General features: G+C 44.6%; 8 protein-coding genes and 2 non-coding genes across 15 annotated transcripts; 5 read left to right on the top strand and 5 right to left on the bottom strand.

The window, feature by feature from the left end:
• The first annotated feature begins 547 nt into the window (after positions 1-547).
• Positions 548-4,481, top strand: LOC131669409 (pre-mRNA-processing factor 40 homolog A). 2 transcript variants are annotated; one of them, XM_058944255.1, is made up of 9 exons: positions 548-564; positions 743-800; positions 1,110-1,314; positions 1,425-1,779; positions 1,885-2,313; positions 2,397-2,865; positions 2,939-3,574; positions 3,659-3,805; positions 3,877-4,481. In XM_058944255.1, the coding sequence occupies exons 2-9, from the start codon at positions 798-800 to the stop codon at positions 4,063-4,065; spliced, it is 2,433 nt and encodes an 810-aa protein (XP_058800238.1). In that variant the 5' UTR covers positions 548-564; positions 743-797; the 3' UTR covers positions 4,066-4,481. The 2 variants fall into 2 exon arrangements, with proteins under 2 accessions (XP_058800238.1, XP_058800237.1); XM_058944254.1 differs by lacking the exon at positions 548-564 and having other exon boundaries at positions 677-800.
• Positions 4,482-5,513: 1,032 nt separating this feature from the next.
• On the top strand, positions 5,514-10,900 carry LOC131669411 (delta-1-pyrroline-5-carboxylate dehydrogenase, mitochondrial). Its single transcript, XM_058944258.1, has 7 exons — positions 5,514-6,421; positions 8,030-8,243; positions 8,322-8,756; positions 8,892-9,302; positions 9,373-9,551; positions 9,637-9,825; positions 9,932-10,900. The coding sequence occupies exons 1-7, from the start codon at positions 6,378-6,380 to the stop codon at positions 10,164-10,166; spliced, it is 1,707 nt and encodes a 568-aa protein (XP_058800241.1). The 5' UTR covers positions 5,514-6,377; the 3' UTR covers positions 10,167-10,900.
• A 213-nt stretch (positions 10,901-11,113) lies between these two features.
• On the bottom strand, positions 11,114-43,317 carry LOC131669458 (mucin-2). Its single transcript, XM_058944333.1, has 7 exons — positions 43,072-43,317; positions 29,409-29,504; positions 21,824-21,865; positions 21,064-21,558; positions 20,660-20,974; positions 14,234-20,426; positions 11,114-14,141 (listed from the first exon to the last, which is right to left on the bottom strand). Exons 2-7 carry the CDS (start codon positions 29,494-29,496, stop codon positions 14,036-14,038), a joined length of 7,239 nt encoding a protein of 2,412 aa, XP_058800316.1. The 5' UTR covers positions 29,497-29,504; positions 43,072-43,317; the 3' UTR covers positions 11,114-14,035.
• An 89,379-nt stretch (positions 43,318-132,696) lies between these two features.
• Positions 132,697-234,983, bottom strand: LOC131669455 (telomerase-binding protein EST1A-like). 3 transcript variants are annotated; one of them, XM_058944331.1, is made up of 28 exons: positions 234,935-234,983; positions 233,840-234,284; positions 233,380-233,665; positions 233,003-233,293; positions 232,679-232,917; positions 232,411-232,611; positions 232,208-232,340; positions 231,949-232,127; positions 231,642-231,863; positions 231,246-231,575; positions 230,986-231,162; positions 230,383-230,907; positions 230,234-230,312; positions 230,059-230,169; positions 228,854-229,078; positions 228,681-228,742; positions 206,927-207,072; positions 169,917-170,098; positions 168,968-169,041; positions 162,753-162,865; positions 158,924-159,027; positions 157,963-158,136; positions 157,347-157,571; positions 142,684-142,722; positions 142,560-142,626; positions 137,413-137,633; positions 137,233-137,311; positions 132,697-136,843 (listed from the first exon to the last, which is right to left on the bottom strand). In XM_058944331.1, the coding sequence occupies exons 1-28, from the start codon at positions 234,981-234,983 to the stop codon at positions 136,707-136,709; spliced, it is 5,115 nt and encodes a 1,704-aa protein (XP_058800314.1). In that variant the 3' UTR covers positions 132,697-136,706. The 3 variants fall into 3 exon arrangements, with proteins under 3 accessions (XP_058800314.1, XP_058800312.1, XP_058800313.1); XM_058944329.1 differs by adding an exon at positions 229,953-229,964 and having other exon boundaries at positions 142,560-142,722; positions 157,347-157,619; positions 233,012-233,293; XM_058944330.1 differs by having other exon boundaries at positions 142,560-142,722.
• Trnaa-agc (transfer RNA alanine (anticodon AGC)) lies at positions 190,259-190,331 on the bottom strand. Its single transcript has one exon. It is a non-coding gene; the product is annotated as a tRNA-Ala (tRNA).
• Trnaa-agc (transfer RNA alanine (anticodon AGC)) lies at positions 196,153-196,225 on the top strand. The gene has a single exon. It is a non-coding gene; the product is annotated as a tRNA-Ala (tRNA).
• A 748-nt stretch (positions 234,984-235,731) lies between the features above and the next one.
• On the bottom strand, positions 235,732-236,947 carry LOC131669442 (small ribosomal subunit protein eS21). The gene is made up of 4 exons (XM_058944308.1): positions 236,864-236,947; positions 236,701-236,758; positions 236,329-236,464; positions 235,732-235,892 (listed from the first exon to the last, which is right to left on the bottom strand). The coding sequence occupies exons 2-4, from the start codon at positions 236,748-236,750 to the stop codon at positions 235,827-235,829; spliced, it is 252 nt and encodes an 83-aa protein (XP_058800291.1). The 5' UTR covers positions 236,751-236,758; positions 236,864-236,947; the 3' UTR covers positions 235,732-235,826.
• A 272-nt stretch (positions 236,948-237,219) lies between these two features.
• LOC131669463 (cytochrome c oxidase subunit 6A1, mitochondrial-like) lies at positions 237,220-238,234 on the top strand. Its single transcript, XM_058944340.1, has 3 exons — positions 237,220-237,376; positions 237,841-237,986; positions 238,062-238,234. Exons 1-3 carry the CDS (start codon positions 237,271-237,273, stop codon positions 238,140-238,142), a joined length of 333 nt encoding a protein of 110 aa, XP_058800323.1. The 5' UTR covers positions 237,220-237,270; the 3' UTR covers positions 238,143-238,234.
• A 140-nt stretch (positions 238,235-238,374) lies between these two features.
• LOC131669462 (homeobox-like protein HDP1) lies at positions 238,375-251,191 on the bottom strand. 3 transcript variants are annotated; one of them, XM_058944339.1, is made up of 5 exons: positions 250,632-251,191; positions 248,304-248,407; positions 241,571-243,222; positions 239,091-241,491; positions 238,375-238,884 (listed from the first exon to the last, which is right to left on the bottom strand). In XM_058944339.1, exons 1-5 carry the CDS (start codon positions 250,692-250,694, stop codon positions 238,647-238,649), a joined length of 4,458 nt encoding a protein of 1,485 aa, XP_058800322.1. In that variant the 5' UTR covers positions 250,695-251,191; the 3' UTR covers positions 238,375-238,646. The 3 variants fall into 3 exon arrangements, with proteins under 3 accessions (XP_058800322.1, XP_058800320.1, XP_058800321.1); XM_058944337.1 differs by lacking the exons at positions 248,304-248,407; positions 250,632-251,191 and adding an exon at positions 243,607-245,909; XM_058944338.1 differs by lacking the exons at positions 248,304-248,407; positions 250,632-251,191 and adding an exon at positions 243,607-245,909 and having other exon boundaries at positions 238,674-238,891.
• An 11,471-nt stretch (positions 251,192-262,662) lies between these two features.
• On the top strand, positions 262,663-269,121 carry LOC131669457 (uncharacterized). Its single transcript, XM_058944332.1, has 4 exons — positions 262,663-262,889; positions 262,984-263,322; positions 268,616-268,644; positions 269,006-269,121. Exons 1-4 carry the CDS (start codon positions 262,663-262,665, stop codon positions 269,119-269,121), a joined length of 711 nt encoding a protein of 236 aa, XP_058800315.1.
• Positions 269,122-272,552: the final 3,431 nt, after the last annotated feature.

The following is a 272,552-nucleotide window of genomic DNA, read 5'->3' as shown; positions in this document are numbered from 1 at the left end:
CCCAGTTAAGTTGGTATGAGAATTCCGTCGTTGCATCGGAACGAAAAAACCGTGGGAATATTCAAAAATGAAAATTTGTTTTAAGATACGATAAAAAGCTAAAACGTTACTAATTTGTTTTTAGGTTTAAAATTAATTGTTTGCGAACAATGAATTTAGATGCATGATTATTTGATTTTAGGTTTTAATTATATAATTTAAGAACAAGCGTTATACTATGGCCGATCTGAAAACCACCGTTACGGACTGAAAGTAGCACTCTACCAACCTAACTGGGGGGGGGGGGGGGGGTCGCGATTCAATTCACGTTGGGTGTACAAATCGCTAAAAATTTTGATAATGCCAACAACAGAAAGTTACTACTATTCCTCGCATGCCCCAAACGAACACTTACTCCCGGAACAAACGTATCACAACCTTCAATAATATAGCGTTATGATACGTTTGTTGCGGGAGTAAATGTGTTCGTTTGGGGCATGCGAGGAATAGTAGTAACTTTCTGTTGTTGGCATTATCAAAATTTTTAGCGATTTGTACGCGTTTGTACGCCCTTGTGGCCTTGTGGTTTGTACGCGCGCATATGCGCATATGTGGGCGAGGGCCTCAATCTTTACTTTACTTTACTTCTTTTTTACTTTACCAGATGGCGGTAGGTCTCTGAATGAGACGCCTTATTGGCCAATATGCAGCGTAAAAGACGCGTTAATTTAATATTGCGCATGCGTCTGCTATTTTGCTGTAGGTTAGAGCTTGGTCGAAGGTCTGGTTCATGATTGGAATCGGCGTTTTTCTTTGCAATGGTAAAAATATATCTTCTTTGAAAACTTATAAATTTCAAAAGTTTAACAATTGATTTTATTATTTTGTATAATTATAATGCATGAATCATCATAATTACCAACTTTTTTTACAAATTTTTGTTTTGTTAGTTTTTAGCTTAAAATTGTGATGAAGGTTAGGTGTCTATATTATTTTTATTTTTCTGTTCAATTAACACTCCAACTAATTTCTGTGAGAGTTAAAATAAATTTATTTCCAAATAAAACACTAAAATAATGTATAATAATTATATTATTGTTCATAGTCTAATACTTGCTTTTAAATAATAGGCTTCCACTGATGGGACCCTACCAGCAACAGTTCCTGGGTTTCCTCCTGCCCCACCTGCTTTTGTACCACCAATGATACCTGCAACTCCTTTTATACCACCTCCAAGTATGCCTCCACCTCCTGGAATGATGCCACCACAGTTTTCTATTCCACCACCTGGATTTGGTTTTCCAATTGCTGGTCCTGCAGATGCTAGTGTTATTGGTAAATAATTTATTATTAAACATTTTAATCTGCTTCAAGTTTGTTGCTATTATTGAATTTACTAAGCAATATATGTAGCACTATATAGTTTCTCTTTATCAATTTTATAGCTACTGGCATGCCACCCCCAGCACCTGCTGCTGCTGATATAAATTTATTAGCAGAAAAGAAGTCTGATTGGTCTGAGCACAAAGCTCCTGATGGTAGAACATATTATTATAATAGTGTGACTAAACAGTCACTTTGGGAAAAACCAGATGAATTGAAAACTCCAAGTGAATTGCTCTTATCTCAGTGTCCATGGAAAGAGTACAAATCTGAAAATGGTAAAGTGTACTACCATAATGTGAATACAAAAGAGTCAAGGTGGGTTATTCCACCTGAATTGGAGGAGTTAAAGACTAAAATAGCTGCTGAGGAGGCTGCTGCGGCTGCTGCAGCTGCCGTTGCAAGTGCTACAAATACGTGAGTAAAATTTTATTACAGAAATATAGATTTTACTTCAACGAATTTGTTCTAAAAGTCACAACTATTTATTTTAAAATTCTAATAAAATTATGTTTTTCATAGAGGTGGTGTTCCATTGCATCATTTATCACCAAGTTTGACTGCTTTATCACAAACAAGCACTCCAGAACCTGGGGGTAAATCTGCTATAGAACAAGCTATGGCAGCAACTTTAGCAGCTATAAATTTACCTACTCCACCTGCTAAACCTGATGAAGACAATAATTCTACTAAGGGTTCAGCTAGTGGTAGTAGGAATAGCACTCCTGAGCCTAAAATGCAATTTAAAGATAAAAAAGAAGCAATAGAGGCTTTCAAAGAGTTACTAAGGGAAAGAGATGTTCCTTCAAATGCAACATGGGAGCAAGCAGTAAAAATGATTCAAAATGATCCTCGATATCCTCAAATGAAAAAATTGAATGAGAGAAAGCAAGCTTTCAATGCATATAAAACGCAAAAATTAAAAGAGGAAAGAGAACAAGAGAGATTACGGTAACTATTTATTTAATTTTATCTTTGATTATTTGAATAATTGATTTTACTACTACTAATTTTTTCAACAAACACTGTTTTAGTTTAAAGAAAGCAAAAGAGGATTTGGAACAATTTTTATTGGAAAATGAGAGGATGACAAGTACAACGAAATACTACAAATGTGAAGAAATATATGGGAACTTAGAAATTTGGCGAGCAGTTGGAGACACCGATCGTCGTGATATATATGAAGACGTAATTTTCAATTTAGCTAAACGGGAGAAAGAAGAAGCTAAACAATTGAAAAAGAGAAATATGAAACGATTAGCTCAAGTTTTAGATATGATGGCGGAAGTTACCTACAAAACTACGTGGCAAGAAGCTCAAGCTTTGCTTTTGCAGCAGTCAGATTTTGCAGAAGATGCTGATCTACTTCAAATGGACAAGGAAGATGCTTTATTAGTTTTTGAAAATCACATTCGTCAATTAGAAAAGGATGAGGAAGAAGAAAAAGAGCGAGAAAAGAAACGTAGGAAACGACAAGAAAGAAAAAATAGAGACGGATTCATTGTAAGTAAAAAAAATACTTTGGTTTTTCTAGACAACTATGTATGTGTATTTAAAATATTTTGTTTAATTACAGAGTTTACTTGATGAACTCCATGAACAAGGAAAATTAACATCGATGTCCTTGTGGGTAGAATTATATCCAATGTTATCAGCAGATCTTAGGTTTTCAGCGATGCTTGGTCAGCCAGGTTCAACGCCTCTAGATCTTTTCAAATTTTACGTTGAAGATTTGAAATCGAGATTCCACGATGAAAAGAAAATCATACGTGAAATTTTAAAAGAGAAAAACTTTGAAGTTCAGATTGACACTACCTTCGAAGAGTTTGCTACTGTTGTTTGCGAAGATAGAAAGTCTGCTACTTTGGACGCGGGTAACGTCAAGTTGACTTATAATTTATTACTAGAAAAAGCGGAAGCCCGAGAAAAAGAGCGTGTGAAAGAGGAAACACGCAAGTTCAAGAAATTAGAGACTGCTTTTAAAAATTTACTAAAAACTATTGAGGTTAATCATCAAATGACATGGGAAGAAATTAGAACTAAAATCGAAGAAGAGCCTGATTTTAAAGCTGTGCCTTTAGAGAGTGAAAGACTTAGAATCTTCAAAGAGTATCAACATGAACTCGAAGAAAGTTGTAGCCATCATCATATTAGAAGTAAGAAGAAGAAAAATAAAAAACCAAAACGACGATCACGATCGCGATCCCACAGCGTAAGTAGTCAATTATCTAATCAAAATATCAAATCAAAATACAGCAATTTTAGTTATGTATTAATTTATAAATTTCTTTTGCAGGAATCTGAAGGAAGTGAAAAGGGTTTGAAAAAGAAAAAACATAGATCTAGATCTGCTAGTGGTGGTAGTAAATCAGACAGTTCAGAGTCGGACGTGAGAAAGATTAAAAAGAAGAAAAACAAGAAAAAGAGAGGCAGAAGTCGTTCCGTAAGTAAAATAAAAGAAAGTTAATCTTCAAACCCTCAATAAGAAAACTGATTCTCAATAAACAAATACAGAGATCTCCCTCCAATATCCCATCTTCTGAAGATTCCCCCGAAAGAAGGAGAAAAGAAGAAAAATTACGGCGACTGTCTGTTCAAAGTGAAGGTTCTGAAAATGTTCATCAAGAATTGTCTGAAGACGAGCTAGAAAAACAAAGAGCACAATTACTCCGAGAGCTTCAAATGCAGCAAGAAGAAAACTAATATTATCACTTTAATGCTGTCTTTTGACAAACTAGAGTACCTATTTTATGGAAACGCGACAAACTATATTTTTCATAATGATCGTTTAAAGAACAACAGTTTGGGCTTGTAAGAAATTAAAAATATACAGCATTTTGTTGAGCAATGTTATTTTATTCAACATTCTTAAAAAAATTATTTAGTTTAATTATTTGTTATGACCTAGTATCTGAAAAATCATTACAATTTCAATTATAATTCCCATTTTCGTAAATAACAATGTCTATTTTTCTGATAAATATCAAAAACGTAAAATAGATTTGTTCCTGTACATTTTATTATTGTATTTATTTACAGCAAATACCTGTTTAAGTAAATATTGCGTATTATATTCATGATACTGAAAGAATGATGTACAATATACAAATGCAAGTGTGTTTCATAAAGAATTTCATAAAATTCGTTTATATAATTATTGTGAATTTGTATTATACGTAATTTTGTCTATGACATAATATAAATAAATTTACATTAACTGTAATAATAGAAGCTTTTCTTTGTTTCAATGATTCATTTCCTTATAATTCTTATAAATAATTAGTTTCATTAAGTAATCGAGGCAACAAAAATAAGGGAAAATAATTATAAGCTTGTTTAATACATTTTTCTACATTTCAATGTAAAATGCATTAGAACTCACGTAACTTATTCAAAAGTAATTAAGTTCTATGTTTCTTTTAAATTATTATTTAAAAGTATATAAAGCATAATTCTTACTAAAAAGAAAAATTATCATCGATTTAAACGTCATTACCAATTTCTGTTCAAGTGACCTGTTCGATTAAAAAACCGAGAATAATGGAGTATAAACTTCTTTTTATAAGTGTTATAATAATGTATAGACTCTCTAATTCAAATTGTCACATCAATATTTCCCGTTAATTAAAAATTTTCATTCTTAGAATAGTATTTTATCTATACTTTAAATAGTAATAGTCCATAACTTCATACAGTAAAAAATTTCTTTTTGAATAAAAATTAGGTAAGATGATAAAAAAAATTAGATAATGAATTAAATTCTAGTCTGTTTTAATACTGAGTGTTAACTGAATCCACATGTGTTGCTAAAAGATTCACTTACTGTGACCTTTTTAGTAAATAAAAATACGTTGTTTTGGAAATATATCGTAATATTTACATTTATTCTCGACTTCTTTCTGTAAGGACTGGTAGTATTATATAAGAAATTACTAAATAACATATGTAGATTTTAGAATGAAATCTGAAATCTAACAAATCCTTATCATCTGTTTTTCCATTTACGATGTAGTGCAACATCTCAGAGTCAGTCGTCGAAATGTAATTTTGAGAAATCTTTTATCAAAGAAATATTTTTTAACGTGAGACATCTGTTATTAGTATTTATTTGATAATATTATTATCAAAGTTTCTTATTGTTAAATTTACAAGCTATTTTCATTAAAGAGTCGTGTATTTTGACCGATTTGACGAAAATAGCCCTCGACAATGGAAAAAATCGAATAGCTATATACGGTTTCTTTCGTATTTTTATCCAAACAAAAAAAAGAGTCTACAAAGTTGCAGATGAAATTGTCGGCCTGAACATATATTGCAATCTTCTTGTAAATATGTGCATCGGTTATATATATGGTATTTCGCCGATGAGATCATCAACTTGATTTGATAGTTGGTACAATTTGCTTTGCAAAACAAATTTTGGATAATTAGAAATGTAGCCGCTAAAAGCCACAGTACACGAGTGTGAAAAATATATTAGTTAAACGAAACTAAATTTAGCTTATAGTATGACTACACACGCAATGCTATTTTAAAAACCAATAAAAACATTGTTTGCGAAAGCAGCAGCTCAACGACTTACACGCGCGGCATAAAAAATAAGTAAATATATAGCTGATTAAATTTGAAAAGAACATTCATTGTAAAATTTACGCTTGAAGCGAGTCGTGCGTGCAGTATATATAATTACCGTATAGGCAAACGTCAGACATGGTCGGCTCTTTTTCGAGCCCATCGAAAATAAAATGCCTTGGCTCTTCTACGCGAGAGCGTGTAGCGTATATATGCATAGTTCACTGCACATACGACCCACCTGCTAACATTCGTTGAATCAGAATGTAGGCCGCTCAGGGTGGAGGCCGCTGCCGCGCGCGACTCACCACGAGCGAGCACTGCGAGCAGAGCTATCGAGTAGCGTCAGAGTAAAAGGCAGAGCCCAGAGCAGCTGGAGCGCGTCAGCCGAGCGGACGAACGTACACAGAAGAAACCCTTTGTATCATAATAGCAAGACAACGATGTTGAACCTCTGCCGACAGTCATTTTTCGCCAACGCGCAACAGTATGTATCTCTGTAATCTTATACTTTTCATTCAATCACCTCTATGTAGTGTCCGACTATTGTCTGCTTTTTACACGAAGCGACGTCTACGGGAAGTAATACTTATGCTGAATTTGCTCGTTCTATCGATCATCATAGTAGGGCTTTGCTTCTCTCTTTTCCTCTTTCGCTCTTTCGCGACTTATAGTGATGGAATGTCACGAACAATGTGTTGTTGTAACACCAAATATTTTGATCTATTTATTGCTCATTTTTTATAGTTTTCAACGTATGATTTGCTTTTTTTAATTCTTTTTTTTTGCGGTATCTCATCATCTATCTTTGTCTCATATTTCCGTTGCACCTTTTGTCCTTGTCGCACTCGCGCCTGGCTGCTCTCATGATTTTGGAATTTTCCGCTCGCTAGCTACTTCTCTCTTTCTCTCTCTCTCCCTGCTTTTGGTACAAGGTATGTATATATCATCTAACCCAATACCAGTCCCCTCTACTTCTTCTCAGTAATACTTTCTCTTTTTTTCTTTAGGAATATTCGTCGGAGATCTTTCTTTTTTCCCTCTGATTTGCACTTTTTCAATTCTAAACTCACCTGTGTAATACCGTCAGCCGAAGTGACTTGTTGTCTGGGTTATTTTTGGTTAGTTAGACACCTCTTTCATTCAAGTTCATTCAGAATTTTGTAAAATTTTGAAGACTGCGCTTTGAGTTTTATAAAAATCTATTCATGTAATGTTTTGTTATGAATGTATTATTAAATATTCAGCCCTTTACAATACATACTTGAACTTAAGTAGAAGTTGTTAATTTAATTTTAAATCATATATTCTGTTATGACTTATTTTGTAAAAATATTCCATTTCTTAAAATACATATTTGACTTGCAAATTTCACTGAGTGTAAAGTATTTTTTTAAAAGTACTACAATTTAATTTAATCAAATGCATTCAGAAGTTTTAATACTAGTAACTGTATTTTATTCAAAACTTGTTCTAAAGTTTATAAAATAAATTTTTATTGCAGTACAAAAAAATTAATATGATTTAATAGTAATTATGAATCAAACAATATTATAAACCAAGTAATCAATATCTTATTAAAATTACTGATCATTTATCAGTTAATTGCGATAATACTTAACATCAATTGGTTTATATCAATTTCTTCTTAAGAGTAGATAATGAAGTTACATAGATCAATGCAATGATAATGGTTGCATAATTTTATTGATGTTGTACAATATACATATTGTTAATTGTTGATAACATAGATAAAAAAAATTATTTTCTTGTTTATTATTGATAGAAATAATCTGATCAACTAAAAATATATTTGTTCTGATGTTCCAAGTGTAAAATATCGCTAAAGACACTTCAAAAGTATCTGTATCTTTAAGATAAGAAATAATCTTCCAAGTGTGTGCCCCTTCCTTTCAGAAGCTTTAGTTTTGGAGATAACAATATTTATATAGCATCGCTCCTTGACTGGAAACACATATGCAAACATTTATTAATCCTGTCCCTGTTGAGAGATTCTGACTTCTTTTGTATTGTCTATGTACTGGATAAGACTTTCGTTGTTTCGTTAATATTTGATGATTTTTTTCTTGTACAGAATTAATACAAGATGTATAGCATCTATTGTACCCTTAACACAACCAAAGGAGTTTCCTTTGGTAAACGAGCCTATCTTAGGTTACAAAAAAGGCAGTCAAGAGCGAGCAAACCTAGAGAAAGCTTTGGATAAAATGACTGGTGAATGTGAAGATATTCCCATAGTTATCAATGGCAAAGAAATCAGGACAGACCGTGTTAAATATCAAGTCATGGTATGTTTTATTTAAAACTATTATTATTTTCTGGATTTTGTGTGAAATTAATAACTGTCACGTTATATTTGCAAATAGCCACATAATCATCAGCACAAGATTGCCAAGTATTATCATGCTACACCAGAGCTGATCCAACAAGCTATTGATAGTTCCGTTAAAACACAAAGAGAGTGGGATAAAGTTCCTTTTGAAAGCCGTTTGGATACTTGGTTAAAGGCTGCTAATTTGATGGCAACAAAGTACAGACAAGAATTGAATGCATCTACAATGCTTGGCCAAGGCAAGACTGTCATACAAGCAGAAATTGACAGTGCTGCAGAACTTATTGATTTCTTCAAGATGAATTGTTACTTTGTTAAAGAAGCTCTGAAATATAAGCCCATTTCTCCAAATCCTAAGGAAACTCTAAACTCTATGAGATATCGGGGATTGGATGGATTTATAGCAGCAGTTTCTCCTTTTAATTTTACTGCCATTGGTGGTAACCTGAGTTACACACCTGCTCTGATGGTTTGTATTTTATTGAAAGTGTTTATATTCACAATTGAATTCATTAACTTACTTTTAAATGATAATTGCTGTTATTACTGTTATAGTTCAGACCTGAGTGCAAAAGATTTGATATAATTTGTTATTTGATTGTAGGGTAATTCCGTTTTGTGGAAACCATCTGACACTGCTGTTTTATCTAATTGGTGGATCTATAAGATTTGTAAAGAAGCAGGTGTACCAGATGGAGTTGTCAATTTCATACCAGCCCATGGGCCAGATTTTGGAGACACCATTACAAACTCACCATATCTTTCTGGCATCAATTTTACGGGTTCTGTTCCAACATTTAATCGACTTTGGGCGCAAGTTGGAAAAAATGTGAATAAATATAAGAATTATCCCAAACTGATCGGCGAGTGTGGTGGCAAAAATTTTCATTTTATACATCCCAGTGCAGACGTTGAGTCAGTTGTGAAGGGAACTATAAGAAGTGCGTTTGAATATAATGGCCAAAAATGTTCGGCATGTAGTCGAATATACGTGCCTGAATCACTTTGGAGCGAGGTGAGAATTTTTAACTTCAATAGTTCATGATTACTGAAAGAAATGATTATTAAATATTAAAAATTTTCAGATAAAGGCCGGGCTTTTGTCCATTCGCGACAAATTAAAAATGGGAGATCCTCGTGATTTTTCAGTATTTCTTGGAGCAGTGATTGATGCTACAGCTTTCAAAAGAATTTCCGGTTATATTGATCACGCTAAGAAATCTTCCGATCTAGAAATTATCGGTGGAGGAAAATATGATAACTCGTGAGTATTTCAATTGAATGTAATTTTCACCCATAAATCCTTGTTTTTTCAATGATTTTATAACAAAGAATTATTTATTTTCTAGACGTGGTTATTTCATTCAACCTACCATAGTACAAACTAAGAACCCTAAAGATAAGATAATGACTGAGGAAATCTTTGGACCTGTTTTAACTGTTTACGTTTACAAAAATTCAAATTTAAACGAAACTATGAAATTAGTCGAATCTTCCACGCCATATGCGTTAACTGGAGCAATATTTTCGCAAGACGAGTAAGTTTAAAATTATTTATTTCTCTTAATTGACTGAAAAGTAGCTGTCACTATGTAATAATTCATGTAGTGTCTTGTTTTTATTGATATTGAATTTTTATTTTAGGCAATGGGCAAAGCAAGCTCTAGAAGAGTTTAAATATTCTGCCGGCAATTTTTACGTAAACGATAAGTCAACGGGATCTGTTGTTGGTAACCAACCTTTCGGAGGTGGTCGAATGTCTGGAACAAATGATAAAGCTGGTGGTCCTCATTATGCTTTAAGATGGTCATCGCCTCAATCCATCAAAGAAACTTTCGTACCTCTTACAGAATATGACTACGAATATATGCGTTCATAATTTATTTAAAAGTATGAATGAAAGGATTTTGTTTGCAATATTGAATGTTTGAGTTGCCCATCAGTAATGCTAGAGTTATTTTTATGTATTTTTCATCCAAAAGTCCCGATTTTGACGGTACATTTACAATACAGACAGGGACTGATTTATAATTTTTATTCTGACATTAAAACGTATTATTCAGTTTTGTAGAATATTTTAGTTCCTTTGAAATGCCAAACATTCAACTTACGTAAATTTTTGACGAATATATAATAGGAAAGAGACTGTAGTTAAGACTCCAAGCAGAGAATGCATGAATTTTCTACAGACAAGTGATAAAAATATAAATAATACATGTAAAATTCTGATTTGGAAGCTTTTGTGACTAATAGAAATATGCATATAGTTTTTATCGATATAATCAAGCGAGGCGAGATGAAAGAATTTAATAGATTTTCATCGATTAGCAGTACTTTTTGTGTATTGTTTTATAACTTTCACAAATAATATATTGTTATATGCCAATAACGTATGGGCATACGATTATGCTCATAGGCAAGATCTGTTACACTGTAATGTTTGTAAAATTGTGTATAAAGAATGACCGTAGAAATATAATATTTCCAATGATCTAAAACTCAGTTTTAACAGCGCCTCCAACCTATACGAGATTGTATTATGACAGAATCATATAACGTACCGTGGCTATTGTGATTTAATTTATTTTTATTGCAAATTAATCATAATTCAAATATAAGTTTTTAAATGAAAACCGAGTTCTTGTTATTTGGTCTTCAAATGATTCACCTCATCGACAATGCCTTCACAATAAACTGGTATTTTTAAAGCCAATATCAAGTACTTGATCGATTACATATATTACTATTTTATTACAGTGAATAAAGTTTTTCACATAATCTAAATGGCCTTTTTAAGCCAATTACTAATGCTGCTAGAAGAAAGAATAGTGAGCGAGAGAGAGAGAGAGAGAGAGAGGACGGGTAAAGGTAAATAAAGTCGATTTTCGACATACAAAATCATTTATTCATATAAAAGGACACTTTATACTAGAACGTACTGTCTTAAATTCTAGCCTAAGGTTTCCGCAGCCGGAATAACCAAGTTGCAGCCGACTCGCACATGCTTCGACTATCACATATCATATAATATGCAGCGGTTCGCGTGTCAAAAAAACTGAATAATCGATCGCCTTGACAAGTTGGACCAAGCGCTCGCTTAATAAATGGCTCTTACAATGTACGATTAAAGATTAATATCAGCGCTGGCCAATCGCCTATTCACGCGCTATGGGTCTTTTTTTCGCGCGCACCACCCTCAAGAATAAATGTTTTCGTTACACATGTCGCTATTTTAACACACTCGAAATACACTTATGTATGTATGCTTTTTTTGTTTAAATTGTTATAAACTGCTATACTTGAGTGTATAAAGGTATAAATACTATAAAACGATTAGTCGCTAGAAAATAGAAAGGGACGTTCGATCGGCTCGCGTCTCGCGCCTCGAGAGCAGACTGTCTTATGTAAGCTACGCGAATCCAAATTTCATACACAGGAAACAAGAGTAACCGACAGACGGCCAATGATTGATTACCAAGACGCGAGCCGCAAGTCGGCTCTGGCGCTTTTATTTTTATCGAACGGAAGGCTGAAGATTTGCTGGAAAATTACAAGCAACAGCCCGTCCGAGCGTCCAAGCGGTAGAAGCCTATATTTTTTTGTTGCGCTTAACTTTAATATACCGAAAGTTAACAAGTGATTGACGTTGACAATTTCATCGTGTAAAAAATGTGCTCTGATATAGCTTCTACTGGTCGAACGGCTCGGAAAAGTTGTTTTCCTTTTATCTCTTATTTTAGTAAAAAATAAAGAAAAGAAAAGAAAAGGAATAATTAAAATTGCAATGAACGGACTACAGGCTGCTCTCGTCAATAACAACAGAACTTCAATCTTCATGTTCTCTCCTAATGTTTCTTCTAATTTGTCTATATAAAAGAGAAGAAATTACAAACTCTTTTTTTCGTATTCTCGAGTCTCGAAGCTCGGACTGCTACTTAGAACTAGAGACTGGAGAATTAAAAAAAAAACAATAACATGGATAATTACAGAACGCTTGCGGTGTCTAACTGAATAAAATAAACACTTTTATAGAGAATTAATTGCGCCGTTTAAATGCCTTTAAGAGATTATTATTACAGAGTATAAAGTTTTTTCGTATAAACGTATATATTTAGATTTAATATTTATAATTATGTATATATATATGTCCGTGTGCGTATACGTACCTACATTATTTTTTTTAGTTTGTTAAATTGAAATTGTTCATTAGCTCGCCGGAGAAGCAATCGGTTTGCAAATACGACCGTCGGTCCTCCGTACGAGCCGCCCGTCTTTTTTTAACGAGCTATCAAATTGCGCGTACGTTTACCTTTTACTTTAAATGTTTCAACTTCGTTTCTGCTTCTTTCTCACTTATTCTCGCGTTTCCGCTTCTCAACGATAACCTACGCTTCCTCATCATTAAATATTACAAGCTTATCTTTTTTTAAAAGTATTTACATTACAAAAGAGTTGCGGCTTTAATGCTGCACTCACATATAAGTTTCTTTACTGAAAAATTGAAGTTACACAACGCATTCGTATAAAAAAATAATTACCTGTAAAAAAGATTGTATATTACCCTGAAAAAATTACGTTAAAAACATGACTTGCGCTGTTTTCTCATTCACCTGTCTCAATTTGCTGAATTAGTCTGGCAACGTGATATGGCTGCGTTTAAAAACTTTGATTTCTTTATGTTCGTTCGTCAACGCCGTTGATGTAAATCGGTATTAAAACGAAGGCACAAGGCTTCAAGTCTTAGCATTAAGAGCTCCCAGCGATATCCATAGATACACAGTAAATGGAGAAATTTCGTCGCGACTCCTCTCCAAACGTTTGCTTAAAATATAAATCAAAGGTGTTCGAAAAAATTATCATTGACAAATATTTATACCTATCGTGCGACTAATCGATCTCGGAATGTTTTGAGCAGTGGTGTCTTCATAAAAGAATATGTTTACATTTACAATGAAAAAACAAAATGTTGTCGCAGCTCATAACGAATCTGACCCGAGAAACTTTGATTGTTTAATTTTCCTACGAAAAAACTTTTCAATATTTATTAGTCGCACTTAAAGTATGAACATTTGTCGATAATTTTTTCGAGTACTTTTGATTTTAGACAAGCGATCAAGTCGCGACGAAATTTCTTCATTGACTGTAATCTTTGGATATCATTGGGGAGGAAGGAAGGGCAGGGGCTTTAACCTTCGCGCGTTTTATCGAGCATTACTGGTACAGCGCAAGATTTTCCCGTTACTTATAAAAAAATTGCTCCTTATAATATAATTATATCTTTACATTATCGTGTCTTTTTAATATCCGTTTAGCCATTACATTTTGGCACCACAAAGAAAAAAATTCGCGTTTTCAAACATCCGTCCGCATTCGCTCCCTTCATATATATAATATTTATGTATAAATTTATGTATATGTATAAAACAATAAAATATTTATATATATAAACGTTTACGTTTTGGCCACTCAGTTCGCTATATCGCCTATTTAATAAAAAACTGTCTTTGTCTAAGGCGATTCACATGCAAGTCCATTTTTACTCCATTGCGCAGACTCGCTCGTTCTCTCATTCTCTCTCTCGTACTTGCTCTATCGTGCTCTCTCTCTCTCTCTCCCTCTCTTTCTCTCTCTCTCTTGCATTTCGTTTTTTGTACAAACGTACGCACTATTTTCATGTATTACAATTATCTGACATTTAATGTCAGGAGATTAAAGTTATCGGTTTTGATTGAACCATGCGTAAATGGCTCATCTCCTTCTCCTTTTGGCAGCTGCATGAGCTATCATTTCCTTGAGCATGGGGCTCGCCGAACAGGCCTTAGGCTCGCACTTCATCTTGCCGTCACCTCCGCACCTTTAACAATCACAAGATCGATACGTTAACATTACATTGCGATTAAATCAATGACTTATCATCAGTCTTGAGTAAGGTTGGCAAAAACTTACGTGCAGCCCATGCAGGGTCCGGACTTTGACTTGATTTCCTCACCAATTCGGTACGCTCGATTGCCAACTTGACAGCCTCCTCGGAACGCATTGCCACGGTAGGCATGCGACAAGAAGTGCGGTGGCACCGTGGTTGTCGTGGTGGTCGTTGTAGTTGTTATGTTGAGAGAAGTCGCCATCGAAACGGGACACTCGTACCTCGGGCAACAGAATCCGTTGATTGGTTCCTCGTGACATCCAGGTATCGGTGGAGGACAACTCTGCTGTAGGCAGATAATATCGCTACGGAAGCAGAAGCAGAAGTCGCAAGGATCGTCGCGTGGAATCTGCTGGGCAGACATGTAGATCTTTCCGCCGTATCTACAAGTTCCAGGTCCATATATGTGTTCGTCGGTACCATCATAGTCTTCTCCGTCGGTTTCTGGCGCCTCGAACGGATCTTTGATATTTCCACCTTCAGGTGGGAAAATAGCCTCATCGTCGGTTTCCGGCAGATTTTCAGTCTGATCTGGGTATTCTGGTCGTTTGTGTGGGATTACAGCTTCAGAATGTTCTGTCGATTGTTCAGTTATATTTTGAGGTTCTTGTGTGATTGGCTGCGCTGTATGTTGAGCTTGTGTGTCGTGGATATGTTGATCGTCGTCAGAATCAGGTGTCTCGGACGGCTCCGTGCTTATTGGTTCTTGTGAAGATATCGATTCCTTGGTACTTTGATCTTGAGTTTCGGATGTCGAGCTTATTGAGCTGTCGCTAGTACTTTCAGGCAAAGACGTAGGCTCTTCAGAAATTGCTGATGATGTGCTTGGCTCATTTTCACCTAATTTTTCACCAAGTTTAGGTTCACTAGTCGTTACATCAGAAACAGTTGGTTCAGAAGACGAAGGTTCAATTGTAGGTTCAAACGAAGAAGATTCAACTGCAGGTTGGGAGGAGGAAGAATCAATTGCAGGTACGGAGGAGGAATAATCAATTGCAGGTTCGGAAGATGATTTAGTGGTGGTTTCTTCTCCTAATGATGTCTCTGGAGTATTTTCATCTATAGATTTTTCTGATTCATCAATTGAAGCTGAAGATGGTTCTTCTGAGGGAACTTCAGACTCTCCCTTCGTAACTTCTTCGCTTTCGTTTGCTTCCGAAACTGCTGAAGAAGACACTTCTTCACCTTCGGTAGATGTTTCGATTGAAGTCTCAACTGGTGTTTCAACTGGATGCTCTGATGCTTGATCATCCGTACTTGATTGTTCAGGAACAGTGGCAGTTTTACTGGACTCTTCAGATTCGGGAGCTGCTGTTACTACTTCCTCTTTTTTGTCTTCTAGAACTGATGGCTCGGTAGCTTCTATTTTAGTTTCAATATTCGTATCGCCACTTTCACTAATAGGTGATTCAGTAGACTTTCCATCTTCAATAGTCTCTTCACTCGACGTAGTCTTATCAGTAGACTGATCTAACGGAGCAACAGTTGTAATTGGCTCTTCTTGTTTAGTTTCCTCCGGAGACTCTGTTAATTCAATATTCGTATTTTCGCTAGAACTGCTACTTAGTTTATTCAGTTCTGTAGTTTCTTCTAGCTGTGGTTCAACGGACGATGCCTTGTCTGGAATTTCAGAGTCCTTTGTAGTTTCATCTACTGATATCATTGTAGTCGAAACCTCAGCAGAAGAGTCAACTTCTGTTTGAACCGTGGTTTGCAGAGGTTCTTGTCCTTCTGAAGGCTTTGTTTCGGATAACGCTGTTGATTCATCTCTATCTGTTGGTGCAAAAGTAGATGGTTCATTTTCAACAGTTTCTTTAGGTGTATCTTCACTTGTTTCAGATATAATTTCTTGGGTTGTAGACTCTTGCTGTTTGTTAATGTCATCTTCAGTAGCTCCGGAACTGTGAGACGATGATTGTTCAGGAGTCATACTTGTAACATCAACTTCTGGTAATGGTGACGATGCAGAGGTATCTTGGTTTAATTTATTTGATGTATCTTCGGCAGATACTTTATCAGGAGTGGCAGAAGATGTAGCGGTACCTTCTTGAATTTCTGAGCTGGTACTTTCTTCAGTGGGGGTTTCGCTACTTCCTACTGAACTACGCTCTGTGGATTCTGGGGTTTCTTTTTCAGATTCCGAATCTTTAGGCTTTTGTTTTTCTTCGTCAAAAGCTCCTGTTTTTGATGATTCAGTGCTGTATGATGTAGTCGAAGAAGTTACTTCGGTTTCTTCTGATAATGAGGGTTCTTCACTAGGTCCTGAAATAATGTTCTTGGTATCGCTGTCGATTGATGTAATGGTAGGTTCAGGACTTGTAACAGGCGTCTCATTTGTACCTGGCAACTGTGTGCTCGAATTATCGTCATCCTGACCTTCTAATGGCTTCGTTGGTTCTGAAGATCCTTCAACTTCCGACTGTTCGGTAACGTGTTCAGAACTTTCTTTTTCCGTTTGTGATTCTATTGTCAAAATTGGTTTTTGAGTTGCTGATATGTCTGTCGCAGTAGGTAATGTTTCATCGTTACTGGATGTTTTTTGTGACATTGTTTCAACGGGTTCGGGAATTGCTGTAGTTGTTTCTTCCATGTCTTTGGAGGATTCAATTGGCAAAGTTGGTTCTTTTTCTTCATCCTCTTTGATTCTTATATCAATTGTTGGTTCTGCTGAGGAACTTTCAGTTGATGTTGGAAGACTCACAGTTTCTCCTTCTACCGAAGGAACAGGAGTAGTCGATTCTTTTTCTGTTTGAGCTGTGGTCGCGGAGGATTGAATAGGCTCTTCAACTTTAGGTGATTCTGTCGAGAATTCTTCGGATAATTTTTCAGTAGTTTTCGTTTTGCTTTCATCATAAATAGGAGTTGTATGACTGTCAGACATCTGATTACCAGCTTGCAGCTCAACCTTTGGCGTTGAGTCGCAAACGTACATTGGGCAGCATGATTCAGCTGAATGTATTTGTGTACAGTTAGGTGGTAAGTCGTCTGGTGGAGATGAACATTCTATATGTTCACATATTCTCATGCTACTGATGCATCGGCAATTAAATTCACAAGGGCTTTGTGGAGGAAGTGCCGAATTATTAGTATAAGTTTGGCCTTGTTCAAGACAATTGCCTTCTCCTGGGATACCTGGGCGCGTTACTTCCATTTCAATAATTGGTTTTTGGCTTGTAATATCATTAGATTCTGTTGATTGACTAGACTCTTCTATTTTTTCCGACAAGTCTTCCGCAGTTGCAGATTTTTCTGTGGTTGGCTGTGCTATTAACTCTTGCTCGGGTGTTACATCTATTGAAGCCACAGTTGTGGACGTCGATTCTGGCACTTCTTTACTATGTTCATCAAATTCAGTAGATGATTCTTTTATCCTTTCTGTCGATGGTTCTGACTGTTCTGGAGCAGTCGAAGATTCTGATGTTACAACTTCAGTAGATGATTCGATTAGTTTTGGCGTTGTTATTTTATCTTCTTCTGGTGATGAAGTGGTGTGTGCGTCTGACTCAACTGAACTTTCAGAAGTTTTCTCTGTCATAATGTATTCAGGGACTTCTGGTGCACTATAAATAGGAATTTCGGAAGCAGATTCTGTTTCTTTAGATTTTTGTGGTGCCTCAGTTGATAAAGTTCCACTTGAACTGTGCTCAGGATTAGTGACTGATTCAGGTACCTCACTGGTGATACCGGAACTAGTCACAGGTTCAACGCTATTTTCGTTACTAACTGGCTTTTCTGAAGATTGATCATCGATGCCTGTAACACTAGTAGTTCCTTCTTCTACTTCGGGAGACTTGGAAGCATCTTTTTCTTCTTCAGGAGCCTCAGTACTACTTTTACTTTCATCACTAACTGATGGCTCGTTTTCTTTGACAGTCGTCACGGTTGTCGATTCCTCATCAGAGAGTTCATTACTTGTTGTTTGCTCAATCTCACCCTCTTTCTCACCAGTAGATTTATCTGATGTATCGCTGGGTATTTCTTTTATTGATGAAGTACTGTCGACAGGTTTTGTCGTCTTACTTTCATCGTCTGGCCTCTTGGAAGTTGCCTCGTTGTCAATGCTAGGTTTTCCTTCCTTAGATGTTTCAGAATTTGAATCTTCAGGTTGCTTAACTGTTGTTGTATCGTACTTGATTTTAGGTGTGATAGGAAGTTCTGTCGTTTGTTTTTCTACGTCCAAATCATCTTTAGGTAATTTCTCAATTATGGGTGTAGATGATTGTCTGTCTACTTCAATACTTGAACCAACTGGTGGCAAATATGTCGTGGATCCGTACTCTGGTTCTTCAGTTTGCATATTAACATGATGCGGCATGCCACTACCAGTAATAATAATTCCTTCAGTCACTCCAGGTTCTACCAGAGTTTCATTGCTATCCACTTTTTTGTTCTCTGGACCTCGCTCTGGTTTAGACACGCTTGGTATACCGGAAGGTCCCGTTTCTGGTATGATTGGTTCTTCAGAACCTTCTGACTTTTCAGGTGCTTGCGTAGTAATGTTTTCTGACGGAGGCTCTTCAGTTTTGGGTTGCTCGCTTTCAGATGATGAAACAGGCCTTAAAGTTGATGGCGTTTCATCTACTTCAGGCTTCTTGCTTTCGATGTTTGGAAGAGTGGATGTTTCAAATGGAACCCTAGTTTCTGCACCTTGTTTGTCCTCATCAATATTCTTTGACGTAGTAATTTCTGGCTCGATTGTTATACTTTCTTCAGGCTTAGATCTGTCGTTAGCCGGCGTTGTCGTATCGGTTTCTTCTGGAATTCTATTTTCAATATCCTCCGGTGTAGAAGTTTGAAGACTTATTGGCTCTTTTATTTCTTCCGATACCATTTCGTCGTTTAATTTTGTAGTTGTAACTTCTGGAGCTGAAGCTGGAGCTGAAGTCGTAATCAGTGTATTGTCATTTTCTTCGGGAGTTTCTACTGTCGTAGCTTCAGGGCTGATTGGTGACTTCGATTCATCAGATGTTTTTTCAACATCGGAGCTCAAAATAGTCGAGGTCGATGAGTATTCTGGTGTAGTAACATGCTCTACACTTTCTGATTCTTCGCTGTTTGTTGATGATGAATCAATACCAATAGTAACAGGTTCTGCACTATCTGGATTTTTATTGCTTGGCGATGACAAATCATTACTGGTAGTAACAGGTTCTGCACTTTCTGGTTCTTCACTACTTGAAGATGACGAGTCAGTACTGGTAGTTACAAGCTCTACATGTTTCGGTTCTTCGTCAATCTCTTTATTTGGCAATAATGAATCAGTAGCGATAGTTACAGGCTCTGCGCTCTCTGGTTCTTCATTGTTTGACGATGACGAATCAATGTTATGACTCTGTGTTGTACTCTTGTTATCATCTGGAACTTCAGGCAAGAGCGCAGATTTGTCTGAGTCAGGTTCTGTCGTTGTTTGTTCTGTCGTTTCTGATGCAGGCTCAACTGGTTTCTTTGATTCTACATCTGAGGATAATGGCGTTGCTTCAGTCGATTCCTTGCTACTACTTTGTTCGGTTGTAATTACTTCACTAACTGGACTAGAAGAATCACTAGTTTTGTCTATTCCTTCGCTAACTGTCGTTACTTTTTCAGTCGTCACATCAGCTTGACCTGGCGAAATATTCTCGCTGTCTTCCGGAGATGTCATTGTGGGTTCTTCTGGCATGGCCTCAGCGACCGGTTCGTGGCTTGCATTTTCTGCCCCCTTTTCAACGCCCGGAGTTCTCGTCGGTTCTGTATCGGTTGGCGATAATTTTGATTCGGTCGATGCTTCGGCAACGTTGTTTGTTTCACTGGTTGTCGTCTCATCTTGATGCTCATCGCTGTCTATTCTTGGAGGAAGTTCAGATGATAGATCAGAGTCCTTGTTAACCTCTATCAGCGTAGGTGTGGTATTTTCAATCACAGTCTCATCTGGCATCGGAGCCTTCTCCGTGAGCTGATCGTCATGCGGCTCTTTTGATTCGGTTGGCTTATCTTCCGACTCGATAGTCGTGAGTTTCTCGTCAATGGCAGGTGATGCCGTGGTATTAGGTTCAGGAACTTCGCTCTTAACGGGCAATACCGTTTGCGGCTCTTCCGTCGTTGACGAGCGGTCTGCCGTAACTTCCTCTGGGATGTCGTTGTTGGCTCCAGGGAACGACTCTTTCGGTGGCTCTTGAGGAACTTCGTTTACGTCCGTTACGTCGGGTATTTCCGTAGCGACGTTTGACGTACCGTCCTCTGTAAAGGAAAAGAAATTCACACGTGGTATGAGCGAATGAAAAATGCTCAGAGCTGAGATATTAAAGCGCGGAATGGACTGGAAAGAAGACAACAATGGAATTTCGAGTGGAGTATATAGAAGGCATTTACAGTTAACGATCGAGCGCGTTACCGCTCGGAGCACGATGCGTGACAATAATGGGCCTTTATCCTCGGCACGAGTAGCGAGAAATTGAGGGTTTGCTGCTTACCGCAGTGATAGCTGGGACAGCACTCGCCGTCGAGCGGTGGCAGTGCCGTGCAATTGTTGCCGTGAGACTCCATGGGTTTGCCGCAGTCCTGCACCGCGCACACGATGTCGCCGTGGAAGCAGTAGCAGTGCTGGCACGGCTGAATCGTGTAGATGAGCTCGCCGTCGTCGTACGTGTTGCCGTCGTGCGTGCACTGCGGTGGCGTGATGCGAGGCTCCAGCGTCGTCGTCGTCGTCGTCGTCGTCGTCGTCGTCGTCGTCGTCGTCGTCGACATTATCAGGCCGGGCGTCGTTGTCTCGTAGCTGTCGTCGTAATCTGGGGAGAAGAGCGTCGGAACGCTTAGACGAAAGTCGTCGGCGCCGCGAGGAGCGGAGCGGAAAATGGAGGTCGCGTGATCGACTTACCGCAATTGTATTTGACGGGACAGCAGATGCCCGGATGGTAGACCGGCTTGCAGCCGACGACGGAGAGCGTGCACTGCTGCATCAGGCAGGTGGTCTTGTTTCTGATGCAGTAGCAGAGCTCGCAGGGGTTGCTGGCGTTGATCGGCAGTTGAGCGCCGTCGGCAAAGAAGCGCTCGTTGACGCTGCAGCCGTAGGTGTCGGGGAAGCCGAGGTCGGTGCTGGACGAGGGCGCCGCGGCCGACCTATTGGCCGGCGAGGACGTGGTGGAGGTGAGCAGTTGAACGGGTACTTCGGGACAGGTGACTACGGGGCAGCACTGGTCGGGTCGCTTCTCGACCGTGCAGTCCTGGCCGATCGCCTTGGTGAAGGGACACACCCTCAAGTAGCACATCAGCATTCGATTGTGGCACGTGCAGTTGAGGCATGGCTCGTTCGTTATTATCCGCGCGCCTTCTTGGTAGTGCTCTAAGTTGTAGTAGCATCCGCCTGCGCTCGCTGTGACGCACACACACACAGACATACGGGCCTTTTACTTACTGCTCGCTCATTCTAATGGTTGCTTGCGCGACTGGATGCATGTGAGCGCTAGATTCGCGGAATTTGCGTAATACCGCGGCATCCATTCATCGAGCGTTCGTCGACGCGACTACGTTCAGAACCAGAGAAAGATCTGAGCTATCCGTCGCGACCGGAAATGGAACTTGTAACGTTCGAGCTCGTATCGGCATAGGTTTTCATAAAAGTAAGAAAATTCACATACCATCGTATTCGGCAACTTGCGTGGACTCGTTTTCTATGGGCGCTGTAACAGAAAAGCGAAGAGTAATGGTCGTTATTCGGCGGCACTGCGCAAAATCATATGGTCTCGCGCTTGCCGAGGCTACGTTTTTACGCGTTCGACCGGCTGATAATAATCGCAGTAGTTTTCCGAAGGCTAGCGTAAACGCTCGGCCGGGATAATAACGATAGTAGCACGCCGCCGCGCGAGAGAGACGAAATCGCGTGCGGTGTTGCTCAACGAGAAAACGAAGATGCTGCGCTCGACTCTCGCGGCCGAGAATCGCAATGTTCATTCCAGTAATTACAGCCGTGCAGCGGGAATGCGTGCGCGCGTACGTACTAAAGTGTCGTATGGCGCTATCAGGCACCTCCGCCCTTTCCTCTCTCGCGTTGCCACCACTTTATTTCGCTCTGACACGCGCGCTGCTGCTTGGCTTTCGGTCTCCACCTTCGCGATCGTCACTTTAGCCGATTTCTTCGGGAATGGAAATATCGATCGCGGGCCCGTCGATTGTTGTTTCCACTTTTGGTCCACTCAATGGACAGACTTTGAATCACTCGTGTGTGCGTCACTGGAATGCAATTACTCGGCGCCAAAGCGCCGTTGATTGAAATCGAACGTCGAGTGGGTTTTGGGGTGACTGTGCGTCGATGTAAAATCAATCTCTCGACGACAATTTCGAGGTCGATCTTGACACACACATACCTACATATATATAGAGAGAGATCATCGATGAAGGGGAAAAAACGAATATATCGATGGCATACTGCATTCACACGAGTGTATTAGCTATATGTAGACAAGCGCGGAGTGCAGATTTTCTTTCCAGCGAGTCGCCGGTGATGGGAATGCGAATAGCGCACGCGAGCATCAGAGCCGCGTGCCTCCACGTTTTCCGCGACACGCACGTGATCCGCGCCTCTCTGCCTCTCTCTCTCTCTCTCTCTCTCTCTCTCTCTCTCTCTCTCTCTCTCTCCCGACGACGACGGCGCAGCCGATCGATAAGGCTATCGATAGGGGGACGCGCTAACTGCAATATAACCCAGACGCGTTGACCTTGTGCGTACAGGCGACTCTGCTCAGCGGCATTGTCTTTGGAGAGTCGGACGGGTGCGACTCGTGGATTCGAGCGAGAACGCGGAGGAATAGGAGGTGCGCAGGATTTCACGATGGGCAGCGCGTGCAGCGCGAAGAGTCCGCGGCGAGAGGCCGTCTCTCGCTCGAAATCGATCTACGGCCGATAGCTCGTAAAAGGCAGCGATCTAATGGGCCGCGTTGACGGCGGCGACGGCGACGGCTCCCGCGACGAGTTCCGCTAAATTTGAAATAGCAGGAAATGCCTTGCATGCGCTCGGCGCACAGTCGCCAGCTTGAGATATTATGTACCGTTGAGAGCTGCTGTTGCCGTTCGACCGACATACCTTCTGCCCTCCTCTCTGTCTCTCTCTCTCTCTCTCTCTCTCTCTCTCTCTCTCTCTCTCTCTCTCTCTCTCTCTCTCCCTGTTGCTAGGCATACGTGCTCCTCTCTCGATCTCCATCTCTTTTTCGGCTTCTCGTCCGAGTGTTCTCTAGCGTGGCCGCGGCGCGGCGAAGAATCTCATAACAGCGTCGATCCGCGCCCGATATCTTATCGACAATGGTTAACGGGACGCCCCCGCGGCTGGACGGCCACCTCTCACGTATACATACACACCGCGTACTCTCCTTTCGGGCTTCTGCGCGAGGCTGTCGCAATGGCTGCCCCCTCGATCACCGAGTAACGCCGAGCTTTCCGAAATTCTCGCGTTCGCCAATGATATTCGAGGCGAGGCGCTAATTAACGTCTCGCTCACGACTTCCGCTTGCACAACCGAGGAAACTCCCAATTTTTCGCCGCCTCTAATCGAACGAAGATCCGCCGCGAGGGTCTCGGCGATAACCCGAGCGACTCGAGCTAATCGTCAATGAAAACGTAATAATAATAATAATAATAATAATAAATTGAAGATTTTTGCGGTCTGAAATCTGGCTCTGGAAGCTCTCTCCCTCGAATGTGTTCCCTAATTAAAGATTAAACATGCATAGCGGTAAAGAGCGGCCGCGCTCGCCAGTGGGGAGAACAAGAGAAACGATAGAATTCGATTCGTGACCATCGATCGGTTGGCCGCCAACGGAACGACAAGAAAAAAAATGAAAAAGAAGTGCCTAATGAGCATCCTGGCCTTAGGGGCTGAAGCAAGCTCCTCGTCGGCGTAGCTCTCGCTTGTAATTCGCGTGCACGTATAAGTAAAGGCGTCCGTCGAAGATGACTCGTCGATTTCGCCTTTCTCACGCGCTCGATTTTCGGCTGTGCATCGCCACGGCCACGCGCAAAAACGAGCGTAACTGTTGTTTATCGAGCTCGAGAAAAACCCATACGTAATGCCCTCTGCCGTGCTTCTCCGTCTCTCTCTCTCTCTCTCTCTCTCTCTCTCGCGGGTAATTAAAACTAATTGCTTTATACGAGGGGCTCATCCATCGCGATTATAACAATTAGCCGCGCTCGCGGCGGGCCGAGCGTTTCTTTATATCGCCGGTCGTTCGTTGGAGCCGTGGCGGCGGGAACGTCGCACGGAGGGATTACAATTAACCGAAAACGAAAGGAGACTGGCGCGATTAATTCGCGAGTATTTATCCGCATGAGCACAATGCGGCAATTAATAAAAATCAAGCCGACGGCATCTCCGCCACGCGTGTTACTTTTAATTAGAGCCCAAGAGGGAGGGAGAGAGAGAGATCAACGCTCGCTTACACAGGTGTACGCGCTTGCGCAATATCCTCGTCCCTCGAATATTCATCGGAGCTGCGTGTGCCCACTGCGCGCGCGTGATTCATCAGCCGCGCGAGCGACCATTATAGCTGTCCATAAATAGCCGAGTGCCTCTCTGTCTACGCGAGCTTCGGTTAATGCTTGCCCCGGCACTTTATCGGTCAAATACGATGAGAACGTAAAGCCACGCGGCGGAGAAATGCAGTTTCGGCCTTGAGCGGCTGCACGCGGCGCGCGACGCCGTTACGAAAGCCCGCGCGCGGCCTTGCTCGCGCTCTCGGCGTCGCGCGAAGTTCATTACCGTCGACCGCGTTGATCTTTCGCCTCTCTCGCTCTCGCCGTGCGCGCCTGTGCGTACGTGGCCGCCGGCTCGGGCGCATCACTTTGAAATTGTACGGTCGCGCGGCCGGCAATCCTTATCGGCTGACAAGCTTCTCCCCGACGAGTTACTTTTATCGTCATCGAATTATATCCTTGGCGGCTTTACTGAACACACAGCCGGGAGAGGAGATATAGCCGAGGAGAGTTGTCGTAGTTGCGCAAAACGAGCGGCGATCACGCGGTGGCCGTGCAGCAACAGGAAGTCCGAACTATTAAAAATGCTTAGGAGTTGTAAATTCAGGATGGGAGCCCGTGTTGCGCTCGCGCGCAGCAATAATCTCGAAGTCGGGTAATAAACACGGGGCCCCAAGAGAGGAGGGGGGGGGGGGGAGAGAAATGTATATATACGCGCGGAGACCGTGTGCAAGGGTTTCGCGCTCGGTTTCTCACTGTAATGAAAGGTTTCGTGCAAGCCGCGCTCTATTCCGGTGCAGTTGCCGGGCAGAAAGAAGAGAGACTGATTGATTGATTTATTTACCAATTGTAAAGCTAATAACGACGCATGCCTATAAAGAGCAGCAAGTATAACTTTAGCATAACTTTGGTTGTAGTTTGGCCACGGACCTGTCGCAGCTTCGCGTCAAATTGCAAATGAAAACGAACCGTTCCGAGGAGCGAGCTACTGTAATCCGCAAAGATCTCGATCCGGTTGGTGTGCTCTCACCCTGGGAACGTTAAGCTGCCTACCCTGCGGGTTCTTGCGGCAAAGAACTCGAGTGAGAGAGAGAGAGAGAGAGAGAGAGAGAGAGAAACTCGATTACCAACGGGGAGAAAGAGACGATCGCGAGAAAGCACGACAACGAGCTCGCACGGCGACGAGACACACGGCCGATCATCGGCGGGCCGTTGCGTGGCTGTGCGCGACGAGAGCGACAGATCGTAAATTTCGCGACGCGAGCGCATCGACGCGGCCACGATCCGCTACTCCTTTTACTCGCCCCGTACGAGGAACTCGTTATAAAGCGCTTTACATTTGATTCAGTATCGAACGAAAGCCTTTTCTCCCTTCTTCAATTAGTTTTTGTCGGCGCACGTTAACGATCCGCGCACGATAGGCAAGCCGCGACTAATTACGTTTTATTAAAAACCCAGCTATAATTCAGTGACTTTACTGGGGGCAACTGACTACTCTGGCGCGCAGCTTTTCCAGGAAACCCATCGATACCACGCGTCCGTAAAAGCGTCTATGTAACATCGCCGAACGAAACGCCGAAGAAAAACAACATTTTAATGAATATCGTCGCGCAAAGGAGACGAGGGGCAAACAATGAAGCTTTCAATTAACAGTATCATAACGATCCCGTTAGAGATTGCAAGGTTGCCAGTTAATGTCTGCGACCGTCCATGGTGACTGCATAAAGAAAAAAAGAAACACAGAGGAGAGAGAGAGAGGGGCTCGCTTGATGGATGACATATCATCGTGGTGGACTATAAAGCACGCCGCAACAATACTCTCTCAAACGAGACAATATAAGTTGGCGGGAAAAAATGACGAGCAGGAGGAGGACAATGAGCGCACTTGAGCCCGAGTGAGTCGATCGAAAAATCAGTCGGAAGGTTTCGCATTAGATCGCGTAATGTAATACCGCTAAGTCAGGAAAAAAATAAAGATGAAAAAAAAAAGAAATCGGCGCCGAGCGCGAAATTTCCGATGACGCAGGTTAAATATTCGGGCTGATGTCACGCTGCGAGCCCGAGTCTCCGTTACGGTCACCGTTGACCTTTTATACGGATACCTACACTTATACGCCTCCCCTCCCCCCTTTCATGGGAAGCACCGGCGCGCTAGCAGGGGCGAACGCAGAAAGAAACATTGACCGGAGTCAATTGATTGCACATTATGCCGATTTTTGCGTGCGTAGCGCTTGTGGGAACCGCGTGGATGTCGGGGGCCGATATGATATTCTAGGTACGCGCGGAATACGTGCACAACGACGTCCTGTTTAATTGACTTGGGTTCTCGACTCGCCGCGATAAATTTAAGCAAAAACGAGTATGCAATTTGTTATAGACGGCCGTCTTACAGAATATCGCACGTTGAACTAGGCTGAATGAATATGTAATTGCGAGGTCAGGATACTTTACACTCTGTATGTAAATATAAAATCATGCGAAGACTTGTTGCATTAATTAAGCTCAATGTAATACGAGTGATGATACGACGCTCGGGATGCGTTGTTCAGCGATTATTCAAGGCTTTATCGAGGATTTACGTAATAAAAGGCAAAGCGCGCCCGATGAGAAATTTCATCAGGTACACGCAGGTACAGGTGCATGCAAGCGCATCGCCTCGGTCAGTGACATTTTAAGCTCTCTTCCCGTCTTCGTCTTGGCCGCCGTTGCCGCGCGTGCATACAGGTCCGACCGGAATTCGAGCTGCGCCGATTTTTTGCCTAGCGATTTTCCGCGAAGGTTGCATAGGGAGATATTTTTTTTTCCATTCCCAGTGCTAACAGCAGCAGCAGCAGCAGCAGCAGCAGCCAAGCGGCAACCCGTTATCTCGCGACGATCCGATGGCTCGGAGAGATTAGAAGTTAGCTGGCTGCCGGGACACGTGTAAGGTCGCACGCGCAAGTGCACCGCTTCTCTCGTCGCTTACGTTATTTTCTTTTTGTTTGACTTTTGCGCGCGCGAGCCCGGAAAAGCCGCGGCGAGAATTATTTATGTGCGCCGCGCGGCAGATTTATCGCCGAGAGAGAGGTAAATTTTCATCGATCGACTTTCCTCCTTCACTTTTTCCCCTCTGCCCGCGACCCGTAACGGTTTCCTGCCTGCGCGACGATGTGTCACTGGCCACGCGCGATTATTTTGACGGGCTGCTCTGCGATCGCTTCGACGGGAGACGCTCGCGAATGATCGCTTGGCCAAGTGAGTCGTTCGCGGAAGAGAGAAAAGAAAAAGAAAAACGAAGAGGATGCCGACGGTAGAATGGGCGTTCGCGGCCTCGTCGGGAACTCACTTATCACGATGAATGACATCAGATCGGCGAGGATCGCGGACTCGAATGAAAAAGCTTCCGCACTCTCGTCCGTGTCATCAATCACAATTAGCGGGTAATCCGAACGGCGGACGAGCGATCGCGGCGCTCCGGAGGTTCGATCCTCGAGAAGCCGCCGAAAAGTGAGAGCGAACGCGACGACTAGGCCGTCGATGGGGCCGCGCGACCTTCGGCAGTCCGACGCAGAGGTCACCGCGGAGGCGCGTTCTCACGCGCGCACCCGAACGCCAGGAGGACGATCGCGATCGGCTTTCCCATAGCGCGGCAGCGTCGAGAGCGATCGCCCGCGCTAAATATGCGGATGATCCGCCCCGAGGCCTCATAAATTTTCATGTTTGCTCTGCGCGCCCGAGCCCAGAAAAGCAGCCAGCCGCGAGCCAGCGCGCGATCGCCGTACGCACGGCGAACCGAGCGACGCTCTCTCGGCTGGCGCGCTCGATTTTCGCTTTCTGACTTTCGGTGAGAATCGAGCTCCGCCGGGTTGCGAGCGACGGCGCGCTCCGCCTCGCTTTCACGCTCAAATTCGATGCAGGCAGCTTCTTAAGGTATGCGCGGCTATCGAGAATGCAGACTGCCTCGGACTGCAGCGCGCGGCCGCGGCCCCGTAATTGACGTATTTTATTAGACCGAAAGCATTCATAAATAAGAACCGTTCTGCGCGCGCGTTTCTCATCCGACGCCAGCAGCGCGCAGGGAGAGGCAAAAACTAAAATAAAAAACAAATAAATAAATAAATAAACACAGCCCATTTGCGAAGACACCTGCCTCGCTTTCGCGCAATTCTCTACCCTCGCCGCGGCGGGGTATTTCAGGAAAAGTCATCGCGCGCCGCGCAATCATTACGCTCCGGCTCTCGCGCATAAAACAGCAACTCGAGCGAGAGAGATCGAGCAGAGAGAGAGAGAGAGAGAGAGAGAGAGAGAGAGAGAAGCGCACCCTCCGGTGTTTTTGCAGGAGGGTGAGCGAGTGCGCGCAAGAAGCAACAAAAGCCTTCTCGCGGGTCCTTAACCTTCCTCGGCGCGCCGCCGCGGGAAAAACCGGCTCGGGGCACGTAAACGGAAGCCAGGCTCTCGCTTGCTCGCTCGCTCGCTCGCTCGGTCGGTCGCGCGCCGGAGATGTGCTCGCGGCGCCCCGCGAATATGGGCAACGGCCAACGGTTCTCTTTCTTTTCGCCGACGCGCGCCTCGCTCTCGCTCGGCCGTTCGGCCCGAGCCGATCGCCCCGGCCGGCGCCTCGCCGAGTCTCCTTCGAGCCTCCTCGCGCTTCGTCGGCGAAACCACATATCAGCACGATATCGGCGATATCGGTATCCGATGCTCGCGCCTCTTGCGTCCGACGAGCGTCCACTTTCAGCCGATGAATCGCCGGCAAAACCCATAGCGACAACGGGTACTCACCGGAATGTGCGTTCTGTACGGCCAAGACGACGAGGACCAAGTACATCGTGAGTCCGGGTCGTCGAAGCCCGGATCTTAGCGTCGTCATGTCGCCACCTGCAATTGCAAATAGTACCATCATTATTGCTCCTCCTTGCAGACACGCAACTCGTTGCCGTCGCGTTGGGAGGAGGGTTCCGTTGAATAACCTTATATCGTTGCGCAGTTCGATTGATCGTACACTCGGTGATTGTAAAAGATAGAAGGATTATTTAAACCTGTTCTCTTTGAGCGAAGCCGTGTATTCGAGCGATTGTCGCGTGCTTAGCGCGGACGATCGGAAGGATCATTGGATAGCTGTTGCTCGCGCCATTATCCGCTATGGCAATGGCGCTTTTATCACCCGAGCTGTCGGCGAAAGCATCCATAAAGCCGTTGAAAATTCTATCAGCGCGCGCGCGCATAATTAGTCGCTCGCTCGCGCGCCCGAGGAATCTTGCCCGGCACGAGGATAAACATCGCTAGCGAATGCCTCAATTAACGAAACAGGCACAATTGCGAAAATGCCATTGTTACGGCTAATTACACGAGCGGCAACACCGAATAATCGAAGAAGGGGCAGCAAAAAGAAGCCGCAAAAAAGAAAAAGAACAAGTCTCACGGCGAATTCCACCAAAGCGAAAGGCGCTAAAGGCAAGCACGCAATAAATCTCCTTCTCGAGCCGGTGCTGCGAGAGTCGAGAGAGAGAGAGAGAGAGAGAGAGAGAGAGAGAGAGAGAGAGAGAGAGAAAGAGAGAGAAAATCAAAGAAACTTTTACGCGATTTATAAATGGGTGTCGCTTTAAAGCAATGAATTATCGTCGCATATCGCGTCCATTCAACCTTCTCTCTCTCTCTCTCTCTCGCGCGCGCTCATTCTCGTCAATTCTTTGTTACGCGTGGGAGCTTGGAGACGTTATATGCACCGTTAAAGACGCGCGCTCGTGTAAGTGATCATACTCCGCAATCGAAGAAAGAAGAAAAAAAAAAAAACACCCGCACACCTTCGATACGAGCCGGAGCGCATCGAGCGGTGGAGATAGCGCGGCATCGCCGGTCGGCAATGGGCCACGAGGGCACGCGCGCGCAACAGATCATCGCTGCATCGGCGCGCTCGTGCACACGCCTCTGTGCGCGCATGTAGCGAAGCGCGACCGTTTTTCCGCGATTGTTCCGCGATGCTCCCTTTGTGGCGTGTCTCATGGGAATCGAGCGCCTCGTTATCGCTCCGCCAAACCGAGCCAAGAGCGAGCTTCGCAGGCCTTTCATACCCGACTCTCCGGTGGAGCTTTATTAAAAACGAATTATATAGCCCTCCCGTGTACCGTTGTCCCTCCGTACGTTCGCGCATGCGATATCCAGCTTCGGCTTGATGGTGCTTTACGGTGCAACGTGACTTGGATCGCGGAGCGCGATACGTTACGCCGATTCTCGCTTTTTTTTCACTCGGCGACTCGCTTGACTCGCGCGTCGCGCCACAATGAACAATCGAAAGATCGGCGCGCGAGCCGACGTCGTCGTCGTCGTCGTCGTCGATAGGGGCGGCCGGACGAGCGCGACAAACGGGACGCGTGCCGGGCAACGGCACGAATAAGGCTCGATCCCGTCGTCGCGCCGTCGTCGCTGGAACGCGGAACGCCATTCGCTCATCCTCGCCGCGACCTTGCCAACTCGGCCGGTAGCGGCCGAAAATCCGACGTGCGAGCGGCAGCGGCCTGCGGACGCAAGCCCTCCGCCGTGCGCGCGCGATCGAGCGGAAGATAATTGACATCTAACGGAGAGCGGGCTCGTTATGCGGCCTTTGCATATTCCCCTTGGTGCGGCGCGCCGTGGCGTCTCGTGGGAAAATTGATGCCCGCGGCCTCGCGCCGTCCTTTCCGTTTTGATTGAATGCGCGGCGCCTTTCCGAAACTCTCATTACGTCGATTGCCGATGCGCGGCTAGGAGCGCTGGGCGGCGGGAGGGGGGGGGGGGGGGGGGGTACCGGCTAACACGTACGCGCCATTAGTTTCCGCGCGCGAGCATGCGCAAGACTTGGGTCGTCGAGTTGTGCGCGCGCGAAAATCATTAGCCCGCGCGATCCCACGGCTGCCGGCGTTGCACGATAATTACGTCAATTAGCACCCGTGCCGCGAGTGCCGGGAGCGTGCCCGCGCACCCGCATTTCGTTCTGGCAAGCGGCGCAGCCTCGAGCTCGTCGTTCTCGCGGGGCACCACGGGCACGAGGGCGCAAACGGCGATGCACGCCGCGGAAATCGCGGCGCTACTAGGCGTTCGTTGCACCGCGGTCACCTGCGAGGAATCGGCGCGCTTGCATATGCCAAGGCCAATCCACGTATCAACGCCGGCGCCCTGGCAACTAGCGCGTAAAGCAAGCAGTCCGGGCTCTGATCGCTCAATTAAAGCGTAACGGGTTGCGCGCGCTCGACGGTTTCGCTCGTATGCCGGGAGGTGCAGTATGCGTTACGTATCCGTTTCGGCGGCGACAGCCGGCGACCGATCAATAATGAACCGCTGATCGGCGCTGCTGTTGCGCGAGAAACAAGCCGGCGCTGCATTTATCTCGGATAAGCATCTCGCGAGCGTCGTAGCGCTGTGTGCGTGCGCGCGCGTGTGCGAGACGCTGGCCCCGTATACGCCACGGGGCTGATGTAGCGCGTGCGTGTCGCGGATAGCAGACGACCAATCGATTGAATTCGCATCGAGGAAAGGACAAGAAGCTAGTGGCTGTTTTTCGAGCCGACGGCGATATGGCCACTTCCAGATAGGATACGTGCGACGAAAACACACCGCATGCTCCCGCGTGTCTCATTAGTATCGCACACGCTGCTCGAATCGTTATTTGCTCTCTTGGGAGAGAGAGAGAGAGAGAGAGAGAGACGAGCATCGCGGAAGTGCCAATTAGGAGTATTAGACCAGAAGACGATGCAACTCTACTTCATTATCCTAGAGCGACTCGAGCGCGCGGCCTTCGCCCTCTGTGTGTGTGTCTCTCTCTCTCTCTCTCTCTCTATCTCTCTCTCTCTCCTTCTTTCTCTCTATCGTACAGTGCCCCGCGATACTTTACTTCCTTTTGTTTGAAGCCGCTTTGTTGCCGACTTCAATGCCTCTAAAGCGCGCTTTTGTTCTTCTGCTTCTCGGCAATTCGTTCTATGACCCTGTTTGATTTTCGCCCGATGCATTGTTCATACTTGCTTGCAATAGAACCGAAAACTTGATAATTTCTTAATAGTATCAGTACTGTTTGCAACTTCGCTTTATTCCAAATGTTGACGTTTGATTTATGGCACGATACAGCCGCAGTTAGTCGAATACACGTGCATATAAGCTTCTGACGCTTAATAGAATTCAAATGACGACAACTCTCATTTAGCAGCAATGCCGCCGGCAGCAATACGCGCCAGCGTCACTGATCTTTAGTTGTCTTGAGAAGAAAAACTAAAACGCCAGTCGATAATCGTTCAATGAAAATGCAAATGACAAACGGCAGTCCATAAATATTCGCAGTCCAAGCTTTTCATCGGCCGAGTGAGAAATACGACGTACCTCCGCGGCGTGCTCGCGCAGCCAATTAATCACTCGATGGGAAGGGTTATTAACAGCGCGATTAGCGCTTTTTACGATTGCATATAGTACGCCGCGAGCAGCGGCGTCGTAAACTCAGCAATCTCGCGTGCGCGGCCGCGCGATAAATAAGCGCGCGCGTCGCGAGCCAGCCAGTGCATAAATAAGCCGATCGCCGGCGCGGCCTCACGCCGAATCCGAGGAACAGAGGCGCGGCAAGGTGCGCGACTCGTCCTTCGGAGGGCCGCGTGGCGCTTATCCGCCGCGGAGCACCTGCTCTCCGGGACGCGCGCGCGAGATAACGCGCCCTTTTTCTCGCCTCATCTTTTTCTTCTTCCTCCCCTCGCATGTGCGCGCGCGCGCGCGCGCGCGCGTTTGTTCCACGCCGTTCGCAATAGCGCAGTTTGCGCGAGCACGCGCATTCGCGGAAACGTGCGCAGGCCAATACTCGACTCGGGTCGGTTGTAGCCTTTCCTCGAAACGCGCGCATTTTATAGATTCTAAATAAACTTACGTGAGCGGCGTGCTCGTGCGCACGGCGATGTAGGTCGTTACACTTTTTGACAAGGAACGCTCACCTGCAACGGCAAGAAAAACGAGTCTCGATTAGTTACGTATTCACGAGGGCACAATTCGTTTTATCATGGTAACGAGGCGTCGAGCGAAACGCGTGTAACCGTACCGCTCGCTCCCGGCTCGGAGGAAAGGGACTTTTATCTCTCCCTCCCACGTCCTCGAAACGAGGAAAACGCATCCGCGGTGCCGGGGCCAAGTGAAAATGGAGGTAACGTTATTTCGTGCGCGCGAGAGCGATGCGCGCCGGCAGCGCTGCCCACGCGGAAAAGTAATCCAAGGCGCGACGGCCGATTTTGCCACTTGCCGCAGCCGGTGCACCGGGTTGCACGGCGTCTCTACTGGAATGGGCGTTCCGCGCTCTTGCGCCTTTTATCTCTTCCTCGCGCGCATTCCACGGCTGAAATTCGGGCCCGGCGCTCGCGCGCGCACGCACGCGTCGTGTTTGCCGAGAGAGCCGGCGGAGTGGCATTGTCGCGTTTCTCTGTCTTTCTTCCACCCCTCCCAAAAAAAAAAAGACCAGTCAGCCGTCGGTAGACTTTAGCTATAAATCATACATAAAGCGATAAATCAAGCTCGAATTAATTGCCGCGTTGAGAGGGTATTACACAAACGAAAGCGAAAGCGGTCTTGATATACACATCCATTGAATATTTATCTCGGATCGTTGATATACATTTATCATACTCGAGGGCAAGATAGGCTTATTGCCTGGAATAAATCTTCGCTGGATCTTCCCCTCCTACATATCAACGAGATAATCACGCACCTGCCCAATTGACGTTTATATTACCGACAGAGTGGAAGATAGGGCAGAAAAGAAGAGTATAGCCTTCTTCGCTCACGGCAGATGTAGATAAAGCATGGCTCCGGGCGGGTCAAGAGATCGTCGCTCCTCTTATTGGTTTGTTTGTTTTTTTTTTCTTTCTTCCTTCTCTTCGATCGATTCGCCCTTCATTTTTCCAGATATATTTAACGCAAACGCGCCCGCCGTTATACGGACAATTCAAGTCCAGACAGCGCGCTGGTTGATTAATTATCAAGCGCGCGAAGGCACATAACCTGTTGCTCGCAAAAAGGAAAAAGAAGAAGACGAGTGCGAGTAGCGCTGCACTGTGACAGCCTCTAACGTCGGCTGCAAATATTGAGTCTCTCTCGCGCGAAATTGCAGTGATAATGGCTATATATACGCGACGATAATGAGCACACATTCGCGTGGGAGAGAGCTCGCGCTTTGACACTTCGGCAGCGCAGCCGGAGAGAGAGAGACAGCTCTGCAACGCGCGCAGCGCAAACAGGCTCGCGCGAGCAGCTATTCCGTGTTTGCTCGCGGTAGGTGCAGTCCCTGCCGCGGAGACGTTGCGTCGATCCGGGGAAGAAGCGCTAATCGCGTCGGGAACCGATCGAGCGAGGCTCGTCGCGCCTGGAAGTCGATTGGCGCGGCGGCGGACGCGCGACGTCGCGAATGTCCGATGGTGCCCCCGGGGCGCGCCTAACAGCTGCCGCGACGCCGCGCCGGCCGCGTGATCTCTTTCCCAGGCGCGCGAGGGCCGAAGAGCCGCGCGCGTCACGCAACGGGTCGCGGCCCGCGGCGCCGCGCGCGCCACACGGCCAAGGGCACGCGGCCGGCGACACCTCGTCTTCCTGGTTGTGTTCTTTCGTTCTCTCTCGTTCCCGCGCCACCGAGAATCCATTTGGACGATAAATCAGCGCTTTATCGCGGCGGCCGAGGCACGGGCTTCGAATCCGGCGCGGCCTCTAATCAGCGACGACACGGCGGTGCCGCGGCAGCTCCGTTCTCACCCTACATCCCCCGATCGGCGGCAATTTGCCGCGCGCCAAAACGGACGCGGCGCGCGCAAAAATTGTACGTTTAAAAGGCAAACGACGCGAGACGAGTGGCTGCATGTGTGCAGCCTGTACCGTTAATCGGGGGATTTTCATGCGCATCGGCTATGGGAAATCGCGCGCCAGAGGAATTCTCTCCACTCTTCCAGCTCTACCGAAGTGTTGGAGCGCGCGCGCGCGAGCCTGCATTAATTTCCCGATGCGGGCTCCGGGTAATTAGCGCGAGGGTGCGCTCATTTTCCCTTGCCTGCGCAGCCTCATTGACTCCGGCGTAATGGATGTCGGTGTTTCTTGCTTTTTCGCGCCGATATCGATCTGGGAGAAACGGAGGCAGGAACAGTCTGGCTACATCGTAACGACTGCGATCGTGGTCGAAAGCACGCGTGCCTTCCGATTGTTCACGACGTTGCCCAAGATCGAGTAACGTGAATCCCAGTCTCCGACTGCAAAATATATGCAATTTAGATTGCAGCGGCCAAGGCCGTTGCGTATCATCGAGATAACGATATCGCGGCGCCGCGGTAGCCAAGCTGACGCCTTACGTCTCACTGGCAGCTCCTCGCGCTTCTTCTTCGCGGCGAAAAACGGCGCCTCCGCGATACTAATTGAGCGAAGGACGCGCGACGCGAATCTCGTTCTCGCGTACGGATGATCGGCCGGTGCGCCAGCCGCAGCGCGGACGATCTCGCGGCGGGCAAATTGCGCACGAGGAGTCGCCGCGCGCCGACGCTCGCGGCACGATCTCGGCGCAGCGGCCGAGCAGCGAGAAGCCAGCGCGCGATGACGAGCACGACGGCGCTCCGGCTCGGGCGAAAGCAGCAGCGCGAGCTCGGGCACAAAGTCGTGCAAGAGCCACACAGGAAGTCTGCACAAGCGGAGAGGAGGAGAGCCATCCCTTATTACGCGAAGGTCTAATGTCGCTCTAGCGCGCGCGCGCGTCAAACACAAGCATCTCGCAGGTCGACCGTCACGCTCGCTCTCTCTCCCTCGAAGCGTATGCCTTCCGCCGAACCGGATGCTCCGCCACCCAAAGCGAGCCTCTATCTCTCTCTCTCTCTCTCTCTCTCTCTCTCTCTCGCGTGCCCGAGCTGATTACTCGACACGTACGTCTGCACGGGCGCGGAGGAAAAACACCTCGCGACGGCAGCCTTGCAGGCGGAGGGACACGGACGGACGATGACCATGCGGATTCTCATTCGACGCCCTCTCCTCCCTCCGTTCGTTCTCCTTCGATTTGTAGGATTCTTGCCGCGGTTCGCTTGTTTTTAAGCGCATCCTTCGCGGACGATTGTTCCTCGATGCCGCGGGATTAAGAAAAACGCGCGCGCGCGCGCGAACCAGCGTGCGGCGAATGGTTTACGGCGCTGGAATTAATTAATTAAGGGCGGCAGTGCGCGCCTCGGAAAAAAGCTGATGCATTGTGCGCGCGCCCGCGTAATAAACACTTCGCCGGCGCTTCCGCTCGGTGCTTCCCGACCCCTCGTTCCCGTCGCTCCCAAGCCGCGAGAAGCCAGCTTGCCGGACGAAAGGCACGCGCCGACGCACAATTACGTCACCCGCGCCCACGAAAGTCCAGCTGTTCGAGTAGCGCCGAGAGTCGTTGACATCTCACGGGTCCAGCCGCTGACTCTCCGACGCGCTACCGTCAATCGCCAATGAAGCAGCTTCATTTGATATCGAGGCGAGAAATTTATCGCGCGCGCTATCGCTGGATTATGCATGCAAATGAGCCTGACGTGCCATCGGGAGCATTCTTAGTTTTGAGGACTCTGCTGATATACAGTCCAATGCCGACTGTACTCGAACAAGCTTAATTTAGCAAAATCGATCCAGCTGTCTTTGTGTGTCGTACAGTTTTGACCCGAAAAGAAAGTCAAAGCAACTGAATTATTTTAGGCGACACAGGGCGATCAATAGCAGCGTCGACGACTTGCGGCAATTGTCGAAAATAACCGCAGAAGAGAAAGAGAAGAGAATTTCCCATGCACGCGAATACATAGGGAGTGGAATCGTGCAGCGTCCAGAGCGAGAGAGAGAGACAGGAAAAACAAGGAGCCCGCGCACGAAAAGGGGGTAAAGCGACGGAGGAGGAGAAGCCAGCAGAATGAGAGGGGGGGGGGGAGATGGACATTGGCAATGCGGGAAGCTAATTATCGAGCGTGTAACATAATTAACTGTCCCGCGGGAGAGAGAGTCTTGGCCCCGCGCGATCCACTCGCGATCGAAAACTTTACCGTTAAGACAAGCCGCTCGCTCTCTCTCTCTCTCTCTCTCTCTCCCGCGAGAATGTTTCTTACTGCGGCATGCTTAATGGAGATTCGCGCGCGGATACTGCCACACATACATGCCTGCACGTAGCCCCTAGCTGCAGGAACGCTTCAATCAGGCTGCGCGCGCTTATTCGTCCTTCCGGCTCGACGCCGCGCGCATCTCGCGAAAGCTCGGCGCTTCCGAAAGAGGCCGGACGAGGCGTGCGCGCGCCAATAAAGCACGCCGCTGAGGCCAACTGTACTTTTCGCGCTCTCTATTGTCTCAACGTGCGAACGCGAGGCGGCGCGCGCGCAGGCCAAGCTTAATTTCCATGACCTCTCGCGCCACACGCCGCCGCGCGATACGATGCCGCGCCGCTGCCTACGCGCGCCGTTCGCGGAGGCCACCGTGGCCTCCTTGCTCGCCTATAGTACGGACCCGCTGCCGTTGCCGATCGCCGGCGATGGCACGTCGTCCAATATTTCATCGACGTAACTCTTACGCCTGGCCGCTCGACGGCGGCCTATCTTGCGTCACTGAACGCCTCGGCTTCGGCTCCTCGGCATTTTTCATGCCGAGAGGCTACGCCATGTGCCTCGTACGGAATCCCGTGTAATTTATTCATTTATGTCACCTGCTTCTGTAGCGGCAGAACAGGTCCCCGTGAGAACTCGTGAAACAATGTCTAGCCGCGATTTTCGGAATGACTAATACAATACACGCGACGAGAATTGCGCCCGAGTGCGTGATTTTTTCCTTTTTTTTTTGTTTCTTTTTCTGTCCAGAAAAAAGAATCATACGGGACTATTAGCAGTAGGAAGCGACGAAGGATATACGTCGTCCGCGAGCAGCAACGAAGTGTGAAGCGTGCGGCGCTGACGGACAGAAAACGCATTTTTACGACATCACGGTCAGTTACATACTTCGCTTCTTTTTGTTTCTGGGTCGTGTGCCGGGCGTGCGACTAGCCGGCTGATACACTTTTGCGAAAAAAGAGCCCCCCGCTGCATTTTCCGTTTCACCTTCGAGACACCGAAACCTCGAATTCCGCTGGTGTCGTACGGTTGCGCGAGTGCGTTTATGGATTTTTCCCCCGCCCGTGGGATTCCCGTGGGATTCGCTCGGGACGCTCTTTTTCTCTTCGCCGTACGAATTAGCCATCCTCGATCGCGCTTACGTGACTTGTCACATTTGCTCGCGTGCGCTGTTTGATGAAATCTGCACGCGCGCCAAGGTAATCGGAGGCTTCCGTTCGAGAATCGCGCCAAGTATGATCCGCAGCGGACAGCGAAACGAAAGTAGCAGTCGCAGCCCGTGCACGGCGTCGTTCGGGAACGAACCACGGATCGAATGCCCTTGCCCATCGCGGACAGACCGCCAGCCTACCGGGCAGTAAAAAGCTGTGGCCGACCAGCAGCGACGGACGCGAGCGCGGAGCGGCCTCGCGAAAAAGGCTCTCTTACGTAAAGCCGCTTACAAGCCGATAAGATAGCCGACGTGGCTAATCACCTAATGGCGCGTTCCCGCGGCTGCCGTTGCGGCTCTTTTTGTTCTCCGGGGGCAACCTTTAACGGCGCATCCTCATTATCGACGCGAGATCGCGGCGTAAAATCAAATTACCGGCCTGCAGCGTTGTAAAATCGAGCGCGTAGGTCGCGGGTTCGCTGGCGGCGCTCGCTCGGGCGCGCACTCGAGCGGCAACGCAGCTATAACAATTAAGTCGCTCGGGCCGGCGCTGGCGGCGGCCTCGATCGATCGGCAAAAACAAATGAAAAAGCCCTCGATTCGAAACACTTTGGCCGCGCGCGTGGCTTTCGTCGCGCCGCCGCGGTTCAACGTCATCGGAGATGCGCGAGCTCTCGCGGGAGGCTGCCCAGCGTATGGAGAAGCGCGCGTCGCTCGGACGCGTACCGTTCGCCCATCGGGGCAGCGGAATTTATGCGTGCGCAGAAATTGAGATAAGCCGAGTTTGGCCGAGTAATTTGCCCGAGCAAAAATTGACTCGTTCCGATCGCGTGCTTCGTCGGCCTCGCTTACGACGCGTAACGCTATCCGTATGTACCAGCCTCGTCGATTTGTCTTGCGAGGTGATTGATCCGCTCGTCCGAGACTTTCTTTTCTCTCTCTCTCTCGCTCTCTCGGCCAAGGATTCCTCGCCGATCCTTCACCTCGACCGCTCGGACACACGCGAAATAATTAGCATGTAGACAAGCGTCGTTCGCAGGCCTATCGAGCAAAGTTGACGAATCGTTCGAGAGATGCTTAACGCGACGGTCGTTCGGCACACATCACGCGTCAGGCGAAGTGGAGCGGAACGTGCAAGAGCGGAAATTCGTCCAATCGGCTTTGGTTGATAGGCGACCGGCGCGCGAGAGTGAGCGAGAAAAAATAAAAGGATTTTTGTCGTCCCGCAATGCGAATCCTGTTTTGAGAAGCGGGTCAATGGACTTCGGGTCGGGATATACGGATTCATTCGCGTTTTGTGTACATAAATCCTTTAGACTTATTAAGTATTCATGCTTAAGCTGTCCCGTGTCTCTCTCTCTCTTTTAAATCAATGACCGTAAAGCGCGCGCGAGCATGAGTTTTACATAATCGCACCTCGCCGATCTGCACGCCTCACACACTGACCGAAATTCATACTCGTTTCGGATCTCTGCGCGTCGCGTTTGCAATTGCCTCTCGAGGGGAATCAACTCGGAACGAAGTTTGCCGCGGCCGAGTTTTGCCATTTTTCTTTTCTCCCTTTGGCACAATCTCATGCACCAAGTGTCCGAGCCCTTAACGACCGATTTTCGACGAGGGCTTATGCTTTTTTTTCTTTCTCTTTCTTTCCTTTCTCTTCGTTGAAAATGAAATTGGAGCGCGTGCCGCCACTGTCGTTAGCCAAAACGAGGCCAATTACCTAGCCCGGACGGCCGGTCAGAGACTCGATGCCAAGCACGAGCAAGCTTCATATGGATGCACGTATCTGCGGCGCGGCGGGCGGCTTCGTGCTCGCGCGAACAGTTCTTTTTTTCTCTCTCTCTCTCTCTTTTATTTTTGCAGCAGTTCTCAAAGCTGCCAGTTTTCTAGAGCGAATTAATTGAATCGAGTGCTTTTTCAATGTTCCACGCCTATATCGCGCGCCATAAAAATATCCGCGCGCGAGAGCGTCGAAACGGCCGGGGCATAAATCACCACTGCAGCGCAGCGCGGTGCGCACTCGCCGAAGCATCGGCCGCGTAGATCTCTTTCTAGAGAGAAAGAGAGAGAGAGAGAGAGAGAGAGAGAGAGAGAGATTCCTCTCCGAAACCTTATATCCTCGAAACGAAAAGAGCCCACGCGCTTGTGCACTCTCCTCTTGGCCAAGAGAGGAAAAAAATGCTTTTCACCGTTAGCGCGCGACTCTAACGTGAAAGTCGAAAAAAAGGCGGAACGAAGAGCCGACGCGTGCATGCGAGGGGGGAAGGAGGCAGAAAAAGAGAGAAACGAAAAAAAAGTAAAATTGGTTAGCGAGAGAGAGAGAGAGAGAGAGAGACAACCGTTAGCGAACTTCGCTCCGAATTCTATCCGAAACGACGGCTACTTCCGACGAGCGAGTGAGAAAACTATACGGCCTCGATCGCTTCCGTCGATTTTTCTCCACCGCTATAGACCGTCCAAAGATGTCTCTTCTTCTGCTGCTTCGGTGTTACTGATCTCGTTTCGGTTTTTTTTCTCCAACCTCGCTCCCTTTGTCCTCGACCGGGCGAGCCGAGCTGCTCTCGTGCGCACTCGGATGTTTGACTTGGTTGCCGCGACAAGACGCGCGACGCTCCATTGATTTCGTCCGAAATGTTATCGTCGAACCGCCGGCATGCGATCGACTGCTCGATACGGCTAATTACTGCACCGCCGGCGGGGCAGCGTGCCAGTGCGATCGATAATGGCGCTCTGCTCGTAGGTGCCAGGGTCATTAACCCCCGCGAGAGCGATCTGTCGCCGCGCAGCGTGCATCATAATACAGACGGGGAAAACGCACTTTCTCGCAAGGGCCGACGTATCGAGTTGCTCGCCGCGCGAGGCGCTCGCCGCTCCGCCGTTTTTTCTCTGGCGCTGCAGAAGAGCGGCAGGTACGGAGCGAGCGCACAAGCTCGTGGCTGGCGCGCGCGAGATTCGTTACGCTTTGGCCTTCTCGCGCAGCGCGCCTTCGTAGCCTGAAAATCGATCCCCTTCGGAAGATCGGCTTACGCGACGCGCTCGTTCCGAAGGGATTCCACTTGCGCTCGGCTGCTCGCTCGCGGCGTCGCTCGCCGCCCGTCTCTCTTTGACGAATCGCGCGCTCCGTGCGTGCCCGATTTGGCTCGCCCCGCGCGACGAGGGAACCGTTAAAGTTGGCACGAGTCCGCGAGCGAAGAGAAGCGCCAACTTCTGGAATTTCCCCGTGCGCGCGCAAAGTGCCATCGCGGGCTTTATGTCGGTCGCTCGTGGGTGCGTATAGCGCCGATTACCGATCACGCGCTGAATGACAAGAGCGCAGCGCAGCGCGAGCCACACGGAATATCCGATCGACTGAATACGCTATGAAGCACGACAGAGCACATCGCGTTTGACCAACATTTTCTTTCGGACCTGTCGATGTCCGTCGCATCTGTCGTTGCTCGTTGCTTTTCGCCGATCTACTTCTTTTTTTTTCTCTCTTTTTGTTAGGACGCCAGCGCTCATTGGCAACCTTTTCATACTGCTTATTGCTAGTCGACTGCATTTCAACTCTGAAAGCGAATCAATTGGTTTTCTCATCAATTTTCCTTCTGAGGCTCCATCGTTAAAATTGTTTCGCAATCCTTATCAGATACATGTTAAAGTTAATTAAGAGTACGTGAATTGGTGACCTTCGAAAACGAGCGGTAATGGCTTACGCAAACAAAGTTGCTTGCCAATTGCTTGCCAGCTGCTGCGGCGATCGCAAAGCGAGGCGAGGGGGAGGATGAAAAGAAGAAATTCACGCCCGAGCCTGCCCGGCAGCGAGACATACGAATTTTAAGAGAGACGCGCCGTGGCTATGGGATATTCCGGCGTGCGCGACTTCTGCTGTCGCCCTTGGGTTTCCGCTTTCCTTCCGTCATTGCAGCGGCACGTCCGATCAAATCGAAAAGGACTCGCAAGCGCACATCTTGTCATCGCGATCGTCGATTAAAATGGAAGCTCGCCGCGATAAGCCCAAGCAGCGCGATTTCGGAGGCGACGTCACATAGGTGAAGCGCGTGAGCCTGTTGCAATGGATACGATAGACTGCGCGAGAAAGATGCACTCGTCGACCGGCTCACTCGCATACACTCGCGGGGCGATCCTTCGGCGTGACAACATCACTGCACATGTCGATCGCAGGTTGAGTTTTCGCACTTGGCCGAATGTTTTGCACTTTGGTTTCGGATCCGCAGGCACTTACCTTATGTCGTGCGCTCGGCTTGCAGTCAAAGGTCCCTGTGCGCGCTGGCGTTCGTCGGCTCGAAAGCGCTGGAGCGAAAGCCGCCACGGAGACGAGAGGTCTGCCCGTCTCTACGTTTCGGGAGAGCTCACTGGCGCGCGCGACAAGAGAGTCGTAATCGCCGAAGAAAAGAAGAGGAAAAAGTAAAAAAAGAGAGACTCGGTATCGCGCACTTGTGGTTGCTCGCACTGGCGTTCGATCGGGAGGCGCGCTCGCGTGCGTGTCAGTTCGCAGAGTGAGCAGTGAGCGTGTGTGTCGACGCGTGTCCCTAGCTCAGCCTGTGGCCGGGGCTTTTCTCACGCCGGCGCGCCGTTTACGAGTGAACTACTCGTGCGCGGCCGGGCCACGGTACCTTAAATACCTTACGCCGGCAGAGAGCTGTTCGCCCCTCTCTCTCTCTCTCGCTCTCGCGCGCGCTCCGGAGCGCCGCTGGCTGCTGGTCTCCGGTCTACGCGGGGAGGGAAGATGCGCAGCGGCAGCGGCTCGTCCTGCCGCCGCCACAGGATGAAAAAGGGGGGACGACGCCCGCCGTCGCGACGTTGGCGCGCGCGCGCGCGCGCACGGGGGAAAAAAGGACCAGCCACCGACGCCGGCCACGGGGGGAGGATGAGTCGGCCGATCGGCGCGCATGCGCCGCCGCTTCCTCGCGCGCCGAGGCCGCCGCAGAGATGCGCTGGCCGCTGCTGCCTCTGCCACCGCGGCTCACTGCCGAGCCGAGCCTCGGCCGAGCTGCAGTCGCGGCTGCGTTCGCCGCTCTCTTTCCTTCGTCGGCTAATCAATTATTCCTTGTCGCTTCTCGTGGCTGTTGTACCTCTCGCCGGCCAAGTTAATCACGCCGAATTGGTTGCGATCGCGTACACGGGTAGACCCGCGCGAGGACACCAGCTCGAGCCACACTGTCAGCAAACATTACGACAACTTATGCACGTTTCATGGCTACGTACTTGCAGTAACGTTCTATTGCGCGTTAGTTGATCATTGCTCGTCAGCGCAAGTAAATCTTCATGGAATAATTAGAGCACAAAATAAATATGTAGATCGCCACCTATCTTCCCGCCAGGTTCCGTAGTATGGCACTCGTTGCGAAAAAGACAGCAAAGCAGCCTGTTAATCTGGCTTTTGCTAAAATTCATGAAAACGCTGACAAAAGCTGCTGTAAATATTAATACGAGCTGCTCGTGTTGTTAAAATCATTTTGTTTGAAACTACTTTGTGTTATAACAGTGCTCTCGCGATCTCGACTCGTTTCACCGCAACCGACGTTCCTAGCGAGCATTATGCCAGAAAATCTTTAACGGACGATCGTGCCCACGGAAAATGCATACCGAAAGTGCAAGGTCGATCGCGGCGCGCAGCGACGCAGCCTCTCGTTGTTTCAGCGAAAAACCCGTTGCGTACGTGGCTTTCGCAAGGAAAACATCCGCTCCCAAAACTTGTGGCAGAGCGCTTGGGTTTTGCCCGTTGCATTATATCATTAAACTTGATCGAGCCAGCCACGAGAAGGATGTGAATATTATTTAAACGGGAAAGCTTAATATAGCCTTTTCCAAGTAGGCCAGTCCGACTAGTTTGACGTCAACAGATATTTGGTAACAGACTTTCGTTCTTCCTTGAAACCTGCGTCGACGAACCGATCGACCAAGATCATTAACATTCACATTTTCATTTCTCACATCCTATACTCGTGATGGGCTTTGAACGATTGATGTGTAAAATAAATTCGCGTCTCACCAAACGCAATCTTTACTACTTGCGTGTAGGTTGACATATGCTAATTACCCGCGCTCCCTGCCTCCTTCATCCTGCGCCATCAACATTATCTTAAAGTTTCATGAAAGCAAATCAATACCCGGCGAATTGTGCAACTCGCGGAGCGTGGCCTTTAATCGCACGAAAATTAAATTACCCGATTGGGCATCGACGTTATTAATACTCATATCTTGAAATAAATTACACGGCGCGCGTATTCGCTTTCCGAGATTAGTCTTCGCATTCAACGTTTCAAGTCGAACGATCGTAATCCAGCTTGTAATTAGGCGAACAATAAAGAGAAATCGCGCAGAATCATCGTCGGACTTGGCAGACGAAGTTTCGCGAGAGCGGCAGGAGGGGGAGCCTCGGCCAGAAGAAGAAGTGCCCGATGGTCGGCTTAGAGAAAAAAAACGCAGCGCGCTCTTGGGTTCGTTTGTCTTGCGCGCGGCGGCTCGGCACTATTATCGCGAGCTCTCGGCCACTCTCCGTTGTTTCGGGATGAGTCACACGCGCACCAGCGTCTCTTCTCCCGCTCTCTCTCTCTCTCTCTCTCTCTCTCTCGCCAAATCGATACTCTCCTGCACGCGCACCCGGCAGAACGGGTTTCTTTAGCGGCTTTCGGGGAAACTCGCCCGCACCACATTTTTTTATATGCCAGCCTCTCTCTCTCTCTCTCTCTCTCCTGCTCTGTCGCGGACGGATTTTCGCCCCAGGGATTGCTTCCTTTTTTTTCTTCTTTCTTCTGCGAAGTTTGCACACGACGTCTGCAGATGCGATTTGCTTGCTCGTAGGGACTTTGATGTAGTGCGCTTGCGCGCGATTTTTAAGGTTTTGCAGAACGTCAATTCGCGTGGCGAGAAGATTTTTTATTGATAACGTCTTGTTCGTTAATATGCCTCGGAACATTCCCGTCGCCGCTGAGCTTGTATGCGAGCGAGTAAGCGCATTTTTCATATGCTCCTTCAATGACGACACGTGGTATGCATAGAGTAAGTTCATCTTCTTTTTTTTTTGTTTTCAATTAATGAATCATCAAATGACTTTCATGCCACGTGACCATGGAGGTATCGTAAAAGTGTACAACGATGGAAAAAAAATCGAAGAAAAGGAAGGTGTATTTTGTCGGTGAGTGAGCAAAAATGTGCTTTACGACGATTAACTACCGGTCTATCGGACGTCATAAGTGAGAGAGAGAGAGAGAGAAGGAGATTTAATTAGGATGAAGTCAGTTTGCGCATCGCTAAATAAGAATATGAGTACAATGAGGGTACTAAGGTCGTCCAGAAATACAACATCTATACAATCGGCAATGACAAGTTTGTTGTAAAATCACGCGATGAAACGGAACCCTCGAGCAGAGTGACACGCGTGGTCCACGTCGACAAAAAACTGCTCTTGGCTGTCGATCAATCTCTTCGCTCGCGCATCTATGTAATACCACGAGTGAACGTTGTGACGAGCGCAAATTATTGACATTCTAACATTCCGGTATTATCAACTGTTTAGTCGTGCTGTTACCAAGGCATCCTTTATCGCGTATACAATCTGTCATTCAAGTACGAATACCGTTTTATGTTAATATTATCGAATAAAAAGGTCGATGCATAACCGACAGGATAGCGTAAACGCCGATCGTGTTTTCGCGTTGCACAGGTATGCGGGCAATAAAAAGCAGAGAGAATGAGAGAGATGGAATGCCATTGACACCTGCCCGTCCATCTCTCTTGGTGTTGGCGTGTTGCGGCTGGCTTCGGTTGCATAAGTCATTCGTGAGCGTGCGAAATGGAGCTCTCTTTCTCGGCATTGAACTTGACCTGGATATCCGCTGCCATGGAGAAAGAATCATCGGAGAAAGGCGCGCTCACTCTCGATTTCAGCGCCGGCGCTTTCTCCCTCTTCGCCGGACGACGGCCTATCAGCTGATGGATTGTCATAGCGATTCGCATAAGCGACACGAGTGCGCGGGCCCTCAATTCACTCCCGGCGAATAATGGGAATGTCGCGTTAGCCTCGAGTTGGTATGCGCGTGCAAGTTGAGCGATCGCGACAGAGAGCAATGAGAAACACACGCCGACGAGGTGCTGTAATCTTGGCGATGGTTCCTCTTCGAATGAACGTATCATTAACAGACCCGACGCGCTTACAACGCGCGAGTTGTTTATTCGATTATAATACGTCGGTGAATAGGCTGCAGCGGACCGGTGCGTGGCATGAATAGGCGCGTTTAAAGAGCTACGCGCGCACCGAAGTCTGATTTATCACATTGCCAGTGCGACCTTTACACGCAAATCTTATCTGAATCTGCTTACTGTTGTCCGTCATCCTATATTTCTCATTTTCACACGGGCGTTTAAAAGAAATATATGTGTATATAAATATACAAATACGTAATATCCGCCTCGATAAGCGCGCGGAGTCATCGGAATCGTTATAACAGTTCTGCCTGGCTATACCGCTCGAAACCGTAAGGGTTTTCGGCGCGCATGTGGTGAAATGACAAACAATTTAGGCATTTTATAAGCTTCGGGCAAAGAAGCCGAGAGAGCGAGCAAAGAGAAACGCGGCAACGGTATTTTTACGAGAGCCGGGATAAAAGGTTCGAGGACCTTCGCAGAAAATCGAAGTGGCGCCCGCGAGAGCGAGAAGAGAGAAAATGATGCAACGCGCGAGAATCGGAGATTCGTGTGGACGACATCACCGACTGGTTTTCAAGCGCGGAGAGAGAGAGAGAGAGAGAGAGAGAGAGAGAGAGAGATCGTTTTCGATCATCGGCCAGAGCGGCGCGGTGTCGACGAACGGCCTTGCAACTTTCCCGCTTCGCCGAGCGATGATCGCGCTTTTATTAGAACGTGATTTCACAGGGAGGCAAAGCAAGGTGTAGAGACTCGACTCTAGCAGCGCGCTATGCTATGTTTGCCCGGCTTTTATTGTCTCAGAGATGAGTTTCCTTTTTCTTCATCTTTCTTCTTCTTCTTCGTCGTCTTCTTCTTCTTCTTCTTCTTCTTCTGCTTCTTCTTCTTCGTCTTCTGCTGCGTCCGAACGTGTTATCGGTATTTATAGCTTTTGAGGCTGCCAGTTGGAATTTACGCACCTCTTACATTATAATAATACGATATCGAGCAATTCTCCATTATTCGTTAATTGATGATTAAGTTGATGTAATTAATGGAGATAGATTGGTTATTATCAGACGCATATATCGAGAATTACGCGTGGAAGAAAATACTTGAATTACGTATTTTAGCGCGGAGTAATTGAAAATATTCAACGATAGTCGGATGCTAGCTGCGTTTGCTTGTGTATTATTTGTGTGTAATCGTGAAATACGCAAGTATTTTATTGTCAATGCCTTGGCAAAATGTTCATACAGTTGAAAACGTGTTTCGAATAATCTTACGATTGCAGTGATCGCCAACCAAGAATAGGAAAATAAAAATGGTTATCCCTGAATTTCGACAGCATCGGCCATTTGGCATTAATAATTAAGCATTAATTAATGGGCAGATAAAGTAGTTTATTTAACCACGACGTAGACTCGTTCTACTAATTTATTATCTCGTCTGTATAATAAAAATAAGCAAATAAATAAAAGTCGAAGCGAAATGCTGAAACGTCCGCGCATCGCATAAAATTCCGACGAAGAGCATGAAGCAGTCGGAAATAGTAAATTTGTGGCAAAGATAGTCACGGTGTATCAGTTAAGTTGACGATTAATTACGCGAAAAGAAAAACGCAGCACTGGCGAAAAAAGCGCAGACAGAACCATTCGTTTGAGCTACAGTGACAAAGAACTGGCGAATAGAGAAGCTTAATCCTGGGCTGATAGGGAGTACGTTTTCGCGTGATAATTCGTATACACGTGTTCGGATGCGCTAACGCACCAACTAAAGCAAAAATAATCCGCGAGCGTATACGCATTTTATACATACACGTCAGATCGCGCGCGTATAAAGTATATAAAACGCTGGAGATACGAAGGTAGATGCTAAAATTCTGCAGCTCTGCCTTCGTCTGCTCGTAAACTCGTGGATTTTATCCTTCGCGGCGCTCCTTTTCTCTCGCCATTGCGATTTTACTTCTTATCTGCCTTCCGCTCGTCGCATATCAAGCGAGTCGTCCTCGCTGCGGCTTATTATTGCCGCGCGATTGTTATCGTTTCGCCACTACCGATTGCATTTGCTCGCTGAAATAATCCAGCCGATGGCTGTACACACCTATATATATACGCACGAGTCTGCCCAACTCCCTTTAGATTTTCGGCTGTATATAACGCTTCGGATTAGCAATGGTTTCAAGATGGGAGGCAGTTGTAAACTCGAAGCTACTTGTTACGTGTAAGTTTGTAACCACTTTAGCCAGTTCGCAGCCTCGCCTCCGGCGGCGAAACTGCCGTACGCAAACTCACTCTGACTGCCTTAAATTGGTCGGCCGATATGACGAGTTTGCCGCGCTCTCTCTCTCTCTCTCTCTCTCTCTCACTCGTGCAACAAGATGTCTCTCGCGCCGGGGCACCACGATAACAAACTCGGATCCCGTTGCACTTTACAGTTGAAACGCGCACCAAAGTCTCGATTATCGGCGAGCGAGCGGAACGGTTCGAGTGTGCGTCCTTGCATCGGAGAAGAAAGCATTGGCGGCCGACTGCGCCTGCGGACACGTCGATCCCCGGATCCCCGGCAATTCGTTTCTGTTCTCGCGCTCGTCCTGATCCGCCAGCGAAAAACTTTCTTCCCATCTGGCTCGCGTGCACATATACGTGCACACGGCGTCGCGGAATATCCAGCTCAATTTGGCTTTCCTTCTCATTATCCGCGGCACCTTCGAGCTGACTTACATTTGAGATAGGTGCAGGCACCAACAGCGAAACACTCTCAAATGAAAACTGCGAGGATCGCGAAACTTTGGCTGCAGTCTCGCCTCTCTACGGCCAAAGTTGCGAGTTCGCGCGCGGAAGTTTGGTTGCAGCGTCGTCTTAGTGAGATATATACCAAATGAATTGGTTTTATCTCTGGCGACGCTTCTGCCTTATAATTTAATCGAGGTAGGAAAGAAGGTGAAAAGACAGCGAGTTGCTGTTATTCGGTTATTCCATAACGAGATTCCGATGCTTATTAATTTGTAAGGAGCGGAGGCTCAGCAGCCTGCACATTCGGTTTGATGTGCCTCGTCAAGCTATTTCGAGACTTGAGACTCGGATTACAGTTTAATTGAAACTCGCGCGGGATTCAAGCGGATAATGAATTGAACTTTAATGTAATCACGCGAGTATAGCGAGTAGAAAAACGTAATGCCAAAAGCAACGCCGAGCCCGAATATCTGAGATTAAGAAAAGTGGTGGGCGCTGTAATGGCTGCGCGTATAGAGGCCAGGAGCTAATACAGCGGCGAATGACAATTAGGCGCGCGCGCAGAATATGATTTGAATCGATCTCGCAGAAAAGGGGATTCAAAAGCAAACGCCATCAACCGCGGCTGCTCTCGTTTCTCTGTCTCTCTCTTAATGGAGCGCGGACGCATCAGAGATCCCTTTGACAATTGCTTACATGTATCCCGCAGCACATTGAAGCACAGATATGCGCGCGCGTGTATGTGTGTGTGTGTATGTATGGCAATGGGAAAAGGGAGTCGGAGCGAGCAGAGCAATAAGAGGCCAGAATCCGCAAGAGATACTTCCGTTTCTCGCGGGCGGCGTGCGCTCGCTGCTCCGCCACGGGGAAATCAATAGCGTTGCTAGGGCTCTCCGAGAGCAACGCGCTTATTTTCGTCCGCTCTCTCAGCCGCCAATAATGTCCTTTCTCTGTACACACGTGCCATTTTACATACCGCCTCTCGCGTTTCCCCCCCCCCCCCCCCGTGGATCGCGCATGGCGTATGAAAATTCAACAATCCGACGACGTTATTATTGTTATCTTTTTTTCCGTTTTTCTTTAGTTATTTACTTATTTATTTATTTATTTATTTTTTTGCATCTACAAAGTCTCTCAAAAGTGCAGTTCGCATCCACGCTTCAGGCCGGGCAATCGTAAATACCAGCGCAACGAAAGCGCAAATCAATTGATCACACCAATCTACCACTAGGTGGGATGCTACACTGCGCACCTCTCGCGGACTGAAATGACTCATTCTCTGTATAAACTGAGTGATGATAAAGCTTTGAAAACGCTCAATTATTGCCAATAAATTTAAAAAAGTGCGATGCCGAGAATTTACTTTTACATTAAACACTAGTCTGCATCTTTTTCAATGTTTCGTTGACAGGTTCGCTATTTCCTCTTCAGGACAATATTTTCTTGTTGTTGTGTCAACGAAGTTTTTGTAGAAACTACATTGTTAATAATATAAAAGCTTAGCAGTTAGTTTATTAAAATAGATAAAAGCAGACTATTGAATTCTTTATCTGTTGATTTGAGTAGTAAAACGCATCCTTTAAATTGTTATGGTAATATAATAAAGTGTGAGAAGCTGTCGGCAATACGCCGAAAAAAAGCAGATCAGTGTTTAGTGATTTAAAAAAATTTTATCTGTGTAAAAGGCTATTCATCCCAAGTTTTCAAATACGATTCACGTCGCGTTACCCTTTTGAAAGATTCAACAAAGAAAGCAATCAATAGGCTGAATTATTCTGGAACACTAGAACGAGGTTGAAGTTTCAACAGCTACTGCTAAATAAAGAGTATATAGAAGCTAGCTGCTAGTACTTGTGGACATAATCCTCCTATCAAGGCCGTGCACGCCAGTACCACGTCACGTTTCATCGCGAATAAATAACAACGAGCGACCGCGCGACTCTGCTTTTCTCGTCGATTAGCGCCAACAAATCGTCACGAAGCGAGCGCGCCTATGGATATGCGCGGAATAAATCAGCCGCCGAGCTCTCGCTGCGACCGCGCTGCTGCAGCACCAGCAGCGATATCCGTTGCAAAATTGCGACGAAAAGGGTCCAAGAGAGGGCTAGAAACTCGATTCTTATGCACCCTCGCTCTGCGTTTTCGAGGGCCGCCGCCGCGCGACTTTCGCGCCGAGCGCTTTTGTCCTCTTTGACAACGACCATGACTACGAGTCGTTTGTTGCCTATTACTTTAGCACGAATTAATCGTTTAGAAAAGACCTTGGAGTGCTCGAAAATTGCTCGCAATCAGGATTGCTTATGCCGATAATACGTGTTTATACCTTGCTTTCTTTGATGACCTGTTGTTCGCTCCCCCCCTCCCCCCCTCTCTCTCTCTCGTGCTTTGATTTCAACATGCTGCTGCACTCGGGATTGTTACTTCGACGAATGCTTGACATATTTAGAAAGATCGATCGAGCTTTCGACGAAAAGTGCTTAAACAAATGAAAATTTTGATCGACTCTCGACTTCGTTTTCAACTGATTGTATAATTGCTACTTCGTGATAACTTTAGCTACCTGCCAATCCAAATTATTCCGAATCACTGTTTAATCTTCAAGTTGTTGTGACTAATTGTTCCACATCGCCCTCGCAGCTATACGAATCAAGGCCTTGCATTGTGCGCATCGTGCCATCGTCGAGCACTGATTTTCACGCTGATGTGAACAACAAGAAACGCGGCATCTGAAACGCCAACCATAAGCAAGACACGTGCAACTCTGATTGGGCACTGGCTATTGTGACTGTCGAATCCTCATTTTCCAAGCAGGGAATGTCGCGCACCCTAAAATACGTCGCGGGCCAGGGCTTTCCCGGTGGCTGTTCCCCTGCAGTGCAACGTAATAATACTCGATCGATCGCGACGTACAACATTTGGTGGCTTAGCAAGTGCACGACGCGCTTTTATCTTCGCCTCTTTTATCTCATATTTATTTGGCCGGGGTGCGCACCGCGGCAGTGTGCATTGTGCGTGATTTCGAGAATGCGGCAAACTTGGGGTGGGACTCCGTCGCGCATTACTTTTCTCTCTTCTGTCGCTTTTTATTTCTGGTGGCAGCCTGTAGGAAGATTGCTTTTGATTTATTGGGGCGGGAAAGCCTTATCACGACGAAAGTAGAGTGCGGCCAATTTGAAAAGTTAACGCAGCTCTTTCGCGGCAGAATTTCATTATCGTTCGATCATCGAGTGGTGCAACTGTGCCAGAATTAACCGAACGTTACATTGCTTATTCGTCAAGTAATTCAAAATATCACTCTAACGATTCAACATCCGAGAAAAATGTGGATAATTTTCATTTGGCTTCCCAATCGGAATTGGATAATTTTATCTAAACACTGATGGGAGATGGTAGAGCGTGCATAAATGATCTTGCAGTAGCTGGCAAAATCCATAAAATGGCGAAGAAAAGAAAAGAGGCAATTAAGCAAGCTTAAGTGGTGAAAAATCTGGGATCTGTATGCTTTGCTTTGAAAGAGATGCCAAGCGTCTATTGTGTACCGCGCGCGAATACAGTCATCATTTTCTTGCTCGCGCTTGCGGTTTTTCCCAGGATGTCCGCGCAGTGCACATATGCGGGAAGGAGTCGTCGAGTGTGCCGCCGAGAATTTACAGACTTTGAGACTATGGCGCTCAGCCTAATTAACGCTAATTGGTAATGGGGGAAGGAGGAAGAGATTGCCCGAGTCAGATTGATGGATCCTCCGATTCAGCATTGCGGATGCCACGACCTCTTCATGTACGGATATGAGCAGTACGCGGCCCCGCTCCCATGTTGCACTCTGAATCGATCGCTTTTTCGCCGCCTCGCCACCAAATTACTTTCCCCTCCCCGCAAAATATGATTATCGTCTCCCCATCCGCTCGCTCAGTAGTGAACGAGACGATAATTTACTCGAGCATGCCTGATTTTTATTGGACTTTTATTTTTACAAAATAATGCTCTCCGAAATAGATGTTTGGTCAACTGTTTAAACGTTAACATTTCTTACACTGAAACTACTTAAATTCATTGTTAGAAGAATAACCATTTTTTTACAATGATGAATCGATGTGAAAGGCACGGATCCAGACTGATTTATTAAATAAAGTTATAATAATGACTGTAATAATGAATTAGTTGAACTTGTTATTAGATGCGGAAACTTGTTAATGATTGTTGCTCGAAACGTCTGGATTGCCAAGTATAAGTATAATAATAATGGTGGATGTCGATATTTATCGCACGAATATTTCAATATTTGCCTGACATCGTGTGAAGTAGAATGACAATGTGAAAGAAATGGTCGTGAAGAACTTGTACAATAACGACTTATATATCAAAACCTAAAGCTAAAATGCAGCGGAATATTGCAAAGCTGGTCACAGAGTTATCGATTGGTTCTGCTCCGTTCGTTCAATATAATGACGAGGAAAATTGGATTTGACGATCGGCAAGCAGGCGTTTCTTTTGCCCTTCATTTCCTTTCATCGGGGCGCTCTCCGATTGATCACGTAGCGCAAAGATTGATAATAATTGGTCGCTTCCTCGAGTCGCGCCTCTCACTCTTTCTCCTAATTCTATCGGTTCATATAGGGGACGAGAGTTCTCCTAGCTGCGCACGACAGCTTCTCTATATATTAATTCACCGTCGAGGAAGACACGTGTCACACTGGACACTCTTTATATATGTGATAGTAAACGGTACATCGTCGGCTTTGTCCTCCAATTTGGTTGCGTCGCTGCCAAGGTGTAGTTTTCCAAATCGATTGTGCGCATACTTGCAGACTTGGCAGAGGCGGCTCGCGTCGCTGCACATTGAGTAATGAAGTAATATCGCACGTGCGATTTCTTTCCGATTGAGAGAGCGAGAGAGAATATTTTATGGGCGCACGTAATACGGCAATGGAATGCCGAAGGCGCGCGTGAATCCGTAAATATATATCAATTTGGTCTCTCTCTCTCTCTGCAGGGTATGCACTCTATACTGTATTATCCCGCACCGCGCGCCGCCTGCTCGGATTCGATTACGTGGATTTTCCTGCTTGCGCGACCCATCCAATCCGATCCATACAGTGCTTCGTCGAAGGAACTAGGCTGCGCGCAAAGTATCAACCGGGGATTAAAAGACTTTTCACCCCCCGACAACATTTCGGCTATTTCGCCGCTTTCGCTAGGCCTAGTTTATTAATTGTTCGTCAATCGGATCTAGAGCTGCGGCTGCGCAGTGGACAAGATACTCGTGATGGTCGATCGCTCAAAGTTTGTAATCGTACGATGGTCGTTTCGCGATATTTGCTGACGCCTTTGGACGAACCTACTGGCAGCAACGTTGAAAGATAGAAAGAGTTCGAGGTTCGACGTAAAAAGATTTTATTTTCTATTCAAGCGAAACGCATCGTCGGATAAAACGCGAATCCCTTAAGCAACATCGAAGCGAATCAATATAGGGTCGCGAACGTTGCATATTGGAAAGCCGAGCTCCCCTACGCGCAATTACGGTAGGTCGAGTATATTACGACGAGCGCAGAGCAATGACGGAGGGGGGAGGGTGGTTATACGAGGCGTGTGTCGTCTTCCCCCTCGCGCGCGCGCACGCGTCTCATAATGAGTTTGCTCGCTGTACCTGTCATCTTAATAAATCATTTGTCACTTGCAATCGAGACGCTCCATTAAATTGCCTTTATGCCCTGTGCATTGCTCTCTCTCTCTCTCTCTCGTCTTTTTCGCTCATCTCTGTGCTTCGTTCCTTTTATTGTTTCATACCCGGTTTCAATCCGCGCTGCTGCTGAGCCAAGAGCAGAGCACCGACGGCTTGTTTACTGCACTCACTCGTGTATGTATGTTTGCTTCCTATTGTTCCCGTTTTCATCAACTTTGATTTTTTCTCGTTTTCGACAAGAAAGAAAAAACAAACGAAACAAAACACGGCGTTTTTCACCGGAACAATCGCAACTGCCAAAGAGTTTACTCTCGTGTGCTGTATTAAAAGTGTACAAAAAAGAAGAGAAGATGTTACGTGGTTGAATGGAGCGAGAGCAACGTGTTGTTTTTCAAAAGATTTTCGGCGACAATTATTCGCTCGCGCAAATGGAATTTTTGTTTTTTTTCGTCCTCCGTTGTAGTTTACTTTCATCACCGACTCTCACAACGAGATTGCAAAACCATTTTGTGCAAATTGCATCGGAAGCGAATGTATAACGATCGTTTTCGAATCATATTATTTGCCAATATAAACAGTCTGCAGAAGATAATTTTTTGAGTTGAAGAAAATTGACAGAGCCCTTCCGAGATAAAGATCAACTCTGCAAGGTTTATTTGAAGAGGACGCAATTAAGGGGGCAAAAGAAATCCATTTCCTCCGAGGAAAAAGGCAAGTGGGAAGGCTAAGTAGCGAGGATCGGCGCAAGTAAAGCTCTGTGGTCGAAAAGGCGAATCCATTAAGAGATCGTAGACCCCTTGAGAGAGCGGAAGCAGCCCGATGCAAAAGAGCTTAAATGAAGGTTTTTAGTGGCAACAAGGGGCTCGCGTAAACGTCGTGACGAGTCGTCGAAACGTCCATATTTTCACGGCTTGGCGCGTTTCGCCGGGTTAACGACTCGCATCCAAACTGCCGAAGGAAATTACCCGCACGTCTCTCTTCTTCATTTTCTTTTTTTTCTTCGCCTGCGCGCAAATTTGCCTTACTTTTACAGTCGACCGCCGCATTATCGCCTCGCCGACTTCACTTTCATTCCCTCGGGAGTGCTGCACTGTTCAGGCGTGTGTCTAGTCTAGCAGAATAACACTCACTTGACTTTCGAAGCGTGTGTCTTTGCAAAATATTCAATTAAATAAATAGATAAACAAACAAACAAATCGCACGAAAATGGAACTTACACAGCGCTTAAGCTTAAGATTGTGCGCATCGATTGATTCATTGGCGGTGCGTCGAAACCAATCGACGAAGTTGTGGCGGCAATCGGAAGGGAAAATAACATGCATTGTCGAGCTATTTCAGACACATTGACGGGCAACTTCGCACAGCTGTCATTTCGATAGAGAAACCTTGAAACGTTTTCGGCTTTCCTATTTTTTATAAATTTTCGAACACATTTCTTAAATGTTTAAATGCTAGCATCTTAAAGTTTAACATGGCATTTGTACTGCAATGTTTTTCAAAAATACTTTTTTATTTTATCTAAGGATGATGAGCTACTGTTGGTATTGTACCAAACTCGAGCCATCGTACATTGAGATTTTACGTCCGCATCGAACGACTACGGCTTTGTTTGAATATTTCGCTAAATTTTGAGGCATTGGCATTTAAACGTTTAACTAATGTGTTTAAAAATGTTTGGAAAATTAAAAAGCCCGTAAGTTTTTTAACGTTTTGTAACAAATTCAAAAGTAATCGGACCAACCATTTACGAGATAATGTTTTTTTCGGAGATTGCCGTTTACAAGTAAACTAATTAATTTTTTTGAATCTAACCGTTGTTGCGTCAAGAATTTTTTTTCCAATCTCAAATATTTCAAAAATCCTTTTTTTCATATTTTTTCCTCTTCCGATTGTCGCCACAATTTTACTATTTTATTGACCCAGATGCACCGTTGACAAATAAATCAATGCGCAAAATCTTAAACTTCAATGCTATATAAGTGTTATATTCATCTGATTTTTTTTGCAAAGATATACACTTTGAAATTTATCTAACGTCAAAAGTTCGAGGACATTTGAAAGTTAAGTTCAGAATTGAATTTTGTAGAATTACAATTATCGATGAATTTACTTAGAACTGATAAACATCTAAACATTATTTTTTATTTATTTTAATACTCAACCAATCGAACTTTTCTATCCAGCAAACTTGCAGATGTACACGTAGGTTTCTGTACGCAAAAAGAATGTAAAATAGAAAATTAAATAATAGAACGGTACAACAGAAAAAAAAAACTTTTTTCATATTTTATTTGCTTGGTATTTTTAGAGATGTCGCCAACTAATATTATCTTGCAATAGAAATCACTAAAATATCATAATATCAATACATGCGTGTTTTAACAATTTTCAACATTCACGTATTAGTATGATTCTTCCTAGGTCAATATATTTGTACAGACGGTTGAGCCATGTCTGTTTAGCGTTTTCGCTCATATTTAATACAAAAAAAATGATTAATGATTTATTCAAAGAAACCGGCAATGCAACGTAGAAAGGGCAACTAAGCAATCATTCTATTATTGCATTTGCTTTCTGAACAAATGGTACGCATTATGCTTTAGTGAAAAGTGAAATGGCGGGTAGTGAAAAATGGCTCAAAGTAAAGGCGAGTTTTCAGGTTTGTAAATGTAATTTTCGCATGATATTTCGAAGCAAACTCTCCCAGAGATAAAATTAAAGACAAGCAATATTATTTTCGTTTATCTGGCTAAAAGTATTATTAAGGATTTATGCCTGTTTCATGATTCTCTTATTTTAGGAGTTCACACATTCCTTTCGCGTAACGAACTACTTATTAATAAGAAATAACACGGAAAGCTTCTTTTACTAGTTTTCCAAAAAGTAAGGTGAAATACAGAGGAGATGCCTAGTGTAGATTCAAACATCGCCGAGTCCCTGATTATTTTCTGAACAAACGTAAATAGCCGAGAATCTCGTCGCGAGCTGCAGGCAAGGATTTCGCAGCCGAATGATAAAGAAAGCGAGATACATCCGAAGAAGCTAAATACGCATCTCAGCGAAAGGTGACTCGAAGACAGTGTCGTGCTTGCTCGAATGAGAGTTGGTTTTTGCGCGGGCGCGGGCAGCGCGAACGTCCGCTCCAAATCACGAATGGCGGCAGCTCTCTCACGTGCAGCAACAACAGCTCTGATTAGCCGGGCGAGCGAGGAAGGAGAAGAAGAGGAGGAAGAAACAAAACGAAAAACTAGGCACGAAAATCGCGAGCAATTAAGCCGTGGGCATTCCAATTTCCGCGCACGCGAGAGCGTCAAAAAGTCCGCTAAGAAGACAGAAATTGGACTTGACACGGCACTTACCGCATACAATCGCAGGCCAAATGGAGGGGCCAGAGGATGATAAAACAAGGGGGCAGATGTGTGCGCTGGCGTTCGGGTCGTTCAACTCGGGGCCTTACCGCGGGTTCAAGGTCTCGCTCTTGTTCGGCGACACGACATTGTCTCGCCGATTTTCGAGCCGCGCCGCGGCGCAGTAAGCCTGCGCGTCGTCGACTTTCATTGCATCGGCAGATCGAGCTTAGCTTGTTTGCGCGTACGCCGAAGCGTCCGGCTTATCGGCGTCGGTTTCTCGTTGTTGGGCCGCCATCGGGAAGCAGCGGACTCGCAGTCGCGACCGCGCGTCAATCAGAAGACGGAGGTCTCGCGCACGGAACGTCTTCATCGCCGTGCGGAGTATCGGCCGATCGGACGTACCGGTCGCGCGCGCTCGCGCAGGGGAACACCAAGGAAGCACGAAGACGTCGCTCCGTTAGGAAAGCCGAGTCTCATCCCCGCAGCTATCTGAGACTGCATAAAAAAAAACTCACTCGCGCAGTATAAAGCCATTTGTCATCGTAGCGGTATATCGGCGCGCGTATAGCTTTCGCTAAAAAAATTCCAAAGACAGTCCGTCGATACACCTATACGCGCGGCGGAATTATCAGTAACAGCTTTCTTGGAACGAGTTCTCCTCCCTCTCTCTCTCTCTCAAAGCATTTGTTCATTGAAGTAATCTCTTGCACAGCAGATCTGCCAGTTTCCTCGTGCGCTCTGTGAGTCCGCTTGTCTTTCGAGTGATCGTGTAATGGCTCGATGGATTGCCCCGACGTAGTTTGACTCGAATCCAGTCTGAAAGAAGCCAAAGCGCATAAGCTACTATTTTATTTCATGCTTCTTAGCGTCGGTTTAAAGTAAAAGATATAAAATAACAGTGCACATTTGCATATACAAAAAATAACAGTTTGGTACACGTTTGGTTAAAGCAAGTAAAAGAAAAAAAATTATGCAACAAAATAGACAGGAGTCAGCTATTCAAATTGAATATTCTGGACGACTTCTGTCGAAGAAATCGTATAGTTATTCGTGTAATGTAAAGATTTTTTATCGTTACAAGTCATCACCATCTATCCCAGAAAATGGTATTTCTTAACATTCTGTTATTGTTCCCTTTTTCCCATTCTCTTATAAAAAGTGATGGATGCCAATATCAATTTAATGAATATCATTATTGTAAAATTTAGTTTTGTATAAATATAACGATATCGTTAATTTATTTAAACACTTTTTAAAATTTAATTTAAATGTAAACAAACTTTCTATATGGTCACAGATGAACAATTGAAAAAACAGTTAAAAACCAATTAAAATCACTTATTTGTTGACATGGAGATATCCTACTAAAAGTTAAAAATCATAGATCAATAAATTAAAAAATTAAGAACATTAAATTGTCAGATGTAGCTGGCGGTTATATTTATATGAAAAAAGAGGAAAAACTATCAACATAATTGGATTTTTATTTGTCAATTAATATCGATGTAGGGTGAGCATTTCAAAGCATACAATTCTGTTATGTTTCAAGTGTATTGCAAAATTTTTTTATTGCTTTAATTCAGGCATGAAACTAAATATTATTGAAGGCAAACAAGAGATCAGCTCCCGAAACACGCTCGATGACATAGTATCTGAAAAAATAGAAATAGGTGAAAATATTTACCTTATGCGAGTATAGCTAAGGAGCTATTCTAATGATTGAGCTTTCAATAGTTAGCTAAACGACTGTTACAATCTAAAAACTACACAGAGAAGCTCGATCGATGTTAATGAGTTAATAAAATTCGGTAGTTTGTTCGAAAGATTGATCAACGCACTATTTGAAAACCCAATGCTGACGGAGAGATGCCCGCACAACCACATCATTGAAAAACGCTTTGTGAAATCGTATCAAAGAATCTACTCGTAGATTAAAAAAAATGTCATTGACTATAATTTTAATGGGCTGAAAGTATTCTTTAATAAGCAGATTTTATTAATATGGCATCGAATCTTTCTATATGGAATAATATTTCTCAAGATTAAAAATGTTAAACGACATTTTCAAGGACGCGCGCATATCCGCGGATACATAAAAATATAATTGGTCAAGTCGAAGGAGGGCAACGTTGGTTCGTTTTATCATTCTTCACAGTCGTCAACTGTCTTCGCGCTAAAGCAAACGCAACACAATACACGAGCTCGCACGCGTATCACACGCATAATGGCCCAATTCATCGCATAAACAAGCAATCGAGGTAACAATACAGTTCGCTCCGATGAGCTTTCGGCGCGAGCTAACGGCCCATGCGACGGCAGCTTAGTCGCGATCGCATTTCGAATTTGGAAAAAGAACGAAAGCAGGCCGAACCTCGTGTCCCTTTTATCCCAGCTGCGATTTATTGGGTACGATGAGGGAACTTGAACAGCTACTTGTCAGCACAACCATGCCGATGCTTTTGTTCACTTTCACTTGCGATCTGACTGATTGCCTTGCGGGTTTCTATATCTGTGCCAAGCTTTTGTTGGCTGTGCGCTATTGTGCCCATGCTTTTCATTGCTGCTTCGCCTCGATACATATATGCCGCAGTTTACCTAGTAAATTTTTTTTTGGCTAAAGTTTTTTTTCTTTTTCGACAGTTAACAGGATCTACTGCGTCGTGGGATCATATCCGACGAGAAAAAAAAATTGGTGCTGTTCCGAAAGACTAGCTTGAATAAGAGAAGCGGTGTTTCGAGTGAGGTGTTGACGTACGTATGCATCAAGAGAATTTAAACACAATACGAAGTTGTTAGCGATCGACATGATTACAGATATTCTCCATTTTTTGCAAGTAATTTTCAAGGACTATCTCGCATATCCATGTACACAACTACGTTCTGGTAGAGTGCAGCTGGAAAACATTCTTTGTTTACAGGCGGTTCTATTGTATGAAACGATGCAAAGCATCCAAGGCTGCTGTATTGGAACTTTCAATAATAACAGTGCGAGCGGGATACATGAATTTATTCACGGGTTTGAGCTCGCTAAGCATCACGGACTGAATAATCAATTAAAATTGTTTCCTTTCATGGACAATTTTTTTTCGCAATTATGATAGAACATTCGACTTCGTGAATATTAATAGGCTGCCTATCTTTAGGCGACGTGAACTTTCAGCAACTTTGGAAATTGATTCTGCGCGCAAGTTGGTTGCACTCGAACCGGTAGTTTAAATAAGTACCAGGACGGAAGGGTTTTACTATTGACAAGTGAAGTTTGGATCTACTTTGCAACTAGACTTCCCAGTTACATCTGTAAAATTAGTTTTGGAGGGTTAAAACTTTTTCTGCAAACTCAGCTCCAAATTGGCTTGCCAATCGGAAACTCAAAAAGAACTGGACATACTGTTATGATACACCTAGTCGTCCTCCAAAGCAATTGCATCGAAGTACACGGACATGTGGCAAAGGTGTTCGACGTGGAAGCTATGGCCAATCGGCAGAGGGATCATCGCGCCATCGATGGCCCATAATTAACGGGTCGCTCGGTCGCTCGCCTGCGCTTCCTGCATAAAATACTTTGCATCAGCGATGCGATCGTTGAGCGCGGTCGAGGCGGCGCTCGATGACGCTTTCGCGGAACGAGAAGGAGGAAGAAGAAGCTACGCAGCGGAGGATTGATGAAACGAACATTCCAGGTAGCGGCAAGAGGGAATCTCGATTCCTTCGTCGTGCTACCTCCCGAGGATCTTCTCTCTCTCTCGCAGCAGCAGCAGCAGCAGCAGCAGCAGCTCGATGACTATTCAAGCTATTTCCAACGGGCAGCTCAGCAAGATTGTAATGGAGATGTTAATGTGACTCGCGAACGCGCGTCTCGCGCGGTAGCTTCTGCGGAAAGAGCCGCTCGAGCTTGTGTGCAACGCGCGTGACTGAGAAAGCAGCCGATCGCATCGGCATCCCCAAATATGCGCGCGCAGTATCGCTAACTAGGCGCGCGCCCGATATTTCATTAGCCGCGGCACGAATAACGAAGCCCGATGAGCAGCGGCGACACCGATGGTGCCGCGGCGGAGCTTCGTTACGTCCCCCACGAGGACGATGTAACAATACGGCCGCGCGACGGCTGCGCGCGAAAATCAGAAGGGACTTGGGCGCGATCCAGAAGGCGGCAGCGCTCGAGCCGCTCGTTTAGCCGTGTACTTTTCTGATTCGAGTGACGACCTTGCGCGCCAAGCGTGCGCGAGGCGGCCTTATTATCTCCCCGGGGAGCAGCGACGGCTGCACGGCAACGATAATGGATTGTCATTTTGAGCGACCGACTTTGCGGCGAAAATTGGCTGATTGAAAGGGTCGTTAGGTGCAATTATCCGAGCCTTTGCCAACTACCGAGTCCTCTCGTATTTTCCTCGCGACTATTCCGCTTCGGGAGCTCGTTTGGCGATATAAGAAAAATCTGTATAATAGTAATGATCGTAACGCAATTGGACCAAGTGCAGCAGAGAGAGGGAGAGAGAGAGCGACTGTCCGCTCAACCCTTTTTTTTTCGTACTCCGAGCCGCGCACGCGAGACGCTCGGAATAATAATTGCTGCAAGTGCGCGGCACGTGCACAAACGCAAATTGGCTCGTGATGCGGAGCGCCGCCATTCGCATAAATTAGGTAGCGCAAAGCGGCGACAACGGGTTTTCCGATTCCTTGTACCATTGTAAGAGCTTACGCAATAATTTGTACTAAGGGAAGTCACTCACTGCAACGTCGTCGTGACTCGTCGCGGATAAAGTTCGTTGTACTCTGCGACGACGGTGTTTTAAATTCTATAGCTTTCCAGAAGTCAACGCACACGTCGAAACTGATTGAGAATGCGCTCGTATACAGCATCATCAGTTTCGATAAATACAAGATGAGAATTATTCGAATCTCGACATTAATCGCCATCAGGAAAAATGGCTGCAGTGTAAACGCTGGAAAAACGTCGAGACGGAGAGACTAAAATAAAGTATGTACATAGCGCGGTTATAAGACAGAGGGCAAAGGCATATTTAGCCATATTTCTAGATGGAATCGGCGATAAGGAAGAAGCGAGCTTGTTACAGATCTACACGGCTTATCTTTTACAAGCGGCGGCGCATGGGAATATCAGCCAAGGCTTTTCTTTTCTTTGCGCGAGCTAGTGCCTCTCTCTCCGCGATCGGATTTCTTTACTTTATTTGTTCTTTTTCTCAGAGTTAATTGCATGTTAATTGATGGTCAAGAGGGGGTTATTTACGTGGAACGAACGTGCGAGCGGTGCCGAACACGTACGCTCTTTCGGTATCACCTGTACATACACGCTGCGTATAGGCATGCGATATGCCGACTGTAAGAGAGAAAGAGAGAGAGAGAGAGAGTTCCGCAACGACGCGCCGCACTTACCAATCGACAGTCCTATTCCTTTCGCGAATTCTCAAACGTGGAGGAACGCCTTTTTCACTTTGTTGCATGTGTACTCGGCTCTTTGTTCGCACTTGTCAAGGGCGCTGCATTATTGTGCGTATATTGTTCATCGTCGTTATTGGGATTCTTGGAAAGTGACTGTTACGCGCAAGCCGTGCAAAGGCGCAAAGTGCGTTTTCGATCTCTCGCGATGCGATCTTCGAAATGCGACCGACTGCGAGTACAGCGGGCGTGGCTGTCAGTCGACACTGCGATTTCGTTTGGAAAAGGAAGACGACTATTTGCACACAGTCCGAGGATAGTGCAAATATGAAAGGCCACGAGGGTCGCAAGCCGATCATTCGTTAGCGCCAATTCCGAGCTGTAGACTCGTTCCGTTAGCAGCCTCTCCGCGCGCCACGTAAAAATCCGTCCGCCGGCCGGGCTGATTGTTGCACGGCCAGCTGGAGTCACGGCGTCATCGGTAATGAAGTCGGCGCAGGCAGAAAGAGTATCGAGTGTCGAGGTCGCGCGCCGCATTAGCTGGCGGGGCACATACACGGCGCCAAGTGCCAAAGGAGCGGCCTCGCGTACTCGGCGCGATCGCGCGCGGGCCTTGACTCGTCTTCGGCGGAGCGCCCACCGCCGCGGCGGTCGGCCCTTTTTTTCGTAATCGACGCCCCGACCACGGCCGAGCGCCCTTCGCTGGAAATTAATACGAGGCTTGATTGCCGCTCGGCACGATCGCGCATCAGCGGCGTATTAATAACGCGCCACTCGGCGCCGAGCCGCGCGCACATGTGTGCAAAGCTACTTGGTGCTCGGCAGCCAGCGAGGCGCTCTCTCCTTACCGAATAAATCACCGAGCTACGGCCCCTGCGAATTACACCTCCGAGAGCGAAGCGCATTAGCCGGCGACCGGCTATTAAAAATTCATGCGCTTTCAGCGAGCGACTCGCGCCCAGGACGCCGAAAAAGACGAGCGGCCGACGAGCGTCGTGACAGCGCGCCGGGCGCGCCAGCCCCTTCTGCCGACCGACGAGCAAATCGTCCGCGGCGCCGATGACTCGCCTTCGCGCTCGCGCGCGCTTGTCGCGCCCCTGCCGCGTCGTGTGCGTCGGGCGCCGGCGCGCGGCCAATTTCCCCCGCGGCGGAGCTCCGTTAAAGCCCGATGATGCACCAGCCGCCGCTGCGTGTGCGTATACACGCTTGCCCAGCCATTATTCAACGCCGCCGACGCCGCCGCCGCCACGGAGCAACTATTGGCGCATCGCGATTGATTTAGTGGTCGGGTAGCGGCCGCCGAGGCTTGCGCGGCGCGCGCTCCGGACGCGTACACGGCCGCCTAGCTGACGGAGTGTAGTCGAGGAGCGCGAGTGCGCGCGCGCGCGCGCGCTAAATTACATTTAATCGATCGTTAAAAAATAAACGAGCGCCATTATTGCCGCCGCGCGCGAATCCGCCGAGGCGTCCTGTCCACCTTCGATGCGTCTACATGCCCGCGCCTTTAATTTATGCATTTTTCGCGCGTTTGCTCTTTTTTAATAATCTTCGCTGCGCCCCGCGCGCACCTCTGTCGCAATTAAAGCGTGATTTATCGCCCCCCCCCCCCTCCACCCCGCCCCACGGTGCTATTGCGCATGCGCGCACTATTGCTACATTGTTACTTGTAGTGATTTAGACGCGCTTTAAAAATAACCCAATATTGTTTATGTGTTTTCTCGTTGCGCACGTCAAATTATCCATCCTCGCCGACACCTTGCGCGCCGTACTCACGGAGTGACGAAAATAATTGCCTTGTTTGTCCGACGCGGACACAACGCGCGATAAACGGCCGTTTTTTCGCGCTTCATTACAATTTCGAGGTTTCCCTTTTGGGGGGAGATAAGGAACATTACGCCCGATCGATTTTCTATTTGTTACGATGTCATGCATTCTCGCAAGTCCTATATAAACATACACTCGAGAAGCGTGCCTAATTTATGGCTTTGACTGCGTAAGTGGACAAAACCAGTCAAAAGTGACGATGGAAAAAAACGGAAGGAGTCGTTAAATGAGTTAATCGGTCGTCCAAATCCAAAGCTGAATAAATTTCGACGCGTGCGGACATTATAAAATGCGATGCATATTTAATAGCAGACTCCTTAGGCTTCGATCGTTTTTTCGCGACCAGTCGCTTGTCGATTCGAAGAAAAAAGAGCAAACAATTTTCCATGCGTTATATCATCACCAATTTATCGAGACATCTGAAATACCTCGCGCATGATATCAGAAACACATAAATCACTGGTCAAAGTTCTTCCCGATCGTGCGAAATGAGAAATACGCGATGTCGCGTGAGAGTTCAGTTCACAATTGACCTCTAGCGTCGAGAATCTCGACGAGCAATATATATATACACATTCGAAATGTGGATCGATCGGCGAACGGCTGTCATGAATCGTTTGATAAGCGAGAGACGAGGCCAGCGCGTGCTGTTGAATAGCCACTTCAGAGTGTTGTGGAGCACGAGGACGACAACGACAACGAGGGATACACACGCGCGTACTCGCAACATCAAGATTCGAACGACTTTTCCCCCCCGTGCCGCACTCGCTTTTAGGTGCTACACGCGTGCCTGGATACAATACTCAGCCTCGCCGGTAATAATTCGATTTCCTTGCCTGCTGTCACGTACTGCGGATACACGTGTCGCTCTCGCGTCTGCCTCTCTGTATACCTCTTCTCAAGGGTTCGCAGGCGAGCTACATCTCTGTTTTTTTTTGGCTTCCTATTCTTTGCTTTGCTGCTTTCGTTTTAACGATTTCAGGAGTGGGAGGGGGGAGGGTTCGAACAATCTTCCATAATTGGATCATTAAGGATAGAGCCGCAGTCGACTAATTTCTTTTTCGACGAGCTGGCTTCGCTTTACGGAATTGTCGTTCGGCTACGCGTAAATTTGAGATTTGAATAAGAAATGCAGTTGTCTGTTGGTCGCCGGCTGATAAATTGTTGCGACGCTGCGCAAAACAACGAGTAGGAGAGCCGATGATAATCGCAGGAGTCGCGCCACCGCGCGATCAAACGCAACCAAGAGGAGTGTGCAAGTGAGCCGTAGAAAGGCATTTCGAAATAAAAGAATAAAGAAATTAGAATGAATCTGCGCGCGATCGCGAGAAGCGGCTGAGATTGCAAGCGCGAAATAAATTGGTGAGCCCTTCCGCAATTAGCTGTTTGTAAAGTATGCGAGTGGATATTTGTTGAATCGAATGTGAGAAAGGCGTCGGTAGGCGGGTAGCCGTGCGCGCAGATGGAGGCAATTTTGACGCTTCGGAAAAGATTGTCTGATGCGGGTCGGATATGCATTCTCTCGGCGATGCCGCGGAGGCAGTCATTAAACCAATCGCGCAAACCACCAGGTCGCAACATCAATTACGCAGCGAGAGTTGGCCGTGGTGGGGGGAAGAAAAGGGGGGAGGAGATAGCTCTCCGCAGTACACGGAGGCAGGCAGGTAGACCCGATTACAAGATGCATTACGCAATCCTGATATGCGGAAGGCCTGGTGCGCCGAGGCAAAAATCAACATTCTCCGCGCGCCAGGCAGCGCGAGCGCGCGCGATGATGACGACTTCCTTTCCTGAGAGGCTGCTCTCCGGCGCAGGCCAATTCTCCGTTGCGCGCCGCACGCGAGAATACGGCACCGAGTAGGCGCGCGACGCACGGCCCAGCCACGCACGCGGATGTCTCTTCCTTTCGGGACGCGCGAGACTGCGAACCGCGGAGCAACAGCGCGCTTCGCCAAAATAGCGACGAGAGCCTGTGACTGTACTCTCGCCACGAGGGCAAGAACGACGTTACGCGACGGCCACCACCACCACCACCACCACCATGCACCAATTCTTCTCTTCTCCGTCTCTTTTGCCAAACAAGAACGAGACAATGCGTCACTGGGCCCCGCATCGAGGAAATTCCCCGAGGATCGCATTTATTTCATAATGCTGTTAGCTAATCGCCGACCGTAAATTTGAGAGCAAATCGGGTTCTGCGCTCGGCTTCGGAATCGACGATTTTTGCCAAGGACGCGACCGAAAACGAGTTCTACGCGACCAACAAGACGTGCGCTGCGAGCCCGACGGAGAAGAAGCGTCTCGCCTTGAACTTCCTCCTCTAAAATGCCGATGAGTATCTCCGTTATGAGTCTCGTAGTGGTGTGCGTGTGCCCTAAGCCTTTTATGTTGAGGTGGGTTTCGAAGTTCCGAGCGGATAAAAGAAAAGAGACGAAAAAAAAGGTATCGTTGAAGTTGCAGATGCGAAATCGAGAGGGCCCTTAGCGATGCGATTGTTCGTGCTCCCGAAAGCTCGTGATTAATTCCGGGTAGACAAACAGACTGAAAATTGGCGAAACAGAGCAAAGAGACGGCGTCGGAGAACAGTGTCGTGTCCAGAGAAGTCGGCTTGGCAATTTTGAAGATACCGGCAGCGGAGGGCGTTAATTCAGCGAAGAACGCGAGTGAGCGCAGGTATATATATATATATATATATATATATATATATATATATATATATATATATACACAGACGCACACAAAGCGCGTAGCACTTAAGTGGCGCGGCGAGAAAGAGAGCGAGAGAGGAAGTGGACTTGGCTTTGGCGAGTCTCTCTCCGGCCGGCCGATTATAATAGAATCGCAGTTTGCTCTTGGCCGCGCCAGCGAGCAAGTAGTCTTCTCGCTTCCCACAGCTTCAACAGCCCGGCATCCGTTCCTTCTTGCACGCCCCGGTAGCAGCAGCAGCAGCAGCAGCTCGCTCTCCTGCTCTTGTTCTTTGTGGCGCGCGCGGCCGGTCCGTTCCTTCGAACCCGAAAATTCTCAAGGACACGCCCGATGCGTCTGCACACTCGGTCGATCGTTCGAGCCGCGCCACTCCCGGGCGCGCCGCCAAGCCGAGTGTCCCGGCGTAAGCAAACACTCGGCGAATTTGCATTTCTCTTTTTCTCTCTCGCTCCGGAAACGCGCGAAGCGGACCTGCGGCGTCCCTTTTCTCGCTTTTCGCCACGTTGCCGGAGGCAAAACTTGGTCTCGAGCATTCGATCGCAATGCCGCGTCTTTTGCACGCGTCGGAAATGCACGTAACGTCGTTTGGCCAGCGCGGAGGGGAGAAAAGTGCGTGCATGCGCGTATCTCTAAAACGCAAAACAAGATTTTTTTTTCCCCCTTTTTTCGCGAATTCCAAATGGCGAATCGAGAGATGGGCATATAAATAAATAAATAAATATATAAATAATAAAAAAGCGAAAAGAAAGTGCGCAAGGTTCCATTAGCACTCTCACGTGAGAAAACTCGCGCGAGATATCTTCGCTCCCTTATCCTTGACTTCGCAAGTCGGAGCTGGCGCAGTGATTTGTTTGCAGTACTTGTGTTTGCTGATCCGACATTGCGAATCCTATGATACTTCGTCGAGAAAGCTCTCAACGCTGCATATAGCTGATAAAATATTATCGAGTCGTCGTCGTCCAACTGTACTTTTATAATCTGTTAGGCAAGATTACTTGTATTCTTCGTTAGTTTTTCGATATTGTCGCATCCGAAAACATGGCGCGACAACGTAGCGTTTCTATAGGAAGACTGTCGAGAGGCGCTAACGATCGTCTAATTTGGCAAACGCAAAGTTACGGAGCCGACTTCCGATGGGCCGTCGCGTCGCGCCGAACGGCTCGAGACGCCGCTTTATAATCAGGCAATTGGAAAATACTTACGGATGATATAATTGAAGCAATGACCGGCACCGCATCTATCAGTTTCGGCGAGCCTTCCAGACGGCCGTTCCGCGAAAAGGCATTCTCGTGCTGTAACAAAGTACAAAGTGCGCAACGCATCCTCTACGGAAACACGGCGCAGCCTGATATTTCACACGTGGATGCGTATTGGCCGAGCGCTCGCGTCGGCGAGAGTCGTTGACCCGATAGGGTCCTAATCCACTGTCATTAGAGGGAGCCGCCGAGGAAGCTGTCTGCCACTGACTGCCAACAACGGTACCATCATAATTCCATCGCTCGCGCTCGCCTCCTCGGCTCCTCGCTCTCACGTTTCGCATACGCACGCGCATTTCCGAAATATCGGCGTTGCGTAATAGCGCGAATCACGCGAGGCAACGAGGCCTCGGCGCACCGAGCTTTAATGAGCTCGCGGCGTGATATCGCGGCGAGCGCGAGAGGCGTTAACATCGGATCCAGCCGCGCGGCGACACGGAAGTCACGCGGCAGCGGCGCCGGACACCCTGTACGCTCCTAACTGTATAGGACCATTGCTGACGCTGCACGCGAGCCGAGTCCACTTCATAATTCTTGTCGACGATCGCACCTCTCGCCCCGTCGGTCAGCCGATCGCGGCCGCTCATGATTTACGACCGAGGCCGCACTCGACGATTGCGTTCGATCGATGCGCCCGGGCCTCTTCCGCTCTTTCCGCTATCGGCCGATCGCCGCAGTCGATCGGAAATCAGGCTAATGATCGAGTACGCCTGTAATCCATTCTCGAGCGTTCTTATTTTGCCTAATTTTCAGTTTTTCTCAACGATAAATAAATAAGTTAACGGAAGCGCGGCTACGATAGAGTATTTGCCCTGGGCTCTCCAAATGTCGCTCAAATCGACCCTGCCAATAGAAAGTATATTAGCCAGGGGGTAGTTAATCATTCACGAAGCCTAGTTGCTTCGACGGCTTCGCGTGATGTATTCAAAAGACGAAGCGGTGGGAAGAAATCACGCGAAATTCCATATTAATGTAGAGCGACAAGAAGCAATTCCATTAGCGACAATGGAGCATCGAGTCTGCTCGACTGAATCGTCGTCGCGAAATATTTCATCCAGAGAGAATGTAGCCCGAAGCGGCGCGAGGTGGGGGAGGAGGGGGGGGGGGGGGAAGCGCGTGTACGCGGCTAGATTTTTCCGCAGCGGCATGGCTTTAAGCCTCCCCCGTTGGCACGAATCAATAAGTTGCCGGAGACGACCGTAGTTGGCGCAGGGAATTTCGGCTCTCATCTCTTGATTTCTTTTTCCATCTCCCTCGCCTCGCCGTGCACGCGCGCACGTCTACTTCAAACGCTGCGTACATAGACTCGCGCGCGCGCGCCCTTTGCCAATTTTCCGCCGCCACCCTCGTCGCGCGCGCGTTTAGTTGGCGAAACGAGATTTCGCCTTCTTCCCTTTTCCTCTTCTGCTGAAGCACCGCGCTGGCGTATATCGGATGAAATGCAAATATAAGTTTTCTTCATTGGCATTTCGGATTAATTTCTCAAAGTCGGTCGACCTCGGTTGAACACCTTTTTACAACCGACTATACTCCACTTGTTCTAAACAATATTATTGACGTAAGCCTACGCTATGAGCGCGATCGAGCAATTGATTCTTTTGACTTTATTATTCGTTCCAGTCCGGCGCTTTGTTGAACGATATACCAGTTGACGATTTCACGTCAATTAAGATAGCGAAACCGGACAGGGAATAATGGAAAAACTAATTTTTCGCTAAAATCAATTCTCCATAGTCGGATCCAGTTTGAAAAGCTAACGTAAACTTGAAATAGTATGAACTGTTTTGTGAAAGAAGTACGAGCGTTGCCGCGCGACATAATGGGGAGAAGAATGAAAGAGAAGAGAAAAAAAAAGAGAGAGAGAGAAGCAGTAAATTTATGATCTCTCTAAAAACAGCGATTCCTCTCAATTCTCATAGGCTTCGTTGGCGTCGTACATGTCACTGTCCGAGAGAGACGGCGAACCTGTTTCGCAGCAGCGTTGAAAGCCCTTCCTTTTTTTGCAGCGGAGTCCCTCGTCGCGCTATAAATATTAGCTTCTTTTCCCCGAGCTAACGAAGTTCGCTGCTATAGAACGAGAGAGAGAGAGAGACAGACAGACACAAGGGCTGTTCTCCAGCGAGACGCCGGCATCGCAAATGAAAACGCGAAGTCCAAAGTCAGCTGCTGCTGCCTTTCCAAGAAGCGGCGCCGGCGCTCGTGTTACCAATTAGTTACTGAATCGCGTATACACTTACTCTACTCGACTCTCTCGTCAGAGGGGGATAAGGAAAGAAAAAAAAAAAAGAAAAATACAAAGCTATCACCGCGTTTCACTTGCGATCCTTTCATCCGTACTTCCCTGCAGATTTTGCAGATTTTTTTCTTTATCCTTTTTCTCCCTGCCTTCGCCAACTTTTGTGGGTCTGCCGCGAAATTTTTTTTCCGAAGTGTGCAGGACTCATTCGAAACGTTTGAAGTTCTGCAAATTTTTTACGCGGCAACGGGAGAGGGGGGATAAGAAGTTTTGAAACACAAAGAGCCAATTGTTCTGGTTTTTGAATAATGTATCCGTTCGCTGCGACAGACGTCGATTTCGTTAGCGACTGCGCACGCACGATCCATCGAAACGATCGGCGCGAGACTGACTGGATCGAAAAGAATGCGGGATTCGGCGTGTCGCTCGACGGCATCCAGGCCGCGGATCACGGGAATCGCTGGGGATGAGATTGAGAGATGCCGCGCAAGACAAAAGGCATCCTGTCGATAAGTGCGTGGCGCGCGCGGCCATCCGAGGCAGCTATATTTGGCATTTAGCACCTCGGCGCAGCGGCGCGCGCCCTTCAGCTTCCATTATTGTTTTCTCGCTCGAGCGTGCGGAAAAACAAAGAGCTGCCGCGTCGTGCGTGCATTAGCGTTGCTCGCGTGTACAGCGATTAGAGGAACATAAACGCACGCGTCGAGTTAACGGTCTACGCGAAACTCGAACGCGATGCGCGCTAGGCTTCCAATAAAACTCATCGGAGGAAAATGAAAAAGAACGAAGCTGTCGCGCGCGAGCCCGCGGAGTCCTCGGAACGTACTGGCACCGCGTTGCAGCGCCGAGCTGACGCCCTAGATCCGTTCGCCTAGTTTCCTGGTGAAGAGCACAAGGCGAGCGAGCGCCGGGGCACCGAGGCCCTCCGAAAACGCCTCGAAACAGGCGAACTACCGCTAGGCGGACTCCTAATTTGTCGAGCGCTCGACTTTCGACCGCACGCACGTGAATGTCGTACGGAATGCGCCTATCGCGCTCCTCTCACTCTCGTCTTTCCTCCCCGCTCCTTTTTCCAATTCTTATCTTTATTGTCGCTGTACTGCGTTTCCGCCTCCTGCTTCTGTGTAAACTTTCAGTGACGATCCGAAAGCTTTTATTTTTTTTCAACTCGGCTGCGTTGTTTTGTCAGCACTTCACACCTCCCCCCGCTGTGTATTTGATGAAAGGTCTTCAGCTATATGTTTTGACACGTATAGTTGTTTTGCTCTTTTTGCGTTATTTTTTTCTTTAAATATAGTTCATTCACGAATGTTAATTATAATATTTTGCTTCACAATACCAAGGGTACTTTTTCAATGCACTTATCCGGCAGAAGTTGTTTCCATATCTTTAATTAGAGAATTACGAAAAAATGGCAATGAAAGCATTAATCGTTATTTTTTAACAAGAATTTGTTTATTTATAAGAAAATAACGAAAAAGTCGTTATTTTTTGAGTAAATTGATGAAAAGAGACTCGAATTTTGAACAAAGAATAACGCAGAGCTGGCGGAATTCGTTGTTTTTAACGGTAGACAATATACAGCGCTTCATCCGTTAAAATCATTAGAATAGTAATTTAACGAAGTAAGGTTTACAATGTTGTAATGAAACAACGAATTAGATAAACATTTTGAAGTCGGTGTTCTTTAATGAATTTTTTAAGTTTTAACGTATAACGCTGTCGATGAAAAACGTGGACGAGATGGTTTCCATCTTCGTTACTTTGCTCGAAAGGAAAAACGCTTCTCACGTTATCTTTCAGAAATGAACCGATCGCCGACAGGTAAATGGCGATTAGCGCTTTCGTTGACACGCCAAACACTTCGCTCGCAAAGTTTTTCTCGTGCAGAGTACGTACAGAGCTTACGTGCTACTCCAAACAAGCGAAAATGTACAAACGTTGTTGTAAAGCGGTCATCCAAACAATTTAGCGTCGACGAGAGGTAGATATACGTGTTTACATACGCCGGCGACACGAGCGAGCTCACTAATATGAGCGCGACTCGACGCTTTTTCTACGCGCGATTCGGTCGGGCGAGCGAGCGCTCGATGCTGACGCGGCGACGATTCGCTTCGCGTCAGCGTATGCCACCCACGTATCCTCGCGTCGACGCCGAACAAAGTGCTTGTTCTAACTACAGCGAATTACACGTTGTTATTAGATTAGAGGCCCGCACGTGCCATCGCCATAAGTTTGTCCTTTTATGTGGTTAAACGCACGACGCCGTTTGAATACGCAATCGACAGTCCGCTTGAGTTATGATGTCTTTTGCCCTGAGCAAATGAATGTTCTTTTAGATACTGCGCGCAGCATCTTTGGATCTCAATCGTATGAATTATGCAATCGACGGCTCGTTTAATACACACGCTCGGTGCAAATAAAATTAATTGGGTACTCGTGATTCGTTCTATTTGTCGTTTGGCCATCAAGTTCGAATAATACTTGAAATAGGAAAAAGTGAGGCTCGATTTGAATGGCAATCGCATCATAAACGCGACGCGCGCGCGCGCGAGCTGGCACTGGATCTGCGATTCGTCTTAATTGCCACAGTCCGGAACAAATGGCCTCTCCCTCTTCTTCTTCTTTGTTTGCGTCTTTCTCGTATAAAGCAAGACTGCCAAGGTCGACTGGGATTTAACGAAGTAAAGCCGAGGCAGCCGATAATGAACTCGCTTAGGTTCTTAACGATGGTCATTCATTTTACAAAGGGTTTGGCCAAACTCTCTTTCTCTCTCTCTCTTTTGTCTGGCTGTCGGTGGTATAAGGGCTTGAAGGATCGACATTATGGAAAAACATTAATGTTCGTCAGCGCTCGCGCGACTGCATTAATTGATTTTTACAGATGGAATTGCCGTGTCTGTGATTTCGTTTGCGAGTTTATAAAAGAGCTTTATGAACGTATAAGCGCGCCATGGCAAAGCCCGGAAATTGAAAAGTCAGGGATGTAGACTTCCTTTAATAAAAAATCTAGAGTCTTTATTGGCAGAAACTGCGGGAATTGAATTTCCAGCGAATGCCTTAATAATTTATTGCCTCGTATTTACTCTTCACTTCAAAATAACGATCAATAATTTATCAAATTCGTAAAAATATCGAGTTAACAAAAATTAATCGGTGTTAAAGTGTTTGAATTTGTAGCAGAAGTTACGACGAAGTTTAAAAAACTTGAAGTACATTTCAGAACTCAACCTTAATTTAAGAATAGTAAAAGTATATCCGACGATATTTCTTTACGTGCTAAAAAATTTATGTGACATGTTGTACTTTTAGTTCAAGTTGATAAATAAGAAATAACACATAAATATTCATGGAGAAAACTTGAGACCCTATTTGCGGACAAGTCTATTTGATGTTACGTCAAGAGAGAGAGAGAGAGAGAGAGAGAGAGAGAGAGAGATTGGTATTAGAAGGAAATTGATTTACGCAGCTCTTATAGGAATAAAAGAGGATGGCGACATGTCGTACCGGGGAAACGAATGAATTAATAAATACACATCACCGTAGAGGAAAGATAGCAGAATTACCCGAGAATAGTAGATGTGAAGTCTAAGACCCTATATATCTGTGCGTGCGTGCGCGCGCGCGCGCGCGTGTTTATAACAAACCACCTTCATTCGCGAGCTTCATAATCTCATCTCCGTCTACAGTGCAATTGAATAGTCGGTTCTACGTCTGCCAATTCGTAAAAACTTCATTCAAACTTCCTCTCCCAAATGTTCAAAAAGGCTCTCAAATTGGCATACATAAAATTTCGATTTCCAAGTATTTTTCAGACAGGCCAATTAGAAAACACGTGCGTCTCGTTAATCACCCTCGGTACTCGATCGCTCCGCGTGCAGCTGTGCGAGCCCACTTTCTGGAAAAAAAAAAGCTTCGCGCGAAATCGAGCGCGAACACCCGAATTTCGTCTGACTTACAACGCGGAACGTATTCTGTTACTTGCGCGCACGTGGAAAAAGAAAAAATCGCAGCACGCAGCTCGAGAACTTCTGGAACTGAGCAAATCTCTCGATTGGTATTTTTCAAATTTCAAAGTAAACACGTATGTAATAGCATATTAAGATGAATGATCACCGGGAGGTAGCAATGAAGAAATAATTGAATAATTACGTATAGAATGACCGTAAAACGAAAATCACAGAGTTAATTGTAAACTATCCTGGATGTTTACGTATGACCGAGCCGGTACTAATTGATCAAATCAATACACGTCCGAAGGCGCAATTTAACATCGCGCCTAACGTCTAAATTTAATATTCATAGCTCAAGGGCTCTTAGCCGCCTCCGAACTCTGCAGCGTTATAGTATTCGCACGTGGAGTTCTCTTCTTTTACAAGACGGTGTGCACTGCCAGGAAAGAGACCATAAATTTTTCATTCTACAACTCCGTCGAATAATTAGCTCCTTTTGTAAAGCGATTACTCGATTGAGTGCTTTACGGTGCATAAAAGTCGAGAATATTTTACGCTCCGATGTGCTAAGTGCGTCAAGGAAAGCTTGCGCCGAAGGAGAAAGAGGATTAGACCAAATGCCAGCGACGCTCGTAGGTAGCGAGAAGAAAATATTCGCGCGAAATTCACAATCGGATTAATTTCGTAAACCGACTACACTCGCGAGCAATTTCCATTTTTAGAATCAGTCAAAGTTCTCCCTCGCTGACAAGAATGCAGATGGAACGGGTATATCACCGAAGAAACGAATACTTACTGCTTCGGTCGGTAAACCTTATCCCGTCGAAGATATACGTGTAAGGCTTTGTAAATTTATGAAATGTTGTAAAAAACGTATCAATAGCACTGCACTTTTGCTCACATCGAATAAATCGGCGACCGAATGCATTCATCCGTGCAAAAAAACCTCTCCTTCTCTCTCCACTAATATCAGAGAGAGAGAGAGAGAGAGAGAGAGAGAAGCACATAAATGATTTATCGATTTGAAGAAAAATTCGCGAGTGCGAAGGCATCGCCTCTGCGCTGGCGCGCGTATATAAGGAATAAATCAACATCAAAAGCGGTATGTAACGCAGGTGGTCGCATCGGGTGGCCAGTAGTAGTAGTAGTAGGTATCCCTCTCGAATATTCCGCCAGAAATAGAGAGAGAGAGAGAGAGAGAGAGAGTTTAAATAATGGGGCTTGCGCGCGTCCGAAAGCTTTATTGCATTTTTATAGCCTTTCTCCCTTCCTCCCGCTCTCTTCTGCTGCTGCTGCTGCTGCTGCGACGGATGGACGGACGAGCAAAGCAAGATTTTACACCCGTGCGCGCTTTTACGCGCTACAGCTTCCATGGCCTTTTAATGCGCGACACTCGACTCATCAATACTCAAAGGGTAAAACAAGACCGACGTGCTAGCGCAAAGAATGGCCGAGCTGCGAGGACAAAGACGAGAGCGACGGCGGCGCGTCAAAACCACCGCAGAAGCTACCCTCGTAGTTTTGTCACATGCGCACTACGGCTGGCTTTTACGATTTTCAGCCTTCTCTGTGCGCGCACAGTCATCGCCAATCGAACCATAGTCAAATTCCCACTGTTTTGCACACTTTTTTTACGAAACTACAATTTATTTCAGATATTTCTTTGTGAAACTCCAAACAACAATCCGCTCAAAATGAAATCTGCATGTCATTATCTTCATTCAAATTCTATTTTGTCGATTTGCTTTTATTTAGGCACTATTTTTAATATACAATCGTTACTTATCATCTTTCCAGAGATTGATTAAATAGACAATAAAATTATCCGTGGTTTTTGATTTGTCGGCAGTAAAGTACAAATAATTTCAATATATATCAGACAATAAGATGTTTGCATACTATACAAAATAAATATCTTGCCGAGGATGAATTATTTAATTATCAATAAACGTTTATTTGAAATAAGTAAATTCAACGCGAACTCATTTACTGAAAATCGTTTCGCTGGAAAGCCCACACGTTTCTAATTCAATTTTATTATCGCATAGCCGTGAGTTGCTTTCATTATACTCGACTTACAAAGCAAAAAGCAAAGGAGAAAGAAAAACGAGAATTACCTGGACGAATTTCGCCCGTGAAGGCGAGCGAAGCTCACGGAGTATATAGCTCTAGCCAGTGCCTGTCGATAATACACCGAGCGAGAGAGAGAGAGAGAGAGAGACGAGGGAAGATGAGCGCAAGCAAGTAAGTAAGTGAGTAACCGTGCGGGGAGGCCAAGAGGATTACGCGGAAGGTAACTAAAGCCTGGCAGTGCTGCTGCCTGCTATGGCCCAAGTCTCCTAGATTATTAAACGGGCAGAATTATGGCGAACACGGGAGAGGCTGCGCGCACGTTCACGGAAACGATGCGCTTAATTTTTTAATGTCCAATCCGTCGATTTGCATAATCCTACTCCCGCTAATTCGCCGGTTTTTTTTTGTCCTTTTTCGTGCCCCGGCAGTTCGCCGAGCGAGCGTTCGCGCGCTAACCTGGAAAAAAGTGGATTTAGCTTAGATGGCGATGTTGCCGCCGAGGGAAAAGTCTTGAATTATGGCGCGGCCCGCAGTTCCTCTTATTCTATTTTTTCCCAACTTGATAAAGCTGTTCCCCTTTTGGCGAAAATGTGACACGTCGGTCTGCGATCGCGCGAGCAAAAAACCAAGTGATGTGTCTGCCGCGCTCCGTGTACGCGACTCGATCTAATGGCTCTATTAATTTGTACCGGCTGGCGGACAGATTTTATTGCGGCTAATGCATAACTTCGATACAATCTCGTTTCGTCTAACTTTATAAATTCCCTTTGGAATTTGGCTTTCGGTGAGAATTCGATAATTCAATGCAATTATCGAGCTATGGGATTTTTCAAATTCTCAACTGTGGCTTACAGCAAAACACTTGAAATGTTTACTTAATTAAATTTGTTTTTCAACTATTTTCAGATTTTGACTAATATTGAAAAACATACAACTCGAGTGGAAAATTGTTGCGTTCGTATGTAACCCGAGAGTGAAAGAAAAAAGCGAGCGCAGATAATGGAAAAAGAATGGGAACTGGAATATTCTGTAAATGTGAATTTTGCAGCGAATAGCGAATCAATCGGTTGCCAAGCGAGCTATAAAAAGACGAGAGAGAGAGAGGCAAGACGGCCAGACAGTTAATATTCATAATTACGCATCGGCATTGCAGCAGCGGGGCGATAAAGGGTGTAACAGGATAAAAGCGCGAGCGCGCGGGGCAAATTAATTTTCTCCCTGGGCGATAACACTTCGCAGGTAAGAAAATTTAATGAGGCCGTGGCGTTGCAGCAGTCAAAAGTTTGAAAAAATCGATGCGTGCTCGCGCTGGACTGGCATGCGTATGTATACGCCCAAGTGCAAGTGATTCCCGCGCGTACGCGCGGCTGGGCGTGGGCTCTCTCGCTCTGCCGCTCTCGTAGGAAGCCATCGGCCAATGAATTTTTCGATCTCGCCGAGAGAGAGAGAGAAGCAAGTGCAGACTGTAATAAACCTACGAGACGTTAACTGCAATATCGCCGGACGGGTTATGTTAACGGCTCGATAATTACAGGCGTTTACCGCAGTCTCTGCCCTGCCCCCCTCCTCCCGTCCTCCGCGACTCGGCCCTCGCGCGCGATTTCCGCCGCACGTCACGTCTCTTTCTTTCTCGCGTTACAATTACTCGCGATCTATCTCGCGCGCGCGCGCACGCGAAACAGCAACGTGCAATCACTCCGAGATCGCTTTTAGCGCGCGGCGTAGGCTCGCCCCCTCCGTTGCAACTGCGACCGCTTAAGGATTGTTCGTCTTCAAAGGCGCCCGGCCGAGTTATTGCCTCCTACTGAAAATTTGCCTTGTCGTCGAGCGTTTCATCGTCGTCCATTTCGCCTACCTGGTTAACTTTCTCGCTGGTTTATACCGACGCGCGGCCAAGCCGTGCGTTTCAGCACCCATTTGAATTCCCCGTTTGAGTCACTGGACCCCTCGACGAACCGATGCCTTGTTTTATTTATTTATTTGTCATTTTGCTCGTCGGCAGTCGGAGAGTACGTAATAATCACTCGACAAGCAGAGGAATGCTGAAATACCAGACTGATCGCCCTCGTGACGTAGATGCGATCAGGTCTTACGATGACATCATAGTCACGATCGACGCCCGACTCATTCATTATTGCGAGCTGATTATTTCGGTCGCCACCGCGCAGCACCGATTCCACAGAGCCTTCTTCCGCGAGCGCGCGGACGCGACGGCTGTGGCGCGAAAATATCCGCTTGGAAAATAATTTCATTATACGCAGGCGCATGGGCATAAACACATTCTTAGAGAGGAAAAAGCTGCCGGCAATAACGCGCTTCGTCACACCTCGGAGAATGCCGAGAAGTGCGCGGTAGATAAACAAAAAGGAGTAGCGAGAGCGAGAGAGAGAGAGAGAGGCTTACGGGCGTTCGCGGACCGTTCACCGCTTTCCGAGAAGAAGAGCTTATCATCGATGACGTGTTCCAGGTCCAGTCTTCGGTCCAGTACTAAACTGCTCTGCGCTTGCGTCACTTGATATTTCCGCGCGCGAGACCGTCATCGCTTTGTGTGCTTCGAGGGTTTACCGACACTTGTTCCCAATCATCGTTGTGGTCTTTTCCTCGACCGTTATTACTTTATGATACTTTTCCATTGCGGCAACGCTTATGACACGTTAAACTGGTATTTTATGCCGATGCCACATCTATAGTCAACTTCGGTAGTAGCTACTTAGAACTAAACAAAGACAGAACGATAATTTCAATGTTATGTACGTGTTTGACAGTTATATTTTCGTCAGCATCTTAATTTAAGGACATTTCTGGTATATACGTAACTTTTCCACTCCAGCTTGTCTGGACGTTTTATTCACTGCCACAGAGCTTTGCTAGCTGGCAAATAAACCAATCAAAAAGCGAACGCCGCGAGGAAGACGGAACCAAAATGAAACTCGAGGAATGTGAGACAGACATAGAGAAGAAAGTATGACAAGATAAATATACTACGATGCTATCGCAGAGCTTTTGTCACGCTGTGTTAGACGAGCGAGTTTCCCGGTGCGGTAAGGGATGTGGATTCGAGTCATATTTGGCTTAATGGTGAGCGGAGTGTCTCGCTTATGGAACAGCACGTAACGAGCACCGAAATTGCAAACAAATAAAATCAGCTGGTAATGGCATGTTAAACCGCGCAATTCGATTGACGTAATTACGGAACGATCAATTATCGTGACGTGAAAATGTTCAATTAGTTAAATCAGCGTTAACATGTGAAATATATATCCATGACTAAGAATGAGCGTGGAAACAAATTTTGACGTCAACTCGTTGAAGAGTGACGACGAATTTAATGATATCGATTTGATGGATGTCGCTGTCGGAACAATTAATGACTAATCCCACTATAACTTGAGGCCTTTTAATATAGGCTGCTCTAAGCTTTGATTTGGATGAAATTGGCTATAAAATCGAAGATGTGTCATCGAAAAACAAAAGTCACGGAACAAATCGCCGTGCGCAGTTGTGTAAGTTGGAGCATCGTTAAATTAAGAAATGTTCGTCATACTCGAAAAATGTTGAGCATCGCATAGTCAGATTAATCTAATCCATTAAAAATTATGGGATCGAGCACGCAGGGCGATGCAAAATAAAGCGCGAAAACAGCGAACGCGCAAGCTGTGAATTCTCAGTCCGTCGTGGCCGCCCGAGTAAATCGCCACACGGTAATCTCGCAACGCGATCCGCGAGCAATAAATCGTCGTCGGCCGCTCGCACGCGTGTGCTTGTATGGAGGTCAGTCGACTGCCAAAAATCGGCGAGATGTATCTTAGCGACGAAGTGGAGCGCAACGACGACGACGACAACGACGACGGTATGTTAACGAGCTCACAGTGTCGGCGGAAAAAGACGAAAGAAAAACAAAGCAACGTACAGACTCTTTCGCCACGAGGATATTACGCAAGCTCGCGGTCCGGAAATGCAAAGCGGCTCTCGATTAGACTACCGGTACATCGAAGGGGGCAACATCTAACGGGGTATTGGCAGCGCGCGAACGCCTTCTCGACAAATCATTCAGCGGTGGCGGTGGCGGCTGCGGCGGCGGCGGCGGCGGCGGCTGCGACGACGGCAGCAACCTCGCGTGCGCGGACCGTTGCAATTATCGATTTTGAGAATTTCGAGCGCACACACATTTGGCTTAGGCCATTCTCACGGGACGCCGATCCCCCGTGCGATGCTCTGCGACTCGGGAATTAATGTGGTGAGATTAGAGGCCAACCAAAAGTGTCCGCGGAGATCCAGATTCGCGGTACCCCTTATTGCCGACCAGAGTAATTAGCTGCTGAATGTTTTTATTGCCCATCTTTCACGCTTTCAACCGCGAAAACACTGCCAATTTTTTGTTCCGTTCTCAAGTAACTAATTGGCTCTTTTTTCTTTTAAATAGTACGTCACTTATACATTTTTCAACGTAGTATCGATCAAGAGTGTATTCATAAAAGCCAAAGAAACAAAGACCTTCGCACATGATCAGAATGTAGCTACAGTTTGTAAAAGAAATAAAACTTTTGACAGATCGCATACATCATAAATATCCGACAAGCGTGGCTGTATCTTTTTTAAACGAAACGACAAACAAGTAAGAAAAATCGGGACGAGTTTGTTTTTTCAGGTAACGCTTTTTCTTCGCCGTCTACCGCGACGGACAATCGATTTACGCATCTTCGATAGTTCGGCCGAATATCACGGGGACAAAGATAATTCTAAATTTGGATAAATCGCTGGCTGGCTTTTTTTCCCCCTGGAAGCCGACACGCAGCAAGCGGCCGTGGCAGCTAATCGCTTGGCACACCTAATTTGACAAGCGAAAGAGGCATGATTATGATATCAGACGTGGCGGCGTGTGACAGCGCAGCGTATATATATACGTATACATTCCAGTGGTAGCGCTGGCGAAGAATGCGATTCAGTCGCGACGCATTAATAGCACCTCTCTCGGCGAAAGCCTCCTGTCGGGCGACAGACTCGGGCGAGGACGACGAAGGCGACGACGATGACGACGACGCAGGTGCAGCCCCCGTATAGGCCTCCCAGCAATGTCATTCACCGTCGTGTCTTTCTTCTACGGAAATTCAATTAAACGTACACTTCGAAGGCCATTTGCCTTCCGGCTTTTTTCACCCGGCGCGTAATTATACCCACGAGATATAAATGCTAATCGCTTGTCAAATAAATTATTTCACTTGTTCGTTCTCCAGCGTGCATAGGGACGCTTGATATTTCGGGGAGACTCCCGTGCAATGTTACCGCCGGAGAAAAATTGGGCGTATTTTAAGAGGAAACGAGACGAGCTTGCGCCGCGTTACGAGGCTTTCTTAAATGACCAGATGAGAGCGCGGACCAATTTACGTCGCGTTGTTTTTTTTTTTTTTTTTTTTTTTTCGTTTCGTTTTTTCTTATTTTTCGCTTCAAAGAGGCACTGTAATAAGCGCGCGGCTCGTCTTCGTGAGGCTCTGACGAGCCGAATGAGTTTGAGCCGAATGTAAAAAGGCAAAAATCAAATGAGACGCGCGGGCTCGTGAGAAATTTACGAGCGAAAACCGACAAATCAACGTCCGCCGTTCTCGGAATTCTCGGCTTCTGCGCAACAAAAAACATCATCGAGAGACTGATGGACAAACAACAACAACAACAACCGAGTGGCCCACGACGAGGCGCGCGAGAAATATTATTCGACGTTAGCTCGGTCGATCGCGAAGGACGATGCCGCCAGGCGATGCCATTATCAGTGAGCTTTCAGCGCGCGCTGCAGCCGAAGGCTAGCCGCGCGGACTATCATCCGCTATAAATACACCTGCGCCACGCTTGGCTCCGCCGGAGTGACGTCGGGCGCCTCGGGCAAGGCCGTAACGCTTTGTGCCCCCGTCGCCGCGACCGCGACTTTCCGGCGCGATGTCTGACCTCGCGCTTCCAACGCGATCTCGCAGGATTGAACCTGCGCCGTGCGACCCCTTGGCATTGCCATGTGCAGATCGGAGCGATCTTTGTGACGATTGCCGGGATGATTTTCCGGGCTTCGTTCCAAGCATTTTCAAGACTTCGCGTGGATTGCGATGCAGGCCAGAAGCTTCGCCAACTGTTTTTCCTTCTTATCAACGAGATGCTTCTTTCAAGTCACCGGCAACCTTCGTTTTCGTGAAATTTCACTCGGGCTTGAGCTCAAGCTCGAGTCTAATCTCTACCTACATAGTCGACAGATAGATGCTCGAGATGCGTTGAACATAAATAAAAAGTGCATGGTTTACAATATTTCAATTAATTGCAGAGCGGCTGCGTTTGTCGTTTTAACGAGCGCGAGATCCTTTTTTTCGCGGTTTTCTGTAGAAATTCCTTGAACGATAATACTTGCCTGACGTTTATAGTCAAAATAAATTGAAAAAAAGAAAATATAATAATAACTAGTTCAACTTTCGAAATTTTTCATATAAATTTATACTTGCTTCATTGCGCAACACATTTCGATCGTATGAAAGCAGAACAGTGATACGGAATCCACCACTTAAGAACTGACAACTCATCGACAAATTTCCACTGTATATTGATATCATGCTTGAAAAAATCTTTCGTTAAAAGAAATAATTCATTGAAAATCACGTACAAGAAGAGTGTGGTTTCATTTTCTAGCCAAGGTCGGCTTAAAACTGCGTGTACTTGAAAGTAAAGTAATTGGATGAGTGGTACGTGCAAATTATTGTTGGAAATTAACATGCAAACAAGAAAAAAATAATATAGGATTTCAGTAAAAAAAAACATACTTGTACGCTTGTCGGTAAGAAAAACGAGCTTCGATCGATTATTCAGTTATTTAAAGACCGGCCTAATTTCATCGCCCAAACAATTCGTCCGGTCGTCAGAAAAATACCGTAGTCAGCCGAAAACGTAGAGAAGGGCAGAAAGACTTAGGTCTGCAACTGAAGCGCGGTGGGCCGGATCCTCTTCGAGAAAAAATAAATACGGTAGCGGGCAGCGGAAGGAGAGCACGAGGATCAAACGGGATCAGTCACGAAACGGACCGAATCATAGGTCTCGCGAGTGAACATGCAAGCTTCGGTTATCCGGCGACACGGAGAATGGACTTGGGCTGATAACGCGAAGCAGCCGTGCCGATTCGTCCTCTTTGGTTCAAGGTCTTCTCATTTGGCCGCCTGAATCCAGCGCACACCGGGCTCCGGATGTCGGTGCGCTTTAAAAAACATGAGACTGTTTCTCTGAAAAGTGTCCGCGCGAATCGTCCGACGACGACGACAACGACGACGATGGCGACGCGAGTTCAACGAACTTGACTGGCCGTCTGGGCCCCCACAAAGATACGGATGGTGCACTGCGGCCCGTATTATATTTCCGAAAACGTGCGCCAAATTAGCTAGTTTCCGCGTACACAAATCGCGAGGAGGAGGTGCTCTCGTTCCTTTCGATGTATTTTTTCCGTAGCGCGCAGCCAGGAATGGAGAAAAAAAAAAGAAAGAGAGAAAACTCGGCGCATTCGCGTTCTCCGATGCAATGTAAATCAGCGAGGATCGAGTTGATCGCAGAAGAATTATTTGAGCTCGGAGCATCGTCGAGATATGTCGTGCACGACGCGCAGTCGGCGAACAGGCGAGTCGCGCGGACGAGCAAACAAAATAATAAGCGAACGCGGAGATGCTTGGCTTGGAGCTCGGTTGTCGGGAGCGCAATTCGAAGAGGAAGGAGAAACAACGGCAGAGCTAATTGTTTGGAGTGTACATTGAAATGCTGGCGAGGAGCGCTTGATATCTATAAAACATGATGCAGACGAGCGAAGGGCTGTCCCGAAAAAGAAAAGGCACTAACGAGCCGATTACGGAGGCGAAGAGGCGGCGCGAGCGGCGAGCGAAGGAAAAGGTCAAGCGCGTCAGGCTGCGCTGCGCGGCGCGCGGCTCTGCGCAACCTTCGGCTCCTTGGGCCGCTTATCGGTGGAAGATCGTTTTTGCGCGCGGCGCGAGATCGCTCGGTAGGCGATGCTTACGTCAGCGCGCGATCGGAGCATAGAAAGCGCGAGTAAGTATCGATGATCGCGTCGCGGCGATTGTGTCAACGCCACCGCATATAATCACGCGCCGCTAAGGAAAGTGCCTGTATTTACGCGCCGACCGCGCAGACGCGCGCAACAATTCTTATGTTTATCATCTCCTTCTTTCCTTCCCGTCCCGACCGACCATAGCTGTTTCTATCACTTTGCTTCGTCAGTACATCGGATCCGGTTTTAGATGGCCACTGAGAGAGAGAGAAACAACCGCGTTCAAGTGCTTATCGACACGAGATTCGCCTTCTCTTTCTTCTCCGAGGCTCCGACATTTATTGCACGCAAAAGATCTTGAGCCGCTTATTAATTTTCAGGGGCTATTAGGTTTGAAGGTTCGAACGTTGCACGTCGCGGTGTTAAATGTTCCGTAATTACCATACTTCCATACTTTGCTGGGCTGAAAAATGAGGAAGCAAAGTCTCGACAACTTTCGTACTCGCGCAGTGATTCGCCCCGTAAGCGAATTATTCTAAACAACTTATCGTTCAGGCGAAAATAACTTACTTGAATTATTGCCCAATAAGCAGTCTACAAATAGCTTGGCACTTGGACTTTCTTGTACGTATGAGAATGTTACATCGAGGATAATCGCGGACGTGACTGCCAACCATAAACAAAGGCTAATATTGTGATCGTAACAGCAGTAAAACTTGTAGTGCCTAACGGTCGCGTGATCACTCGGCGCGTCAAAGTTTTGCGCGTTGGACAATACGTAATTGATTTTCGCGCGCCATTCAAGCCCCGCTGGTCAAGCCAAGCCAAGCCAAAGAACAGCCGCGAATTTCCGTAAATAAGCCATGCCGAAGTTGCCACTCTTTCCATTACAAGTGGGCTTGACTAACGAGGACAGTTATGACTCCGAGTCGTCGATGACCTGTCACCTCTGGCGACTTCCGCGTGGATTATAGCTGGTCGGGGCTCCACGCAGGCCATATATACGAGGACACCTAGTTTAGTTAGCGAAAGATTTACGAGACAGCTAATGCAAATTAAACATCAGCGTGACCGCAGAACGTAAGCTCGCGCTCGTAAACGCGCAGACCGAAAACGTTAGGACAACATTTGCCAAACGATCGACAGGCAGTAGTTGCTTTCGCTGCTACTGACGCGGACGCGGCTGTTCCGCGTTATATCCGGCTCGTGGCTGTTCGCGTCTCATTGCCAGCGCAACTCTGAGACACGCCAACTTTTGTCCGGCGGAATAATCACGCGGGAATAGGTACTGGCGCCTCCGCCAAGCCCTTACGTAATATTTTTTTGCGTCGTTCCTTTTCCGTTTTCCGCGAACGAGATTCCCGATCTATCCCAAGTCCATATCTGCCGTCGAATTGCAAACGAATTGCGGACTGTTGTCAGTTTGAAGGTACGCGTAAACAAGCCCCTTGCATTGGACGAGAGCGCAATGTCCTGGAGTGCGAAACTCAGTCGCGTAAACATCTCGCAGCCAACCATCACGATCCTGTTCGCGGTCACTCCCTTTCTTTCTCTCGAGTCTGTTAGTTGGCGATCCTTGAAGCGTAAAAAAAGGATCCACGAAAGCGAACCGCAAGCGGTCAATGAACCGAGCGTCGGCTGTTCGATTGCACCACTGTCGCTCGGAAAAACGGCTTTTTCGGGAGGCCTCCTTTCATCTCTCTCCTCTTCGTTTGTAGCGCTTGCCGACGTCCGCCGTCGGTAGGTATAAGCTTTACTCTCGGCAAATAGGCGCGCCGAGGAACTCTGGAAAACCGTCAACGTGCATACGCGTCCGTTCCGGGCTGCAGCTTAATAGGTTTGCTTTGTATCGAGCTTACGCGATTACAGCTCTTTGAAGGAGAGATGCCCCACGATCACGAGGTACGCGCGTGTGAGAACGTTCGCCTCCAAAACAGCTCGGCGACGCGCGCGTCACATCGTTACACGTCGCACACTCACAGGCGGCATGGACAATTAGTCGCAATAATTTAGAAAAACAGCGTCTTTTTTTTTCACAATTACTGCTAATAAGACTGCTTCTGCTGTCGTGCAACTCCTTAGGCTCGCGACTAATTATCGCCAGGTCTGTTTGCGTTAGATAAAACTGGACGCGCAATTATTTAGACGGCGAGTTAGGTAACCTGCGATAAAGCGACGCGATGATGTAAACTTATAATAAAGCACGTATCTCGCAGAAATCTCTCGAGGAGAAATTATCGTCCGAAGCTTAGATATAAACTCGCAAGAATTGCAATGACGATCAAAGCCTTACAGTTCGAAGGATCGTCATTAGCAAGCAACTTTATATAAAGATGATCTGATCAGCGCGGATTTCCGCATTTTTTTTTTTTTTTTTGTTGTTTTTTGCCCTCGTCAATAACGATAACGCGAAGACGAAAGAGCTTGCAGCGTCGCGGCTCGGCCGCGAGCGCGCACAGCGAGTGGAGCGCACTTTCAACTGCATTTCGCCGGGCGACGGGCGTTCTTGCATCTGCATAATTTCGAAGGCGCAATCCGCGGCTAATTTCTCGCCGGCACATGCGCTCGGCCCGGCGAATTTTAAACGACAGCGCCCGCGGAATTCCAAATTTTCGTCCGAAAGCGCACGTCTTCTTTTTCTCCTTCGTCGCGTAGCTCGCCGACTGCACACTTTTACCGTTAAATCTCCCAGCGTTCGTTTCAGACTGCTGTTATGCACTGCTCAAACGAACGTAAGAGAAAGAAATGGAGAAGACGGCAGCGAGCAGCGTCTTTCACGTGGGCGCCGCTTTTGCCAAACGGGAGCCGCGTGCGCTAATGTCTATTCGAGTAGCGAGCGATTATTGTGCAGGACTTGTTTTAGCCATAAAATTAAAGAAATAATCGACAGCGATCGTTGGTCGTCGGCATTTCATAGCTCATTGGTTAAATAAACATCTGCTTGAAAACACCAATAACGTTTGATAATCTCCTTGGGCACATTTAATATAAAAATATTGAGAATTAGGATGAATGAAGCTGGTTATTGAAAGTGATCCCAAGATTTTAAGCGAATCGGTAATCCGCAGATATATATTAATGCGAGATTTCGTTTATGTTCTTCTAAAGAGACATGGCTAAATCAAATTAAATACAGTAGGCTGCAGGCAGAATATTCAGGCGGCCAAGTGGGTTAGAATATTTAGAAATTACATGTTTATGTCAAATATACAAAAACATCTGGAAACGTACTGAAGGTTGACTGTCAGAACAAAGTTGACATTGGGATTATTTAAAGAGATTAGATGGCATTCACAGAGAATATAGCAATTAGCCACCTGTTGACGCTGTGGAAGCAAAGTCATGAAAATGCCGTTAAAAATCCGAGCGGAAAACGCGGAAATCCATCCAGCGCGACGTAATATTGCATATAATTGTGCCGAATTTCGCCAAGATATGCAAATGCCGCGGCGCTGAATGGACAATGTATATAATCACGTAAAGCCGTGATGAATGCACGGGAGTGCCTTGTCGCCGAGTAAACTACGCGCGCAGGCAGTATCGGCCAACGCGAAACTTCATTGAATGGCGGGCAAGGGAACGGCATCGGCGGTTTCTTTCTTTTGCCTCGATTTTTTCTCGCTGCCCTTGCTTTATCCCCGAGCGCCGTTGAAGCTCGCCGAATCCTTTAAATCTGGCCGTCGATTGTCGCGAGTGCGTTTGAATGCGCAGCGCGAAAAAGAAGCGTTAAAATCGCACAGGCACGCACGCGAAAAGTAACGATCGCCGGCGGACAATTGCGCGGGACGCGGTACGTATGCGCGCGTCCAATTTAAGGCTCGGCATAGAAATTCAATCGCAGCGCCTAATCAGCCGGCGCGCGGAGGCCGCGGGAAGCCCCGCTGTTCGAGAGATCGATAACTGTTTCCAGCGCGACTAATTGTCCTGTCGAAAGTCGCGAGGGACAGATATGGCCGCTGGCCGCGCCGCGCGCACGGCACCCGAATGGAATGCGCCGCGACGGAGACGCGCGCCTCTCTCGAGCTTTATTCCCTCTCGAAAGCCTTCGGCCGTTGAATGATATCGAAGCGGCGTACCGGTCCCCCGCGCGCCTCGCGTGCAAGACGAAAAGCTTGGACGATTTGTCCGCCTTCGCGGCTTATCCGCGGGTACGAACCGAGCGACCGCTATAATAATGAACCTAGCCAGATATCCCGTCTGCTCGCTGCGCCGATCGATCGCATTAGCGGGTTACGCCTAATGACCTTCGCTCGACGAGAGCTTTATTGGCGTGTGCGTGCCCTCGGAACAACTCCGAGGCGGCGCGCGGAGATGTACCGTTATCATCTTTCCTTACGTCGACATCGGCCGCCCGTATATAGCGGGCAGAGAGCAGTTCTGCGGAGAGAGAGAGAGAGAGAGGGAGAACGAGTCGCGAGGAACGCGTGGAAAATGCCACCAGCCGACAGATTAATGGCGAGAAAATTCGCAAACAATGACGTTTCCTTTTTTTTTTCTTCCTTTCTTTCTTGCTGCTGTGACTTCTTTCTTGAATTCCGGGGCAGACGCTGCGCGCTGGCGCGTTAACTTCTTCAAGGACTCGAGTGCCATTGCCGATTGCGTCTGCGCGAGAGGGCTGCGAGATTTCGCGTAACGAGCACAGGGGTTGCGGAGGAATTGTGTGCTCGAGAGCATCTCGACTATAAGCTTGCGCGTATCCACTCCTTGCGTTATTTCAAAAGGCGTTGCGTCGCTTTCGAGCGTTAAAATTAGACGAAAGAAAAATTTGGATTTTGCACGAGTGAGCAGCTGGCAACGCGTAGGCGACGCGGAGAGCTGGATCGGCGGGCTTCGCGTAGCTATCCGTTGAAATTCGCGCGACTGCAGCGCGGTAAGACACCGATGAGAATGGCTGTCGAACATACGGAAAAAAAGCGTAAAAAATTCACAGTTACTTTTAAAACTAAACGCTAATTCAATGTTCAAGACAGCTATTCCATGAGCTATTTGTCAAACAACAATGTATAAGAAAACACGCCAGCTATACTAGAATGCCGTTAAGTGGACACTTCATATTAGGACCTAACGACACGTGTGCGCAGTCAAAGAGTTCAAATGAGCACGTGCAGTGCAGTGTGCGTCGATTTCTCGGAGCTTGCCGATGGGCGACCGATGCATCTGTTCCTCGAACCCAATCAATCAATCGAGAATTCGCTTAAAGAGAGAGAGAGAGAGAGAGAGAGCGAGGGAGAGAGATCTCGAGAAGCTATCCACTCGCTCGTACAAGAGCTGAGATCGCGATCTGTCGATCTTATCCGCCTTTTCTCGTTTATTTCATTGTTTTCATGCTCGTTTCTTCTTCACAGCCGCGATAGTTGATTTTCCAACTGTACGCGGAACGGATGAAAAATTCAAGCGTAGCCGTAGGAGCTTCGCTGTGTCCCGCGAAGCTCGGGAGAAAGTAATTGTGGTGCGTCTAACGCGACGACGAGGCGAAGCGCTCGGAGGGAAAGTGATCGTGGTTTACAAGCGATTGTTCATCATCGCCGGCAGCAGTCGACGAGACAACCGGATCCGCAGATTGCGAGCGACGTTCCCGTGACTCATCGCCGAGCTTCGGCAGATTCGCCTGTCGCCGATCGGTCGCGCAATCATTTATATAAATAAAACGAAGCGAGCGAGTCGCGCGAGTTGCGCTCGCGAGGGAACATACGATCGAGACAAGTCTCTTTTATTCCTCTCGTTTAATTCACCGGCTTTTATAATTCTTGGACAATGCCATTAACTGCCTTTTAACAACGATCGTGTCGAGCGGAAAATATTATTTTTTTTTTTTTATAAGCGCGATAGCCATAAAGAAAATAACAAGTATTTCGGTATACGATAGAGAGATAAGATGAGTTTATTTACGATATATCGCGGCTGTCTCGGAAGAGAGAGAGAGAGAGAGAGAAAGGAAACAGTCGGCACGAAACTGCTGTGCGCGCGACGAAGTTTCTTTGTTGAAAAAGTTGATTGGAATGCAAATTTAGAGTGTCGACCGAGTCGCGTTGCGTTTTTACGTGTTTGCGCGCACGATTCGGACGAGATTATCGTAAACACTCGTAAATAAGCGAGAGAGATGAGGCGCGAATGGCAGCTTGTAATAATGCGAAAAAAAAAAAGATATGCGCATAAATTGGGCACTCGCGAGCGTTGAATGGCGCGGAAAGAGAAGCATTCGCAATCGATCGATAACGCACGTATCTTGGAGAGTATAGGCGGTGCAGCTGTAGGTAGCAGGCACAGGGAGCGCGAGGCGTGTCACGGCATAATTGCGTTATCGTTCATTAATCACGTTACTTATTTCCCGAGAGCGAGCGCGCGTCGACGCGCCGTTCTACAGCGTGAAATTATACATCACAGGGATAGGAGCTTGGACTGCTGGCTCCCGCTGCACACTGCGAACCCGTTACACCAGCTCTCTCGCTCGCCTGGCCTCGCCTCGCCACCTATATACAGTACCGGCGGCGACGGCGGCGGCGGCGGCAATGTAGAGTAATGGACTTTCGGCGCCGAGAGAAAGAAAAAAAAATTAATCTAATTTGGATGCAGTCGCACGGAGAGCGCGGCAGAGCGATGGAGTCTGTCGCGCGATCGACACGCGCCGCGCCGCTACTGTATAATTCCTTCAGCCACGGGGAATTACGAAACCCGATAGCCGCGCGGAGAACTTTGTCTCCAGAGACGCTGTGCCGCTAATGGCAGCGATGCCACTTTCAGCCCTCTAGCCCCTTTGCGCCCTGCCTCGCGTGTGCCAATTGGATTTTTATTTGCGGAGGCGGCTTTCAGGGGCGAGCGGCTGCATCCGCGTCCCAGGCGCCGAGCCGCGGGCAGACGAGAGCGATGAAATTACACACATCGGGATCATCGGCAAGTCGGCGTTGCAGGCCGTCGCGGGCGAGGCGCGACCTTGGCTCGCCTCGCTGGCGGCGGCGGCAGCGGCGGCGCGCGGCGAGATAACGAATGGACGACTACTCTCGGCCGGCGAATCAGGGCGGCGCGACCGTGCGCATAACGGCCGCGGCACTATCGAGCCGCGCGTGAATAATATTAGGCCGCGCGGCATTGTGTTGCTCCGTTCTGCGAGCCCGACGGGCGCACAGTTAAGTTTGGTCCCGCTTAGACGACGACGACGACGACCGAGCGACGTTTTGGTATTTTAATTGAATGGGATAGACGCCGAGCGACTATGGCAGCGGCGGCGACGGCGGCAGCAGCAGCAGCACTGCTAGCAGCTCTCAAAGCGCCGATGCTAAATTGTCTGCACTCGTATATACACCGGCGCGCATGCTACGTGTGTAAGAGAGGGACTTTGAAGAATTTACGAGATAGCCGCGCTAAAGGCGCACTGTCGCGCGCGCCTCGCGGGCTACCGTAGCGAGGCTTTTCCGTGCGCGCGCGCGAACGCACAGCGCCCGCCTTGTGCGCCAGAGCCGATGCCTAATTATCGCGAGGCTGTCGCGCGCTTTATCGGATTGTTCCAGCGTTTTTATTGTCTCGGCTGGGATTAGCCAGAGCCGTGCTTAGAGGCGACACAAAGCTCGCATTCGTGTTCTCGGGCGGTTATATCGATTCCACGGCAGTTCTGCGTATCAAACGAGCTAATCCCAGTCGTAAACGAGCAATAATATATTTCACGGCCGGGCTGATTGGGCTGGCGTACCCGTAATGAGATTGCACTTAGATTTTATGAAAATGGCCACGCTTTAATAAGCTCCTCGAGACAACGCTCGCGCGGGCTATTTACAGTCGAAGGCGCGCGCGCGCGCGCGCGACCCGTCGCCGGCGAAGTCGCTCCGCGAAGGTGCCCGGAACACACTCCCGCGGCAGCGACGCAGGCAAAGCGCCGGTCCGTTCGTCGCGGTGGCGCAGCGCGTGTACAGTTACGCGCGCTCGCCCCGACGCAACGTCAGCTTGCGCGCGCCGCGCATTATGGAAAGAGATGGCGGAGAGATGAGAGGCGCGCGCGCAGCGAGAAGGACGAAGCGGAGATCTTGTCGCGGCCTGGCCCGTCTCCCTCGGCAATCTCGCGCTGCATCGCGCCACGACACTGATCGATCAGTTAATAGCAAGGCAACGACTGCTCGAGCGCCCCCCCCCCCCCCGCCCCAAACGCACCGCCCGTACACCGAGCCTTCTCTTCCACGGCTCTCGTACGCGCTAAACACCAATCCTCTCCTGGGTAAACATCATTTTCCCTATCTCTGCGTATGCCTGCCTACGTACATATCGCTGTTGGTCGCCAGGCGGAAAACGTGCTATTATCAGGTAATAAATATTACCGCTAATTTTATATTATTCTCCGTGCGCTCGAGATTGCCTAGCGACTCGGCGCTCCGCGCAACTCTCAAATGCCAAGCTTGCGACCGAACGAACGTGCTGCGCACGAAAAATATTAACCATCTTAGCACTGGAACCCGTTACCTCGATCGCCATTTGGTAATTACTGTTGTCAACGATCGCCGTCATAACCGTCCTTTTCCATTTTACCGGTGGATTATCGTCGGCGCTGTACGACTAAAATGCTCATTCGACGCAACTGTCGATCCTTTGCGCAATCAGCTCGGGCTGGCTTTTGGCTACGGACGGACGGACGGACGGATGATGCGATCTCCGACAAATCAGCATTACCAAGAGATCCTCTCCGAAATGTACGCAGTATACTGTTACCGTAGAAACAAGCGAGCACGTGTTGCGTCAATCGACGGTAGCGCTTTAGGCGGACCGTCGTCTAACGTAAATTGAGCCGTTCACTGGCCGCTACGCCGTCGATATAATCCTTTAACACCAAAACGGAAGGTCGCAAATGCCGCTGTTTTTATAATTTCCATTTTTCAAATCGATTTCACCATTCGCTTGTCTTTTTCCTTCCTCTCCAACGGTGTCGCCGCGTAACCGGTCATGGCGCACTGCTGAATACACTTAGATCGGCCGGTTCCATATGCATACACGCGCGGAACGACTTTCGTTTATTTCGCGCGGACGATCGGGATAGAGGTGGAGGCGCGTGCAGCAAACGCACCGGATCGCCACTTGCTCTCGCCTCTGAACGGCGTTTGCGCGCGTCGGCATGCCCGCGATCGCGAACAATCGAAGCGCCGAGGCGCAGGAAGCTACGCACGTGTCGCGCCATTCGTCGGAGAGAGCGAGGAAGACTCGGACGGTGCTACGGTCGCGAGTCACGAAGGCCACGTAGCTTTTCGCATCGAATCAAAGCTCGTAAGTAGCCGCGTGCTTTGGCGCAGGAGTGACTGCACTCTGCGCGCGCGCCCGCGCGCATGTCTGCTTGGCGAGCTTTCTCCGTCTCTCTCGCTCTTTTTTTATCGTCGCGCCGGGAGCGCGACGTGCATACGCATTACGCGTAATGCAAGGGAAAGAGAGAGGAAAAATTCAAGAGCGGCCGTACGAGAGGGGAAGAGTGCTCGCACATAATTCGCGAGAGAAATGGAATGGAAAGAAGCGATTACGACGAGGTTATGCGGATGGTCTACCGACGGCTGTTATTGCTCCCTCGCGCGCAGCAGCAGCAGCAGAAAACAAAAGGAAAGAAACGAGAGGAAAAGAAAGAAAAAGCGAGAGAGCGTCGGACATTCGCGGCTAATCAAATGAGAGGCCCGGAGAACGTTCCCGGTTCAGCGACACCGGCGCGCAAATTGGCGCCGTTTTGTCGTAAGAGCTACCCGAGAGCTACGGAGCCGGCGAGCCCCCCGGCCCTACCGCTCCTCTCGCGGTCATTACTTGACGATCCGCGCGAGTCGAAGCTACGCGCCGACGCGCCATCCAATTGATCGCTCGGCGGGGCGTATTTTCGCGCGAGTCGCCAACGGAAGCGGCTCCGATGTTGTTTGCTCGCGACAGGCCGGTACGCCCTGCTTTCCCTGAACGATCGCAAGCGGAGCGCTCCTCGCGCGAGCCAGCAAATTGGATCGCGAGCGAGATCAGGCTCGCGTTCGCCGCGCGATTGGCGGCCTCGCGGTAATGGACACGCGGAATGCGCCTCACTTCCGAGCGAACTCGGGGCTGCCCCCCTTCGCGCTATCGTCTCGCGAACTGCTGGCCCAGCGAAAGTCTCCTCTCGGTTCTCGGAAATCGCGCCGGCATCAGCTGTCAGCGCCTAATTAGAGCGAAAGCGCGGCTCAAAAATATAACGTCGAGCCGAGAGGCAGAGGAGCAATGCGAGGTTGTCGCGCGCGCGCGTCCCTCGTCCGCTTTTCGCGCGTCGCGCCCGAATGTGCGTTCGCGCTGCTCCCGAGAAGCCACTCCGGAGGCGCAATCACGATTTTAATATATATTGACGCGCCCGCCCTCCAACTATTGTTACAGTTATAATAGCACGGCAGTGTCACGATCGCGTATAGTAGATCTTCGGCCGATGCGCGCGCTGCTTATCGCTTGTTCCGTGGCTCGCGTTATCCGGACATTAGTGCTGCTTCGTTTCTGCGAGAGATGGCCATTCGATATCGCGCGCGCTTAATAGGTCCGCGAGACTATGCCCATTGTGCGCTGCGCTGCACGCTAATGAAATGGCACAATGGATGAAAAGTGGCTGGCATTAGGGCAATTAATAGCGAGCGCGAGCTTCACCTTGAATAAGGGACCCCGCGATCGATTGCGTATAACTCGATGTTCCGTTACTCGGACGCGCCGCCGCGGAGAGAGCGATATGACGAAGCGGAGCGACGACTGACGCGAAGGGATGTCGCGCTTAGCGCGTGTCGCCGCTCCGACCCTCCGCTTAGGAGAGCGCCGGCGGGAGAGGAGCGAGCGGAGCGCGACCGAGGTACAAGATCGCCAGCAGGGCCCTTTCGGCCGATGCTTATCTGGCGGTGGCGGCGGCGGCGTTACAGCGACTAGTAGTAGTACCTGCTGATATTTTACTGTCGAGCGATGCTTCCGAACCGTTGTCCCGCATGGATCAGATTGCCCACCTCGATATATACCGCTACCGAGAATCTCCGATGATACTCGCTTCTGCGCTTTTTTTTGCCTTTTTTTTCATTATTTTCTCTGCCTTTTTCACTTCTCCTCTGTTCTTTTTGTTTCTGTTTTTTTTTCTTCTTTGCCTCGACACGGTGCCGCTGCTGCTGCCTCTTCTTCTATTCTTTCGAACGGGCTTTGTTCCATTGCCGCGCGAGCCAAATAAAATTATAGAGCTTATTGAATTCAAGGGAATATGAATTTCTCTACCACGCCAGAGGCAGAGACGGACGATCCTTATAAAATGATATATATTCGTTGTTGTATAAATGCCCGCGCACTCCTCCAATTTATTGTCTTATGGTTATTCTTGTATGAAATTCGACGGCAGCGAGCCTGTTATTGTTCCGATAAGAGGAAGCCGCGCGTTGGCTCGTTTTTGAACTTGGATGCAGATCGTTGACCCTTTGCGAAGGCCCATTGGAAACTTCGAATTAGTGCTTGCGGGTTGCCATTGGATTTATTTATTTTTTTTTTTTTTTGCGCGACACACTCTCGCTCGATCATTGTTTAATTTTAATAGAGTATGGCTTTAAATTTACCGGTTTTGTGATTCTCAACGAAACATACAGCTTTTGCTATGTTGTTCTTTATTGCGTGCGGAAATAGTATCGCCTGCATCATAAAAGTGCTTTCATTTGTAACTTCTTCGCATGAAAACAGCACGTTAAATGTCACAGTACGCGCTATGCACCACATCCAATCGCTGTTTCTGAGACAAACGACAAAATTACATACTCGGTTCAGTGTTCGCTCGACGCAGCCCTGGCAAAGCTCCAGATGTACCTCGGCATTGAAATATAAAAAGCCTTAGTGGATTATTTCTTTGATGCCGCTGCCTCGTATACGCGTATATAGAGTCACACTTTTGGGGCTTTTGTCCGTGCCAGCGCCGCAGATACGTGCAGCGAATTCACGTCCGAATTCCACTTCCGCGATGCCTAAATCATCGGACCTTCCTTGGAACCCTTTTGCATGTACTCCAACGAGTTCTGAACTTCGTCTCTTCGTTTTTCCTTGCGGATCGGAGAAAAATATTGTACAACGACATTTCGCACGTAATTTATGAACTTTAAAAATTCTGGTGCTTTATAGATTTTTTTTTTGGGGGAGGGGGCGATAAATCAAGCTTTTTACAGGACACAGTCGCGCTATCAAATGACAAATTGCAGAGAATCATTTCGGTGAAAGATAAAGAGAATTTAAATACATCGAAGCGGTTTAAATCGGTCTTTTTTAAATTTACAACACAGCTGAAAACAATTCCCTCGCAATACATCTCCATCTTTCTCGTATTTTCGTACAAACGTGACGATAAAATTATTTCATCGTAAATTATTCAAACCCCATAAAAAAATGCTACGCATATCATTTTTTTTTACTTTTCTCGAATGATTTAACGTGCGGTGATCAAATTATACATATCTGCTTTCATTCCCGCATAAAAACGTCGGTGCCTTCACGCTCGAGCGAAATTCCCGTTGTGAGTAAACACACAAAAGCTCGAAACATTTTTCAAGAATTCTCCTCGAATGATGGTTTAGTAGTGAATCGTGGAAAAGACAAAGAGATTGTCTGCGTGTGCGCCTACTGCTGCTGCTGCTGCTGCTGCTGCTGCTGCTGCTGCTGCTGCTGCTGCTGCTGCTCTGTTGTATCGTTAATGAAGGCTCGTAACTTTCAGAACCCTTCTACTCTTACGTTGCGTATATCCACGCAAAATTGTTAACATGATTTACTTCGTTTTGTAATTTCAGTTCCTAAACTTTTTGAGCATACAATAGATACATTAACGCAGGTTTATGTTTGCATGCATATTTTTACTACAATTAACTATTTCTTTCAGCGCTACGGATTTCACCGAAACATAGGAAAACAATTCAACGCTAATTTTTCAATTAAAATATTTTTTCCTATATACACTAAAGCTTAGATCATTATTCCCTATAGACCATTATTCGATTCAATAAGTTATCATATTTTATCAAACATATTTTGTACTGAAGCTCCATTATGACTTTACGATTGTCAAAATGTTTCTATTATTTTTTATTCAAGATGAAGTTTTTTTAAGTAACTACGTATACTATCAATTATTTCCGGAATAAGAGTTAATTTATCACAGATTACTATAACAAATAATTTCAAGTCTATTACGAGTTAAATTGCAACATCATAAATATTTGTTGTTGGATAGCTAAAGTATAAGGGTGTATGTAGTAGCCAAAGCTAGTATAGAAAATAAATGAATGAAAAAAAAACACTGCCAACTACATTAATTAAATAACTCAGAAATGTTTACATTTAATTGTGGTAATTTGATTATATAATAATAGAACAACTTTGCGATGTAGCAAACTGCGCAATTCTAGACAACCCACAGATAGGCAAATATAAAACCACACGCATAAAAAAATAATTATATACAACAAATTTAAAGAAGATAACTTGAAAAGTATAAAAATATCAGAGAGTTACGCACATATAAAGAAATGTTCAAAAACCAGAAAAGATGCTTTTTTTCTCTTCTCTTAAAAGAATTAATTCTTGCGAAGTATGTATGCACAGTCAAGAAAATAAAATGCTATACTTGCATTATAATAACCATTATATACTCATTTGAACAGAATATTGCAAATTATGAAAATATGGAAACAGGCATACACATACAGATGACGAAATAGTGAAGTAAAGCAGATAACACGAAAAAATGGTATTGAAAGCTTCTCATTCAGATCAAGAAATACGTTAAAATAATTTTATTTAGGGATTAGTTGTAGTATATTTAGAAGTAGCAATAACAGATAAAAAAATCAATCGATTAAACGTAAAAATCCAAAAGTTATGTCAAAGGGTAAAATTTTCCACGTTTTCCATTTCAAAACAACTATAAGCACCAAACGTTTACATCACTTTAATTAACTCGATAACATCTTTATTGAAAAATCAATTTTATTCAAAGTAAAATGTTACATTTTTATTACAAGGATGGGCAGATATGTCAAGTTTCATAAAAATATCTTCAAAATTGTAGAAACTCTAGGCTCTAACGCACATACAAACCATGTTGTGATTTTGTGAGTTCTTTATTATGACGATCGCACACGTCAAGTTTGAGCAATTGAATTGCAAAATCATACATATACCGAGTGCCAATGCACATTACGAAACAAAATATATTTAGTATTCATACAAATGAAACGCTATACGAATATTGCTAGAATAAACACATACACAATTTAAGAAAAATAACTTTAATACCATGAATATACCAGGAACTAATGCAATAACAGAAAAATAGTAAAAAAAGCATCTTATCCTCATTCAAGATAATCCTCCGAGCAACAATTTATTCATTCATTCAAACTCATCCCTATTTCTTTTTCCTTGATCTTTTTTTTATCGTGCATGTAACTCTGCAGCAGCGTGCAGCGATTAATGGTACGTTCACCTCTCGCTTCGCTTGGTACCTTGCGCACGCACGATCTGTCGCAACTTCTTGCCCGCGACCTTCGCGCGCGCTATGCTTTCTATACAACCACCGCGGGACTCCGCCTAATTATCTCGCGCGCACACGCCAACATCTCTAATTATTGCAAAAAAAAAGTGGAAAAAAAAAAGACGAGAAATAGCAAGACCTTGCGCATGACTTCATTTGCCCTTGCGGTCGTAGACGTCACAGAAAAGTGAACGAGGAAAGTGAAGAAAGCAAGAAGACAAAAAAAAGGCAGCGACCGAGAGCGAGAGAGAAAGTACGCGTAAGGAGGGCATTTTTAAGATTTCTCAGAGCGCTGAAACTGCATCTGCTTGTAATATCTGACATAACTCTCTTTCTCTCCCGGCCATTCATCATTACGCGCGTACGGTATTCTGGCTGCAAATGTCGTCTCGTTCGTTATAAAGCGCTCTCTCGCGCTTAATTCGAGCTTTGACATTGAAGTTGCACGTTAACGCGCGAAACGTTTTCCTTGTAAAAATGGATCTCGGAATCTAATTAGCCAAAGAGAAAAATAAAAGCTTCGTCGGATTTCGCCACTCGATTCCCGAATAGGCGGAGCATTTCTCGCGCGCCTTCACGCGAATACACTGCTCGCGCACTCGTAATAATAATCCCGTAATCTGCCGAGGGAGCGCGGCGAAAAGGATCCTTCGATGTGTTTGACAAGCGCTATCTAGGCCACGGCTGCAGAATGTTTGCAGCGAAAATAGCGAGAACTTGGGGCTCTGCGCCGACTCTGGATTAGGTCAAGTAAGGCGATGCGCGCTCGACGGAATCGAGTTGTCAAATATTTAATCGCTCGTTGCGACATTAAATATTTTCGCGTCGCCCGATGCCGCAACTCACTCAGCCGCCCGTGAAATGACAATTCAGCACGGCAAATGCAAATGGTACGAGTGTATATCCACGTACGCGTGGGGCGAAGAAGCAGAAGATCGGTGCAGCTATCGGATGCGAGGTTATACCAGTTAAAATTCCGCGGAAGCGAGTTTGCTTGCTCTCGCGCGACTCTTAATGAACTCCCTGCTCGCGCTCGCGCGCGTCCGCGGATGGTAATTGTCGGTAAAAGACTACACAGAGGTATGCGCGGCGTATGCAGTTCCCAACAGCGCGTGCAGCAGCAGCAGCAGCTCATTGTCTTTCTCTATCTGCCTAGCTGGCTTAATCGTCCGACTCCTATCTTCCTCGTTGTCTCTCTCGCTCAATCTCCAGTTGTTTCCTCGGCCGCGTACCTATCTATCTCAACGTCTGCCAACAGCGAGAGGGAGAGTTTGTCAGCAATTGCTCGCGTTATTATCACGAGGTAACGCTCGCTCGCCGGCCGAATGCGGAATCTGACGCTCTAGCTCCACGCACTCTTATATATATATATATATATATATATATATATATACACGCACTCGCAAAAGTTTGAATCCTACGTTACGTAAGTGCGCGAAGCGAAACAAACAAGTTCACTTTTGTCTGTTGGCAAATTCCACTTGGACAGCAAAATTACTAGCAATTAATTTTTTTTTTCAACAGCCTCGCGATTGGTTCGCGCACGATTGCGTCGAAGTATGCCGGAATACAATAGCCGTACAGAAAAAGAGAGAGAAAGAGAGAGATACATTGGGATGATTCAATGATGAGAAAAAGAGGCGGAATGTTCACGCGTGAACTCTTGCTTTTTTGTACATCTACACGGTTATTTCAAAATTCTTTCTGGAATGAATTTCGGATAGTTATCAGAGGCATTTAGTTTCCTCTCTGATCATCGTGCATCATCATCATCATCGTCGTCGTCATCGACTGGTCAATGATTAAAGTCTTTTCTATCTTTTATTCAATTTATCGCCTCTAATTCGATAATTAGTTATTTATTACAGACTAGTTTGTAGGCGCCCGCTTCCGAAGACGATGACTTGTTAAAATCGAAGTTTGAACAATATCCTATATATGCACGTGACATGCTTTGATCGTTACTGTCAATATATTTATCGTTTGTCGTAGAGTATTTGAATATGTCACTGCCCAACTCGACAACTCACGGTCTTGACAATAATTCACCAAATTAATTTCTCTCTCTCTCTCTCTCTCTCTCTCTCTCTTTTCATCCTAATTGCCGACCCGTCAATTACGCGACGCAAAAATACTGTTTACCCAATTTGCAAGTCGAAAAATGAAAGAAAAAGAGAAGAGTTACTAGAATTAGAATAATTGTACGGTATAAGCCCGCGCGCTTTGGTATTCAATGCAAGAAGTGTCTAATTAAGTCACAAGGTAAAGCTGAAAATAATGAAAATGAGCTCTCGTCTGCACATTATCCAGCGATTTTTCTTCACAGCTGTCTATACGCGAGCTCGAAGGCGGCGCAAATACCGGCAATTACCTTCTGGCCAACGATAGGAAAAAAAAAGGGAGGGGGGGGGGGGGTAGTAAGTAATAAAAATTCACTCGTTCGGTGCGGCACTGCAGCTCGAGCGGTAGCCCTCCTCCTCCGTAAGAGGTAACGACTGTATTAGCCATGCATCATAATCAAAGGAAGATTTCGTCGGACACGCAAGAAATGGCGCCGCGGCAAATTAACGCACGGCGCCAGCGCGTCACGGCGTTTTGCGCTTTTTGCCCGGAGCCCCTCGCGCGCCGCGCGGATAAGCGCACTTTCGCGCGCGCGGTCGCAGCTCCTCTCTTTCTCTCCTCCGCGGCGAGGGAGGCCGCCTCGGACGAGACGAGGCGTTTCGGGTGTACCATGGTATCTTCGCTCGACTTCAATTAGCCGATACGGCGGGCTCGCCACGTGGGACGGCGCGCCAGAGTAAACGTCCCGAAGACGGGCGACGGCGCGAATTTGCGCGTGGACCCTTTCCATCTGGCTAAACTGATTGGCTTTGAGTGGCCCTTAGCGGCCATTTGCGATCGGATCCAAGATGATTCTTTTTCAGGGATATTGGCTTTTTATCGCGGTTTGTTGCAAATTACGGATTCGATATTCTTACTATATACATTGTCGGCTTGCTGTCCTTTTAAGGAGACTCCTAAAGATACAGACAATCTGTATCGAACGAACCGTCAATTTATAACAAAAATTAAAAATCGAAATTAATGGAAATTGCACTAATTGTATTGTCGTCATCCTTGGTGGACTAAGGAATACGCTCAAAGTGCAAAATAAAAAACGCCTTGAATTTGGTAAATGAACGTTATATTACGTTTGAAAATTTACAATAATAAATATACATTTATAAAAATCGCGATGGTTCAATGGGTAAGCTCAGGCCTCTGAGCAATTGAGGTCGCGGATTTGAGCCCCAGGCATGTGAAAATGTTCAGAAACGAACGGATTCCACCCTAAATTGTATAGGTTCAGTCATGATGCACGTAAAACTTCTCTTCCCACAGCTTTCTGAAAGTTGTTGAGGGGAGTGGAGGGGAGGGGGGGTTGATTGCATGCTTCTCATGACGATAGGGAACCAAGACTGATCCGTTCAAAACGAGCTAATTCTCGAAATAACAATAACAATATTTCATAAATTTTGTCGTTACCATTTTCAGTCAGTTAATTTCGTATACGTGACCCACAAAAAATTGTGATGCGGTTACAGTTATTCTCCATTATATAAATAAATACAAACGTATTGCTACGACTCAATAAAAATAAAATGCTAGGCGTAGGATCAAACTAAACGAATCTTCTTGCTCACGAAAAAGCGATACGTGTGGATAGAGTCGATAGAGTAATTAATACTCTGCAGAGCGATAAGACGATCGGGGGACAATGCCGGAGAACAGGATTCTGCTTTTCCGCAGAACGTAAGAATGAGAAGCTGCAGGTTGTTAAGCAAGCGGTACGAAAGAACGAGAAGAATGAAGTAGAAAGAGCTCGTTACCGACAAGCCTCGTAAATTAAGACTGTCCTGCGCCGAGTGTCGCCGAGCGAGCAGCAGGAAAAGTCGACGCGTCGAGAGGAAAAGCCGGCTGCGGGACGCGCGTCAGCTGTCGTAAATCGAAAGTAAGTGCGCGAAGGTGCGCGCGATCGTGAATTGGGCCTCGGCGATGATCGCGGTACGACGACGACCGTGAATAAGAGGAAAAAAAAAAGAGAAAAAGAAGAAAGAAAAGAGAAAAAGAAAGGAAAGGAACGAGAGAAAAGAATGAGCGTGGCATTCCGAAGTGCGGAGTATGCAAATGCACGTCCCACTTCGCTCGGGCGAGCGAGAGAAGCTCGCGGCTCTGCAATCTCGTCGGGTCATCTGTTCGAGCGCAGCCCGGGCCGTATACGTGTGTGTATGCACGATTCAAGGTTCGCGTGGGCACACGAGCAGCGACTCGCAGCACGCGAGAAGCCGCGCCGGCGTAGGGCCGGACGGGGCTCGCCGCGTCAAAGCAGAGAAATTCCGGCCGCGCGCGAATATTAATGACCGCGACGCGTGGGCGTGCGAATCGTTCTCGCCGGGACGGGACCGAGCGACGATTCGCCGACAACCTGCGGGCCAAGGGATTCGCGCCTGCGCTCGCGTGCACCGCGCCAAAGTCAACTGCGATGCTCACTTACGAATCATACCGTGTCAGTCTGTCTCACATTGATACACCTGCTTTATTGTTCGATTTCATATTAATCATCCGGACGCTTCTCGTTCCCTGTACACGAGAACGTCCATTCTACATCGGACAGATGGATCAGCGCTTGTAACTATCCTGGCGTATTGACAACTTGCACAACAGCGTAGAAACTTTTCAGTTCGAATAAAAGCATCGATTATTTGTAATATCGCTGCATATTTATTCCAGACGAAAGAAATAGTTTTATTCGGAATACATTGACCATAAAATTTATTCGCACGCAGAGAAACACGTAAAAAAGCTGCGATAAATCGGGCTAAACGGTCCCATATAATATTGGACTTGACCGAAAAATTTATCGACAAAAAATGCCAGTGGCGTCATTTGTCGGCAAACCGTTGCAAGCCGAACATCCCAAGCGTTCAAAAATCGTGAAAAAAGACACAGATGAGAGAGAGAGAGAGAGAGAAAAGAGCGACAGGCACACGCGCGCGCTGCACTTGACGCGTCGGGCGCGAGGCGCTCAATCATATTTCCACGGGCTCTTCATTGAGAGAGCGAGCTCATATGTGTATATAGCGCGGAGTGTAACGCGTCGGCCACCTGACGAGAGAGAGAGAGAGCCAGTGCACGATGTCATGCTCACGCTTGCGCGATGGATTAATCGATGTTTTGCAGCCGACACGCGCCTGGGCTTTTATTCGCGGCTACACTGGATTTATGCGAGAGCTTCACTGAGCGTGGACAATTTATCGAAGCATCGTGGCAAAGTAAATTCGATGTTTGTCGCGCAATATTAACGAAAAAGTAACCGCAGGCAAGAGCGCGCATTACGAAAGTTGTCGAGCAAGTGGCCAAATCGATAAGCTACTCGGGGCGTATATCCGCAGCTTGCAACGCGAGTCTATAGGTTCCATCCGCGAGCAAATAATTCGTACAATATGCAAAACAGTTTCAAATGTTTGAGTAGGCATTGCTCATCGGTGCTGCCGCTTCTGTGCCATTTATAACGATGATTCGGTAAGTATTTGTAGTGCGCTCGAACATCTCACTTATACTGCCTCGATTCATCTATTAATCATTACCCTGAGGTAATCGGTAAAATTACTTTTTGATCGAATTTTATAGCCATTCGGGTAGCCGGTGTATTTACTATAGGCTATTTCAAGGTGTCGGAACGTTTCTATTTGTGATATTATCGATCGTTAATCCGATGAAATTGTATTTTAAGCGATTCAGCTGCGATAAATTAGACAACCGAAGGTGGTGTCTTAGAGCTAGAGCTTTGGAACGCCGATGTCTAGTATTGCTTGCTACAATTAATACCGCGAAGACTCAAAAGAAAATGTAACTTAATGAGCCTAAGGCACTCACATATAGATTGATTACTTCTTAAACGGCTTTGAGAAATGTTGATGGACAATCACATTGAGAAAGACTTTGGTCACTCAAACAGCATGACATTGCGTCATTGTTTATTGATGGCTCGTACAATGCCTCGGAGCGAGCACTGACGCGGTGATTATTATAGTTAGTGCGTCGTGAACGTTGGAAGCAAGAAAGAAAACGGCTAATCGCGCGCGAAACATCTCGTGACAACGAGCCGCCAGCGAAAGTGTTAAGATCGATCATTAAGATATGACTATGCGGCGACTTTTCTTGGGAAACGACGTGAAAATGAATTCAGTAGTTGACATTACCGTGCTAGTTGAACGTGACAGGAGCGCTCGTATATGCAATGTTTAAATGTTTGTGAGGATTTGTCTTATTAATTATTCTCCGTGTAAAATCGCCCGTATACCATCCCTAGTATTTTCTCGTTGTGTAACGTACGCTGACAAGTAAAATATAAGGCAGCAGACTATCCTTGAATCAAGTTGTCGGCCTCATCGCGCGAGGACGTTAGATTCGATTATTTCGTCGTTATTGGCTCCTTGTTCGCAAATGTTTTTTTTTTCCGAAATCCGAAAAAGCCAATAATAATGATCATTGGCTACTTACCGATGATGTGAAAGTTTGCTCGAAATTACAAGTACGCAATAATTGCCAGGAGGGAGTAGAAGAGGAATTCCAAAAAGTCCATAATCCACGACTAATCACACGCAGTTTTAATATGATACATCGATGTACGTCCAACGATAATGGCGGCTGCAAGCTGTGCAATTATGAGATTTTATCGGAACTGATAGTACACAGGTATAATGTAAGTAAAGCACAATCCGTGCGAGGAAAGGGAATTATTAGAGAAGATGGCCGCAGCTAATCGGACACACGACTATACGAGCAGAGTGTACTCGTATGCACATCTCTCTTATAAAGTGTTAATCGCTGGAAGTTAAATGCATACATAAGCGTGCGGAGTTGAATGACTTCCTTTCGGAGTTATATTCTATGTAATTTTGCGTTAAAAAATGTTCCAATCAATGCCAGCACTTTGAGCCTAAGTGGCTCGACCATCAACCAAGTCCCGTGACTACCAGAAGTATTTTACCCGGCGGAAAGGTCAGACATGCAGCTTCACTGGCTGCAGCAGCGAAAGCAGAGAGAGAGAGAGAGAGAAATCCGCGTGAAAGGCGCAGTCTTCCGACTTGGAAAAAGGACGGAGAGTACGGTGCTGCGTCAGTAGTACAAAACTGAAACAAGCAGGAGATGTAATGCAATAGTTGTGCGTATGTGCGTGCTGGCAGTGAGAGAGAGAGAGAGAAAGCCCCTATAGCGCATGATTGAGCGGGCAATTCAATTTCGCAAATGGCCAATTGAATTAGCCACAGAGTGTGGCGCATCGTGAAAAACGGCCGAGCCGAGCGCGTGTATGGAATGCACACACGGTTAAGCTACGTGGCGCCGCGTGAAATTGATGAGGCCGCTGCTGCCGTAGCTGCCTCTTTGCAAATAAGTCGATCGAAACTCCTCGCTGAAGAGCGCCGATGTAGTTTCGCCTGAAGATTAATTACCCAAGACCGCGCGATGTCCACTTCGAAATAGAATGGGAACTCGTCGTGGAATGTGGTTTCCAGACCATTTTTGCTTTTCTTGATTATGCTTTAGTTGGTCTTCCATGTAAATGTCGTGATGTGTCAAAGTAGTTACTGACTTTTACAATAAATCAAACAGTTTATTTGTTTCACCTATTACACGTAATGTTGTTCGCACAATAATTATACAACTCTATTAGATAAAGTACATAGGAAGCGACTCGGTATTCTATAATAAATAAGTAGTGAAGCAAATAAAAGAAATATTTTACGCTGATATCGAGTGGCGGAAAATTCTTGAAAATCATTACACATAGAAGGATATCTTAAATTATATGTAGTTTTATGTGGATTAATGAAAAGTTTTTGATCGACAGCATAGAAAAACTCTTATAGTTGATAAACATATAGTATTTTGCAAAGTAAAACTATCATTTCAGAATTTTATTCAGCACATGAGATTTCATTGTATATTCATGAAGTGCTTAAAAAAAATTTAGTTATATTGATAATGGTAATTTGCCAGGCTGTTTTTTTCAGATCATAATAAATAATTTACATGAAAAAACATGAAAAAATTGATATTTTAACGCTTCAATTGATATTTTTAGGCGTAGGATTCAAAAGACATTTATAAAAATAGAAAAACACAGGTTAAATTATTCGTTTTGATCATTCAGTGATGTCATAGCTAGCCCACCAATCCGAATTGAATAAATAATCGAACGCACGCAGTCACAACAGGTGAATGAGAATTATTTATCGAGAGAGGGAGAGAGAGAGAGAGAGAGAGTGAGAGCAAAAATGGCAGCGCGTCTCGCTTAACGTAGAAAACGCCTCAAAGCCGCGTGCCGCGCTAATGACTTTTTTATTCAAAAATGCACAAACTAAATTTAGCGTCGCACGGCAGCCGTAAATTATTTATATTGAAGCAATTAAGATGTCCAAAGTGCTGTTCGACCAGTCGAAATGTCGTTTAATTTGTCACAGTGAATGAAAATTATATGGCCGCGAAAGCTTTATTTGTCGATGTAACACCATGTTATTGCTTCCTGCGAATGTTATTTACTCGGCAATTCAAATAAAATAACGCAATCCCGAGTATATTGAACACGCGAGTACGAAAAAAAAAGTTTGAAATACGGTGATGTCAATCTAATTTTATGGAGCGCGGGGTAATAAGAAGAATCGATAATCGAAAAAAAGGCCGATACACGGGCGTCGAGTCTAAAAATAGCAGCGACAAAACCCGTCCGCGATAGGTGAACATCGGAAATGGTTTTGGAGGAAAAAAAGGAAGGACCATAACAAAGCCAGAGAGCTGCGCGCATTCTGCTGAAACGAGATGAGGTGGCCTTGAATTCTCACGGGATGGGCCTGACGGCGCGGACTTGGAACCGGTGGGAGGGGCTGAACAAAATTCACCGCTTCTATATCTGTATCCTTAATTCTTGACGTTTCCATCATTCACCGCGCGATTCACAACGTAATGATCGGGACTTTACGAATGCACCGATGAGAGCAGACGATCGAAATGCCGTTCCGATGGCTATTCTCGATGAAGCGTCCTCGATACCAAAAACGTCGCACGTCGGCGGGTATTCTTAGAGAGCCGCTAGTTGGAAGCGGATCGAAGCCCGCGGGACCGACAACTCGCGGCGAAGGCGAATTTCGCAAGAGCACGGAGCGGACCAACCGATGATCGAATTATCCGTGGCTCATCTGCCTAGTGCAATCAAGCGCGATAATGGCGCGGCAAAGAGGAAAACGACGCGGCGCGGCGGATACGTTGATGCGCGACAAATGGGACGTAGGAGCGATTCGGGCAACAGAGGCCGAGGCGTCTTATATATCTGTCGCAAGAAAGCGAACGGATGCCGCAATGGCTCTTTCAGCCGTTGATTAGCAATGATTACGCGCGCGCGCGCGCAATCACACGTCTTCATCTGGCCGCGCGGGCATTTCCCGCGCGTCCTTGCTAAGGCTGCGGCGCCGCGGCTGCAGCGGGGAGAGGAGCCCGGCTTTTACGAGCGCCACTCGCGCTTGATGATGAGCGGCTGAAACGCGCGCAATCGTTTATTACCGGCGTATAGCCAATTTTTTGGATTCATTTCCGCCCGTCTATCTCGCGCTCGGCTCGCCATTTTTCCGCGCGCCGCGCGCCGCGCGCGCGGCTTTCAAGGCGATTTCATTGATAATTGAAGCGAATTAATGCGCGCGCCGCGGAATTGCCCCTAGCCAGGCTATCAAATTGTCCCTTTTTTTTCTCATCCTCCGGCGGCGCAACGCGCAACGCGCAACGCGCTCGCGCGCTATTATTTGAGCTTCGCTTCGTTCGTTTTGCAAGTTGCTCCTCCGCGCGGATAATGCGCTTTCCAGTTATTGTGTTTCACGCGGTGAGCCCGACTGCGCTCCCGCTTCTCCTCCTCGTTCAAGTGCGATTAGTTCCCATCGATTTCATTACGAAAATCGCAATTATTTCCCTCCTCGCCACTGGTCGGCCGAGCGAACGAGGGACAACGTGCATAGCCGGTCATAGCTGTCAGCTGGGCGCCGCTATCAGCACGCGATCAAATCTCGAGGAGGCCCCGAAAAAAAAATCTCGTTCTCCCGCGTGTCTATTAGCGACGCTACGCGATGCAGGTTCTCTCCGGAACTCGCTCGCGATTCCAGATTTCCTCGACTTCCTCCAAGTGACTCAGTCGCGCGAACGCCTTCGTCCAAACGATCTCCCCCTCGTCCGCTGCGCGATTCCCTCCTCGAGCAGTGACGTCAGCTTGCCTTCCTTTTATACAAGAGACGCGGGGTAACAAGCGTACTTTGGAATCGAGAAACCGGGAACGAGCAACTTCTTTTGATCGAGGAGGGCCTTTCTTTTTTGAGCTCTTTGTACTACCGGCCAAGTTAACAGGCGCGCTTGAATGTGTAATTTCGATCTGACGCGGGAAAGAAGGGTTATTACGTTATTCCAAATTAAGCTTTTTAAAATAGGAAGTGTATACGAAAAATAGCAGCGCGCCGAGACAAGTTTTGAGCGACGTGTCCAGTAATTATTAAAGATATCCAATTTTTCTCAAGACTCGTTTCCAATCAAGATTTAAGTTTGCACAATCGTTTATTATGATATCTAAAGTTGCGCATAGATGTCACTTGCGCGGAAATATAGCTGCACTCACTCACTCACTTATTCGCATTTAACTTATTTTCTTTATATATATACCAACGTCCAAGATGCACTGGTTATACTTTGATTTATTTCATAGAATGCAATTCAGTTTATTATCCGATAATATTATTATGTATAAAAGAACTTAAGAAAGTTAATTTAGTTATATTAAACTGTTTCGTGAAATCCTTTCTTAATTCTACTTAATGAACGTAATCGCGTGAAATAAACGAACACGTAAGCTTTATTAAATAGGCTGCGATTTGCTTTATAGTGAAGATTATTTGCGCAAGACTTAATTGTTACCCGCAATAAAAGCTGTGACTGTATCGGCACCGTGCTCACTATTTAATTACTTTCTCGGTACTTTTTTATCTCGCAGATGTGTCCAGTGGCGAGTGTGACTTTTATCGATGATCTGTGGAAAAGAAGAGAACCTTCGGCGCGCTCGCCTTCTGAACAGACGCATCGACGAGCGATCGGGCAATTATACAGGCACGCAACTGAAACTATACGATACGGAGAAAGCTTCCAAACCATAACAGTAACATGTTATTGCACAATTCTATGCTCGCAACTGTGCTTAGCGCCTCGATATCAATAACGTCCGTTTCTTTTGGAAAATGATACTTCAGCGATTTCAGGACAGATGGCTTAAAACGCTCGCGTGTCAGCGTGACGAGCGAATGATGTGCTTGCTTATATGTGCTTTGTCTTTCAATGCACGGATCTCATGTAACTCGGATTATCTACGATGCACTGGAACGTCAGTTCGACAGATCGCTCTTTTTCTTTTTTTTTTCTCGTCGGACTTTATTTATTTTCACACGGCATTCTCTTCATTGATTGCTTTCATTTCAACTGCATTCGGAATACTATGTCGCATAAGCTGAACGGGACGAGACTAACGCGAATCGAACTAGATGGCGTTTTGATACGACCTTCACGAAGCATCCTGCAACTGATAATGAAATCTGTGCGCTATGTAGATCTCATCGACGGTGAGTACAAATGCATTCGTTGAAAATTGATACAAAAGATGGACGTTATTCTTTCTTTGCTTAGGAGTCCTTTGTGGTAATAGGGGAACTCTGATTGAATTTTGTTCATCATCCAAACAGATCTCGCGTTAAAACTCAACAATATTAGCACTTAATGTGGCTTAATGATAATAAAAAAAAAGAAGGAAACACGTATGACGAGTTGTCGAATATCGAACAAGGATTGGTATTTCGTAATCGAAAAACACGACTATCAAGAGCAAAGGGAGATGCAACAGTGGAAATAGATCGAGATTAGACTGCTCGTAGTTCCTCGAGTCAATAATCACTCGAAGTGGTCGCGAGCGGCGCGCAGGAGTATTGCAATGAGCCCAGTTTGCAAGGATGCAGCGCTCGGGCAGATTGCGCCGCTCGCGCAGCATATAATGCAAACAAGCCTGCTCGCTATGCGAATATCGGGCTACTTTTCTCTATCTACTTTACCTCGCGCGCCTTCCGCGCTCTCGTTAAAGACGAACCGCTATTGCGCGACACGCGTCGACAAATAAATTGTAAATACGTACATGGATCCCGAAAGAATAACAAGTTGCAAAGGAAAAGCTGCATTGGAATACATTGCGAATGCTAAGCGCTTTCCCGAGCGTTTCTTACATTGCCGTGCACGTAACTTTATAGAGTCGTAGACCGTTTCACTCGAGACAAACAACGTTTGCCAATTCAGCAATGAGCAATGGAAATCAATTTTTCCCATGCTGCACAATCAATTACAACCGTTTAAACGTTGCTGTTTTTCGATCGCCATCGTCTATAACTTTCGTAATCTCTGTTACGGAGGCTGCACCACGTGATAGATCGCCCACGCATCCGTCGCCTCTTCACCTTCTTACGTGCGAAAGAAAACACATCGATCAGCCGAGCCTATCCGCGACGAGTAAAGCCTAGTGCGCGTGTCGTGGGAAAATAAAAAAAGTAAAGGAACTTCTGCGGAACAACTCATCGATCGTCCGCGAGTGCTGCTCGCAAGGGCAATCGATGCCCTTCGTCGTCGATGGCGTCGCGATTAGATTATCGAATCTGGCGCGCGAATGACGGATTAACGGCGGCCGCGCTTTGGCGCGCGATAGAGCGAAAGGGAAAAAAAAGAAGCAGACGAGACGCGGCGGAGGCGAGGGACGCAAAATCGAAGCTCCGAATCGGCCGAAACGAGCGTACAACTTTACGAATTATGCGGACGACAATCGGATGGACCGATCGGCGCGTCTCCGCTCGCGCGTGGGAAACGAGATTAGACGCGCCGATGGCTGCAGCCTGTGCATCTATCTCGTTGCTCGCTTGTACGCGCGATCTTCTTCTTTTCGCCTACCTTCGAATGCGCGGAATCGTTACTCGGCAATGATTCACGCGAGAGGAGTGGCGAAAAAAAAAAAACTCAATTTGTCGCTTACTGTTGTTTTCTCCATTGTTTCGCGTCTGATCAGCGTATATAAACATCGGTATCCTTGCAATAGCATCGAGCTTCCCCTCGGACGATCGCGAGCCGATCGCAAACTTTTGCTGTTTATTAGAGAGACGCGCTGTTCTCGAGCAGCAGCAAATTAATAGGCAAGCCCAGCCGAGATAATACAGAGCGAGGAAGGTAGCAATGAAGTTGAAAGACGGGCGGGTCATAAAGGAAAGCGTCGGTGTCGGGCCTCCAACGCGATAGTCGCGGTCGGCGCGCGTGGGCGCAAGCTCTCCGCGGCGAGCAGCTGCGCGCGCCCCGAAGGGCCGGCCGCCATTGGCCTGGATCGAGACGGACAAATGGATCGAGACGCCGCGAGTGAGAAGTTGCCGCTATTATTGATGGGTCTCGCGTGGTGCTATTAACATCGCCAAAGTTATTACCGGCTGACGGATGCGCGCGCGTAAATCACGGCCCCCCTCGACCTCTTATCACTCGGATCTCCACATTTTACTCCCGCGGATTTCATTAGCCGCGATATTTTAAACAATCAATTGCGAATCCGGTGCTTTAGCCACTGGCATAAATCAACCGGAGGCACTTTCGCGCGTGTTTATTAATCGACCGACTGCCATTGCAGAAGAAGCGAAGGGAAGAAGGCGCTCTTTCAAACTTCCGAGGCGATTCCCGAAATTCCGTCTCAAGGCCAATCCGCTCGATGCGGAAGTAAGCGGCTGCGATCTTGAAGATACGCAGATACGCACCTCGGCGGCAATGACGCTCGAAAAGGAGAGGAGGAGGCTCGTTTGGCTGGTCGCATTGTACTCGGGCTGATTCAATTCCAGGCGAGACGCGGAAACAAAAAAAGGAAAGCGGACAAAGAAGAGTCTGCGAGCCAATTGACGAAGGGGAGAAGAAGAAGAAGCAGAAGGAAAGGAAAAATTGGCCAAACGAGGAGCGCAGATGCCGTATGTCAAATCGGTAATTGTGTCGGCGCGCGGCGCATTTATTTATTAGCGGGGATCATAAAGCGGAGCCGCGGCGCGGAGGTAATTAGGCTGCGGCGAGCGGCCGTCCGTCGCGTCGCAGCGAGGTTTTGAAGAAAAAGCGCAGAGGCGCATCTGTATAGGAGCCGAGCGCACTCGTCATGCTTATCCAATGCTGCGGCGCGGCGGCCTCGCTCCTTATGGCAACCGGCCGCTCTCCCGCGACTCGACCTATCCCTCGCGCTAGTCCTTATAGCCGATTACCGTTGTTAATCGGGCTTTCCGAGTAATCGCCTCCACTCGGCCGCGTCCCGCCAATAAAGGTCCGCGCTGCTCCTAAAAAGCCGACGGGAAAATTCTCTCTGATGTTCGCTGCCTCGCCATTCGTTTTTTGACCGACCAACCCCTCGTTAAAGCGCGGCCTAATGCATTCCTAACTGTAGATCTGCCTGCGCACTTTTGGTCGGCCGATGGCGCGCGCGCGCGCGCGCACACGTCAAACCCAATCCTTTATTGATTCTGCTCCGCTTCGCGGCATTTGCTTCCAGTCTTCATTCGATTTGCAGATTCCAGCGTATCTCGACAAATCTGCGCGCGCGTCTCGTTTCTATTCCAATCGCATTTTCCCAACCTCGTTCGCTGCTCGAAGCAGCTTTACCAATCCTGCAAAACTTGAGCCTTCGATTGATCGCTCCAATTAACCAGCTATTCACATTTTCTCGCAAGCGAATGCTCTGCCTATATCTCCAAATAGGCGCACTCTCGTACTTTACGAATAAGAGAACAGCATCAATATTCATCAGCACTCTCAAGACGTTTATTCGCTTATCGATAGTCAATTCGTTTACCGACTAGTATACCTACTACAGTTCAACTACGTTAAATACTCATTGACCAATATGAGCTTGAGAATATAAAATCTTTGGCGTTATTGCTGTATAAAGTTGGTCGTCGCCTCAACCGGTTACAGAATGGAATTCCAAGATGATGAAAAACAATAACTGCTAAATTAATAACTTCTTTGAAATAAATTACTTTTTCTGCGGTCTGCCGCTGAATGTTGCCATTGCGCATATCCCGTATTTTTTCCCCTTTTTGCCAGCGCAATGTAGTGTATATACAGCTGTAATGCAGATGCTACTTACTTTTAATGAGTGAATCTTAATAGAGCACTGCAAGCACAGGTGTTGAACGTCAGTAGAAAACGCTCTTACGAAGCTGCAGTAACATTCGAAAGCATTTTTATAAGTGCGCTGACGTTACTTTTTACAATAAAGGAAACCGAGAAGAATAATCTGCTGCGGCGTTGGTTCCAGCCGGACTTGAGCCATTGCCGTCAATCGAAGATCCAGTGAACTTGCTTACGTCAATTCTATTGAAACTTCATTATCGAACTAAAGGTTAGGGGTAGACGACTTTTAGCCAAGTTTACGTTATGAATTCATTTGCGATTGCCATCGGAAGCATCTAGTCCTTCAATTTTATGATCCAATCGTAATTTCTATTATTTCGTTTCGTTTCAATGTACGTGTCAGAAATACGCCACCTGTACTTCGTTTCACGTATACGCTTCGTCGCGTTCACTTACAGCCTGATTCTAAAAGCATCTTACGAAAATTATAGCTGTCGGCCGTGAGATAAACGAGCCATGGCAAGTGCTATTGACTTTATCAAAGCTAATAATTTTTTTTTCCAATCTGCGATAAAAAAAAAACACCTAAACCTCGCATCGACTGTAAACTAAGAAAAAATCTCGACCCTCACGGACGACGAAAGATAGCTTGGTACTCTCATCGACAGAGCGCATTGATGCAGTAGTAGCTCGTCTCTTGACACGCGCGCGAAACCCCATTAATAATCTTGACGCTCGTTCGTCGATAAATCACGCAGTTGCGCGCGTTTGCGAAACGGAATAAAAGTCGCAATTAGCAGGTGTAATACTCGGCTCGCGCGACACACGCGCACGCACGTAGCTCTATAACGGCACGGCTACTGAGTGCCACAGCCGATCGTATACTTTTCACCTAGCATTTCGTGCCGATGTACGGTCGCTTCGAGATGTAGACGCGAGAGACAAAAGAACATTGATTTCAGCAAAGCAGCGGGATCCGGAAGAGGTTGTATCGTCATTCGAATTACTTGCAATTTGGCGATAGACCCATCCAAAACCATGTGATTTGTCGTTGTTGCGCGTAGCGTGCTCTGAACATTCGCAATTCCAACGACGGAACGAGCGAAGAAACGTGAATCGAAAATGACGAAGCTACAAACAATTGGAAGTAGAGCCAGATCGCACAGCGCGAAAATTAGGCTGTGACATCACGAGACGACCCACGCGCGTAATTCGCCCGGCGCGCTCCTACGGATACGCTGCTCCTCTCGGGACCGCGACCTCGTTTGCCACGCGCCGCCTGAGCTACTTTTCGTATTTTCGGCTTCCGCGGGAAGACGAGTTGGCGTACGCGCGCGCGGCGAGAGATCCGCGCGAGGAACGGATTTGCGCCTTTTACACAGCTATACGCTCGCGGATATCTGAACGACACGCATGCGCCCGGAAGCCAGCAATCAAGCGAACGGTTCTAAATCATCGTCTCGAATGCCATTAGTATGAAATTCGGCCGGTCGTGCGATGGGATACGTGCGAAATACTCGTTCACAGGTATAGACGCGTGCGTGTGTGCCCGGAGAGGTCATCGGCCCCCCGAGACCGCGCGACGCCTGGCGCGCGCGATTAACATGAGAAATGAAGCGGTAAGCGCGAATTCCGAAAAGGAAAAGCGACGAGTGCCAAGCCGCGCGGTCGATCGCTCATTGCCTCGTCGCGCGCGCGCGCGCTCAATTAAGTCATAAAGCGGCGAGCGCGCCTATATAAACAAGCTATTCCGCGAGAAACTGCGCGCTGCATCTCTCGGCGACGGCTCGCGGACGTCGACGGAGTCGCGCGCAAGATACTCGAGGGCAGTGCACACCGCGCGCTACCCGTCGCCTAATTTATACACGCGTATACGTGGCGCGGACACGCGCGGACGCTGATTGGCCGGCGAGTCCCTCTGCCTCGCCGGATGATTTATGAAGAGATGCTAATAAGTGACGAGCGCGCGCGTCGAAAGATCGCCGAGTCACCGCGCGGACGAGCCGTGCCCGCAGACGCGCAACGCACCGAGTCATTTTCGCGAAAGCGCGGACATCCCCTTCGCGCGCGCCTTCGATCGACGGCCAAACGGACAGCGGGCAGCGCGCGAGCTTGTTGCGTTCGCGATTTACAGCTTTCGCCGTGATTGATAGATTTACGAACAGATGCCTTCGGCCAAAGGCGATTGTGCAATGGACGTGTCGCCTTTTACTTTCAATTTCATTACGATTATACGAATACTTTTACTTCGTATGTTCTCATTTGATTGATTGCATCGCGTTGGCATTGTTCATTTTATATAATTTACACTCTCCATTCGAGTGTGAATGTTAAATAAATATAGCCAACACGTCGATTCAAACGCGACTTGGCTTATTCCATGATTCGTTTTCATTGCTTTATGTCACATTTCTTTTGTACGCAAAAAATATTTAGATTCAACTTCCTTCTTCTTGAATTCGGTAAAAGCACCAATGGCAAATGTCAGATATTTCTAATTAAAACCTTTTATTGTACATTGAATTTCATTTATTCAAAATAACAAGAACGAATTAGGAACCGAAAGAGGCGATTCTGTAACTTTCGGCTATATAATAAAAATATTTATCAAATAGTACTGTCAAATCCTAATATTTAAACACACGATATGGCCGCACTGCAAGAGATTTATGTATATTTTACTTTACTATATTTTGATCGATTTTTTGGTGATGTAAGTAGTAAGATCTATACATTTTCACGTCAATTCTTACTACTCCTCAGTCGAACAAAATCGTATAATTAAATTCCTTGTATACTTAGAAAATTAACCATATTATCACTCTCAATCATATTGAATCTTGTGAAATTACAGAGCAAAAAAATAAGAGGGTGACAAAAATTATCTCCACTCAGTTTATTTTTGACAAACCAACTAAACGTTTTTATTCATAGTACTTGGGTATTTGGGTGTCACTTTCTTATTTCTTTGCTCTATAATTTCGTTGTATACTTTAAAAGCAAGCCCTCTTCATTTGCAATTTTTAATTTTAGATACAAACGCACGGTAGCGTGTAGTCGAGAAATCTCGTGTCTAGAATGTGAATTATAATATCTTAAATGTTAAATCAGGATTATATTTGTCTCGACATCAATCGTGAATGTTTAACAATTGCTAAATGATTTTTATTACGTTTGTACAGCGTGCAACAAAGTAATGTTGCTTATTCGTAATAAGGATCTATACGATATTCAATATATTCAAGGCATGGAATTGAATGGGTTTCAAGAAATGAGATTCAAAACTAATTTGGAACAAAAGTAAAAATGAGAGAACGCCAATACTTCATCTTTTTTTTTGTTGAAACAAACTTTTTTTTCCGCAAGGAATTCGTAAAATAAAAAGTGAACCTGGGAAGTCGACATTAGCACGCGGAGACTTCAACGGCCGGGCGTCCGCGCAAGCAAGTCGCCAGTGGTGGCACGCGTCAAGGGCACGCGGGCAATTATTCTTGGCGGGCGCGACATGTACCGGGCGATTGCAGTATATTCCTATTCCCTGGACGATTATAAGATCGCGCACGAAATGGGCGCCTTGGATACCCGGGGAACGCGCGCAAGCAACTGGAATGGCATACAAGCGCATCAGTTGAAATTCTTTCAGCCGTGCGTGATTTCTTCTTTTTTCTCCTCTATTGGATCGAGGAAGTCGGCTTCTTACGTCGAGCCAATTGACGCTTAAGATGTTTCTATTTCCGCGATTTGTGTGGCGACTCGTCATTATAGGCGTCATCTGACTTTTTCGTTAAATACTGTTAAATACTAATAAATTCTGCATACACCTTTCATTAGTAAACAAATTCTTAAGCTTTGATCAATCGGCATTGTATGCAGAAACAATCGCTAGATGGACGATTAGTCGGAACAAACAAGTGAAAAAATTTGTCATCAAGCTTTTGCTTTCGTATACCAATCTGTGCTAGTCGATGTCATTCGAAATCATTAGCATAGGATTAAGTATATCTGAAAAAATATATGGAGACGTTTGGCCGGTTAATTTATTGATCTCATCGGGCCTACAATCATAATCATTAATTAATATGTATGTTCACTCTCACATATATCTAGATCCAATATGCTCAGTAAATCAACTGACGATACGAGGTTGCCATAGACTGAATTGGACTTATCTGATTACTATAGATGAATGTTATGTAAATGTACATGTTGTACTAAATATAAACTACTTTGATTTTCTTTTTCAACGATTACTATTCAAAGATAATACAATAATGGTATTCATCCACATGGCATTAACCACGTGACCCAAATGTTGGAAACAAGCAAAAAAGGCTAAGTAAGATGAAATAACACGAAATCGTGTAGTCTGAGCATGACGCACGAGGTAGCCACGTTGTTCGTTTTCCAACGCTTCGCTATTATCTGCGAAGTGCTAACATGCAGCGGAGAAGAAAAATAAGGAATGCCGGCGAGAGTTGCGCGCGGCAGGGTATGCGCGCCACTGGGCGCGCAATAGGCGCTGGTAATTTTGCTTATTTATTAGCTTGGCGCATTGTGGCGCACAGCAGCAGCAGCAGCAGCAGCGTATAAATCTCGCGTTTGGTGGCTCTCGACGCGCGAGCAAGCCGAGCCCGCGGCGAGCGGCGTACGGGCCGACTTTTTGCCGCAGAACGAGGGAGGCAGAGGCGCCTTGGCGGCGTCGGAGACGCGAGGGTGACACGCGAGACCGCGCGGGAAGGTCGCCCGCTATCGCGGGTCCTTGCTCTCTCTCTCTCTCTCTCTTTCTCGCCGGCGCTCACTCCCTCGTATAACGAGGCTCGTGGCTCGAAGGCGAGATGCACGTCTTACTTTGGTGCCCTGCTCCCTTCGAGCGCCCTCATGGCTTATTCTCGATCCCGTGGACTCGACGGCCGAATCATTTACACTTGTCTGCCAAACGAAATCGATGCCGGACGACCGGTTTGGGATAACTGCTCGCGAATATTAATGCGTTTGTGAATTAATTCCTTTTCAATTATCATTACAGATCGCCAATTATATTCATTTGCATAATCCATCAAATATAGCGTATTGTTAATGTGTTCCTAACGGGAGTACGCTTCTGGTATGATGTGACTATGTGGAATGAAATTTTCAGAGTAGGACAGATATATTAAATTGGTGTTTTGATCTTTTATCTTCAAATCCGATTCTCAAATAATCTAACTTCTCGTAAATTTGATAAAATTGCTCATCAAACGAGTTTTCTATATAATAAAAATAAAAATAAAAAATGTCATGCGATAGAAATAAAATTGTACGCGTGCGCGCGCGAACGAAGCGTTTATATTGCCACACATCGGTGTGGACACTGAAATTATTTCTTGGCAAAATATTCTCAGTATTTCGGTAAATAAGAGAGAGTGTGTCACGCGATGAGAGGGACCGTGTAATTTATATATACAACGCAAGATTCTCATGGGCTTGCGGGTGCTTAGAAGTCGCAAGGACTAATGCCGCGCGAGGCTGGTCGTGTTTTGTGCGTCACGCGCGTGCGACACGTAAATTGCTCGTGAAAAAACAAAACGAGAGTTGAAATTACGAAGCCGCTGTACATAGAGAATCAGTTTTATACGCTGCGTTAAAATAGAGTTGTACTGTAGGAAGCATCTAACGAATCTTACGTTTCCCAACGTTTTCTAAAAATTGCGATTAAGTGAGATTTGCATTTGAAGATCGACGCAGAAAAAGTACAATGAATGCTTACTTTATTCCTACTGCTTATCGGTAATTAATGATCTACATAAAGACAGGGCTACACGCTCGATTTATTTTGAATGGGACTTTTTTGCATCGAGATGCTCAAATATCGTCAATGTTACTCCACGTAAGTATAATCTACGATTCAACAAGTTAACCGTCTTTTTTCAGACAATGGAATCAACACTAGAGGGATAAAAGTACGGCAAGGTCCACAAACAAATGAGTGAAAGTACGCCGTTTAAATAGTTTATGCAAAAATGAAGTTCAGAAAATATTGTTTGATGATGCAACAGGTGATTGTCCCTTAGTTTGGTATATTCTATTTCTACCTAATGTATAACTGAAAGTGCAGATAACAGATAAAACGTTCCGCGAAGATGATTCGTCGCAATGCTACCTTGATAAGTTTTTCCTACCTGCCTTCGTGCTTTTCCAATCCGGATCTCTTTGGCCACAAGTTGCTTAGCCAGATGCAAAAGCCACCACCGGAAATTCCCGATGCGATGCCGAACCGGCAGTCCATCTTTCAAGCTGGGCACAATTTTTCTTGTGTTTTTCTCATCTTCAACGCGTTTCTACGCGAATGATCCATAAATTTACTTAGTTTTATGGTAAGTTGTAACGAGTCACGCGGTTCGAAAGGGATCATCGCCCTGAGAAACTCCAGCGACTCTCAGGACTCCTGTGAGTCATTAAAATCGCATGCAGTTCCAAGGGATAGCACGTCGATAATGATGGCTTGCGCGCACAGTTGTGTAAGCGACCGAGAGAGAAAATTTCATTCGGCGATAATAAATCGCGGCTTGCGCGCTGAATCAGATCTCATTTACAGAAATTTATGATTCCGCAGGTATAACGGTTCCGCCGTCGCGTTGGCGTCGTTAATTTATCTTCATTAAGTCGCATGACAGGCTTTTGTTTGTTCCCTCTTTGCTGGCTTTTTAATTATTGCTTTCGAAGAATGCCGCCGATGCTCGGAGAATTATGATAAATCAGTGGGTTTACACGCGCCAGTCAATATTTACGTATCGCTGCCTATCTGTTTCTGTATCTCATCCGAAGAAATACGCTATCCGATTCATCCTCTCGTCTCGATAAAAGCAGAGGCAACATTTACGTAAACAGCGCGTGTGCATCTTCGCTAAAAATAAAGACTCATTCATCGGACGCGTCATTCCAGTCCATTACCGCAGCGCTAAAGTCAACATCATTCGCGGACTCTCGATGGTTTCCGGCACAGCGGTTCAACGGTCTTTCCTTTGTCGACAAGTTTTCGCGACGTAGGTAGGTCCTCCGCGTGATCCTCTGCATCGGCGCCCGCGGTAACCAGCGAGCAGACGCGCGAGCCACGTCGAGCGTGCGAATAAAAAGAACTGAAACTGGAGGGAGGATCACGCGAGAATCCATTGTTGGCTCGAGTGCATCGATCGCAGCCCGGAATAATCGATGCATGTTGTAGCCTAATGACGGAGGGCTCGCCAACGTCTTTTACTTTTTTCCTTTTTTTTTTCTTTCACTTGCCAAGAACGCTTTTAAAGCTTCGGTTTAAATTGGACTCGGTTGAAAAATGATCAAGTGCATCGCGGCCAACCTGTTTGGCCCGTGTTTTCAACTGCTTGCACGTGTACACGTGCGCGCTTCTTCGACGCACGATGCATGATAAAATGAACGATGGAGTTGTTTCGTTTTGACTGCAATTTAATATCGGCGAAGATTATGATGCTTGAGATGTTAGTTAATCAAGATTAACATCGCCTCCAAGGGTCGTTGAGAGAGAGAGAGAGAAAATCAAAAAGCTTGTATAATTTTAAGTGAATATAATTACTTATTACCTCGTTACTTTTAGTCCTGAACTTGTGTTTTCGTCAGATAATAAATTCGTTTGCTCTTAAATTTAAATCACGCGAGATTGCATCTAAACAGCGACCAAATTATTTTTGGCGATTTTGAGCTCGTACTAAAGCGAAATACCACGAGGTTTCGTTACAATTAACTTTATTTATTTCTCCAATAAAGCTTTTTCGGCAAAAAAAAACAATTTTTTTTATAGAGCAACGATCTTTCGGCAGTTTTATCAACGAGCGGATTAATTTAATAAAAGTATTCGTTTCACAAGTAGTTTTCTTCGTTTCATCGAATTTTCACGTCTGGATTATGATACTTCGTGCTCCGTAATTGAAGCCAAAATATTCATCGGATTAATTCGAAATGGCAAAAAGCTTCGGAGAAAATGATAAAGCTTATGCATTAAGTTTGAAATGCGTGAGATATAAGAGGAATGATGCAGCGAATCGAGGAGCGATTCTTGAAATGTACGGCTATCAGATCTGCGTGGAGGATGAGTTTTGAACAGTCGTGGCCGTCTGGTGGCTCTGGCCCGAAAATGGTCTCCAAAGAATATGAGGTTTTATTCGTTAAACGCGAACGCACATTGAACGTTGAAGGTAGGTGGACACTGTTTTCGCGTAGAAAACAATGGAAGTATTACGCAAGCCACTTGTATCGAAGAAAGAGAAAAAAAGGTCGCGCGATAAACGTAGAGTTTTGATCCGTGGCGCTATCTGTGAAGCGCATCATCGAATAAGCGTCGAAAGTCTAGACGGAGAGTGCAGATAAGACGCAGTGGCAATTTGACTGGAAGAGGCGCTTAGTCCTGAACTGGCGATAGCTATAATAATGGCGTAGGAACAAGTCGGTGGCTGATATTCCGACGCGTTCGGATTGCTTGTCGCGCGTATCCCGTTAGCAAGACAAAACACGGACAAAGGACGTAATAGCGATCGTAAAAGCTCGCTGGGTGGGCCAATGAAGGGCTGAGCACGCGATACCGATCGGCGACTACTTACTTTACGACGGGGGAAAACGAGAGCCAGACGGGCAGAGCGAGCTTCCCTGATGGGGCGCACCGTGATCTACGTCGATGCAACGTTCCGCAGCGAAAATCATGAGAGCGAGCTTGTACATAAGCTGCAGGCACCATCGTAAAAACGTCCTAGTTGGTGCTTAGTCGGTTATTAGGTTTGGATGCTCGCTCAGGCATGGCGCAAACGCTTCGATCTTTCAGATACGTACTCTTAGCTCAAAATACACATACGTATTATGCTCTCGTGTGTGTTTCCTGAGTCTATTCTGCAGCTGCATTCCTTTTCCACTGCAATTTCATACAATCTGAATACTCGAATCATCTAAATGCTTTCCTCGTGCCACCCACGTACTAACGAAGAAAGCAACGAGGAAGAAGCTAAGAAGCTGGGGGTATTTTCATATTATAGAACCGTGGCTTACCGGCATCACCGGCATCAAATAAAACTCGGTAAATAACTACCAAAAGGTAAGTTAAAACCGTTGGAAGTACTGGTAATTTGAGCATCTTAATCGTTTCACTCGAGCTCCACTAAATGGATTTAACGGATTTCATTTCTCCAAATAATTGACAAATCTAGCCAATTGTCATCGTTTTATCCGTTTAAGCAATGGCTTATTTTAAATCTCGCTCAACAGTCTATAATAAGAGACCAGTACCATTATTACCAAGCAGTTCTCTTAATAGCGCGCGTTTTAATAAAACACTACAGAAATTCGTTCGAGCTCTCGTCGCTCTAACCAAATTCAAATGCGAGAGATACGCGACGTTAATCGCAAAGTCACCGGCAATCAGAGTATTTTCGTAACATTAAATGTTCTCACATCGCGGCATCGTATACCATGCGAGTGTACTTGGGATCAAGGACTAAATCGCAAGCAGCGCTTGCAGCCACTTTAATTAACCGCGGACATAATCCTCCGTAAATGCTTCGAGAAGAAACGAGCATTTTTACGAGCAGCTTGCGTGTCTCGCGTTACACTCGTGTAATAATGACGCGTATTTACATACGATCTGAAAGATCAAGAAGCTCGAGCGACATCCATTAAGCCTATTAAAAGAAATCTAGTAATTCCTAAATTATGTGCCAGATGCTATAGTGTCACGTCGAATGATGTTGATTTAGCTCTCGCGATTATTAGCCGATTTAAAACGTTCGAACGCTTCGAGAAATCTAAAAAAGCCGAACTAGCTATAAAAGTTTGCTTCACGAGAAAGAACATTAATTAGTGATCTTCTGATAAGTTATTCTTTTTACATTTTTCACGTCACGCATACGAACATTTTATCAAACATTCTATCAAACTGATAAACAGCATTACGTAGTATTCTGCTGGAAACACTAAAACTCGACATAGCCATAAAATAATATAAATTTTCAAGGAAACAAGTTTAAGTTTCATCACGATTATGAATAATATTATCCTAGAAAATCAATGTCGAGTAGCATTAGCCAACAACGAGAGGCTATTTAATAATACAGAAAAGATATTTTTAAAATATGACTTGGGCATATTTTCACGCCTTACTCGACAAATATTCACAGATAAAGGCAAACTCTGTAGTTCATTGCAATACTTTCCTTGAGCTTGTTTTAACGTAAGTATCGTCGCACTTTCATCCAACGTAACCGTTCAATCGGACGCAATTGTGAAATGACCATATCCATAGCTGTGTTGGTTTATACTTGGGTCGATAAAACAGCCAGCTAAAAGCTCAATATGCATATCAGCCAAACTCAGGAGAACAAATGGAATTCCTTTGGAAAAGCAGGCAAGATATTCTGGTCTCGTGCATCGGCGTCTCGGCTTGTCAGCGCTTCAGGGGTGTCAATCGACGGATTCGAATGAGCGAGCAATTTAAATGAGCGCGTTAGGGCCGCTGCCAATAGCACGGCATTGACTTTATACTCAGGTAACAAAGTTCGCCGAGTGCTTTCGTGCTTGAGTTGTAATTACTTTCACTCGTTCTTTTGCACGCTTTTGTGCTCAAAGTAGCTCAATTGAAAAATACTTCTCGCTCCTCGTCGCTCAGTAATTGAAACATTTAACGAGCTTTCAAATTACTCGAACAGTTTTGCGTTATCCATAATAGACGCAAGATTTTTTTACTTGGCTCTGTATATCTTGAAGTTCCCATTAAAGTAAGCTGCGTGTTAATGAATATTTTACATGCAAGCGGTAGGTAAAGAACTTGTACTTACTTGGCAGCTAACGGGGATAATGTGCCAGCGTAACCCTTCATTTGTCAGTATGAAATGTAAAGAAAATACTCGAAAGTCAAAAAGAAGGTGCTCGCCGTGGAATGTTCCGGCCGGCGTGCAATCATCGATTCTTCTCATTGAGAAAATTCAAGAGCATTATTCAAATCGGTTCTCGGAATCTCGAATAATTGATAATTTTAACAGTAAATTCTCACGAGAGCAGCGCGAATCGCAATGAAAATGAAGAGCATTTGGAAGGCTCGGATAATTAGCCGGGGAAGAGTTGCATAATACTCGCGCGTACTCGTAGGCACGCATATCTCCCCCTTGGCCGTGAAAATGAGCGACGGGCATGAGAAAAGCTCGGCGGAATCAATCACAATCGCGCGCTGTTATTAAGATACACATCAACCGGCGCGCCGCGCGAGCCCGTGCACAGTTATTCGACTTATCTCGCTTTGGACTTTGGAATCGCCCCCCCCCTCCCCCTGCTCGGCATTTTTCCCGACTAAAAACCACGGACACGCGCGCTTCAATCATTCTTGTGGTGCCCGAGCGATTCGTCGCGGTCTCGTTCCTTCGCGGCACTTCTGGCGCCACGTATGTGCACACGCACACAGCACACACGGGCGCGAGCGAGAAAGAGAACTGGCGGATATTTACGAGGTGCGCCTCCTAAGGCACGCGCACGCGCACCGGCATATCCCATTGCTGGTCTGTCGTGCTTTATGCATCTCATTTTCCACCAGACAAAACACAATTAGGCTTTCATGGCCTCATTAATGCTGGGCGCGAACTTTGCCCGTAAAACTTAACGGCCGCACATTTTTCCTTCTCCGTCGCACGAATTAATGCCCGTGTGTTTACATTTTGACTTTTCATTTATATGCTCTCTCCCTCCCTCTCCTCTCTCGCTCTCTAGCTGCCGTAGCAATTAATATTACCGCCCGGACGATTATACCTGCGGACTAATTGCGTCCTTATTGCGTCCTTATTGCGTTCTTATTGCGTTCAGGAAATAATAATTACGAATGCAAAGGTAACGTGGCTGATTGCTCGAAATATTCGCGTAGACCTGCGAATAAATGAATGTCAAGTATCGGCTCTTTCAATAAGCTTCACGAAACCCGTTTGCATATCAGTAGTTTTACAGTTAATTAAAAGCCAGCCGAGTTAAAATTGATAACATAGCCATCGGCGCGTGGATAATAGTCAGATATGCAGCGAGAATAATCGCTATAGAAAGCAGAAAAGGTGGTTAGGATGTTAAGATCTAAGCACAAGTACCGTAATAGAGTCCCAAGGTGTAAGCCGTAAAGCTGCTTGGGAGTGCTGCGCTTGCCAAGGGAGCATAAGCGCGGCTAAAAAGTAAAACTGCCTCTTATCGTGCGAGTACCCAATTGAATCCTACGGAGCGGCTTGCGCGCGTGCTCGCGCGCCCTTTTTTTTCTCAGCCGCGCGCCGCGCGCCAGTTTGAATTTACATCGCCGGGCAATTATCTGGGATTTTTCTTTCGGCGCGAGTGCAACGCTGCCCGTTGCCGACCGCGCACTCGGCGTACCGGTCACGCGAATCAGTCGCGCGAGCGACGAGAAGAAAGGAGGCGAGCGCGCAATTAACGCCACGGCCTCCTCGCGCGCGAAAATCTCGCGGCACGTCACCTTCGTGAAGTCGCGCTAGCTCTAATGGGCGGAAGCGCGAGGAGGTGTGCTCCTGATCGGCGCCGGCTAAATACTGCTACTTCTCGGAACCTCGCCACCCATCGACGTTTATGGTCGCGAGGTGTTAGAGCCGCGCCGCGTGGATCACCAAAATCGTTCAAGGAAAACGGCCTTGTACGTCAGCAGGCGACTGCAGCCGCGACTCTGCTAGATGAGTACAGCATCGCTGATAAACCTGCAATGCGTTTCGTTGGGAGATAACAAATAAAAGTGTCTTTACACAATAGCTGTGTGCATCGCGATTTGCATTCGTTCGTTCGAGATATCCCCAGATTTTCCAATAGGAAAGCCTAACAAAATTGAATTTCATTGGTCTCGTATGCACGCATACTGTGCACTTCGTCACGATATTATTCATCAAATCGGCAATCAAAACATCAAACATCAAATTATTCTCGATACTGGCAAAAATAGACAGGACCGTAATTTTAATGAAAAGCCGTAAGTATATACTTATTAATTGAATTGTTAATAAGTTAATTTTTAGTCCATCCGATAGGCAAGTCTGAATAATTATACATCATGTTGCACGCAGCTTACGCAACTTACTGCAGCTGTCGCAATCTCTGGTTTGTTTCTACCATAGAAATGACTATGTATCATACGGAGCGCATTAGCGGCTTTCTCCTTACCAATGTCAAAGAACCAAAAGTAATAGCGCGATTTTTGTGCTTGGCGTAGAAATTTTAAAATTAAAAAACAGAGTTTAACATTATATGTGAAATTTGTAAATGTAATTTAATTCCAGTTTACATAGCGATTATATCTGGTTTATGGCAATACATTAATATTACTTGAGCAAGGAAAATCTACTTACCATATGAAAAATTCTAGTTGACGACATTTGTCAGCAATCAACGGATTTTAAAAGATAATTAATAGACGCCAGATACGTCGACGAACGCCACGTTGCTTCACGGTATACCCGCGCGCGGGCGCCGAGATTGAGATGTTCCAAAGTGTAAATGCAGACGATGACGAGTAATCGCGCGTACTCGAGCATTCATTATTGCATCGGGGAAACGAGTTTTCGTCGCGTCGTCTTACATTTGAATTGCATTCGGATGTCGTTGCCGCATTTGATCATATTCATCATACTCGGACCTTTCAATTAACTCTTTTTTTTTCACTTTCGCGAGGTACTAGATTGATCGTCATTTAGACTTTTGTGAACTGTCCTCGATTAATCTTCGAAGCTTGTAATTACAATAGCGTATATTGTAATGTAATGATAAATTGTTATTTTCCCTTATGACGATCAATCATAAAAGATGCGTGCTCGGTGCATAATTGCAGTCATCTTAACGTTGAGAAATAAAAGTATTACTCGTAGAATTTTAACTATGACGTTTGAATTGCAGCAAAATCGATTTGACAAACTGTGGGTATTATCCATATTTTATTTCCGACGAATGAGACGCCTGCTCTAAAATTCGTTCCAATTTCGAAAGATGCAGAGGCGTATTATTTAAAAATTTCGTATTAATTTGAGGCAGGGAACGCGCACGGCAAAGTATCGCGCATGCCGACCAAGAAAGAAGAGGGGACGAGAAGAAAAATTGGCTCATAACTTTGGCGCGGAAGTAATTGTTTTTTTGTCTCTCTCTCTCTCTCTCTCTCTCTCTCCCGCCGTGGCGAACGTCACGAGGCGTTGTAATTTGCGAGCGTGGGATCGGCAGGATCGCGTTCGCGCGTGCGTTTGAGTTTTATCGAAGAGCCAATGGCACGGCGACAAGTGGGAAATCAGAAGGAGACAAGGAAAAGCGTGGTCGTCGAGAGAGAGAGAGAGAGAGAGAGAGAGCACATCCTCCCACGCGAAAGATGGCTTTGGCCCGCAGCCAACGATGCTCGGCATTGGCGCGCTCTGACGAGCAATGACCCTGATCTTGAACTCGCGGCGGCGCCGCGCCGAAGAAGCCTCCCGGGAGAGAGGGAAGCTTATTACGCAACGAGCCGCGCGCCAGGCGCGCACGCGGTGGCTTTCACCGCCGAGTGCGAATCTTATTTGACGCCGTAACAGGCGGAGAACGCTAAGTATCTTTGTTAAGCGCATGCAAATGGCCTGTAGCTATTTTTAAAACCTTTCTTCGGCCGATCCTTTATTTTTAGCGAACGCCCGTTAGCGCAAATATTTCGTCTACGTCGCGCTCCAGTTGAATACATTAACGTATTCAACGGCGAATGTTTGCTCGGCGCTGCTTCGTCGACCGCTCGTTCGATCTTCGGCGGCCAAAGGCGAAACAGCGAGACTTGGACTCGGCATCGAATCCACGGAATGCGCGCAGTCGCAGCGTCTACGAGTACAAGAGCAAACGCATCGCCGCAAGGGTTAGGTCCAAGTTGTGCGAAGGACGAGATGGGGAGAAGCCCGCGACGAGAAGCCCGTAGGGAAGGAAGGACACAGCTGCCGAAGGGAGAGAAGACACCGTTGCAGACTTGCAATCGCTATTCTCGGAATTGGACCCTCTCTCGCGGTGTCGCGCAGCGATTGGATCTTTCGGGGGCAACTTTCGCAACTGCAGTCGTGCGCGGTCCAACTTGCGGCATCGGGCGCAAGTTCGCGGCTGCCATTCGCCCAACCTTATGCTCCGCGGCAAAGTACTTCGTCGACTGTTTGCCGTGCGTTCTCTTCCTTCGTGTCGCCCGCGGATTATGCAGCCACGCATACGATGCACGGTCCTTCCGAAAAAAGACGCGATCGCGATTTACGTTGTAAATGTCGCGCGACAGCCTCCTAAGAAGATTACCATTAATTTATCGACGTACCCCCATCGAGATGACACGGCCGCGATTAAGTTTGGTCGGTAAGCTGTAAACGGATCCGTTGTAGAACACTGGACTTAAAATGATAATGTGCTCGAGCGGCGCGCTGTTGTACATCAGCAGCTTAGCCCAAGATGCAAAAGAATACGCGCGCGCCAGTGTAAAGTGTAGCTTCGACAAGAGCCTCCCGTGCTCGCGTGCGTAGCTTTGGCGAAATAAGAAAAGAAAAAACACCAACGAAGATAGAAAACGATCGTTCGTGAAGTGCTTGCAGAGAAAATATAACGGTGGTCGCGGGATTTTCGTTTGTTTTTTTGCTTCATTTTTGTTTTGCGAACAGCTGAATATTATCATACAGTTATAACTCAAGGTGCCGCCTTATTCGCGAAATTCAGCCTGTACGCTTGAGTTTGGCTATGCATCATTCGCCAAACAGATGTACTCGCGACGAGTGTACGTTAGCTTTTCAAAATTGCTTAATCTATTCATTAAGGTGGAGACGGCAATGCGATATACGCGCCGTTAGTAATGCGAGAATCGAAAATTAATCGCACAACTTTGAGCAGGATTATAAATATTTAACGCGGGTTATTTATCGAGGGACGACGCGCTTTAAAAAGCGGCAAGATTCATGCACGCGCATACACGAAATTCGAAAGCCAGGAGTTTTGCCGCGCGCCGCGTAATAAGCGGCCGAGCGTCTTTTCTGCGCGCTGCGCGCACCCGAGCGATTATTCGGAAGGCGCGAAACAGGTTTCCAGCGGCTGGGAATCGAAATCGCAGAGTCTTTTTGCGCGGCAGTGGCTAGCAGCGTGTATGTATAACGACGTCGAAGAGGTTTTCCCGAGACGAGTCTCTCACTCTCTTTCTCTCAGCTGGCTGCATAACGGTCCTCGCGAGAGAGAGAGAGAGAGAGAGAGAGAGAGAGAGAGTTTCGGAAAAAAGTTGAACCACCACCACCGCCGCCACCGCTGTCGCCGCCGCCGCCGCTACCTCCCCCTCCTGCCCCCGACCTGTGCTGCACCTTGCCTCTCACGCGTGTGCGGCTACTTGACTACTCTGCACATATATAGAAGAGATCCGCTCGCGAAGCCAATCGAAGAGCGTGTGTGTGAGCGCACGCACGCATAGAGAGGATGCAGCAGCGTATAACGGGGTCGTGTCAACGGGTTCGAGCCTCGCCGCGCGAAGTATATACCTGGCACTCTATGCATGCACGCCTTCATATCTTCTTGGCCGATCCTTTGCACGCTCTAAGTAGGCCGATCAGCTTCCTGCTCACTCTCTCTCTCTCCCTCTCTCTTCGATTTCCTTGCGCCAAACACAGGCTATACAATGCTAAAACACCCTTGGTACCGAGATGCACTGCTCGTTCACTCTGCTTACTATTCCTTCGATTTGCTCCTTATTCGTAAATATAGGTTTAATCAAGGTTTCAAATCAATGACAAGCCATCGTTTACGTCAACTTTTGTTTATTGAATACAATAATCAAAGTGGTAACACTATGCTGGTGATACTTTTTTTCTATTTTTCACGTAGTAAATTTATCGCATTAGTCTAATTATTAATTTTTTTTCCTCTCCAATGATCCATTTTTACAAGGTAAAAATGTAGACGAACGACCTTAAGTTAATAAAGTGTTTTCTGTTTTTCTCTTAATACGAATATATGCATTTATTCATTCATATGTGTATAAGTATTGATTTATTGATTTACAAATATTGCAAAAGTATCTCAATTAGAGTGAGTGAAAAAAAAGAAACCATTATGGAAGGTAGCTTATATTCTCGCGTGTCCGGTGAATCTTTGCCGATGTTTTTATTTTATAGTGCCTACGGTGTTATTTTAATTCCTCGCCTATGTGTACGCAGCTACAATGCAGCGCTCATAGTGAATCATTGCAGATTATTCATCTAATCGAAATTGGCCTCCGAAAGAGTACTTCGCTATTTAGCAATATTCAGCCGATGGAGAAAACGATTCTTGTATACGTCTCAAGGCTGATCATTATATTGTTTCTACAATCTACAGGTATTCTTGCTAATCGTCTAATCTTTTTTTTATACTAACTGATATTAAAGAAAGGGCCCAAATCAGTTCGTTTCATCATTGAAAGGCCTATAAAAAGATAATTAACTCATCCTCAAGTTATCGTAAGATGTACGAGATAATCATTACAACTACAAGCATTTTAGAAATAAATAAGAGAATTTGTTGTTTCATTTATTTTCCATCGTAATTTTCAGAAACTTGATCTTATTGTTGCTCTTGGCATGTGCGCACATATTTCTTACTCGAGAAAATATATGCGGACAATTTAAGTAACAAACATTGAAGTAAATTACTGATTTTGTCGTTAACGTCAGTTTTTATGTTTTCAATAAATATTAATTACAATCTGACAGGCCACATTGTCGATCTCTTCATTATCTTAACGTTTCGCTATGAAACTGTAGCCTCTCCAAGAAACTTTGCTGAAGAGCCTACCAGTTTGATAGCGAAACTTTGGGCAAATAAAGAGATTAATAATATTCAATCGTAGTTATTATTTATTGAGAAAGTTGTTTTGTTTTTATTCTTGAAATATCGAAACTCATGAATTCCTTATATTTCCTATATATCGCAATTTGTGTTGATGAATGAAATCGAAAATAGGAACCGTCAATCAAACCCTAACTTTGTCAAAATAGTAGCTATTTAATTTGTCTTGATATCAAATGAAATAGTCTTTCTTTTCTTCGTTCATTATCGAATTTCATAATTCACTTCGTTAACTAATCATAAATGATATTTTTCATTGAATGTTTACCGTAAAAAGAAATTATTATCTATTACCGTTACGTTTATAATTACTTACACTCAATTCTTTTCTTTTTTTCTATGCATAGATATACTGGCAGTTACAGGTTTAGACATGAAATTTCAATCGATACCAAATTATTAACTATGTACTTTTAACAACCACATTCAAAAAATTCTCTTTTACTTACAAGTTTTCTTTATCATTGAACGCTGATGAGAAAGAAGTAAAATTTTCATAAGTACTTTCAATTAAAAAATTAAAAAGAAATTAATTTTCATAAAAATGATTTGAACAATAAAAATAATTAATATAAATTTGGTCAATTAGCCTGCTTTTTTTTACTTTTACATTAGTTTTCTTAGAAAAGTGTTAAATTGACTTGGAAATGAACATTCCGTGTTTTGTTAATTAGAAAATGTATGTTACAGAACAAACATTGGCGGTCAAAAGTAAACGTAGATAATTATTATAAGTATTGTTTTTTATTACTATAAAATTCGAATAACGCAATTTTGATCACGTTTATATATGTACATGGTAATAAAATTCAATTAGACAGCATGTAAAAATGAGCAAAAAACAAATTTCCGGTGATAATTTGAAATGATGGTTATGAGAATGGACTGCAGTTTGTACTTTATAAGTTTTTTTTTCGAATGTGCACTTTAGAAAAGATACATCAACTAATTGGTAGTCTAATGTGTAATTGCACATTGCCTGTATAGTAGTTGTCAGTATTGGGAATGTGTTCCAAAAAGTATACACAAGTACACAATAACCAATATCATATGAATCTTAATCTAAGTTTGGTTCAGTAGATGTTTAGTCCTATTACGGTTATCCTAAGCTAGAAGGCAGAACGTCAGTCCTGGCTTTTTCTTTTTGTTAATGCCTCTTTCAACCTTATTTTAGTTCATCTTATTTTAGCGTAACCGTAAGCAAAATAAACTGAATAGTCTGTGGCAAGTTTATATAGGACATAAGTATGTAGAAAAAGTTTATATTTCTAGATTTTTTCTTCTTTGTTTTGTGCGTCATATCGTAACAACACGTATGAAAATAACGGTTATTATACGAATTTATTTTTCACGATTTTTATGAAACTAATCTATCATATGTTTATTAATAGTATAGCGTTCAAAGAGCTCTGAATAATTTGAAGAGGGTTCAAAGTATTGTGATATCTACAATTGACCACATTATCATATAATGTATAATTACGATCGAGATACAGAAAGAATAAAAATCCTATTTATCGAATTATCATAATACTGAATTCATATTGTTTCCATCATTAGCAGTTATCAGAATATATCGTAATTAATAGAAAGTTTTGCAGATTATAAAACGTTGTTGTCAATAGTGATAGTTTGAAAGTGTTGAAAGTAATTTTTAATCGAATAAGCTTATTTTACAGCGTATTTCAATGATTGGATGAAACGCTAAGCCGATCAATATTATGATTTCAAGTTAATTGCTCGTAAAATAAAATCAAGACTCACTCGTTTGCAATGGATACTCATACGTGTACGCAAAGAAAATTACAAAGGTGAAAAATATTTGACGAACTCTTAAGGAGATAATATACAGTCTGATCAGTTATGTAACATTAAGAATAAAGTTTTTTTTCAATGTTTTACTTTTATATTTTTTCACTATATAATATAACAATTATTTATTACACGGTTCTATCACACATTTCAATCTACTATTCAGCATAATTTGTTTATTTACTTGTTGTTGTGAATCGCTGCTTACAATAATTATAGTAAATAATCTAAACTACTTAAAAAATCAATAGGACAGTTAAGTAAGTTGTATCGTTATTAATCAAAGTCAAAAAAATTCAAGTAAATCTTATGAAATCTGAAAAGCAAATAAGCTCGTACTAATGCATCATGATTCTCAAGTAAGCAATTTTTAAAGCTCTCTTACAAAACTATAATTCATTGGATAATCGCTTAGTAACAATTCTCTCAATAAAATTGTTAATTCAAACAGCATTATAATAATACTTTTAATATTCGTATCCATGTGTTTGTTTTTTTTTCTTTTTCGTAAAAATATATATGTATATATATAAGATTAAAAATTAAAGTTTACTTCAAATCGTAAAGCTAAATAATTGAGATACTACAAAGAAGTTACTGGTGTATCATAGAAAATAAGGATTCCTACAAACAATCGATCGAGAATATAGAAGTGTATTATCAAATGAAAGGCCATTGCGCGAAATGAATCCTAAAAAAGTCGGAGTAAAAGTCAACAGGCTCCAAATGAATGATTATAATATACTTAGGCAGTAGGTGAGACGACAAAAAAATCTCCTCTCAAATCGCTCGATTATCACCTTATTCTCTATGCAGAACAATCAACAAATTGACGACAAAAGTAACGTCGCTTATCATCGATAGTAATGGATCAGTGGCGAATGTACAGGTTGCTAAAAAAAAAGATCATCGACGAAGAAGAATAATCAAAGTGTGATATAATAAATAAATTGTTAAAAAAGTGAACGAGAGGGAGCTCTGTGGCGGATATTTCATGGTAGCAGTGTAGAAAAGAAAAGTCGAGTCGGCCTGTAATAGAGGCTTACCATCGCCCCGATGTCACTGCGGGACGAGGCTCGGTCGGTGAAGTAGTGCACGACAACGAAACTCAACGCGAGCATTTATTCAGCTGAGACCAGCCCACTGGATGAAGTCCGGCACTTCGCGCACTGGCATGTCGCGCGCCAATGCCTTCACCCTCAGGTTGCGGTCCTCCGTCAGCAGCACCACGTCTCGCTTTACCCGCCTCGGCTGGCCCTCCTCTGCAACACAATTCGCGCGTTTCTTTCATTGCGGCACAGCTCGCTTCCTCGCCCGCGACCACGATATAAACGCGTCTCGATCTCGTCGCGGTGAGCGAGCCTGCTATTAAAAGTCCAGTCTCTATATGTAGGCCGGCGTCATCTCACTTTGGCAGCGTGTAACGTGCCTACTCGACGTTTAACACAGAATGATTTCAACTTGAAACGTTCGTTACATAAACATGACCGTCGAGCACAGAGATGAGACTCGCTTGAGGTCAGATAAACTCACTGAGATACCGCTCGCTATTGACTTTCGTGTATACGAACACTGCTGAAAACTTATTATCTGCCGCGATACGAAAAAACTTCATGCATAGTTAGTCAGTCCTCCTTCCTCTCGGACTTACCGCTAACTTGATCCTTATTTGATTTGCATAGACTTAAGCACGTAGCAAGGATTCTGTCGTCGTTGCCCGTCAAAGCCTCCTGTAAAATCGTTAGAGAAAAGAAGACGAGAAGCAAGATCAATAATTGACGTCCGCGTGGATTTCGACGTGTACGTAACCACTGAAACAAGTCCTTTTTACCTCCGTCTCGTCCTCCTCGACGGTGAACGAGCTCGAGGCGAGCACCGTTCCCTTGGTTGTCAGGCACCTGATCGCCGGATTTCTGCTCCTGGCGAATGCCAAGCCGGCCTTGGCGTTCTCGGCCACTCGGGCCACGTGTCCAGGATTCAGTACTGCCTTCGACATTGGCCCGCAGTCCCGTGGATTGGCTCCCTTCGACAGACCCTCCAATTCGTTCAATACTGAAACAAACATCAGCCCAGCAATGACATTTGCAGCGCGATCCACGCGTTTCATCATGCAGAGCTTCAACGAGGAAAGCGTTTGTAAACTCATAATTGCGGCCGTTAAAATACGAGTGCAGTTCGCCCTCTAGGCGCAAGCGTTATGAACACGTTATCTCACTTGGTCGCGCCTGGTAAAATCTGTAATTTCACGCAGATAGTTATCATGTTGCAGCGCGACGCGAAGGGTTTTTTCGGCTGGGGGGATTGGCTGGTACGTTTGAATTTCGACGCCCTCCTTCGCCTCAAATTGCTCGTTTTCTTCCGTCGGAAGGAAGGAAAGAAGGAAGGGCACGGTAACCGCCCCCTCAGGGTAGGGGGGAGGAGCGCGAACTTTATATATATCTTCGATTTTTATCGTAAAAGAAGCCCTCGAGACCTTTCCACTGCTTATTTTACGAGCTTGGCAAATGTTATTTCACGGCGAGCGCAGCGGTTATATTTGAGGAGTTTTGCGAACCGACCCCGATTTAATTTCAACAGCCGCAGAGATAATGTTTCGAATTCAATTTCACGCTGCAAATTTTCGATGACCTATCGTTCGCGTAAGGCTGATTGGATTAAATGATCCAGCCTCGCTTTCGCAGCCATGCTTTCACAATGGAATTCACTTGGCGTGTACTGTTCCGGCGAAAGCACTCGGGGCTGTTCAAATGAAATCAAGGAAATAAAAATTTGAGCGCTTTCGGGGCAGCTAGGGAGGGGGGGGGGCAGTACGACTGGAAAAGAAAAGCGAAATGGACGAAGAAAAGAAACGGAAAGGAGATTGGGAGCGTAGAGATGGCTTTGCCGGGGACAAGACTCCCGAGGGACCTGCGAACCTATTCAAATAGTGCAAGGCAGTCCTGTGCTCCCCGGCGAGTTGTTCGCCGCCGCGTTGGCTTTGCAAAAACATCTAATTTTACGAGCGCTCGATTATGCGGCCGCTAGCTGCGATGAGGCGTCTTTGGCACGAGCAAAATGAAGCTAACCAAAGGAGCTGTCCGCTCGACAGAAGAAAACGTTACGTGTTTGCTCTGCTTCATTTTCATCCAAGTACAAAATTAATCGATTTCTATTCAGTAATTCAATCTATCGTTCGTAGATTTGCTTCAAAGCATGAGAAAAGGCGGCAGCGAAAACAGCCATCAACGCGATGAAGCATCGTGGAAAAAAAAACAAAGGTCGTATAGGAGAATGTATGTCGGGGCATCAAAATTAAATACAGCCTGCAGGACGGCGGCGGTCTCGTTGGCTGCGCGGCCAATCAAACAAACGAACGAGCCTCTAATCACGACTGGCTCGCGCAGATGAGGAACGAGAGAGGAGACGAAGATCAGAAAAAAGAGCGCCGCGAGCCGGCAATTAAAGCGGCTGGATTTATCCTCCGGCGCGCGTTCGAAAATGATTCTGCCGCGGTTGCCCAGTCCGCTGCCTCGCCCACACGTGTCCGCGTTCGCAGTCCTCGATCGAGAGAGAGAAAGAGAGAGAGAGAGAGAGAAAGAGAGAAGGAGGCCTGCCTGCGTCAGCCGGCCGTGAGAACCTAACTGTGAAGACTCACCGTTGTTCGCCAAGCTAGACGAGCGTAGAGTGGGGTCGGAGGTCACTCGCGACCGATTTTGCACGAATCGCGCTGCGGCGCGCTCCTAACGGCGACACTTTATTACGCGCGGCTCGCGCCGGCGCCGAATTGTCCTCGGCTCTCCGCCCGATCGTTACAGCTTGCGCGATTTCGGGCTCGAGATCAGCGTTCCTCGCTCGATCGACGAAACGGACCGGTCTGCGATGATCCTCGCTCGAGACTAGGTCGCGCCGCGCTCGGCCCTATTTCTACTTCGCTCGAATGCCTCCTTCGTCGTTCTAATGCTGCTGCGATCTTCGCTCTGACGCTGTGTGATTATTCAACGACGCTCGCCGCTTGCCTACGAATTTCTTTTCGGCATTCTAATCTAAATCTTAGTTTGATTTATCGACGGTTGTCAAATTACTAGAAACATGGCTATCGACTTAATTTAATGGCTACACATTCTTCATATAATCAAACATTTCACCGATTTCGATAATTGATTTTAGAGAGCACAAACTATAACTTTTTATGGACTTACGTCAAGTTTTGCAGTTGCGGAGAAAATAATACACTTGCCATCTAATGGTGCCATCCGAATGCACGATGGTACAACGGCAACAATACACACACAACACATAAACGTTTTGGCTTATTTTCTATGTGTTAATAGAAAAATACTTGAAAAATTGAAATTGAACGAATAAAATTGTAAGCAATAGCACTGAAGCATTTCTTAAGCATTGCATATTAACTTTACAGTAGTATAAATATTATGGATGTTTTATTTTCAACTTGACTTTTTTCAAAAGTATTAAAGATTCAACGAATTCACGCACACAACGGAGTCATTCATTCCTTTTTCCAACCATTCGGTTTATTGAATTCATTGTATTCTCCTTTCTCGCGTACACACCATCCGTTCGCCTTTATCTAGCGTTCACGCATGCCCGACACCGCCCGCCGAAGCAACCCATACAAATCTTGGGTGAAAGGGTCAGACGAAAGTCGCCGACCAGCGAAAGAGCGAGAGAGAGAGAGAAAATAACGACAATCGCAAAAGCCGAATGCGACGATGCACAAAAGAGTTGAACGAATCGATAATATATGCGCGCGCCACATTCTCCAGCGAAGCGTTAATGTTCGGCCAAAATGATTTTGAATATCCGCTGCTCGAGGCGCAACAGCATCGCAGCGCGGAGTCTGGCGTATCTCTCGCGTCGATTAAATTTTAATTTGCAGAATACATGTTTGCGAAATGCGTGCGTGGATTTTTTCTTTTATAGATTTTATAGATGCATTTTAAAATTGATTTGGACGAGTTGCGCTACACTCTAAGCTTTAACGCACATGGACAAGTATTCATTGAAAGGCTTTCTTTTCTTTTAGTCTGTCTCTTTCATTTGCCCCTTGGCGAATATCTAACAGCGCATCGACATTATTAATGAAAGAAACGCAAGCACGACACGTTAAAAAGAAACGGCAGAGGGAGAAAAGTTACTACGAGTTATTAATAGCAGGTATGAGCCACCTATCGCACGAAACGCACGACGCAACGAGGGAAAAATCGGTAGCGTCGAGCGAGCCGCGTCGGCTCGTGCGACTAGGCGCGCGGACGAACGAGCGTAGCGTCCGCGCCCGCGCGCGACAATTCGCGAGCGTGCGAGGCGCCGCGGAAATCGGCCGGCCGGCTCGGCGGCAGGCAAGGAGGATCGCCTTTGATGGGCACCGCCGAAACGGAGGAGCGCGACGGCGCAGCAGCGAGCGCCGGGACGTCCGTTAGCGCATGCCGCAGATTATACGCGGATATAATGGGGGGATAAAATTCCCGATCGGCGAATTCGCGACTACCGTTAGGCGCGTGTGCCGCTGCCGCTGCCGCTACGTCGCGCGCGACATAATTAGACGGCAATAATACGCCGTTACGGCGGCTCGGCGTAAAAGCACAGGCGAGCTTCCGTTTCCTCCGCCGGCTCCGCCGCGGTGCCCAAAAATCTCTCGGGCGTCGAACGCGAATTAATTGGGCTCCTGCGCGTGCTTTGTACTCGCCGAGCGGAGATACGATCGTCGACGGTCGTCGTCGTCGTCGTCGTCGTCGTCGTCGGCGTCGGTTCGCCGATTGTTCCGCGACTCGTTTCTTTCCCACATTTCTTCCTCTGCGTTTCCGCGCACGCCTCGCTACACGTTATTTTTCTCATAGCAGAAATTTGTGTAATACGCTCGGATTCAGGGAGAGCCTCTCTCGGCGAATTAATGCGCCGCGGTCATTGTTCTCTTGTCGCGCGAGCGCGCGGCTGCGTAACTGTTGTTCGACACACGCGCACGCGCACGCACGCCCGCGCGCGTCTCTATCGTGATTTTTTTTTTCAAATTGGCCGAATCTCGAGCTAATTCACGGCTTGGCGAACGGCAGGATGAGCGTGGAACAACCGTTGGCTGCAGATTGTAGGCTGCCTTTTTTCTTCTTCCTCCACGCGCGTTTCTGCCTTTCGGCGGTCCCGCGCCGGCGCAGGGGATTCTCCCCGATGCTATCGGAGAATATTCCCAATCGAATGAAACGTCGGCCGCCGGCCGAAACGACATTTCGTATGCATTAGCCTGCCTCGGCGAAGATTTCCACTCTACTCCATTTTCCTTGCTGGCTCTGTTCGAGCGGAGAATACGGATCGCGTCCTCGCGGACAAATAAATCAGCGGCCGCGAAGCGCTCATCGACGTAAACGGATGCTCGAATATAATTGTGGAGTCGCGGCGCTAAAACAGCGATTCGAGGGACAATCGCCGCCGCGGCCGCTATCACCGATGAATATCTGGCTGCTCTCGGGCAACAAAGGACAATCGAGTAAAGGGACGCCGCGTCAGACGAGGAAACGTTCGAGCATTTATCGTCGGCTGATTTGTCCTTCCCGCGGAGGAGGCGCGCGTGAGCAACGAGAGCTCGGAGCGCTGGCCAATAAATACGCAAGCGCGGCGAGGATTCCAGGGGCCCAGGTGCGCCGCCGCCACGGCGATCACGCGGCATTGTTCGGCCGCGCGAGGTCAGCGCCGATATCGCCTTCCGGCAGCGAGCAGGTTGCACAATGAGTTTGTTTCGCCGGGCACCGCGACAGATATATCGAGGGGCGTAAGTCGTCGCCGATTGATGGAGACCTCTCGCCGCGGGACAACCCGCGGGGACAACGTCGCCGGTGCTTTCACTTCCGACTACTCGCGCGGCAGCTCTTTCAATGGGGGCTCTGCCGCATTCAGCCAGCGTCGTGTTCCACTTGATTCGATGAGAAATGGCATTGCTAAACGCACTCACCGCGGACAGACATACGAGACAATTGCGATGGAACTCACCAACTAGCGGCACCATCAGCGTGTAGATTGGCTGGGCTCCGGCGGTCGCCTTGGCGATGCTCTGCAGCTGCGCCAAGTAGTCGATGAAGCAGTTGGTATCCGGTACCAAGTGCTTCGGCCTCACCTCAATCTCCACTGACAACGACGACTTCTGCAGGATGGCCTGGAACAGCGAAGCAACGGGATGCTCGGTGAGACGCGATTTTGCTTTTTTAGGATGCGAGCGACTTTTCGGGGCCCTTTTAGCGCCGCCCCGCTCGGTTTTCCATCGCAACGACGCCGAGCCGAGCAATCGGACCTTCGACACCTGTGCGCGCTCATCGTCCGCCAACGGACGAGCGCAGGTCCGCGCGCGCGGGCGACGCCAGATGCGACTACCTACGTATTGGCCGACTTCCAGATTACCACTATAACTGACCCCGAAACATATTCGTTGCATTTTCAATCTGGTTCAGTTCCGTCGTAATCACGCCAGCCCTCATTCGTAGGCTTTTCCTCTGCCAAAACTCCTCATCTGTTCTAAATTACACATTTCAACACAGAGAGAAATGATCTTATAAAACTTATTACAATTCTGACAAAAACTACTATATAACGTAGTAAGTTAGGGGCATGCTTGTTTTTTAGGAATAATATTTCATCATGATCAATTTTCCTATGCTACATATCAATTTTTACTTAAACTTATGGTAAATATTTCTATGTATTACTTTTTACTATGTTTCTATTAAAAATAAATTTTACATCTAAGAAGCCGAAAATATTTTTTTCTGACCGACCCTACTTTATTTACTTTATACCGACATTACTTTCTCTTAAAACACATATTCCTTTTATTTTTAGATACTTTATTTTCTTAAGCTATCATAATTTTCGCTTGATTAACAACAGCTAAAGAACAATTTCGCTCGCGTACTTTCGCTTACAATGAAACTTTTCATGCAAGAAATTTCTCTTATATACTAAATGTCCATAGTTTATGCCGCTTGCAAAATACCGGCAAACTATTTCAATTCAATTTGACACTATCTGTGTTGAAAAGAGTGAACTTACGACAACGTTGGAATTGGCGACCAGTAACTTTTCCTACGTGATGTAGTAAAATTTAATTAAAAGTATAAGACAAATTCTTCAAGCTTAATAATTTTTACTGTAGGAATAACAATTTTTATTTTATCACATTACCATTTTTACTATTACTCAAATTTACTATGAAAAATAGCAATTTTTATTATAGCGGTATAATATTTTTTCAAAGACGTAACAATAAATATTAGAGTTATAGTAATGAATCTTATAATTGTAACAATTAACTAATTTACTTAACTAAGTTTTGTAGTAGTTTTTGTCACAATTGTAGTAAATTTTATAAGGTCATTTTTCTCAGTAAATGTGCTTCGACCAGTTAGTTTCGCGATATTCGGATCGAATATTATTTAAATGGTCAACGTATTCGACGCAGGAATTGACATTTATGACGCAAAATAAACAATCGCCTTATTCTCAGAACACGTTGTTGCCATTACACAATCTTCTAATGTATTCATTACACGTTCTATCGAAAAAACATAAAAATTTAGCTGCAAAAAGAAATAAAGACGCGTGGCAAAAGAATCGCCCTCTAGCAGTTCACATTGAATAACATCACTGTCGTATGTCATCGACGTTGCTTGGAAATTGAAAGTGCATGTATATTTAACGTATATTTCACTGAAGTAAAATAAAAAAGCTCTGATCGATTCGAGATTGCTTTAAAAGAGAACGTCGCTACGGATCCTAAAACAAGCCACATATCACGCGAATTAATGAAAGAGAGAAGAAAAAAAAATGGATAACGAACGACGTGCGCGGCACGCTGGGCATCGGAAATTGGAAGCGAATCGAATGGAAAGCGCGCCGATGAAAATAAAAAAAGGCCGGAGCGAAGCGAGAAATAAAAGTGCGCGCAGTATTTGCAAGCTCTTTGCCGTCTACCGGAAAAGCATTCCTAGACGCGCTTACTTACGAGGTACGCGCAGGGGGTTTTCGCTCGAGTAGGGAGGCCGTAAGTTTTGCCTCCGTGGTCTTTGGCGTCGGCGTCGTGAGAACTCAGCTGAGATCACGAGCGCGAGCTGCTTGGGACTCCCGGCTCCCCTGTGCATATTAAGAGCTCCCCTCCCCCCGCCGCTTTCCTCTCTCTCTCTCTCTCTCTCTCTCTCGATATACCCAGCCGTGTGTGTGCACCGCGCCATACGCCAACATTGTAAATGCGCGACGTTCAAGCGCGCGTTCGCGGTATCGGGGACGATACGTCCCAGACACATCCTATACAGCTCTGCCGATATATCAATGAAAGCCATTTAGCGCTTTGCGCACACCTCTTTACGACCTTCTTTTTCTTTTTTTTTTCCTTTCCCTCTGGCGCGCTATTTTTAGAGTGCCGGGGCGCCAATTCACAGCACGAGTATTGACTGAACAAATTCGTTGGCTTTCAAATGCCACTGCATCACCTTATGCATTTTTTGACATAATTTATCGTGATGCAGATGGAGGTGGGATAGCTCTCGATGAAACGGAATCATGTCAAAAACGAAATGTCAACGACGTCAGAAACAAAAAACTCGTGGAATAAATTTCTTAAGACAGGACAGAAAATATGGGAGGAAAAGCACAAAGATAAGAATGCGAGGATTCGGCATCCTCGCGAGTCGGTGATTACAACAGCAATTCAAGGTTTCGCCAAGTAAAATCGCGGTCAAGTCCAAGCGCGTACGGTCGGCTTTGCACTAATTTTCTTTCTTGATTCTGTGGGTTTGCGCGGTCGTCAAATTAACGAGAAAGCCAAAAACCTCGACGGGCTACGATCGGAAGGTACAACCGTGAAGAGCCTCGAAACCGAACGAGCGCGCACAAAGACTCGGTGTCGTTCTTCGCGCGCAGCGCAAACTAACAGGATAACTTTAGACCATAGCTTTTCGAGTATATATAATCGCATTCATAAAGGTGGTGGTGTAATGGGCCTCGCAAATCAGATTGGGAGGCGCCTCGAGGGTTCCCTCGTAAAAAGCCAGCCCAAGACGACAGAGTGGCGCGCGGCGTTATGGCAATTGCCACGGGGCGCTGATTTAAGCTCGGAGCCCGGCGACGACGTAAATTTTCGACTCGCGCGAGAGGTCAGGAGGTTGCGGCGGCGCGCGGCCGTGCCGTTGTCTTTAGGCCCGAGCGGCAGTTTTACTGTCCGCTGATGATCCTACGAGGGTAATGATTTGCCTAAGATATTGTGCACTTCGCTCGGTGGATTCATTGCTCGCCGCATCACCGAGCCAAGCCTTTTCGCCGGACGCTACTCGCGCGCCCGTCTGCCTACGCACGCGGCTTGTATTTCAGAGCGCTGCGCGACGACGCGCTTAAAATCACCTGCCTGACTTTTACGCTTTCCAACGTGCTTTTCCGCATTCTGACCTCGGGACCACCCCCCCCCCCGCTCTTCCCGCCATTAGCCCACCGCGTTCCCAATTTCTATAAATACTTTGCCACGTGTCTGAGAGCATCGTTTTTTGCGCACGCGCTTCATCTCAACACCGACGAGTGTCACTTGGAAGTTAACAGTCGGCGTGAAACGAGCGAATGGTCTGGCCCATCGGTATAGGTACAGAGCTTGACTTGTCTCTATTGTTTAATTGTTTCTCTCTATTAGCTGAGTAATCGACAAAGCAAAGAGGAGGCTGGTGCGCGTACAGTTTGAGCCTCGCGTGATCGTCGACTGCCGCGTTATTACATTGGCTATACGCACACCTCCTCCAGGGAGGAAAAGGAAGAGTCGAGTGGCGAGAGACGCAGAGGAAACGTGCGACAATGTCAATGTTTGCTGCTCGTTGGTGCTCTCTCTCTCTCTCTCTCTCTCTCTCGCTTCAAGATCCTACGTACACGTGTGTGCGTACGCGTGCAGCAAGATATCCATGTCGAGAGCCCACTGGACCAGTCATTCACTCCGAGAGAGAGAGGCCACGACTACCCCAAGAGCTATTCACTGTCTCATCAATTTCTGCAACCTTTCGCGTCACTCCCTTCCGAGAGAAGAAGAGAAAGAGAAAAAGAGATAGAAAGAGAGGGCGCGCGTGTGTGTGTGTGTGTGTGTGTTTGAGAGCGAGAGAGAGAGAGAGAGCAAGCAGGAAGACTATGCTCTACCTGCTCGTTGCATCTTTTCCAGTACTTTTCGATCGTTCGCCCCATCTCTTTCGACATTTGCGATGCTTACACTCTTCGTTTTGTCAGTATGTTATTTTGTGCTGTGTTACTCTGTTAAAAAGATATATCACGCCGTTACAAGGAAATAACGTTATCGAAAAAAGAAAGCAGCCGTAATAAATCTAATTTCGCAAAGTAAAAGCGAGCGCGCTCGCGCTGGTAATTCCACTTTCCGCTGCGAGTCCGCAGCGCTCGTGCGGAAATGAATTTCGTCAGGCCGTTGGAGCTTGATATAAGAGTTACATAAAGCGAAACAGCGCGGTGAAGAAAAAGGAAAAAAAAACGAAAAGAATAAAAAGAATAACAGGGCTGTGAAAGGTATTAAAGCTCTTTCATGGGGTACAGGCGGGTGGGCCGCGAGGGGGGGGGGGGGGGTGCGCGGCAGACGAGGCGAATTGAATCGAGATGAAAAAAAGCGTCGTCGGCTGCTCTCCAGCTTTCTCTCTAGTCTGGCAAAAGTGTCCAAAGCAGGCGAGCTCTCGCGAAGGGCGCTGTGCGGCGCGCAATTTAGGCGGTGACGCGGCAAGATCTCTCTCTCTCTCTCTCTCTCTCTCTTACTCGAGGGCCCTCTTATTGTGTACGTGTTTCGCGCAACTGACGCGGTCATTCTGCACCCCTCTCTCTTTATCTCGAGCTCTCTGGCTTTTGCCAAAGTGTGAAAGCAGCCACTCGACAACGCAACGCGCGTCGTGCCTTCGAGAGTTAAAAGTCAACATCGATGGCGCGACACACACACGTACGCGCGCGCCCGCCCGCATGGTCTGTAAAAGTAAAACATCCAACGCTCTCTCTCTCTCTCTCTGCCTTTGCTTCTTTTCTTTGTGTATTCTACGTGTCGAACACACTTTTTTCCTCCCTCGCGTGTTCCTGCTGCCATCGCAGATTGAAAATCCTCTAATCCCGGGACTATGCGCCCTTGTCCGCGCTTTGTCGGAATGTTACGATTCGTGCCATATCGTGGAGCAGAAATTATGCTTAGTGCCGCATATTATTTCACGCCGTCATCACAGTACGAGGGTGGACAATAAGTACGCTCCGTTGCCAATGACGACGCAAGTTTATTAGAAAACGTTTTTTTTGTTTTTCAACGTAATCCCCTATTAGGGTGGATACACTTCCCCCAAAGTTCCGTCCATCTTTTTTAAGCCTCTAAAAAGTATGATTTGTCAAACGCTTCAAAGGAAGCTTTTGCCTCGACGACGACCTCGAAACGACGAAAGCAGCAAATTTTTCTTTTGGCAAATGAGTCCGTATCTCACAATTTCTCAAAGACCGCAGTTTGTCCCCGCGTTCGCGTCATCTTTCTTCAGAAAGTTGATTCGGATTATTTCTTCTCGTTGAATCAAAAAATTACAACCGCGACCTTTACCGCTTTCTCACCGATGGGACTGTCCTTGGCCTTCGAAGAAAATTCGCCTGGAAGAATCCACCGATGTGTATAATGACGGATCCAGGCTTCAGCAAAAACTCCTGCGAATTCCGCTTAGAAAGATCCAAACACTGCTTCGAAGTTAATAGTCGTATCCGCTTATTGTCTATTGAAAATGATCGCGGCAGCAATCGGCCCAACAGCTTTATCATTCCTAACTTAACGCGTAAAATATTGATTACCATACCATTCGATATACCTATGGCCTTGTTTCACCGTCCAAAAATAAAAAGCGAATAATGGATCGATATCGCTGTTTTCCCATTGTATCGAAAAATACCACACACGCTCAGTATAAATGGCTGTGAAATGAAAACTAACTTATGAATCATCGTGAAATGTTTTAAAGATGCCACCGCGACGCTTTTCCGTAGATTTTTCAAATGACAGGCTGTTGCTCAGTGGTTATTCTCCTTCAACAGTGTTCCATTACAGTCACGCCGACCGTTGCAGCTTACATTGTTACGATTTTTTTACTCGCAGAGCTAATCTCGACGGATAATCCCGGTCGAGCATGTAGCGTTGATTGTTATCTGCCGACGAATCCATCGCTAATTCACTTGGCAACATAATTCTACTCGAGCGCACTTTTTCCAGATGCATCAAAAAGCGTTGCGGAAGAAAGTATAACTAGATCCCGTAAAAGAAAGGCCACTCATAAGAAGCCAGACGACAATAAGAAAACGCACGGCTTGTTTTCTCAACCCTAATAACTGCACATCAGCGCGAAGAAAGAAAGACGGCAGCAACGGCGAACGGGAAGAAGCGAGTCACAACAAGGAAGTCGTATTCTTTATCCGCGCTGCGAGTCCATCATGCATGAGAATAAAAAGGTTGCGCGCGACGCGACAAAAGCTAATGCTGCGGCAGAAATCGAGGAGCAAAAACAAGCGAAGGAGGCTGGTGGGGGAAGGGAGGCGCCGTACGCTCGGTTAGTGCCGCTGCTCTTCCCGCGAGACAACTATGTTCAGTCTTGGAAATTAAAGACGTCGCGAGGTATATTAGACGGCGAGCGAGACAATGCTTGTCGTCGGAGCGCGCGGCACAAAAGCGTTATCTGCGCAGGGCAGACGCGGCGCTGATCCTTCCATCCACTCGGCGGCTCGCGCGCGCGCGTTTGCTCTGTGTGCTTGTGCGTACGCTGACGACTCGAGGGCCAAACGCGCGCGGGAATTCGCTCCTACGTCGAGACGACGTCGACGACGTCGACGACGTCGACGACGTCGACGAGCGGGGGACGCCCGTGAAACTTTGAGGGCGCGAGAGCGAGTTTATTGCGCCGAGAGTCGTGCGCGAATGCACCCGTCGGGGAGAAAAGAAAAGAGGGAGTTTACGCGAGGGAAATAAAAACAAAACAAGGATGGCTGCTTCTTTTCCAAATGACTCTCAATGACTTGCTTCGCTTTGTACTTCCGACTGCTCGCTTTATTTCTCTTTTCCGTCCTTTCCTTTTTCTTTTATTTTGCATTCTTATCGTCGTTGGATATAAAGCATACTTCGTTTAGATACTACAATAGTTACTTTGTCGAATGATTGTAGCCCTTATTTTTATTTTCTCAATTTTAGTTTTATTTAAGAATAACTTGTTAAAATGGAATAATATTATTGATTCAAACAGCATGGTCGACGATGTTGTGATCGCTTCCAAAAAAGAAGGTAATAATCGAGTCGATCTGGTAATGCCGTATGAGCACACGTGCGTACACAGACGGAGGCGCACACGATAAGACGAAATTTCGGGCGAAGGTGGCGAGCAAAAGGCAAACAAACAAGTGCAAATTTACAGTTGGTTTTTTCGTTGTCGTGGAACTCTCAGGCAATTTCCGCAGATGAAGCGCGCATGCAGCCTAGGTGTGTAGGTAAATGAGTATATGTACACGCGAGGTAAAGAAGAAAGAAGGAGAGAGAGAGAGAGAGAGAGAGAGAGAGAGAGAGAGAGAGAGAGAGAGAGAGAGAGAGAGAGAGAGAGAGAGAGAGAGAGAGAGAGAGGAGGAAAGACGTTTGGAAAGAGAGGCTCATTGTTTGCGCCCGGTAAAAGGGACCGCGGATTTTCTCGCATTCCACGTGTATAACTGTATTAAGCAAATGACGCCGGGTAATAACAGCACAGAAAGCCAAGCCTCGCAGTGTCTGCGTATGTTTAAGGCGCGAAATATATATAAAGCCGTCTGAGTGCTCTCTGTGCCTTGCCTTACACTGTGTTTGCATGATTAGACTGCGAAATGCTGCTGCTGGCGATAAACTGATAATAGTTGCGATGTAAAACTCGGAGTGCGTTGTAAAGCCCGAGAGGAGGGCAGTAAAAGCTGATGCTACTTCATTGTTCCTATTGCCGGGTAAAATGAGAGAAGAATAAAAAAAAAAATGTGAAATACACGTTTCTTGCCAGCGCGACGGCGCACTGCACGCGTTTGATCTCGCACGCTGCAACGAAAAAGCGAAAATTCCGCGCAGTAGGGTAGTAATTTGCCTACAAACATCTGCATTTACATTTTAATCAAAAAATTATGTGGCGCGTGTGAGGTCCTTTTTGCAGATGGGTAATTCGCGCGCGAAACCGAGGATGTAGGAGTACACGGAGCGACGGGTACGAGAGAGCGAGTGAGAAAGCAGTCGCCGCGGTTATTGGTTACGAGTGCGAGTCGAGTGGCGCGTAGGCAGCCACAACAATTTCGACCCCTCGCGCGCGCTGTGCTTAATTCAGCGCCACGCCGATAATATGCACCGCCCTGTTGGCGAACGTATATAAGTCGCGTTCGGCCGCTCGCTGAAAGCTTCGGCGCGCGCGCTTATCGCAGCCGATTTGAGAAAAGCTCGCGTAAACTTGTTAATACCTTTGGCGTGCTCTGAAGCTTTTAAGCGAGTTTGCTGCTTCGATGATTTGTTACATTGCGTCTTTCACGATCGAGTTGTTAAGAAGTGTAGGGTTCGATTGATAATACTGTTTGTTGGTTTGCCCAGTGCTTTGGCACTTAGTCGTTATGCTGTCAGTAATCTTCGAACGGTCTATATAAGTTTGGTTATTGGAATAATTCACGAGCAACGAGCTAGACCTTTGTTACGAGTGCCGACTGTCGGCGTAAAGTACTTTACGAATGATTCATCGAGTTATTCAGTTAAAAGTATCGATTGGGTTTTTTCATCTCCGAGGGAAATACTCCATGAGCTATCTATCGATATGCTAATAACGTTGCCAAATGTTAACTACGACGACCTACTCATCTGGTAGCGCGACGGACGTGCGAGCTAGGCCACACGCGCGTACCCAAGCGCTCGAGGTGGGCGTACATCACGGAATTGACGAGAATTGCGCGAGGACGCATCCGTTGCGTCGAACGCTGACGAAACAGTCGACGACTGGAATTCCCAAAAAGAGGAATGCTATTAAAAATAGCCCACAGCACGATTTTCCAGTTCGTTAACCAATAAAGTCTCCGTCTCTCTCGCTAACAATCGGACCGACAGTCAATTTGAGCGCCAGAGACTGACGGAATGACACTGTCCGCGCACACACGCCGGATCATAGAGCATAGGTGCGCCATATAAATCAGAAGCTCGACACTCTCTCTCTCTCTCTCTCTCTCTCTCTCTGCCTTATCGCTTATTAACGATCCAATTTGAAAGCGGCGAATTCGCGCGCCGCAGCGCGTATGTATGCATTTTACATGGGGCGCTCGTCGCTCGAGAGAATCGCGCCATTTGCATTCCCGGCCTCCTCTACCTACCCTCCCTCGATAAATTATCCATTCGGGCTCTCTCTCTCTCTCTTTCTCTTGCGCGCACACACACGCTGCACAGCGCTCGCTCTTTTTGTCGACTCGCTCGCCCGATAAATCCAAGCCCCATTATCCTCGCCTCCTTGCTCTCGCGCGCGGCCACGATTAATACGTCGATTGAAATTGCTCGAGGATTATCTTGCGCGCCGAGCATACATCCCGCGACAAATCTCCGCTCTCTCGCCAAAGTCCCTTTTGATTATTGATTTTACACGCGAGCTCGTTGTGTCCTGTTGTCGATTAATTAATCCGACGATCAACGGAGAGTCTTGGGGCGCCGTTAATTAAAGAGGATAATTCGGCGCTCCGCCGTCTGCAGCGCGAGAGAGGCAGAGGGACATTCAGCAGACGTAATTATTTCGCACAAAGGATCGCGCTATGTTCACGCCCGGCATTGCCGAGGCACGTCTTAGTCTGACTGCCGTGTGGTCTGTCAGCTGCAGAGTCATCTCTCATGACGTGAATGGTCAGCCGCAGTAGCGCCCTGCAAATTCGCACCAACGAATAAGATAATTAATTTGGCTTAATTAGCTTGTCTCCGCCTGTAGCGCCCGATCCTCTCAGCTTTTTCTCTCGTCGCGTTTGTACTTACGAATTTGAACGTCTCCTTGCGGGCTTGCTAGATAATGGATCTCGAAAAATGAATAATTAAATAAATGAAAGTCGATTGCTCTGCGATTTGTACGTAATTGGTTAACGGCGGAACGTTCGCTGAACGAAGAAACGTGCTTGAGAAAAAGAAAATGACGCCTGACATTCGGGTAATTCAACAATCGCAGTCGAGGTCGACTGCAAGCCAAAACCGCGCAAATCTCAGGGAACTACAAGAGTTTGATCACTTATTAGCCGTGAATTTTGCAACAGCATTCGAGCCTAACGGTACGTACGACTGGAAAAAAAAAACAAGATGCATTGAAAGCTGTTGCATTGTTGCAGTGTTTACGAATACCGTACCGTTAAGGCGGACCTGGCTGAAAACAAAAAGAACATCATCTATGACCGCGCAATGTCAATAACAGGCATGCGTGCAAATTCTATTTGTTCCCGCGCAGAGTGAGCAATTTTTTTTCTCATCGCTCCACATGTGACGAGCGCGGACGATAAGCTGCCAGAGACGAGTAATTTAATAAATAACTATGATTCAGGCATGGTGTTGCGAGAGGGGAGGTAATAGGCGACACGAAAAAGCGGTAGTGAGAGAGAGAGAAAGCATCGAAAAGTTTTCGTTGCCAAGGTAATTTCCAGTGTCCAGCATTATTCTGACGAGAGTATGTCACGATTTCACGAGAGATAAATCAGCAGCAAGCTTAATAGTTCGAAAGTAAGCGGCTGTTAATAAAATGGGCTTCGATTTTCAAATTGGTACATTGTTTATTTGTCATTATAAAGGATGCCCATAAAGCTTCATCGACCCCATCGTGTTCTCGCAGTTAACAGCGTGAAAAAAAGAAGAATCAACGCTGGATAATTAATCAGCAGAGGAGTGCAAAGGAGAGCAACAAGAAGCACTGGAAGAACCGCTCATCATCGAGCGCATAAATTGTCGGCGGCTGGCGCATGACACTTGCACAAAAGTATAGGCACGACGACGACGACGACGACGACGACGACGACGGCGGTGCCCCCCCCCCCCCCATTAAAATTCAACAACTGCAGGATCAGCAGGCGATTACCCCGATAGCGATCTTTAGCATGCGCGCTCGCTCGCGTTTTTCCTCGGCACACATGCATGCCTAAACGTGCGAATTGCGCGTGCGAGCGAGCCGATCACGATGACTATGCGCGCCGAAGAGAACTCGCTCTCAAAAATGGCACGACGCCTACAAACGCGTTCGCCGGCGACCACTCCATCTGTCGCGCGTGCGACTGCTTTGCTTTTTCTTTTCTTGACCTCCATACAGCAAACCCGAGCGCGCCGCCTGCCGACGTGATATAACTGCGTTTTATCGCCGAATGACTTTGTCCCGCGGTTATTTCATTTTGCGCACTTTCGGCCGATACAAGTGAACGGGCAAATTAATTTCACGATGATGTAGCATATATTCTAACATTTAATGATGACTCTACTGTTTGAACAAATGCTTACATTGCGAAAAATCTGTTGTGTGCGTGTGTACGCAACGCTATAGTACGCTGACCTCTCAGCACCATGCTGTGCAATCGTACTGAATTCGCCGCGCACACCACGAAATTTCAATTGGCGCGAGGATTAATCGTCGCTTTTCTGATAGAATTTGTCCGCTGAGAAACTCGCAACACGCGAGTGCGAGCGTTTATGAGTAAAATCTTCGCTGACAAAACCGCCAGACTGCCGTTCGTTTCGAAGAACCAAATGAAAGACTACCCCTCCGAGGAAATATTGCAGAGAGAAGGAGAGGTCAACCACTAATCTTCATGTTTTTGCCTATCAGCATACACTGACCACACAAAGCGAGCGCGAACGACTTCCTCCTTCGTCGCGCGACTATCGGCGCTGCGGACTTGTCAAAAGTTCACTTGTCGAGCAAACACTAGGCGAGGGCATAAAACTTCACTTGGGAGAGAACAAAAGGCAATTCCCCGAAATGCATTTAACGCGATAACGAGGATCGATAAGGCGAGAGGGGGAATCGCCGCAGAAAAGCTGTTGCTAACTCGTAACTCGCCTGCGTGCGCGAATTTATTGCGGCGCGAGGTGTTAGCAAGAATTGGCGGAGGAAGGATGGCGAGGGAAAAGCCAAGGTACCAAATTATCCTCGTTCACCTCCAGGCTGCAAAGGCATAAATTCCACGATAGAGGAGGACACGTAGGAAAGCTAATTGCGAGCCACGAGCTTTCGGGAAGCTATTAGCGAGCTTTCAAAATTGAAATTTCGGCTGCCGGATAATGCATCGCGAATTCTCGGCATCGATTTAAATCTGTTTGGCTGGACTTGAGTTTGGACTTGCGCATCGTCGACGAAAGGCGACGAAGTGGCGAAACAGAAATAGATCCATAACGAAGAGAAGGAGCGGGCGAAGGATTGATTTGCCATGTAGTCCGCGAAAAGAATCGGCCGCGGAGTAGAAGAGCGGCACCTCGATAAATCAATTTCTCTCTTCCTTAAATACATACTTGATTGCTCATAAATCTCATCGGTGGGCCTGGCATCTAGACGCCGGTCGGATTAAGCCAAGCACTCCAACGAAACAATAAATAATTACAGTCCAACTCTCCACCTCCTCCGTTTGCGATCGCGGGAAAAAAAGAGCAACGCACAATGCGATGCGAGAGATGAGATGGAGATAGAGAAAGGGCGGTGAAAGAGGAGATAAAGCGAAATAGAGAGAGAATAGCGATCGGCTCGAAGGAGGGCTGCGCAAGTCGCTACAGGTAATCTCTTGATTTAGTTGCAATCCTCTCGTTGCGTGGCTCCTCGACCCCCCCCCCCCCCCCACCTCTTTTACGCTCGGGATGGTTAATGATCCGAGTTACTTTCCAATTACTCACAGTTTCAATCGAAACGGCGCTTTATTTGGACGATGAAATGTGTCGACCTATGCGGGCTGCTCATTGTACGTGATGTTGCAAGTACCGATCGAACATTAATTAACGATCGCTTCACTTACTACCAGCGATTTTGTTTTCAGGCATCCGAAAATCCTCGCATTCGTGCAACAATGACGGGCTGTCGCGGCAAGTGAAGCGCGCAGAACATCGGAGACAGGGGAGGAAGAGGCAGATAATGGAAACAAGAGCAAGTTGCGGGAGTACACACGCGTACGGAGTCGGTGTGACGGAGGTCGGCTGTATCGGATGAGCGCATCGCGATAGGCGAGTCGCGTGACATCTCTATTTATAGAAAAGCAACTGTCGAGACCGGAGCTAAGTTTAGCATCGCAGGCAGAGGTGGCAAGGATATATCGGCCGAGTACGTGGCGCCGATATCAGCCACGACGACGCGACAGTCACGCTTGCTCAAGCTTTTTCGCCACTTTTCTCCACCTCTCGCTCGTGCAAACGTGTCATTACACTTGGAGTGCGTGCCGTGAGATCCAATCATTATCATGGCCGACGCTCCAGGCGCTAAAAACTCCTTCTCTCTTCTTCAGCCTTTTTTGTGATCAATGACACGCAAAAATAACGTGTTTTGCCTTCTAATGACAATCGTCGATTAAAATTATATAACTTATTGATCTCTCATTGAAAAACACCTAGAGCATTTTGTCTGTCGTAGTTGAGAGCCGACCACGCGCCTGTGTAATTTTTCATCGTTACGCGGAGAAACAGTTCACCGGAAAAATTAAGGTGACAGACCGGTATTGCAGGAACGTGGCGACTGTGCAGTTAATTTTTACGAGGAAACTTAGGCAAATTTTACGATGACGAGTCCGTAATTTTTACAGCATTGAAAATTTGCAAAGAAAACTCGTTAAAATTCTGGAGATTCGTCGTAATTTTTACCGTGTCATCACTGTAAATTTTATGGTGACGGTCGCATACCTTTTACCCTCAACTTTCGTTGCAGGAAGGTTTCTTTCCTACATTCTCTAGGAAATATTATTTTTCCAAACTTATATAATTATACGTCACAATTTTTATATTTTTGCAAGGGATTCCAAGAATATAAAACTCTTTTGAGCAAGCGATGAATTTAATAACACTATCCTTTAAAATTTATTTCTTTGAATGATTTGTAGCTCAATAAATTTTTCTTTGCAATTAAACCTTCTAGTGTGAATCATTACTATAGTAAGAAAAAAAGTAATTTAATTAGACAAAGCTTATGATGATGCGTTTGTCGAAAAATTACAAGTGCACGTGAAACTAAACAGTTACACGGAAATGTTACGATGATGGTCCTGAAAGTGTTACGGCACTGTCACTGTAGTTTTTATCCCGACCATCTCTGTAATTTTTACGGGCAAATTTTTGCCCAACTAAACCCGAGAAGCTGATTTTTCAGACGACGACAACGTAACGAAAAGAGAAATAATAGACCCGTTGAAAAAGAGCATTATGTCTTTACCCCTTCATCTGGCGGCTGGGATATAGCCGTTTTTTCAAGCTTACGTGACGTTCAGAGAGAGAAAGAGAGACAACGTATCAAGATCAATCCGGTGCAGCAGTTGGATAGACTATCCGGTAAAAAGCTCTCGTCCCCGACAAATCTGAGCTTACGCTCGCCAAGAGAGGCAGGGTGTAAAAGGTCGAAGACCTCTCTCTCTCTCTCTCTCTCTCTCTCTCTCTCTCGGTAACATTCCCGTAACCGTCCGTTATCGGGGATTTTTCTTCGGCGCCAGACTGCGCGTTGTATTTATCAGCGCAGGCGAATTAAAAGTCGCCGGGGATTTTCGGTCGAGCGGCAAATTTATCGTACGAATAGACGAGCGTACCTGGACTCGTTGCCGATGCCTATCCTGCTTCCTCTGTCGTTTCTCCAGCTCCTCCTTGCGTTCGATGAGCAATCTGATCTCGCCACCGGCCGCCGCCGCCGCTGTCGTCGAAGACGTTACGCTGTCGTAACCCGTATCTCCGAGCGATAGCCTGGGCGAGGTTAACGACGACTCGGCCTCCTCCTCGTCCTCGCTGTAGCTCTCCACCATCAGCTCCGAGTCGCTCTGTCGCACAATAAACGTCGTTTTCAATATTGCGCAGATAGATATGCTCTTTATTGCCGCGCTGAGGGGAAGCTTATCGAGAGATGCCAATCTTATCCGCGGCGTAATGCTATGTGCTCCCTAGAACGAAATAAACCCCTCGCCGCGCGATCGTATCTGCGCGAGCGAGTGCGAGCCCTGCTCGACTAAACGTTTGCCGCTCGCTCCTCGTCCAATTTCACTCGAGATTTCCAATGACAACGATGCACGAGCGACGAGTCAAGCGCTGCCGTCGCGAATCACCTGGATTAGCGCGATCGCGCCCGAAGATGCCAACGAGACCGCTCGACGCGCGGCTCTCTCCGGGGCTGAAAGCTGGCAAATCGGCAAAGAGCGACGATCGAGGACTTACCTGTTCTGGCGGCGAGCTCGGCGAGCCTGGACCCGAAGCCTCGACGACCGATACGTATTCACTGACGCCCGTCTCGCTTTTCTGCAACTTGAGCACTGGAGTCTCCAGGCCGCAGAGGAACACTTGCCCGAAGAACAGAATCTTGTATATCCTCAGGCAAACCTGCACCACTTCCTGTTTTTAAAAGCAGATCAAGCATTTATTGCGCGGTTGCACAATGTCCGTCGATTAATTGATGTTTGTATTTCGACAAGTAGCCGCGCAGTTCTTCGCGTGATCAAGATCAACACTGATCGTTCAACGGTGCATTTTCGCTTCGAAAAAACCAACTTACGGACACATGTTCGTAGAAATGAAAGTAATTAGAATCAATGTATAACAGTAAACGTTGAATTATACCAATTATTTGGTGTAATCGTTTCCTTCAGTTCATAAGGATGAAAAACTAATCGGAAACAATAAAAAAAAATGAAGGAACGATGTAGATGCCTTAGTAACTGTGCTGCCGAGTTGTATATGAATTAGCGTAATGTATTTCAAGACTTAAGAGAGAGAGAGAGAGAAAATGATGCGCGATCAGTTTAACCGAGATCCCATAATGACACGTTAAATATGTGAAACAGATCTACAAACATTAAATATAATTTAAACCGCAAAACATTGAAGGTACGTAAGCACAAAAAATAATTAAGTCTAATTGCTGTCAGCGCATAAAAGCAGCAAAGCAGTAGAGGAGCCTCGAAGGGCCTGTCTATAATTGCGGAAAATGATTTTGCGCCGGTACGCCAGGACAAATGTGCGTACGGATCTATTTATAGTGTACACACTGGTTCTCTCGATTTAATATTAAAACCCATATATAATAGCGCGGCCTGCAAAGGATAACGCACGTATGTTTATCCGCGCCTTAAAGCACCTCATTACAAACATCCGAAGAAACTGCGCTGAATGTGTAACTTACTATGTCTTCCTTTTTGTCGGCGTAGAACGGATCCTGTGGATTTGACATGAGTGGCGTGAATCCGGATAGCGTCGTGTCCTCCGGCAGCCTCACCAGCTTCAGCTCTGCAATGAACGAACACACGCGCGCATTATAAATAAAGAAAGGACGCGGCTATTAATAATTTCTGCCGTGGCGCGATTTCTTAGGCGGCTGATTACGAAGCGACTGAAGCAACTGTTCCGAGAAAACAAAATGGGATACGCGACTCTGCTGCTTCTGCAATCAAGAACCGATGATCTGTGAGCTACTAAAGACATAAAATCAAGCAACAAAATACGTTTTGCCGTTTTTCAAGCCCTAACGAGATGTCGATATGAACAGCGGAAACAAAGATCCGACTTTACCGATGGGAACGAATCAACAGGTAGAATGCAACATCTTCTCGCGAGGTTCGGAAAGATCAGTTATCGCGGAGACGCGTAAATAACCAGACTATAATTGGCGGATAATTTCGTAGCGTTAAATTGAAATAAATTGGCGATTCCGATCGTGTACGTAGAAAGCAATGTAAATGGAATATTAGATAGATGCTACATCTTTATTCATTAATCGTGGCTATTAACTGGAAGGAAAGAACTTGGCGAATTGCAGGTGGTGACATGCAATGTGACATGTATAGCCTGCAATCTACGCCAAGTTACGTATGCGCGCTATACATTTACTTGTCGCATTAAAGCGAGAACGGATATCAGAATTTACGAAGAACAGGGCGTGTATCGCGCGATCGAGGGAGAAGCCAAGCTCCTCGAAAGTGACGAGCTCGACAGAGGGACAGGCTGTTATCATGCAAATGTCGCCGAAGCGACGGGAGCGCGCCCGAGAAAGAGAGATGCGACAACGTATCTATACACCCGTTCATTTGCTGCCTCGCGCCATCCTCCTCGCTCGCGCTTTACAGAATCATCCTCGCAGATAATTAAGCGGCGCCGTACGCCAGCCTGCACTTTTTGCGAGCCTTGTTTCACGATGGAATGTCCACTTTTTTACTTCATTTCTTTTTAATTCGTGATCGATTCGTAAAAAGGAACGAGAGGTCCGTCGGCAGGCTGCCTCATTACCAAAAATAGCTGGGCGATCGCGTCATTACAGAGAACTTCGGTATGTCTCGTTTGAATAATCTTATGTACAGAATGTACCAGGAAATCATGGATAGCGACACACTTAACGTTCAGGGTGCTACTTTTGCCGATGTCAAGTGCAATAGCGGAATCGTCCAAGGAATTACATTGACCATTGTCTCTCTCACTTCGATAACCCTATTGACGCGCATATGGATTGCGCGGCGTCAATTCATCGAAATTGACCTAACGGTACACATCAAAGCCTTCAAGAACTTTACAATTCCCGTCTTTTTCCTTGGTTCTATTTGTAATTTCAACTTTATCATTGTTCTCTCCTTTCGCGTAAATCAAAGGAAATTTCGTCCCAGATACGACGATAAGAAACAGATTTTTCTTTTTTTTTCTACCCGTGTCCCGTTATCGCTGCCAATTCGCTGACTCCACCTAATAATTGGCGTCTAACGCGAATCAGCGCCGAGGTTAGTGCGACGAGAGCAAGTATACGCGGGCGGACGTTTGGCAAGTATAGAGTGATTGCGCGCGAATGCGAAAAGCTCGCTGTCTTTTCTCGCGTGTGCTCGCGAATGAAAATGCTTTTTACGAGCGAACCAGAGAGAAGAGATTTCATTTCAACTTTCGGGCCTCTCCTTGATTTATATTCGGTCTCGGATTTCAGTGGAGATTTGAGATTCCTGAAAGTATTGGATTCTATTGTTTTTTTTTCAGAGTTCTCGCTCGAGTGATATTTTAGCTTTTTGCGAATGCGCATAGATATTATCGTTTGCTTGAATGTACTTTACCTCAATTGTTCTCACCAATAACCTGAAGGAACGCTTTACAATCCGACTGATTGTATGTCGTTTGAAAACTACATCTAATTTTCGAGACGAGTGCATTTCCGAGATTGAAATGCGGAAATAATGGCACGTATGCCATGCGAAGTAACTTGTCGAATACAACAGCGATCGTTCATGAAAATCAAACGATCGATCGAAATTTTGAAGTTGATTTATTAATCAATGAATCCAATGTTAAGTTGAATAAAGCAGTAAATAAGCGTGAAACAATGAGAAAAATTAAAGATCACCTGAATCAACAACGACGACGATCGTCCCGTTCGCCTTTTCTATGAAAAAAAGACAAAGAAAAAAATGGAAAAAAACAATCGTGCGAGTCGGCATCTAGTACACGGGAACAAACCGTTTGCGAGGTTACGACGTCGTTATGCGTACAGTCACGGCAACAAGCTTTATGCTGATGGAAAAGACCAGAGAGAGGAATTTGGCTCTTCTATTCGCAACGACAAAGGAGAGCCTCGGCGACTCTTGTACCAAAACCCGTTAGAAATCATAGCCTTAGGTCACTACTCGCTTGCTGCCGCTTCTGCTGCAGCAGCTTTATGTATGACAGGTGTGTCACATACTCGCAGCGTGGGTAAATATTTGTACGAGCAAATCATTGATAAAGTACTCGCTCCCATGTGAACCATTTATCGATGGATGTACAACGGTATAGGACGTACATTTTTTTCTATTTATTCTGGCAATTACTCGAGGAATGATCTATAACCCATGTAAATTTCTTTTTTACTTAGCTTAGTATTTCATGCAGTGGCAAAAAATAAATTCGAATTTGTCAAGTGTTTACCGTTACGATGCATTGAAAAATGTGTTTTTAACAGTCGACTAGGCTACGGAAAAGGATCAACATTAATTCAAGATTTAGAGGTCATAATGTGACGTTGATTCTCAATAAACTTCCTCGGCTTATATTTTCCTATAAACGCGCGAAATGAAGCAGCGTAATTGCCTCGTCGAACAAAAAAAAAAACGAATTTACCGATTAAAATTCATAAAGGACTGAAAAACTTCGCGGCAATTAATCAACTTGCAACCTCCTCATCGAGGATCTCCCCCTCGTATCTCGGTAAAATCAAGAGGTGATCACGATGAGAAGAAGCCAAAGTAAGACGTCATTAATAAGGCATTGGGCCCTTCGGTATAACTTTGCATATCTTTCGCACTGAAGGTCAGGCTCTGAACTATAGCAAGTTAATTCAGCAGCGTGATGAGATCATACAGGATGATTGATCAATGCAGAGTGCAAGGACGACTCTCTTTCATACGATTACAGTGATTAGAGTGCGATCGATCGCTAGGAATGCAAGAGAAGAAACGAGAGCAATGAGTTATGTGGAATGCCATGGAGGCAAGAGAAAAAAAATGTCTGCCGAGTAATTATTGAGGTACGTATGCTTCGATCGTGTTAATTAAATGCGTAACGGTTTGTATTGGACACGATGCAGAAAAGGTAAAGTCCCGCAAAAAGGTGGCTACAGATATTTCCATATACATCATTTCACTTTCTTTATCGACACCTCGAGATCGACACCGCTTATTATTCCACGAAGAAAAAAAAAAAAAACGCGACGCGTTATAGTTAAAAATACGCCGAAGTCAACGTCGCAGCACATGGTCGGCCGGAAAACACTGCGGTTAAGCGTTCGCGCCATAAAAAATCATTATTCCGAAGGTAAGAAAAAAGTCATCGGCAATTTGTCTCGATGAAACACGGTGGTTGCGAGATTGACAGATTAGCATAATAATAATATCGAGCGCGTTGGCGCGCACTCACGTCAGCCCTCCGTTGTGCCTATGAAATTTTTGCGCGCCCGCGGTATGAACAATTTATAGATAGCAGGCGGAAGTATACTTGAAGGCACTCACCATCTTCGCGCGCCGCAGCATCCTTGGAGTCGATCAGCAGATCCTGCGAGTACTCCAATTTGTCCAACAGATTGACCATGGTCGCCAACCGACTCCATGCGTCTCCAGGGGGCCTGTGCGCACGAAACCGTTCACATTAATTCTCATATTTACATGTACGCAACATGCTCATCTTGTATTATTGCACACGTGCGATTTTCTCCCTCAGTTAGTATGAGATCGAATCCACTTGCTGTTGTCACTTAACTTCCCTTTATGTCTCAAACTTCCTTGTGAATTTTACGATCGCTCATTAGTTTTATGCCTTATTACTAAAACACCATGAATTTCATGTTTAACCATTTGCCCGATCTATTTAGTCGAGATTCAGTCATTAAATTTCACGATATGTCCTACAATTTCAGTAACAACATGACTAAAACCATCGTTTTGTTGAAAAAAAAAATGAACCGTGCTCTTCTATTTGTGTTCGAGAATATACGGGTTAAGGAGGGAAACAAGAAAAAAAAAAAGAGCAGGTAAGTATGACAGAATGATTCACTTTCGTTGTATGTCAAAGTGGCGAGGGATTACATACGGCAGAGCACAAACGAAAACCAGTCGGGACGCATATCCGTTTGTAGGTTACTCTCAATCTCCGCGGTGCGGAACACCGTAAGGACCTGTTCGTTTCGAGGACGCTTAACGTTTGACCCGGAATTTTTCGCAGCGAGCGAGGGTGCATTATACGCGCGCATATTCGCGGTGGTTACTTACTTTCACGATTCATTCTCTTACTTGTTGGTCAATGGGACGCGGGGCCGATTTTTGCGTTTGCTCGTTCCGTGGGAGAATTGCAGTTTGCTTTTTATTTTTTTTTATCTTTCGCCGTGGCCTCGTGATCTATTGAATTCCGCGAGCTTGTTGTTTTTTTCTTTTGCGTTTTGCCTTCCAATGCGGAAGAGAATGTCGTTTTGTGCGCGCGCGTGTTCAGTGTCAAGGATAACGTACGACAAAACGAGGTTTTTCGAGTGTCGTTCGTTGAACTCTCCGTGCGCTTATCAGATTGCATCAATATCGCCGCGTAGTTTGCTGTAGTTTGTATGACTATAGCGCAGGAGTAAATTATGAAAATGAGAAACTGAAAATCATTAGTGCGTGGAGATGTGCATAGTGAAAATGCAGAACGCGCGAAGATTACACGCTTGTGCGCGATGTATCGGAGCCTAGCTTGTATGATGGTGTTGAGCATGAATTAAATAGCCTATATGTTTCATGCTTGCAAAGCAGAGGAACATCATGCCAAACTTGTTTAGATAATCTTTCGTTAACTTGAGCTTCGAGTTACCATTTTATTCTACAGGAATTCTTATTCTCAGTATTTGAGTAACTTTCGCTTGAAAATTGAAAATGCATGCCGTAAATTCATTGTCAGTTTCTATCAACGCATCATCGAGTTTTGGTAAAAGTTGACTGTCCTTGGTGAGGAATAATTACAGAAAGAGAACAATTTTTTAATAGTGCAAAAAATGATTTTTTCTGTGGTTTCTTTGCAAGGAGGAAAAAAAAGATGTTTGTCGGTGATAGTTAACCCAAGGAATAATAAACTGATTGCTGTAGTACTTCGCAATCTCGATTGTGTGTGTGTGTGTGTCTGTGTATTTTCACACGTCTTATCTCATCGTCAGTTAGATCGAGTCTCTCACTCTCAGTGTGTGTGCACGGAGAGATAGCTTTTCATTGGTTCAACTAAACTGGTCGGTAACGAGTCGACGATGCAATTAACTGTTGACCTTTTACGACGTGCACCCTTAGCCTTAGTAGCGACAACTACACACGGGCGGACGTATCCATGACGGAAGTCGTTAAGCTATCTCTCGGCATGCATAACTTCGCCGACTCGTCTTTTGCATACAACTGAGATTCGATCTCTCCCCCCCCTCTATTCTCGCTCCGCAACCTGTCCGACTGCTCATTGATTCTCTTACGGTACGATATACTACTCTCGATGCACTTCATTATGTCGCTCCAGCGTACAACTATTCGCGCGAGTTTTAGGTTCCGCTGTGATGGATGAATACGTACTTCTGCGGCAACTTTCAATTATAATTGTCGAAGCGCCTCGGAACAATTCATATTGATTGAAGAAAAAAAGTTGGAATAAAAGGATGTTTAATAAGCCACGGCTAATTAAAGTAGCTTTGCCAAAACTTTGCCAATTAAAACTTTGGCTGTAGAGAATTTCATCCATCTTCCGAGCGGTGCCGAAAATGACTTCATTAAATGTCATTCAAAAACTTCGTAACAACATTTGCCGCGTCCGTCGCTCCACGACTATACCTCGCGATTGATAAGAATGCTCATGGCGATTAATCAAGCTCGGCAACGGCGAGCAAATGGAAGAAGCGAAATACGACAAACGGAAGGAAAGTCGAGCCAGCAAACGAGCGAATTGCAGCGCAGGCTGCACGGGATTGCCCAGATGAAGCGTCCTTGCCTAAGAAAGCTTCGCGCGCTGCGCTCATAATTATAAAATCGTTAAGCGTCGTGAGTGCGCGCACCATCCGGCTAATTTACCTATTCGCGAGCGCGCGCAGCTTTATTAATCGCGGCCATCTTGTAAGTACTTCTGAGATCCCGTTCTTTTTTTTTCCACCGCCGATGTGATTCGCGTCAATTACGCCATCGGACGCACGTGTCATAAAAGTCGATCGTGAGTTTCTCGCTGCGCAGGATGAGCCATCCCCCGGCCGTTAAACGTCGCGTTGAGAGCAGCCTGGCGGATATATTGCTCGCCGAGTTCTTTTTTTTCTTCTTTTGCAACGATTTAATCAAGTCAACTGATATTTCACACCAACTACGGTTTACTTTACAATTGCGGCTGTAAAGCTCGTTCAACGCCGTCAATATGATGTCTACAATTTGTAAGTTCGTTGTTAAGACGTCATGTTTGTCGAGGCCGTAAACGCACGCACGCGAGCTTGAAATTCGAATGGCAGAGCGCACAGGCGGAAGGTAAACGGCGCGCGGGAGTCGTTGCGACGTGGTGCGCGAGCAGAGCCCACAAACGAGGCCGAGGATGACGATCGAATCGAAATCGACAATGCCATCCAGCGGCATTCCCGCGCGCGGCATTATGTACTGGCACGGATAAAGGCCGAGTGACAAAAAACGACAGAGTGGATAAAGTCAGCAAGCGCGTTGTCTGGAAAAGAAATCGAAGAAATGAACGAGGAGAAGAGCGCGCGCGCGAGAGAGAGAGAGAGAGAGAGGAGAGAGCCGGCGTAACCGTATACATCCTGCATTAGCTCGTGCGTGTATGCGTGCGCGCGCGAGTAACAGTTATGTAATCAGAAGCTCTCTCCCCCTCTCTCTCTCTCTCTCTTTCCGCGTCGCGTGAAAAACTGCTCCCGATCGACTGCACAGCGCAGCCGCGGAGATCTTATCGCAGGAAGGCGAATACCGCGTTACGTCCGCGAGTATCGATTGGCCGACGCGCGTGGACCTCCCTCAATGAAACGCGAGAGTCTCTGTTAAATCGCTCACCGACCAGAGGTTAATAATCGCCGGCTGGGGAATGGAAGCTCGACAAAGCGTCGGACGAAACAGGTCTTTCGGCTGACGCGGCGTCGCCTCTCCGCTTGATTCAGATGGGTGGAGCTCCTTAAATCTTGACGCGTCGCTTCTGCCGCGGCTTTTAAATCTCGTGGCTCACGTGCGAGCGCGCGCTCGCCCGAGTTCGCTTTCACTGACCGTCGCGCGCGGGATCTCTGCGCTTTCTGTTTTTTTTTTTTTTTGCCTCCGAGCTGAATGCACTCTTTTCAGCGATGCCATGCTAATTTACCGAGAGTACCACGGCCCGAGACGGCATTTTTTCGTGAATTATGCCCGCAACTCTTTGACCTCGCCGAATGCATTTTTACATTCTCCCTTCGGCAAACTTGTCAAATATATCCGTCAGCGAACGAATTGGCCGGGAAAAAAAGGTGCAACTTGATCCTACCGCTTCAAGTATTCTTTTTCGAATCACGTAACGCTCACGCCATTCAAAATTTATAATTGGCATTTTTTTTCTTTTCAAATAAATTAATCAACGTGTGTACGTAAATTCCAGTGAAACGTTCGCCAGTAACTGCACACGTTCATTCAATTCTACAATGGCGAACACGAATATTGTCCAAAGGCATTGGCGAAAATACAACGCAAACTGTTGAAATGTTTTCGTTTGGCCGGTCGCTTAAATATCCATCGCTAGATAGCTCCGCTATCCATTGGAAACTGAAATGACGCTGGAGCTATGTTAAAACGAAAACTGTTAACCGCGCGACAAGCAAGCAAGCAAGCAAGCAAGCAAAAAAAAACAACACAAAGAGGAAAAAAGAAGCCTTTGGAAAACTAATTAACCGTCGTGTAACAGAAAATGGCGTCGTGCTAACAACAACGCTTGCGGCAATAAAAATGTTAAGTTCGCGCTAGCGCGCGACAACCGTTAACTTTGCAGCAGCAGCTCAATTTGAATGTTACTGTACTCGGCGGCGCGAAATTCAGACATTTGCATATTAACGACAGCCGAGGATGAGCTTCGATAAATTCGCTTTTCCCTCGTTAAGAAAGTATACTTTCCAGAGCTAATCGCCAAGAAGCTATCGGCTCTCGGCTTCTCTCCACGCGCACATTGTCGTTTACTTGATATAAAGATCGTCATCCGCGAGCGTACAGTGAAAGGATGTCCGCGCGCGACGGAGCAGCTGCTTTCATTCGCCAGATTAGATATGCAATTCCGCCGAGCAGCACAGCCGCTACGTTGCATTCGTCCCGAGAGATGAGCTTTTCTATTTTGTTTTTGTTTTTTTTTTTTTTTTTTTTTGCGGCAAGGTCGTCTGCGGTTACGGATAAGAGCGAATTTATTTAGAGACGTGCGTCAATTACGCTTCTCGAAGGCAAGTCTTGATCGATGGACGATGCGTCCTCGATAACGAAGGTTGCCGCTGCGTAAAGCTTTCTGTATTACAGTCCGCGTCGACCTGAAAATCAGCTCACCGCGGCGTTTCGCAGCCACGTCTTTCACGCAGAAGCGAGCACGCGGGGCGCAATTAAAAAAGCGCCGAGGGAAAGCGAGCGCGAGTAAGTGGTGAGCGCGAAGGAACGTGCCAAGCTAATGGCAGAGTAAAAGCGCATTAAATCCATGCTCCTCGCTGCGCACAACAAGAGTTTTCGACGGCAGCGCGTTCCTTTACTTTATCGCCGGACGAGCGAGCGCGCGAGCCGTCGCAGAGTCGCCGGCGCGGTTATAGATTGTTTTGCGAGTGCGTAACTCGGCGAGTTCTCGCGCGTGCACGTCGGGGCTCCGTTTCCCTAAGGCAAAACAGGCGCGAAACGCTGAAAATCGCCACGGCAAGCTACTTTTTCCAGCGGTCACGTCTCGCGGACACCTAAAAATGCCAATTGTCCATGGGGCTAACGAGCGAAGAGCAGGAAAGAGTAGGACCGCGTGCAGGACGAGACAAGTCGGATGGAGTGCGATCGTTCACGCCTTGGCGTGGCTTCGTCACACGCAACTGCGCCGCGCTCGTCGGAGTCGTGGATCGCGGCCGAAAGCGCGGACGCGGATAACGAGGAAAGTTTCTAATTAAAAGCGGTCTACGACTAGCCGAGAGCCCCCTTTTTTGCTCGTCCGACTGGCGCGCGGTAAATTGATTATATTATTGAACGCCGAGCGCCGCAGTCCAAATGCTACTTAGCTAACTGAATTACGCCTCTGCGTGACGGATAATAAGGCGCGCCACGTTAATTCCGTCTTGGGTGCGCGGTTCGAGAGGGTGATGCTCGCGAGATAAAAAGAAAAAAAAAGAAATAAAGGCGCGCGCACGCTCACAGCACTAATTACGGATTTTCAAATAGCCGACGTGTCTATGAATTTATTCAAAAATTTTATTACTTCTGGCGCGCTTCTCCGATTGAGCTGCGTATAATACATTCGCGATAAGACTTTACGACCTCTCCTCAAAAGAATTGCTTTAATAATGCCGTATATCTTCTGTACCGAGCAGCATTGTACTTTGGTAATAATGTTACGGTAAATTCGTCATCGTCTTATCGCGCACAAGCGATAACGAAAAAAAAGAAAGAAAAACAATCGTTTACAACGTAACCGTATGCATTGCCAATTCACACAGTTGTAAAAGGATTAGCGAATCGTAAAATAGAAAATGAGCTGGATAATAACGCAGACTTACCCAACGCGATAATCAGCGCAGGAAGGCGGCGGATTCCAGACGGTACTGTGACAGAGCATCCAGTCGCACCAAATCTGCAACACAATATTTCGATAAGAAAAGTTATAATTGCCACGGCGAGTAATTAATAGAGACTAGCTGAGGATTCCTATCTCGGTCGTCTCCCCGGCGCGTAGATATGCGCGTATAGATTAATGGTGTATATCTTCCACGGCATACGTATATATACGGCGAGAAGTAGATTGCGATCGACCTCAAACTGCAAAGTCCGCTGCTGCTGATCTCTTAATTGCCGCGCGCGGAGCTTTCGTTGAACTCTTACTTTATCGCGCGCGAGAGAGCAAGTTGGCTTCTTTATGTACCGCGCGCTGCCAAGTCGCACTCGGGGATTTATGCATTTCGGATTGTTTTTTTCTTTCGCTCGCTTCTTCGCCCGCTCGCGCGCGAGTTAGCAACTGTGCTTTCATAATATTTTATAGCGCCACGGCCGAGATATACGCACGCCTCTCTCTGTGTGTGTGTGTGTGCGAGTGAATTTTTTGATTATGAATTTATCTCTGGGCTTTTCTTGATTTGTAGCCGCCGCGGACTGCGAATGAATTTATCTGCGAGCAGCAGCGTCGCGAGAGCCGCTCGTGCCGTTTATTTTGCCCTTTTCCCCCCAATGATTCGCAGTTTTTGCGCGTCGGAAAGGATTAGATCAGAACGAAGCTCGCAAAAGAAGGAGGAGGAAGCGGACAGGAATAAAATGTAATAGTAATGTTAATGCAATCGATTTTATTGAGCAATGGTATGTGCGAAGCGCGCCTGGGCATTAAAACTCGTCGGGAGCAATAAACGTCGTTTGTAATGCGCGCCGCAATCGAAATTTAATAGGCTAATAAAATTGACGACGTTATCGATGTACGCAGGCGCAGGCAGCGCGTACAATCGTAAAATTGGAAATTACCTTGATGGCGGGCAAAAGTATTTGCATATCCTCGACGACGATGAGCCAGGGGCGCTCGGCGTTGTCCAGCTGCGCCTTCAACAGGCTGACGCCTCGTTCCAGGATCAAATTGAACATCTGCAGCGACACCACCAGCGCGCGCTCCTGTACCTCCGATCGGTATCCCTGCTCCATTTGTGAATCTGCAAAATGATCGTTCAGCTGCTCAGTGTTCGCCAGTATTTACATAATCAATATTGCGCCCAGAAAAAGCCTCGCGGAAGTGGTCATGCCGTGGATGCGCGTATCGGTGCGCCCGATAGAAGAAGCTGCGCCGATACGCGCTCGCGATTCCATTAGCTTTCTTTTTCACTCTGGCAACCAGGCAGCTCTGCCGCGCGCAGTAATTTGCGATATTTGCGGGTTTTCGCAGGTGGTTCGCAGACAGGGCGCGAAAGGCTGAAAAGGTGGGAGGAAAGAAAGAAGGAAAGAGAGAAAGAAAGAGAGTGAGAGAGAGAGAGAGAGAGAGAGGCGGCAAATGGATTCCAACGGCAATTGAGTGAGAAAGCCGCTGAAAAGACGTTCGCGCCATGTACGTCCCGAAGCAGCAGCCAGCTCTGCTTGGAGAAAGAGAGGAGCCGTGGAATCTAGATACGCGGAAGCGTGCACTGCTCAACGGGGATTTTCATTATCTCATATATCCATCGTCTCTAATCGGCATTGCCAGCGTCTCTTTTCTGCGCAATGCTGCTGCTGCTGCCTATGCGAGCCTCGCTTCTTCCCCTAAATATTTCTTTCTTATCGCGTTTCTCTCACCTCTTTTTTCCCTCTTTACCCTTCACGAGCGCGCGGCCTCTACCACTTCTCTCCTCAAATAATGCAACGGTCTTTTTTTCTCTTCGCCTCCACGTCGCCGCGGCTATTTTTCACTTGCCCGATAACTCGGCGACGACGCGCTGCAAGTTTTTTTTCCGCATCTGTCGATGCTGCAGTCTATTCGATTTTTCTTCCAAGCTTTCTTTTGGGAGGCGCATCTCACATCTACTTTTGGCGGAGTATTACGTTAAAGCGCTTTGGCGACTCGACCGAGCATCGATCGACAAGCGCTGAAAATATAAGTAACGACAAAGCAATATGATAATTGAGCCAAGTGTTTTGTAGTAGAACGTATAGATGCGATGCCAGCGCATGAGCCGACCGCGGTGGCGATCGGCCGATGAATCGGGTTGAAGTGATGGGTTTATAGCAGAAAGAGAGGGGGAGGGGGAGGGGGAGAGCATATCGGACCGTCGTCGACGCGTTCTTTCCCACGTCGTCTTGCGCGCAGTCTCTGTCTCTCCACATTTGTCTGATTTTCATCCGGCATTATCATATTCCATCCATCCGTCTTGTTTGCCATTCCATTCCTAACTCCCTCTTGTTTTTCCGCGCGCGCACGCGAATAAGGCGCGACGACGCGCTTCTCTGAAACTGGCCATGAGCTTGGCTCCGTGCGAGACGCAGCTATGTACTCGATGCGCGCATATCCAGTAGCTCTCCGCGCCAGAGTAAAGAGACGATCGAGTATCTTTATGAGGGGGGCGATGCGCGCTCGCGCCGGCACCTTTCATCCCTCGCTCCCCCCCCCCCTTTTTTTTCTTTTTCTCCTCCCTGCCCTCGCTGCAATTTCGTTGTCGTTCGGTCTCTTTCTCTCTCTCTCCCTCTCTCTTCGGAAATGCCGATTGCTCAATAAATTTGAGCGCACCCGCATGCAGTCCTCCTCCGCGGTTTTATTGCATTGCGGGCTTGACGTGCCGAATTGCTCTCTCCCTGTTTCGCGAAGGTGAGGAATATGCAAAAAGCAGAGTGATCATCTTGTCAAGGGGGAAGCGTCCTGAATTAGTTTTCGACAGGAAACTGCAACCTTGTACGTATCGTGCTTTACAATTTTGCGAAATTAGGGAAAATTGCCGTGATTAAATCCTCGTGGCATAATACCTCAATTCTCGAAATGAAATCGCGCACAGAGCTTTTTCGATCTGGATGAGATCGTTTCGAAGAATCTTTCACGTTTGTAAGTGTGCAGGTGGCGATAATCAAGTATCAAGTAAACTCGAGTACGTAATTCTACCAATAGCTGGTCTTAGCACTATTTTCCTGTCTTGTTCAACGCCTCGGAGGAATGCCACGGATGCCTTTTGCATACACGCGTCGCTGCTACGTAATTCCCGACCATACATCCTCGAAACATCTCTATTAGGGTCGAAAATTATCCCCACCCCACTCCCCTTCCAAAACACACGCTTCAAGGCCCAAGACGCGCGCGGCATTCGAGTAACGTGTGCAACTTTTGCGGGATACCCCAGCAATGATAATCATCGTTGTAATTTTCTTTCACGGAACTTGGCTAAAATCGCGTGATGCGGTCGTTGTTGTCCCAACTTGGGAATGACGCGCTAGTCCGCGCGGGAAATTAGCCTACGGTCACTCTCGTTCAATTCTACAAAAAGGTAATTTAGTCGAACAACGGATTACGCTTATTGGATGTCTCGCGACACGAATAAATTGTCAGTCACGATCGATTTGCCGCGCCATTGAATAATTCGTGGACACGCGACGCGCATTCGCGAGAGGCATGATTCATCCTCATCAGTTCGCCGCGGCTTGATAAGCGTAAATAATATAAGCCGATCGAGCGTTCCTTGCCGCGTGCAAATTAGAATCGATCAAGAACAGACAATGCCCTTTTCAAATCCCCTTTGGCTTTCCAATGCTAATCTAAGGCGGATTTTCCACAAGGACGCAACGAATTTATCGCTTGGCCAGATGATAATTAGCTCGGTTTTCCGTCTATGTGGTCGCGCGCGCGCACACGAACACACGCGCGCGCGGAATATAAAAGGTCATTAGTTAGCCTAAGGGATTTATCCGGCGACTAATTACCGATCGGATCATTAACTATGCGCAATAATTAACTAGCTCGCTTGGCGGACGCTGCTTCGATTTCCGCTACTGATCTGCGACGCGCGCTGCCTTTTTTCCCCTCCCGCCGCTCGACTTGTACCCTCGTGTAATGCGGTTTTTCAGGCTGCACGCCAAACGTAATCGCCGGGTTCAGCCCCGTTCGCTCCTCTTTTGCTCTCGGTTCTCGGGCGTTTTCTCTTCGATGCTTCTCAGATCGATCGACAACATTTGTCCAAACGATTTTCGGATGGATCAAAATGAAATTAACGAAATAGTGCGTCGTTCGATTCACTGGGGGATTTTCAAAAGATTCATCAAAATAAATTTCGACGCAACGGAATTCCATCCTAACTAAAGACGAAAGTTGGCAATGCTGAAGTTGAGTCGAAAAAGGTCGAGAGAAAATTATTCATAGCAAAGTCGTGGCGAAAATTGAGCGTAATCGATGAAGAACCATGGCGAAACATACACGCGAAACTCGACGAAAACAGAATCGCCAACTACAACTTTCACCAGTGGACGGTAAAGCAAACGGGCGTACAAGCTTCGCGAAACATAATCAAAGGATCGAGGATGACAGGCCTTTAAAGCAAGAACAGAAGGTGTTGGAAATAGCACGGCGAAACGCGCAAGAGGTGTCGGGTATAAACAGACCTGCCTCGACACGTCTCGCATTAAGCATCAATTAATTAATAAAATCCCTTAATCTTCCCATCCGGCAGAACCGACACTGATGATCGCTTCTCACCTGCTCGCGCGCGCGCGCTTCAATTCCCGCGCGAGACGCCTGGCATTTTAATTACAGCGTGGCGACAGACCAGCAAAATTGCAGGCCGCAGACCGCTTCTCATAGAGCTATCAGGGAGGAACAATGCGAGATGACGAATAGCTGCCCCCTCGAGATTATCGCAGTATGCAGCGAGGGCTCGTCAAATTAAAGAGGAAGCGGGCGTGTGTGTGTGTGTGCGTGCGGGGGGGAAAGGGGGGGGGGGGGGTGATTAACGGCCGCGGCTACGCCGGGCGCGAACTAACATGACGTTTGCGAACGCCGCCGTGCGAGCTCGTAACTCTCGCGGCCTCCGCAGCGCTGAAAGCCTCTCGACGCGTTCGCGAGGCTGCTTTACGACGGGGCGCGTGCAGAGAGCTTGAAAAATTCGCCGCGCGGCCCAGTCGCGGCAAGGTGCGTCTACCGATACGCCGCGACGTCAATTTCGCTGCTGGCGCTCGCTCGTCCGCGCCTACTCCGCGGCCTCTGCCTTTTTTTTTTTTTCTGGCCACGAGAACGCAAACTCGAGCGCGCGGATCGAGTCGCAACGAAATCGACGTACCTTCGGCGACGCTTCTTCGTACGAGCGATATATTGCCGACGTGATTACAATCGAAAGCGTTCAACATTACAAGTTGATGATAATGACGCGGGTAGACTGCAGCCGAAGCTCGCCGGCAGGATTGAAATAAGTAAAGCCGACGCTAATAAGCAGTCTCTCTCTCTCTCGTTCTGTCTGTGGCGTGATAGAGGTTTCTGTTTTCCCCGCGCGCACAAAGAGCACTCGATTGCGCGCGCGGCCAACCAGACGTTATTAATTATGAAGGCTGTGCTGCGGAGCGGAGGAGTGAAGCAGCAGCAGCAGCAGCAGCAGCAGCACGACTCATTAGTACGAAGGGAGCGCATCCGCGCGTATTTGTACGTGGCTGCTACGCTGCTCCCGCACGACCAGTGGTACCCGATCGAGCGGTAGCGGCGACGGCGGCAGCAGTTTTTCGCCGAATTCGCGCTGCCTCTCCGGAGCCCACGCCCTCGCCGGAGTTTCATATTTTTTCAACGCGCGTGTTTGCCGAGCCATCGAACAACGCCAATCATGCGCTCCCCCCTGCCCGTGGCACGAGACAACGGTTTTGCAGCGAAGCTCTCGAGAGATTCTTTTTTCAGAATTGCAGCTCATGACGGTTGCGCACGACGCGTGTGCGTTTTGTTTAACTTGGATGGACGTATGGTAAACTTTTGCGAGCCCTCGTAGAGACGCAAAAGACGAGTGTCCTTCCGACGCGATGCGAAAAACAAGTGTCGGATAGATGTTGAAATGTAAATATTCTAATGAAAAAGTTTGATCGTATGATAAAGTTTAGACAGACTCAAGCAATCGAGTGTAAAGAAATGACATATCGCAAGGATGATGGGATTCTCCCCGTTAGCCAACTGAAACTCATTCCGCATGATGCCTCATTCGACTATACTGAAATTTCGTTTGCCCTGATGCCCGTGCAATCATTTGCCGCTCTTACGGGCCGATATTTCAGAAAGATAAGATAAATTGAGACAACTTATAATTTGTAAAATGCATGGAAAAGCCAAGGCATCCTTGCGCGGGCTAAGAAGGATCTTGGAGAAAGCAGCAAGTCAAGTCGGTAATGACGCGAGTCGTTGTCGATTATTTATTCGACGAGAATAGTGACATTTAAATCAGCGTATTTATTGCGACATCGATGCTCATGGCAATGTCTATTCGTCATGGCCACGCTAACGAGTCCGACGAACAGACATAAGGCGGAAGGTTTGGCTTTCCCGTTCGAGTCGTTTAACAAGTCCGCGACATCGCCGACTGTCTTTCGAGTGCAATTCCCACTCCGCGATCTGACGCGAACAGCCGTATAATCATCCATGAGGTGCACGCTTGAGTCAGCGCGTACATCTTCTTCGATATACACCTGCTCATTATATAGATCCCTCCCTCTTGAACTCGTGTCTTGTCAATGTCATAATTGTACTTTTGTTGATCGTTGTCAGAAACCACAACTCATTGCTCGGAAATTGTCCCCGGAATCGACGATTGAAGGTGTGGCTTTACAACGCGGGAGTTCTGAAACCTCAACGATGTCGTTAGACTTTCAATTGAATACAAATGAGAAACCGACGCTTGGAAAACAATTGTATTATTAATCTGCTTGAAGAAATAACTTGTTTTGGTGCGCCGACGCGACTATAATTGGCGCAGACTAATAAGACGGGCAATAAGTGAAATAAAATGTCGCTCAATTAGGCTATCAGAGGCGTATCCGATCGGTCGAAAATCTCGCGGCTGCCGGGGCAGGCTCGTAATGAATGGCCGCCACTGCTGCCGCTCGCTGAAATTTCAGCAAGCCAGCGGCGGCAAGCAGAGCGAGACGGACAAAGCATTGGCTTCAATTATCTCCATCGAAATCTCACTTCGGAGTTAATCGTAATTGCGCCCCTCTGACACGCAGGCAGCTGCGCCGAGCCGATCAAAGAAAGCACGAGAAGCAAAGACTGGCGTCGCTGAGACGCCAGGCGCCAATGCCACGAGAAACAAAACAAACCGAAGACGCGCGTCAGCCGAACGTCTGTCGCTCTCGTAACGCGCGCGCGTAGGGGCTCCGCCCGAAAACACAAACAAATAACATCAGCCGCGCACCGGTCAGCCTTGGCCGATCATTTCCCCCCCCCCCCCCCCCACTCGCCCATCGCCCCACATGCACGCGCATTGCGAATCGAATGCGCACCTCTCTCGGCGTTATTTTTCAGTCGACTTATTGAAAACTGGTTGCGAGGCTGGCCCCGTTTTTTTCCCCCGCCTGCCTTTACATTCCGCGGCGCAGCATTATGTCGGTATAAATAGCCCTATGAAACTGTAATCGAGTGAAGATGCGCTTGCTCGCACTCGCTCGCTTTCAATTCGATACGCGGCTCGTTTATTTTTGCGCGGAGAACAACTTCTTTTGCTAACTCCGTCTACGCAACTTTTTTCAATGACAAACCTCCCCCACTCCCCCGCGGCAGACAGCCGATAGATGGATTGCTTTATGGTAAGAGGCTATTTCTTCTTTTTCTCACTCCCCTCCATTCACCTTCTTTTTCTTGAGCACTTATTAAATTAAGTGTTTCTTCCCATCCTAGCAATCACTTGGCTGATGAAGTTGACGACGAGAAAAACGCATGGATTGATTCCCTAAGCGAGCGAAAAAAATCCCATACAGCCGGAGACTTTATTGACCTGCATCACTGATTTTGAATTTGGACAAGTTCTTTTGCAAAATCTGTGCTGATTAGATGTTTCAAATCTACATTTGTTCATTGACATTGTTTCTGATTCAGTGTATGTTAATTTCAATTGAAATGCTCCTTGATAAGAGTTCAAACAACGAAAGAAAAGCAAAAAAAAGAACAAAAGTGTTTTTCAATTTAAACATTTGTTTCTTCGAGTCTTAGCCCGTAAGAAGTGTATACGCTTGCGGTGAATGTTATGCTTAATCGAAAATCAGCGATTACGTTATCTGGCAAGTTCCGCCACTGAAAGTTGAATTCCGCTTACGCGGTTGCCTTTTGCCATCGAGCAGAAAACGCTCGCCAATGTCGTCGTCTTGCGGTCAATTCCAAGTCCCGGGACAAATGGCTTCTTACACTTGAGAAATTGCTACTGAATCACGCTCTTACAATCTTCTCTCTCTCTCTCTCTCTCTCTCTCTCTCTCTCTCTCTCTCTCTCTCTCTCTCTCTCTCTCTCTTTCTATCGCAAGCTCTCTCTGATCCATCGCACGATCTCCTACACACGAGCAGCGGAAAACTTCCTTTGAGTTGATTTAGCGGAGATGCGCAGATAAATTGTCGGCTCTCTTTAGACCGTATAGGCGCTTAGTAAGTGTTTTACCGTTGTTCAACACAATTTCACTTTGATTCCGAAACAGCCGTCGTTCGGCCACACATCTATTTTCCGTCGAAGGCAACGAGAGCAAGACGACGAAAGTGGAGGCTAAACAGTGTTACGGGCAAAAAGTAAACACGCTGCACACGAGTTGCAGCACAACAACGCGGAGAGCAGTATATGTAACGAACGAGGGCAGTAGAAAATTGACGGGTGGACTCGACTTAAGGATACTCTCTACACAAGCTGCTCTTGCAGAAAAGTGATGGGTTTGGTCGTATAAGAGGCTTTTGCTTGCGGAGTTACTGCTCTCTCGGTTTAAACCACAGTCCCTCTAATCGCCATCTCTTGCCGGGGTGGCGGATGTTTCCATGCTGCGCGCGCGCGCGCGCGATTCGCCTGCAAATGAGTCACGAACTGTGCACAGTACACAAGCGGCCATAGCAAATTAGCGTCAGAAAGAAGAGCAGCCATCGGGCCTCTATCCCCCGTGGACGCGCGCGCGAGCTGCCACAATGCGTGCGACTGGTTGACACTTCACGCGGTCGAGATCAGTAATTTTGCCAACTTTTGCCCGCCTAATAATGCGGTTTCGCTCGGATGAGCCATGCCGAGCGACGTCGGAAGATGGTGGGCTCGCCGACGCGCGGTCGAATCTGGCCAGCCGGTAGAAGTAAGTACGCGTCGAAACTCGCCGAAAAAAAGCCGAAGAGTTATGGCGCGAGCGCGCAGCAAAGTGATAAAAACACGAGGGTCGCGTGGAAATGGGCCCGAGCTGGAAAAGTGCGAGCATGAGCAAACAAGCCGTAAATAGGAATGGGAAAAGGGCGGTTAGCGGTTGTCATTGACGAGCGAGGCGCAGGCATAAAAGCAGACAGAAAGGTCGAGAAGAGAAGCTCTCTCTCGGCGGCGGTGGCGGTGGCGGCGCTCGTGGCAGCGCCGGGCGCAAAGTATGTAACGCGAGCGTAACAAAGCTCGAAGCAAATTGACGCGGCCGTTGGAAAGCAGAGCGGAGCGGAGCGGAGAGCGAGGCGCGCTCGCAAAATGGCGCTGCTCCGGAGCTCAATGTACGGCCTTGAGGAGGCCTTGCCGAGGTCGCCGACATGATTCCCGGCTGCTGGCGCTGCAGCTGTCATTCGCTCGCGCTGCGCGCGCAGGGCTACTGCAAAAAGGCCGCTGCCTGCGGTCGCCGCGCGGCCTCAAACTCGTTTGCGCGCGGCTTTAATTACGCCCGGAGCTGCTCGCCCGAGAGCATCGCGAGACAGTTTTCCTGTAATCAGCCGGCAAATGATAGCTGCGGGATAATCAAAAGATCGCCAGATCCCGCTTGCAAAGGGGCAGGGGTGAGGGAGGGAGGGGGGGGGGGGCTTTCTTTCTTGCGCACTGACCGCCGGTGCGTAGCGCCTCTTCAATCGATTGTTTGAGCTCGCTCCTTGATGACGCCAACATTTTTTCGTGGAAATCCAGAGATACGTTTTCAGCAGATGTCATTTAGCCCTCGTTAATGCCCCAGGGTTTAATGGGCATCGTTACGGCCACGTACAATCACTACCTCCTCGCCGTACTTTACAACTCTTTCAGGCGATTTCGCTTGCCGCATCAAATCACGATAATCGCTGACAAATGATTGAAATTAATTCAGAACCGATTCCAAGAAACATCAACAACTTGCAAAGTGAAGCCAAGTACAGCAGGCTCGTGCATTACAGGACGCCACAAGAAGTAAACATCAATAAAGTACAAATTCGTACCATCATTGTGCCCGCTGGACCTTAAATCCACCTGTTTACCGGTCTAACGTTCAACTCTGCAGTCTAACTCTTAACGAAGTCCCTTGCGATATATGGCATTATAAGGCTTGGCAAGTGCACAGCTCGTAAGCATGAACAAGTACAGCCAGCGCGGGTAATCGACGGCAATCGAACACACACGCGTGCAGCCAATCAAAAATGTCAGTAATTTCGCCGCAGGAAAATTACTCCGATAAAGTGTAATCATCAAAGTCGAGCCAATGATGTGCGCACACGAGGGCCCGCATTACCGGATCGGTAAATTTGTCTGTGCCCTTCGCCATACCAGTCAATCACCGCGACGAACAACGCATGTAGACTGCGAGCAGCAACGCTGTTATTGATCATTCTCAGTCATTTTTCACTCTATTCGCGCCCAGTGAGCCGCGACTCTGCGTCTGCGTCTCGATGCTGTAATTTATATACTGGCGTTTTTGTTAAAAATTCTCTGTAATACGCGTCTCTGCTGTTAATTTTTACTCAAGGGCTGATTGCACGTTGCTCTCTCTCTCTCTCTCGTACATTTTGCAAGCCGTTCGCGAGGCAACCCGTACGAAAAGGAAACAAAAACACGAAACAAAAGTATAGCGAGTTGGAGAATCGGGAGCGCGCGATCTTGGACTCGGAGTCCAATCAAGGGCAAAAGTCAGTAAACCAAGTTGAAGAATCGCGTGGCTTGGGATTCCCATAGCTAGAGGTAGGCCTTAATGACACAACTTCTCTCTCTCTCTCTGCTCGAGTGTCGAAAGTCGAGCGTGCCGGCGATTCTCGCTGGATAAGGCCACAACGCTCGTTACACTGCACAATACAGCAGCAGAGCATGAGCGTTTCGCCCAATGTCAATGACCAATCGGTTCAATTGCTTTCGGGGAATCGTGCTACAGATCGTGAGCAGCACCACCTTACTCCTACCACGTAGCTTCTTCTTTCTTGCTCGTTTCGTTTTTCATTAGCTTCCCTTCGCGCGGGGAAACACCTGCGCGAGAGCCCTTCTTCGTTTTGCTCTTGAGGTGCCTTCGTCCATTGAAAAATAAAGGCAGACTGGCACCAACTTGTGAAATATTCAGCTCTCGTAGCAGCCGATCGTCCTCGTGCGAATAATGAATCACGCTGAGACGCGACAATCATTAACGAATTAGCGACCTCAGGAGAGCGCTCCAACTCCTCGACAACGCTGCGAGAATTCAATGACCTACTTATACGTCCTCGCCGTCGCTTCAACTCCTCAACAAATGCAATTTGCAATTCGAGAAAAAGAGCACGCGACAATATCGAGCTATTAATCCCGCTGTTCCTCGTGAAAATTTCACAAGCGCAACCGAGGAATACGCAAGCAGCTCGGCCGGATTCCTAAATTCGATTAAACCGAACTCCTCTCGCGCAAAAACGAGCACGCCAGCCGATACGGGCGGGGTACCCCCCTTCTTTGCTCCGCTGACGACAATGACGACGGCGACAACGACGACGATGACGAGGGCTAGAGCCCACTTGCTGGTACGAGAAATTCGATTGGCGCATTTTCGCACGAGCGACTCGCGAGGACGTGACTCGCGAGCAGCGAATTTTCGTTGCTGGCTTCGGATCTTGTCCTTCTTCCTCGGTCTGAACGGCGAGCAATGCACACCGGAGTCTCGCCTACACTCTTTGCCGAGGCGAATCGAGATTGTGGCGAAGAAAAAGAAAGGATGCCCAGAGCAGGCGCAAAAACTTCCGGCTAATGAGAGACCTTTTCTGGGCTCCAATCCAGATACTTTAAGGGCGGATAGCCTGCTGCATAATCCACGGAATCCCCGAATACGCGACGGATGAGCGCAAGAAGAGAGGAGGCTTAGACGTTGGCTATTATGGAAGCAGTTCTATTTAACAGCTGCAGCAGACAGACAATTTGCATGGCTAATAAACTCGTCTGTCTTTTGCCAGCCTCCTTTTTATACACGCGCACGTCCGGCGCCCAAGCAATACTCGAGAGCGAAAGAGCGAGAGAGAGAGAGAGAGGGAGAGAGCGCGCGTAAGTGACATGCGCGTACCGTTAGTTCACACTAAAAGTGAAGATAAAGCGCGGCACATAATAGTGGCATCGTAAAGTGTCGTCTGTCAGTATGTGATTCGTTGACCTTTGGAGAAGGAAGTGCAGCCTGCGCGTCGATAAAGCGATATATTGCCGCGCGCAGGAGAGGATTCCTCCGGGCGAAGCCTCGGCAAACACACAGAGTCTTCTGGCTCTTCTGGCACTTCTAGCGCAGCGCCTATGCGGCCAATCGAGTGGATTTCCGTGTGCGACAGCAGCACGCACTTGGCGATGAATACATTTGTAAACTCATTCAGAGATACACACGCCTCGAGATCGGACAATGAGCACATCTTCCGAATTTGCTCGCACAATATTTGACTAGTGATTTCGCGTAGCAGGCAGTCAAACGTGCATTCCTGAATACATTTTACAGAGCCAGCATTCGCTTCGCAACTCGGTTGGACCGGATTTGTGTAAATTTTGCGCGCCGTGTCCTCGTAAAATCTGCTATTATCTAAGATACTATCTGCAAGATGAATTCGCTAATTTAAGGCGGCGAACGGAGTGAAAAACTACCACTAGACCGTATTGCCGATCAAAAGAGGCTATGAATTTATGATGTAATTTTTCCGAGTGCGTCTTCCCTTCGTTCTTCAAGTTTCTTCGCGTGTGCACGCATCTCAATGCTATTTTCAATTCCAGCTCGCTTCATCCTCCCGGATGGCGTAAAGCGACGAGAACCGGCGCTACTGCGCGTATGCGGGTTGTAAACATTGAGAAGAAGAGTTCGGGCGCGCTAGACCGACCTGAGCCGAAATGGTATGTTGCCCGACTGAAACGTTAACGGCAAGGCGCACGAGACGAGATCTCCTTCTCGAGCGTATGTTACGCGGAAAGCTTGAATTTGAGCGCGCGTCTTTGACCAGTGAAAGGCAAAAACATTTCTTTTGTCGTTTACGGACTGAAGCTGTCGAAATGATTGTAATACGTTGGATTACAGTGAAACTATTCACAGATACGTAGGATGCTATGATACTTGCTACCTTTTTGCACGTGGTATTGAAACTGCGATTTTCCTTTGATTGCACGCGTGCGTTCTTTAATCAGATGGCAACCTGGGCTCTCTACGGCACGACTTGCTCGATAAATAATACGTGCTCTTTCATGACTGCGCTCATTACGTATTCAAATTTGAAGCTCCCTTCGCGTGTTATTGCTACGCGTCCAAGTATACGCTGCTCGATAAGTGACAAGCCACCGAAATTCCATGCAAACGCGCTTATTTCTGTCGAGCTCTGCCTCCAGCGCACTAATTGATCTGGCTATCTTCGAGAGCGAAATTAACAGCGATAACAGTGTTCCGCGTACGCGCGATAAGCTATTGCCAGCGGAGCAGCGAGAAAAGTCGGCAGGCAGAAATTCCAGTTCCAGCTTTCCGGCGAGATAAGGGGCGCCAGGGGCTTAATAAAGCTCGGCGACAAAGACCAGTATGCAAAGTCGGCAAAAAGAATGCGGCGAACGCTATTCACGGGATGAATAACGACTTGTTTTGACCATACACACGGGCGGCGGCGGCGGCGGCGGCGGCAGCGGCTTATCTCTCTCGCGTTGTCGCGCGCGATATGACACGGGCGCAGAGCTATTTAGAGCGCGCGAACCGAAGAAACGGGCTGTACTCCTTGGGCGGCGACTGCCGCTAGCTGTCGTTTCCGTCAGGTGCGTTTTCAACTTCTGCCTCTGCGTGCCTTTTCTTTTCTTTATTCTGCCGTTATTTATATGTATGCACGCGCGCGCGCGCGCACACACGCACACACAGCGAGGAGCCGTCAGTTTCGTTTCTTCTCGGCGGCGATCTCACGAGAATATTATTGCAGATGACAGAGTTGTCTTGAATGCGCCTGTTTATTTTGTCATCCGCTTACTGTTTTTTGACACTGCAGGCGTGTGCGACTGCAGTCGACTTGCTCGCCTGTTGGGCAATCCTCGCACACCCACGTTGTGCGTGGTTTACTTGAAAAAGATGAAGAGACTGAGAGAGAGAGAGACGAGATGACTGCTAATTCAATCGAGAGCCGATCATTTCACCCGGAACGCTGCGTATTGTAACGCGACACTTAATTACCCATTAAAATCGCAAAGATATCGGAAGACTCGTGGCCCTCGGCAAAAGCATGGCCGCATGCCTGTCGTCTTACCTTCCGAAAACAATACGAGAAATGCTCGTAAATCACGCGACTTTGAGCGCGCTCACGACAGCGATATATACAGAGTGCGCGTCGCGCGCGTGAGCGTAATGTATTACATTATTTATTATAAAGGGCACGAGGGATGCGTACGCACGCAGGAAGAATTTACGGCGACGCTATTAGCTCGAGAAGACCTCGCGACGCGACTTAACGGTCGACACCGCCAGCATCGCTAAAGAAGCTGATTTATGCATTTTTCGCGCCCACGTGCGGGACGCGCACAAGGACCGATCGGCGAGATTGACCTGTAGCCTGGCTTTACGACAGTCCTGACATTTCCGCACGAGCTCGCCACGATTGGCAGCCCGGAGCTCGCGAATTATGGGATGTCTCCTTGGAAGAAGACGTGCTCCGACAATGGCACTGAGCTCTCTCTCTCGATGAGCTTGTTTTCTTTGCGGCTCGGCGCTGCTCGCGCAACGCTTTGCTTCCTTTTCGTCGTTTCAAGCGACTGCTCACCCGAATTCACGCGGACCTGACTCTCGCAATTTCTAATTTGCGCGAGCACGTTATATCCGAAGCTACGGGCTTACCTGCAACAAAACTCGATTACAGGTCAGATGATGTCCGTCGAAACAATTGCCGTTCAAAAAATTATATTCCGCATTGAGAAGAGGCACGTAGGCACGTTTGAAGGCACGCCCCACACCTCTATTTTGGCCGATTCTTAATGGAAAGTCAAAAGGGATCGGAAGCGGAAGTATCCGAACGACTAAGACTGTCGGTCGAAAATTGCTGGGTAATATAAAAATGAATGCCGTCCGCTTGAAGCTGCGGCGGACGGGCCAAGTTATTGATGCAGTGCGCGCAGGCAGCGATCGATAAAAGTCGCGCCTGACGGGCGACATCACTGATTAATCGGCGAGTTTCTGCCTTTTATGCGCGCGCGCGAGTGTAAAGATCGAAGATATGCCCGCACAGCTGGCTCGCGGTTGAAACGTCGACGCGGTCCGTTGTCAGAGTCGCGTATAACCCGCTGTGACGAGGACTGGTCTGCCTCTGCCGCGCGATTTATCGAGAAAGAGTCGCAGCAAATGACCTCGTTACGCGGGGACATTATGCAGATATCGAGGAAGCGCGCAAGCTGAACTCGAAAGGGGGGTGTGTTCGACGCCGTGAAAAGCTCGCGCGAGGAGTCAAGCCGCGAATTATATTTGGCTCGAGGGAACCGCTGTGCTTTGCGCTGCAGCTTCGCTGCGCGCCGCCGGAAGATCGAGGCTCGATCGACTACTCGCGACGCGAGCTTATTAAATTTCATAATTTTCGAAGGAGCGAGCGCGCGATAGGAGCGCCATCGCCGGCGAAACGGCCGTGTCGCGAGTGCGCCAGATTCATTTGAATGGCTCGGGAGCGGGACAAGGGGATCGAGGATAACAGTGCAGAGGCGCGCCACGACGGCGCAAGTAAAAAGCCCGACAAACTGGAAGAAAATGTAAACAGGTTCGCGGAATGCTCGATCGCCGCGAAGACAGAAAAAAGAGAGAGAGAAAGAGGAGACGCACGGCGAGCGCAATTTTCGATCGGTCGCGGCAGGCAGAGGCCCGTGACTCAGCGTCTCTTACGCTAATGAATAGCGCGGCCGGAGAGGCGAGCCGTGGCGAGCAATTAAAAAGGCGAAAGCCAACGCGGCGCTCGGCCGTGTGGCGGGGAGGGGGGGGGCACTCCGCGGCGTATGGTAAAACGCCGGCAATGGTAATAACGCAGACGGAGCCGCCGAGAGGACGGCAGGCGCGCGGAATGCAAAGCGCAATCGCGCGGGCCCGCGGAGACGGCCGTGGCGAGGAGCAGGCCAGAAATGAGAGAGAGAGAGAGAGAGAGAGAGAGGCTCCGGCCACGGGCAAGAAACAGTTTCCCCGAGAGCGCGCCCGAGCGGCAAGAAAACGATGATTCGGCCAATGAGAGCGAGCGCGAGGGGCGCAGGTGCGCGCGTGCGTTCAACTCGACGGCGACCTTCGCAAGGGCACCGGCGGAACGCAAAAAACCAAGCAACAAAGACCTATATAGCCGCGCGCTAATCAACGCCTCTCGCGCGCGGCGATCCGACGAGAAAAAAATAAATAAATAAATAAATAAAAACCGCCTATATCGCACAAAGGGAGACGGCGCACCCTCGATGGTCAGCGCGCTTCGCCGATCGGTACCACTTATTAAAATCGCCTAATTAATTGACGTTGCAGCCGACGTCATCTCGCTTCTTATTTCGTTCCCCGTGGCCGCGAAGAACGGGCCATTAGAGGACCACCTGAACAGCTCGTGCCGCGAGTAGTTGCTCCGAGTCGGACTAGTTGCGGTCGAGCGCAGTCAACACGGCAACAACTTGTCCGCGCGCGCGCGCGCGCGGCGAGATACCGTCGCGTGCAGGGGCTGAGCCGTGGCGGCCACGGCCAAATAGCCTATAAATATATCTGCAGATTACGCGCTTTTCGCCGCAACTCGTTCTCGTCGCGACGCGACACGCTCCATACGGGTTAAAAATAACGTCAGCGCGGCTATAAATACACCCGGCGCGCGCGGGCGCCCGCGCGAAAGTTCAAGGACTGTATCAACTTGCTACCGCGCTTGCGAGCTGCGTCTCTTCTGTTCGCACTCGGCAATGGAAAAGAGAGGAGAGAGAGAGAGAGAGAGAGCTGCTTGTTTGCCCGCGCGCGACTAATAAAGGGCGTTGCTCCTTTTGCTGGGCGCGACTAGGAGGGATGACGTTTTTGTTCCGCGCGCGCGGCTGCTTTTTCTTCCGCGCGCTCAATAAAGCTTCGCCGTCGTTTTATTTCTCGCGTGTATCCTACGTTTTAATACGTCCTTCTGCGATCGCACACTATACCATTGAGTACTTTGCCAATCGTATTTACTTGGCCGGATCTTATTTGATCCGCGGTGATTGTCAATTATCTTGTGCGCAATAGGCGTTTTAATTAAGCCAACGTTTTAATTAGCTAAAGGAATGATCCTGCGAAATGAGCAACACTACAAATGAAGCTTTTAAAATTTATGCGTACTTAAAGTTATGCTCTTCAAATTTTAAATATTATCCTCTAATTAAGATTCTCCCTTTCTGAAAATGAGAAGAGTATTCTGAATTTTATGACAATCAATTTAAGTGTGCGTAACGTACAAAACTTGTCGCAGTGACGTGTCCATCGTTTTCACATGTCATTTCACATTTTATTTAGTATCTTTTGTATCGCTAGGTGGATACGGATTGACGCTTCCAAAAAGTTAAATTGTTATTTACAAAATTCAAAAACCTTTATCATCTGTAAACTAGAAATAATGGAATGTGAAAATTTTACATACGTGTACATTGTTGTGATCTGAATAGAATTAACTGCAATTTTCAATATAGAAAACAACTTTAAAATTTCATTTCAAATTACCGTAGTGATATACTTCAATAAGTATAAAACTAATATAAATGTAATGAACAAATTAATTTCATGTATTAAAAAAACAATTTGGAGGCGCCGGGTATCGATCACGTTACCTCTCGCATGTTAAACGATGGGATACGTGATGCGCGAACTCAAACAAAATGTGTCTTTTGAAGAAAGTGAGAGGCACTGAATGAAAAGTGGAGTGATCACGGTCAACAAACTGGAGTTTCGAGTTGAGTGAGATCCGATGGCCAGATACGTATTACAAAATCGAGGTAAAATGTAGATGGCGACATTCGCAACTGATGACGAAACGTTGAATGTACAGTTATATGTAGCCTTGGTAAATCCTACGCGATTTTTTTCGATTTAAACAATTGCAATGTGGACAAGAGGATCAAACAGCGTGAGAGAAAGCAGGCAAAAGTATATGGAACGATCCATCGAGCAACAAGTTGAAAAGATAAATAAATAAATGAAAAATAACAGCCCGGTGAAATCGTTCGATCAACCGTTTACAACTTACTCGCTTGTTGACGAGATAAAATCGTTGCGCGTCAAGAAAAGAAAAATAATCGAGCTAACAGTGGACGTGCAGCCGTCGACTACTAGAAAAAAAAATGTCTGATTGAAATAAAAAAGAAAACAAAGCCAAAAGAAAAAAGGAAGTGACGCTTACGTGCGTAAAACACGTATAGCGAGGCGCGAAGTAGTATCTGTCAGGATACGGCGCGGCACGACGGCGACGACTGCAGCAGCGTGCTACACCGAGACGGGTGCAATGCGCCCGAAGCGCGATGGCCTTGACGCGGGCGAGGGCAAGGTCGAGGCGAGCCCGAGGGCCATTTTTCTCGCTGCGCAGCGCGCTCCCTCACCGTTTCGCTACGCGCGGCTCCGCCAATGATCGAATGGCTGCCGCTCCTGCTGCTGTGTTGCAGCTCTTGCTTTTCTTTTCCGTTCTTTTCTTTTTTGTTTTTGCTTGCTTCTCCTAGTGATGCCGCGCTTTTGCTGCGGCTGATGAACCTGCTTGCAACTTCTTCGCTGGCTAGGAAGTATAGCTTTCGGTTCTTTAAACTTTTTTTCAGCTTGTTTTATTTTTTCGGGCAAGGAAAAGAGAAATTATTATCTTTTATTTTTCCTTTATTTTGCAACACAAGCTCAATGCAACAAAAATGTTTCGATACGATTGTAATGTTTTTATTTATCGCTGAGCGATGCTGTTCTGTTGCGAGTAAAAGTACATCCTTCGTAATTGCTAGTTTCTGCATTTAATTATAATCATCACAGTATTACGTTAAGCATAATTATATAAAAGACAGTGAGGCAAGTTCTATTCGCTTTAAGATCTGTATTTCTCCCATTGACTTGTGCAGATACAGCAATCCACAATTACATAGTATTAGCAAAAAGAAGAATCAAAGGCTGTAATTTCATTTGAAATCGATGTAGATTCAAATACAGCTCGAGATCAACAGCATTACAATCGACAATGAATCTTCGCTGGTGCAGTAAAAGTGATATCTTCGAGAAAGGAAGAGTCAACGTACATGTATGCTCGGATCTAGAATGGGCGTCCGTCTTCACGACATTTTATAACGTTGTCGTCGCTGGATGAGACTGGAAAGCCGGAGGGGGCGCTAGGCTCAATCGACAGAGCCTGTGACGCGCGAATCGGTTTGAAACGCGCAGCGTTAACGCATGCGCTGGATTATTGTAGACGCGCTGTACGACTGTCCGGCTGGGAGAAGGTATTCGCTATTCGGCCGCGCCATCCGACTTAGCAACAGCTCTCTAGCCAAGACTACTCCGGGCATCGCCAACCTTGTCGCCGAGTACCCAGGATCAGACCGTAAGAATGTACGTCATCCCGTCGGCTTAATAGAGCCGTCGTACTCCATAAACAAAGCGTCAAATATTCTTCGTTGCCAAACTGTTCAAGTCCGTAATACTGAGCGCAACTCGAGGCACGTATTCGTGTGTATGCGAGTGGTTGCCAGTGACGTCATCAATTGTCGACTAAAATTATACGATGCTCATGTACGTATATAAAGGCCTATCATTTAATGTACGAGCAGCTAATCATTTGCGTCTCCTTTCCTCTCCACGTGCATCTCTCTTCCTAAGGCTGCAACCATAAAACTTTACAAGGCATATAGCGTATCTTCCGACAAAATTGCCCAACGAATCAAGAAGCAAGTTGACTATACGGCCATTTAGTTGTGCAACTTACGACTAGCAAGAAGGTCGAGGAACGCGAGAGGGCAATAGAGTGTATATTGTGTACCACCGCGGAGCTCTTTCTCTTTCTTTTAGTTTTGCTTTGCTTTTCCGAGAAAGCTCCCTTTCAAATTTTCTAAAAACAAACGCTATTCCAACCATTTCATTTTCGGCTATTTTTTACAGTTAATAGTTGGCTCTGCGGGTATGATACATAAGATTTTGTATTTATCACGAATGAGCCAACTTTACTTGCCTTTTGTTCGCTGCGACGACGAGACTGTCAATTTCCAAACTAACCATTTTCATCAAAAAGTTATCACGATTCTACGTGGAAATAGAAAAAACCTTACGTGTGTTAATTTTCATTTCAATGGGAAAAGGCTAAATGCCTATATCAATTCAGAGTTAGATTTTCCTCAATTATTGCAGTATATAATGTCTGAATAGGTCTTGCACAATTTGAAATTTCCACCTCATCACAATATTATCATGAAATTTTGATTTTGTTAGTCTTTATTTTTACATGATATATTTTATTGACCATAAAACATCATACATCGATAGCTGGAAATTTCTTGATAATTCTTTTGAAACTTAAAACATTAGAACCAATAATATTGTTTGTTCGTTAAAAGTCTTTGCTGGCTCTGCTTGAAAATAGCGCCTTCTATGCACACGATTATCAACTGCATTTAAAGGATAAGTCGGTGCAACAAGAATGAATGAAAATTAAATAGTTGTACACTGAAAATTATTACATATACATAAGTGAGTTTCAAATAGGAGTGCTTATTCTTGAAAGCACTGATGTCACTTAACAAAAATATTCAAATGGGAATATGTTGAATCTACGCAGAATTTCATGTTTCTAGGCATATTCGTTAACTAGATAGAGTTAATACATCTATTTCTTATTAAATTTTCATCCAAAAACTACATTAAGAAATTTCAAGCAGCCATCGGACGAAAATCTTCTACGGTAAATTCATTTATAATCAGCAATGCGAATGGAACCAATATTATACAAATTTATTCGTTGCACTATTCGTTACGTCGTATTTTTCAACTCGAATTCAAGGAACAATCAATAATCAAATGGAAAATTTGCTGTTGTTGGAGGAAAAAATTTGGAGGCGCCGGGTATCGATCCCGGTACCTCTCGCATGCTAAGCGAGCGCTCTACCATCTGAGCTACGCCCCCAGCTGGCGTCAAGTCACTCGAACGATTTTCTGAATGGTCAGCGAGTGCCACTTTCGGCACAAAGTGAAAGGCACCAACGTTCACGGCTGCACGCAACTCACCTACATTGTTATGCCCCAATCGCGCCCATACCTCACCTTCTTATGTCATTGTATTATTACGCGTCCGCTTCAATGTCAATGCTGTCAATTTTCAGCATTAGCTTTGAACAAAGTCGTATATTTACCTGCGACAATCGTATGACACGTATTTGACAATCTAATCCATGTAAGCTAACATCTGTCGATACAACTTCTTCAGTCTTATCTATAGTCTAGATCGTTTGACTATCTTGCGGACAGCTGCCTACTCTACATATTCAAATGTACCCAATCTCTTTTCTCGATCGGACGGCACATCTGGCAATCAGATCTCACTAAACTCGTAGCTCGAATTGACCGTGACCATTCGACTTTTCGTTCACTGCCTCTCACTTTCTCTCTCCGTGCCGATGCTCGCGTATCACGCGTAGCGTGATTGCTTATTGCAACCGGGGGCGTAGCTCGGATGGTAGAGCGCTTAGCCTGCGAGAAATACCGGGCTCGATAGCCGGCGCCTCCAACAATCCCAGGGAACGACGACCAATTTCTTTTTTCCAATTATCCCGATAAAATATCGCAATAAGGCATCAAAACAATGGACACTCGGGAGTTTTTTTTGTTTTTTTCCGAAGTGTCCGTTGCTATTTGTCCTAGACGCGAGCGCGCAGAACCGATAAACGAGGGATGGAATGGAATCGAAGGAGCGCACTCGCGTAAACAGAGAGATGCCTATAAATAGAAGCGGCTGGACTTGTGCGCGCATGCGCATTACAATTATAAATCGAGAGCGAGTCGCGAGCGGCAAAAAGCTCGCTCTCGCTCGGTGTATTGTATTGTAATAGAGGCGGCACGGGGCATTTTAGAAGCGAACCGTCAAGCGCTTCTATTCATGGCTCTGCTGAAAATCCCTTAAACAAAGGCTTCTTCTTTCTTCTTCTCCCTTCGGCGCTCGCTTCATCTAGAAATTCCTAACTTTTTCCCGCGCGCATAAATCGGCAGAAATGCGCACTTTGTTCTCTCTCTCTCTCCCTCCGAATAATGCATGACGATCGCCATGCGCGATAACCGCGCGTACGCCCGGCAAAAGCTTACCAGTCAACGACGACAACGACGACGACGACGACGACGACGACGACGACGACGACGACGACGACGACGACGACGACGACGACGACGACGACGACGACGACGACGACGACGACGACGACGACGACGACGACGACGACGACGACGACGACGACGACGACGACGACGACGACGACGACGACGACGACGACGACTTGACGTCGGGTCAGTGCGGACGAGCCTCGTCTGCGGCAGTGCGTGCCACGCCAACACTGGGCGAGCAAGTAAAGCAATGCAGCCGAGGGAATTTTCGCGAGACGACTAGACCTCGGTGCGAATGCCTCCGACGCAGCCTCGTCCCTCGTTCCCAACCCGGAGAAGCTGAATGAAGGATTCTCGGAATGGACTCGCTGATGCACTTTGCTCTGCGCAAACGAAACGCCACGTGCAGAATGGCCGGAAACTCGTTCTCCATTCTGTATTCCGAAGGTGAAAAGCTCCGTGGCTCTCGCGTTTCATTAGCTAGCCATGTGCGAAAGTCTTCTGCGATATACGTGCGAAAATGTAGCTCGTCTCCTCGACATCGGAGCGTCCCGCGCGCGTGCGTTGACATCGGCGCGCTGGTCATTCGCGCCCTCGCGCCAGCAGACCGTGCCCACTCCCGGCCGCGCTGTTTGCCTTCAGGAGGTCCGTGCGCGCTCGCATTAATGGCTCGGCGATGCGCACGCAACGCGTACGCGCGCTCGGGAGGAAAGGGACGGGCTAATAAAGCCGTGCGCGCGTTTACAAGACAAGGGCGCTTAAGCCTGCACGCACGCTCGAGCAAATGAGATGCTTGCCGCCGATGGATCTCTCGGGCGCGCAACTGCGGTGTATGATGCGGCCGCTCGTGCGCCGTAACTCACGCTGATTCCGATTGCATCGCTGCGCGCGCCCGGCAGGAGTAATTTTCAGCCGATGCGCTTGGTTTGTCGCACGGGCCGAGGAGAGTGAAGAGCGAAAGAGCGAAAAAAAGCCCCTTCGCGGAATAGAGAAAAGCGCAGCGTCGTAAATTCAACGCCGGTATTACGAGAAAAAGTAAACGCGATTATTAGAGCGGAAAAAGTATGCGCCTCGCGCGATCAACCGGGTATACAGCGACACGGAATGAGAAGAGGAGGAGGAGCAAGATTCGAATCGTAAAACGACTGCCCGTGGCTCGCAATAAATCTCCGGCTGAATTGAATAACGCTTAATGATCATCGATCCAATATAGCCTCTCCCGCGAAAAATCCCGCTCGAACAAACATCCGACGAGCACGCGCGCGCCGCGCGAGTCGGCCGACTGCCTGCTTTAAAAAATCGCGCGCGCTTGCACCTGTTGCATTAGAAATGCATCGACACGCGCGAAATGCGCCGGAGCTGAAAAAAAGGCCCGCGAAGCTCAGCGGTCACGGGCAAAAAGCCGAGCGGAGGGGAGAGAGAGAGAGAAGATAGGTCTACTGCTGCAAGAAGCTTGTTTATGTTTATGCTGATGCTTCTCGACTCTCACTAGTGCGCACCATAAATCAGGCCCCGATCGATTGCACTCCCTCTCCCGCCTTCCTCCTCGCCAACAGTGTACTGCTCGCTCGCGCGGTGGCCGTTGCCGCTTGGCTATTTGTCTTTACAGCGAATTAACCTTCGCGCAACTCCCCCCCTCTAGAATATTATTAAGTTGCCGCTCAGTCCCGCCATTTCGACCTAAGTTCTAATCCATTTTGAATACTTGGTCGCGCGTTTGCAAATGACGTCTTGTTGCCCGCGGAAAAATCAATTGTCGGCGCGGTATTTCCGACAGGCAGCGTTCGGTTACTCGTGGACTGCTATGGACGCAGGCAATAGAAAAAAAAAATAACGAAACATCTAATACTCGTTGCTAATGGTTGCTGGTTATTGAATGTTCGTCTGTCGCGCCGTCGGCGTTCAAAGGCTCGAAGCTCGGTTACGCATCTTGCGAGGAATGTGCGTTTATCGCCTACGGTGATTCATTTGTCTGCGGGTACTTTCCTCTCGTACATTTGAATAATTGAGTGCGAGCGCGAGAAATGTTATTGGCTACGCGCGAGGTATCGGCGGCTAACGCGCGCGTATTTTACGTTTGAACGTGTTTTTTAACTGTAGTTGTTATTCGTTATCCACTGTATTATAATCAATTTCCGATCAGTTTCCGATTAAATTCTCAAATTCACGTACCATGTAGGATTCGTCGCAAAAAAGTGTAGCTTGTCATGGAACTCGTGATAAGTTATAATTTTTCAAATTGCTATTGTAACTATACAAATGACCGTAAACGTTTGGACCGGAAAAGTCGAAAATAAAAAAAAGAAAAAGTGTACAGAATGGACAAGCGAAATGTAGCTCTAGCGAACCCAATAGTTTTGTACTCTAAAGTGATGTTTTGCGAATTCGTATTAACTGCAGATAAGAGGGTAAATGTTGGAAGGCCCTGAGCAGTATCTTCCTGACGACCACAAAAAAAATGTTGTTGAAAGTAGTAATGTTTCTCTTTGTTTTGCTGTTGCGAAGAGGTTTCGCGCGAAAAATTGTCAAGATTAGCAAAAATTACAGGAAGAATGTAACGATAAGACGAAGAGGCCAGCCCCCTAATTGCAACTTGATTCGTACATGTAATGCGGTATTATATAGGCTTGCCCATCTAAATAAATTCTTAGACTGGTAGGCAGCGTAAGTGATGACGATGATACGCCGATGATGATGACGAGGACGATGATGAGGAGGACGACGACGATGATGATGAGGGTGGCGGTGGCTGAGAAAGCCCCGTGGCATAATACTCGCAGGCGTACCTGCAGACGACGGAGGACTACGGCAATGTTTGCGCTTTCTGGAAGCGCGTGTTGCGTTATGCAGACATTGCCAATTACCCGTAACATGCAATTTCGATGGCTCGGGCTCTATATATCGTGAATTAATCTGCCCCGCGACACGCACACGCACCCGCTACACAACACGGCGCCGATCGCTCGCTCAGCCGGCCGCCACCCGTACATCACGCGCTTTGCTGCTGCTGCTGCTGCTGCTGCTGTTGGCCGTTGGTCCGCCGATCGACTGGCCGCTACGATTTACGACCGGCCCTACGACTGATTAAACATCGACAACTATACCTGCTTGGCTCTCTCCCAACGGTCCCGGTAAATTTCGGGACTGATTTTTCATTAAACTCGAGCGCCGTACTGGAGCCAGTGGACATTGCAATCTGCTCCCTCTGATTTTCAACAAAACTCGTTAATTGATGGATTCTCAGGAATTAATTTAAATTAACCGTGTCTCGTAGCAAGAAAAATGAGTTTGAAACGAGAACAATCAGAATTACAAGAGCGGCAGAAAAAGTCTTATCTAAATCCGTAAATCATGCTTACAAAGAACATCCAATTAGTTTCGCTTGGGAAACAATATATATCCAACGGCGGAGCCTCCTTCTCCCCATATATACTAAAAGTGTGCGTAGCCATCCGCCATGATGAACGGCACTATGATAATGCTATCTCCGCGTTGTTTTTCGTGCGATGTAAGCCGCAGAATTAACAATTTTATCGCGCTTTAACAACCAATGAAACGATGCGACTACCAATTATTCGAGACAACAGCAAAAAATCGAAACATATGAAGCTGTAAGACTAAACGCACACGCGTTGACCCTCTTTCGTGCGCGCTGTAATGTACAAGGCAAGTACAAAGTGCAAAGCTCGCGAAGCCTTTTTTGCAAAGCAGCTTAGCTCGGCATAATCTCGAGGTGAGATCTCCCCACGTAAATTCCTATCGCATTGCGGGAGAGAGGCTCTCTCTCTCTCTATTTTGACGCTTGGCCGAGGTGAGGAATTATCTCGTTTATCTCGCGGCTGTCGCCGCCTCTGTTCAAAAGCTCCGCGAGAGATGTTCGGCTTTATCGTAAAAGGATTCTGCGGATACATATGCCGTTGCTCGATGCGTCTTCGCCGATAGAATACATTGGTTCCGAAGCTATTTTTATGAAAGGGCGAGAGAGAAAAACAAGGACGCCACGATCGATATGACAAATCTGCGCTAAGATCGGCTTTTGTGCTGGAATGGGGCTCTCTCAACGGCTGGGGGGGGGGGGGGGGGGGACACTTTGCCTCGGGCGCAAAATGTGGGAAAATTGAGATTCCATGGGCACGCTGCGACCTGCAAATTCATTCTTGCTATTATTTTTTCCCTCGAATATATTACTAAAGTCCTTTCGTACCTCGTCACCACTCGTATCAGTTTTAAAGAGACTTTCGGTATGTTTGCAATCGTTTCTCAGATTACATCGTAAGTGAGAAATTTCACTTTGTCCACGCTGCGCTCGAGGCACAGTATTTCGACGCTTACGCGGTAAGCCTATTTATAAAAATGCCTAACAATTTTTATAGGTTTAGCTATTATTTCATAAAAACAATGCATTGATTTTTTGACTGTTTTTTCATGGAAAAAATAATCACGAATAATAAATATGAATTAAATTACGATCATATGCAATAAAATAAACATTAAATAACTGTAACAGTAAGCGCAATATTACGTATGCATTTCAATGAGCGCACGGCCGTGAGTCTGGTTTGGCATGCGTCACTTTCACAAAAGTAGTGCTCGGTGACCGTTGAAAAGAAATCGGATAAGTGGATATTATAACAGGGGGCGTAGCTCAGATGGTAGAGCGCTCGCTTAGCATGCGAGAGGTACCGGGATCGATACCCGGCGCCTCCAAATTTTCTTTTCAATCTTTTTCTTTACAGCATTGTTTTACCGAACTCGCAACATTTTTAATCACAATAATTACATAATGTTCTTATTTTGAAATTATGTAAGATAAAAGCTCAAGGCAAATTATTGACAAAACATAAAAAACTGTTAGTGAAGAAATTTGTAAAAAAGTCATTGTGAGTTATTATTCATGTATCTGTCACTTTTGATTATGTAGATTCTCTCACTACGATAGATATCTTCAAAAGTTAACAGTGGTAATTTAGCATAAACGTCCAGCGTTTTTTTACTGCGATACGGAATTACTTGTGATAAAAAAAGGTCCTAAATGTTCCAAATACGTTCATAGTATGCCAACAAAAATTAAAAACTTTTTATCTCATTTTTGTTAAAATTTTCGAAAAAAAAGAACTATTTTGATTATTTCTTTCACGTATTCTAGATATTTTAAACACTGTTGTTCCATGCATTTATGTTCATTGGAGATGGCACGAAAGTACGAATTGAAGCACCGATTTATTATATGCAATTTCACTTGTGTAAATTGAAGCTACAGTTCATGGAGTGAAAAATGACTAGGACTACAGTTGGTTATCGTAAAGGTGCCTACAATAACAAGCTTCTCTCTCTCTTTCTCTCTCCCAAGATCGTTCTAAGTTTCTACTGTGGGTATACTTTTACGTTACTACCGTCCTTTTGTACTTTGAAATACATCTTTACTACTGTCTAAAAGTTTTTTTAGTACTTTACAACCCAACTTGTCTTGTCTTTTATTACTAACTCTAACACGAATGAATTACCGTTTGAAAAAGTAAAAAATTAAACTGAGCTAGTCATTAATTTTAAGACTAGTTAATTCAATATACAAAAACTATTCTTCATTTTCTGGTTAAATAAGTTATTGACTTAGTACTTACTTACGAGCAGACAATGAGCAAATGTACGTACCTGAAACAGACAATAAATGAAATAAATAAGCGAACTATGAAGATTGATAAGATTTGTATTTATTGTGCGACTTGTATAATTCGCAAATAATTGAGCCAGGAACAAAAAAAAGATTTACAAGATTTACTCGAGGGTGGCAAAAAAGCTCGAATACGCTCGATTTAGCGCTAACAATAGCAAGTATCTGGCGAATCTGCCGCACGCCAAAGATAATGCCTCAGAAAGTTCGCGGAATCAAGATGCAAAAGAAAGAAGAAAGGCAAAGAAAGCAAGCAAGAGATCGAGCAGCCGAGGCGTTAAGACCACACACGCACGCACACACGCAAATTCGTAAAAAGAAGTACTTCGGCTTTTGTGCGCGCACATTCCATCGGGGTTGCGTTTCTTTTAACGCGTCGCTGGCAATCGACTCTTACATTCGCGCTTTAAAGATGAAATCTTTTGCGAAGGTCGATGACATCACGTCCGCTGCGTTTCTCCACACTTCTTACCTCGATTTGCGCGTGTGCACACGAATGACTTGTCGCCATCGACAGACGCCGAAACAACGCACGAACAAAGAAGAAAGGGGGAAGAATGGTCGCAGCAGCAATTGCCGATGATAATTAGCGCGCTCTCGTGCAAAGAGACGGGAAAAAAAGAAAAGAAGAAGAAGCGAGCGAGCGAGCGAGAGTCGCGCGTGGGTGGCAAACGACGCCGCCAACGCCGCTCCACAGCAAGCGGCTCGTTGTTCGTTCGCGGGCGACCTGACACACTCGACGCCGCGTGCAACTCGACTTCTCTTTTGTATCTTTTTTCCTCGCAACCCTTGTGCTCTTGCGAGGGCAACCCATCGGAAAGATCCAGCTTTCGGCAAGACTATGCCCTTTTCTTTCACGGCTGTTGTCACAATTGTCAAGTGCGTTCGTTGCTGCCGTCGAACCGTCGCGAAAAGAAAAGAAAAACCGTTCATCTTGCGAATGTAAATACTCCAGGTCAATGATATTTTGGTATTTGAATAAAAGCACTCGAAGAGACCTAAACGGCTTCGAAAGAGGGAGCGTGTAAACGCAACGGCCACCCAGAAACGCGGTGGACACTTTTATCGTACACGATCGCGCGGCATCCAAGCAGATCAATCATTAAAATTAATGCGCTCTTCTTACCGCGAGCGAAATCTCTCTCTCTCTCTCGCAGAGATCATTACGGCAGACATTCTTTCGCGCGCGCGCGCAGCTTGAAAATGAATAGCTCAACAAATCACGCGCGCGAGTATACAGCTACAACTACAACTGCAAAAGCGCTGCCCTACTCTTGTTCGGGCGGCCAAATCCGTTGTCATTGCCGACGTGACGGGCGCCGCATCGATAAAATAAGACCGAATACGCGGAACACGCTTCCGAGATTTCGAACGTGACGAAAAACCAATGGCGACTGTTTAGAATCGATAACACCGCCGCGGTGCTGCCACTTAGCAAGCGACTAAATGACGAATCGAACGGCATTATTCTTGCCGCGGTTCTTCTCAGCGATTGTGTTATCTGCGAGAGCCATCCGTAGCAGAGAGAAGCTCGGATCTATCTTGGGTTCATCGGCTTGACTACAACGTCTACGTTCTTTGCGCGAGCGTTTCGTTCTCCGCGAGCGGTCGGTCGACCAACGAATCTGCGTAAAGCACAATGACGAACCTACTTTTGTTTTTATTGAGATGCATTCCGACTTATTTTTCCGATTCCTGTTTATTTGGAGAGTACAGCGTAAAAGGTTTACTCTCTCGGCGCCTGGACAAAAGCCCACTAAAGATATCTCAAAGAGATCGAGCAGCAGCAATAGCAGCAGCAGCAGCAGCAGCAGCAGCAAAAAACTAGAGCCATTTAATTCGAGTTCTCCCTCTCTCGGTAGAGAGAAGAAGAGTCGCTCCATTTATCTTTGGCCAGCCAATTTCAATAGGCCGTCGAATATGGTCAAAGGAGGAGGAGGAGGAGGAGGAGGAGGAGGAGGAGGAGGAGGAGGAGGAGAAGGCGGCGGCGGTGGCGCGCATCGTCACGCAGAGTTGCAGGAATGCGCGCAAGAAACGCGCTCCGCGCACTTTTTGAGCGCTAATCTTGGCCAAGGCTGGCATCTTCTTGGAATTGCAAGCATACACGCGCTGTGGCTACCGTTGATGATGATGGTGATGATGCTCGCTCGGCAGCCTATAAGACCGATGCTTTTCCTCCCCCTATATGCTACAATCGTCAGCGGCCAACGCGCCGTGGAATGTGACGCGTCACCTATACCCCATGACCACTCATTTTTCTATATACATCTGATATCCTATAAGAACTATACACTAATAGAATTGCTGTAATAAAATGAACTACAGTTTCGGTAAAATTTACTACAAAACATGGTAATCGTGGGATATACTCAATCCACTGTCGTGTGCGTGCGTGTGTGCGTCCGTGCATGTGTATAGATAATAACGATAATAACGGTAATCTATTGATAAATCGTGTATGCTCTAATTTAAAGAATTATTTAAATGTGAGTAATTCAAATCAAATAACATTTTAATATTTAGTTTCCCCAAGTAACAAAAATTGCTATGTACATAGTAAAATTTACTGAGTTAATCTTCTGCATCCCTTTTATAGTAGTAATTACTACAGGTGCTAGTAAATTGTACTATATTACGTAATAAAACTTCCATCATTCAAATATTACTATGTTAAATAGCAATTTTTACTATAAAGTCAGAGTATATCCTACTATTATTGTTTTCTAGTAATTTTTACTACGAATTACGACATATTTTGTAATATTGTAATACGTTGTTCGATGGAAAAAAAATAACTACGTCGCTAAGCAGTTTGTTACTTTTTTAGTTTGGTAGATTTTTAAAAGTTTTTAGTTAACCGTACTGATGACAACTTGTTTATGATATGAAATTTGAATTGTTTAATTGAAGCTACTGCTCTTGCTCCATTTTACAAAAAATATTGTTGCTTGTTACTGAGTGAGTCTGGGAATTCAACAATATTAATTCTGGTAGTGAAGCCTGCGGTTAATAAGTGTGAGCTTCGCCGTCAAATTGCTAGGCTAACTGATTACCTGTCGGATTCTACGCGAACTTATCGCAAACTCATATTTTTTTTTATGAGAATAGTATGCCTCCGTATCACTCAACAAATAACAATGTTGTCTGTGTAAATTTGAAGTATTTCGTGTAACCAGTAGCTTACCATTCGTCGACTATTCCTAAAGTTAATTTGATGCTATACCTCGTGTACAACATATAGATAAGAATCGTAAATTCACAAAAATATGTATGTGAATATAAACTTTTGGCTACTGAGTGTCTACGCGGATTTTTCATAACGTTTAATTGAAAGCTGTTACGTCGTCATATATTTTGATGAGCGTAAAACCAAATCGACTTAGATAAAACAAGAATAGCACGAGTGAAAAAATGTTGTCGCTATTAATGAATATTAAATTTCAGACAGCATCATCATACAGATGTTATCAGCATTTCATTCTCATCGCACAAGTTCAAGTTCAACATCGACTTCCCGTCTGCATGAAACCTTCTGGTCTTCCAAAGCTGATTATTACAGCTACCTCGAGATGCCACATACGCGCACTTATAGCGGCATCACATCACGCCACGAACGAAGCTGCCTATATTTCTCGCGCAAATGCGACAACGCACTTGATTATCCGTCTCTGCTGCTCGGTCGCTCACTAGCAAGCGGCAATCTTCATGAATATTATTAAATCTTGATGAGAGTCGCGCCAGTATGCTTTTACTCGCGCGCGAGCGTTTTCCCGCATTTCGGAAGGACGTTATTGAGGAAGTCGTAAGAAATCCGAGTTTAGACGTTGCGTCGCGAGCGAAGGGAATATTGATGGCGCTGCATAATTAATTAGCGCTAACAACTGATTACGCAGCGCCCTTAAAGACTTCCTCGCTTCCGTCGAGGCGCGTATGATTATTCGCGCGCGCGTTTAGCCTGCAGCCGCGAGAGTGTCCGGAGACAGAGCGCAGTTATCCACGGGAATGGGAGAAAAAGGGAGCAGTCGTTACCGACACGACGATTACGCAAACACGATGGTTTATCTTTGCGAGGGGCACGAGCACACACGCGCAGCCAGCGCAGGAGTGCAGTTTACGACGGCCGAGTCATCAACGCGAATGGAGCGCTGTACGCCACGCGCAACGTTCCAGGCCCGCCGTTCAAGGCGCGAGGCAAATTGAATCTATGAAAGCCGAAAGAAAAATGAAGCAGCGCCCAAAGAGGGCAGGACGCGGAATCGGCCGAGTCGTAGCCCGAGATAAAGCCATCGGGAGAGTGGCGATGCGCCGCGCCGCTAAACGTTCTCATCGTCGCGATGACGAGCGATTGATGATGCGCGCCTCGGGGAGTTGCGCGTCCTAATCGGGACGAACGACGAAAAAGTCGAGCCGAGAGCTGAACAAGCGACAGATCGAGGGAGAGGAGGCGAGGCCTCGGCGATGTAAGCGAGAGGCGTCGCGTAAATCCGCAAATTACAGAGCGCCGTTTGAATCACTTAAGAGCTGGCTGTTGCCTCGAGGGGGATTGTCGGGGGCGGCACCGCCGCGCCGCCTACTTCGGTAGCTCCAAGGCATATAATGTCGCGAAATGTCTATCATCCGCGGCGGTCCGACTCTCGAGCGATCAGCGCGCATCCCATAGACCAGTCGCCGAGGGTCACGCAACTTGTCTACGCGCGCCGAGATATATGCGACAACTACGACTGCGACGACGACGATCGAACTAAGAGCGCTCATCCCATGGGCGTTTTCCAACGCGCGCTTCTATGGTGCTTGCTCACTCAGCTGCATAGATTAGGCCTTTCAACGCACGAGTTCACATTCTACGGCTTTATTGGTGAGGTTGCTTTCCCTTTTTCTTTTTGACGGAGCGTCCTCACGGTATTTCTCGACAATTTCATTGTCTATCCTTCGTCTTCGTGTTCTCGTAAAAATTATTGTTTCTCTCAATCGTTGCACCGCTCCACTGATTCCACGATTCTTATAGCAAATAACATAGCAATACACGAATGAAAATGAAAACAAGCATTTCCAGATTCTTCTCTTCTCTCCGTTCGGATAAACTTTAGCCGTGAAAAATTGCATGTTCGAGTAGAGTATCGGGCAGCACATTCCTAAATTAAATCAAAAGCAATGCAAATGCCATGACTCGTCCATCTGTTTCTGTGCACCGTACAAGAACGAAATGTGCAAGATGATCATAATACGAATAACATGAAAAAAATTATAAATTTTTGCAGCGATCCAACAACGGCATCGGACACGTGTACTAAAAGAAGAATGTGCCTAGGCGAGAACGAAACACCGATGGAACAAAAGATTATGGCGAACAGCGATACTCAAAGGGCAGCAATTTGAGACTTATGAGGAAGTTATTTATAGGAAGCAGGTTGTAGGACTTGTCGTACACGTTGCCCGCGAAAGCGACTGACTGCATGTCGTTACGCTACACACACACACAGCGCCATAATTGCGCAAATACCGATATAGCGAAGCAACGTCGGAGACCACATACCTGAACTCGCGCGTGCCGAAGTTCTACTACAAATGCTTGCATTAGTATTGTGAGACTACGGAACGTCATTCTATTAAGTGCACACATTCGGGATAATAACGCGTATGGAGATGGTCGATTATACCCGATATCGGATATCTCTGGTGAATGTATATACCGATGGATTCTCTCGACCAATCGTAATTACCGACATGTTATTCTACTGCGTTTTACATGGCCAATAGTACCGTAATAAAAGAAATCAGTATGGAGGGCGATATACCCGGGAAAGCTGCATTACAAGTCTAACTGCGAAAGTCAAACGATCGTTTACCTATTTTTCTAATACTTGGGGCATTAGTCGCGTGAATATTTACTCGATTTCTTCAGACGAACGAGTACGTTTAAATGGTAATTCTTTGCGCAAACAAAGAAAAGAAAATATTTTAATTCGTAACGAACTAACAATCAGTCAAACTAAGAGAATTAACTCCTTCCAAAGAGGAATGCCTCCATTTAAAATTACGCAAGCAGTTTCGATTCGCGTCAACTGTAAATCTCTTGGAATTTGAATGAAGTAGAACCAGACATGAACTCTGACGTAACACGTCAGATGACTCGATCGGTATGAGTACCTAAATCTTGCAATTGCGATTATAAGTAGGAGTACCAAATCCTGCGACGAGCTAACGCTTGTCTTTGGGTTTTCTTTTCTAACCGCCAGATTTATAGCGAAATACCTTCATAGCAGGACTAGATAAATAAAGATACTGAATTAGCGTGAAATGAATTACTCCAATGGGCTTTAATAACGCAATTAGCGTCGGAAACCAAAATTCAACAAACATAAAGCTACGCAACGATATGGCAACTACATAGCCATATTTATTTTGCCTGACACGTGGCTATGTTTTCTTCGTCAATTTTGTATCGTGAGTATAGTTAATGAAATTGAATTCTAAGGAGGCAGTCAAGCCTGAATTAAATTTGCCTGTCACTGATCTTGTTTATTTCACACACCATTGATTTCCTTCCAATAGCTCGTAATTAAAAAGTGTGATCGCACTGCCTTTTACAAGTGCAACAGCATCGCGTTACGAGTAAAATAGGGATACGTAATTTTCCAGACCCTAACATTGCAAATCCACTAAATATATTTGTTTCGATCGTCGAGATAAATTAGTCTCTACGCTTGCAATCATACATGATCATTGGCAATCGCTTAAAAAATCAATACAAAAATCCCTTCGTGACCCTCGCCGTCCAATTTGAAATAGATCAAGCCGTCAATCGATCCAGCCAACCAAATCTACAAATAATCACAGGGCTTACATCGACGAAGAACAGCCGATCGATCAGCTCCCTCGCTGCCTCTGGCCTTATACTCGTCGCCGTAAATCACACATCGAGGAAGCATTGCACTCCTGCCTCGGTAAAAGGGGTTCATTGACACTGGCGCTCTGTAATCTCGAGCACCTTCCTCCTACAAGGACTTGACTCTCGATCTTTGCTGCCACCGCCGCACGTAGGCCAATTTGGCACTGGCAAAGAGAGAGAGAGAGGGAGAAAAATCGCGGGCGTCGAGCCAAAGACTTTCTGACTTTTGCCGCAGAGAAAAGAGATCTGCTCTGAATGTGTGTGCGTGCGCGCACAATCGAGACAATTTTTCCCACACACAGGGTTGGTGCGGCTTTAAGAAGCTCATAAATTTGAGCGTAATGCCCTGCCAGATGCGGTGATCATTGCTGCCACGTGAGCACTGCTGCCAACTTGAGCATTTCATGGGGACGTGAGTTTTTATTATTTGAAGGCGGGATTTCGGGGATCCGACGTTGCTTCAATGACTCGGAATCTAAACGCGGCGTCACGACTATTTTTTGCAGAATCAGAATTTCCAATCGATATATAACTCGCTGGAGCTTACTTTGCGAATGCATTCCGGTAATTTCCGAGTGGAAGATAAATCGCAGGCGCAGCTCTAAATTTAAGCACACGCACGTTTAAAGGTGAAACGATCGAGAAACAAAAGAATGAAGAGCAGCAGCGGCGGCAGCAGCAGCAGCAAGATATCCGATGATGCGCGCGCATACAGAAGTCAGTGATTACGGAATGAAAAGGGAGGTTTTCGCCTAACGATTCTCGGAGAGAAAGACGAGAGAGACGGTAATCGGTAACGGCGCCAGGATTTCGCCTCGACCGTCAGTTTTTTACTGCGCCCTACGAGGCGCGCTCGCGCGAGAGTGACGTGTACGTATAATTGAAGGGAGGCGGAAGCAAGAGAAGAAGCCAGCGGCAGCCGATGGGTCGTTTACCCTACGGGCGCATTTGAAAGAGAGAGAGAGAGAGAGAGGGAGCGAGAGAGATAAATTCCGCGAGGTCCAGAGCGAGAGAGAGAGAGAGAGAGAGAGAGAGAGAGAGAGAGAGAGAGAGAGACGTGGGTTATCTCTGTTGGCGGAGGAAATCGGGAGGGAAAAAAAACTTGATCGCTCAGCTGGCAGCTGTGCGCGCGCGAGAGCATCTCTCGCCTTTGGCTTTTTCTTCCTCTTCTTTTTCTTTCTCTTTCGCTCGTAAAGCCGATCTTGTTTTGAGAGAGCGAGAAAAATATTTCCTTTCAGCTCTCTCTCTCTCTTTCTCTCTCTCTCTCGCAAATCTCCGTTTTGTATATTTTCAAACTACAAAAGCAAACGATATAGTGTGCGCAAGTTCTGTGTCTTTCAAGTTAGCTCGGCTTTGGCAAATAAGCGCGTCCTCAAACGAGGATTCGCAAAAGGCGCGCGGGCGCGACGACGACAGTTCACCGCAAGGGTGCTAAACTTGATGAAGTTGGAAAGACGCAGGAGTCGCTTTGGCTTGTAGCGCAGCGACCGCAAACTCAACGAGCATCGTAGCTACCGATTGCCAAGTGCCAGTTGCAAATTCAAATTACTCCCTCCCCCCCCTTCTCCTTCTTTTTGCGTCCCACCAGAGCAAACAGTTCTATTTGCACTTGCTACAACAGACGACGTGACTAGCCACTCGCAGATGCAACTGCAAGTCAATCTAGCGGCAACGTGCTGTTTGACGTTTGGTTAAAAATGTGGTTTGGTTTCTATCGACTCCGAAATACATGTAAAATACGTGGAAAAGCGACCAGCTAAGCAATCAAATGCAAATTGAACGCCAGGACAGTCGCGGAATCAAATCTCTTGAGCAACGACCATCTCGGACGGCAGCTGTCGGATGCTGCAGATGGGACGACAGCCAACAAGAGTCACGTCGTAGCCGGCTATCATCGTCCAGCAGGGTATCAACTTTGAGCGCAAATCAATAAAAAGGCGCCAGCCTCCTGTGTTTATCTACACTGTTTCGATAGCAGCTCCGCGCCTCGACAGTCGGGCGAGACTTACCGGTTAATTGGCCGCGTCGACCGCCATGAAATTTCGCCTACTGAATGGTGGCACGATAATGCCCGGTTATCGAAACCATCATTACGCGATTACAATTTTTTCTTTTCCACGATGCATCTCGCGTGAAATGCTCATCTTTGCCAGAGGATAGCTTCGGACTCAAAATTGAATTTCATTAAAAGCATACCATCAGAGGCGCGCGCATCATAACTGCTCCGCGCTTGAGGTGACTTTAACAGGGCTATTGAATTAACAAGAGACTCGCTGGGTAGTTATTATCGAGCTACCGCTTGATTTATACCGACCGTGTACGTATAATCGAATTATGGCGCGTAATGGGTATTTCGAATTTATCGTTGAGCCATTCTAATTCATTTAACTAAAAATAATGGAATATACGATCGTTTTTTCTGAACTTTTTCCAAAATTGATAATTTCATTCGTAACAATGGTTATGTTCCAAAGATTGGCAATCTCGGGCTTTCAAATGGCAATACTCGTACGATCGAAGCCATAACAATACAAGATAATGTGCCTCTGAACCCCAAGAAAGCACACAGGGCGAGTAAGTACATAAGACATTAAGGACAAAGTTGGAGAAATCGAAGAAAAAAAAAGTCGTAACTGCAATTACGAAAGTTGGAAGGAGCATGGACAATTGAATAGAAGCGGTGGTAATCCAGCGAGTAGATTTAAGAGGTCGTTGCACTAAAACCTGCGATAGTCGTGGTACAGCATTAAATAAGAAAGCGTGCCAGCGCAGGGCCAATCTAATCTAGGAGGGGCTGCTTAAGATTTATCCGGAAGTAGGCGGTAGGTGGAGATGAATTTTTCCCTACCTTTGAGCTGTGTTGTCTCGATGGCGAACATGTTGAGTGCCAGTAGTTGCAGAAGTCGCGTGCCTGGCAACGGCAGTGGTGTGTGATGAAGCAGCGTGCGAAACTCGCGGAGCATTTGAATGGCAGCTTCTTGGAACGTTTCCATTCTGTAACGTACATTTATGACATATTTCTTTGAGTGAATATTGCCGGAGACAGAACGAACTCTCTCGAGTACAGAAAAAATAATGCTACTTTATGGTTAATCTATCGTTAATTTGGCAAAACGGAGCTTATGAAATAAAGAATACATCCCGGCTCGATCGCTTGATTATACAGATCTGCCTGATTTTGCTCTTGGTCTATTCAGGGTTACTTCCGAAGTTATTTTTTAGGAAGGATTAGAATCCGCAATCATGATTTGCTCATCGCGTCAGATTTTTTAGATACCTCAGGAGACGTAAAAAGGATATTTTTTTGCTATAATTGAGATCCCGCAATACCGCGGAAAAATTTTATTTTCAAAAACGAGAAGAAACATCTGAAAGGTCTATTTTTACTGTTTAGAATGAATTTTTAAGATTTGAGATACCTTTTCTTTTCATCGAGATATAATTGATTGAAGTCAAGTATTTTTGCATGTTATATATGCATATCTGGAAAATTAACTGTTTTTAGACTCCTAAAATACTTGAATTTAATTAACGATATCTCAATGAAAAAAAAAAAGATATCTCAAATCTTAAAAATTAATTCTTAAGAGTAAACATAGATTTTTCAGATGGTTCTTTCCGTTTTTGTTACCTCAAATATAACGAAAAACGGCCTTTTTTCTTTTTAGGTTGAGATATCTAAAAAACCTGATGCGATGGATTTCGGATGCTAATTATGCGTAAAGAATTACTTTAAAAATGTATGTCTCAGTTGGTCAAGAACAATCACAACCCCTTATTTTGCAGATCTGTGTTATTTTTGATTGATGGGGGTTGGAAGTCGTACAAAAATGCGCTCATAGAATTCGCAAGGAAACAGCACGCGACACTGACGCACAGTGACTCCAATGCGCGCGCGCGTTGTTTCAATGCGAGCACAAGTAGCCACACGTAAGTAATGGCGCTTCACTCGATAAATCCATTAGCTCTGACAAATAGCTTAATTTTTTGTTCCCTACGGCTCCGAGAGGCAATTGACCGTCGTAGCTAGGCGCGCATACACGCGCACGAGACGAATGAGTGTGAGGTGCGTCGCCGGAAGCTGCGATGTGTGCCTGCTGTTTACCGGCTGCCATGCTGACTCGTTGAATCAACAGAGAGAGAGAGACAACGGAGCGCGCGCTCGCGCAGGTGCAATTCACGCGGAAGTTCCATTATATATTGCGATAGTAAAATCTGCCTGTTAATGCTTTGACACGCGGTTCAATGCGTCGATTATCACTCTATATAAGCTCATAGTTATCTATCATTTGTTTGCGTGTCAATCAGAAAGAAAAAAGAATTACTTTCCGAACGTATAAATCAAGAGTATTTTTTGGTTCAGCTTTCGTTATCGTCGGTTCGTATTTCCGAGGTAATAAAACATAATTCATACCTCGCGAGCGCAGGTCGTTAGAAAAAACTCTTGGCACTCTGCGTTCGTAAAACAAAATGTGCGTGATATATTAACGCTACGTGTTGCTTATTAGTAATCAAAAAGCGCCGCGGCGCGCGCAATCCGTCAGCGAGCGGTAGGCGAGGGAGCGAGAGGCGCGATAAATTCCCTCGTGGAAAAACGCCCCAACTGGATTAGTCGCTCTAACGAGCGCAAGAACGTTAGCGGGAGGCGCGGCGGCGACGGCAGCCTCGGCTAATCAGCCCGCGCGAGGAAATTGCCTCGATAAACCACCCCGAAAAACGAAAGCACAGGCGTAGAGGATGGCCAGTTGGAGCAGATCCAGCGATCGCTAACACAACGCCCGAGGAAAGCGAATCAAGGTCGAGAATCGGTTCGAGTGACAGCTCTTTCGCCAGCTGTCGGCTTACGCGCGCGTCCCGTAAAAAAGAAACTGCGAGAAACGACTGGCAGCGAAATCAAATCGGCGAGCCTTTCTTGAAAATCAGCCCGCGGAATTCCATCGCGTCTCTCGATGGCTGCTGACCCGAGCAACGCTGCAATCGGGTAACGGCCCGCAGCACGAAATGTGGGCCGCCCGTTAATAGCGACGATAATTAGTTGGCCAGGCTGAGCTCCGTTTGCTCCGTGACTTGTACGCACTGACAAGGACGCCGGATGTTTTACAGTGAGTTGCGCGAGCTCTGGATCGATTAGCGCGGTCATACTGTTAGGCTCGTATACTTGTGTCGCGAATCGCGTCAGCGGATATTTGACGCTCTCTCGGGAAAACACATCGAAACGTAATGATGCCGGCCGCGTAGCGCCAATCATTTAACAATTATCCCCGCGTGCGTTTAGCGTAAGAGGCTGGATTTTTGCGCGACGGACTTATGTATTAGCACGGGCGATTATTAGAGCCGATGATGGATCGCCTAGATAACGGTCAATTTTTTTTCAACATCTCCCAGCCGGACAACGCCTCGCCAATGATCATCATTTTCCGGAATGCAGTTTCGTCCTTTTGCTCTCGCCTATCGATAATCAGCCTTAACAATCTTCCGAGAACGGCGATCCACCCAGCAGCTCGCGATACGCAAGACGTATGTAAAAACAAGGAGTACACGCTCGCGCGCACATACACACACACGCACACGCACGCACACACATACACACAACCTAAGTCAGTCGGTTGATCGCGCGCGAAAGCAGCCTGTCGCTAGAGCTCTCATGAGCATCTATAGGGAGCAGCGGCAAAAAGCTTGGAAAATGATTGGGAGAAAGAGGCGCGAACGAAGGGAGTAGGTACATGCTTTTTTCCTTCTCTCTCTCTCTCTCTCTTTCTGGCTTCATGGTGATTCTCATGACGGGGAAGCTTGCGCGTATAGCGAGCGAGATAGCTTATCTTAGGCGGGATCACGCGTGATGTGAGAAAGTAATGGAAAGAGAGAGAGAGAGACGAGATAAAGGAGGCCGCGCTCCATACGCTATCTTTCCACAGCCTCTCTCTCTCTCTTAAAGAGCACCAATGCACTGGCAAATTTACGGCACGTAACATCTCACTCTCTGTTGCCGCTGTTACTTGCGTCATCGACAAGCCGCATTGATAAGCCGCGGTTCTTTTCTCGAGAGAGAGAGAGAGAGAGAGATTTATTGCTGCACACGATTAAGGTATATACCCCTTTCGGAAGCCTTTATCGACAGATAGTCTTGTGAGCATCGAGTGAATACGGCGCCACTGCGGCGTAAGTAAGTTTAACCACCGCAGGCTCGTCTGCCAAGGGACAATTGAAATTGAATGCCACCCGGCATTATATGGTTTTGGTTTGAATGGGGAGGAGGGCCTCATTATGGTTTTCGTAATGGCAAATACAAATAAACGAATTTTATTTTCATTATCCCGAACGATTTCCGCAAATTGACGAAGAAATTATGGTTTTGTTGTGTCCGCGAGCTTCCTTCAAATTGTTCAACTGTAAAAATTATTGGTAGCACGGTGGCCTAAAGCGGGACTTGAGGTTCGAATGCGATTCAGAAAGAATAGAGAGGGAGCGATAATTTGCTGGCTTAACTGACGACCTGATTAATCTAGCATTGGAGTATCGACAATGAAAAATTAGCAAGTCTAGGCGGTTGCGCATCGACAAAACAAGCATAAAGCGCGCGGGCATGCGACGGAACGATGTCGCGCGGCGGCGGCGGTGGCAGCAGCAGTGTAGCAACAATTCGACCTAGTTTGCAAGCTCACCGCGGGACAAAGCACATTAATTTGGCACGCATCTGCGCGGGAAGAGAATAAGGCGTCGTCCCTCTCGGCTGGCCAGTCGCAGTATTATACGAGGACGAGGAGTAGGACGACGACTAGGCGCGTACCGTTATAAGCTGCTGCTCGCAAGCGAGCGAGAGAGAGAGAGAGAGAGAGAGGCAAGATCGTGCTGCAGGACTCTTTTGATCGGAGATGAGCTTGGGAATGGGAACCCATATGCGCCGCGAGGGCTGGAGAGCCCGAGCCGCGCGACCTGCGGGCCAGATGCCAGTGCTGCTCGCGATCCGCGCGCACAGCGCTGACACCCTTTTTCGCGAAGGCCGCTAATTGCCGCGCGCCAGGATTTTTCTTTCTGTCGGCCGTTTATTTGCATTTGGCCGATTAAGCGGCCCGAGGCGCCTGCCGAGCCGCGAGCTCTTTATGAACTGGGAACGCGCCTCTGCGCTTTCTATCGCCTCGGCTAATTATGCTACATCACGCGCGCCAGCCGCGGGCTTTTATTACGCATTATCTGGGGACTCGGCGGCCAAACGGGTTCGCTTGGGCGTCCGCGCGAAAAACTTGCGTCGTCGTCGAGCGTTTTGGTGCCCTCTCCCGACCGATCGGCCGCGATACCGCGGCAACTTGTCCCGAGCCTTAATTGACGCCGCACTGCACCTACGTGCCGCGAGGATGCTGCGAGACACACATTTGGCGAGAAGCGACTGATCCGGTGTGAACCGAAAGCTAACTATATAGCGAGCACGATCCGCGCAGTCGTTGCCGTTGCGCGTGAATGGCTTCGGGGCCTCTTCATGACGAAAAGTCGTTTGTCCGAGATACTTTTCGCAGCGCGGCGCTCTCTCTCTCTCTCTCACGCTTTTTTGTCCGTTCGCACGCGTGACTTCTGCGTGGAGCTGGCCCTAATCGATCGATACGCGCGTGCCGAGCGACTGTCTTTCGACGCGATTCCACATTCGAGCTGTGGGCAGTCGGTGCGAGCCCTGAATTTCTGTCCAAGAATCACAAGTCGAAAAATTTCCGAAGCAGGTTCAAGTCGAGGGAACGTACGATCGTTTTCGCGTCAGCTAATTGGCCTACGTACGGCGATGGGGGGGGGGGGGGGACCAGAACGGTACCGCGCGTATAATTGTCGTGGTCGAGAAAAAGCGCACTCTCGCCCGTGCCGCCGCGGCTATTCTTTACGATCGACCTATCCGCGACTCCCACGAGATCCCAGCGATTATACGACTGCTGCGCTGTGGCGCTCGGGGCATCATCGTCATCGTCGTCGAGCGACGTATCCATCCGATGCATCGAATCACAATAATAATTATCGCGTCCGTCTTCTGGCGTCGCGGAAGTCAAACACGGAGGCGGGCTGATAATTAAAGGGCAACGCGCCTGGCAACGATTCGAATTCTAAAAACGAAGATTAATGCGCGACGCGCAAAAAGCCGCGGCATTCCGGCGAGCTGATGCTGCTTCCTTCCTGCGCCATGAAGTCGCGCAGCTGGTCGCCGGCGCATTAGCGTACGAGCCGCCGCGAGCCCTTTACGCCTTGGCGCGCGGCTCGCAATTGACATTTCAAATGTCGCCGCGCCGCTCTCGGCAATAACTTCATTGTAGCACTTTTCCCCGCTCGCCGCTGCAGCCTCGGCGTTTCACCATTAGCGCGCCGCTCACATTTCCCGCGCCGGTGTGTTCTCTCTGCTCGGCACTGCCGCATCGGGTGTCTTTCGGGATCGATCGAAAAACTGCGTGTTGATCGATCACAGGATTTGTTTACCAATGAGTCTCTCGCGGTAGTGAAAAAAAATAGCGTCTTGTTTCGTGCGCAACCGCAAAACCCACGGTCTACTCTGAAAAGCTATATGCCAAAAGCTACGCGAGCAGCGACACAAGCGAGACAAGCGAGCGCGGGCGACTTTTGCCACCGCGGCTTCGTCGAGCGAGAGGAGGCGATAGAGCGATCGGTAGCGGCATTTGCATACGCGAATCACAGTGCGACCGGCTAATCGAAAGGCGGGCAGCCAGAGTGCTCGTACGTATATATAGCGACGCCACGGTTGTCCGACGCGAGACGCTTTTCCCACACTTGCCGTGACGAGAGGGAGGGCGCGAACGACTCCCATGATATCGCTTCCTCGCTGCGGCGCCAATCGTTATTAGCGACCGGCCACAATGGGGAAGCTTACTCTTTCTCTCTCTCTCTTTTGGATCATTCCGTTTAGCGCGTTCTCGCGGCCCCGCGACCGCCGCGCTACGTGCGAATACCTTCTCCGCGAAAACAGGATGGAATTGACGCGAGCTACCGTTTCCCGCTATCGCGCATCGATAATCTCAATTGCCCTAACCGCGCTTTTCATTTAACTTTATCGCAGAGAGAAAGAGAGAGGGGGGGGGGAGATACTGTCCGTGCATTTGCTAGCCTCGGGGCTCACGTGCTTCGTTTTTCATACGCGTTATATATACTTGTTTGCGAGTGCAGCTTAATAACTGCCTGGGTAAACAAGCCTCCGCGCTCCGCGGCACCAACTTCTTTGCCAATTTATCAAGTTTCTTTTATCAAGCGGCTTGCCAGCTCGAAAGTACGATGAAAATCAGCAACGCGCCGCCGAAAGACCAGACGAGCAAACTTGTGCTTCTCTCGTCGAGAAAGTTTGCCGCGCGGGATTCTTATCGCTGCGCTGCATTCGATCAAAAGTTGGAACGATATAACGTAACATCCGCGCACCCGACATTTTTCGATTTCAATTTGAAATTAACGGCGGAAAAACAGCGGACACCGCGCCTAACGTCGCCTGCAACTGCCTCGATGGCTCGATATAAAACCCCGGACGACCTCGACCTGTGAAAGAAAAACGGGTGAAAAGTCGCACCGCGAGTCCCCGGGGCGTGTGAAAACGGCGCGACCGAGTTTTCGAGTATTGCCGTAGCTCGATCGACAAAACGACAAAACGAAAAAATTCCACGCCGGCGATCGCAGTCGCGCGCGGTTTCGCTCGATTACGTTTCTTTTTGAAATTCCCGCGCTCGCGCTTGACCACCGCCGCCGCCGCGCCACAGTGAAATTGCGAAATTGCGCCACAGCGGAAGCAAATCTTTGTTCAGCAATCTGCGATCTAACTGAATTGCGGCTTAGACTTCTGTTAGCTGCATTAGAGGCCTTTAGCCTACCGGTCTTTTTGTACACTTGTTGTTGTGTCTCCACAGAAATGCCTTAATTTCATCAAGCTTCTTACCCGTCTCTTCTCCGTCTATACTTATACTACCGGTCACCACTCCATTTATAAAGACGGATAAAGACAAGAGCTACCGAGGAGAAGAATCGCATTTTCACACTGCTTCTGTAATCTGTCTAAGACAATGACATGCCCGGTGCGCATAAAAAATACGAGATTAATTGCACCGACGTTGGAAATTCGTACTGTCAACGGCATTGCGGTTTGTCAGTTAGATCGAATAACGCCGACCAAGCGAAAAAGAAGAATCGACTGAAATCGGTGGCGACTGAAATACCGATCCACGCAAACGGTCCAGAAAGACAGCTTTGGAGCGAGCGGAAAGTGCAAGTAACGAACGTCCCGAATCGACCGTGAAGAATCAATTTGTCAAATGACGCGCACGTGCGGCAAGCTCCATTGTCTTGACATCTACGCTCGCAAGCAGCAAGAGAAAAGAAAAAAAACGAGAAAAGTCCGCTTCTCCGCCATCATCGTCGAGATAACACCTACGAGATCGACAATGGCTCCGGCGGTAATGAACGGTGCTGCGGGGTTAATAATGGCCGGGCGTCCTAAATTCCACAGCTGGAAAAAAAAGGCTCGGAGTGCAGAAGAGCTCGAAGGGCATAACGGCTCGGACTTTTGCAGCACGCACGTCGCGCCATTACTTACTCGCGGGACAGAACGCGTTGGGTAATCGGAACCCATTTCGGCGCGCGGCTTTGCGAGCGCAGGACAATTAGCCCGAGCACAATTGCCGTGGCAACGAATTCACCGGCGGCCGAGATTTCGCGCACTCGCGGCGCACGTGCGCGAGCGAGAGGAGGCCGACGGCCGATTTGACGGCCTCCTTCTGGACGCGTCAGGTGCACCCAGCCCCAATCGGCGCAATCACTTTTCTATGACGCGCGGCGTCGGTGCGAGCGCGAGGCGAGAGGCGCGCAGCCGAGGAGCAATTTAACTGCACTTGGCCTGGCGTTGGCTTGCTTTCGGCCGGCTTTATCGACCTGAAATACTGCGCTGATACAGTTTTCGCGAAACGAGAGTGGCGGCGGCGGCGACGCTCGTGGGCGCCCGGGCAGCCCTCGACCTCGATCCCGATCCGCTAAAAATCGCCACTCGCCACTCCTGCTTGGCGACTCTCCGTCGTCATGGCTGCACGCGAAGAGCGTCGATGTATACTCGCGCCAGAGTCCGCCAGGGTATGACTAACAAGTTTGCACTTTAGCGGGCACAGATAACGGGTTTGGCGTGGCGCGCAGCATAGATCACCGAGCGAGCGAGCGAGCGAGCGAGAGAGACTGACCCCTTGGCCGCGTACTCCCTCCTCCGGCGGTCTGCTCGCTCTCGAGGTGAGTGAGTCGCTGTGTCGAGGCGAGCGTGGGCTGGGCATTGGGTTTCCGAGCTCCCTACATCCGACGCGCGGCCTCCTTTGCACCTACATACGCGCGGGCTTATCTTTTGGGCACATCCTCTCTCTCTCTCTCGCGCGCGCTCGCGCGCGGCTCGACCGCTACATGGCTCGCTCGCCGCCGCATCGCGACCGACCAAATTAGACGCGGATAATGCGCGAAGGCATTAGTTCTCACGCTCGCGCGCGCCTTCGCCGAACCGGGTCGCCGCTTCGCCTGCCCCGGCAAAAATCTCGCGGCTGATTGCCCGCCATTTTTGCACTCTCGCTTTCCCTTAACGACGCGCGCCGCGCTTCACGGACAAATTGACCCTTCGTGCGGTGGCTTTATTATATTGAGCTATCCTCTTTCTCGCGCCTTCTTTCTGCAGGCTGCGTCCGCGCGAGATAAGCTCGATGGCTCATCGACCGATCGCGTGCCTCCTTTTATTATTCGCGCGCGCGCGAGTCTAATGGCTCGCGCACGCAAAGCTTTTATCGAACCTCATCCGAATTGCCCTTACCTCTGCCGACCCAACCTGTTTTCACGGCTCGGCTGCCGTCGACTCGGTCGATTTAGGGCTTGCGAGAAAGGCAAGTCTACGTTTATCTTCGAGACAATCGCAGAGATGCGCTCGGCCAAACTCCAAATCCGTCTCGCTGAAAAAGCTCCAATAAGGCGGCGCCAGAGAGCAGCTGCTTGTAAAGCGCAACGCTCGCGTAATAGCCCCTCCCTCCCGCGTATAAAAGGGCTTCATCACGCGACGAACCCGCTGCCGACGCAATTTCATTAGGACGATACAGCTCGACTTTACAGCTGCAGAGCAAAAGTTACGATAGCGCGCGCGATAATAAAGTCGTAGCGGCTGGGGAAAAATAGAAAAGAAAAGAATGCATGTTACGCACGTATGATTTTCCCGTTACACTATCCATCGACAGACCGAGCTCTTCGGATCGGCGACGGCTCATTTCCGCGCATAATGGGTCCAGCACGCTCGCCAGCGACACCGACCTCGGCGCTCATCCGATTTTATGTGTGTGTGTGTGCGCGCGCGCGTGCGTATCGTACGTGGGATGTGGATACCTAATGGAATGTGCCGATCCGATTCACATTATCATACCTACATCGTATACACTTACTCGCGCTGCCCAGCCGTTCGATGCGCGTATGTACTACTTATCTTGCAGGCTTTCTCCCCCCACCCCGTAAACGCGCTTCTTTTGCGTTGGATTTCTGTTGCCGCGGTAGTGGATATAACTTTTTATACGCACACCTTGCGAAGTAGATAAAAATAAGTTTGGTCGGCCGCCGCATTCCCGAACGAGTTTCGAATACTCGACGCGACCGTTACGCAAGACAAATGCATCGTGTCGAATCGAGACGCAATTCCACCGACAATTTGTACTTTTGAAGGCACGCAATGACGAGTTTCATTTGAGTGCCAATAAATATATCGCGCTTAATGTTTTCAGGAGCGACTCTGGAAACGAGAACGAACGAAGACACTTGATTTCGCGCCAACTTCTTTTCATCGAGTTTTTCATTTGAACCGTAAAAATGTCGGACGTTAGCTCTCGTGCGCAAACGCACATCCAACACCAAGTTTCATCGCTCGCGATCTTCTCTGTGCACGAGAACGAAGAGAGAGGTCCCCTGCAATTATGCGCACTTTTAGCACGCCACTCTGCCAACCTCGAGATAATCTTTCTTTCATTTTCTCGCGCTTCGTCCAGAAGCGAAGAGAAAAGGAAAAGATGGGCCCCGTTATGGGAGAAAGAAGCGCGAGCAGCGAATTGGGCGAAGGCCTAAAGAAGACTGGAAGTGAGTATAATCGCCATCGGAAGGAGCGTCGGCGATGCCAGCTAAAAATTAACCAGTGCGCGTGAGCATAATAATCGACGCGTCATCTCGAAATTAGCAGTGCCCTTGGCGCGAGAGTTCGTTCAACCTTTATGAACTCCCTCTCGAAACGAAATTCAGTCCACTTTTTCTCTTCCGCGATGCCGCTTGTCGCTCGACGAGCGAACTTCCAGCTGGCGGCGACGCCCCCGAAATTGATAATTATCGGCGCCTCCCTCTGGCCGAGCGATAAAACTCGATTATTCGCTAATTAATTAGGTCCTTAAATAAATCGCGGCTTAATTGAATTCCTAGTCGCGGAGGATTAATTGATAGCCGGCGTGATATCTGCCCCCCCCCCCACCTCCTGCACGGTTTAATTACGGAAACAGCCGCGGAACGCCATGAGATCAGAGGCGTAATCAAATCGATTCTCCCCGCGCAGACGATTTATTTACAGCTACGTAATAGCGCTCGAAAAAAAAGGCGAGCGTCGTGGATTGACAAGATACGAAGAAGACGAAGGCGAAATCTGATGATCGCGGGGCTGTACGCCACTTAAGAGTCGAGCTCGCGCGAACAGTTGTCTACTCTAATGGAGCGCGGAGAATCGGCTATTTACCGCTTGATTATTGCCAATTAATTCAACACTGATATCGGATCCGATCGCACCGACGGACCAACGGTAATACGCTTATTTTCATTTCTTTATCGAATCAACATTGTGTCGATCTACTTTCATTTGAAATATACTGTGATAGACTGGAATTGTAATAACTGGCGGATAACGTCATTGCGAAATTCTGTTATGAACACCGTAAGCTGCGAAGCAAAAAAAAGGAATCTGCCAAACGAGAGCTTAACGAGGCAGTGAAAATAGTATACGGCGTTTCAATGATACGTTATACGCTCGATGAATAATTGTCCAGTCTGTGGGAAAAAAAAACCGAAGTCGAGCTATCGCCGCTAATTACAAACTCACAGACGCAGCACGAAACTTGCAGCCCAAAGTGACAATTATATCCTACCTCACAGAGCCGCATTAATTGCGCGTCAATTGCCGCGGCTGCTCATCGAGCGCGCTAATTGCTCGAACGACGGCTGGTGCGCGACCAATAATTTGTTGGCGAAAGAGGGGAAAAATGGAGTGGCCGCCGGTGGAAAAGCGCGGCCGTGCAGCGGCGAATCGTACGGAGATGCGTTCGGAGCAAGCGAGCTTGAGTGCATTTTAATGGGCGAGCTTTCCGGATTTTTCTCGCGTCGACGCGCGGAAACGCGGCAAATTGCACGCGTGGCAGGCGCCAAGGGGGAAGATTATGCTCTGCGAAAAGATAACGAGCGCCATTCTCAAATCTGTCGATTACAGAACGACAGAAAGGCCGGCAGGAGGAAAGCCAAGGAGGAGAAATAATTGACGAAACCACGGGAAAAGGGAAAAAGGAGGGAATAATCGGCAGTACGCATCTGCGAGTCGGGGTAACACACGAGCGCGCATACGCACGCAAGAGAGTTGCGTAACGGTACTTCATATATACCGCGGAACTTTTCATTCATACGCGAGATGCTTCGCGCGCGGAATGTCGAACAAGCGCAGGCGTTGGATTTCCCATGCGATGGGCATGGGCTGAACATAAAAAGGAAAAAAAGGCCGGAGGAGAGAGTCCACGCCCCAGCGCTGCTATGCAAATAATTAATCAGCGAGAGAGAGATGCGCATCGCTCGTTGGGCCATAAACAACTGCGTGCGTGCGCGCGCGCGTGTTGCTTGTGTTGTTATAGAGCGTCGTATATACTCGCGCTGGTATATCTTGTCGCTCAGCGCGAGCTCGATTGTAGAGAGAAGGGCTCTCTCTCTCGGTGAAATCGATGCGCAGAAATCGCTCACCCGCTTTTGTACTTGCAAGTGCTGCGCGTGTGACTTGGCTGTATTATTGAAGCAAGAACAAAGAACGCCAGTGTACATTGAATGTTTACCAACTGATCTTGCGTAGAGCTCGTTATCATCGAAAGCCCCCTTCGTATTGTTGGACCAACCCTCATCTATTGCATTCTTCTCGCGCGGTAAAAGGAAGAATCGTCACCTTCGATTACGAATACATCATTTATGCGAATTTATCGCACGAAATCGGGCGAGTTGAACGAACCGAGCTTGGCGAACGCCAGTCGCATTGGAGCGGCGCAATAACGAAGCGGAAACAATGGGAATGAAAAGAGCCGCGCAACGAGAACGATCTTTCTCTCTGGACAATCTCAGAGGAGCAACGTATTTACACGAGGCAACGAGTTGTTCGTGCGAAGCAGTGACTTCATACTGAAACGGGGATCAATTTATCAAAACTACACCTGATAAACATATAATAAACATGCATGCGCGCGCGGATAACACGGCCAGGTAGCTTTGCGTAGCTCAAGGCGTATCGCAGCGAGCACACGAGGTAATGAGCCATTGGTGTTTTTCCGTATGGCATGTGCGCCTGTGTTTGCAGATGCGGCGCCGCGATACCGGCCACTTGTTAAACGTTATGCGAGCCGCTCGCGGTAAACCGTTTAATTAGCGCAGGCGCTACTTTGTCTTTGCCAAGCAACCAATCCTCGAGCCAAATGTCCAGCCGAAGAGAAATCGATAGGGAATTGGTCGGCGAGTCGACACCGGTCGACGACGCGTGCTACGTAACCACGAGGAGGAGGAGGAGGAGGAGGAGGAGGAGACGCGGATGGATTTTTCAAACGCAACGCAATCAAGTTGGACCACGGCAACGAACGGAACAGTTTGGAGGAACTGGAGGAAGAGCGAAATAAATGAGCGAGAACGAACGACGGAGTGCGAGCACCGGAGTGGAGAAATCCGTCTGCTAAGAGTCCAGAGAATGCAAAGTCAAGGTGTCTTCGAGCACGCGTGCAAAAGTTGCGCAAGCTGGCCACATAAACAAGGTGCTCGCGCGCAGGTCGACGCACCTATTACATAGCGCTCGTTCACGGGCAAGGTTGCCACGCTCTCTCTCTCTCTCTCTCTCTCTCTCTCTCACTCGTCCAAGGGTATGTGCAAGGAGAAAGTACACCTCTCGCGCTCTCGCGCTCTCGCGGCTTGGCTTGGCTTGCGCCTTGCGTGGGAGCGCGAAAGATTGCATAAGGCCCACTACACAGACCGTTTATCGCGACTTACCGAGTACACACGCGCGGGTAATTGTCGTTTCGAGCAGCTACCAGTGCTTCGTTAACGCCTTTTTGCATTCTTTCGTAGCTGCCCGTAGCGAGAGAGACCTCCCTCCCCCCGCCTCCTTCCTCCCGCTCTCCATTGTCTATAGCCCTGTTTTATTGTGCGGCGAGCGCGCTAACGATTAGCTCCTGCCGATAATCTGTAAGCCATAATTGAGTTGCAAATTTACAACCAATTCCTTCCGTTATCGTTTCCGACGTTTCGTTTTCACCGTTTCGCGATATCGACGTAATGCAGTTAACAATATCCCAGTGTTTAATCATTCACCGTGAACTTGTCGTTGCTGAAAATCGTCATTACGAGGAAAGCGAACGTAGCTACTTGAATTCGGCACTGAAATGGAAATGCCGTGGAACACGGACGCTCGATAACGCTGAGAAAGGAGCGAGGAGCGAGCGAAAAATATTGGAAGACGGAGGGAAGAAAGTGAGCAGGAGTCGTAAATAAAATGACGGTTGCGCAGCGCGATCGCGGGCGAGCGCACGAGCCCTCGCGTTGGAAGCTCGAACCGAACAAATCAACGGCAATTCATTCAACAAATCAATGAGTCGCGGGAAATAGAAGTTGGCGCGGACACACGGAGAGGTAAGGCTGGACGGCTTACAAGGCGAGATAAGCAAGAAGGTCGTCTATATTCGCTTGTCAGGCGGCAGATTCCGCCGTTTGACGTATCGCAAGCGGAACAATGAAATTCGCCGCGCATAATCGGCTGCGGGGAATTCGCGCGCGCGCGCGGGAAAAGGGCCAGCGGCGCTGCGCCGCTGCTCCCTCGTATATATGCGTATACATGAGGGCCTATACATATGCGGCCTACTAGGGAGACACAGACGCGCGAGTATAAAACGCTCGCCGATTTATATCGACGACTTGCGAGCGAAAGGTCGTGAGAGAGTGAAGAGCCAATGCAACAAAATCATTCGGGCGCTACGTCGCGCGCATCTGTGAGGGAAATTAGTTTAGCCGCTGCGCCTTATCGAACGTGGCGAGTCTCTTTTTATCGTGGCTCATTGATGTTTGAGCAAGAGCGAGCTGCTAGTGGCTCGGGAATGAGCAAAACAATCGGATATACACGGCCAGAAAAAGGAGTGACGAGATGCACGCGCCCGAGACACCGCATCTCCCCGGCGATCAGTCTCGCTCTCGCGTATACATGCAACATTGGCATGCATGCTCGTGTGAGTGAAGAAGCAGCAGCGCGGCAGCGCGGCAGCGCCGGCAGCGAGGGGGTGTCCTTGAGGCGGGCGGGGTCGTCGTCACTCGCGGCCCTGCGGGTAAACGACCACCGTCTCCGTGTGTACGTCCGCGCCTATGTATACACACGCGCGCGCGCACACACGCGCGCCCGCCTTGCAGGTGGCGCGCGCACTCGCCCAAGTGCAACGAAAATACCACTGGCCGGCTCTGTCGCGCCGGCGAGCTTTTACGGGTGCTTTGTAACGCCTCGTCCGACGCCAATTGCCAACAATTAGAAGCCGAACGTACCGCCGAAGCTACTTGCCGACTTAGCCTATTTCAAGACTGGTCAACTGGTGATGTTACTCTAGCGACGTAGACAATCAATTTGAGTCACACATCAGAAATGCCGCACAACTAATGCAGTGTTTTTTCTTCGCAAATTTGCACGAACAAGTCCCTCGACAAGCTTATAAAAACTGAAAACTGCAGAATATTCAAACATCGAGCTTATCGTAGTGTTTTGTTATTGCATCCTGTGATTTGCGCCGCAAACGACATTGTTATACCGATTTTTGCTCGCGGAATCGCCAGATTTCAAGAGTCGAATTGTCCGCAAGAAAACGAGCGAAATATCGATTTTACATGAAACTCTATTAGTATCATTAGAGGATTGATGGGCGGCCTTGGCAAAGAGCCTTCATTAACAATCAATTCGAAAAATGGCAAACTACATAAAAATGAAAAGTAATGGCACGTTAGGTTATCCGGGAATATAAGACGCTCGAAGCGAGCGTCAAGTCGCCCCGGAGCGAAGCTACCTGTTGTTTTTATCGCCCCGTTGCTATTGGTAGATCCAACGTCGGAAACTACGTCGCTCGCTGTAAGAGAGCTGCTGTCCAAGTGTTCAGCTGCCTCGCGAGATAATGAGCATCTTGTTACCATCCTTCAACGCCGCGTGACATGCAATTATTTATTTTTCGACGACTCGCGAGCGCGCGCGCGCCAATAGTTTCAGCAATTTTCCTATTATATGCGCACCATCGCCGCGCCGTAAAATTACTAATCCATTTTTGCCTGCTAATCGAATGGAAAATGACGAGCGAGCCACTTGAATCGGATGCCAACGGAGACGCGGGAGAGACACGCGCAAACGAGAATGAATTATGGCGGTCGAGTTGCACGCGCCGAACAAAGATAAATGAAAAACAAAGACATTTTTCTGACAAGAGGACTTTGGGTTCTCAAGACGAGCCGAACGGGAAAGCAAAATGATTTGCAAAGAAAGCATCCCGAACGACGCACTTGGCGCGACCTGGAGAGAGAAAAAGAAAAACCAGCTGGTAATCTCGATAAAGCGCTTGAAGCTGAAAGCACAGTGTGAGTGTATATATATCTCTTTGGTCGGGCTTAGCGTGAGCTCTCGCCAAGCAACTAAGTGTATGTAGCTATATAGAGAGATGAGATTCGCGGCGAATTTATAGGGATAGCGTGGCGGGCCGCGTGTGCGCGATATGACAACGAGATTCGCGCAACGCGGACCTACCGCGCTCCTCTTCTTCACTCTCTCCCTTGCCGAGAGAGGCCGAGACAGAGACGGAGGTGCTTCTTTCTATATCTTTCGACCAGCTCTCTGTGGGACAAAAAACAACGAGCTGTGCACCGAGAGCGAAAGCGATTTCGAGAATGCACTATGTGGTATTTTCATGATCTCGGTTTCATGCTATGACTCGGCTTTTTTTTCTGCTCAGATGAAAGTTTACAGCGAATTGTGCCTCGTTGCTGATTACTCATCTACAAACGTGGAATCTCAAAAGTCTTTGTGATTCCTTTAATGTGCCTTATCATCTGTTAATATTATCTTATTTCGATGAAACGTCAAACGGCTACTTTCGTGGGATTAAAATTATATTTCGCTCGTTCACTTTTCCTATAATAATTATTATCTGCCCGTAAGAAACTGGATTGCAGACGAATGGCTGCAGCTTCATTCAGCATTCAACTCGGAAATATGTATTTCGAAACTATGTAATTTAAGTAATGAAACTCGAAAGGGAGAGACGCCGCACAAATTGCAAACGTTTACACGTAATACAGCCAGAGAGCATGCTCGAAAAGCTCTTGAAACTAATAGTCACAATTAACTACATCCAGATGCTTCAATTATTTGTTCAAGTAATACAACTTCATAATAATTTGCGCAGACGTTTAAGATTCTCCAAGCGACAAGTTTTTGAACAAAAAAAAAGAAAAAAGAAACAAAAAAAAACGGAAATTACGACGATAAAAATAAAAGAGGGAAGGGGAGGCGACCTTGACGAAGGCGCGAGATACACTAGGCTCGGTAACGAGCTAAATCTATTACATCGTGCAACTCGCGAACGAGAAAGAGAGAGAGAGAGAGAGAGAGAGAGAGAGAGAGAGAGAGAGAGAGAGAGAGAGAGGAGAGAGAGAGAGAGAGAGAGAGAGAGAGAGAGAGAGAGAGAGAGAGAGAGAGACTACTACACGTCAGTCCAACGCCCTTTCGCCGCGCGATAAAGCTTCCTCTTTGTTGTTCTCGCGTACGACATTCCCAAGCATTAAACGCATCGACAATGCAGCCGAGAGATTTGACTGCGTTTCATGCTTAGTCAACCGAAGCTCTAAGCATATTACTTGCACTTTACAATCTTCAACGTTCTATTTTTGAAATGTTCGAGGTGTTAACACCGATTGCACTGTTCACGGTGAGGACGAGCTCGGCAGCGAAAAAATTGTCGAAAACGGGCACAAGCTTATAAATATTATAAATAGCCTTGCGACGATTCAAGTGCCACCTACGCAATAAGAGAAAAAAAAACGGTAGAGTTGTTTATCGATGCGCATCTCGCCCACTCTTTACGTCTCGTCTTCGCGATTGTGTTCGCCGCGCTTTGGCGTATAATTTGTGCCGCATTGCCCTGCGAAGCGTCTTTTGCGTGCGTGCAACTGTGCGGCCAGCGACGGACGCTTCTCGACAAGGGATACGCGGCACTATCGGTTCGTAGCCGAGGATGCGCTCGGTGCCTGCGGCCCCGCGGCACTACTGTCCAATCGGCGACAGATCACAGGGGCAGCGCCGCGGTAGCCCACGTCCAAGCGATTGCTGCCTCTTCCTTCTCGCGCGCGCGCGCGCGCGGTGCAGGCGACGTCCTGACAGGCGAGTAGCTGTCCGTTCTTCCGTTGCGAAGGCACAACGAGCCTCGTCTTGTGTACGCTAGTTGCTATTTGTTAGCGCAACAACTCCACGTTGTATTTTTCTTCCGTTCTTTCTTTTACCTTTGGGCATTAGTCATTAACTTCATATTTTGATGCATCAAGTTGCATCTTCCTTGCAGGTTGAAAGCTAACTTCCTTTAATCACTGAGTTATTTGTTTGCACAAATCGCACACCCTAACCCACGTTGTAGCGAATTCCATTGACTTCATCCAAGGTAAACACAAAGTATAACGTTGATCGATGGCGCGTTGAAAAAAAAAATCCCGATTAAAGGTGAAGCAAGCCGGTAGTGTAATAAGAAGTAGTAGCTCGTTAAATACACTTTCCATTTTCGAGGGAAATTGCTGTTCACGCGTAGTTTCCTACGGCGACGTCGTGAAAAAGTGCTTCTCGAAAATTGTCGTGGAGAACGAGTTGCATACTGATTCAGCCACGCATCATTACGCAAGTCGTTGCGAGTCTCCTCTTCTTTCTTTATTTTTCGACAGGCCGGTTTTCTGGCGTGAAATTATTCATTTAGATAAGCCCCCTGCATCGTTTGCAGCGGCAACGAGACCAGAACAACGCGCCGTAACGCCTATCTAGCTCGCAAAAGAAGGACTAATTTTGGCGCGCCGATGCCACGCAATTGTCAATTAATGAATTTCGCCAGCGGCGACGATACATTTCATTAGCGCATAGATGTGCTATGCAGAACGGCGCAATTGATTGATAATCGTGCGCGGAGAGCTCATCTTCGTGGCATCCTTTTTTTCCTTCAGTTTTCTTCTTTTCTTCTTATTATTTGTTTGTTTTTGCGACTCGTGGGAACGCGACAAAGGAGACAGATAGCTATTAGCGCGCGTGCTTCGCTCTCGGTTTCTATGCTGCGCGCTGTCGTCGTTGTCGTCGTCGTTTGCCGCTTTACTTCCTTCGAGCTTTCTCGGCTCGTTTCCGCTGCGCGCGCGGCTTTTGCCCAAGTGTGTTTACCTGCGCTAATTAGACCGCCAGCGCTAAGAACTCGGCGCTGCTCGGATCCCAAATTAGCGGGGTGGCTTTTATTTTTAAATGCCACCTTCAGGCAGGCAGCTACATTGCTGCTTCTTTTTATTGCTTTTCCTTTCGCGCCCAGCTGCGTATCTCTTTCAACACTCTCGAATGACTGGACGACACTTTTTTTGCTTGCAAAGTATTGTCGGTCGAAAATAGGATAGATAATTGGAAATTTATGGCTGTTTCACGTCAACAAACATAAGAAATTCAATGCTCACGAATGCGTTGGTGAGAGCGCGCTGGAAATTTTGTAATTCAGTTAAAAGTCTTGCTCCAATACGCTCGAGCCTGAATAGAAGAGACGTAGGCCTCGTCGAGGCGTCGAGAAAATATGACTTTTGCTCATGAATAATGGTTTAATCGTCATCTTTCGCGACGAGTACACGAAGCGTTCACCGGGAAGAGGCGTATAATCAAAGTTCGTAAATTTCATTGCTCAAAAACGCACAGAGTAATAGAGTTTTTTCTTTACCGCGCGCGAATGCGAATCACCAGGTTGAATTATTTTAATAACAAAAACAAAGTAAGGCCCCGTAGCTGATTATCCCATCACGCAGCAGCTGTAACGAGTTATCTCGTTAAGGCGAACATCTGTAATTCGACGAAAAAAAGCAGATGAGAGGGAGGGAGAGAGAAAGGTGCAGCGTACTCGCGCATGGACTTGTCAGCGGCAGCACCCGGAAATTCTCATGGGTTCGCAAGGAATATTACATAACGAGGCGTGTAGCGCGGGAGCTTGGCAGTGCGCGCGTAAGGCCAAGGTCAAGCGGTATGCCTCGAAAATTCACGAGCACCTGTTCCTTCGCGCCCTTCCATTCTTCCCGCAGAGGGAAGAGAGCAATTTGCTCGACGAGCGAGTCGGAGTCGCGCAAAAGCGCAAGTAACCGCCGAACGCGGCGAAATTTCTTCGCCGTCTCCTCTTAAGGGCCTCATCGTAAAAACTTTTGCCCTCGTTGTCGTCCTCGAAATCGCACGAGCTCGTCGCGTTGAGTTCAGTGGCCGAGACTTTTTGCGCGTAATTGAACTCCTACATTTATTCGCGGATGCCTCCGCGACTTTCAGATTCGTTCACTTGCAAAGTTTTCTTTTCTTTTCATTTCTTTTTTCTAATAAATGCTAACGAACCAAAGTTACTCGTCTCGGAGTTAGAAGGCAGATGTGACAATGTTTCGAAATACGTTAATTTTGTCAAAACTGCATGATATCATGATGTCAGTCTTCCCGTGTAATGTTATAATGTGAAAAAGACATGGTACCTGCTTGATTCTTGTTAAATACCGCCACGGAAGCTTCCGTAGTCCGAGGTTTCCATAAAAATGCCGTTTAGCCGAAAAGGAATTAGGACTCTGAGCCGATGCTCGTCAATTATGAGCCCTAGAAAGTTCGTACTTTGAGATGGTGTCCGTGCATCTCTCTCGCTCCACAGCGACAAACAAAGCCGACAAAAGAGCCGCCTTGGCGTCACGTAAAAAATGCAAAGCTAACATAGTCGCTACGATCGTGTCCCCTCCATATATCCGTCCAACAGCCTCGTCTTTCGTCTCTCTATCCTCGCAAGTAAAGCAAAAAAAGAATAGAAGCGACGACGTAACAGCTCCCACATTCCGCATGCAGTTGGAGTCTTTCCTTCGCCCTCTCTTTCACTCACTCTCTCTCTCTCTCTCTCTCTCTCGCAGGCGGACTAATCGATCTCTTTCACCGAGAGATAACGGACTATACTACAGCCGGCCTTGACCATTTGACGCACTGATTCGGCCATTTATTCTTCCCAGATTCCTACGCACCTTTGTATCTTTATGCTTCTTGACTCGAGAGAGTTTCTTTTGCCGCGAAATCGAACTACCAGCAGGCTGCTACTTTACGATGGGAGTGGGCACTCCGAAGCTACGTGCATACGTTGCATTCGAGGGCTGTAAAGCAACGTCGAACGAGTGAATCTCTTGGGGTCGCTTGCCTGTGAATTCCACACGTCTATGCCGTTGAGAGTCCCTGTCTAACTGGATTTATTGCGTTTCGTTAAATGCAAACTAATAAACTTTAATTTTTAGTTCCTGCTCTTGCGATTTCATCAAGACTTGCATTTTCATTTCATTTCATTGCTTTTGAAAATAATCGTCTGATTCATGAACGAACTATTCTTAGTTCAAATAGTCAAGACATTTGGGCCTACCACAACCAGCAATAAGAATCACTGATAAATGTGCAAGACTCAGAAGGCATATAAAAAGTCTCTTTTGAGAAAGGGATAGTCAGCATGTTGGCTTGCAATAATTGCAAGACATTAAACTAATTCGACATGTAGACTCTGCGACAAGCAAGTAAATCATCGAGTCGGCGCTCGTTCGCGAATAAGGCAAATCCCGGTTAGGAGGCAACGGGGAGTCGTTTGCGCCGCGGCAACTTTGCCAATCTAAAGTCCCACGAGGACCGTAACTTAACGAGGCGAGAGCACTTAAGAGACAAAGAGAGCGACGCGCGCATGTGTGTGTCTGCGTGCGTTCTAATCTCGTGCGAACGTTCGAACCAACTTGCAATTTAGTGCTTTCATACTTGAGTGGCCGTTTGTAACCGACAGATAAGTCAAACTATTTTCAACGACTTTTTTCCAACGTTGCAGTAGCGATATCTTACACCGACTAAAGTAAAAAAGGCAAAGTTTAGGTACTTGAACCAGCTGTTGGATAATTAGAACAGAGATGAACTTTAACTCGTTTGGGGTTGAAGATAACTTTATATATAGTATGCTTAAGTCTTGACTATTCCTAACATAAATTTTTGCATTGGTTTGCATGCAAAATCATGCAATTAAAATAATTCAATGACTTACCCTATTCTGGTGATCAATTTGCCGTGTACGTGAAGATAAGAGGTGATGAAACGTTTGTTTAACTAAAAAAAATATGTATAGTGAGCTTACATTGCAAAACCGTTAAATCATTTGTGAAATGATTATATATATTCAGCTAAATTTTAAAAGTTTTTAAGAATATAGTTAAATACCTCAACGCTCGTAAGCATTGTAAGATCTTCCAGATCACTATTATCCATTCTAGAGTCCGTAGAAGTTGTGGCTGATGTGGTACGTCTCATTCTCTTTCCATCAGGGTGAATCCAAATTTCCCGTCGGAGCGAACCGCCAATAAGATTAGCACCTTCTTTTTCCTTCATTCTTGCTCTTTCTTTTAATTCTCTTTCCTCCTTTCTTTTACGCTCCGTAGATTCGTACTGTGAAAAAATAAATATTTGTTAGAAAATCTATACAATCGCTATTTATATAAGCTACATATTACGTGCACACAGTACATGATAGCATTTTCAATGCACGCTTTCACTGAATTTTCACTAAAAATTATTTAAAGTCATTACTAAATTTGTTTGGAAATAACCGAAAACGTTATTTTTTAAGACACATAAGTTTTATGATAAACATAAAATATGTAACACAAAATATCATCTATTGCAATCGTTTGAGCATGAAAATTATTTTAAAAATACCTTTAACGGCGTTATCAAGTGTTCTAACTTTTCGATATCAAAATATATAAAAGCTTTTTTAGTACAGAGCCAACTTTCGAAAAGCTGAAAACTAATAAAATGTTTCAAACGATTGCTGCAACCTAAGACGTCAATTCGAAACATTTATTCTACCTTAATTATATTCTATAATATTTTATACGTAAGCAGATCATCAAACATATCGTGAATTAATCTATTTGAATACACATGGTAATACACGTGAATATTTTTAATAAAAATAATTGGACTGTATGCAAAAGATATTAGCTGTTTGAATAAGTTTCTAAGAAGCCATTCCATCAATAATGAACTGACCAGTGATCCATTAAAAGCTAAAAGAAATTATAAATATCTGCCAAAGTTTTGAGTAATTGGGAGATGTGATTGCCACATAAATGTGTGAAAATTGTATTGCGGTGCATAAATAGAAAAAAATATTAATTTACAAAAAAATATCAAAGCAAGAAATGAAATAATTTGATAGTTGAAAATTATGTCAAATCGGAAAAAGCCTACTAAAACAGACTCTATGGCCATGAAATGATTGGTGAAGAATTCACATCAAGTACTGAACGTTACTTACATAATGTAGATACTGTCCGCGACAGAAAACCATAATATTATTTTAGATATTATTATCAAACAAAGGTCAAATAAATATGTTTAGTATTTATAGAACCATCAATTACCTTTTTCCTATTTTCATCAAACATGGTAATCAAACTTTCGCGAGCTGACGGGAACGGATTTGAAGCCATCAGAGATCGCATGTAGTAATAAACTGCGTCCAATTTTCTCCTCTGTAAAGATTAAATTTATCAATAAAAGTGATGTTTAAGATTCAAATGTTATTTTTATACTTACAGCATAAGTTGCCAATAATGCTAATTTACTGTAAGGTCTTCCATTTTTCGGATTAATTTGTTGTGCTTTCAGGTACCATCTATAAAACCAAATTATAATTAAAAAAAACTATTTCTTAAGTAATTCATCTCTTGAGTATCAAAACTTACTGTCTTGATTTGCCGTTATTTGCCGATTCAGTAGCCAACTCTTTGTACCTTGCTAAATCACCCAGAAATAGAAACAATTTTTGAGCACTGATTAATGCCAAACCAATCATACCAAGGCCTTTCGGTGGCTTTGTAGATGTTAAATAAGTGTCGTGTTTGAATTGATAAGTAGTTTCAAGAACCGTGAGTAAACTAGTAAAATACGTTGTTCCTTCATCAACTAATTTTAATAAAAGTTTTTTATGCTGCTCCCGACGTTCAGTATCTTCTTTAGCCAGTGGTTTTCTTAGTATTTCTATTATGTTATAAAATACAATTTTCCAAAAATGCTGCTCTATATTTTCAGATTCGCAAAACTTAAGATCAGTAACCAACAAAGTTTTCAAACTTTCTTGATGAAAATTCCTTATATGACATATTTGATCCCAACTCGAGGTAATGTCAGTAGAGCTGAGAATGTACTGTAGTTCCGAATCTGCTCGTCCAATATCCAAAAGCAAATAAGGATTTTTTGATGATCGAAAACTAGAAAAAAGAACAATGATCACCACATATCAAAAATTGAAGTACTCGTATGTTACATTTAAAAATTATTTGGCAGACCTTTCAGAACATGGATCATACCAAACTGGCCTCATACTCCCAAATTGATCTGAGATGTGTGACATTGACATATTATCAACTAGAGTGCTTTGAAAACCATGATGAATAATAGGTTGCATGTTCGTGTGAGGATGATATACGGGAGTACTGGCAGGTTGAACGGGTAAATCATTATCTCTGCCAAAGAATTTGCTCTTAGTATCCGTCACGACAAAATTAAATTTCCAAAACTAAAATTAAAGATTATTTAATTCGCTTACCTTTGTTGACCGCTAGCTCTACTTCCAGGAGAATTAACTATTATAGGTTTATTTGGATTATTTGGATCAAACAGTATTCTTTTCTGTTGTTGTGAGAGTTGTTGTCTAGGGGGTGGAGCATTTGAAGACAGGTGTGTTTGATCAGGTAAAACTAAGACACCAGGTTGTTGAGAATTTGTATGAGTTGAAGGGGAGTGACGATGTGTTGAACTTGGACCAGAGCTTGTAACTGGTGTGGAATGCGATAAAGGAGTTCGTCGGCCGTCGTCTGATTCACAGATTGACGTTCTTCCAGCTCTCCAATTTTCTTCGATATTTTGAGATGTCGTTCTATGATAAAAAACGATGATTTATTATAGAATAAATTAAAATGAAAATCAATTGAGCATAACATACCTATTCCTATAAAAGTCATCTGCACCGCGACCACCACGGAAATTCCTATCTTTGCTACACTGTCTATCTCTACTACGATGTGAATTTCTTCTCCTACCCTCGAACCTTTTATTACTGCTACTACTAGAACTATTTTTTTGGTTATTGTTATAATTATCATTCTCTCTATTTTGCTGATTGTTTTGACGCTCTCGACTACTTTCTTCTATTTTATCTTTACTTCTAAAAACCAAAGTAAAAGCATCAACTTGGCAAATAACATCATAATTATGATTTCAATGGTCTATGTTGAAATAATGATACTTACTTATCTCTACCTCGTCTTGATTTCTTTTTTTTAGAACTCCTGCTTTTCCCGCTTCTTCCTCCAGTTGGCGGCTGAATTGCGGGTGCATTCGCATTGTCACGTAAACTCATTATAGAAGAGCTACGACTCATTTGTTCTGCTTCCAATCTTTCACTTAATTCTACTTCTTCATACCAATCCTGTAACAAATATTGCATTGTTGAATAAGCTTAGAATTTAACGATGTCTATAAATTTATCAATAAAAAAAATTTTATTACCAATACTTCAGACTTATCATCAGGCACAGGACTACAAGGTTCACTTTTTGTAGGACTAACATTTGATTTTTGTTGAGATTTTGGTTTTTCTTGCATAGAATTAGTTTCACTTATATTATTATTTATTTTATGTCTGAAATTCAATATTAACATGGTTAAAGAAATCTCAATAATATCTTTCTAAATATTGCAAAACCTCTTACGTTTGATGGGAAGGTCGGTGTGAGTTTAATGAAGGAATTGATTCACGTCTACGACTATTTACAGGTGATTGACATCTAGTTACTTGAGATCGATAAGAACCTGGAGAAGATGCTGGTGGAGGCATCAACAAACTATCTACACGGCTTAAGCTCTCCATACTCGTACACATAGTGCTATTGCTTCCACGACGATCATGAGATCTTAAACGATTTGAATAATTAATACAATTTTATTAATCTATGTCTTTTGTGAGTAACGAAAATATACCTGTTCGCGTACTCTTGGCTTGGCGTATGTGATCTTGAACTTGGCGCTGTATATTCATCAGGAGTAACAGGCCTAAAAACTGGAGGTGACTGTGATTCTTCTGGTCTAGGTCTACCTCTGCCTCGGCTTCGAGCTGGCACAGTATTTGACCAATTTGATTGCGGGGGTGCAGAACCACTCGGCGGTAAATTTTGCATGGTTTGCGAATGTGGCATAACGGGATAGCGAGGTGTTGAGCCCTGTAAATCAATTTACCGACATTTAAATATTTAAATCCGATTTTTATATTTATATTTAAAAAATTATTATATTTTTTACTCTTACATGACTTACTTGAAATGTCAGTGAATTTCCATCCCAAGCGCCTTCTGATGTGCCAATAGAACTATTTTGTTGGGTTATACCATGTTCTTGATGATATTTGGCACGTAAACGTGGTGGTAAATTTTCAGGATTTAATCTTTTAGGCATGGTAATTTCTTTACCCCCACGTTTTCCGGACGGCGGCTTTCCTTGAAATTTATCTGAATATCCAAGAGGTTCAACACTACGTGTATCTCTTATCCGATCAGTATCATTTAAATTTTTTGCTGTTATAAAAAGCGGTTCTGATCCCTTTTAAGAAAAAATTATTAAAATAAAATAGCTTGTATTACAAACATTTTTAAAAAGAAGCGGAAGTGTTTTGTTTGAATACATACTTGTCTAATTTCTCGAGGATTATCTCTATTACGATTACCAAAATTTCTAGTTGATGCAGGGGACTCTGTTCTCCTGCGATCTTCATTATCGGATACATTTCTATTTCTACGATTTCCACGTTTTGAATGCTCATCTTTAACTCTACCATCATTTTGATTTCCAAAATTACTAGGCATATTTCTACTAGGATGAGTATCATTTCTATTACGATTTGATTGAACATCCCAATCTCTGTCTGCTCTACTGCTGGATCTTTCTCTGTCCCAATGGTTTTCTAAAGATGGTCTAAATAAGAAAATTAATATCAATTGAAACATTTAAAAATTTTAAATAAACAACTTTATAAAAGTAAATAAATGTACTAATCTGATGTAGTTAATCTATGAAATAGTTTCTCTTTTAATTTCAGCTAACATTCCTGACAGTCAATGCTTCAAATATAAGTTAAAAGTTGCTTACTTGTTTATTGTTTCATGTTCAGCCATGGCTTCCTTTACTTTCTTGGGTACATATAACGGTTGTTCTGGTTTTTTATTTTTTTTTCTAGGATCATTTATACTAGAATGATGGTTTTTAGAAGTACTTTGACCATTATTACCATCAACATGATTTTTAGTGTTAATATGTGTATCATTTAATCTATCACTTAAACTATCAACTTGTAATCTAGAACTGATTTTGGATTGGCTAGGATTACTGAAGTGTGATTGCTTTAAACGATCTTGCACTGAAGGCATTTTAGGCCTTTCTTGTGAATTATTTTCATGATCAAAGTCATCAGATCTTCCAGACTTTCGCAAAGGTCCACTACCTGGTCTGTAAAGTGCTCGAGGTGGTGCTTTATTACCTCCTCCTCGCATTGCTGCTAATCTTTCTTTTTCAAATTTCAAATTGATTGAGTTTTCTGTAAATTAAAGTCATTCCTGTACATCATCTCAAGTTATGGAATAAAAATCACTTATTAAACTAATTGTTTGGACTTTTATAAAATGGAAAGAAACAAAGTTATTAATGCACTATGATGCAATTTAGTTATTTTATTGTGTATATTCATGATTCGAGGTAATTTTGTTACATTTATTATACGCCTTAGTCGTGGGTAAGATCGCTATTCGAAGAAATGATAAGATCCGGATACTGTTGTGATTTTTTTTTCAACAAAAACATTGCGATCTAGCGACGTTATGGTTGACAATGCATTTGCAAGAAAACAAAGAGAATAAGAGTTATGTAATATAAAAAGCGGACGAATAAAAAACAATTAATTTGCGACGAGATTATCAGTAAATAATTTGAAAAGCTATTTTTAGTTGCGCAAAAAACGCTTTTCGGAAAACATACTCACGGTCTTCCCGCGGTTCGCCGTCTTTTGGCTTTACAGGTTAGCTTCGTTCTAGCATATAAGGTTAGTTTTCACGACTCGCGACAGCAAAATAAGCTTTTTAGGGATGAATAGGCATTGCAACACAATCTCACGGAATCGATGACGCTATTTATTGAATTAATTCCCGTGGATTTATTGAATTATTTACAAGGAGACTTCTTTCGTTGTACCTTGTGAAATCTCTCCCCACTTTCTGCGTCCTTTGTCGTGGTTCGCCATATTGAAGTACAATTCCCGTCAAAACTTTCAGGAAGGTCAAGATACTTTCATGATTCACGGCACGGCGCCTGTTTCGCGATTTTGCCGCATCTCCATTTGTTGCGCTATGCAATTAATTATACTTATACATTTAATATTGAAACACAATATAATGCTACTTACTTTTAAATTTATTCTATCATTTCAGAGGATAATATGATAAACTGATGAAATTATTCACAATTTGTCAATAGCCCCCTTTATAAAGTGAGAAATCTAATTTTACCAGTAATCTGGAATATTATACAAAAATGTATACCCATAATTATTCTAATAACTTTATTCTTTTAATATAAAAAATGAGTATGAGTGGATTTTTCTAAAACAATTGTAGAATTACATTTCCATAAAATATCTGCTTCTATAATTTAGTATGCTATGAAATTACAGTAAAATAATTGTCATTCTTTTTGAAAAATAATTTCCTTCGGTATAGCAGTACACTCAATTTCCATAAAAATATTGAAATAAAAATGATTGTTAGATTTGTTCCTATTATAATTTTTCTATAACAAACCTCCTTTGAAAATATTTTCAACATAAAAAATTCTAAATCATTTTCAATATATGTATATGTATATATACAGACATATAGATAGTATTATATATTAATCTAACACAGCTAATTGGAAATTCATTTGGAATAAAATTTTAGATATTATTTCAGATAAACTGAATAGACTTTTCTAAACATTGGAAATAGATCATAAACATTGCAACATTATATGTGTTTGATGATTTTTAATTACTCAGAATAGAAAAACAAAATTTTTTAGACAATTTTTTTATTTTTCATGTCATAAATTAGTAATTTTTTGCTAAGATTCCATCTTTTTTTGCAAGGCGAACTATGCAGTCATCTGATTCACCCTGTAATAAAAATATATATGTACATAAACAACAACAGCAATATAAACAACAGCAAGTAGTAATTCTTAATTTTGTCATATTTATGAATTATTAATAGCTGCACCAAATTCTTAGTTTGTAAAATATAAGATGTACCATAATGTTATGATCAATGAAAGCTGGACTGATATTCAATTTTTTCAATATTCTGATTTTAATATTGATTATATAAAATAAAAGTTTTTAATTGACCAATTAAAAATAAATATATCATAAGTATTTTTTTACAAATCTATACTATTAAATAATATCTAATTACAAAAATTTAACTGCTGATTCTTGCAAATGAATACTATTAACTGAGTTAAAGTTCTACTAAAAAAAAGAATTCAATGATGGCTATTAATAACAGACTTTTTAAGGTATAAAATAGAACTTTTATACTATTAAGACCTACCATGCGACGGATAGCTCCACAGATAGCATACATTTTGTTTGTGTCGGTCATACGTCCTGTTACTGGATCAACATCAGCCAATGCAATCTGGATAGAAGCATGATCTTTAGCATGAATGATGCGATTGCTTGCTGAGCTGAAATTATTAATAAACCATATTTTTTGTTAAATAATAAAAAGTATATTAACTAAAATGTCCTTTCAAGAGTATAACCTAAAGTATTATTTCCTAACAATATAAAAATTATCTCTTAAATTTTAAACACATTATGCATTGTAATTAAATATTTCATAATTTTTATTGAATCAATCATAATTTTTAATTGTTTATCTTACTTCGAAAATGAGAAAACCACGTGCATAACCACTCACCATTTCCTGGGGCAGTACAAGTCAACGAATTCTCCAGCGTCGTTTTCCATAGTGCAAGCTGTAAAAAAGATTTTTTAGATTTTGCTTAAAATTATAAAATAAATTGACTCAAAGATATACTGAATAATAAAAACAACAAAAACAAATCACAAAAGTTGAGTACCTATATTCGTATTACGATGCAAGACAAGAAGAAAAAGAAGAGTCAAGTCGCAAGAAAGAGTAGGAATGAAAATCAAAACCAAAATGTCGACCTCTCGAACGTTTGTATAACACTACGTTTCCGCGCTTTTTCAAAAAATTTATCACTTAGAAAATGATTTTGAAGTTGATTAAAAAATATGAATAAATCTCAACTCTTTATCTTATTTTATCTGGATTGTTACGTGTTTTTCTCATTAAACATTTCAATATTCAAATGCAATATGAAATGTTTTACTTTCTTTATAGAATTTCGAGATAAAAGTTCAAAACCCTAGAATTTACACAGAAGTCGTTGGCAAACCTTCTCTCTGAAATGCGCGTATCTCATCAAAGAAGGCGAACTATTTTCTGCTCACAGAAGCAAAAATGGCTGCAATTGCGTTACTTCGCCGTGCAATTACACAAAAAATTTTAAATGCCGCTAGAAATTATTCCAGCAATCCACTTCAACACATTGACCCAGTGCAAGCTCGTAAGTCTATAACAAATACTACTACAAAAATAAGAATTATTATTTTTAAATTCATTTGTTATAATGTTTTATTACATTATTTTGACTAAAATCGTAGTATTATATAATAAATTTGAATGTATTCATTTTTATAGATATATGTACATCTAAATATAAATATATAAAATAAGATAAATTACTTTGCATTGTAAGTAATTGAATTAAAGCCATATGTTTTACATTCAATCGTACTCCATGTTTACAGTATCTACTGCTAATACTATGGTAATATCTACTATTGATTATCAACAATAGTAACTCAACTGTTAAAATTTTATTTTATGTGAAAAAAGAATGATTTTCAACAAAACAATTAAATATATTCTTTAATGATTCTTTAATTTATAAATATAGGTCAAAACTTGTATTAAGTAAAGCATTTGTCATTTTAATCAACAAAAAAGTTAAATTTATATATCTTTTAGAAAAAGCTTTCAAAATGTGGAAAACTCTGTCTCTAACTGTTGTTCCTGTGGCATTGACTCTTGGATTTTTGAATGTTTATCTGAATGAACATGAAGAAGAACCACCAGAATTTATCCCTTATGAGCACTTAAGGATTCGTACCAAGGTAAAGTACAATACAATGTATTAAAAGAAATGTTTCTATTAAAATGGAATCTAATTATTATTAATTTTATTTCAGAGTTTTCCATGGGGTGATGGACAGCACAGTTTCTTCCACAACTCACGTGTAAATCCATTACCCACAGGATATGAGAATTAAGATACCTTAGCTAAAATACTAAACTAATAATCGTTATAAATTGAAAGCATTACTTTTACTTAAGTAGCAAAGAAATAAATCTGTAAAAAGTTTTCATTTTATTTCACTGAAGTATTCCTTTACAAGTAGATTAAAACTAAATAGTGTAACTTAAATTAGGAGAAGAAAATAAATAAGATTTCAAGTCAATTAAAAAAATTTATTCTAATACAAACTTTGAAACAAAACTTATAGTTTTCTCTATCATGACTAGTTTTTAATTTAAAAGGCATATTCAAAACATAATTTTTTATTATAATCTTTTTGTTTTAAATATTTAAGTAAATATAAAAGGTTTAAATACTAATTTTTATTTAAATAAGGTAACAAATACTGTAACATGAGTATCAAAAATAAATAAAACATGTCGAGATCCCTCTGTTACAGTACTCATACAATAGTTTAACATTTACATTTAAGTAAAACATAAATTAAGAAACGCTATGCTCAGATTACCAACTCTTACTATATTCTTTCTTCTACTGCATATCCTAACAGTTTTCTGAATAATACGTTGCAATAAACATTTCTTACATAATTGTTCATTTTTCTCAGATTCACTATTTTGTTAATATCATATTTTTTTGAAAATGTTTCGATATGGATGAACGTTTGTATGGATGGATCTTGATTTTCATTTCCTTGCTGCTTCAGGTAAACTCTCGTTTGGAACAGACTGAACATGTTGAATATTGGTTGAATTCTGAAAACTATTATCAAATAATTATTACATGCAATATGAAAATGTTGTAATAGTGACCACACAGTTGCATACAGTTCAGTTTAAAATTATTTGAAAGCTTAATTTTCACTCTCAATAGTAAAATAATGCATGATGTAATATTTGTTAGAATTCTTTGTTTTGGTAACAAAATGTTATTTATTAATTTATTTTACTTTTTTCCGTACCTATTATTAACAATGTCAATTACAGGAATGCTGTCTGTTATAACATTTTGCTGTAAAATTGTAGGTGAACTTCTTTGAATATGATTTTGATTCTTAGATTGAATATTTGATTGTTCAACTCTATTGTTTTCAATAAAATACTGATTTATTTTTAAGATTTCTTTATAAATTTTTAATTGATATTCAAGTACATCTTTCTGTGAACAACTCATTCCAATGTCAGTCTGTTTTAACTGTGCTCCTAGCTCCAATGTCAGAGGCTGCTGGTTTTCAGAGTGAGATTTGAATATTCCATTTATTTTTAAGATTTGGAAAAGTCTGAACATTTTTTCTAATAAATTTCTATCATGAACTTGTGTGTAAATTGAACCCATAATTGCTTTTATAATATTACTATAATTTATATTCTTAGTCAGTTTCTTAAACGATTCAATACATTGGGCTAAAATCAGTATTTTTTCCTGTATATTCCATGTTTCTTCAGTTAATGTTTGCCTGTAACATAGCACTTCAATGTGTTTCCGGATTATATTGATATTTATGTTCTCCAGTATTGCTAACGTTTCTATTATTTTTTTCAGTAATTTCAACTTATAAAGTTGTATTTTCTTACTAATAGTTGGTATTTTATCAGAAGAAAGTATTGTATATGGAGGTGGCAAAACGATATTCATTATTGGTGGCAGTTTTAGATTAAAAACTGTTTTATTGCAAAATGAAGGAGTAGCATGTGCATCAAACATTCCTGGGAATATAGAAGATGCCAATACAACTTGTTTATCTGTTGTAGTCTCCAGTGTAGAAGCCATACAACACATATTTACTGACGCCTGAAGTGATTTGGCTGGCATAGATTGATTCATACACATAACTGACAGTGATGGTGGAGGAATACATGCATTTAAAAGATTGTTTGGAGGAGACACATTTACAAGTAAACTTGATTGTCCTTGGAATGTCTTTACACTATAGTCTTTATTCTGCTGAATGTCTTCTGGTACTTTTGATGGAGAATTTTCAGATAAAACGTTTGAATTCAAAGTCGTTCTTTCTGGACATAGATTTGATTCTTTCTGCAACATTTCGTTTAAGTTCTTGACTTTGATGACTCCATGAGAACTTTTGTCCGATGTTTTATCAGCTATAACGTCCACTTCATCATCAAAATTAATATTCAAAGCTTTTAACAAGTCGTAATTATTTTCAGAATTTGGTCCAGTCAGTAGTGAAACTTTAACTAATGAAGACGCTGATGGCACTTCAACATTTAAACAATTTTGTTCATTTGTAACTTTTAAATCATCACGTTTTTTTCCGAAATCGACTTTCAACATGTTTTCTAAAGTAGAACATAAAGTTTCCTCTTCATCATTATTTTCAAATGCTATAGAATTTTCTGCCTTTCTATCTTCTGGAGCTATAATTTCTCTGGTTAAATTAAACTTTTCCAAAATTTCTGGATTATTAAAATCGGTATCGACATTCGTACTAGACGGAATAGTCGATTTAACATTCAATGTAGAGTTTACTGGTTTATTTATGTTTAAAACTTGGTCATTGTGCTCATTACTTACAAAAATATTCCTCGCAGGAGTTGTAGAAGAATTGTTTAATGTGGATGAAAGTAACGATTTTATATCTATAACAGGAATTTCTTTGTCTGATTTATCTAAAGAATTCATTATTGTAGCACTTAGTACAGTTTGTAAATGTTCCGATACATTACTTGAATCATTTTCATGTGAACTTGGCATTGACAATGAAACTGGTGAAACTTCTGAAACTGTTGATTGATTTTCTAAAGTGATATCCATGTTGGGAACATTAGATGTTTCACTGACTTGCACATTGAAATCATTATTAATATTTGATATATTTAGTTCATCATCTTTTAAACAATTGGACTCATTACTGATATTCTCACGATCAATAATATCATCACCCTCTTTATCGATATCGATAAAGTTCTTCAAGTTTGATTGCATAGCATCATCATTTATAATTTTCGAAAATGGCTTCTGTGGTTTTTGGTAATGTTTTATTTCAGACACACTCAATATACATTCAGAATCTAATTTTAAAGATTGGTTAGCCTTTTCCAATGAACTTGATATACAGTTGCTATCAACAGTGTCCACAATAACTTGATTTTCATATTTTTCATCATCAAAACTGGAATTATACTCATTGTTGTTATATTTTAAATGAGTATTTATTCCGTGGATTGATGTATGAAAATCAAGATCTCCTTCTTCCAATTCATTTTGCAAGTCTCTAACATCTATATCTCTTTTATTTTGAAGAGATAATGAACTTGAAGTGTTAATGTCGCTTATTTTTTGAGTTTTAAAAGAATCTAAACCACTTTCTTTGTGTTTTATGTAATCTACTATTTGGTCCTCTGTAAAAAGAATTTATTTTCTATAAAAGTTAATATATTTTACAACAACTCATCACCAAGGCAGACATCAATTTCTTACCTTTTAATGAAGAATGTTCTGAATTTGCAAAACTAATTGAAACATTGATAAAATTTTCATCTTTTTCATCATGAAAAGTGGGTTTTGATATAATCTCGTTAACAATATAGCAATATGAATCTCTTGTATCATTAAAAATTACTGAAAATTGATTTTCTTTGACCAAATTAGATTCAGATTCTAATACATTGTTAGACTCAACATATTTTTCATTATTAATTAATGCTTGACTATTTTGTACATCTGAATAGTCATTATGTTGATGATGTTTAATATTTTCTAAGGAATTACTTTGAAAATCTAATTTATTTGAAGATTTACTAGTAGTTATTTTACCTTGATTTTTTGAAGAAGTTATTTCCTGTGTCAAATTTTTTTTCTTATTCAATGAAATTTTAATGTTCTTATTTTTTTTATGAGTAGCATCGGTTTGCATATCTCTTTCATCAAAAATCAGCTGCTGTTGCTGATCTTCACTGTTACTCAATTCGGTTGAATTTAGTGGTAAAAGTTGTAAATTCTTGATACAGCTTTTATTTACAGCAACACTTCTTGACTGCTCTTCTTCCAATGACTGCAATGTTGTTAATTCTAAATTATCTATTTGACCATCTTGTTGCAAATGTCTTATTTCATCCGTTTGATATTTATTGCAGTCGTAGTTCATGGCAGTTATTTTTTCTACTTTATTGCTAGTGTTTTTCTGGGATAAACTTTCCAGTTTTTTATTTAGTCTATCTACTTTCTTTGTGTAAAGATTGTTCAAATCAGAATTTACCTGCATTTCTGAATCTTCATTCAAGTTTATTTGATCATTCCAAATTTCAGTGCATGTTTCATCAGAACTGTTTGAATCTTTTTGGAGAATGCAATAATTGTGATCAATTTCAATGTTTGAATCTTGAGATGGTGAAGTGTTTAATAGGTTGGACACTTTATCTACCATAAATAAACAAAAGTCTGAATAACATTCAGATGAGTTTTCATTTGACCAATTTTTATTAACATTTTCCAAGCGTGATACATACTTTTCATTCAATTTTGTATATTTTTCATTTAAATTGTATGTATTTAAAAGGCAATCTTGACGCAAAATTTGCAAGATAGATGAATTTTGTTTTTCAGATTTGTTGCAAGTAATGTCATTGTTATTATTGTTCAAATAACACATATTTTCACTTTGTGGTCCTAAAAATTCGGTACAACTATTTGTTGGTAGCTCTGTTGCATTTAAAGATTCTTTAATCTTATCATTGAATAATAATCTATCATTATAATTGGTTATATTATCCATAGTTTGTTCATTTTCTATGGTAAAGTTTGTTAGCTTTCTTCTTTTATTTAGGTTGCTTATATAGTCATTATATTCTGAAACAATTGTACTATCTACAGTTATATTTCTTTTCTTTACTCTTTTTTGTAAGTTTATACTCAACTTTCTCACATCAAATTGTATTTTTTGAGGTAGAGGCCTATTAACTAAATCATCTAGATCTAATTCTGGAACTTGTTTTTTGATATAAGTCCTTTTAGGCAAAACTTTATTACCAGAATCACAAACTTTGTTTTTTGATGATTCCACAAATTTTTGTTTATCATGTACAGGTTCTATAAAATGAACATTCTTTTCCTTGTGATGCCAATGATCATATCTGAAAAATTAAACGGAAATTTAAAAAATAAAATAAAAATACAAATAAAATACTTAAGCATTTAATATTTCTTTTAAATCTTTAAGATAAAAATATTATACATAAATAATTGAATAGCACATTTGGATACATTAATATAATTATGTGTAAATCATGTATTGCAACGACCCTATAATTATTTTACTTTGCTGAAAAATAAATTATATCCTAATATATTGAAAAAATTGACATCTTTAGCAATTTTAAATAATTAATTTGAAATAACTAATAAATATCCTATTAAATAAATTTTTATTTACAAAAATATTTTGCCTTGATTTTCTATTTTGAGGGCGTGAAATATTTACATTGTAGCAAAATAGCTTATAATAGCGTCACAGGTACCTATTTCGCCAGAAGTTGATGTTCTTTTGGATGCACTCGATTCGAAGAAATTCGATAATCGAGAGCTCTTGAAAATTTGTTACGAAAAAATTTAGGCAGTTGTGGATGGTAGTGTAATTCTTGAGATAATTGTAAAAAAAAACAAGCGCAGAAAAATTGCTAAACAGGATCGGTTGATGATGATTCCTCGTGCTCGACTTAGTAATGACGCACGACGATGTACGGGCCAGCTGGAGAACTTTTCCGTCAGGTTTCGATTTCTTCCTTACTTTTTTTTTTCTGTTCCTTGAAAATGTTTCGAATACCGGTGATGGTACTCGCTCAACGACCGCTTTGCAATTGTCACTTTGGCTTTCATCGTTCACAACATCATTATTTTCTTTCCGCCGCTTATCCACTTTGCACGTATAAGGCTCATTCATATAGTTATAAAATCGTTCGTTGTACCCCCTCTTTCGCTTCTGTGTGGTATTTATCGCCACAGGAATATTTGCGCGATGCGCCGTCTCTTCGGTCTCTGGTTGCACTTTGCTAATTTCGCAATGTGCAACGTCGTCGGCTTTGTCGCAAACCCATATTTCATGCGCGTCAATTAGCGTTTCGAGTTGCATTGTCGTTGGTGTTTTGTTACTGCTGACACTCGACCGATCAGTCTTATGAGCCATACATAAATTTGTTGGCTCTGTATTGCCGAACCCGACACTTTCCTCAGCTTGTTTCAGATCGGTAACTTGCGCACCCGATGATGAATCTCCCATTGACAGTTGCATGGCAACGAACATGATATCCGATTCCTCGTCGTCGGAATCATCGATTATTACCTCGTCCAGCACCTGCTGCGTTAAATTCTTATCGAATGGAATGTGCGATTTTTGTGCTGATTCCTTATTCGGGACTGTAGGCTCTTCCTCGTCGCTATCAAGAATGATGCACTCGACATCGGCACCATCGGATCCCGATACTAGTTCTCTTGATTCATTTGGAACGACTGAATTTTTTACAACATTATTGAGACCAATTATACAGTCAACATCAGCATCATAGAGCCTAGGCTCCTTCTTAATGAAATCCTCGGTGTCGATATCAATGCACTCTATATAGGTTTCATCGGATGTCGGGATTGGCGGCACCTCCAATTCCTCGTCCATCTCGTAAACGACCCTATTTTCGTTTTCGTCCTCGTCGGTTAGACGCAGCATGGAAACTTTTTTATCGACATACCCGACCTCTTGCTCTTGGTTGATTTCAAGCATCGGTCTATCTTCGATTGTGTTAAAGACCGTAGAAAATTCTTTTGGTGACATCGAATCGCTACTTTCGCATTGTTTCCAGTAGCCGTTTGCTCGGTCGTCACCCGCGGACACTTGTATATTTGTTTCAACTATGTGAGCTTCTTCGGGAGTCATGAGCAAATCATCATCGTTAGTGTCTAGGAGTTCAGCTAACTGATTCTTCACCTCTACGACAGCACGTTGCACATTACACTCGTGCGGAATTATCTCGATATAGCTGCGTTTTATCGCCCTGCTCTCCCACTCGCTAACATCGATCACTAAAATAGCACAAGTCTCTTCTTCTTGTAATACTCTATCGTTTTCTACTAGCGTAGGAACCCAATTTAACGCGTACTTCCAGTTTTTTGATCTCGAGTTTAACTTTCGACAAGCTTCCAAACCCCTTGGATCGCGAGCATTTGGAATCCTAGACGGCTTAATGTATTGTGATCTTGTGGGCGGCACAATAACGCGACGAAGTCTATACGGTTCGATAGACATCGTGAACAAAGGTTGATCTTCGCGCGAGCACTTGATTTCTTCGTATTTTTTATAACTGCGCGAACGACGAGGATCATTTTCACGTGGAAACTCGCGTAACGGAAGAATTGTGGCTCGCGAGGAAAAACAATCAACGTTCGAAATCCTGTGCAGATCACGTGCGTAGTCGCTATAGCGGTTCATATTTCTTTTTTTTTCTCTCGTGCTACGTACTACCAGTGACCGAGGATCTTGCACTCACGATCCTTCAACTCTTCTTTAGTTTCATACATGTTTGTAAATAACCTCGCTCACAATACGTCAAGAAAAAGATTGTACATTCTTCATCGAAACTGTAAATTGAATATTATTCCTTTTCCTTTCACTATAGTTTGAAAAATAACTCAAAACACTCAAAAATAAATCTCTCAGTAAAACACACACACATACATTCATGCACAAGCGTACCGTTCAAACGCACTCGCAACAGCTCGCAAACAACTGAATAACAGCGCTTATAGTGCTGCAACTGCCGGCTTGTCGCCGAACTGAACCGAGCGTTGGTGAGAGCAGAACTAAATGCTCACCGCTCTGGCCGCCGAAAAGGAACTGCCAAGAGGGAAAGAATGAGATAAAGCAGCTGTTGAAGAAGGCAAAGACGGCACATTGAATATGTATGTTCATAGTACGGAAGGGTAATCCTACCGTCAATGTACTTCACTTGAAATCGATTAAAAAATCGATTTTTATTTAAATCATTATTGTTGTACATATACAATTTCTGGCTAAAATATAATTCATCACTAACTTTTTTATTCGTGTAATATTAATTTTTATGATAGTTGTAATTTTTAAATAAAAAAATTAAATATTTCATGTGAAATAGCATTATAATTTACAATAATAAAAATATAGTACTCAATTATACTCTATTTAATGAAGTTTCTTTTATTTGATAAAAAAATCAATCAATTTATTGTTCAATAGCATAAAAAGCATAGTTTCTGGCGGTGGTTCAAAGACCGTTCACTTTTTTTTTATATATTATCGCGCATATTTCGGGAACGGTTAAACTGATTTTAATGGAAGTTGAGCTTATTAGAAACGGTATATTAGCAAAATAGTTCCATTTCATTAATGGTTAGATTAAAGCATAACTTCGCGAATAATTGTAAAACTCAAGATGTTCATATCGGCCATTTTTTGGAAATATAACTTGTTTTGTAATGTACTTGTTAAGATTAGTGTGCACAAAATAAATAATGAATGTTTATCAAAATGAACTTGGATTTGCATGAGGTGTATTTATCTCGTGATAGTAATATAATGTCAACAACAAAGCGATAAACTTTCAAAGGCAATCAAAATAAACATTTCAAGAATGCCATCATAACGCTTTTATATAACATGCTTAAAATCTTGTGTTACACACGTCGTATTGAAAAATAAAGTTAGTTACATGGGTGAAACATTTATTTTAGCTTCGTGTGACTTCTCTCGGACGCAAAAGCACGCGAGGCTGAAATTATTTTCTTTAATAATAATAATAATAATAATAAAAATAATAATAATAGTAGTAGTAGTAGTAGTATTTGTATATTACTATTATATAACACTTTGTATATTACTGTACACTTTGTTAGTTTTTTTTTATTTGCTAACACAAATGCGGAAACCGCAATTGATTTATCATATTGTTATTGATGTGTGGAATCGATGCCGCAATGGTTAACCACTGCATATTTTTGACAATGTTATTTAGTTTTTGTTATCTTTATATATTATTTCAATTTGCTCATAAGGAAAAATTGATAAAATTGTTAAGAATACTTGAAAATAATTATTTTATTATCATCGAAAATTTTGTATTCAGAATTTGATCGCGTAACTTTTCGAATCAAATTTTTCACTATTCTTACATATTAAATATTATATACATTTATAAAATGCCTATTAATACAAAAGTTGTAACAAACTTACTCTTATGTCATTTAATCGGAGCAATGATAAAGAACCAAAGTTTCCAATCAGCGATGAAGAGATATTGGAAAAAATAATAAGACAACATGCAGAAAATTCTTGTTATACACTCAAATGCAGAATAAGTATATAAATTACCAACCCCGTTTTTACCTCCTAAATTACCGCATGAGCGGCTAAAAAAGAAACGTGTCCAAGATTTTTTGATACTGTACATGTATGCAAAGTTTGCAAAGTTTAAATAAAATTGGCGATGGACAACTCTCTGCCTTTCCTTGTCAGTGATAAGACAGGTAACACGGAAGGGTCGCAGAGAAGACTTGACCTACTTGGACGACAATTTTATCAGGAGTTAGTCAGAAGTCGACTGAAGAGATTCGATTGAGTATGCATGACTCGTTTTTGTTGTTTCGAATGCATATTGACTATTTTCATGCTTTAGATTATTTGTTCTATATTGAGTTTAATTTGTAATAACGCAATTTATTATCAGCTCACTTTGCGACAAGTGTATTTTATAATAAATTTTCTTTTATAGTCCCTTCGGAACATTACGCACTTTACATCCAGATTATAGTAATTGTAAGTACTGAATAATAGTAGATTATGAATTTAATCCAGGAAAGTATCAGTAAGGCCATAAAACGTGAAATTTGACAACCGTGAGAATTGAGGCATCGCTGCAATATTTTTTTTCACATGTTTATAGGCTTTTCAATTTCTCCGGCCGTGGTGAGTATTGACCCAGCGAGGCCAAAATTAGCATGTTACTGATCGGAAAATGCTACTTTCGGGCAGTTGGGCAAAAAATTTGATTATAAATTATGACAATTTCATATTTAAGTCTAAATAAAATCCAGTTTGAATCTTTTTATCATATATCGCGGATGAATTTCTTAAACGATGAATCGTACCGATTCTTACTTTCTTAAAATAAATAAATAGAAACCAAAACATACTTACATGTCATTTTTCTCAAGTATCACTCTTGGCTTCATGAGAATTTGAGCAACACATTTTTTCATGACGCTCTTATCCAAACCCATCGTTTTAAGACTAATTTTGATCTACAAAAAATTATAAGAAATAGTTTAAGTAAAAAGTATAAGAAAAAAATTAATGTAAAAGAGAACTTTTTACAATTATTTACAGCAAATCTCAAAAATATTTTATATAGCAAATTTCAAAGGCAAATTCTTTAATAAGGAAAAAAAAAGTTGGCATTTGGCTCCTTGCGAAAAAAGATTTTGTTAAAACCTTTTCGATTAAATTAACAATGTAAATGTTAAAAATATAATTTTTAATAAGAGCTGAATTTGTGATTTCCCGGCATAACAATTCAAATCAATTTTTGTAATGTTGACTTATTAGATTTTAATACAGGAATCAAATATGTAAGATCGGTACGTCACTTCCAAAGACTATATTAAAACGGTGATAATCATTGGCAATTTTAGTTCGATATTAATTTTAAGATTGATTTGCCGATCTTATAAATGTTTTCGATACTCCGTGCGCATTATTCTAATATCAAATACATGTAAGTAAAATTCAAGAAAAGATTACGTTTCAATGAAATATTAAGTTTGTGCTAATAATTTTAAGCATAACTTTAACAGATACTTATTATTAATTTCAAGCAGATAAAGAAAATAAATCACATCTGAATGAATTTGAATAGACATTTAAAAAATGATTGAATGCAAAAATAACGATGAAGTAATCTGTGCAATACAAAGACAAGTGAAATAAGAAGAATCTGTTCGTAACGCGTTAGAATTTTTAGAGCAAGTAAATTGTTACTTTTAATAATTTACATAGTTCTTAAAAGTATGCTAAATTTCATCTCAAAGGGGTTCTTACATAGATACACGTACGAGAGCTCTGTTTTATTATACTTTAAACAAAAAAAAAATTGAGTTTTTCAGGCAACCTTTTTTATGAGGGTGCCATAAATCGTCGGATTTTGTAATGACAACAAGCGTCGTAAACCATCGAGCGGCATATGTTGCACATATGTATTTGGGTCAGCATTCATACTGGCGATGAGTTGTTCAATTTTTATAAAGATAAAAATTTTACCGGTTTCGAGCAGAACGTGACATTTAAAATTTATAGCAGGGCTTTCTATTCTCATTTACAAGTTTCAACTTATTCGTCGAGAAAGAAATAAGACCCATAGCAGATTAAACTAACGTTTTTGAAACTTGAGATTTAACTGAGAAAATGAAATAATAAACGGTTTAAAATAAATACAACGTAAATAGAAACGTTCAATTTTATGTTACAAATTAAATAAATAAGTATCCTTTTTTCAATAGACGCCTGATCAAATTGCCCACGAGCTATCAAATATTTATACGAGTTTTAATTATATTACGTAGAACGTAAAAATTTTGAAAACAAAATATTGTGCATTTACAATTTCTCGTTGAAATCTATGTAAACTTTCAATAATATATTTTATACAATAATATTAGGTTGAATTGATTTTGAATTAATTTTCCGAATGTCAAACAGTTGCTTCTGTTCGATGATTTGTTTGAAATGGCCGTCGCTTTGTCACAAAACCCTTTTTCACAGTAATATTATGATAAAACCAAAATTTCATAAAATATTTCTCGCTCTAGCATTTAACTCTTACATACTTATTATAATGGTTACTTTATTGAAGAATATAATAAATTAGTATCTAAGAAAAATGTATAGATAAAAAAAACCTTAAATTATTGATCAAGTTATTGAAAAAAAGAGGTATTTACAAAACCGGATAACACATAATTTTTTCTAGTTGAAACCTGAAAATAGCACCTTTGCGCTTGTTTTTTACTGTAACTCTTATGAAGGAAAAATACTGTTCTTAATGATTCGAAAAGGTTTCTTATTAAATTAAATCTTGTTGGCCGATTTTTTAAAATATTTTTAAACTTCTTTTCTTAAAATTGTTAGAAAAAAAAATCACGTGAAAAAATAAATAAAATAACATTTCGATAATAGTACAAGAACATTTGGATGTGTACGCCTGAGACAAGTGAGAGTGAAGAAGCTACATAAAGCAGACATCATTTTCTCGCACATGTATATAACGTTATTTTTTGACAAGACGTGCGCGAGATGAGGTTCGAAACACACATGTGTGCGTTCTTGAGCGTGCGAAGTCACGAAAATTTTCATGCCTCAAATAATCATAAAATATTTCAAATCTATGCCCTCATGATTTAAAAAAATACATGAAATGCATAAAAGAAATAAACTAGAAATATAAAAAAGAAATGAAGCCACAGGTTATACCTTTTTTTTCAGAATTTTTATCCTAATTCTGTTTATACGCCTTTCTGTTTTGGCACGGAACATACAATAAACACATACGTAGCGGCAGTTCTTGAAGATAGGGTACTTCTTAGGATCTGTAAACTTGCCTTCCAAGCGCAAAACTTTGAGACGGCAATTGTGGTTAGAATTTTGAAAAGGATTATCACAATAAACATGAGTATTTTGATACTCCTGCTGACACTAATCACAAGCATCATAGCGCTCTATATACTCGCTAAAGTTGATAGCACGAGCAGCCCGAGTCTTGGTACTGTTGCGACGTAATACAAACTCTTTGAAATGACAGCAGGCCCAGACATCCATCTCTATGTTTAGAAAGGTCGGCGCATTATTCTTTACATCGCTATTCACTTCAGCCACAATCATATTCAACGCATATTTCATGTATATTTCCTCAGCTATAACAAGTTGTATTTTTAGTGCGCTTAACAGAGTCACACTGTAAAGAGAGCTAAGAACTTTATTGTACGATGTTTCCCTCGGAACGCTCAGTGAACGTGTGCGCATTCAGTCTGACGGAGCACTACACCTAGTCAACTGACCGGCCGGTACGTACCACGCGTGTTGCGCTGCTGCGTGGAAAGACAGCAGACGACTGTCACTGTTTCTTTCTTATTGGCTCAATATGCGTCTTATGTCGTTCACGTGCTAACGAATTGGATCATATCTTGTTTATTATTTTCCGAACGCTGTTACCGATGGGTTAAGATGATTTTCAATTCTCTAATCTTTATTTTCAAAAGATGTTGACTAATATGTTTTTTCTAAAAGCGACATTGATAAACTTCAAACTTTACTAAATAATCATTTTGAGCACGCTTTGGAATTTGATGAATATGAGTTCAAGTGAAATATTTAACAAGAGAAACGACGTTTAATGAGATTTGCATTCGTATGTGTATGGTTTCACATGAAAGCTAAAAATCGAAATATGAGGATAATTCAAACATTATTTTTGGATTTCAAGAAACAATATATATAAAGGAATTATTTATTATGCTTAAGACTTATTCTGATTACAGTTTGTAGTAACTTGATAAACAAGAGGTTATATGTGTGTATCGGATTCATTACGTAAAAATATATTCTCAGCCTTTTCTTTGTGTAAGTAGAAACCTGAATGCCGTTAAGATAAGCTTAGAAATCCTCTAAAATTTTTTAACAATGTCAGATAAAAAATCGCGTTTTTGAACATGCAATTTTTGTATCATTTTATCATTACTTATCAATCACTTATTCACATAAGCGTATCAAATATAGCAATTTTGCGAATATGTAGTTTTTCACATTAGCACATTCGCGCTCGAATGTCAAAAATGTTAGTATGTTCTGAACGTCTTACATAGCGTCAGCATAATTCAGACAGTTAAGCAACATGTTACTATTCTGAATATTTTTTCCTACTTATTATTATATGATTATATAAATTTCTTATAAAATATTTGCTGCTAGTTGACTACTGCTCTGGAAAAAAATATTCATTTCGCTTCACTCAACAGCTATGGGTTATTATATTGATAATTTAAATTATGCAACAATAATAATGAATTCGAAATAATAAACTGTCTCTTGGAAGGGAAGAGTGATATAAAACACTAGCCAAAGGCGCTAGAATTGTTTGGGTTTAGCCGGCAATATTACGTCACGTCAGCCGAGATAGCAGGAATGAGAGGAAGACTCGACAGCTGGCGGCGAAACACCTGGTAGGCATATGAAATTCACATATGAAAAGCCTGCAACCACACTTTCTTTTTTATCTAATCGAAGCGTAGTCACTGAATGTCTGTTGAACATCCTCTCTCAACGTGTGTGTCCATCCCTATGTTTTTGCTATGGTCCTGGGTCGTCGCTATCTTCTTATCGCTAAGCATACGGAGAATCGCGGCTTATAACGTTGCTCTTATACATAGAATGTAACCTGAAATTTCTCTTCCACTTGAAAACTGCATCTTATTGGGCAACAGACTATCTCTCTCACGAGAGGACCATTATTGCATAAAAAAGAACATTTTTTGAAGTAAGAATTCCTAATTTTACGGATAGTACATTATTAACCAAGAGAGTGAAAGTATTGTTATGTTTATAGCGCGTGTGAATTGACACCCGTGGTGAAGCCGAGCGTATTAAATATATGCTAGAGGCTTGCCATTTTCATTCCCGTGGTTAATATACTATTTTTTTGCCTACAACGTGTAAAATGCGTGTTATGAAACCTGGGGTTTAAGACGCACTTTACGCGTAATAGGCAAAAAAGAAAAATTATTGAACTGATATATAGAACTGATTTTACTATATACTTTGCCGTGTGCGACTAGAGAAAAATAAACAAATAACAGCACACTTCTGCAAACATCAATACTATACTTTTTATAAATAAAGTACTCTTAATTCTGTCATTGTTTATACTATATCATAGATATAAACTGCTAATTAATTAATTAATATTTGAAGTACATAGTGTTATGCTATTGTATAGACCAATGCAAAAAGGAGACTAGTTTTTGATTATATTCATTTCACTTCTATTTAATAATTTTTCTTTAAATAACCTTTAATCAATATACATTCGTAATTATCATAAAAGACGTGTTTGACTGAATCACGGAGTATCAAATATGTACCCTGAATATACGCTATACGTGCGAGAGTTGATTTCTACGTCGATTCCGCGCATCAGTGGGGTTATTTATATACTATATTTTGCAACGAAATATTTTTTGTACAAAATCAGTGCCAACGAAGTTGCTCACTGTCTTTGTAAGTGATTTCTGAAAATTGATGTGAAATAGCTCCGCACTAAAACTTTATACCAAGCTTCGCACTTACACGTTCGGCGACAATGACGTTTAACACATACTGATAACGTGTATATTCACGAGAAAAATTTGGCGTTCGGCATAGTGGGAGAGCAACAGTTGGTTCAAAAGGTAGATCCATAATCCACTCTATATACAATTTAAAGATTTATACTATAACTTTAATTTAAACTTTGAAAAAATACATATCTTCGAGATATGTTTTGTAATTGTATTTTTAAATTTTTTATTCTTTTTAAATTTTATTTTATTCATTTATTGAATATCCAAATAAGCTTTGCATTACAGTTATCATAATAAGAACAAAAGAAGATTATATTATATATACTATATATGACTGTCACACAAAGCGATAATACTAGCATCATGCTTAACGTATCAATTTTTGAATAGACGACTCTAGCGTATATTACAAGTAATTATTTTTTTATTAACTTTTTTTAATCAAGCTCAAAATTTATGATATTAATATTGAATACGTCTTCAAAATTTGGTATTTAGAAACCGCCGAAACATATTAATAATATAAAGAGAATATTAATTTCATTTATTTATAATAATAAATGAATCAAGCTTAATATTTATTGTACCATAAATAAAAAATTTCATCGCATGTAGATGAATGCTAAAGCAAACAAAAGGTCGGCGCGCGGATTAGTATTTTTAACAAAAGTTGAGACTAGGGTCTAGATCTTCATGTGATAACTTTAAGTTCCCAAGTTGAAAGTTAACGCTGCACACATGCTCAGATGAAAGCGGAGACGCCACGTCGAAAATCACAAGCTGGAACAATTTCAAATATTTAAGACTTCTATCCCTACCTTTTCCGAGAGACACATTTTGATTACCAAAAAATAGGCCTAAGAGAAAGCACGAATAAGACATTAACGTGATTTGGTCGAAAACTATAGCTGGATTTTATAGCAAACTACTCGTTCGGAAAAATCTTGATGAAAACACGCTGTATTTGTATTTTTTCCGCAATCAATGTGAAAGATTTCATCTCTTGAAAAGTGTAGAAAATATATACAAAAGTATAACAAATATTTTACATAGTCTTACAGTAAATACAGTACTGAATTTCGAAACTATCATAGCAGCAATATGGAAATTCCATAAATAAACAGCGCGAAGCACATCAGTCTTTTGCAAAATTAATTTTATATTAATAACGCGACATACATTGGCCACTTGAAATTTAAGTAATGTTAAAAACGAGGACAATATTCAGTAATACGCCGCAAAACTTAATGTAGATGCCTTTATAGTAACCAAAGCAAGCTAAAAAAATGACCCTACTCACTTCGCCCGGCCGTAAACGTCGCAATATAAGAATTCCCACATTTTTATCTACTTTTCCATCTTCGCTTCGGTCGGCTGTTGATCTTACACAAGATAAGAATCTACTAGTTTTCATATACATGCCCTTGAATTCTAACGGTGCGACGTCGTTAGAATTGAGTTGAGAATGTGCTTCTTTACTTCCGGTAGAACCTTAACGTAAGGCGCTTAAGCTGCAACATAATATTTTAAATAAACATATGCTAGTGGTACTGGCTCAATAATTGGCCGTAAGAATTAGTATATTTCAATACTATACTATACGAAAACGTGGTTTAAACCTCGTGTGGGCAAAACATGGATGAAGAGATCACACGAGGCTTAAATCGCCTCCTCGTACGCTTATCTAACTTGATCTTTCGGTACGACGTGTGCGAGACGAGATTGGAAGCACGCTTACTTTGTCGAGTCGTCATGAATGTAGGGTTGAAAAATAATACCCATGTAACAAAAGAACAACATTAATTTATTTGAAAAAAGTTTCAACGGCTTAGACAGAAATAAATATTTTAATTACAGTAATTTTATTGAAATGGAATGTTTTTTACTGACTTTCAATTTGCATTGGTTTCTTAAGTATGAACCAATTTCAGCGCCATTTTTGCAAGGCAAATTTTTAAAATTTATTTGAAGTACTTTGTAAATCTATGGTAAAAATGTTGCAAATTTTTTTTCATTTATGATTTACTTTACGAAAATGACACATAAACTTGAACTCATCCTCAAGTTAATATCAGTAAATATGTATCAAAAACTATTAGCTAAGGACGATTAAACATCGTTTTTTAAACAACGATAACAGAGTGAGAAGACCATTACTTCTAAATGCGTTGAAAAATAAACATCAAAAAAATCGCCGTCAACGAATATTTATTCAAGATAACATAAATTATAGTTTCTCACTGGAAAAAACTGGAAACAGAAAAAAAAAGAAAGAATTCATACAGGAAAATAGTTTTTGGACTTGTTATTTTCTACGGTTGACGTTTATGGAATATAAGGGTGAGGTGATTCGAACGAGACGTGGTAACTGCTACATAATCACTTGCTGATGACTCATACGTACATTTTCGGACGCTGCTGAACTTGTACCATAAATAAACATGAGAAAGCACTCCCCCCCCTGTTGTCGCGAAACAGGCATCGTTTATTTTCAACCATTAACTTATCCGACGGGAAAAACGCATTCCATTCACAGTGTAAAGTTTCTTATTTCAGAAGCTTGTTATTTTTTACTTTTCTTAAAAGTACGAGAAAAAAAAAAGAATTATAAATTTCACTCACACTTTCTTTCTAAATTCGTAGCAGTTCCTATATTAATATCACAGGACGCCCATCAGAGTAATCATGGTTTACTGATAATATGTAGACATGAATTTGGTGTATTGAGAATAATCACATATGTATTTACTTAAAAATGTTATTATTGAAAACATACTTATAAAGAACAGTTTGATGATTGTTGAAAATAATGAACTAATAAAGGGTAGTATGAAGTATGTTGTGAACGTACTCACATCGCATTTTTCATGGCTGTAATTTATAGCTTTATATATATAGGATTGGTGTGTGTGATGATAAATAAAATAGAGGAAAATGAAAATACAGTTATATTTGAAAGTAATAAAATAGTACAGGAAGAGAAGCATAATACGCACTATGCGGAGGCTCTCTAGGAGCTGACCCTCATTGCCTTTGTCGCTAAGTAAAATTTTCCATTTGATTGTGATTCTCACGCTTCCCCGTTATTTTACTACTTTTCTCGAAGACCAGGCCTAAACTGACAACACATGCTGACAAAAAGCACACTCGCTCTTTCATCAAAATCAAATTACACTATCTATTCTTAAAAATAATCATTGTGTTCAAAAAGATTCTTTGTATATTAAATTCCATACGTTGGATTGAAGGAATACTAGCGTCTTTGTGTGTCTGTTGAATGGTCTGCGAGAGTCAGATCATTCTTGAGTGAGAGAAATAGTGGCGCGGAAAAAAATTACAGCTTCGGATGGGGGGGGGGGGGGTGCAGCTCCCACTCCTAAATTTGCCGAAGAGGGCCTTTTAGAGTCAGTCTGAAGAGAAACTTAGCTGTGTGACCACTATTCTTTATTATGGAAATGATCTTAGTCAACAGCTATCAGTTTAGTTTTTTTAACTTCCTTACTTGTTTTTTATCTATGTTTACAAAGGCATCCTTAATGTAGCATGAAAAAACACCTTTCCACCAAACTTCTGCTAGCAATTTAACAGAAACGTGCTATTTCAGCTGAAAAACAACTAGTCAAAGTAATAAAAAAACTGGCATCATGTATTTATAAGAAAAATCTTGTTTTATGGGATGTACGTGTACGTGTATGTGTGTTTGAGTTTATACGCTATACATATCTATGCACAAGTAAATGAGTATGCAAATATAGGAATACCGTTTAGCGGAAAAGACTTATGTGAATATAGACAGCAAGGTTTTGGAACTAAATCAATATACAATCATTATTAAACCATTGTGCTAAGCTTCGGTCAGGAAACGAATTTAAAATTCCGGAGTTATTTTAACTTCAGATATTTCAATTTTAACGCACGCGTCTTTGCGTACGTGCTTATCATTTTCAATAACCCCCTCGCTTTTTCTAAACACATCCACGTTGATGACTTCCGTCGTACATATTTGTTCGTTCAAAGTAGAAGTGCCTTTTTTATATCTTGCAGTTTTATGGTCTTTTTTAGAATAGCCATCGTAACAGCACCCTGAAGAGCAGAGTAATTAGTTTTCTGAAGTTGATTGTATTTTTGTGGTATGATAAATATTCAAAGGGCTCCGTCGATCAAATTCTTATTATTTAATGTAATATTTCCTAAGTCTGTAAGTAGAGATTTCTTTCCAGACACCTTAACTCATGCTTTTCTTTCAATTATTTCAGTATAATACATCTCGCTACTACCATTCTGAAGATAATTGAATCGAATGCACATCACTCTCAATACAGATAAGATTCTACATCAAAGTAGAAAGCATGCAAGGCATTGAATTATCACTCATTTTCTCGATTTGCGTTAGTTTTATTACCGCGCGATGAAGCGCTACTTGTGTTAATAAAAAACGAGACAGTCCCGATACTACTTCATTCTACTTATTCGCAATAATTGAGCCGAGAGACGCTAAAATCGCAAACGGACTTTTGCTTGGACGTAACATTGTGAGAAAGTATGCAATGGCCGTACACTCCGTAAGCTCCGCCAGACACATCGATCTCTAATTTGCGACATGACTCCGGATGATCGTAAAAATCAGCCCTCGATTAGTTGTTCAACAAACATAGTGATTTGGTTAAGACCGAGGAATGTATTCTTATAATATCTTCAGTCTCGTACCGATCCCACGCCAATATTCTTTCGGTTGCGCATTTGGGGTTCCTCTGATGCGATATTGTGTCAAATATTTGAGGCTTTTACGGACTATTGGTGCATGCTGCAGAATCCTCAGTATAAATTCAGTCAGTATAAATACTACTATTTTTTCGAAGGTATAGAACCTGGAAACGAAAGCTAGATAACTCGTTAAATTAGTGGGATTTGAAACGTTTAAAATAAAAGGGCGTTAATAATTGAAAAAAAAAGAATATCAAGAATTTGCAATAAAAGCAACTATAAAACTTCGATTTATATGAAAATAGACGTTTGCATAAAGTAAGACAACAACAAAATCTAAATTTTAAGAGATTATTTAGTTTACTGAAAGCTATGTAGGGAAAAACAGAAGTGTCGCCACCTTTCTCGATGAAGATTTCTATTTTTACTCAACTCATTCTCACATTTTCCGTTATTTTACGACTTTTCTCGGAGCCCAGTTCAAAGCCCATGGACGTCTATATATGTGTCATACACACACACACACACATCGGCGAAATGAAAAAAGGCTCTTTACTCTGAAAGTTTTCTATCCTATCATTCAGCATTGTAAGTGTATGTATGAAACTAGGACAGTATGATGTAAAAAGGTTGTATTATATGGCATGGTAAAGTAAGCTAATAATGTATACTTATCTGGAATAAAATTATTATTATTATTATAACTCATAATAATATTGATATTGTAGCTTTCCGATTTTTGCCTAGTTATTTGTCCCTTTTAAATTATGCTTTGATGTTGGTATGTAAGTAAAAAACAAACATTGAGATATCCCTCCTAGAATATATCACATTATATTATACTTTATAACTGAGTATTTGTGTAGGATAGGATCAAATATACAGTAATTATTGTATACCTGGTTATAGAGAAAGATTCCTGGGTAATATTTTCATTGGATTTGCCTTTCACGTTTATTCAGGAAAACTATAATTTCGAGTATATACACAAACGTAGCCATTCATTAGCGTAATATAAAATATTATCGACAGTAGTAGTATATACTTTTTGTCTATAAATGGAATTCCTATACTGTGAAGCTATTTTATGTTTGGTATTTTATGGTGAATGGTAATCGATTACATGGTTTAGTTTATTTTTAAGTTTCTAGATTATTTAATCTTAAACCCGTAAAATTGCATGAAAAATAATGAATTGATCGGTAAAATCATTACGTATTACATGTCGTACTGTGAACTCTATCATCTTGAACCTGGATAGTAATTGACTGTCAACAATATTTATTAAGGAATCGCGTAACGAAAAGTAAAAAGTCAAAAAGTCAGGGCACAAGAATGATGACTGGTTGGATTACGTCAAATAAACAATTGGTACATAAATTTGATGTACATTTTGAAACAGACACTTAGTGAACTTTCATTTACTGAAAATTGTCAACAGAACTCACAAGGAATTCTTGCGAGGTGTCCGCTTCCGATTTTTATGTAATTGTTATATGTTGTAGTACCAACTAAATTTAAGAAAAAACATTTTCTTATCTACTATAAATATCTTATCCATATTTTATTTTTCCTCTTTCTCATGTTTCGTCACATAAGAGTGTGCAGACTAAAACCATTTGCCATCAAATTAATATTCCCGCATACAAATTGCAAGCATTAGTATGGGGTTTTACCGCTGCTTCTGCTCCGTCTTCTGTACCAGGTACATTTCTTCCGAGATAACATAGTGACGTATTGTCACATGCGCTTTCTGAAGGCATTATGCCTCGGCACGTATGGTTATTGTTGTTCGGCAATCGGCACGGCGTGCATGCGTCGCGTTATCGTGCCTTCACGGTCTGCAGCACGGCGTGCACGCATTATGCATTCATTGTGCTTGCATTTTTTGAAAGTTTAGAAATTAAAAAAAAATTTTTTTATTAAAAATAATCAAAAATAAATATGAACTATTTATTGTAGCGGGGTGGTTATCTAGCAAAAATGAGAAATTTATTTAAGTACAAACTCCCACGATGCAGAGCTAACCGCCGCTCCGATAAACACGTATAGTTATACGTGTATTCGCCTTTACGTTTGATAATATCGTTTCTGTGTCTTCTTTTTAACCGAGTTGAATTCACCTTAAGTCACTTGACTTGTGACACTATCTATATCAGTATGATTGACTTCATGCCTAATCCGCCTAATCCCATAGACGAAATCGGATTAAGACTTAAGCCTTGAGGCCCCGGTCCCATAGCTACGTATAAATGCGGACGCGAATCGCAACTCTAGTAACATCACTAAAAATATCTAGTTCGATTATTTAGTACCAACACTACCGGTAGTGAGCAAAAGTAACTGTTGTTTAAAACTGTAGCGCCGAACGTACCACATTTAATGAACGCTTATCTAACCTTTATATTATTGCAGTCTATAAGATGGCAAATGATAGAGAATTGATAGACTTTCAACTACAATTAGTGGAATTAGGCCTTAATTTTATGGAAGTACTTGAATATATGAGAAGAAGAAGAAAATATATATAAATGATATGTATTAATCATCCCAAAAGCTTTTTTTACATTAGTATACTCATCAATAAGCAATATTCATGAGAATTTGAAAAGTAAATTGTAGACCTGACATTTGAACATTAAATGTCAAAATATAAATAAAATAAAATAAAAATAAAATAAATAAAATAGAATAGAATAAAATAAATTTTATTTATTTCTTTATTACCAGAGTATATATACATTAATTACATAATCGCAATAAACATACATAAATTACACAATTAATAAATTGTGTAATCCAGCAGAGAAAATAGTATTTCTGTTTGCCGGTCTAGACATACTTAAACTTAACACTAATAAAATAAAAATAAAAGTAATGAAACAAAAAAATATATTTATATAGTCCGCTTGAAATTTGATAATCAAATACTATCAAGTCAAGCAAACTATTATAATTCAGTTTATGTACTTCACAATATTACATACTTATCACCGAAATCGAGTGAGCATTGTTCTGGCTATAGTTCTATTGCTATAAGTTGCTTTTCTGAATTAAATAAATGAATAAACTGAATAAATAAGATAAATGAAATAAATAAAATGAATAATTAAAATAAATAAATAAAATAAATAAACAAATTAAATAAATTATATATATAGAAAAACATCACCAAATTGGTTTACCTTCATCATCAAACTTCTGGTTATCACCCACGTATGCTGTCCCATCCAGGTCAGCTGCTACCTTCACCAAGTCTGCTTCCATAGGCTGATCTTCAAACTCAACATCATCCTCATATTTACCTTCCCCACCTGTAAATAAAAATTTTTTTAAGACCTTGGTTTGATTTTATTTTTCAGGTAAATAGGAGTAACTTTCATAAAATCTTTACCTAATTCTTCATTTCCTATGTCTTTGCTTTGTCGCTTTGTCTTCGCTGAACATTGCTGATCGCTTTATACCGCAAATGCTCCTTTAAATTTTTCAAGGTCTTGATAAAAAACAAATATTATTAATTATGAAAAAAATACGCCTTATATGTGTCGTTCAATTATCTTATTGTGTTATTAAATGCCATTGAGTGCGCAAAGCAATAATACCACAGAATCGCATGCAAGGAAATATAAATTGGTTAACCTTATCGTCATTCAACATTCAATGACGTGTAGCTCAAAATTAAGACCCTCGCCTAAGCAAACAAAAAAGTTGTAAAATTTATCTACATCCTGTAAAAACAGGATGTAGATAAATTTTACAACTTTCATGTGACGAAGTATTCAAAGTTTAACAAAATCAATGTAAAAATTTACGAATTCTATAATCTAATAAACAATCAATAACAATCCCCAACAATAGTTATCGAAAACCACTTTTATGTTTTTCAATCAGATGCAATTAGTTTCGTGAAAAACCTACAAAAAATATTTAAATCGTTTATAAAGTGAGAAAACGATAGTTTGCAATTACATTTTACAGTTTAAATTATTGTAACTTATAATAAGTAATTAATCTTAACATAATTTTTTTTCGAAATTTTAAAATTAGCTAGTTTCATTACATCAAAAATAAAATATTAGCCTTTATGATTATTTATTCATTTATTTATTTAAATTATTATTCTTAATTATAAAACTTGTACTTACATTATTTTTCAACTTTTATAGCATTCAACACTTCTTTTATAGGTATAATTAAAAATAAATAATATATAGTATGGTTTTTATAGGCAGAATTTTCACAGCATAAGCTATGTCAGTGTTACGTAGGCAAAAAAAAGAAAAAAATTGGTATTTAGGCGCCATCTGTAAGCAGAATAGAAAACAGAAAATGTGGATATAAATGATGAACTTGTGGTGGTTGGTACCCGACCGGTGCAACCACCAGCTCGGCAGTTTGAATTGGCCCTGTTTGCAGCCCTGACGAGGCTGATCGGGGCGCAGAGGGTGCGAACGACGCCGTATAGTATGGTCGAGCGGTTCCACCGAACGCTGAAGGCGGCGTTGATGTGCCATGCACAGACCTCTTGGCCCGAGAGCTTACCTTTGGTGATCCTCGGTTTACGGAACTGCTATAAGGAGGATCTACAGGCCTCCCCAGCGGAAATGGTTTACGGGACATCGCTGCACATCCTTGGGGAGTTCTTCGTCATCACTAGTTTTCCTATGGATTCTGCCTCATTCGTGGCCAGGCTGTGGAGACTCATGAGGGCCATTCGACCGGTACCGGCAGCAGACCATTCGGCGCATCGACCGTTTTACCTGAAGGATCACGCATGTCTTTCGAAGGGTAGAGACGGCCAGGAAGCCCCTCGAGCAACCCTACTCTGACCCGCACGAGGACATCAGACACCTCAACGAGAAGGTGTACGTGGTCAGGGTCGACGGCGTCGAAGAAACGATCGCGACCAACGCCTTGAAGCCGGCGTATCTGGACTCGGCTGACGTTGGTGTCAAGGAGCCACCTGGAGTGGCGGAACGTAGATCATCGGAGCCAACAGTGTTACCAGCACCGCTGTCGTCTCCTTTGCCAACGGAGCCGGTTACGGCCGAGCCTTCGCCATCGGAGTCTGACGGGACCACACCTTCGACTTCAACAGACACATTACCGACAGTCGACCTCGGCACGTGCCCAGCATCCTGCGCAAAGGAGCATCGAGGCATTCGCCACCCGCGAACTCCTCGGCGGGGGGAGTGGCAGTGACGGTTGGTACCCGACCGGTGCCGCCACCAGCAGGGCATAAGCGATGGCGCGACCAGCGCCTTCGATTTGAACAATCAGTTTAGGACGAAAGATGGAGTTAATCCGCTCCTCCTAAGCTGCCCTAAGCTATAAGTCGCGACCAAAGCTCCCTAAGCGGCCCGAGCTTAAGCCGCAAAAGGGGACAACACCACGCAAGTCCAGCTTGCTTAAGCCGGGTGAAGTAGTGCACCATCCGATACCTACAAATCGTAGAGCGTTCGACGCCCTCGCTGTAACTGTTACGCTAATAAAAAGCTGTTCTCCGACATTCGCTGTAAGACGCTTTCTCTCTCCTCCGTCCTTGGCTCCTGCGAGCCTAGCCACACTTCAGAGTTGGCCAAAAACTGAATGAAGGAACTCAGCGAAAAATAAACAAAAATCAATCTAGAAAAATTATAGAAAATCTATGTATGATTAGCAAAAATAGTAAAACTCCCATTAATAACTCTGCATAATTTAATTTTTGTTTGAATTATTAATGTGTTTTATTTCGACTATTATATAAATGAATATGTTAATCGTTAGCAAAATTCACGAGCAAACATCATTACAACCAGCTGTTAAACAAATACATATATTTTTCATTACTGTTATATATATATATACTTGAGAAATCAGTGGATAGCCTTACAAAAGAGCTATACCCGTAAAGATTACTTTTCAAATAACCGGCAGTGTCAACTAATAAATTTAATTTCAGCTTAAACAATTAATGTAATTATATCTATTTTTATATTTAATAGTTTAATAAAAATATTAAATTGCAAATTTTAAGTTGGAAAGTTCTTTAGTATTAAATAATTTAATATTAAAAAATTAATATAAACAATATTCAATTTATAAATAAAATGTTCCTAACATAGACAATAGTTATCCAAGAATGTCCTTGCAAGAGCTGTACTGATGGGGATGGATTATTTTTTTAATAACTAGTAATATCATAATGTTAAGTATTCTAAAACTTACCTGGGTTGAAAAAATCCATTTAATAATAATTAATAATTAACTTAATTATTATTAACGCTATATACATATATCTTTTTATAATATTTTTAAATTATTCATTTTTTAGTCTAATATTTTGTGTACAATTTAGAAAACTGGCGTTTCTTAAGAAGTTTTTTTTTATTTTTGTCAAAATTTTGCAATTATTAGTTAACTTAATAGTTAACATAAATGGTCATTTACAAAAATTATCCATTTCTATCGACACAGCTCTTAAAAATAGGGTGTAGTAATTCTTTTAAAATTGAAAGGAATTATATTTTTACGAAAAGAAATGTAGATCCACGTAACCCGACTGATCGTTCAGATGAGTGTAACGTTGCAATGAAATTTGTCGTTTTTGTTTTTCTAACGGCACGCGGTATATTTTTTATATTCTTTTTTATATTCGCTTTCCCTTTCCCCAGACAAGCATAAACAAAATTTAGAAAATCTCTTTCTGTCTCAAAGAAAACGAAGCCTGCATACTTTAGAAGAAATTCTGAGAATTTTTCAGAACTTAGAAAGTCACCCATTGAAAATTCATGCAGTATCAACCCTATGCATAAAAACAGTGTCAGTCTAGCACTGCAGCCTTGGCCTCTTCGAACTACGAGCGTGCGTTGTCTCTCTCTTTCTCTTCTTCTCTGTGGGAACTCTACAAAACAGCTGAAAGATGTTCGGAAGTTGTAAATCTTATCTACATCTGGATTTCTCTTTTTTTAAAATTTTTCTGATAGTGTTTGAAATATTTAAGGAAACCCCTAATCTTAAACTCATGGATTTAATAATTTTTTGAACAACAAATAATAGCCCATGACCGAAATATTTGGAAATCTCTTTTGGGGTTCACGATTAATAGCAAAATTTTGACAAAAATAAAAAAAAACTATTTAAGAAACGCTAGTTTTCTAAATCGTACAGGATATATTCAACTAAAAAATTATACGGACGTTATAAAATCATTCTCTGTTTAGTATTTTCTTATATTCTTTATTAGTTTTATTACTTTTATACACTGTAATCTATAAATTGAATTTGTTCTTAGAAAGTAAAGAGAAAATAATTGTTTATGTCAATATAAGTTGAATTTTACGCACGGTCCTTAGACATATATCTTTTTAGAATATTTTCATATTAATTTGCAAACTATACTGTGGGAAATCATACGTATGGGATGAGAATAAGGGACATACACTCGAGTTATTTTATTAATAAGATATAAGTTTATAATAATAAATTTATAAATTAATTTATAAAAATAACACACCAAATAGAATGAAGGACTAAACATAGATTACATGCTGATAGTGCCGCCGTCCTCCAAGCACTGGCGTGCTGGGGATGCGCTCACTCTCTCTTTTCTTCCCTTCGATGGGGGAGAGGGCGCTTGCCCTCTCCATCGCTTTCCCGAAGGGTCTGCTACTTTTCCACGCAAAGGGAAAGTGCCAGGCTCATCTACTCGCTTGCTGACTCATACCAGCTCCACAATACCATACAAATTTAGATCAGATAAGTTACAATTCAATGGTAAACTAATGAAGGCGGCTGCATCTAACCGTCGAAGAAGAAAAGCTACCAACCAAGAACAAGAAGAGATCTGTATCTAGTTTACCCCCTGAAAAGCATTAATGACGACAGAAGAACTATAGGATAAGCAAAACAAAGGAATGCTACAAAGAAGAAATGAGATAAGGCGAAGGATATCTCAATATCATCTCGAGGTAAAAAGTCTACAACACCAAAGAGGTGACGATGACTGGGAAATAGTCAATAAGCAGAAAAAAAAAGGAAGGAACACAAGGAGCACAGTCGAGAAATGCACCGAGAAAGACTCCTCCCAAGAGAAAACTCTCAAGGCCAAGAGCAACGGCAGTGCTGATTAAATAAATCAACGAGACACTTAAAACGATAAAACAGAAGAGAAGCCCACCAGGAGTCGGATCGAAGGTCGGACGCATGCGACAGACGAGAGACGGAAACTTATTAATCGAGTTGTAAAAGGGCACAATCTTGTAAAAAGTTAGCGCAGCCATTCGTGCGGAAGTGTAACAATTCCATTTTTTTAATGAGCTAGTGTATGAATTTCAAAAATTTCAATACCCTCTTATTCCTTGCAATTTTTTATATATAAATAAGTATTAACATCGATTGGCTTATATTTATAAATTTATTGTTACTTTTAAAAAACTTATTGAAATAAATTATGTAAAATAAATCACAGGTAATAAAATACTTACATAAGTATCTGGAAATTAAATAATTATTTGCTAAAAAATCTATATGAATGATCTTATATGTTTGTGTGTTCAAATCATACGAGTACATTTTTTTATACATAAATATATATACTGGACAACTACTCTAACCGTTTTTTGTCGCTTTAAAAGAATCAATTAGGCAATTCGGCCCTGGCGTAGAAAAACAGTTTTTGATCAGTGTACATAAAACGGGTATATAGAATCATCCAAATCTGGAAAACTAACTACAAGTAAGTAATTTTTTCTTTATTAAATGAACAAATAAAGAAAATGAGTTGACGAATATATTTTTTTGATTATAGATGACTTTAAAATTTGGTTAGAACAAGTATTTTATCCACATGTAGGACATCAGTCTGTATTATTACTCGATTTCTGGAGTAGTCACTGCTAAAAATTGGTAGAGAAAACGATGCCAAAAAATAAAATTGTTAACGTAAAAAAATATCAACAGGAACAACATGAAAGATTCAACCACTTGATGTGTATGGATTTCACATCTGGAAAAACTTCGTACGACATTTTTCAGATCAAGTGTCTCAAGTTCTAATTTTTTCGAGTACTACGTATAAAATATTATTAAAATCGGCGTGGTCGAGTAGGCGGGGGGTTCCCTGTATAAAGAAATATTGGTTTGATCAACAGTCTTTTGTCTGTTAAAATGGAGTGATAGAAACTTAATGTTTATTTGATAGAATTTGTCTGTAAAATAGACATGGCAAGGTCAATTGAGTTCATCACGGGGTCAGTTGAGTAATTCACTCTGACAATTATTTCAACACTGCGTCTTTGATTAATTCAACATAACAATCAAAGTAAACCAACATAAAACGGGGCTTGATAGAAAAATGTTAATGGTAAGCCAATTTCAAAAATTTATCGCATTAGTGGTGATTCAGTGATTAACTGTTTAATTCTACGTCGATTACTTGGATAGAAATTTGCGTCGTGTGTTGAGAGAACAGATTATTCACATATACTTAATTTTAAACGTTTCGCTATACATTCATGTATCGTCAAACGCATACATTTGAACGTCACTCGATGAGTCGCCATTTTTCGCTGTTATTTTCGGGTAATTTGAGTTTCATTGTGTAGTAGTCGAAAAATTGTCCAAGCACTTGCGGGTGAGCAATAGCAAGCGTACAAAAACGGCTTAGCCATCTAGCGATGAATTACCACACTGGAATTCAATTGGATAAGATTGTCGGTAGGAAATAACAATTCTTATGTAGAGTATATTATATTTAGAATTGAGTGTGATGTAGAAAATTATTTAAAATTTATGGCTAAATGCAAACCGATAATTTTAATTGAATAGATAATCAATTTTTGTGATATAAAAAGTTTATCGAGCCCGACAATTTATTCAACTACATTTTCTTTAGATACATATCGATTCAACATTCTTACTGTCAGAACAACAGAACTTATGGTTGTATTAACGTACATGAAACATTTGCTTTGACTGAAGTGCCATTTATTAATTTAAAGAGAGTATTTCATCGATTCAACGTTGTTGCTGTTGATTTAAACATTGATACTGTTGATTCGACTGATTGAATGTTGAAAAAACAGACCTTTCTGTTAGATTATTTCAAGAGAGCACGGTTTGTCAAATCAACAGAACCGTCTGTAAAATTGACAGCTTGCTAATTAAACCGATAAATCCTTCTTCGTGTATACATGACATTTGTGATGAACACTGATAAAAGAAAGGAAGGTCATAGATGTAATTATGATGATCACGGCGTGGACTACTGGTGGTGGATCACGTGATTACCTAAGGGGCGATGGGCAATTTATCTCGGTTAAGATGTACTAGCGTATTTTGTACGCTGATCCGATCATATACGTATGTCACTAGAAACATATTTTTTCGATTATTCGAAACATGTGATTGATGCGTAATAACGATATTTTTTTGTTTCAGACAATGGACATCGACAACCATCTTCAATTGTGAGTATCGTGAGAAGGTCAGAATCTAAGAAAGAATGTTAATATTTTAATTATGTTACGTAATTTATCGATTATATTTTATTTGTGTATATTTTGTGATCTTAACCTTCCTAATTATTCGTTTCTTTTGCTCATCCATATTTCTACATCGTTCATATCAAGACGACGATAACGACGAAGACGAGTAAGAGTTTGAGGCGGCGATGCATCAGCTCGCCGAAGGAAGGAGCGGCGAATCTCGTCAGGTGGTCGCCGCCGCTAATAGTGGATGGTCCGTACGTAACGTTATTTTTATATGAAGGTGATCACGCTCTATTAACTTTTTTAAATATTTTAACGACATATGATGCGGATGACGCAGACGCAGCTGTCGCAGCCGTAGCCACCAACACCACGGCGGACGAAGCTTCTACTCTTATGGAGTCGGAGGCGGCGGCGACGATTATGCCGGAGCGCATCGACGTCACAGATAATTAACTAGGTTTTTAACTCTTATAATTGATACATAAATTATATTTAATTATTAAATCCTTGTTTAATATTTTAACGACAGATGATTCCGATGATGCGACGGCGACCACCACTGCAAGCGAGGTAACACCTCCTCCTTTTCCAAAGGCGAGAGTCCAGCTCGAACGTATCGACGCCATAAGTAATAAATTAAGTTTTTGGTGTTATTATAATTAATACATCAAGTATACTTGATTCTTCATATATTTGCAGTAGACTCTCGACAGGACCGCTAAAGCAATGATAGCGATATTGTATTAGTAGTTCTTCTGTTGCAAAGGATGAGAATCAGGATGGTGGTGTACTGCTCCTGGGTTTGATCTTGTTCATGACCGCCTTATACGGTCGGCCCCAGGAGTCATTATCTACTTCCTCGCAAAAGTTTCACCAGCACTATCTCTTTGTTGCTTTTATGGTAGCTTTGAGTTACAATCGTTTGAGTTGCAATTATTCGTACTTCTGATTCAAAACTCGGGAGTACGGTTTGTTCCGTGATCTTTGATGGCGTTTTCTGGCTCTATGGCATTCATGCATTAAGCTAGCGATATTTTCATTCCATCAATGTATTGGCGAGTGACCCCTAGGATTGTTCTTTATGTCCTTAGATGCATTGAATGCAGCTTTTAGGGCCAGCAAAAGTCTCCCCTCGTGTCTTCGGCGTCTCCTGATATTGTCGCCCTTCCAAATAAGCAGAGAAAAGATTACCTATCAAAGCTTTATGTCCTTTTTCCTTACACCGGAAACACTGTCTCACACGATCGACTTCGATTTTACAGTCACTTGCGATGAAGCCACTGTCTAGGTACTGATGTCGTCGCCATAAATAGTTGTACTATACAGTTCACCCGTCCTATGCTTAGTTTTATGTTTTCCAGTAGCTTTTTCGCAGCTATTACTGGGAGCAACACGTTTGCCACCTGGGTGCTATTATAGGGTCTCCTAATTTTTATTGTACTAGTAAAACCATTTCCGATTCGACAACTGCAAATTATACAGTTTGTGCCACTTCTTCGGTTGTAGTGGTTTTGTCCATGTTTTTAATCCTCACTGTTTCCTTATTAATCAGTAGGTAGAATTTAGCTGATCTTCTAACAGCGGATTCGAAAAGAGCGGAAAATTTTACGATCGAAATGATATTAAAAAGGTCCAATACTAAGGTCAATTTAAAGAGGAAATCCGAAAAAATATTAAAAAATTTCTTTTTTTATGATTTTCGTATGAAAAATGTTAGAAAAGACCTAGAACTAACGACCTTAGATTAAAAAGTTTAATAAATAATATACATGATCGATCATACTAGCCGAAATGCTTTTTATTATTTGAATGTGTAATAATTTTTAATAATGTACAAACTACGAGTACATAACTTAAATAAATAATTAATTAATAGAAACGAAACTAACTGAAAGTAATTAATTAAACAGATGAGAAAAGTGTTATCGCAAAAGATCTTCGAAATATTGCCCATTATTTTCAAAGCATAAGTTGATTTTACCTTGGAAACTGCTTACAGTAGACCATGAAACCTCTCTTGGAATATTTTAACAAGCCAATCTTTTGCGCTCTTTCATATTTCTCTCGTTGTTGGTTGTTGAGTGTTAACAACATTTTTTAAGTATCCTCACAGAAAAGAATCTGGACTTGTCAAATCTCGAGATCGCGGGCACCATTCAATAGAACTATCTCATCCTATCTATCTATTTAGAAATATTAGATCCAAATATTCTTGTACTTGTCTACTCTAGGATGCTGGTGGTCCGTCCTGCTGGAACCACATACGTGCTCTAGTTTTCAATACAATATTTTCAAGCAGTTCACGTAATTCGTTTTGTAAGAACTGTAAGTAGTTTGTACCATATACATGATCATCAAGAAAGTATGGTCCGATTAAGATATCATCAACAGTACCAAACCACACATTCAAGCTTCAACGATGTTGGCAATCAATGTTTTGAAACTAATGCAGATGTTCAAGAGCCTAGTGACAAATATGTCAATTTAGTTGGTTAGTGCTATGGGATGTTCGTCATAACAAGGGGAGGCAGGGAGGTGTGTCCTTCTCCGATTTTCTTGAAACTTTGCACATCGGTAGATCATCGAAAAATATTAAATACGTGTTTTTTTAGAGCTGATACAATAATTAAGAGGGTAAAAACCACCCTTAAAGTTTACCACTAAATATCGCAAACACTTAAAACACTTTTACAGATATTCTTACTTCTAATCAATATTTTTGAACCAAATAAAATTATTTTTATTAACCCAAAAGTAAAATCGACTTAAGAGTTTGCCTCCCTTATTTTGGAGGGGGGTAGAATCGTATTTTATCAAGTATATTTACGTAAAAAAAATTCAAAAATTAACTCAATATAAATAAAAAAAAATATTTTTAGAATCCTCTAGTGTTTTATTATAGGTCACGCTCGATGAAACTTTTTTGAAAACTTTTAATTTCGATAAATAGTAGCTTTTTGACGCCGCTGAATATCAATTTATAACAATATTTCCAAAATTCATAATATTGAATTTAATATGGTGGAAGAAATTAACAATGAGAGTGAGATGTGTGATTTTTGCAGAAAATTTTTACAGAAAACATTTTTTTTTAAATTAATTTCTATTTCTTTTTATTTATTAAATTTATTTAGTTATTTATTTAGTTATTAAATTTACATAAAGTCTATCACATTAAAATTTTAATTAATTAAAATGTGTCGACTTTCTAGTGAATTAGTATATACAGTTCATAGTATAACAATAATAGTATAAATAAAAGATAATAATAAATAATAAAATCGTAATGTATTATTAATCAATTTAAATTTTTTGTTTTCAGCAGGGATTACAAATTATAAAGAGATTAATAAAAAAATTTATGTATAGAGTAATTTCAATTGAATAAAAAAAACAATAATAATTCTTCTTATTGTTAATTTGATAATAATTTTTTTTCATCTTGATATACGTTCTTTATAACAGTGCAATAATTTTCATAAAGTACAATTTGTTCTATCAATTGAATATTTGAAATTATTGGTAACTACGGATATTTTATACATTATTCCTATGGTTTATAATTTTTGCAATAATACTCTGTAAAAAATGATTTAAGCACAATTGCTGTTTATACTGTAATATCTTCAACTTTATCTGTGCCTTTGGTTTGCGCGCGCAACTCACGCGAATTCAAATGGAAATTAACGCGGTTCAGGTAACTTGGGAAAAGGAAAAGGCAAAATTTTAATTTAAAAGAGGACTTAACTACCCGTAAAGTTTCTATATATTTTACAAGATAATACAGAAAAAAAAAGAAAGGGCCAACTAGACGGCTCGGTAGTGAAATCGAATCTCTACTCGCGATACGGCGTCGAAGCTCCGCTTGATGCTGCTCGCTGCCA

This window comes from Phymastichus coffea, unplaced genomic scaffold (genome assembly GCF_024137745.1).
Source record: "Phymastichus coffea isolate CEN01 unplaced genomic scaffold, Cenicafe_Pcof_1.1 PCOF00093, whole genome shotgun sequence".
In the NCBI taxonomy this organism is placed as follows: Eukaryota; Metazoa; Arthropoda; class Insecta; order Hymenoptera; family Eulophidae; genus Phymastichus; species Phymastichus coffea.
Note: the sequence above shows the minus strand (reverse complement) of the source record. Positions and strands in the feature narration are given on the sequence as shown.

Excerpts from the sequence above, each read along its gene's own strand:
- LOC131669455 (XM_058944329.1), bottom strand. The coding sequence starts at position 234,983 with ATGGCGAACCACGACAAAGGACGCAGAAAGTGGGGAGAGATTTCACAA. Across the intron at positions 162,866-168,967 it reads TGCGCTGATTATCGCGTTGG|GCCCCCTGGAGACGCATGGA; the intron begins GTAAGTCTGCGT and ends TCGTGCGCACAG. Across the intron at positions 157,620-157,962 it reads CGAGCTCGCCGCCAGAACAG|AGCATATCTATCTGCGCAAT; the intron begins GTAAGTCCTCGA and ends GCGGCAATAAAG.
- LOC131669462 (XM_058944337.1), bottom strand. The coding sequence starts at position 245,564 with ATGAACCGCTATAGCGACTACGCACGTGATCTGCACAGGATTTCGAAC. Across the intron at positions 241,492-241,570 it reads AGAACATTCTTCATTAAAAG|AGGACCAAATAGTAGATTAC; the intron begins GTAAGAAATTGA and ends TTCTTTTTACAG. Across the intron at positions 238,885-239,090 it reads ATTGACATTGTTAATAATAG|AATTCAACCAATATTCAACA; the intron begins GTACGGAAAAAA and ends AATAGTTTTCAG.
- LOC131669463 (XM_058944340.1), top strand. The coding sequence starts at position 237,271 with ATGGCTGCAATTGCGTTACTTCGCCGTGCAATTACACAAAAAATTTTA. Across the intron at positions 237,377-237,840 it reads CATTGACCCAGTGCAAGCTC|AAAAAGCTTTCAAAATGTGG; the intron begins GTAAGTCTATAA and ends TATATCTTTTAG. Across the intron at positions 237,987-238,061 it reads ACTTAAGGATTCGTACCAAG|AGTTTTCCATGGGGTGATGG; the intron begins GTAAAGTACAAT and ends ATTTTATTTCAG.
- LOC131669411 (XM_058944258.1), top strand. The coding sequence starts at position 6,378 with ATGTTGAACCTCTGCCGACAGTCATTTTTCGCCAACGCGCAACA. Across the intron at positions 9,303-9,372 it reads CTGAATCACTTTGGAGCGAG|ATAAAGGCCGGGCTTTTGTC; the intron begins GTGAGAATTTTT and ends AAAAATTTTCAG. Across the intron at positions 9,826-9,931 it reads GCAATATTTTCGCAAGACGA|GCAATGGGCAAAGCAAGCTC; the intron begins GTAAGTTTAAAA and ends TTTTTATTTTAG.
- LOC131669458 (XM_058944333.1), bottom strand. The coding sequence starts at position 29,496 with ATGACGACGCTAAGATCCGGGCTTCGACGACCCGGACTCACGATGTAC. Across the intron at positions 21,559-21,823 it reads GCAAGTTGCCGAATACGATG|CGAGCGCAGGCGGATGCTAC; the intron begins GTATGTGAATTT and ends TGTGCGTCACAG. Across the intron at positions 20,427-20,659 it reads CTGTCCCAGCTATCACTGCG|AGGACGGTACGTCAAACGTC; the intron begins GTAAGCAGCAAA and ends TTTCCTTTACAG.
- LOC131669409 (XM_058944255.1), top strand. Across the intron at positions 2,866-2,938 it reads AAAATAGAGACGGATTCATT|AGTTTACTTGATGAACTCCA; the intron begins GTAAGTAAAAAA and ends GTTTAATTACAG. Across the intron at positions 3,806-3,876 it reads AGAGAGGCAGAAGTCGTTCC|AGATCTCCCTCCAATATCCC; the intron begins GTAAGTAAAATA and ends AAACAAATACAG.
- LOC131669442 (XM_058944308.1), bottom strand. The coding sequence starts at position 236,750 with ATGGAAAACGACGCTGGAGAATTCGTTGACTTGTACTGCCCCAGGAAA. Across the intron at positions 236,465-236,700 it reads TTGTACTGCCCCAGGAAATG|CTCAGCAAGCAATCGCATCA; the intron begins GTGAGTGGTTAT and ends TAATAATTTCAG. Across the intron at positions 235,893-236,328 it reads GTGGAGCTATCCGTCGCATG|GGTGAATCAGATGACTGCAT; the intron begins GTAGGTCTTAAT and ends TTTTTATTACAG.
- LOC131669457 (XM_058944332.1), top strand. The coding sequence starts at position 262,663 with ATGGTCGAGCGGTTCCACCGAACGCTGAAGGCGGCGTTGATGTGCCAT. Across the intron at positions 262,890-262,983 it reads GCCTCATTCGTGGCCAGGCT|GGTAGAGACGGCCAGGAAGC; the intron begins GTGGAGACTCAT and ends TGTCTTTCGAAG. Across the intron at positions 268,645-269,005 it reads ATCGACAACCATCTTCAATT|ACGCAGCTGTCGCAGCCGTA; the intron begins GTGAGTATCGTG and ends CGGATGACGCAG.